A 266,240-nucleotide genomic window follows, 5' to 3' on the forward strand; every position below is an offset into this window, starting at 1 on the left:
AGTCAAAAATTTTAGGCCACCCCCAGCTTCCGGAGTTATACCCCTTAAGCAGTCAAATTACCTAAATTTTTTAAATTTTCGTTGCATGAAAAACCTTTTGATCTTCCAGTACATCCTCAATGAAGAAAAATATTTTTTCTACACGGAGAAAAATGGGCTAAGAAATCTACGAATTTTTATTCTGACGAAACTTGAAACAGGAAGTTAAGTTGCCAAAAAATTATTATGCTAAACTACAAAACATATTGGGGTAGAGGTACCGTTTTTGGCCACTTTAGGGCCAGTTTTGGACACTTAAAAAACTTAAATAAAATAATTTGTAAAAGATGCAGTGACAATATTAATTATAAGAATGTGTTCAAAGATACTTCGATCCCACTATTAAAATGGGAATTTTATTTTATACTTTTTCATTAATTAAAATAAAGTATTAAATGTCCAAAAATGGAACAGTGGCCACAAATGGTATTTCTACCCTATACTCTTAAAAACTGATAAATTGTAATGAATATTATTTGTCTCAATAAGGAATTATAGTAGAAAATTCTAAATTTTTAGGGGCTCAGAATAATAATTATAGTGCAGCATAATAATTTTTTGACCACTCAACTTCTTGTTTCAAGTTTGGTTGACAACATCATAAAAATTCGTACATTTTTTGTCTTCATTTTTCTCCGTGTACTTAAAAGTTGTGCCCTTACCTAAATTCGCATTAAAACTTTAAAAAAAATATTTTTACGGTATACATTTCTATTAAAATTATTTTATGTTGATAGTTTGTCGTTTATTAATTTATCATTATTAAAAAAAGTAGGTGAGTCATTCTCTAATGGAAAAAGTGAATGCGAAGTATAGTTGAAAGACAAATTTTATTAGATTATTCTTATGTAAATCTTGATCCTCATGAGTTCTCTTTCATTTCAAATGGCTTTTATTGTATTAAAAAAAGGGTTGAGGCTTTCTCTTTATTCTTTCATACACTTTTATCCCATCAACTGCACATACCCACTGAGTATGCAGACGAATATATTTACTTAGGGTAATTATTTTACTTTAAAAAATCTCCCAAGTTCTACTTTCCGCGGTCTGCATATTAAATTACCGACCGAAAAAAAATTAAATTACGTTAAATTAATGAATTTAATAATAACAATAATGATAATAATAGCAATGAAAATTATTTTCATAAAAAAAAAAAGCTTTATAATTACAAATTATTAATGGCAATAAATCGTGTGCTAAAGAGAATACAAAAGGCATCGCGAATCGTTTTAAAATACAGATAAAGAAGCGATTTCGTTTGAAGCACCGTTCGCGTGTCTCTAGTCATTCATTTCGTGTTTCAGTCAGATTATTGTGTCGCCAGTGCTCGGTAAACACACGACTTACAGAGGCTTTATTTATTTTATTGATTCTAAAACCCAAAGGGTCTTGAATTTCGCGTCATAACCCTCTACTTGCCTCTATACATACATATATATTATTAAAAATTTATATGTGTTCAAGTTATCTTGAATCTGTTTTACCTGAATGTGTCACTCATGTACAGTTCGATGACCACACACTCAACAAACACCGGGAAAAAAAGATCTCAATCTTATCGAATTTCTAATTCTCATTTCACCTCATGTATTTTATTATACCAACTTTAATCATACTTTATTCAATACCTTAATCAGATAGTGCCCGACCATTAATGACCGTTATCACTTGGAAATATAATATCAAACTCATATATACTATAACCTCGGCCGACTAAATTAAGCTTATAAATAAAAATAATTAAAATGCTAGTTTTTAAAATTGTTGATTAATCTAGAGTTACCGGGAGTAATAAAAAAATAATATAAATAATTGAATGGGTTAGTCGAGCTCAAACGGGCTAAAGTCATTGGTAGTGGACCTTACATGAGCCGTCGGAAGCCTTTTGGACATCAAAGCGTTCCACAAGGCTTCCTGGGTAATTAATTTTCTCCCCTCATTCACCTTGGCACGAAACTCCGTGGAAACGTTATTTCTTTACCTCCCCACGAACTAACGTCTTCCCTTTTGTGCGCTGCTACTGCTACTACTACTGCTACTGCTTAGCTTAGCTTTTAACTTTTGCGATTGTCCTTGTGGTAGTGGCGGTACCTGTGACAGTGCTAGTGCTCGTATACTTATAATAGTCTATACAATAGCAAACGGGCCCATAAGTAAAGCTAGGAACTTAACTTTTGTATACTGCTTTTGTATACTTAACATCTTTCCTGCATGCCTCGGACGACCGCGGAACATGCGAGAAGAAAAATTACTTGTCACTAAAGCGTTATTTTATCGTTGATGTAAACATTGCCGCATGCTTAACCTTCGTCCCTTGTGTGAGCGAATACCTCTGTGACTGACGAGCAAATTATTTGATACATTTATCAAACATACTTTTCATAATGATTAATTACTATTTTTTCCAAGCCCATACTTAATTTTTTTCCTCGAACTTTATTTACTCTGTAGGTTACATTTATAATTAAAACATGTTACTTGTTTTATATTAAAATTTTTTTGCGCGGAGATTAGATCTGCAGGCTGATTGGGAATGAAATTACTACTTGAAGTAGATAATGCCGTTAATATTACGCCGCGTAAGTAGTTACGGCGCATTGACAAAAGACTAAGTACATTTTGATGGAGATACTGGCTGGTGGTTCTCTGCTGATAATTATCTCTCGTGATAATGATTAAGACTTCTTCGGCAGGTGTGTGTATGCATTAATAGCCAGTTAAGGCGGGAATAGTGTGTGAGAACAGGTGAATGTGGAATCCAATCGTGAATGACTTCTTAACATCAATGTTACACGCTCCTCCTTCGCTGAGCTTGCGGGGGAGTGGCTTTATCGTGCGCCTGCGTTCGTTTGCTCCGCCTCGTCACATCTGGAACTTTCCCGCGCTTATGTTGTGCTGCGCTTAAAAAAAAAACTCGGAAATCTCTTTTTGAAAAGTTATAGGCGGAGAAAATTTAATAGAAAAATTTTGGATACTGTTGGAATTTGGGTTGAGTAAATAAAGGATTTTTGTGATGAGGTGATTTGAATTTTTGTGCGAGTGTGGCTGGTAGATGGCGTTGGGGTAATCGTTTATGGGACACTAGCTGTTTAGAGAAGGAAGAATGATTACAAAAATTCTTTAGCTATAGGCGGTTCAAGTACTTGTAATGCAGATGATCATCTATCGTACCTCTACTTCTTACAGTCATGGTATCCTAGTATTTTTTTTAAGTCGACATTTCGATGTTCTGTACATGATTAAATTTGAAATTTAAAAATCGTTTTTTTACGGATTATATTTAATCCATTGATTGAGTTGATAAAAAAAAATATGTGGTTAAAGTGAATTTCCTTTTTATTTACACAGAAGTTAAGTAAATTTTTTAAGTCGGGAAAATTGATTTTTCATTGATTTTTATTCACGGAATTTTTTGTTTTTAAAATTATTCCATAATAGGACGAAAAATTTTTTTGTAAACCAAAAAATTACATTTTTAGTTCTGGAAATTTTAAGAATTTAATTTTTTGTCAAAAAGAAATTATGATGTGACGACTAAATAAATTTGGATAAAATGTATGCGTATAAATATTTTGATTTGGAAAACAAACATTACGAGGTCCGCAAGCTCGGCATCATCCCCAGACGCGAATCTAGTGATGGTGCAGCCACCCTCGAGCGGCGATGTTCAACGGGCAATCACCCCCTTGCATTCGCGAAGCGCACGCTCGTGTTCGCAGCTTTCAGTCGTCCGCGAACGAGCGTCGCGAGTGTCACGTAACTTTTGGTCCTTCATATCGTCACTGTCCTTGACGACGACCGCGGCATTTATACTCCTGCGATTTCCACGCTCACGTCATTATTATTTTCCTCGCTGCCGATATTTATTTATGATCGAACTTCAGTAAATCTGTTGTCCGAAACGAGAACAAATTTCGAAATTTTAATTTTATTGATATTTTGTGTTGATATTTTTTTGTGTAGATAAATTGAATTATTCAAATTTTAGATGAATTAATATAAAAAACAAATTTACATACATTGTGTCGATGATTAATTACTCGTCGAGTAAATATTGAATAAATTTAAAAAATTCATTTGTCATTTTTTAGTTCCATATTTATATACTGTTTTGATGTAAAAATATGATATAAATTTTTTCCTCGAGATATTGAATTTTAAATTGAGTCGAAAAAATAAAAATAGAAAAAAAAAAAAATTCTTGCTCGTGCTATTGTCACTCTCGCGTGTACACGATCAAACAGAGTTCGTGCGGTTACCACGTGGTAGACGAGGGATCAACAAAGAAGGGGAAGATCAAGTTACAACCACTGATAGGCTAGAAATCATCTGGCCTTTTCAACGCCAGTTTACTATTATTTTACACCAAATCTTGTAAGTAATAGTTACTATATATATATGCATACAATCTTAAAAACATCAATTTTTTCATCCAAATAATCGGAAATGATATTTACGGACAATGGCAGATAAATATTCCTCTCAAATATAAAATTATAAATGATGAATTATTTATATAAAATTGTATAAATTTACATTGAGTATCAGGGGGAATATGTGTATATTTATTGAATGTAACAACGTTGGTGTAGGCAAGTTTGAGAAGTTTAAACGAGTCAATGGACAATTTGCCTATTAACCAATGCAGCTTCTGCTGGTAATGAAAGCCATTGTTCAAGTTATCTTGTCGACGATACCAACAACCTGGTTCTCTAGTTTGTATTGAGTTTATTAGTATGTGCATTCATATATGTTGCATTGTATACAATTTCTCTTCATTTACATCAATAATATTGTGGTCAAGTTGTGTTCATTGCAGCACAGTTTCTCTTAAATTGTCAAAATATTTTTTATTAAATTTTGTTGACCGAAATTTGGCTGCAGAAAAAAATCATTTTTTTTTTCCTGCAATAAGAATATTTTTTGTAGCCATTTAATTGAAAGGGAATTTTTTTTACTAGTAGAGAATTAAATTCAAAGTGAATTTTTATCGGTAAAAAAAAATGAAATCATATAATGGAGAGCTTAATAAGTGTATAAAAATGATTATTTGATTATAATAAAAAATGATTAAATATTAGTGATAATATTTTTAGCAAAGGATAAATTTGCGAGTTTAAAGCGAATTTAAACTTTCTCTTTTTTGTCTCTTTTGAACCGAGTGTTTAACTGAACTCTCTCTTTCTCTTCCACGTCCAAGGTTGTTATATAGTGAGTCGGCAGTGTGTCCCGGACCGGCCACCTCTTGCGAATACCGTTTTTGTATTTTTTATTTTAACGCGGCTTGATAGGTTCATGGTCGTATGTGTGCTGAACGCCACGGGCGAATTTGCGAGGCGCGAAAAGGATCCTGGCATGATTAGGAAAGTAGCAAGAGCCAAGAGGTAGCACAGGACTAAACTCGAAGGAGAAGAAGGAGAGAGGACGTGGGCAAGATAGAGATGAGCGAGAGCTCAATAGCTATGTGAGATAGACAAAGAGAAAGCGATATTGCGAATTCGAGATTTCAGACTCTGGCTCAAGGACATTTGCCCGGACTCTATATACCCAATCTTTTATATGTTTTAACCTACCAACTATACGCAAACGAATGCTTTGCCATTTTTAAATACTAACTTTTTTAAAAATAATAATAATAAAAATTTAATTTCGCGGGAAAGTTTTTTTTTCCTTTTTGTTTTTTTAATTAAAATTAATATTAAATTTCAAGTGATGAATATTTTCTCATTATTACCCATCTATCTAACTTATATTACATCGTCATAAAAGCAGTAAATAATTTTCAAAAGTAATAAAATACTTTTTGACAAAAATTACAATTTAAACTTTCATATTGCGTTATACATAAATTAATTTTCATATAACAATATTACTTGTACTAAAAGTCGCGCATACATTAATATCAATTTTTTTATTTTTTTAATAACGGCAGAGATGTGATGAAAAATTCTCTATTGATCGGGAAAATGAGTACCCATTTGAATCTATTGAACACCAGATTAGATAAATAAAAAAATGCAAGGAAAAAATAAGTAGTCGATGTGACAGACAGCACGCATGTGAACACCCATTTAGCAGAGGTATAAACGCGGGCACTGTACGGTGTTGGGCCTAGTGGGTTAACCGTGTGCTCTCCCAGTCGATCAATATCACCCCGACATTCCCGTTCCATGAGCCCGCGTGTTCGCGGTAGGCACCCCATTGCTATGCCACCCCAAAAACCACTTTATATTTTAGTGGCAATGTTCTACAACCCTTCGTAAGACACTTTCGAATCTCCGAGACGCCAAGTCTCGTTCTAACTTTTTTGTAATTTCAATTTTTCCGATTTAACAGATGTTTTTTTTTTTTATTTTTTTTTCATCACTTTTATTATTTTTTCCCATCACTAAATTTCATTTTATACTGACCTCCATTTCGATATTAAATTTTTAATTTCATACTTAATAATTTTATTTTTATTGTTTACTTAATAAAATTTGATATTTATTGATCGGATGATAAAGTTGTATTAACCAGTCACGATGATAAATTGCCAAGTTTTTATTGTTGCTATAAAATTAAAATTTAAATGGATTTTTAAAAATTTATATCAGTTACTTTAATGTACATTTCATTAAATTATCTAATGTCGTTTATCAGTTTGATAAAAATATAGTCAGAGTAAATCTGTATGCGCTTTCAATTCAAATGCGTTATAAAAAGGCATTGAATTAAGATCTTGTATTAGAAAAAAATTTACGAGTTTGATTAACGTATATGCAGTGTAGTATTACAGCAAGTGGCGGTAAATTTAACCGACTTGTGTGTGAAATTGTCGCTCCAGACCGACGTAAAGTAAAACCAAAGTACAGAAACTGTGTGAGGTACTAAAAAACGAGTTAATAAAAATAAAAAATGAAATTGTCCTCTTACATCGAATGAGATTGAACATTTTTCGAGGTTTAATTTATTGTATTACGTGACTATCGTTGTGAAATTACGTTTCAAAGAGAAATTAATCTGCTGATGCGTGTTTACAAAGTTTGTTTTATGAAACAAACACAATGAAGTTCGTGCTTGTCGACAATGTTTGTCGGCGGAAGGAATAATATAAAAGTCTATCTTACTTATTCGTACGTTTTTCGTTTTCATGACCACTCTCCTTCTCCTCTCCCCGTTTTATTTTTCTGCTCACCTCCTCCACACCAGTTTGTTCCTCTCTTCCCGAGTATACCTCGCGTGTCCATATTATCCTTTTCTATTTCTCCTTAAACCCTCGCGCCCCTATCCTCTCACCTTGTACACAGAGTTTGATTGAATTTTTTCCTCAGCAAGAAATGTTTCCACTAAATGAATCTGTCGAAATATTGCATTCCAAGAATAAGCGATTTTCTTTTTTTAGTTTTTATTAAAAAACTGCCTCCGGCTTTGGGGCTTCCACCTCCTCCCATATTCTTGGCATCCTGTTCCGAGCGGTTGTATTCAGGAACATTTATTCGACCCCACATATATATAAATATATGTATATAGTATATAATATACATGCGTGTACGATTCATCCCCTAGGCCAGTCACACCGTCAACATCATCACTACCACGGCATTATATATGTAATATATATACATATATAGTGTTTTAGTATCCCTGTATAGTTGTGATGAAGTATTTCAGAACTTGAGTTAAAAAGTTTCACACTTATGCCGCTTGATGTTTTATGAAAAAAGTTAAAATAACATCTTATGAAAATACATTTTACTTCCATAATACATGAGCTTTTTCTCTTTGCTGAATAATTTGTGTGAATTATTTTTTTTATATAACACTACTGGTAATACATTTATTTTAAATAATTTATGACTTCATAATAGAAAAAAAAATGGGTTATTAAATCATACTAACACTCAGAAAATTAAATTATAGGAATTATCATCTAGTGATGGTAAAATTTTAACTATCAATCCGATAGAAGTGAATATCATCTAGATGATTGTATAAATCATCTAGATTGTAATGTTTACCATATGGATGATAATTGTTACGATCATGCATGTTAACTAGAGTTAATTACTGTTCTTATTCTGAATAGTTATATTTATAATTTCTGATGGTAACAGTTACCATAAAAAATTATAATAGTTACACTATAAAAAATCGGGAGTGAATCCGGATTCAATTTAAATCCGAATTCACTCCGGTTTCTCTAGAATTCAGAGAAATCCTAGAGAAGAAACACTAGCACACAAAAGTTATGTACCTGAAGATCGGAACGTTTTTCAGTCAACGAAAATGAAAATAATTCACGAAATTTGTGTCTAAAGGCGAATTTAGTGGTAGTTAGAGGTGGCCTGCCATTTTCGGGTGACGTGCGAAACATTTCCGAAATCTAGATCCATTAGATTTTTTACTTTTCATTTCTTTTTTCTTATTTTCGTTCCACGAAAAACGTTCCGATCTTCAGGTACATCAAAAGTTAAAGAAAAACATTTCTCTAGAATTTCTCTAGGATTCAGAGAAGTCTCTAGGAAAAACGCTAGCACATAAAAGTTATAGAAGAACATTTCTCTACACTCAGAAAATTAAATGATAGGAATTATCATCTGGTGATGGTAAAATTTTTACTATCAATCCGATATTAGTGAATATTATCTAGATGATTGAATAAATCATCTAGTTCGTAATAATATTAATTACAATCTCTGATAGTAACTGTTACCATCCTGATGGTAATTTTTACCATCCTGAAAATAACCGTTATCATCCTAATATTATTATCTCTATTAAAAAAAATTATAACACTAACTATCGTGGCATTTGAAAACTTTCGTATCATTCTAGATGATTGGAATTAAAAATTTAGGATAATAAACACAATTACTTAATTTTCTGAGTGTACTAATATATCATCTTATTTGTCAATAATTAAATTTTAGCTGAACGAAATGTTTGCAAATTTTTTTACTTTAAATCCATAAACGTATGATGAGTAGATGAGGTTTTTTTTACTGCGTATACTTTATATTTCATATTTCATTTTATTAATATCATACCCCGTTGTAATGGTCAAATTTAATATAGCTTGAATTTTAATAAACGTACGTGGCTGGTTTTGTGGACATGTAAATAAAAGTAAAAAAACAACGGTCTGTGTGCCGTTGAAAATTCACAACGCAAAATATTGTCGATATATTAAATGACTGCCCGGAAATTAATAATATTACTATAAATAGCAGCCTCTTTATCACACTCAAATGTTATACATCAATCTATATATTTATAAATATAATATATATACGTTTATCTCATTTGGCCGTTTTAATATATACCATTTTAAAAATTTCCCCGCCCCCATTGCCTCATTTTCTGTCCTTTTAATATATTTCCCAACTACTCATCATTCAAACGAATGAATTTGTAATTAAAAAATTAATTAAAATGGCATATGTGAAAGGTTACATTTTGAATTATATCTACAGAGATAAAAAAAAATTTATTCGTTAGTTAAATAACAGTATGAGATATTTTATTTATATTTAAATAAAATAAATAACAAATTTTTATTACGAGTTTAATTAAAAAACAAATTTAATTAAAAATCCCTGTTACATATATATATAAAAAAAATAATAATTTATACATATATTGGTTCAATATCCGTTAGAAAAGTTTTATTAAACGTTAATGATGGTATATAAAGAAAAATGTTACTTTGATTGCAAGCTGCAAGTATATAGTGGTGAAGAAATCTTCCTCTTTGCCACTCTCTGGGATGTCCCGTATCAGAAATTAGGTAGCTACCGGATGTTCTACTACTACCATTACTGTTACAAGAATAACAACAACAACTAATACTAATACTACTCCAGCAACAACCACCGACCGTCTCTCTCATTTAACAGAGTTGCAATAAGAGCCGAGTAGCCATCGGGTTTTCAACCTTCTTGCTTATTCTCTCTTTATCAATCTCCCGCATTTTCTCTTAGAGTCGTCTCTGTTGTGCGCGCGCGACTATCCTCATCCAACAGTGAGCTAAATTGCACCGAAAGAGAGACAGAGAGAGAGAGAAAACGGGGGTGAGCTGGTAGGTCGGATTCAATTATCCGATATTAAACTGCCTCTAACCACGTCCGTGTCGAGCCCTTTGGCTGTGTTGGTTCAAATGGTTGTTGCTACTAGCCAACCCCAGCTAGGATATTAGATTGAATGGACTCCGGCGTGTTGCACTTGCTGTTAAACGATTGAAATAAGCCTACACAATGTGCTTGTAATGAACTCTTATCTTATCTACTTCCGTCTTTATTCCTTCTTTGTTTTTATTAAAAATATTTACTGGGTAACAACTATTATCACACTTGGTTCAAACGATGTTTTATGTGCAACAGTTACGTTTCAAAGGCAATTGTCAGAAAATTAAGGTTAGCTATCCGAGTATTTCGTGGCGCCATCAATGACAGCGTGGATGTAACTAAATTACGTTATTATGTACTGAGACAAACGATTTGTATATTGGATCAAGATATTAAACTCGTTAGGATGAGCTTAAATACCGCGGGTTTCGCGGCATGATGATAATTAAATTGCTCCGCGGTGCAAGCAGTGACTAAACAGTCATTATAACGACTAGAGGTCATAATTGCGAGACTGGTAACAAACGGGGCGATGAGGTCCGGATAATCGCTGCGAGAATACAGCTCTCGGATATACTAGGACTTGATTATATGTATATATATATGTACACCTTCTCTCTGTTAATTTACTATTATAATTGATTTGCATATAGATTGAATCCGTTCAAGCTACAGCGCGTTGATGTTATGTACGACTTTGGTGAAATCACAGTGCAACTCCCCAAGTCTTTTGTCCTTCTGTAAATTATCTTTGTAATGTATACATATATTTAATACGTAAAACAATCTATATATTTATGTAAAAGCGTAGTTCAATGACTACGACGACAACTACTACCAGTATTACTACTGTGATTATACGACAACGACGCATCAACTAATTGGACTGGTGTATGCAGGATAATTAAACGTTACTCGTTTTACTAATCAGCAAATCGAGAGTGCGCTTCCTTTCACCGATCACAACTTGGAGACATCGTTTATCGGCTCGTTAAACTTGCTCTCGCGAGACTAAAGCTTTTTAATTGTCAGTCTAACTCTCGTCTCGTTTGTTATTTCCCTTTGGGCTGGTAGTTGTCTTTGTATCCTCACCATACCATAGACGTAGAACCCGACGTAGTCGTCGGTGAGTAGTAAGAGAACGCGTGTCTGTTTAGATGGAAAGTTTAGCGTATAGTGTTTTCGCTATCGTTGCCGTCGACGTCACACAGCTGACGAAATGCTATAGAAAGAGTCACTCTACTCGAGGTATATTTTAAGTCACGATAGTCGCAGTGATAGTGATGCTGCTTCTGCTTCTTCTGTGGCAATACTTCATCGCAGAAGTCAAGCCGTTTACCTGGTACTGGAACGTGCGAATGTCGTGATTGATTTCTCGATAGTGGGTAATGAGGTAAGGTATGCCTCGTTGCATTTGAATTCAAACATTTATCACTTTCCACTTCTTTATCGTCATCTCGAGAATTGACACACTCACACACTCACTGATCGGTACCAATACTTCGATACAGTCGATCGATATATCGCGGATTTACTTGGCCTCCATATAATCCATCAATAATTTATTATTAATATTTACCGGTTTAATTTATTTTTTAATTGGAATATCAATTTCTTAAGCCGTTCTGAGAACATATTTAATACGTTACTTTATCTGAAATTTATCATCGTTACTCTTGATTATACTAATTGGCGAAAAACATTACTCAGCTTAATTATCATCCTGAATTTAGTTATCGTTCGCTGTGTCACCTATATATCAAACTTTATTCTCTGAAACTATAAGTATAAATTATAATTTATTTTATTTTAAATCCTGACACTTGAATGCCATTTATTATCCTAAATAAAAGTATTTAGAGAATGGTGATTTAGAAATCGTTAACAAGTCTGCTATTGCTATATTTCTCTCACGATCGTGTTGTATATTCAAGACGATTAGGATCACGTTTGTGAGGTTACAATCGTGGTACGAAGTTGGTGCTGGAGTTTCGTAGCATCCAACTCTGCACTTTACAAGTGCCGACGTGAAAGTTCATTAGAGCCAGCGTGTGATGGACACGTGCATTAATCAAGATTTTAATTATCCGTGATGTTGCTTTATCTCAGCTCGGTGAGAAAATTGAAATGCCGAAAAAATATGAGAAATATTAATTTATTTTATTTAAATTAAATATAGATATATATCTATATAGTTAATTACAAGTACTGCACAGAATATTTATAGCTTATATTTGTGCATACTTTTAGTAAAAGTCTTTGTTTTTTTTTTTTTTATCATTATTATTATTTTTTTTTCTTTATTATTGGTGAATACTAGCGTTTGCATTCGTGCGAGATTGAGCTAGACTCGGCGCCGGCTCTAATTAGAGTTCTTCTTGTGGCTCGAAGATTAAAAGCCGGGCCTAAGTGCCGGCACGATGATGTGCCTCACGTCCATTTCGTTCTTGTTTTAATAGCAATCGCTCGTTATTTACGTAATGCTGCTAGTCATATATATTCAAGCACAAAAATAAAAATACATCAAACTTTTATTGAACGGGAGTGAGGAAAATTTGAAAAATTTGAAAAATACGTCGAAATTTATAAATTAATAATAATAATTATTAATATTAGGGGCGGGAGTGGCAAAAGGGGGTACTTAAAGAAATACCAAGTTTTTGAGGACTCAAATACGCTAAATCTTTTTTTTTTCAATGATATTCAAAGTAAATAGAAGAAATTTTCAGTTACCGTTGAAAAAAAAAAATTTTCATTTTTGCGGGCAAAGTGGGGTACCCCCTAAAAAAGGTAAAAAAAAAAAATTTTTGGATTTTAAACGAATTTGATCAATTTGAATTTTTTTGTAAGTAATTAACATGAAGAAAAATTATATTTTACATGTTTATTGGATACAAAAGAAGAAAAAAAATTTTTAATAGTTTTTATCATAAAACAAACGTCATTAATATTTTTCAATTGACAATTGATTTTTGAAAAAGTTCACCAAAAAAAAATTCAAAGTAACGCTTAATTATATTTACAGAAGTGATTTTGGAATGTTTAAAAACCATTTAAAATATAAAATTTTTTTTTATCAAATTTTGGGGCCACCCCCTTTTGTCCCCCCTTCCCCTATATATATTTATGAATGGATGAATTTGATATGACGCTTATTTGGTATAAAAAAAATTTAGCGAGTCAATATTGCCGTGTATTTAAAATGAAATTTTTTTAATTAAAAATTAAAAAGCTATCTGTTTATAAGTGTAAAGTATTGTTAGTGATTCGCAATTTTCAGCTCGTTACGATGAACGCATGAAAAAAGTAAAAATTATAAAAGTTGTGAAAAAAATAACAGAAGCGCACAAACCATATCCCTCGACTTGGTACTGTGCAGTGTTGTAGCCGGTGGGAGACGCTAAAAGGTTTCGAGGTGTATCGAGGAGATTTTGCTTTTAGCACATTCACGATAAAACGCGTTTCAAGCCTCCGCCCGGTTGACGTTAATGCCGATAAACGTCGTTTCGTATAACAAACGGGTGTGTATTCCACGTTCACTTGGTTACCCATCGAATCACTATTTCTCTCTTTCTCTTTGTCTCTCATCGTTGATGCTCCCACCAGTCCATCAAGACAATTTTCGATAATTATTTCATCGTACAAGTCTTTTAGTAACTTAATAATTTAGTGGCTTATTCATTCATCTGTAATTCCGTCAATATCGCGAAGTATCAATTTAGTCGAAAAAGGCACGAAATGGCCTCTAATGTTGAAGAAAAAGATTCGATTTGCGTATAAAAATTTTGGACACGAAATGAGCAAAATATCTGAAAGGTACAAAAAGTAATAATAATTAAGTTTGATGAATAGCAGGTCGTACAATATCTCAAGTGACAATACGCAGGCAAATGACAAATGGAGGTTCTTCGTTTTCCATAGTAGATTTCAGGATATTATATAAGGGGGTGTAGTATAGAGGATAGAATAGCAGGAAAGGGGAAAGTGAAAACACGCAAACAGAGAGGTTGTGTAGTAGCGTGGCCTCGTCGAGCAGACGTCATTAAATCACAGAAACAGCCTCTGTTATTGACTCCGTCGACAAATTTATCGTCGGCCGGTGCGCGTTTTGGTGTATAGCAGCGAGCCCTCGAATCCCTACTGCCACCTAGTTTACCACCCTCAGAATCCAGCAAGCTCTCTGGTCACCCCCGCGCACGGGCTCTTCCCGAGCCCAATCCCTCTGCTGTCCCACACTCGCGTCGTCATTGTTCTGGTTTATACGGTGATTTGTGGATTTTACTACCATACCCCTTGTCTCTTTTCTCTCGGTGCTGCTTTTCCACCTTCTCGACCGTCCCATTCGCACTCCACTCCACTCTCTTTCACTTTTAGTTATTATATACACACCACTAGACCATTTTATGGACCAGTCTACTATTAGTTTACCCTTGTGAGTAAACACTCTTGTCATTCGCATTACTACCGATCGTCAAATTACTATTGCTTTTATTTACCTCACATTACATAAATCCTCAATAAAACATTATTATTATAACCAAGAAATTCAACCCTTCTATATCAAAAAAAAAAATGCGATTAATTTTGAGAAATTATGAAAAAAAAGCTATTCTAAGATTGAATATAAATTTCCGAAGATCGTGCTTTCTGTTCGGTATTGTTATTCAATGGATGTCTATTCCATGAAAATAAAAATATTGTCAAATAATCGTTTACAAATGATGATCATATAAGCATCTGCTTTGAGTTTTCGGAGTATATACTTGCTCGTTTTCCTTAATCCTTTTGCCTTTGGCATCGTCTCGAATAAACGCCGTCGCTTTTACGGTTCCCTTGGCCTCTCAACCCCATCGTCGTGAAGCGTTCGTTAGAGGTAGATTCATCCCCCTAAATTGAATTAATTATCATACTAAAGTGAATCCTTGGAACGCTCGTGATTTCTCACCGCCTTAAGCAAGTTTCACTGATTTTACATTTTTTTTAACTTCCCACGTTAAATTTTCGTGAATACTAAAGCTATTGGTTTTCCTACGATTTTATAAGATTGTTTCCAACAAATACCCATGTTTCGAGATCCAAAGGATCATTTATATTTTTTTTGCTTGAAAAAACTTCAACGTTTTTTTTTTATCTTGAGAAAAAGTCATCAACGAAATTAGTGAACTTACAGATTTTCTTTTAATAGAATTTTTTTTATACTTGGTAAGTTTGCTGCTGCAATTATCAATATTTCATTCATTTTAAATTACATGAGAGTAATATATTTTGTACTTGTATTAAATTTATTTATTATTTACGAGGGTTATGCTATTAAGGGTACATTACTGGAAGCATTTGCGATGATTCTCAAGTAATTAGGGTGCTTTTGACATTCACCCAAGAGCCAAAGTGCAAGAGAAAGGTGGAGTGAGTATAAAAGCGGAAGGGTCCATAGTATGGGCAGAAGCGTCACTGGCTTTTGCTATTGAGCTTTGGCCTCCACGCGATTAGACCAGCGAGCCGGCCGGTTGTGGCGGCCTCGGTCTTATCTCAAAGATAAGGACCTGCCAACCCTTATGAATGCTTCCATTATCCACAACGTCCCCTCACTCTATTTAGCGCTACCTTCCTCACGCTATAAATGCCTCATGCCTCGGATATGTTTGCTTACCCAATATCGTAATGCGTCTCCTCCAGTCTGCAAACTATTTCGGGCAAAGTCTGAACTGATGATAAAGAGATAAACATTTTAGAATTAATGCTACGTCTACTTCCCATATAAACTTTACTTGCTATTCAAAGATCTATTGTTTCATTTGTTACAATAATTCAGATTTGTAACTCACGAAAAATTTTAATTTTTTAATTATATATATTTTTTAACTATATATATTACGGTGGGTTGAAAAAAAACTTTTTTTTTGTTTTTCTTAGCATGGGGGTTGAATTTGTACCTTATAAAAAAAAATTTTTTTACTCAACATTTTGAAGTGGCCCAATCGTTTTTAAAATAAATAATTGATCAAACGGGGTAGTCCCAACGAAAAAAATCATATGGTGTTCTAGAATCTGTAGGGTGTCCCCTTGAAAGCTAATTTAAAGTCAGAAGTTAAAAATAGTATAGGCAGAAAAAAATTTTTCCTATTATTTTTGTAATTTAAGTAAAAAATTCAAAAATGGAAAGCATTTTCTTTTGAATTAAAATGAAAGTGAAGTAAAAAAAATCACATTCGACAATTATTAAATGTTTTCCACGATTTTGGACAAAAAAAAATTTTTTTCGTTGGAACTACCCCGTTTAATCAATTATTTATCTAAAAAACGAGTGGGCCACCTCAAAATTTTTTTTTTTTTAAGGTACAAATTCTACCCCCATGCTAAGAAAAACAAAAAAAAAGTTTTTTTTTCGACCCACCCTAATATATATATTTGTTTAACAATAATATGCCTGTTGTATCTAGTGGAGGTCGTGAGAATCCAAGCGTGGACTTCCGAATCGGGATATTGAATTTACGCCATTTCTGTTTTGACATATAATAGCGTAGTCCAATGGTCGATGTGATCCATCGACTACGCTTCCGTGTTTTACGTTAAGGGAAATGATTTTTAAAACCAAACAAATAGCTTTTTGCGGTTTGTCAGCATTTGATGCCGATACAAATCTAAACACTGAATTTAAATTATCTAACGCTATTTATGTTTGTCACATATTTTTTAACTCTCAGTGCTGCTTATAAATTTTGAATTTAAATAAATTTAATTAAACTAATCCATTATTTAAAATTTATTAACTTTTTGACAATAATGGAAATTATAAATTTGTATTTTAATAATATAGTTGGCAGAGTAAATTTTCGCATGATATATCCTATAAGCTGAAGCGATTACATCCGCTGACGTACATCGTATGTAACTGTTTAGTTTGCAAGGGAAATTATAGGGGAAATTTGAAAATTCAGAGAATCTATAATTCCAACCATCAACAATGTAACGACCGATTCTATTATACAGTTAGTTACAAAACAACAACAAACTATTTGATTTCATATATGAGTACACATTAGTTCGTAAATACGAGTCACATTAAACCGTGTAAACTCCATTATCGTCATCCAGGTAGAGGCTAACAAACCAAATAAACAATAGAAAATAAATCTCATCCGTAATACGTTGATTAAACACAGTTTATCACAATATTATCGTAATAAGTATCACGTATACATTTGTTATTATTCTTTAATATAATTATTAACCTTTTCAGTTTAACTTCTGCTGATCTGATTATTTATTAAAATTAAGGTACCGGCGGGTAATAAAGTCTAGCGAAGGGAGATTTTGAATAGAGTCGAAGATATTGCATTTAATTATCGAAATGTATCATAAATCTTTATTTCAATACATTAGCGATAAAATATAATGAAGTAAGGGTAATTTATACTACCAACAAACAAAAAATTAAACTTTTACAAAATCCACACGAATAGGTATTATTTTACTACGGTAGGGTAATAAGGCCTACGGGTTAAATAAACTGGAATAGTTTAATTATACTTGATCAAATTGGTATTAGAGATAAATCATCACTTAAATTTAGCAACAATACTTTTTTAAAGACAGAAAACTAGATTGTTTTGTTCAACGGCACTTAAAACTATCAGTATCCTTTTTAAGAGTCAGAAGACTAGATTGTTTTTTATAATTTCTTCTGCGCTACGACATCATATGACGGATGATGAAATATAAAAGACAGGGAATGTGGTATCGGGACTCTATAAACTTGTCATAACATCTCTATGCAAGACCCTTTTACTAGAGTAGCCTTTAGCGGGGGCGGTTATTTTAAATATCATTTCTGTCACTTAGGTCTTATTACCCGACAGGCCTCATTACCCGCGGGTACCTTAGTTACTGATAAGAAAAACTGTAGTTAATGGCATTCATAAGGTGATGTCCTAAAATATCTGCAATAATTTCTAAATTATTGTAAAAAAAATTTTTTTTCTGTCACAGGCCATCTCGGACATTGGAGCAAAATCAAGATGCAAAATTAGAGGGTGAGTGTATATATATATATATTTATTTGTTAGTGAAGTAGTTTGGCAACCGAAACAATTAGACAAAAATCGATGTATCCATTTCCTTGAAATGGATGTTTCGACTTGTAGGCAGGCAGGCAGAACAGGTTATACATACAAATAATAGAGCAGAGGATACGTAAAAGACAGAGAAAGCAAGTGTGTGTTGTTGTCTCGGATGTAAAAGGGTTGGAAAGTGGGAAGGATCCGTAAGAGGGTGGTGGTGGTGGTGGTCGGTCCAGCAGAATGCTAATGGAAAGTGCCTAGCAATATAGTACGCTATATACATACACCTTTGTGTGGATAGCCAACGAACATATCGATCGTTTCTATCGATAGGTCGCCAGTAGGTACTCTACTCACAGAATAAAGGGATGAGAGGAAAGGGTTTGCTAGGGTAGTTACAAGGGGTAGATAATTACATTTAATACCCATGGTCATGTGTTTGCATCGTACACATTTGTCAGTTGAGTCCCACGAGGTGACCTAAACTCCAGTTTGGTCTGTAAACACTTCCGGTTTATATGCCTTGTATCTATACTGTTTCGTCCTAATAATCAAGATTAATTACACTTATACCAGTAATTTTACAAACCGTTTTCATAAATTTTAAATTAACCGCTTCCATCATTTGAAAATTAATACCACCTGCAATGTAGTCAATGCAAATATAAAAGATTTGTAAACGCATTATTTAAATTTGTTCATGCTCTAAAGTCCTTCTATCCTTACACTTGGGCTTGGAATGAATCGCAAGATTCTAAAGCTAAGGGGAAATAAGAATGAATGTAATAATATATTTAATATTCGCCGAGACCCCTCGGTCTTCTCTACTCTCGGTATTACAAGCCAATATTCTCGCCCCCGTTTAGTCTTCTCAATATAAATACATCTTTCTCCTCCATATTTTTACCTACTCATCTATCTTACAAACTTTTTTCCTCTGGTTTACTTGCTCTTTTAAAATCCTTCAAGAGTGACCTATTACACTTATATTACATTTATTTCGTCCTCATATCTATCGCCGGTCTTATATTCATATCACTCACAATAGCATAGTAGATCTCTTAAAACTCACTGATGATTCATCGGCGGGAACTCGATGAGCCTTTAAAATAGGTCACCGTCCTGATGTAACGATATTTTCTATTGAAAACATATATTACAATCTTATCGTTTTTAATATCACTAGTCTGAGCACAATTGCAGCGTAAGAATAAAACTCAGTCTTTTATCCAAAGACGGAGGACCAAAATTCTTAAAGATGTGCAATAAAAAATTTCTTGGATTAAGTTTTCTAATAATACCGCGTATTAAAAGTGTCGATTGACGCTACATATCTATATTAACTTAATATGTATGTGCCTGTATATATATATGTATGCAGTGTGAGATATGCCGGCGTTCAATTTCAAATCGTTGGAAATTAAATTTTTTCTTCATACTAACGGACTAGAGAAGCAAGAGCCACAAAATTCATATAAGATTCAATATTATGTTGGATATTAGTGTACGAGGAAAAAGTCTGTGCATGTATGGTTGGTTGAGGGAAGTTTTCTTGGATGAATATAAGGGAGCAACCAAAGATGCCTGGGTTTTGTCGAAAGAAAAGGTGGAAGATATTATAGTTTACATAAAATACATACTTTCTTCGTTTTAACCCCACAATATATATATATCAACTAATATCATGTGAAGCCATGTGACCTACACCCTCTTGTTCTTTTACTATATAACTTATATATATTTATATGTAGATGTTAACTTGATGTATCGAGTATCAACAGCCTTGAAATAATAAAGATAAAGAATAAGATGAAATGAAAGTAAAGGCGCGTAACCCACGGTGGTGGTTAGTCGCGTCGTGCGCCGCGATTTGATTTACGCAGCATGGGCGTGTCTATACCAGAAGCCGCAATTAGTTTATTAATAATTAGTAAACGAGTTTTGAGGCCTTGAGCTCTTGGCTTGCGATTGATCGAAGAGGTAAGATCTTGCTTTGATCGGCAAGTTAAGGTAATGGCCTGATATGTTTTATTCTACGTCGTCGATCCTCACTTATGGTTGTGCGCTTGTTTACTCATCATTGAGTTATCAATTTATTTTTGTTAATTATTTTTTTTTAATTTAAAAAAAATATTTTATTCTGTCAATGGTGTTCGCGCTGACGGTCGTAAATACATGAATAAAATATAAAATAAGCTTTTAAAAGTAAAACCACATATGGGGTGCTAATGGAAGATATGACCATTGGTGCATATAATGGTTGTTAATAAATCGTAAACCCACTATTTTTTTTTTTGGTTTAATATTTAAAATGTAATGAAAGTAAGCTCGAGTGCTGTAGTAAAAATGGATATTTTTTGTCTCTCCTAATCTCTTTACTTACTGCTCTCAGTGATGTCAAGTCCGAATAGAAGTATTATCCAGTACCTTGATATGACCATATACTTGACGTTGAGGATATTTAAAATATAGCGAAAAATATATAGATATATATAGTAGTTATCATCACTGCGTTATCCATCTATACTGTAGGGAACTCGAATCGCAAGTTTTACGATCAGTTCATTCGTATACATTACGTTATATCTGAAACACGTTTGGCAACATCACCAACTAGACTCGTATATCCTTTCGTCTCATATCTGACACTTATCCAAGACATTATTATGCTACATGTACGACACACGGTGATACTTTTGCGCGTTACGGTTTTATGCCAACAATCGCCAGGAGTTTATGAACCATCTAAATGGACCGAGTCGGAACTTTTTATCATATCCCATGAAAAACATGAGATTATTCAAACAACATTTTTTTTTTTTTATGTTACTTTTTAATATGGGAGATAAAAAAATTTTGTATGCAAAGATACAAGAAATTAGTTAATTAAACTTTTTTTTACATTAGTCTAATCTTGACGACCAGATATCGAAATTTTTTTATCAGGGCTGTCTTTTAACAAATAAATTAATTTTTTAATTACGACTAGACTGTAAAAAGAGCGGTGTTAGAAATGTACTCATTTTAACTCCGCCCGGTGTTAAAATGAAATTACACTGGTGTAGGAGGCGTAATTCGGCGGTGTTAAAATACCGGTGTAAAAGCGGGGTAAACTGCGTCCACTTGGAGTATTAACTTTAAAGATTATAAAATACAAAAAATGTCAGTTCTTTATGAAAATTAATAAAAAAATCATTTATTAACAAGTATAGTGATCGAGTAAGTAAAAAAATTCACAAAGTAAAATATTTTAACACCGGTAAAGAATATCTACACCGGCGGTGACGTTATTTTAACACCGGTCTAGAATATTTACACCGGTGGCGGCGTTATTTTAACATCGGGGAATTTTTTTTAACACCGGTACAGAATAGTTACACCGGTGGCGGCGTTATTTTAACACCGCTTTCGTTGTTGAAATTTAACACCGCCGATTTTAACACCTACACCGCTTGACTTACCCAGTGATTTTTTACAGTGTACTCTCTGAAAACGAATTAGTGAAAATCACTATTTAGCAGTGAATAGTCACTTATTGCTAGTGCAAAGTATACCACTATTTGAATTAGTGATATACTTTTCACTAGCAAATAGTGAATATTCACTAATTTCACTATTACATATTTAAATTTACAAATTAATTGTTTTAAAAAAGTCAATATTTGTTTGTAAAAAATCTTATATCTATTGAAAAAACACATTCCCTGCAAAAAAATAATGAATGTGTAGATACAAGTGTAACCGCAATTAAAACAAACGAGATTTCTACAATTCTGTAAAAGCATTGCGAGACAAAAGCAAGTAATGAGTGGAAAAAATGAAAGGAAATCCCGTATAGTATCTCGTTATAGACTTCAAAAAGATCCACGTTTACGTTGTAAGGGATGCAACATTAACGTAGCAAATGTTTTTTTGTTTAATTATTTTTTTTTTGTTATCACGTTCAGCATTATGCACATACTTTATATAATTTTACTTTAAATTACATCCACAAATTAATGCTACTAATGTTTCATGATAAAAAAAAAGCATAATTTAATTACATTACAAATTTATGTTATTACAGCCTTAATGAATTAAAGATTTATAAAATGGTGATGGTAGATCCATTAAAATAACAAATAGCCTGCACTTAGATTGTCCGTGATCGTGAAGACGATATTTGATTCACATGCGGGAGGTCGCGCGTGCTTTCTTCGGAATCAAATTAGGTTTTGATTTGATCGCTCGTGAGATATGAGACTATATCTCTTCTCTTATGGTATAATATAATAACATGCAATCGTGCAACGTCATTCCTCGGTTATAATATATCCGTGAGTTATTGGTTGATGAAAGCCAAGAAAAAAAAACGTTAAACGTTTAAATATATTCAAAATCTCATAAAGCAGCAATTATCAACTCATCAATCGTATCTCCTGTATCCGAAGCCCTCTGATTTAAATGCGACTATTTCATTTACTCACCAACTAATTAATGAAACCAGTATATATTTTAGTAATTAAATATTTGAAAATGAAATTATAGTAAATCAAAACTATTAGTTTAAATGATTAATTACTTAAACAAAATTATTTATTCAACGGAAATGAAATTCATTTGAAGACGTATTGACATAGAAACGAGTGAATGAGTACTGTAGTTGAACGCGGTGTATACTACGTGCGAGAATTGTTTAAATTTGTTCCGGAACGGCACTCTCTCAAAATTCGAATCTCTAACACGTTGAGAATGGCTCATTGGGAACGCATCGAACTATGATTTGGTATTTAGTCACCATTAGGGACGCATTAGCTCTGATTACTCATGCATTTGCACGTACCTATGTACAACACATCCATACTATAAACATACAAACATACAAACATTAATACATACACACATTAAATATATACATATACATATAGACATATAACGCGTGGATAGATACATATTAAAGGCATATATACATACAGTGCTCGCACATCTCGTCGATTGCGTACAAACGTTTGTGCTCTCCCCATTTGTGTGACCCCGTCTACTCTACAATAGATCGATCGTGTGAACCAATCGACAACCGATTAAGAGATACTTTGATTAAAGTCAATACATACATACATATATTTGCGTGCAGTGGTTTCTCTCAGTCAACATGACGTTAGTTATTTTATAAAATAATCAGAGAGAGAGAGAGAGGGAGTGTGTGTGTTGTACAGCTCGTTGTCTATCAGAGCATTTATTATTATCATCATCATCAATAACATTCCATTATATTTATAATTCATAGTAATAAAATAAATTGAAAATGAAAATGAAAAAAAAAAAAATTAATACGCATTTTTATATTTTGATGAAAGGAGATTAAAATTATAAAAAAAGTGTATTAACACTTGGTATATCCGTTTTCTTCGTTATTTCTCTTACACACAGGCTTCGTTTGCTTCGGCACGAATATCAGAGGTCACGGGCCAGGATACAACGCTATACTTACGACCCCTCGAGCTCATCATCTCACAGACATTTCATTATATGAATCAGCCAACAGCATCCCGTAACTCCTTCGGTCCCTTCCCCGCCTTGAATCTCGTATGTTCCTTGAGAATGAGAGAAGAACACGTGTGTTGGTGAGTATTCAACCGCGAGAGAGAGAAATAAAATGATTGAGAGTTCGAGGAAGAGGCTTATAACATCAAGGTGTATATCATCCATCTCACCATCTACTCGATTGGTTGGGCTCGATTTCTGATTGGAATTTCCGCGTGAAACCAATGAGTGATTCATGATATGTGCTCTCTGCACTCTTGTAGTTGATTTTAAATTTTTCATTTTACTTTTTTTTCATTAAAACAAAGTCCATTAAGTTTATATGTTTGTTTTTTATTTATTTGTTGGGGTTGTTATTTGAGTACAAGTTCTGCGGGCCTCGAAATTTTTAAGTTATGTATAATAAAATTGGAAGGACACTAATACGAGTGACTGTGCCGATGCGACCGCAATTTTTCAGCGATCGTAAATGCGTTCCGGTGCCGGTGACGTCACGCAAACGGAAGTCGTAAAGAGTTTTATCAAATTGCCGGCGCGTGCGATGGGCGAGTAGTGCAAGTATAGGTATCAACACCATATCAGCCCAAGCCCAAAGCTCCTGTGTACTACATAGATACACTGATACGTCGGTATGGTGTAGGATTTGTTGTATAAAAGGGGATGGTTGTAGTTGTGGTGGTTGTGAATTTCCATACACAAATTCACGGACACGCGAGCGGACAAAAACACGCACCCATTGGGGATGAGAGAATATCTATGAAGAGAGTGAGAGAGTTACCTACTTCCGGCAATAGATTTTAGTGTCCGCTACTATGATCCCCGCGTGGATTCTCGTCGGTGGACTACGGCGCCGTTGGTAGTTAGTTGAGGGTTAGAACCTCCGGGTTGACTTGCTGGGGGAGGAAGCGCCGGTATACATACAATCGAGACTATTGTGTTATGTGATTTGTGGGAGCTATTTTTTTTTTTATACTTCCGCTAGGTCTTGGTACCCGGCGCAAAAGAGTACGAGAGAGAGAGAGTCCAACAAAAGAGAGCAAGCGCGAGGTTTCACGTTAACTCGACTGGTCTTTTTGAAGTTGAGACGAGAAAAGGTAAAAGAGATCTCGCAGTGTCACTAAGTCTAGTCTAAATTGTTGCTGAGGATCAGGTCAGGGATCCATCGATTTATCCCGCCAACACTGGCGCACTATCTCGAGAGATCTTCAGACTTCTCGGATTACCAATCACACTGGATGGAAGTCTTTGGTTTAAAAAAGTGAGAGAAGGTTGTGAAAAAAAATCCGCGAGTTCTTTTCAATGAAAATATTCTCTCATGGACGTAACAATGCTCAATGACGACCAGGAAATTGATGCGGGGAAAACTGTCGAGTGATTTTTATGAAGATAAATAAAAGTACACTCGGTGTAGTAATACTACCAATTTTCTCCCATCTCTATCAGCACTCGCTGCAGGATTTTATGAGTCTGTTTTTCGTCTATGCTAATTTATGACTTTAACGATTGTCGTCGTCTATCGTTACGTCGGTTTTCATATCCTCGTTTTGATAGAACTCTACAACTTTTATATTTTTCTACAAGTTTTTCAGTTGTCAGTATGCACGCACATTATTTTTTCTACGACGAATTAAAAAAAAACCATCAGTTTTATTTTCTTAAACAATATTTAATGGTATGGTGACAGATTGACATTTTTTAAAATTTTCATTAAAAAAATTTTTTTAAGTGTTTCAAAAATTTGATTAAATTAATTAAATACCGTACTATAAATAATTGGAATATTTGTTACTTTTTTTTATTGGCATTTTATTAAACTCTGTGACAAGTATCAATAGCCAATTTTTTTTTTTTTTCCAATGCGTGTTTATTAAAAAGCTTGATAAAGTTGCAATACAAGACAAAATGTTCCAATTAGTCATAGTGGTGTTTTATTAATTAAATAACCGGTTAAATTCTCTGATTTTTTTTTAATTATTTACAAAAGCCAGATAAATCAATAAATTCAAAATCGACAATGCATTTTTTTTCGTTATCTATTAGAACTTTTTTTTTTTTTTAATTACAGTTAATTAATAAATACGATCGAGTATTGATTTATGTAGTTTAACAATGCTTCATCATGTTCATTAGTGTAAAATGCAGTCTTTTCAATTTACCTATTAAATTACTAAATTTGTGTGACTTTTATTATATGAACGTCGTTCATTAGCGTCAATCAAAAGTTGATTCAACCGGTTTACCGTCATTTACCATCTACTACTAATCGTTTGTTCAGGCAATCAATACTCTATACAAAACGTAATTTGTCTCTTTTTGTCGTCGTCTTCGTGTAGCCGTCGTCGACGTCAATCTACTCGTCGTATATTCATTGTGAATGTTATACCTTTATATACATATCAATGCACATACGAATAAATATACACATACATATACATGTGTGTGTGATATCAAAAGTCTTAGAGATTTGAGAATGTCAAGCAAGCAAATTGATTTTACTAAAGAGAGCGAGGTGCAAAGTGCGTGTACGTGGTCATTCGTAACTCTACCATCTGAAGCCTCATTTCGTATTCGAAGCATTACTCGTAGCTTCTAAAGTGTCACTTCCCTCTCTCACTCTTCACTACTCGTGTATTTATTTAAGAGCATTTCGACACCTTTGAAATACTTAAAAGAGTTTTGCTAACATCAACAAGTCAATGGACTTGACAATACACAACACTGATCTTCCTTTCATTACATCTTTATTTATATTTTTACAAGTAGTTCAAGTCCTAACTGCTTGTTTATATTTATATTTGTAAATTGCGGCAGATTAATATCTCCACATATTTTTAATATTATTTTATAAATGGATCCCAGATTAAAATAAAATGAAATGAAAAATATGCGGAGTAGGCTGCGATGTGCTCAAAATACACAAGCGTATAATTGTATATCTGTAGTTTTTCTCTCGTTTGGATCATGAAATTTTATGGTCATGGGGAATGTAACATCCCGATTACGTCCAATCATTCGCCACCGGATGCCAATAACTTATTGGTTTTTCACGCACGATTTGATTCATTATCATTCCGTTATTTATATTTATATTTCCCTGATCCCGCCACCGAACTAAAATAACGTTTCAATGTAAATTTTATTATTTTATTTTATTTTTTGTTCAGCCAATGGAAAAATTGCTCGCGTATTCAGCTAATCAGTATTCCCAATTAATTTTCATATAACCGACGAAACCCAATAAATTAAATATAAATAAAATAATAAATGTGTCGATAAAAAATACAATAAATAAATAAATAAATTTTTTAATGAATATTTATATTTTAGTTATTCATATTTGAATAATATAAAAATAAAAAAAAATATTTGTGAAATGAGATACTGGGAAAACGTTATTTTAAACCTTGGATGTGCTCTGAAAAGGGTTATTGTTAGTGTTGCGTCTAGGTGTTGCCGGGTCAAAAAAGGATAAAACAAGAAAAGCAATGAGAAACCGGCAAGCAAGCGTCAGGCTTTGCTTTAATATAACTAAAAAGAGAGAAAGAGAAAGAGAAAGATTTGTTATTGTTTCTCTTACGCGTTTTATTCGTGTACTTCCGTAATTTGTCGAGGGAGTCGAATTCCTGAAAGAAGCCCATTGTGCTTGAGTTTCTTGGCTGATAATGGTCCCCATTCATGGGCCATGACTGCCTCTTGCCCCTTTCTCGGTCTTGTTTTTCACCTCCTCTTGCTATACTCAAACTCATTTTTACTTTTTTGTTCAATGCCTTTGTTTTTATTGCTGTGCATCTCTTATTTCCTAAACATCTCGCGACTTATTCAATAATCCATTGTACATTTTAATCTCCTTAACTAATTATAAAAAAATTCGTCTTATTCCTGAAACTAAATACTGCAGTATATTTATTTAAATTTTCGCGCCATGTTTATGAGCCATTTATTATTTAAACTCAGCAAGAGTTACTAGGGCCAATAAAAAATTCTCTAGTTTAAATTCGCCCGAGTGTCTTGAAAATTTTTCCTACCAATAATTCTACGTGGGAGCTATTGCTAGTGAGACTTGAAGAAGTAAAATAAGAGCTGGACATTTCTCCTGGCATTTTTTCGCTTCTTCCTCCACTTTTCACATCTCACTCCAGTGATCTGTTTTACGTCCGTTGAATGTTTTTCCTCTTGGTACGGTCTCTGTACCGTAGTTGTACTTGTCACTGGACAGATTATTAATAATTCAGGTGGATTCGTCGCCAAGGCCAGAAGTCTAAACGCCTAAGCTCTTACTGACGAATTTGTATGGACGTCTCGCGAGCCACCCACGTACGAATCTAAATCTACTGAAATATTAAAGCTGTCTTAGCTACGGTACGTCACTACATATATATATATATATATATATATATATATGTAAGTAAGCATAGATAGATCTGTACCGTAGGTGATACTACTCAAATAAATTTCAGTCTATTGGAATATTTTATATTCATTTTATTCTTAAACTTTTTTTATTTATTTGTGCATTTATTGCATTACGTACACATCAGTAAAGTCATATGTGTAAAGGACACATATATGTTTGCTTTAGACGGGTTGCAGAGGCACTCTCGTTTCAATACTCACAATCCAATTGATTTAAAATGAAGCCATGGTAAAAAGTCTACGAGTGGTCGTTACTTTATTCGTTATTGCAGTCGTAATTTATTAAAACTAATAGTAATTTCATAAAAGTGCATTCATCATCAAATATAATATATATATGTATAAGCACACTAATGTAATTACTTTTCATTCAATTTAATTTCACTTTTAAATTTAAAAAAACCACCGACGAGTATGTAATTAAGTTGATAACTGAGTTTCCCCATTAAAAATTTATATTTATTTAAAGACCTATTTTTGAAATACTATAGCGATTGAAAAATTTTTTAATCACTTAATTAATTAATAATAACGCTGCGACGTTTGACGAGTGAATTATATTAATGCTCATAACTAGTTTTTCAGTAGTTAACAAATTTAATTATGACATTAACCGCTATAAGGACCGTTTAATTAGAGGGAATTACAAAGTCGTTAGTCTAGATTCTGTCACGACGGCAGCTGGAATAAACATTAATTAAATTAAACATGTCCAACTTTGATAAGATATCTATATATATTCTTAATTATTAAAGATTTAATTAATTAATTTCTGTTTGCCGTGTGATTTAATAAAACCCATGGACAGTTTCATATTTTTATTGTTTATATATATTTTCAAAAATCGCTCCCGGGTCAAAAATAAAACTTGATTTAGACTTGGTTTACCGAGTCGAAATTTGGAGCTGTTTTTTATAAGACAAACTCGACTTTTTCTATGGAGATATGAAATACATTGAGTTTTCGCCTTGGTTTAGACTTAACTGGCTTACTTAGTCATGATTTAAGACGAAAAAGTTAAAATCAAGTCGAAATTGACTTGGTTTAGACTTATTCAACTTAAATTTTAAGACGAAAAAGTCAAGATCAAGTCGAAATTTACTTGATTTAGACTTATTCGACTTAAATTATAAGGCGAAAGAGTCAAAACTACGGTGAAATAATTTTTATATATTAAGGCGGAAGTAAGGCCAATAAATAACTTTTTTTCGACTTGATTCAGCAAGTCAAAAATAAGGTGAATGACTATCGTGCTCGAAGTAAAGACGAATAAGTTCAAACTAAGATCAAAAAATACGAATAAGTTGAAAAAAGTTCAAAAAGTTGAAAAAAATTTAATTTAAGTCGAAAAAGTTGAGATCTTATCGAAAAATTGTCGGCAAATTGATAACTTCGTAAGAAAATAAGGTGAAGCGAGCCTGAATCAAGTTTTATTTTTGACCCGGGCTGTCATTTAAAAATAGTGAATTATTTACTGTTTTTAAGTGTAGGGAATATGGATGGCGGGATAAATACAAACCCGGTTAATAAAAGTAAAACTCACAAGCCGGAAAATGAAGTCGGGAACGGCAATATGCATTTTCGCGTGATGGTAAATGTTATTTATGAAGTAATACAGAGCATGTGTAGATGGTTTTAAAAACAAGAAGCGCGCGCGTTGGTAACGAGCTCTATAATGTTCCCGCGATTTAAACTCCGTGTGTGCGGTTTGTTTATATTTATCCTTATAAAAAATATATGTGTAAGTGTGGACGCAGGCGCCTGAGCAATAACTCGGTTTGGCCGGTAATTACTTTAATTAATTAAGAAACGCGGCTCGTGAAAGTCCAATCTTGTGATGTGTAACATGTAACTCGTGATTGTGCTGCTTGACGTTGGTGGTCATGTTACGGTGCGTTCACTTACACACACGTACATACATGCGCACTCATTTAATAATATTTTATATTTTATTGATAAGCGAACGGGGCCGTCTTTCTCACGATAAAAATTAATTTTCTCCATTCAGTCATCAACTCCAGAGATTAAATCTCGTAAAATCACTGGAATACATCGCGGAGTATTAAATTACATTTATGTATCATTAATCAGTTTACTCATTTATATTTATTTGTATACGGTAACCGATTAAATTGATAGCCGTTTATTAAAAACAAAGAAAAAAAATTGATTGTCGAATTACGGCAGCTGATGGTGCAATTTTATAAACGCGGCTTTACATCATCGTGTCCATCCACGGTACCAGTTGATAGCGGAATTTTTTTAGCTTCGCTGATGTTGGTGTTATTGTTGTTGCTATATATATATTTAAAAAAAAAATATAATATATAATAAAACAAGAGGAAGAAAAGAAAAAGTTATTTTGCCGGAGAAATTGAAATACCCTATCAAAAATGAATGCGACAGGGCCGTATAAGCCATGGGAGAAATTTCTTAATATCGTCGTTCATGAGCGACGGCAATAAATTACGAGCTCGAAGTTGGACGTTGAATAATGGGAAATAATTTCAGAATTGCCTGACGGTTGAACGGAGCTTTAAAGATATAGCGTTGTATACATGGGGGCTTATCCAGACCGTCGTTATTCTAGTGGTTTAATACCGTTATGGTACGACATGAACGTTATTAGCATCAACTACTTACCTCTCTTACACACTCTCCCCCTCTTTCGTTGTTCCTCTCTCGCGCCTCTCTAGGGCCCGGCACCTCCGCCACCAACGCCACCGCCGTCGCCGCTACTTGCCTCTTTCACTTTCGTACTCCTAAATTTAATTAAATTTCACGGTTTTTCGCGATTAAGAGACAGAGCCAAGCGCGAACTGCGAAATTAGTTTTAGTATATAGGATAATTAATTTTGTTAATTATGCCTGGACACTGTTGATGAAACATCACCCTCACAATTATTATCCAATATTACTATTTAATTAATAAACTTATTAAAATAATTATTTATTTAATAAATAGAGGGGTATTATAAATAAATATTTAATAAACCGTAATCACCTAGTTTTATTATTATTTCAAAAACTCGTCGGGCTATTAAATTCCCAATGCTCGGATAATTAATAATAAATATGTGGAAAATTAATGGAGAAAATTCGAATCTGTATTTGGTATTTTGGTGTGAAAATTTATTATTTAAACCGCAGATTATATTTTATTAATCATCATAAAAGCATTTTATTTATTAATTTATTCAAATGGCTTTATTTCATTTTCCATCTCCAAAGTGAAATTCAATATTAAATATTTTTCATTCCATGGAAAAGTTATTGCAGTACAACAAAAAAAACTATTATCGTGTTCTTAAAAATAATCTCAAATAAGATTTTTCTTTTTGTTAAAAAAAAAAAAAAAAAATCAATTGTACGGCAAATTGAATTGAGCAACACGTATATATGTATATACAGGAATACATAAGATAGATTTGGTTCTCCCTCAATTCTCAGAAACGGATCGTCTGTGGTGCTGATTAGTTGGCAGCACCAGCGAGGTTTCCCTATTACAGTCGAAGAGAAGGTGAAGCCTTGACACAACACTATATCCCAGCTCACCCCTCTCACCCCCCACACACACACACATCAATGGCTTTAAAGGCTGATTAACCCGCTCCTGGACTTCTTTATTTCCCAATATCATAATCCCTTTGATAACGACGTCTTTTCACGATTATTGCATTCTTCTTACATAATACGCCTCCACCCGCACCCGCATTCGCATCTACACCTACTCTTACTTTTGTTTCATTAAACCTTTTGTCAAATTTTCATCCATTCCGTTTTAATTAACGCAACTGTCCAATCCATTTACGTAATTAAATTATTTCCAATTAAAAGACACCCTAAAAAACAAATAAACCAAAATATAAATTAAAACTTTAATGACAAATCAATAACGTTGTGTAACGATGCCCATTAATTCCGCCTTGTCTACATTAAATTAAAAATTTTAATGCTAATAATAATAATGATAACAACAATTGAACCGTATAATTGAATAAATTGAAAAAGTTGTATAATGGAAAATAGATATACGTTCCAATGCTGCCATCCAACGGTGGCAGCAGTAAACTCATCAAAATTCCATAATACAGAACAGTGTGCAATTTTAAACAACCCTTTATCCTTCCGACCTACCCTCTACTCTTATATTCGAGTTGCAGCATAGGAGAGTAGGTGGGTATGGATACTTACCCTTCTCGCAGCTACACAACACAACTGTACATTGTACCTTGGTATGTATAAGACTGGTCCAATTACCTCCTTGCTTCGCCGGCTGCTACTACTACTTCTACTACTGCTACTTCTACTTCTACTACTAGGAGTACTAGTACCAGTACCAGTAGTACTTCGGGAAGGGGCTCCATGATAGTTAATTACACCCTCATACCCACCCTCTGCTTTCCACTTCTCTTTCACTCTGGTGCTTAAACCACCGACCAAATCTCTCGGTCTCTCTCTTGCACTTGTACATCTTTTTTCTTTTTCCCCGACTCTCCACTTCTTTTTCCCGCCGCTGCTAATTACTATTTTTAAAACATTAAAAGTAAAGTTTGTTAAACGAGTGGGAGTTAATTATAAAGCTACCGGGGAAGGTCGGAGGTAATTGGAGCGAACGACAAACAAAGACTTTCCCGTATATATATATATATATATATTATATATATGCTGACTTTTCTCCAGTCTACTCGCTACTGGTCTTCCCTATACCTCTATTCACTTCTTCATTTTCTTTCATTTCATTCTTTAGGCCGCTCAACTTATCCTACATTAGTTATACTTTTATTATTTTTATTTTTTAATGAAGGATTTTTTGATTTTCACTGGCGTTTATCTAGTTATTTAGTTAGTTAGTTAGTTTATTTCCCTATTCTTTAACTTGCTATTTATTCAATCTTTTTTAGCTACTAATTAGCACTACTTTTAATGAGTTAGCGCTGAAAAAACTTTCATTCAATATTTTCTTTGTTGTTGAAAATTTTATTCCGAAAAAATTCTACAAATAATTAACGATAATAACAATAAGTAACTAACAAAAAAAAAAAGAAAAGGTTTTTCTGGCGTAAGTCTAAAAATAAAAATACCGACTATTTTTTAATTTAGAAAAATAATACCATCTTTTTTCGAGGATAAAGTAACTTTGCGTGTCTCTGAGAAATCCGTCTTAGTTAAATTCACTTTGAGATTCCCAGACGACTCGACACCTGACCCCGTAACGGGTCGTGTCCCACTAGAATTCGTTGTTCGGCCGCATCCACGTCTTTACCGCTATTTCCGGCGCTATCCGTCAGCCCTAGTTACCCAGACATTTCTTCGTGACGCCCTCGGACGTGCGTCTTTTACGGACCGACTCCGTCGTGTTATGCTCCTTAAGAGCTTTCTATTTAAGTTAAGACGTTGCTTTGTATCTTTGCACTCATTTTTACTATTTTTCCTCACTATCACTATCAATATCACTGTCGCATCTCGTTCCCTTTCTGGGCAAACCTCGTAACTGCAACATTATAATTTTTTCATAAATCGGTCAAAACATCTATTCTGTTACACGTCCCGAGTCAAAACACAAATTCTTGTTTAGTCCTCAAAAGCCTCAATTCCTTTGATGTTTTATTTGCCGCTCAGAAAGTAACTCTCCTATAGTACTCAAAATCCTCAATAAGAACTATGAGGTCTAAATGCGAGTAATTTATCGATTTTGAATTATATAAGACCTCAAAATTTTGAACGAATGAAAATTTATGTTTCGGACTTTTAAAAATTTTAGATAGAAAAGGAAGGGGAGAGAATACGTCGAATGAGACTTTTGAGGTTCAAATGGGGATAAAATTATTCCTGTACGTTTTGAGTATTTTGAAGCTCTAATCCAAATTGTTATTCCAGTTTAATCCTCAAAGTGGTAAAATTGGTCGTAACTGCTACCGTTAGGACTAAACTAGGATAACTTTCTGTACTGTTGTCATTCTTTAAATTCTAAATTGATCTTCAAAAACTTCATTGAGAACTTTGAGACGTAAATCCGAAATCCGAATTTGTTTTTTGACTCGGGGCGCGTTAATGGAAATATTAAAATTCAAACGTCTCTCGAACATTCTGTTATAATTATTAAAATCTGAAGCTTTTTTTACGCAATAGCAGTACTAAAGAATGTTTTTCACTCATAATTTGAATTATGAAAAAAAAGTAGTTACGAGATTTACCCAGAAAGGGGACGATTTGTTTTATTACAAAGCATTAGATTTTTTTGTTAATCTAAATTCTGTGTTCTATTTATTTATTTATGTAAAAAAAAAAAAAAAGTAAATACAGTATCGGGTGTGAATGTCGAGTAAACTGCAGAGTTATCGCTGACATGTGGGGGTGGTGAGTGACGAAGAGGCGGGTACTCTTGTTTCCCGCAAGCTCTCGAAGACGAAGAGGATCAACAATGATGAACGATCAGACTCGCCTCTTCCATGTTCTGCTCTTTCGTTGATGGCCAGTTATATATTTTTTTCCAACTGTAACTAGATCATTTTTAGTTAATGTTTTTATTTAATTTCATTTTATTCTGGAAAACATTTAGGAATTAAATAAAATTTTCAAAAGGGTTTTAGTGGATTGTCGAGCTCTCGGTTTTTCGGTTAAAGGCTATAGTTTAAAACGATTAATCGATCCGTTTGCCTGTTCTATCTATATCAGGGTTTTTAAATTCTTTATGAGCCTGTTAAATTAATGAGATTGAAAAATTTACCGGCTACTTTAATGGTTTTACGGTAAAAAGAAAAAATATATTGTAAATGTGAATGAGAAGAAAATGAATTAGTAAAGGCGAGAATTAAAATCTCTCATTCATTGATTTTACATCAACTTCTGTATTTATATAAGATCGTAAAAGACCTCGTAAAAGCTCTAAAAGCAATATCAGTCTTACGTCGAAAGAAATGTAATCAAAGACGACACTCTTCATGTCAATATGAGTTCATTTGCTCTAATTCACGTCAAATAGAATTTTCTGATCATATTTTGTTGGATAAAAAAACTGATAAATACAAATGACATGACAAAAAAAATAAATAATTGCAGCAGGTGTATTAGTAAGAACCCATGAAATTATTTTTTAAAAATCTAACATTAAATAAACTTGATGAAATACTCTTGCATGATATTTATGAGCGGAAATTACTCATAAGTTTTGCAAGCATTTAAAAATAAATATAAAAAATTTTAGAAACGTTTCTGAAAAAAGTTATCTCATAATTTATAAAAAAAGTGTATTTCAAAATTAATGTCCAGTCTTTTAAATTATATTTATCTAACGTGAAAAAATAAATAAATAAAATGAAAGCAAAAATATGGTAAACGGATTTTGTCAATCAGTTTAAATGTCGCGCAGTTAAGTGACTACATCAGTTTAAGATTAGAGAAGAATTATCGACGATTTAAGAGCCCGTTCGTCTTTATTTAGTTTTCTTTATCTTTTTTTAGCTTCTCGCCTTTTCGTCGCATCACACATACATGCGCTCATTCACTCGCTTACTCTATCACTCCATTATACACAATCATTTCCTTCATATATACATATATATTTATGCATGTATGTATATGTTGTCATGTGTTAATGCAGCTTCTAAAAGATCAATGGTCAGTATGCGAATGGATGACTCTCGGAGTGTTGAAATAAAAAAAAAATAAAAAATCGGTAAGAGGTATTGGACGCCTGTGACACCATACTTTACTTCGGGTACAAATTAATTGGCAATCTCGGTGGAAGTGGAGACAGAAGTTAAGTGGCTTTTTATTTTCATCGGTCGCCCACGTGCACCAAGTAGTTGAATTATACACGTTGCTCCGGATAAAGTGGAAGTAGCAATTTAAGAATCTCTCGAATAAAAATAATAATCTGCGTCGTTTATTCTCAAAATGTATATGTATATATACAACATTGTAGTTTTATTTAAAATATATCAAATTGAATCGCAGCTTTATTCAAATAAAATAAATCTTACCGCGAAAGTATGCCGGCGGGTTATTTCTTAATGAAATAATAATTATAATAATAATGGGAAAATGTAAAAATTAAACATTACCAAATTAATGGATATATTTATGTGCATATATAAATATATATAGATATAGAAGGTGAATGTGTTTACGTTTAATTACATTAAGAGAGACTAAAAGTCTCCATTAGGCTGGACTGTTGCCAGGCTCAATTTCCGGATGAGGCCTGGACCTGTTTTATCCAACATAGGTGCTTTCCACTTAGCATCATCATCCCCTTACTCACTAACATTTTCTCTCTGTAGCTTTTTCATCCCTAATGCACATTCACAGGATAATGTTCCTCCTGTTGATGGACTTTATACCAAATAAAAAAAAAAGTATAAATAAATAAATAAACGAAAACCAGAACCAAAACCAAAAAAACTTAATACATAAAAAACATTAAAAAATAAACCAAGTAAATATATAAATATATGTATATAAAGTATTTCTATTTTTACTCAATGGATAATGTTATGTACAGTAGTAAAAAAAATCAAAAAGTGAGAAGAGACGTCAGAATTTAAAAGTGCTTTTAGCTTTTAACCTTCGCGATACTGCAGTTAGATCTTGAGTAAAAAAGTATTCAGCGAATTTCATTTGCGGTAGGGATGAAGAATTGAGAAAAGCCCAAAGTTAGAGACCGGAATTGAGGGGATGGATAATAATTGTTCGTGTGTTAGATGAGAGAAAAGAAAAAATAAGAAGCAGGACTACTATATAAGAGGGCTGTAGAGGTTGTCGGGTAACACCGGTTATTAAGTAGATGCTACATCGGTGGATGAATATTTAAGACGTTCAACAAGTTGCGGATTTTTCTTTAATCAGAGTACGGCGGTGCGCGTTCCTTTCTGCACCCTCTGGCAGCACTACGGGCGTTCTCTTTCTCGCTGCTCTGTGCCGGCACCGATGACTCTGCTCGTACAAGCGTCAACCCCTCGCCGCTACTTACTTCCACCCTGCGGAGATTTCCCGCCCCACTGAAGCTTTATCGTCAGCTTAAAACACTACCAGCTTTAGTTAAAATTCTGTTTCTTAAAAATTCATCCGCCATCGATCAATTTTTTTATTTTTAAGCAAGTTTAATTAGCAAGTTTACCGTGACCTGTAATTAGCTAATCGACTATAGCTGCGATGGCCAATTCCAAAAAATCTTAAATTAAATCCACCCTTTTCTTTGACTGTTGACACAAAAAGTAAGCCACTAAATTTAAAACTTTTAATTCAAAGTATTGATTAAAAAATTAATGGCCCCCTAAAAATACTCAAATTAAATTAGTATATCACCATAATTAGTTTTTTTAATTCCATTAAACTAAATTAAAAATTTACTTAAATATAAAACAAATGTTTAACTAACCATCAGCTAAATTAAAACACTCGAGTCGAAATTTTTCCACATTGCCAGTAGTATCTTACTCTACTCTACTCTCATATTAAACCTTTTTATTTATTTATCAGTCGATATATGGCTGCAGCCTGCAGACCCCGAGGGCTCGAATGATTCTTGGCAACTACTAGTAATGAATTAAAATATTTGTTACAAGTGCTAATATTGCCCAAGTATCAATCGTCTTTTGTGAACCAGGATCTATATCGTCTCGTCTCAGTCCAAATATCCAGCACCTCAACACGAGCTTTTATATACGAAAAAGTTAGTGGCGGTATACTGGTAAAAAGCCATGAGGTAAATAGTTTTTCTTGGATATTCCTCGGCCAGAAACAAACAAGATTCTTTATAGACGTAGCAAACCACTCTTCTATAAGTACGCTAGAGTTTTGCTCTTTCATTTTTTTATTTATTTCATCTTCTTCTGTATACTTGTTCACCAATATCTTTATCTCTAGCTTCTTATTCTATTTGTCCTTTTCATCTTTTATACTCAACATTCACTGTTACTCCACTCTTTCACTCTCTCGGTTACTTTCCATCTCATTTCCTCTCACCGTTAAATTCCCAGCTGAATCTGCGCGCATCTTCTCACTTATTCCAACACATACACACACAATACTTTTATATACATTCGTGTATGTTTGTTTGCGCGTGCTCGCAAAAGCCCCGCTTAAGTAAAGTAAGGCTTTTAGCGAAGTGGCTGATTTATCAATGTATTTATTCCGAGATATTGAATTTATTTAGCTAAGTAATGCCGCACGCGCGGCATCGTCTTGTATATTCTCTATTGCTTTTACTTAAGCTTTATCATTCTATTTATTTTATATATTTTATACCTTTTTTTTATTTCACTTAGCATTGGCATTAATTTGAAATATTTTTTGTCATAAAGTTACTAAAAGCTACCCTATGAATTTATATCGCAATAACTAACAGCCTAAAGTCGCTGTCCGAGTACAACTTCTGATAAATTATATATTTAATTATTTACTGACTCATTGATTATCGAAAAAAATCTTAAATACTCGATTGCATGATAAAAACTTTTAAATATTTTTTTTCTGTAAATCATTTAAAAATTTTTTGCTCTTTTTTTCTTTTTAATTAAAACTTTGGAGGTTTTCGCCCCCTTATTCTCTTATATATTAATAATGTAGATATAGGGGAAGGGGGTGGGGCAAAAGGGGGCAGGGTAGGCAAAACGGGGTACCCCCAAAATTTGATAAAAAAAAACTTTATATTTTAAATGGTTTTTAAATATTCCAAAATCACTTCTCTAAATATAATTAAGCGTTACTTTGAAGTTTTTTTGGTAAACTTTTTCAAAAATCAATTGTCAGTTGAAAAATATTAATGACGTTTGTTTTATGATAAAAACTATTAAAAATTTTTTTTTTCTTTCGTATCCAATAAACATGTAAAATATGATTTTTCTTCATGCACAGTAAAAAATATTGTGTAAAATCAACACAGTTTGTGTGTTAAAAACGGTTGACACAAAATTTGTGTTGAAATTTCGACACAAACTTTGTGTAACCCCTTTTTAACACAAAGATTATGTTAAAGTATCGCCACAAGAGGGCACAAAGAATCCACAGTAACACACAAAATGTTTTAATAAAGAGTGTATAATACATTTTTTATGTTACAAAATAAAGTGACACAAACTTTGTGTTAGTTTAACACACTACAATTTTTAACACAAACCGTTTTAGACACAAATATACAACATTTTTTTACTGTGTGTAAATTACTTAAAAAAAAATTCAACTTAATCAAATTCGATTAAAATCCAAAATTTTTTTTTTTTTACCTGTTTTAGGGGGTACCCCACTTTGCCCGCAGAAATGAAAAATTTTTTTTTCAACGGTAACTGAAAATTTCTTCTATTTACTTTGAATATCAAAAAAAAAAAAAAAGATTTAGCGTATTTGAGTCCTCGAAAACTTGGTATTTCCTTAAGTACCTCTTTTTGCCCCTCCCTCCCCTAGATACTCATCATTGCACAGTAAATTGTCAGTGAATTTCTACAAATTTTATTTCATCAATAACTTAAATTTTTCAATAATAAAAAGTCATTTTTATGTGACAATATCGTCTGGCACGTGACAGCTGCATCAGACTGCATTTACGCGTTCCAAGGGCTCAATTCCAACTCGTGATCACTTTTGGCCTCTTATACTTATATTTATATTTATATTATACATATTACTATCAACGCAATCTTACGACATTAATTCAAGAGAAAAAACATACATAATACTCACACATGTCCATTATATTCACAATAACATTTTCTCGGCTAATTTATTCATTGTGTCACATTCAATTACCCGCTCTCTCGTCTACGCTATTTTAAATCCCACTCTATTTTTACCTACGCAAATTAATTTAGGTATTTTAAAATTTACATTACCACTCACTTTATTAATCTTGGGGAATAAAATGAGGAAAAAAATAAAATAAATTATATAAAAGCTATGTTGACATACATAATTACATTGGTTAATTATACATGAAATTTTATTAAATTTAAAAGAATGATTAAAAAAACTTTGAGGTAAAATTTTGTTCAAGTATATTTATACAGCAAGTAGAATGAAACGAATGGTGAAATGTCGTAATTAAACTGCAGCAGATTGAATAATTAGTGAATAATAAAGAGAAGTAGCGAGCCAGTAGGCAAGTCCAATGTCAACAGGAAATTATACAAAAGTTCTGTCGTAGTCGTCGTCCTCGCGTATACAGAAACGTGTCCCTCGGCATAGAGTCTCTTTTCAGTGCTTATATTAGAACCCCGTCAGTCTGCACCCCCGGGATTGGGGGAGCAGCCGTGTCCCCCGCTGCCCATCCTACTACACTCAACCATCCGCTCCATCTCTCTATTTAATGCAGTCCATTAGAGTGCATTTAGATCGGGGGATAGTTAAAACATGGTCTCAGGTACTCTACATTATGGAAAATTGTACGTTGTCCGAGCCATCGATTCGGCCGCCTGCACTTCTCTTTTAATTTATTTTTATTTCCAAAATAACGTTAAACATTTTTACTTATCCGAATTAATGGTCTCTCCATTTCCGCCTATTAACGTATCTAATTAAACGGCTCCATCGTATTAGCGGTAAAAAATTAATAGTCATAATAATAGCAGCAGGATAATTGAATATTCCTGCCGGTGAGTTATTAAAGTGATCCTTTAAAACCTAATATAAACATTCCGGCAATGAATTCAGTTGTTGTGTGCTTGCGGATATACACGATTGTAGAATACAGCCTAGTACCGAGTGAGTGTATAGAGTAGAATAGAACAGAATAGAATAGAATAGAGTACAAGTACAGTGCAGAGTAGAGTAGACATCAGTACGATAGGGTTTGATTGCACCGACAACGGCCCGGCATTAATTAGCGTGCATAATTGTTTACCGGCGCTTAGTGACGCCGGATCAATATTTAATTGAATGCCTGCTAAATGCCAGCTGCATCGCAAGCCCTCAAATCGACCTGATGCTTATTTATTCTCTTATACTCCCCATACACACGCAGAAACACACTCACACACACAACTGCATTCAACAGCGTAATACACAAATGAGAACTTCTCTTGTATTAACAGCAGAACAGTGTTCTTATTCTGGCGCTGCTGTTATTCTGAATAACTTCTCGAGTCTCGTGCAATACAATGAGGGAGATGGTGAGCTGGATGCTGATGGTGGGCACTGCCGGTCCACGATGTCCTACAGCATGTTCAACTTGGTACTCGACTTGCCTTATAATACACCAACCAGCCAACCTATTACCCATCTTCCATTCCATATCTCTGTCTCTTTCCATTCTCTACATACCCCACATCTTCTTCCTCATGTTCCTTTTCTTCCATTCGCACCCTTTCTTATTCGCTGGTACAGTGGCTTTATCTACCGTCCACTCTCTAAAGGTCAAATCGACGTGTAGACTCGCTAATGAGCATGACAGTGACTCTGATAACTCACTCGTCCTTTTCAATTAATCGTTGGTACACAATTATGTAGGCTAGAGTACCGTTTTTGGCCCCTTTAGGGCCAGTTTGGACACATGAAAAATTTAAATAAAATAAGTTATGAAAGACGCAGTGCCATAATTGATTTTTAAAATGTGTACAAAGACACTCTTATCACACTATTGCAATAGAAATTTTATTTTATACTGCTTCATTATTTAAAATGAAGTATCAAGTGTTCAAAAATGGAGCAGTGGCCACAAATAGTATTTCGACATTATATATATTTTTTATGCATAAAAAAATAATGAATTTAATTGTTGATGCATTTAAAATAAATGATAAATAGACGGGGAATTTAATTCCATAAAATTAATTCCATTTTACAGAAACATCCCATGTATGTACTCATTCACTCTATTTTGTTCTCCATTAATTTAAGTGTACGTAGATAGACATCATCATCACAACCACAGTATCATAGTCTCTTTTCACTCTCCCGAGTAGAGCTCGTATATATATTTATATATTTACGTATATATAGTAAACCTTCAACTTTAATCTCAAACTACTTTACTCATCCTCTCTATGCTCGTGCACTCAAAAGATACTTTATATCCATCTCTTTCCAACCTCATCTCTTAAATATATACTGTACACAATATATACATAGTTTAATAACTATATACATGAACAAGGAATTGCTAATTGTTCGTACAGAACCAATTTACATTAATCAATTTTAAATCAACCTTGCGCTTGCTGATGACTGCATACTCTCTTGTATTCTCTGCACAACGGTTTTACAAGTTATAATTAAAATTATTTATTTTTATACTCTCGACTTTTATTTTTAAACTTTACCTTACATAAATATTTCAACGTTAGACTTACCAAGAATGTCTGCAATCAAATTGATTTTTTTACGTAAAATTAAAAATTTCATTTAAACTATTCGATGTGCAATTTCCCACGTGGCTGCAAAAGAGTTGGTGGGAATAAATTACCAAATCGAATTACGGGTAAACAGTTTTTTTAGCGTAACTAAATGAAAACAAGCGGATGGACATTTGCTACTTATACGTTAGATTTTTATTAAATAATAATATTACCGAGATTGTGGGAAATAATGAAGAGAAAAAAATGATGGGTACAGTACAGATAGATGACGTACATGCAGATAATTTTACGGTATTTTTTGCATCAAAATTTTATAGAAAAATTACTATAGTCATAGTAACATGAGGACAGTATGGAATTATTGTACAAATTACCGATAACGTACTCTCTAAAAATGAATCAGTGAAATTCACTTCAAATGGTTCCATGAGTACTGATCCCAGACAACTGATCCCACTGACAAATTTATAAAATAATTAATTATTAATCAATTACTATGACATGAGTTATTAAAACTCACTGATGTAAATATAAAAAGTTAAATTATGTAAATTAGTTGTTGATAAAAATCAATTGACTACCAATTGTTGATGGGATCAAATGTCGGTGGGATCAATTTGTAGGGATCACTTGTCGTGGTATAAAATTGCTAGGATCAGTTGACGGCACACCACTTCAAATTAGTGAATATTTACTGGGAACCAGCTATAAGTATACCACTGGTTGAATTAGTGGTATACTTATATCTGTAAAAATAGTGACTATCCACTGATTCGCGAGAATTTCACTGATTCATTTTTAGAGAGTAGAAATTTTTAAAATACATTGAACAAAATTTACAAGATGCGTTGTAATTTTGACAAAGCAACAGATAAAATTTATACCAACTGCATAGTAAAATTTATTAGGTTAAATCAGAATATTTAGTATACAGTTGGTATAAATTTTATCTGTTGCTTTGTCAAAATTACAATGCACTTTGTAAATTCTGTTCGATGTATTTTAAAAATTTCTGTAGTATCGGTAATTCTATACTGTCTTCATATTACTATCTCTCTTAAAATGAATCAGTGAAAAAACCTACAAATCAGTGATTATTCACTGCGAATCAGTCCCAAGTATATCACTGATTCAATTAATGACATACTTGGGACTATTTGTGCAGTGAATATTCACTGATCGAAGAACTTTTCACTGATTCATTTTAAGAGAGATGACTGTAGTAATTTTCCTATAAATTTTTGATGCAAAAAATACCGTAAAATTCTCTGCGTGTACGAACTAACGGAAGGATGAAAATCAAGCTTGAGACCAAGCAAGACAAAGACGAGGGAGTTAAATGATAAAATAAAATGTAGAAATGAGCTTGGTGTAGAATAAGTGAACAGAAATAAGCCAGGTGTTGAGGTAAAGCGTTTAATTAAATCAGCTCTGGGCTCTTCTTATTTTCTTGGACGACTCACAAGTACATCTCGTGTTTTAATTATTTTAGAGTAAACCGACTATTTGTTGTTGTCAGAAAATAGTCAAAATTGTTGGGTCACACTTGTAAATATTAATAAAGTTATTTATAGAAAGTAGATTTCTAAACTGGGCATGATATAAATATAAATGTGATGTATTTTGAATGTTTTAGGAAAGTTTCATTTAAAGAAATAATTTGACTGTAAGCTGACACATGAGGGAGGCAAAGCAGACGAGGAATGTGTTAATGAGATCATTTAGCATATCCTGCCTCTGTCCCGCTCGTATCCATTGACCTCCAGACGTTGCTTCCACATCGTCTTGGCTCACTCGTAAATTCGTCTCTTTATCTTTTCATTCAAAATCTATTTAGTGTAAATACGCTGACGGTTTAAACTGAATATTTTATGTGGAAAAAAAAAATACGAGAACTAAACGAAACACTAAAACATAAAACGGGGCAAAATAATTACAATAAATTAAAGAAAGAAACAGGAAATCTAAGTGCTGCGTATTTATAACTCATTAACTATGAATGCAGTTGATTTTACTGATTATATTTTTAGTCGTGAATATGATGTTATATCGCCCATGTTCCGACATAAACAATGCGTACAATGCAGTTCATTTGCACAAGTTAAGTTATGGTTTTACCAGCTGACAGACTCCATCATAACCTGCTGTACTCTTTCCTTCTTTTCTTTCCCTTGTTATGCGTCGAGTCGGTCGAGCCCCATACCAACTGCAGCCACGATACACTAAAACCCATAGGAAAAAAAAACCATTTTGTTCAAATTCTTGGTAAAGTACTTACTAAAATTATCCTTGCTGACGTTCATTCAATTTTTGCACTTAATTATTATAATTATTTTATACTTCCCAAAATTTTATACTTTATGATCATAAAAATGATTTACGACTCGAAAAATAAAATTTTGTGAAAAGAATTTATTTTTAGAATCAGAGCTACACTGTAAAAAGAGCGGTGTTAAAAATGGACTCGTTTTAACTCCGCCCGGTGTAAAAATGAAATTACACCGGTGTAAGAGTAATACACCGGTGTTAAAAATATCGGTGTAAAAGCGGAGTAAAACCGGTGTAAAAGCGGAGTAATACCGGTGTAAAAGCGGAGTAAAACCGGTGTAAAAGCGGGGAACCGGTGTAAAATCGGAGTAATACCGGTGTAAAAGCGGAGTAAACTGCGTGCGCTTGGAGTATTAACTTTAAAAATTATAAAACACAAAAAATGTCAGTTCTTTATGAAAATTCATAAAAAATATTATTTATTAATAAATATAGTAATCGAGTGAGTAAAAAGATTCACAAAGTTGAATATTTTAACACCGGTCTAGAATATTTACACCGGTGGCGGCGTTATTTTAACACCAATACAGGATATTTACGCCGGTGGCGGTGTTATTTTCACACCGCTTCCGGGGGTAAATTTAACACCGATAATTTTTACACCTACACCGCTTGGACTTACTCCGGTGATTTTTTACAGTGTAATTATTTTTAGAATTAATTTCAAATCATTTGCGATACCGGGGACTTGTTACCAAAAATTTTCAACTTTATGATTATAAAAGTTATCTATAGTTTAAAAAAAAGCCATTGATTTTAAAATAAAATTATTGCTCAATATTTGTTTAATTTTATTTTCGAAGTGGAATTTAAATTTATTTAATCAGATGTATTTAATTGAAACCTCTTATGCTCATTGACACATTGAATTAATAATTTGATTTAAATAATATTTATAAAATGAAATTTACTTAATTTGAATTCATAAAAAAATTAATTTATTATTCATTTTCTGAAAAAAATATATCGTAATTTATAATACTTTTTATACTTCTTATAATATGAAAAGAAAAAGAAAAAGAAAATGAAAATATTTAACAAAGAAACAAATTTTAAAAGCATTACCGTAAATTTATACCGACAATTACCATAAAAATTGTCACACAATAAAATATTTGGATGAATTTACAGCCGTGTATTCACAGCAAGCTCCGAGAGTTGAAATAGTATTAAAAAATAATAAAAATAAAATAAAACGACACGAATCCACCTACAGACGCACATGGTCAAGAATTTTACAGCCAATTATTTTATACGTTATTTTATTGCATTCGTGTATCTCTTACAGTTTAACCAGAAATACTTAACAAGAATGTACTTTACTATCGAAATCCAATATAAGAATTGTGGTCGCATCAAAGTAAAGGAAATTGTCTTTGGAAAATGGCTCTTTACCCTCAACAAAATAAACTAAAAGTCATTTCAGGATTTCAATCACTGAAAGACATTAATTACTCACTGAATTTTATTGGATATTACAATAGTGTGTAATTGTCCAACTGCTTGGTATTGCGAAATAAAATTAAACGCAAATGTAAAGGTAACACATACCGGGAACGAGTACAGTTGCATCGTGAATCATCCAATACTTTCGCTACTAAGATTTTACGAGACAGCTGAATTTATCGTTCCTGAATCGAACGTTGGATTATTAAACTCTGTAAACAAACGCTTGTTAAATCATAAGAAATATAGGCAACTGGAACGTGCAAATTACCCAGAAAAAAAAAAAAAAATAAAACAAACAATTTAAAAATAATCTTTATTACTTGTCCGAAAATAGGTTTGATTTTCTTAGCTCCCTAAATTTGAATAAAAATTACACATGGCGATTTTACAATAATTATCATGGTGCATACAATCATCTGGCAACTCGTTCCTTCGCAAATGTCAGTATAGTTTACCAGTAGACCATTACAAAGTGCCTTACAATGTGCATATATTATACACACGCGAGCCAGCCCCGGAACACATTGCATATACTAAAAATTACAATTTAAATATCCCAATCCCCCTAAGTAATGTTTAACGTGACTTAACGTCTACTCTCTTTTGTATGAGCGACAAGATTATCTTCTTGTTTTTATCTAAACGTCTCATTTTTATGCACCATTTAAATTTATCATCTTTCTTTATCCCACTTACCATTTATTTGTCCGCATCACACACACACACTCAAATTAGTCCCTCACGCGATTAAATAACAATTTAAAATTTTTTCAATCAACGCACTTGTAGATGACTATCAGTTTTATCTTTAATTTTTAAAATCATTTTTAAATTTTTAACTTTTACTTAATCGACTTTTCGATCTCTATTGGATATTTAATTTACATAATTAATAAACGTTAATTTATAGTTTAGTTGGAGGGATTCTCGAGAAGTTGTAATGTCTAGTATCATATTAATAATAATTTGAATGTAAGGTTAATTGCAGATCATTCTCATTAAAATTAATTACACAAATATTGATTAGCTGTCGTGATGAAACGTCTAGTCTTACTATACAATATATATGAAATATACACTTGAAACTATTTTAATAATAAATAATTTAATAATTAAATCTTTGAGAGAATCTCGGCGCCGAACTGTACCAGTATCAGGTCGATGAAATATTAAATACATGTACGTTAAACTTTTTAATCATTTACGCTTTCGACTGAGTCATTTGCAGCTCCTTGTTTATTACATCCTTGATTCGAAATACCCTTCTGTCATAGACCATGCTCCTCTGACAGAACTCGACGAGCCACGTCCGCACATAAAATCGCCCGGAGCAACAGTGGATTCTGTAGTGCAGTAACCGGGGCTCGAGCGTCAGGATCTTCCCCCTCTTCGTCCTGCCACCGGCGGAACCTCGCCCGGGGATCGGGGGTCTTGGCGCAATTTCTTCGAATCAAGCGAAAGCCAATTACAAGTTTAATTTAGAACTTTACCCCACGATAATTAGCCAGTAAATTAAATTTACTTACATCGTGAAACAATCGGGAAACTTACGTCGAGGTTTTCCGTAACCGGAAAATGTCGGCACCGTCCTCCTTATACACCGCTCACGCACTCTTTACTCTTCGTTCTTTGTACCCTCTAACGAGAATCCAATAAAATTAATTACGCGGAATTTAATTCAATGTACATCGCGGTCTTTTTTTACCCACCCCAGAACTAAGCGGTCGAAAAATAAATTATAAAAACAGTTTTCTGTTCCCGGGTCAAAAATCAAACTTGATTTAGACTTGGTTTAGCAAGTCGAAATTTGGAGCCCGTTTTTCACAAGACAAACTACACTTTTTTTTACGGAGATATGAAATACATTTTCGCCTTGGTTTAAACTTAACTGGCTTACTTACTCACGATTTAAGACGAAAAAGTTGAAATTAAGTCGAAATTGACTTGGTTTAGACTTTTTCGACTTAAAATATGAGACGAAAAAATCTAAATCAAGACTTATTCAACTTTAATTATAAGGCGAAAAAGTCAAAACTAAGGTGAAATAATTTTTATATATAAAGAAAAAAGTAAGACGAATAAATTACTTTTTTTCGACTTGATTCAGCAATAAGTTCAAACTAAGATCAAAAAATACAAATAAGTTCAAACTAAGATGAAAAGAGTTCAAAAAGTTGAAAAAAATTTAATTTAAGTCTAAAAAGTCGAGATCTTATCGGAAAATCATCGGCAAATCGATAACTTCAAAAGAAAATAAGGCGAAGCGAGCCTGAATCAAGTTTTATTTTTGACCCGGGTTTCCATTTTTTTTCTCAAAATAAATTCAAGTATAAGTGTATAAGTATATATGAATTTTATCAGACTAATTTAATCTCATTTTATCCACACAATAGGTGTGATTTCTTGTGTGTTCTTCCAAGTGTATGAAAAATAAAACAACGTAGTAAATGGTCCTCGTTACGGTGTGTTAATCTTTCACATCTCGTAGTAATTAACTGCTTCCTTAAACTTACCTCGGTATCATCATATCATCTATGCCATTCTGTAACAGTTTACATTTTGCCCTTGGAACTGAGCTACGCGGTATGAAACTTCCGAGCGGTCCTTTACAACCACTACTTGTACTTCTGAAGACTCTAACGTGCTGTGTACTTATTGAGTTATATTGCCAGAGCCTCAAGTACCATCTGAACATTCGATATTGCCAACGTTCATTAACTTTATTATTGACTTAGCAATTTATAATTAATTCATTTATTAATAAATTAATTACCACAAACACACAGTTTGTTAAGTTATGTTAACGAATTTAGCAGTTAATTGTTAATAGTTGGTCGTCAGTAGTGAAGAGTTTCAAAATTATGTAATTTAGAGCTCAAAAAAAAAAATGTTGGCCAACGTTTAAGGCGTCCGTGCATCCGTGAAGTTGGTAACCAGTTTTTGACGTCACAGGACACGTCACTCAAACTCAAGAATGGCCGGAAGTCGTGAAATAGGATTAGCTGACTTACCTGTGTCGGTTTTAATGTATATATATTTGAGAAGAGAACGTGTGCAGATAGCAGATACAATATATTACGAGGTGATAATTGAATAGATAGTGTTCAAGGCACACACTAATGCCTCTGCTGATTTGATTTTTCCGAGTGTTTTTGTTGCAAGGACATAAGATACACCAGGAGACTAGATAATTTCCTGTTACGTTTCACAGGATACTGTCTCAAGGCCTTGTCGTTATATATATTTTGAAACACGCGCTCATTATAAAGACTTTTGGTGATGTAAATAAGTGTTAAAATTTATTTTCATTTATTTTACAAGCGATTATTTAACCTGTCACTCGTCATTTATATATTCAGACAGGTGTTTAAAACGCATTATATATCACTGTGTGATTTTGATCTTTTAATTTTTTTATGCCGCAGTATCATCAAAGAGCAATATTAAGTAATAAAAAAAAAAATATATATAAATGGTGATAAAATAAATAGATAAAAAAAATTTGAATTATTGCGGGAAGATCCGAGACGAGCTAAGATATACCGCAGGGTCTTTTGGTTGAGGCTGGTGAGAAATCAAAAGCCGTATCGCTTGTGGGAAGCTAATTCGGCGCGATGCATCAACGCGGTACAGCACCGACTGCACTTTGTGGAGGCTGTTAAATTGACATACCGTATATCAGGGAGAAGTATGGGATTTTACTGCCATGCTATACCGGTAGACTTTTGAGCCTCATCCTCGTACGGAAAAAGAGCTAGTAGTCGTTTTGGGACGAGATTAGAACATGCGCTAGAACATGTGTCATTTTTTTATTTTTTTCGGCTGCTCAAAAAGATGATAGATCTTGCCAGTAACTAAAATTGTCACTCCTGTAAGTGCGCATACAAAAAAATAATAATAATATATTGAATTATTAGTTGTCATTAAAAGTTTTGAATAAAAATTAAATGACAGTTTACCTATAAGTTAAAAATATTTAATTATTATGCGGAAAAGTTTTAAATGGAAGATAAATTGTGAAAAAAAATAGTTTATGTAGTTAATGACAAATTAATTGGCGAGTCTTTGGGCGGTCGGGTAAACTGAAACTTGGCCGCAATCATTAGCGGGGGTGTCCACGTTGGTTTTCTGTCTGAGTACCACTAACGAGAACCCAGTACTATGAACACATATATATGTATGTATATGTATATATAGATATAAAGCGGGCAAACAGTTGAGTGGTAGCTAGGGCACATCGCACTTGTTAAATCGGCCGTCTCTTGTCGCAGCATCCCATCGTGTCCGTGGCCCGAGGTCCTGTGGTAATAACTGGACGCCATTATAAAACCTCCCCAGGGTAAAACCGACTAAGGGTACTCTCGGTACTCTCTCGTTTCTCCTCTGAACCCGCCCTCTACATTCTCGTATGTACCGCTCGTTACTGCCAGGATACAGGATTTTCCATCGTTGACCGCCGATATTTCTTTAACATTTTCTCACTCTCTCTCGTCTGCTCTCTTATTCTTTATCTTTAGATCATTTTTCACAGCTCAGCTTCTTTTTATTTTCATCTTCACACTTATTTTCCCATGTGGGTAAATTATTTTTTAAACAATTTCGCGCTCAATATTTTGAGTGGTCAATTAAATATATACTGCATGAGTTATCAGTATCATTTATTGCCACGTAGACAAAACAATTTATAACGAATTTAGATTAAGCTGTAATCCTCGGCAGTTTAACACAATGACCCGATAATAATGATTTGTGTTCATATATATATATATCTATAGATATATGCGAAAATACATCGAGTATTGTCGAGAGACTAGGCACCAGGCTTGTTCACTAAATGATATATTTATGTAGATATCTATATATATCAACATACATCGAATATCTAAATTAGTAAACTCATTTTATGTATCCCTCATTCACTTCAACTCTTTATCTCTCTTTCGCTTCTTCTTCTTGTGTATATTTGCATTGGCAATATACCCGGCAATTTTACGGGATCAAATGAAATTCCAAAACGGATTGAGGGGATCCCGATTATTATCCTGCCAGTGTTTCGCAATTCGCTCTTTTGTTTATCGATAATTGTCGATTCTCAAAATTTTTTTAATTTTCCACTCGAAATTAATATCCTACAATTCATATATATATATATATATATATATATATATATATATATATATATATATATATATATATATATATATATATATATATATATATATATATATATATATATATATATATATATATATATATATATATATATATATATATTCAACAAACTAAAGGCTTCATTAAAATCGGTTTTAAAGCTTAACACACGTAAATAATGGATTTTTCTGATAACGTATTTTACTTGTTTGTTCCAGGATTACAATCTACATGCCGCAAAACAATTCAGCCTATTATCAAATAATTGCCGGATTATGTGAGTTAATTATTTAATTAAATACTACGTTAATTGGCATGCATTTAAAACTATTAATATTTTTTCGACCGCTCAGAATTTAATGAAATTCTATTTATAATTCATGATGTTAATTAATACAACTTTCGTCATGATATTTTATTAACGCATTCAAATTTGAGATTTTACGTTTTCGTGTTATTTTACACGCTCGTATATACGTTTTCCGCACTACACTAGTGCTCACATTACACACTCACCGCGTCTCACGAGCACTAAAAGCATAAAGAACTTCATTATTACTGGCTTTAATTATATATTTATTTTTAGCTAACACTCTTGGCTATGAGTAAGCCACTTTACGGTACTCAGAAAAAGGAGTTATACTAATTCTTAGTATACTGACTTACTTACTTCTTACTTTTTATTTTAATTCATTTTTTAAATTATCCCCTAAACACTATTTTACGTTTATGAATTCTGACACTTTTCATAATTAGTCTGTGAAAATTAAACTCTACTAAAAAAAATCTAGACCTTCGTAAGTCGAAGACTTAAACCTCAGCAATTTCATGGAGATCAAATTTTTTTTCACTCGATTTTGAATTCCCTTAAAATAAAAATCGACAATTTCCGGTTTGAAAATTCGTTTTTCTCTAGCTTTGGTCTACTTTGAGATTTATATGGACCCAAGTAAAAAAATGAATTGGTTTACTAATGGCGATATTCAAGTAAATCGAAATAGATAAAATCATTAACTAAAATCCGTGTAATAAAATAAAATCGATAGATTAAATGATTTAAAATAGTGATTGATAAAGATTGAGCTTAAAGACACACTCTAAAGGCACTTAAAGTTTTTTATAAAAAGTTATTTATTTATTTTTTTATTACTCGATAGAGACTTTTTTCATTCTCTCGTCGGTTGTTCCTCCCATCAGGGAGTATCCTCAAAGCGGTGTGCCGGTAATTCAATCTTCCACACCTACAAGGATCTTAATCCGAAGATTACGTCGAGTTTATGTGAACAAAAAGGCAGACTAAAAAATCTGTTAAAACATCCAATAAACAAAATAATAAAAATAACTAAAATATGTTTGAGGAAAAAGATAAAAATGATTTTACGAATTTTTCCATCCACAATAGCAGCTGAGTTATACCGGCTGCGTTCTCTGTCTCAGTCGTGTGACAAGTTTTTAAAAATAATAAGAAATATGTGTATCCGGATTTCAATAATATAATATCGTATCGTATCGCGGTACTAGCGGGGAGTGGTTCGCCAACCGTTAGCAAGCAACAAAAGTCTTTGTTTCGAATATAAGACGTACGCGGTGAATTCGCATCCACGGAACATTAACCAACCAGTCTGGCATGGCATAAAGCGCATATACCATTTATATCTATATCTATGTATAATATATATCAGTATATACGTGGATAGCAAAGAGAGAAAGAGTATCACCCCGACGTAACGCAACGCGACGAAACTACTCCGGAAACGGACGTGAGGGGTCGAGAGGGATGGTTTGTGGTACGTCGGAAAACGTTGCAAATATAATGTCCCCCTGCACTCGAAAGACTGTCGCTACCTAACGAGATAATAACTATTATTTATTAATAATCGTAGCGGGATAAAAAAAATAATTTAACAGAAAGCATTTTCTGTATTTTTAATAAAATGAATAGTAAATGTAATTTTTATTTTATTAAAGTAAGAAAATTTGTCATTTTCCAAGCGATCGTTTTGTGTTATTTCCATATTTCAAATTTCAATCTTGGATTTTACAGAAGCTCCCCTCGGTCAGATCGAGGGTCGGTAGCAATCTCACGGTTTTCCTTTCTATGTTAAATTTATCCATCTCTCTCCTGTATGTACACTCACGCATATGAGAATCGTTCAAGCTACGGTATTGCGGCGAATAGTAGAATCCTATAAAAGTTGTCCTAGTAGTTGTAGTATAGTAGTAGTTGTAATAGTAATAGTAATAGTAATAGTAGTCGTACTAGTAGTAGTAGAAGTAGTAGGGGTCGAAGCAATCCATATATGTAGATCTGAGATTCGTGCGCCAGCAGGTTCGATTCCCGGCCAAGTTATTATCACATATATTAGACAACTGACCGAGTGCAGAGCGACGGAGTTAAAGTGTCGGGTAGACGAGAGGAGGTGGGTCGTGGGAGGAAGAATAAGGGTATAACCTCGGGTTAGAGGTTTAGTAAAGGGAGAAAGCTCATACCAGATACAATAACGTTCTTACTCGCTCGCTCACTCGTACGTTCGTTCCTTCGTTCGTTCATACGTTCGTAGTGGTTATGGTAAGAACCCTTTATTGTTTTATATTGTTTCCAGGGTGCCTTTATTATACGCTTTTGCAGCGGCTGCAGAGTGCGAGTTAGAGAAAATAAATCGAAATAAAATTGCTGTTCATATATGGATATATATTTACATATATTTATTCTTATTGCTCATGAAATTAGTGTAAAAAAAAAGTATGGATTTTTCTGCGGGGAAATTTGTCGGCTTGGCGTTAAAATTGCCCAATAAATAATAAATTTACGAGAGATTGAGGCAATAACTAATGTTTATAATCATTTGCTGGTTTAATGTCTGGTTCGAGTGTACACAAAGCGATACAATGTTTATATATATATAATAATAATGTGTGCAAAGCACAGTATTGGTATTATATATATATAGAAAGATAAGATGATGAGTGTTTGCAAGATGGTACAACATAAATGAGTTTACGATAGTAACTGGGCGATCATAAGCGAGATAGAATAATACTGTGTTCATGACGAGCTGATCGATAGCGATAATCGACGGCGGCCTGGTCGTTTCCGACCGCAAGGCAATTGTAATGCCAAGTGGATACGAGAAATATCATCTACGGCAGTGCAGTCTCGGCGGGCCACGAAACGCCTGGATCGCTGGATTATGTAGTTTATTGCTACAACATCACAGGCAACGCATAACACTTTGACGCCGATGGGAACACACCCGTGGGGCGAGTATTTACCTTGCGGTTTCAATCTGATCTTATTTAAATATAAATTACAGGGCCACGGGCCTTGTGTGTGCCGGATATATTATTATAAACGGCCCGCGATATTTGATGGTTTAAATTTTTATCTTGCCAATTGTAACCCACTAAATTACATGCAGGTTCTTTTACAAAATGTCACTCTTGAAATTTATTTTCATCAATCTGTTGCAGAAAGTAATATCGTACTATGATTGAATTTTTTTTTTACTCTGTAATATGTAATATATGTAATATATGTAATGACAATCATTACTATATTATTATATATTATATTATATAGCTTGTGTCAGTGTTCATTCGCAGTCAATTGACTTGAAGTGATTTTCTTGCAGTCATTATTTTTAAATTGACGCTCAACAGTCGATCCTCGATTCGCATTATCGAGTCCTACTGTCGTATTTTATTTAATAAATTTTTTTTATTTTATTTATTTATCTTTAGACGGAAATTAGATTCTTTGGAATTTAACTCGAGAAAATAAGGCCAAGATATTATGAGTGAAACTTAAAAAAAAATGGATGAGACAGAGCAGGAATCGCTGCGTGACGGATCGCAGATCGAGCAGGGATAATTTTCGCAACCCGTGTGCTTGCATTCTTAGCGATTAATCGCTCTCGATCTCAATCGGGTCAATAAAAAAATCTAATGTCCACTCCGACGTAGTAACCGCTTAATTTTCTGTTCGACTTTTAATAAAAAATAAAGTTAACTAAATAATATAAAAAATATATTAAAACAATTATACTGACATTTAATTCGTTCACGTTCACTCTGCCGAGATTACACGATATATATTTTTTTTCTACCCTCAATAATTACGGGTAATTATTTCTCGGACTACAAAAATTTTTTTTTTTTCAAGAATAAAATATTATTACACTGGCGTGTATAATTTCGTGTGTATGATAATAATATTTTTTATTATTATTATTCATAATAAAAAAAATGATGCATACATGCGGCATTTTCACAGTTGACGGAAACACACGGTTTTTTTATATTTATATTTTTTAATGTGATGCACCATAAGGTACAGTGGAAAGACGTGAGACAGGTGTGGATGACAGATGGTTTTACTTCCGGCGGATAGATTGAATGTTTATGCGATTTAGTTCATTTTATTAGACAAATTCTTTTAATTCATTATATATTTTTTAATTAATTAACTGGGCCATTAACTAGCCCACGATAATTATTGAACCGAAAGAAGCCTTGATTTAATTATTGTCAATAAAAAAATTAAATGAGCTGATAAATATTTAATACTTTTTATTTGAGGAATAAATTTGTCCTTCAATTAAATGTTTAATTTATAAAATGAACTTTTTTACTTTAATAGGTTAAATTAAAATATTTTTTCACTTTCATTAGACACAACGAACGGACATATGTATATATATAGAGCTATTGGTGGTGAACATACACAGAAATAGAACGAATGCTAGATGGGTGTGCGTATGTGTGCACCGCACTCAGTCCCTTTGTTTTCCGAATGCAAATGAGTGGTCCTGGCCCTTCTGGTTAGATTCTCTCCCCTCGGCATCCTGGTCCTACGCTCATACCGCACACTACTAACACTCTCTCGACACACGGAAACGCGCATGCATATTCATACATCATGAGTATGTGCATGAGAGGTTATTAATTAACCGGAAGCCTAATCAAACCTTGGACGTTGGAGCAGGTGTCGTTTATCTCCCGCAAGGACACCCCAGTTTGCCTTCGAGCATTCGATGGAAAGAAAAAACTTTTTATTATTTAATATAAAAATTTTTATTTTTAATGGAAAATGATAATAAATCCGTGAATCGAGTCATGGCTGAATGAATTTGTAGTAAGGACAGAAGAGGGAACGGCGTAATAGTAATAGTGAACAACAGCAGACTGGTGATGAAAAAAAGGGAAAATAAAAAAAGAAGCCTTTGTATTTTTCTGGGATTCCTGGAGCGAGTAAAAAAGTCAAGTGGTAGTGGAAGTGGTGTAAAGAGTATGGCGATCGGTCGAATTTATTCTGAAGGGTATGGGATGGTGACAAAAAAGAAACTAAATGATGAACGACTGATGACGATGAGCACAGAGGTCCATCAGAGTGAGACGTAGGGGCAACTGCAATTTGTACCTCTTACTGTCTGCGAAAAGAATGCCCATTGTCTTGCAGGAGAGAAACAAATTGAACATATATATGTGTGGGTGCAGATGTACATGTTGGAGGATAGATGATTGTATGGAGGCGGTGTGAGCGTCAATAGCAATCGATATTTTTAATTTCAGTAGAAGCCAAACATCTACAACTAGTATACTGGTATATTTATTCTTTTTAGAGATACGATTTCGCGTCCCTTCGCGCTTACTTTCAATAAACTCGCTACTCATCCACTCTGTGACATATCCACAACCTACCGACTACGAGCAAATTTATTTACTGCATACCTCAATATTTTTCAGATATAGTTTTGTCGTGGTCAGCCAACTGTAGAACCAACCTCGCGACTCATATGTTACGTATTTTTTTCCTTTGAGAGATTTTTATTTGGCAAAAAAGATACTTTTTAAAATTTGCTTTAGAAAATAAAATTGAAAACTAATAACAGCTATGATATTTGTAAAATCCAAACATTTTTCGCTATTTCCGATGCAACAATTTTTTTTTACTGTGAATTCGGTAGCAGGAATTTATCAAATGAAGTAAAATTTAATTTTAAAAAATATTTTACAATTTAAAAAATTAATATTTATTTAATAATCAATGGTATTTTTACCATTCAATTTTACTTTGATAAATTTAACAATCTAGATATCCCCAGAATACCAATGTTTTATATTCGATGTAAAAAATATTTTATCTGTTATATTTTTAATTAAACCAGCTTTTTAAACTGACATCCTGAAAATCAATTTGAATTGACAGAAAAAAAATTTTTGAAATAGAAAAAAAAAGTTTTGCGAATTGTTGGTTATTAAATTGGATTCTGGATTGGTTCAAGAATGGAACTGAAAGAATGTAAGGTGACTAGAGGATGGATATGGAGTTAGATCGACAGCAGCAGATGGAATGATTCCGTTTCTTCAATAACTGACCACTCTCATGGGATTATTATTTTTTCATCAACTCTTCTCGGTATATAGATGGAGTAGAAGAAGACAGTATACAGAAGAAGAAGAAGATGAAGAAGAAGAAGAAGCATCAGCATCAGCATCGAGTAGGGTTTGCGGGCCGTAGCTAGATCGACATGTACAGGCCATCCTGACCAAGAAATTGCACACACCTCCATCCCTCACTCTTCTCTCCACCCTACTCACCCTTCGCTATCTCTCTCCCTCTTCCTCTTCGTTTTCTTTCTCTTTTATACTCGTCTTCTTTTGTATATCTTTATCACTATCTGTCTGAGTCAGAGCAGGATCCTTCCCTACTGCTTTGGCAATGCTCCTCGTGGAAACGGTTTTTCGTAGCCGTGTGCCCACTACGCTCGCTGTACCTTATACCCTATACCCTAACCCGTCGAACCCACGCGAAATATATACGAGCCGGCAAATTGAAAACTACCGATCGACCTGGCTTGAATAAAATATAACCGAAATTTATTGTAACACCTGGTACATCCTTAGACCACACTACCAATCGAATAAGAATCTTTTTCACTGTATATTTTCATTCATCTTTAAAAATGTATCTTTATACACTCATAAATAATAGTAATAATAAATATATATATTAGGGTGGGTTGAAAAAAAACTTTTTTTTTTTTTTTTTTCTTAGCATGAGGGTAGAATTTGTACCTTATAAAAAAAAAAATTTTTTCAAGAAAAAAAAAATTTTTTTACTCAACATTTTGAGGTGGCCCACTCGTTTTTTAAATAAATAATTGATTAAACGGGGTAGTTCCAACGAAAAAATTTTTTTTTTGTCCAAAATCGTGGAAATATCTAATAAAATGCTTTTCATTTTTGGATTTTTTACTTAAATTACAAATATAATAGGAAAAAAATTTTTTCAACTTCTGACTTTAAATTAGCTTTCAAGGGGACACCCTACAGATTCTAGAACACCATGTAATTTTTTTCGTTGGGACTACCCCGTTTGATCAATTATTTATTTTAAAAACAAGTGGGCCACCTTAAAATGTTGAGTAAAAAATTTTTTTTTTTTATAAGGTACAAATTCAACCCCCATGCTGAGAAAAATAAAAAATAAGTTTTTTTCAACCCACCCTAATATATATATTTATCAACTTAAATTTTTAATAAAATGAAATTTTTTTAATAAAATTAAACGACTGTAAATAAAATAGTTGAGTGGACATTAACATTCGGGTGCAATTAGAAATATTTTTGTCGGAATTAATATTAGGCGAGTGTTGCAGTAGCAGCCCGTGTCTCAGTAGTTACTGTCTCTGTATCTCTGCTATTACTTTCTCGGCCTTTCTCTCGTTTTTCTCTTTCTCATTTACTTCCCTCGGCGTTTTCTCTACTGCTATGCTCCGTACACTCCGTATGGTATAGTAATACTAGTAGAACTGTATCGAGGTGGAAGGGCGGGACGACAGACTCGCAATAAGGGAATATACCGGGGGTAGGTCGACGGGGTGACAGGCTAAATTAAATTTTCTATTTTGCAACGCTCCTCACTCTTCCTGGCCTCGGCCTTATACTCGTTACAATCATATGGACAACTTCGGACGTGGTTCTCAACGGTTATTCAAGATCCGGAAATTCATGTCCGTACTTTTCATTTAGCGTACGTCGTTTCCTTTATATTACCGTTTTACTTTTTAAATAAAAAATATTATTATAGATTTAGTGCTGGTAAACCGGCAGTTTTAATATTTTATTTCCAGTGCGAAGCAATTTCTTCTACTGCTATAAATATATTTTCAAATTTTTATTTCATATCCCCGATAAAATATTTTCACTTTGAAAATTATATCAACATTAGTAGCAATTGATACTAATAATAAAGTAAATTAATTATATAAACAGTTATATATTTATTGAGTGTATTCAGCAGACGAGTACACGAGTAATAAATTAAAAGTGTATACGAAGAAGTAGCGAATGAGAAAGAAAGAGAGAGTGACAGTAAGACAGGTTGGGTACCGCTTTGTAGAATATGTGTGTCGGGGGTGGTTATTTTAATTACTGTCCGGCGACTCTAAATTAAAGAGCCAGGTTATATTCAACGTTGAGGGTGGGCTTCTTTCCCCATATTGCCCACCCCGGTGCTTTCGTAACACTGTAAGCATCCGGTTCGCTTCTGCTCTGCTCTTCTCGCACACTCCGTCGCAACGCGTTTCTACAACTCTGGTTAGCTCTCTCCGGAGAGAACACTGTACAGTAACGGCCGCGATATTACTACCGCCATTCTTTACCCACACCGCACACCGCGGTTACACGTTTGACGTTAAACCAGCTAACCAGTCTCTAAATTGTCCTGACTATTCCAGGATTAAGGGGCTCCCACTCGTCGACTCAGCCCGTAAGCGATTGTCCAGAAATTAACCCACCTCCACCCTGGCCAAGCTCGCTCTGAGCTGAGCTGGCCACTGCACAGAGACCGGCACACACCAAACCACACGACCCTGCACAACCGACAGTACACAACTGCGATGTCTGGCTCCTGGACCCTTAAAGAATTTTTAAACGAATACAGAGAGAATTATTGAATTTAATTTTCGTGACCCTTGGGGGTCATTAATCACGACCCTTAGCGTAATTGCGATTCGCTCGCCCGCTGCCTCGTTAAGTCGTCTGACTTGCGGATATCATCGTTTTCTTAGATAATTGCACGACTGCAGTTAACATTATCCTTCAGAGTCCTTATTAATCTTTTCTTACCTCTCATATAATTATAATTATAATTATAATGAGAAATTTATATTTATTTTTTTTATTTTCGCTTAATAAAACATCCACTCGATTTTAACAAAAAGTTATTTATCATTTTGAACAATCAATCAATTAAATGTTAATGCGTAGCTCAGTAATATTACTTTTTTGTAGGGTCTGTAATAAGTGGTCTATTGTCACTTAAAACGCCACTTACTATTGGTAGCTTTTAAGAGAAACACTGCATTATGTATGTTTTCCCCGTTATCTTAGGGCGAGTGCACCCGAACACGGATTACTGGCACTCTTACTATTGAATCTTTCTTTCTCACTTCCGTCCTCATCTTCACTCGACACTTTACTTTATTTTTTCATTTTTTACGTTTTCATTTTATTCTATCACTTGAGTTCTCTTTTCTTGCGGGTTTTTCCTTCTTCACTCGTTTTCACTCCCCGAGGCGCTCTCGACACTCGCCCGCAGACGGATAAAGAAGAAAATGATGAGGAAGAATAATGTACACCCTACTTAACTAAAGAGATTTATTTGTTTAGCGAGACAAGGTTTATTTGCATACCAATAGTTTTGTACTCTGCCTATTTTTATTACTCATATTAAGGATTTTATTTCCGTCAATGCTTCAATATTACGTACAGCGGTGAATTATAGAATGCCAGTACACGATAAATAAATAAAAATTTGATAGAATCATTAATATCAAGCAAAGAAAGAGAGTCTGGATGAGTATTTTCCGCTGGAAGTGTGCCCGCCACAAGATGGGCAGATGTCCAGCAATAGTAAATAGGGATTCGGGATCGAACCAGAGTGAGAGGGAGTGTGGGAAGATGAACTCTCGTTCTTGGTGGATGTTTAATACATAAGGATCCAGTCGATATTGCAACTAGAGTAATCGTATCTTCGTGACTGGGTGCGAATAAGTTACAGAGCGCCCTCCTGGCGGGACGGCACTCAACCAAGAAAGTGTTGTCGGCTCGGGCTTTTCACGAGCTTTCAAGTACTTTTGCAGTTGCCTCGAGTGCTGTAAGAAGCTTTCAGAAACGGAGGCGGAAACGGGCTTTTTAATAGGACCGAAGAGATGCCGACCTTCTTTCTTTCACTTTTCCTTGTTGCCTTTACTTTGCTTATATACTTTTACTGTTTTATCCTCTTTCACTCACTTACTCCCTCCTTACTTTTTTATCTTTCGCTCAAAGTTGTAAATCAAAGGTTAAAAATCATCGTTGTTGTTAATTTTTAATTTTAAAAAATTCAAACCAGATTATTCCCGCTTCGACGTTTCGCGAACAGGTGTTTAGTCATTGGTCCATAGGCACTCAAGTATTGATCAGGAAAAAATAAAGAAAACTAGAGAAGGGAATATTCGTAATTTTATTTCTTGTATTTTTAAAAATAAAAATAAACTTTTAAGGACTTCATTCAACTCAATAATTACCGCTATTGTTTAAAAAATAAATACCGCTAATGGTGTTAAAGAAGTTTTATAAAAAAGAGTTTCTATTTTTGGAGTTATTTACGGGTTTCGAATTTTCTAAATACTTTTGTGATGTTCTGTCGAAAAGCTCCATTGTCAGCAGTGAGTTTTCGTAACAGGCTTTTTTCCGCATGGTGTGTGAAGCCTTGGGAATAAAGTTAGGTATCAAGCCGAGCAAATGCGAGTTTAAAATGTTACAACGAACGTGAACAGTGAATCCTGTAGCATAATACTAATACTACTCGAGCTGGCGGATAGGCGAATGGGTGGTGTTGTAACTTTATTCGAATTTTATCCTCGTTATGGCTTTAAGGGACAAGAGAAGCAGCCGATGCTACTGAATTAAAGCAGTACCGGGAGTATTAGCAAAACGGCAAGAGGAAAAATTAAAAGAGAGTTTGCAGCTTTTCATACTTTAAGCTGAAGGATACCGAAATTCTCCAGGTTCTCCGTGAAATCCTCCATGCCAGACGAAAATCTGACATCAATGGGAATTTTATCAAGGGATTCAACTAACTCGGAAATCAAACTCGTATTTACTCACGAGTGTTTCATATAAAAAAAATTTTTCAAGTTTTGTTTCCAACAAAATATTTTTTTTTTTTATTTGAAAGTCTTCTCGCTGACTTTTTTTTATACACTTGCATTACAACTCTGTAAAAAAGTATTGAAATAGAGTCGTTAACTTGGATTATTTCAGCGACATGTTTAAATGCCGTGGTAAATTTTTATTGGTCGTTTACGATGGCGCCGAGAGATTTGTAACTCGAGAAGTACTCCAGTTACTCGCGATGCTGTACGATATCCTTATAGATCACTTTATACACTTTTTACGTACGCCACTGACTTAATATAAAAATAAAAAACTAAATATTTACAGCCCTGTCGTCAATGCAATAAAATAACCACCTACTTCTTAGAAATTAAATTCACCGATTTATCGTCCGCCACACATGCGCGCCTCGGAAAAAATAAAATTAATTAATCTACTTATTTAGCGACTTACCGAAAAAAAATTCCCGAGTAGAGTTGGTGTAAGTTTCGTCGGTATTTGTTATCTCATATAAGAAAGTGAAGAGCTTTCGAGTGTACGGAGAGATAGGCTGCTAAGTATCACGGTCTTACAAACGGTTGTACCGCTAATTGCTTTAATTCGATAGATTGCACTTTTTCAGGATCTTTTTCAAGCCTTTAAACTTTCTTTACCAACATTTATTTTCACTTTATTTATTTATTTAACAATTGCCAATTTCTCTTTATCTCTTCAGCTTAAAAAATAAACCGCGGGAAATTCAAAAAAAATTTTCATCAAACGCTGGTTGGTTTAATTGACGAGTCCAAAGACATTTAATTATAATTTCATTTTAGCTCGGAAAATTTATATTACACTGTAATATAGATCTTTAGCTGGTACGCAATCAATGTAGATCTACAAACTATTATTTATTTCAATTAAAATCTAAACCCGGCGAGTGCATGGCAGATTGATGGACGAATAATTGAAGCGCGAATAAAAAAAATAAATAAAACCGAAATAATGAGGGAGCTATCAGTGATTTAAAAATAGGTTTAGTAGATATACATATATATGATGTTTAAATGAGGGGTTTTCGGTTCAATGATCCGACGATGAAACTACCATAGACCAGCAGAGACACATACTGGCGCATACATGCTGCCGCTGAAGGACTCCATTTCTCGTATAGAGTAATGGAGGTGTTATTAAATAGATTGAGATTAATTGCGCAATTAGTGTTTCATGTGCAATTGGATGGCTGATCGAGTGCGAGAGATATCTGTGTGCAAGTTGATGTGCACATGTTTATATACCCACTGACATGCGTTTAAATTACAAATATTTGTAACAGGATTTACCATTTTTTTTTTATTTTTAAAACGAGTTATGAAAAATTAATTAACAATCAGATTTTTTTATTTTCAATTCAATTATGAAAAAAATTTTTTGGATGAAAATATATAAATACGCATATGTAAATGTGTATATGTATACTTTCTTTGGTCACCCCTCGGCCATCGGTATATTCATTAACGCAACACGATTTATCAATTAGCGTAAAAGGCAGCGATAGATAGTCGGTTCTGATACCTTGTCCTGATGCACCATCTCTACCCACCCTATCATTATCACCCCTTTTTATATAAAAATATAAATATTTTATTTTTATTTTTATTACCGTTAATATTTATGTCAGGTCAACCTTCGCGACGCGACAGAAACTTTCTATCCGAAACATTTTAAAAAGCTTGTTATTTTAAATTTATAAATCCAACTTTAAGTTTATTTTATTTTACTGTTTTTATTGGGATGATTAAATTTTATTTTGTAATTTTAATCCCAAGAATTAAAATTTACGAGTAAGATAAATATTGAGTTTGTTTATTTACTTCGGTTATATTAATTAGTATTGTTATTTATCGTGAATAAAATATTTTTTTAGTGAAAGGATAACTCGCGATAGGTGTAGGTAAGGTGGGTCGCGTGAGTGTGGCTACTATATATATAAAAGTGACTACTACACTCACACGTTTAAGATTAAACTGACAGGTTGCTTATAAGATACACGTTCAATCGAATTAATAAATTACTTTGTGATTATGACTAATTTAACAATTTATTACTTTTTTTTTCTTTTACTATCCGGGATTTAGTTATAATTTATTTAATCAATTTATTAATTAGTAAGCACTCAATCTTTTTGCTATCGAGTCTATTTATTTTCTCGATAGCCTAAGAATTTAAATAAATATATTTTTAAATTTTCAACTTTAATTTTGATTTAAAAAAAACAATAGATCTGCTGATGGACCTGAAGATCGGAACGTCTTTTACGCATCGAAAATAAAAATAATTAGAGTCGAAAGGTGACTTAAGGGAAATTCGGGGGTGGCCTGAAATTTTCGAGTGACGTGCGGAAAATTTCCGAAATCTAGATCCAGTAGATTTTTTACTTTTTATTTATTTTTTTTATTTTCATTCCGCGAAAAACGTTCCGATCTTCAGGTACATATCTGCTGGATTGATTGAGACAGGTGTTGCAAGTAAAGACTAACGTGTGTAATAAAATAAAAAAATTTTTATGACAATGTTACGAAGCTGAGCCACTGACTGGATATCGTCATAAATATTAATTAATAAAAGTCAGCAGTAATATCGAACATGTTTTAAACTCCCAAGAGATCTTACGACGACAAGAAATGTCTCATTTATGATATAATGCTCAATATTTATTTTCTATACCTTTCAACAATTTATGAGCACAAAAAAAAATAAACTAGGGAATTAAATTGCGCGGGAAAAATTAAAGAACACGATTTAATGCTAAGTAATGGTTGTAATTATTTTAATTTAATTTAAAAATATATTTTTATAATTTTCTCGGTCATAAATTTCTCTTATTGGTATTTGGATAATAATAATAATAATAATTAAAATTATCAGTTTAATTCAAATAATAATTTATAATAAAAAACGTTGGATATAATCAAGGAATAAATTGATGTCGTGAGACAAAGCCAGATAAAGGGCCGCTAATTTTGTCTTGTTCCGAGTCCATCAGAGGACCTTTTATCTTTCCCCGCCAAGAGTACTATCTAAAGTGGTTCTCACTTAGCAGTGAAGGATTCAGCGGGCAGAGGCCGAGAGGAAATAGGATCGAGTGAATGAAATCCCCACTATCCTGTTCCGTAAGCCTGTGTGTAGTTTGATCTTAAACAAAAAATCAAAATCTCAAGGAATGGAACGGGAGAAACAAACAAAACTCCCAAGGATCACAGATCTCATGTATGCTAAGTTTTTATGAAAAGCCACACACTTCCTTGGAGTATAAAAAATTAAGAATGGATAAAGGATAAAGGAAATGATCATAAATATTAGCAAGCGCTATCACTCAATTAGCACCAGCAACCGAAGTTATCTTTGGGTTGCACGCAAAGTCCCAGCTTTTCTTGTGTGCTCGAGCAAAGAAGAACACGAGCAAGAAGAAGTAAAAGAAGTCCGTTGTGAGTGTTTATCGTGGAGCAGGTTCAGCTGAATGAATGAATGAATAAGACCGCACGGGTAAAGAAGACTAAAGAGAAGACTAAAGATGAAGAAAGAAAAGAAGAAACATAAGAACAAGAACAAGAAGAAGGTTCCACTCCACTCCCTCTTGAGAATCACTTATCTCAGTCAATGAAGCCTCTCGCCGGGACTATATAAAATTACTCACTCCCCGAGAATAATCCACAGAGTCTCTTATGTCTGTTAATTTTTATATATTTTTTTATTTTTTATACATCCGTTGGTTCGAGTTCAATGGCCTTTACTTTATCGTTATTAATCGCCGAAAATATTTGATAAGGCCTGGAATAAAATTTAAATTACGAAAACCTGAAAATAGCAAGCCGGGCTGAGGCAGATGTACCAGAAGATGAGTGTGTGTGTGTGAGTGTGTGTGTGTGTGGGTAAGTGTGAGTGCGGATGGATGTAATGGTATCTTGTGGAAGTGGCCGAGGATTCGGGTGTCCCGTGAGTGGACATATCACATGGAGTCGAGAGCTTGATGCGGCAATCGTGGACGATTGGTTAAGCGTGTAACGCGAGGTGCTGCACTTAGCAATCGCGCGGGCCAGCCGTGGGAGAGCGAGACGGGACGAGGAAACGGGAACGAGAGACGATGAAAGCAGCAGCCGAGAGGAGATGAGCAGAGCAGAGAGACGTAAAAGCAAGCAAGGGAGTAGAGATCTCCACAGCTCTCAGCTATACTACTCGTGGCCCCGTGGTCGATGCTCGATCGAGCGTGGGCTGCGGAGCTCGCTAATGCGAATATGCTGTTGTCCAGATAGAAAGAGATATCCGATAGCAAATCTGTGTTCGACACGGATGTCGAATTAGCTTGGATTTAGGTTGCCCGGGTAACTGACAAATAGTTATTGCTTGATTAGGTACGTAGGATGTACTCGACCAACCACCGTCCAGTCCCGGGTTTTCATGTCTTCCTCTTATATATCCTATGCTATATATACCCCCACACACACACACACATATTTATACCATAGCAAGATGTGTTGTCAATATATATACGTCTTTGAACACGAGCAATTTAACTCATTCCCCGTGTCTACAATCAATTCGATTGGAAATACATAATTACGCTTGCTCACTATATACAGGTACTACTTTATTCATTAAACTTTTTATTAAATAACGAGGATAAAAATTAAAAACTGAATATTTTTGAAATAATTAAAATTGATTGGTGATGTTGATGATGTTTGCACTGACTGGAGAGTAAGAGAGTAATCGCATCAAAATAATCGCATAAATGTTTGATTTAGTATCAAACTCTATTTACCATCAGACATACGTGAATTCCATCATCGAATATTTAATGGCATTCCAGAGCAGAGAGAGATTTAGTGAGTATCAGAGTTTAAAATTGAATTTCTATCAATCATCAGTGATTAATCGGATGTTTGTCTCTACTTAGCTTTCTAAACACACTTATCGCACAAATGAGTGTACGTAATATAAGTAGTTTAAAACTATGGCAGTGTAAACTCATCACGAGTTCGAGCCATTAACATCAAACCAGGATGGACGATGGTGGATTAATCGTCGGCATATTCAAGAGGAAAATCCACGCGAGTTGGTACTGACCGACCGCGTTGGTAAAAGGGGATGAGTACCAAGTGAATAGTTAGCCCCGTGCTCCGTGTGTGCAGTATCCATCCTTTCCACAGCAGAGCGAGAGGGACAGTGATATTGTGTGTGAGAATGAGAGAGGACGAAATCGATGGAGCGTGGAATCGGCCGCGGAGTACCGACCAATTAGTCCGCCGATGATTGGCGCGTGTAAACCGAAACGATGACGTCACGGGGCCGTTGTGGCGTTCGTAAACCCATCGACGAGTGCACAAACTCTCTCACTCTCTCTCTCTTTCAGTTGTTCTCACTTAATTTGTCCGTCTCTCTATCTCCCTTTTTGTACGCACCCCCGACGTATACCCATAGCGGTAGATGGCTACAGGGGACTAATGGAATTGATTAAAATGTGTTCGATCAACCGAACCACGAGCCACCCCTTCCCATTTACAAACTCCTTTTCCCCCTTTCCCTCGCAATGCTATTTCTCTATCTCTCTTTCAATACCGCGGCAGTAGGATAGAACTGGGTACTGCGAGTACATAGAGCACAGAGGCATCGCGTTGGTTGGTACCCATTGCCGTGTGTCACTGCTATATATATATATATTGGCACACACACACTCACCACACAGTGTTACTGCTGCAATCGAATATTTGCGTTTAGGAACGTCGACGCGGAAAATGCTATCTTTGTCAATTAATTCAACCTGTTGTCCCTCCCTGAAACAGTTTCACGAAAGCGCGATCATGAAAATTGGCGGTTCCCCGTTATAGCTTAAACTCTATCACCATTGCCGGCACTACCGTCACGACTAGACGACCAAAAACATTGACTTTCCCAAAAACACAATCCTTTTTTATTATTCTTGTTTTTACACACTGGATATATCATTCGACTCTTCATTGTTAGATTAGATTTTCTCTTTTGTTTTCTACTAGCAATCTGGATTATTGGATATTGGAAAACAAATCGTATTGATAGAAATTTATTTGAAATTCTATAAAATGTCTACATACTTCTGCGAATAAAAATGTCATTCCAGACATCCATATATTTTTTATGATTTAATAAATTCTTTATTAATATTTTTTATCTTATAATTTAATTAAATGATAAATCAAAAAAAAAAAAAAAAAAATTAGATTAAATTACAGCGATCATTAATGTCAATTTTTATATTAATAACCGTACGGATATATATAAGTAAATATATATTTATTAACACGTGTCATGCATTGCATAGAACATGTTTTCGTACTCTCAACTCGGACCAATCATCGACTCAACATTTCATATCTCATACAGATGCAGACTCTTGCTTGCAACTGGACAATTTTATTTGTCGAACCGGCTGCTTCAACTTGCACTCGTTTAGCTCGGAAAAAAAATATTATTTTTATTAACGTCATAAATCATCCGTAAGTAATCGAACTTGCGAAACGTTTTTTTTTACATTTCAAAGGACTTTTATTAATAAGGTGTCATAAATTTTATTACTCAACTCAGCTATAAAACGGCAAATGACTTTTTTCATTGCATTAACGTACTATCAATTGAATAGTAAGTAATAAGTAACGATTAATAATAAGTGAGCTATGATATTAAATATCAAGAATCGACAACTCTCGAGATGATGAAAATCTAATAACAGTGTAAGCGCTGATTACTTCAAAGAATAGTGTGCAAACGACGTGCTACATCGCGCGGGCTGTGTGTTGTTCAGATTAAGAAGAATGAGATCGAGTTTTAAAAAAGAACAATTCACGTTAAGTGGACTGTGAATAAGGTAAAGAGCGTACAGTGAATAAGAGAGCAAAGGTGGGGCAAGTGTATATATACTCAATAAAGAAAGAAAATAAATGAAATAGATGTCTCCGAGGCAGATCGTGAGTGTCGCTAATGAACCGGTCCCTCTCATCTCGCTCTTACTCTCAGCATATCAACCTATGAACCTTTAGCTCTTTTTCACTTCAGCTCACATCAACTCACTCGCTGCTGCATTACAACAGAACACTGCACCACGTAAACGACGACCGGTCTTCGTTACACTCACTTCAGTCGTTAATTGCGAACGCACCTACGTATGGCGCCGTGTGATGTCGCTCACACAAAATTAACTGATATCACACAGTCAGATGCTCGATAAATAAATTCATTTAAGTTCATTCCACTTGACCATTCGCTCACAAATTTTATACCACATACCGACGTCTTAGAAAAAGTGACCTTCCTATTTTTTGCAAATCAAGCAAATCAATTATCGAGTTGTGTGTTTCCCGTTTTTGCGGTAAATTTAAAAGTATATTTTTAGCAAATAATGTTCGAGGAATAATGAGCCAGCAAGTAGTTGTTAAAGTGCATCTAATTAAATGTTTATTTTTAAACGTATCGAGAAGCAATCTTAATGTTAAACATGAGACGATGGGTCAGCACAAATCCTCGGTATACTGCTGGAGTTACTATCCAGTTAAAAGTTGTGTGTTGGGGCGGTTGATTTAAAAATTTCAATGCCTACTGGATATACTGGAATTTCCTATCAATTAGGGACAGGTTTACGTGCTGCAGTAGCACTTCTTGCTTTTGTGTCTCGCGTTTTCCCTCCTATCCTCCATTACTGCTGCGCTGTTCCTACTACATATATATGTGTATGTATATCTTTATATATCGCGTACCCGGTGAGTGTATACACTGTAATATATCCTTGGAGAATTCTGTTCACTGCTCGTTACAGTTTGTTGTTAACTACAAGCTCACTGCTAAACTGTATTACATGTTACACTTAATACTTGAGTTAATTATTTCATTAATTAATAAATTGCTTAAAGACTTTTCTATTTACTTTACGGTTATTTTTTTGTGTTTGGCCATTGACGCTATCGAGCTAAAGACCTAAGAAAATCACTAGTCACTGAGATAATTCCTCGATACCGTTTAAATTAGTAAGATAGCTAATTAGAATGTATGAGGATGTCTCGGATTTTTATTTCATATTTTATATCATCGTTATTATTTGTTTATTTTTTCGTCGTTATGAATAAACGAGTCGGCTGACGTTCCGTTAGACTAGGACCAGTTCGTGATTATCTTATCCATAATTATCGCTGCTCTGTATGTATATAGAGGGACGTGTGTGTGTGAATATATATATGGATGCTGAGAGTGTGTAGAGCATGTAGGCGAATGCCGTGAGAATCGAGAAATCTTGGGTTAAATGGCGCACCCAACTCTGTTTTCGAGATCGTGCCAATGGAGTTTAATTATACTAACACGTTGTCACGTTCAATTTCTCTTCGATTTCTCCGTTATTACATTATTAGTCTCGGTACATTACATCTTTTCATCTCTATTATAAAAACGTATTTTACGACAATTTCAATTTTTTTTAAATTTATTATTTTATTACTTTTGATTTTAAATTTATTGTTAATGCTTCCGGCTTATTTAACTTTTTTATCACCGCTACAATTTTACATGATATTAATTGAAATTCACAACTTTCTTGAGATTTCGATTTTTATGAATTTAACAGGCGATTGAACCGGCGTTTGATCTTTCTGTTTCACTAAGAAAGGATTATTTATCACAAGGAGAGTAAAAAAATTATGATCCTGAAGTTAGCAGACAATTAAAAATTTTTTGATTTTTTTTTCAGCAAATAAATTACAAAAAAAAATAAAACTAAAAATATGCACATGTAGAGAATTTAAAAAACTACAGGTGCAATTTAAAAAAATTTTTTTTTTTATAATTTACCGTCTAAAATGAAATCCAAAAATTAGTAGACGTCTGCTAACTTCAGTATCACAAAAAATTGACTTTTTCCTATGATGACATGGAGATTTTTTCGATGGCATCACAGGAATTAACCCTGTATGATTGTAGGAAAAATTTATATTTTTATTTCTTTGTTGGTAAGACATCATAATAAACAGAAAATGTTTATATTGTGCAGTGTTATTTCCAACAGAAAAAAAGTTGTGGGCCACTTTTCATAAAAATTCATAGATAACTTCATCCTGTCGGCCTAACACTGCGCCGTAGGTCAAAAATAAAATTTTTTTCGGGACTTTTTGGGTTTCTCCTACTAAAGGACATCAGAAGGAATAAAAAATGTTCATATTGTGTGGGGTTATTCCCAACAGATGAAAAGTTACGGGCCTCTTTTCATCAAAATACATGAACAGCATCTTCCCTGATCCTCCCTGGCCTGACACTGCGCCGTAGGTCAAAAATAGAATTTTTTTCGGGATTTTTTCAGTTTCTTCTACTAGAGGACATCAGAAGGAACAAAAAATGTCTATACTGTGTGGAGTTATTCCCGAAAAATGAAAAGTTACGGGCCACTGTCCATAAAAATACATGGACATTGTCATCCTCATCCATCCTCATTTATCCTCATTTATCCTCATATGGGTCTTAAGTCAACAAAAAAATTGTCTATGGAGTTTTCAGCGTTTTTCCTGCTAGAAAATATATCATACAAAAACGTAGATATGAATTTCTCTGATCCTCCCTTAGTAAATTTAATAGCTAAAGAATTTTATTTATATTTATTTAATAGGATGTAATAATCGCTCCGCTTGATCGGTTTGACGTCATTTCTCATAAAGTATACAATAAAATCCCTTTGTCAATAGCTTGTTTTGTTGTTTCAGTTATCCCACACAACCGTCGGTTAAATAGTCAATTAATCAAGTCAATTATCGGTAAATTACTAACGCAATCATATAATTTTGGACAATTTAACGCTTATAAAGTTGGAAAATCAACACTTGTTCAATTAAATATAGAATTAATTAACGTCTACAAACATTCGCTTGGAAGTTAATTTGCATGGGGACAAATATTGGCCGTCAACATTTCCAAATATTTAACCACTATTTTTTATAAATACCTTTGTGTATACACTGCTCCTAATTATTATTCCATAAATATAAATATCAATAATAATAATAATTTTGATGCAGTATTTATTTTTGAGTAGCACAGCCACAAAGAAATACAGAATACAAAGCTGTCTTAGATGAGGAAATATAATAATAACAACCCACATATATATATGTATATCTATGAATACATTATGCCTATATATACATATAGATATAATACCTCTGAGTACCAGTAATCACAGTGAATTATGACCGTAGTCGAGGTGAAGCGTCTTATGGATAGTATATAGCATAGTGTCGCGAAGAAACGACTCACGACCGGATCGTCATGGCCCTGAAACTTCGTGGCGTGGGGTCCATACTCTTACGACCCCTATATACCCATGTGATATTATATATCTCCAGCTTGGCGTATCCAGTGCGAGAGAAGCAAAAAAAGCTGCAAGACATGATAAAAGGACCGATTCTTTTATTCTTTTGTCTATCTACATTAGATTCAAACATCTTCGTGGGGTCTTTTGACCATACGACAGATTTATTCCTCGCCGACGCAGTCTTGGACCTTCGAACCTCGTGGGAAAGTCTCGACACTAACTCACTATTGTGTTTATCTATTTCAGTTGTTAAAAATATTCATACACAATAAAATAAAATAATTTAACAATTTTTCAATCCGGCAAAGTGGCTCTTAAATAATCAGCGCTAACGCGCTTTGGATTAATGAAAATAAAAAAAGAAACTTGTATATCTTTGCTTTGCACGTGTTATCTTCGGGCTTTGTAGATAAAAAGAAATGGTTACTCACTATCTGCAGTGACGGAGATTTTAGCATAAAGTGAAAGCTGCGTACTCATACATATACATATATCTAAGTGTATGAAAATGAATAAATTTAATTTATTAGCCGATGATTTTATCTTCAAGCGGCATTAAGAGACATCGAAACTGCTTAAATGCTCGTTTTAATGCATGTTTAAGTAGTTTCATAAAGTGAGCATTAAATAATTCCACCGTCAGTGTATATAGAACAAGTACAGCCGCGTATAATAACACTATTGTGAACCAATAAACCTGTCACATTTATACGACTGCTGACCGCTATGTAATAAACTTTTTATCTTCGCGAGTACTCAATAGAGCGTGAAAAATGTCCGACCAATTTCCGGTTCCACACGGCTCAGCTGTTGGTTTATTTTATAATAACACAATCAACATCGCGATTTACTTTTTACTCAGCCCGGCTTAATAACATTATTTTTTATTTTATTTCGATAAATTTATTCGTAATTATCCTGACATTCTGAGTGTACTTATCATCGCGGTTATTCTCTTAAACCCATGCGAGATAAATGTATTTAGGTTATAGTCTATCTTTATACATTTAATAAATTTTAATGGCAACATTAAAGTTTTTCTTATCTCGGTGATTTGTATGATACATTTTAAAGTACATTAAACCGATACATTAGCTTGTTTAATATACATTGTTAATGAAAAATCTCTTACTTTTTTAAAATCGACTTTATTTTATTTCCAATTACTAATTACAAATGCATGTTATATATATCTTTATTAATATTTTTATCTGTTAGTTTATCGCGTGTACTTTTATACCCTCGGATAATAATGTCTTATTATCTGTTCTATCACATTAAAATTTATTGCTTCTAAACAATAATTTATCGATCTAAATTTAACTCGATAAAAAGCAGCCTAACAAAAGTTTACTTGGGAAATAAATTCAAAAAATATTTAATAGCTTATTAATGACTAAAAAATTTAATATTGTTAATTTACATTAGTATTTATGTATGTAGCCTTGGAAAGCAAACGTTGGAGATAATTTAATGTTGTTATTAAATTTTTGAAATGATCCATAAGTTGATGATCCTGGCAGGAATCGTGTCGCTTAATATGTAAAGATGATGCTCGCATTGACGGCAAAACTAATTTTCATAAATTATATTAATTCGCCTTATAGTCAAGATCTTACTAGTAGAATGTAGCTGAGGAATTTCTACAGGTTTTTTTTAGCATCTCATATTGCTGATTGGGTGACACAAAGTGCATAAGCTCGTCCACGTCTACTTCTTTCTCACAACCCGATGGCTATTTTATTCTCTTTTGCCTCTTCATCTTCATCTTCCACATCTTTGTCGATGAGTATATGGATGTTTAGTAGAGAGGGGGGGAGGCAATGTGCCCCTTAAACAAAAGTTTCAATTGTGAGTTTTTTTATGATCCTGAAGTTAGCAGACATTTTAAAATTTTTGAATTTTTGTTTCTCAACAAATCAATCGCAAAAAAATAAAATAAAAATATGCACATGTAGAAAATTTTAAAACCTACAGGTGCAATTTTTTCAAATATTTTTTTTTTTTTTGGTTTATTGTCTAAAAAAAAATCCAAAAATTATTAGACGTCTGCTAACTCCAGTATCATGTTTTTTTCGTTCGCAAATAAGACACTCGGTATTAATATGAACTTGTCAAAAAAAATTTTTAATGTGGGGCAAAATGAGTCGGCCACAGAAATCAAATTTTTTAAATTTCTTCTATTGGCTCAAACTTATCGATTTGAATTTGAATTTTCAATGCTGACTTCAGATTTCAAAATTTATCGTCAAAATTTTGGGAGGCTCAAATCATCCCTATGAAGAATTTTAAAAAAAGTGGACCGTTCTACCCAAGCTCATTGGTAACTCCGATATGGAGCATTATTTTGACTTTTAATTTGATACTTTATCGGCTCAAAAAAAAAAAATTCAATTAATCAGGTGATTTAAAGTCTTAAATTTTTTTTTCGGTATCATTATTGTTTGAATAATTTTCATGGCAAAGTCACGTTAAGTTAGGTTATGGCTTTTTCGTGTACTCCCTTGTTTTCTTTATAATATAATCCATACATATACAAAGAGAAATAAAAATCCGAACACAAACACGAGTAAAAATATAAATACAAACATGCATATACCAAAGTAAAGTAAAGTAAAAGCAAGGCAAAGAGTTTAACGAAAACGAGAATGTAAGAGACCCATACGACTCCCGAATACGTTATCATGCCTAAGTAGCTTTTGTTTGTAAAACAGATTTTTTTTAAGATCGCACGAACCGCGTGCTGAACAATAAGATAAAACAAAAGTATACTTTAAATAAAAATAAAATGAATAACTTCAAAAAAGAAATAAAATAAAGACAAATACAAGACCAAGACCAAGGCTAAGACTAAGACGGAGAAAAAAAATAATAATAAAAGAATAAGACAAACCGACGATGAAGAGTAAAGAAAAGTTTGCCGGCTTTGTCCGGCGTCGCGGTTACGAATACGATCGGATCGTGCGGAACGCAACGTTCTCCTCCATCGTACGACCTCTTCTGTACTCTTTTGCTTGGCATCTTCTTTCATTCCTTACCTGCATATTCGGAGGCATGTGCACTCTGTAAGGTCCTCTAGGGACACATACGTCGCATTCAATACATAAAAGGCATATGTTAGACCAGATATCGTTATAATTTTACCAAATGAAATTACATTTAAATAAATATTTTTCTTCAAACAACCGCTTTAGCCATTTTAATCATACTCGTATCTTGTATTATTGTTTTTTAAATTTTTATTTTTATTTACATTTATAAACATTAAATCTGCAGTAAAAGTTAACGTGCATAATATTCTGCTTGTGCAAGAAATAATTATTATTTTAATGAAACTTTTTGACAAACAGAATAAAGTTAATGGATTAAATTTTTAAATAATTAAATTAAATGGGGACGTTGAACATGTCTGCAGATACGCAGCTCATGATATTAAAACGGGTGTACACTTAATCCTAAAATGTTTCCATTAAAAAAGGCATACTGGTGCTTTCATTTATTGCATGGACAGAGCACTTGCAGCATCAGCCACTAAAGATAAGGGTCAGCCGGTGTAATGGCAAGAAAACCTCACCAAAAACTAATTTTCTCTGGTATACTTGCGTACAATCCACCCCATACATGTATGACCTGTTGTTTTTTTACTTATTTATTTTTTTTTTATTTACTAATCAAATTAACCGAGTATCATAATCCGAAAATCTCGGGCTTCATTTCGCGATTGATTAACCATGATTCCTAATAAAAGAAAAAAAAAATTGCTCGAGCAATTGTTAAATTTATCGGGCAAGCGCAGGCATTAGTTACGTTTGTCGATTAGCCTCGTCACGGCGGATCTTAAGAGGTTGCGATAAATTACAATTTGCCACCTCTCCCTCTCTCTTAAACTCTTTTACATTTTATATTTTTCTCATTCTATATACACCCAGAATCATTTTAATCCTTAAATATTTTCTCAACTCTCTTACCTACGGGTTTTTATTACCTCGTCCCGTCGATTTACTCGCCACTCGTGAATAAAAAAAATAACCTGTAGAATGAATTAATCTGTAACAAATCTATCCATCAGTTTTTAAAATAAAAAATCACTAATATCTCTATAGCACTTATTGCAGCGCAGAAAATAATTCGTAGATTTTTTCTCTCCCATAAATCGGGGGGAGATAATCTTTCACAATACATAATTTCATAGATAAACATACAATGTGCATTGTATTTAAACGAAACAAGTATCAGGACCCTCGATAATTCGAAAGGTACATAAATTATGCGGCTAAACGCGTTATTCCAAACATGGCAATGACTATTTTTGAGGCCTAGAGCTCGTGAATAAATTCCGAAGGATTGTTTTTGAGGGGTGGCCTTTTGAGAGTGTAAGAGTGAAGGGAGTCAGATCTCGCCACGGGGTATATAATCGAGTTGGTGCCCCACGCGAGAAAATAATGTGAGAACGATTTCTTCTCGAGTGCATCATTATCTCGATCTCACTGTCCATGCTTCCTCTCACGATCATTCCCGCCACTTTATTTCTCATCTCATCATCGTCCTGTTCTTTTAGATACTTTCTCTTTCTTTTCTTATCCATACATATGTGCATGGATATGTATACATATATTGATGTAGAAGTATAGGCATGTATGCACATGTACATATAGGTATAAAATATTTGTTGGCGATCGTGGCGGCGGTAACTCCTTCTCGGACGATCGATCTGTCGAACCGATTTCACCATCCAGCAACCCTACAATTACTATCTATCTATATTATCTTGGCGTGGGTGTAGGTATAATCTTGAGATCGTGTCGAGACAACTCATACTCACGTGCCAACTTGGGAAGGATAAAATTTTCGCTTTACTCATATGCATACTTTTGTTATTAAAATAAAAAAAAAATGTATCCTCGATCCTCGTTATTTTTATTATTCTATTAATTTAGTCATTATTTATAAATTTACAAGCTGCGAAGTGCGGTGGTGAAAATCCATAAAATTCTATTATCAAAAATAATGACTGATAATTTAATAAATTAACAATAAGCTTTTTATTAAAACCCGGGTATGATATACGTTTTGTAAATTAACACAATAGCGAGAGGGATTTTATGCTGTATATTAAATTTTATTTTTCGGCGGTTATTTTGTACAGAGGAATTGCATTTTGTCACTTAATTCATAACCACTTGTCCTTTGTTTCACATGGTTACGCGGGTGTTTTCAGCCGCGATTACGAGTAGTTTCATTTTACGGATTTATCAGAGTATATAACGATGGTAAGCGAATAACACAAATGCGTATTCATTTCGATTTTCTTTTATTTTTTCGCTTTCATTCTCGGCCCAGCTATTATTTGCGCTAACTGCCAGTCGGCGATATCACGCCACGATAGACATATAGTTGATGGTCATAACGCGAGGATTGTATTCTATCTATATCTACATACACACATGCACAGATATATAGATATGGATATTATATATCTATAGCACATTGCCAAAAGTTTTATTCGACTGCTTTACCTTTTGTTTCACCCATGTCTCTATTGTGTCACTCGCTATTGGGCCGTGATGTGGATAAAATTATTCAAGTGATTGGCTGTTAACCCTGTTTTCTGAATAACAAAATTCGTATTTTTTATTTTTAACATGTTCTTTTTCACTGTACCTGCGCCGAAAGTTTAAATTCCTGTCCTGTTTAAAAGGAGGAAAGTCTTTTCTTTTATAAAATTTAGCGCATGCGTCATTCTTCCTAATAACAGAGGCGAAAATTAAAATTTCCGGGTACAGATTGTCTTCAGCTACTCTCTAAAAACGAATTAGTGAAAATCACTATTTGGCAGTGAATAGTCACTTATTGCTAGTGCAAAGTATACCACTATTTGAATTAGTGATATACTTTTCACTAGCAAATAGTGAATAGGGGAGGGTGGGGCAGAGCGGCCCCCCTAAGCCAATTATTATTTTTTGTGGCTTTCAACCATAAGATCACTTTACTTTTGTCCTATTTCGAACAAATTTATGGACATTTTGCCAAAATTCTGAAAAAAAATTTTTTTTTTTTGTGGGGCAGAGCGGCCCCCCTTCAAAAAGTGATAAAAAAAATTTTTTTTTTCGTTTTTTTTTTTTTTAAATTGTTTTCATCATTAAGAATGTATTTCTTCCTCTTGACAACTATTTTTGGTTTTATATTACTCGAAAAAAATTTTTTAAAGCGTAAAAAATCGTTCATTCTCGATTACCTTAATTACTAATTGTTATTTAAGAAAAAAAAACATCAATTCTATAATTTTACTTTATTTCAAAAATTTATCAACTAAAAAAAAAATTTTAATTTTTATAAATTTTTAGTGACCAAATTTGCCTCTTACATAGAGAAACGGCCGATAAATATGAAAAAATAATTTTTTCGGAAGTTTCGACTGGTCCATTTTGCCCCAGGTGTTATGCGTAGGGCTAGAAATGTGGAATTATAACAATTTTTTTTTAATTTGACGATAAAAATATGAAAAAATCACTTTTTCAAAATTTTGGGCTTGTCCATTTTGCCCCAAACGTCATGCGTAGGGGTAAAAATGCGCAAACATATCGGATTTATAGTAATAAGTCGAAAAAAAAAAAATTTTTTTTTTGGTCAAAATTTCAGGGGGGCCGCTCTGCCCCATGGGGGCCGCTCTGCCCCACCCTCCCCTACTCAGTAATTTCACTATTTCATATTTAAGAAAGTGTAGGGTCGGTAATTATACACGCGGGTTGGAATGCCCTACTTTCTTCCATAAGTGTGTAATGTCCTATTTTTTTTTGCGCTAAACAAATGAAATAAGAAAAAAAAAATTGACATATCTTCTAAATTTTATTTTCTGATCAGAATTAAAATTCGTCAATTGAATTCAAAAATCCAAATTGTTTTATTTGAATTCAATAAAATACTATGTGGTACTTACAAGTATTATTCTTTAATAAAAGTTATTTTTTATTATTAATTTAATAGCGGATAGGGAAAAATATAATTTAAAGACGATTGAATGACATTAACTGTCCGACTAATGCGGCGCCTGGCTGACTACTTTGAAAATAAAGTTATAAAGCTTCAAAAATATCTCCCTCGGTCTCTGTTTCTGACAGTCTGAAATTACTACCTATCAATTTATTTACAATTATAATCCTTTCCAGACAATTTCAATTGTTTCATACGAATTCATTAAAAAAATTAACGAGCCAATTAAATGTGAGAGGACTGCTAGGAATCTAATGAGTCACCACGAAATGTAACCATCAATGTGTACTCAATTTTATAAGGTACATTTGAAAAATTTTACCCTATCAACTCATGTTATTCTTCGTTCAGTCAAGTTTGCTTCTGAAACTGCCCCTAGATAATATCTCAAGTTAGTTTTGCTGCCTACTAGTTCTTTGAACCATAGGGATCAGCACAATTACGAATCCTGGCTGCAAATTTACTAGCCTATAAATAGCAGCTCAAGAAATTCGTTCATTCTCACACATGTAAAAATCCCAAAAATATTCCCAATAACTTAATCGACTGCTCGTTTCAAATCGGAAAATAAAAATTAAAAAATTAATTATTAATAAAAAAAAAAAAAATTGCCAATTAGCCGACAAATAATTGTCAATTACTCTAATTAATATCATAATACTAATTAAAAACTTTATCACAGCATTTATTATTAATTAATTAAACAGAAAAACAATTATCTCTAATTACTACTTTTAATTAAACATTTTAAAGTTGTTCAAAAAATATTTTTGTTTAACGTTTATTAAAAATGTCAATTAGCGAGAACGATTGCCCTCAACTAATTTTGAATATTTTCCCGAAAACTTTTTTTTTTCCAAATAAAAAACGATTTCATTACATACAGGAACAGAAAAGCAATTAGGCTTAGAATAAGTAAAGTAAAAAAGACGCGAGCCCATGTTTGATTCAGCAATCCATTATTACAGAACGAGGAGGACAGCAAGCTTAATTTTCTATACTACGTTCATTCTCTGGCCATCAACCTGTATAATAATCTCTACCCCTTACCGTCATTGCTTCGCAACAATTCAAACTCATAACGTGCACACATACGATACCATGTATCCCAGCCCATATATATACATATATATGATATTGGTAGATATTTGTGCTGGTGATCTTTCCGCGCAGCAGTGTGTTGGTCGCTATAATTACTCGGGCAGTAATACAGGGCGGCCCTTGAGTGGCAGCTCATATTACTCGCCCAACCCGCGTGAAAACTAACCCCTTGGGGTTATGTGGGGGCAAAGAAACCAGGAGAGTTATCAGTAAGAGAGAAACAGAGAGGGAGAGAGAGGGAGAGAGACTAGTGAGTAGTGAGTAGTCAGTTGAGTAGTACAGGGTTGAAGAGAGGAAAGGCAGCAGGGGAATTGCCACAGGGACTAAAGAGGGACGAGACTTTGGTGAGTGAAAGAACGAGAGATGGTAAAGGCAAAAAGGGCGCGTAAAAACGCGAAATACTGCTTATATGCCATACCAGAGTGTATACTACACTGAACTGAGTGAGATGAGAAAATACTAAATGAGATGAACAGAGAGAAAGAGAGAGAGAGAGCGAAAAAGGGAACAAGTAATGCTGGTGCTGCTTTATATTAGTTTCAGCCATTTGCCCTCAAACCCCCGGCAATGCAATTTCGTTATTGCAAAATTGAATTAATATTCCCTCGAGTAATAAGACGATTGGCTATCGTAATATTATAACCTCTGGAATATTGCTTGAGACATAGGAAAAAAAATATATAATAATAAATTTTTTCGAGTATTAAATTTTTTTAACTTACTGAAAGTATCAACAATAAATTTATTAGTAAATTCCACAGCTAAAAAGCTCAATATACTACACTTTATTTATTTAGTTTGGAGAATTTTAGCGCAGTTTTATAAATTTAATATGCATGGATGGTTATTTTAATAATAAAAATCTTACAATAACTAAGTAGGTATTTGATAAGAATAAATAATTTATGTTTTTAATTCTGGGCAAATATTTTGAGCATCAGATGTCTGATGAGAATCCGTAGGATCAGTGGATGTGTACAACTTTGGATAATAAATCGCAGGTCGGGTGAGATTACGTGGCAAACGTAATTCTTGTTTGTAGTAGATAAGATATAGACTTCAGTGTATATACATATATACTGTAGCATAGAGTAGGAGATGAGAGAAAAAAAACAAGGATAAGAATTTAAAGAAGAGTATAAAAATAAATAAGAAGAACTGAGAGGGTGAGATTGAGTGAGACTTAAAAAGAGGAAATAAGGACAAAAGGTCCAGGACTTACTTCTCTATCTCAGCGGCTTATCTCTCAGGAAGTTGTCCGCCAGGACCTCGTTGTCAGGACAGTCCGTTTAAGACTCCATGAGTCCTGTTTAGTCTGCAAACTTCTTCTCAGAAGTGTGGAGAAGGAAAGTCACACCTCTCTGTCTCCGGCCGCTAGTGTACTCTTTAGTAGTGAAGTGCTCTGTGTATACCTTTTTATCCCTCTCGCTCAAAGGGACCGCTTACGCAAACGATAACCTTTCAAATTACTTTTGCAAATTTTATCTTTTTTCACTTTTCCATTCAACACACTCTTATTTTGGTCAACATCCAGCGTCAACAAGAGATAAAAAACAAAACAAAATCATTTATAATCTTGTTTATTATTTGCTGAGGGTTTTTTTTTAAATATTTATCAAGCCATTAACAAGAGAGTGACGGTTCCTGTTGATAATTATCTAGATATTGGGTTCAAGCAAGCAAGTAACCACCTCTCGTCGTTTATACGGGGTAAACAGAGTGCGTGGATGCGATTTAATTGAAATCCAAGACCTCGTCGACCCTGCTCGCATGACTCAGAACTGAACATTACAGTGCACACAGTTTACAAGTATGAGCTAGATATACATAGCTATAGCTATAGATGTATGTATTTAAAACAAAGAGAGAGATATTAGTCCATTGACTTGGCGAGTGACGTAAGCAATTAGCGCGGTGTTTTGTTTGCCCCGGTACACGGACTTAAAAGTTGTTTGAGTTCGAGTGCGCGGTTAGGCTCGAGCCTCATCAGCCTCAACCTCAGCTTTAGCCTCAGCCTCTGTACCTCTACTCCGTAGGTTGACGATGACGACGACTTGCTCCACTCATCGTGAGACTCAAGCCCTTTCCACTTACATTAACTTTGAGTAGAGGAGTAGATGAGAGAGCCGGTACCTTTCTTTACTCTTTTGCTCTATACGACACACACACACACACACACACACACACACACACACACACACACACACACACACACACACACACACACACACACATGAAGACACTACTCCCCCTTACTCTCGACCAGTTTTAAGTTTCTTCAGTGTGTGATAAATGTTAAAACTACAAACGACACACATTAAAGTTCTCACGGTTTTGTTCATTTTTCTTTTGTTTGAATAAATATATATTTTTAAACAAACATAATGAGTTGTGATAATTGTTTTCTCATACGAGATAAAATAAATATACACGTATTTGTGCTACGGTATATTTAATGTGGCGGACTGAACTGAACTGGCGAAGAGGGGAGGAGATGGGGGTGTAATTATGTGTACGGGAGTGTGTATATCTCAGGATATCAACGCAGCTGAGAATACTTAACTATATGGAAACTGGAAGCTAGTTATCTTGTATAGATCGAACGGCGTTCAATTACCGAGGTTATTAATTAAGTCCCTCGTATTCACCCTCGACCGCCACCATTCTCAGCAACCACACCGGCGACCAGCGACGTCTGCCTGACCGTTCGAGATATCCCACTATACATATACCGACCAAACTATATATCCATATATATATTCATACGAACCAAGAGAGAGCTGACCCCTCTCAGCGACATCCATAAACATAGATTTACTTATCTTGTACCTACCAAGATAAACCAAATATTTTTTATGACCAACACCGCGATATTGATGATCATCCGGCCCATGAACCCCATTCATTTTCTTTTTCCTTTTACTTCAGTCAATTTATTTATTTACTTTGATTAATTTTTTTTGCGGTTGGTTTTTAAATGATTTGGTGATTAATTCTTTAATTTAATTTCGGCGTTGATTTACGCGGTGAGTATCTCGATTGGTCGGGGATTTTTTGTTGGATAAATCGCATGTCGGATTGATGCAGTGTCTGAGATAGCCTTTGGGATGATCCTGGTGTACGTGTGTATGTGTGGATGGATATGTATACACACACAGAAGAGGGTCGGTACAGTGTCAGTCAATTATCTTTTAACAATAGGGTTACATTTCAATTACATCACACGCCTTCGCCGTGACCAACGGCATCAGTTGTTTTTATAATGCATCGATGCCGCCTTAATGCATAGTATATAGATAGCAAACCATTCCCGATACGCCTGTCTCTTGTGTTATTCGGTTTTGCCAAAAAGAACCAGGACACTGTCCACCTAATACTATCCTTCACGGTAGTTTGTTATTTTTTTTTTATCACCATCGATAAAATTGCCCGTTACTTTGCAGCGCTGTGAAGAAACAACTGATAAATGAAATTAATTTTTATAAAAATAACCGACTGATTGAATAGTTTTTTTGAAACGCGGGTTCGAGGTAAGAAATAAAGTGTTGGATTCGCGGTTGTGTGTAGCGTTTGTGGGCCGCGATTCAGCGAGCCGGCAACGCCGAGATGCTGTGGGGACTTGATGTACCAGACGAAGGACGGTGACAAAGAGGATTAATGTGATATGAGCTGGTGTAAGAGAGTCAGCAAGTTATTCTCGATCCGCGTCCCACGCCAATGTCCTTTGTCGCAACTTCTCTCCCGCCTTTTCGTTCCTCTTGTTCTTCTACTTCTACTTCTGGTTCTTGGTTCCTCGATGTTCTGTTGTTGTCCTGGAATGCGAGAGAGCTCTATTCATTTAGAAATCAACGAATTTATAAATCTACTCTATTGTATTTGAATATAAAAATATATTGCACTGGTAAAGTAGACTCTGAATTATATATGTACATATTTCGGTTAAGTATTTATACATACATATATATTTACATCAATGCTTCAGTGGTTTATGTATAAAGTAGATGCTAAACAGTAGTAGTAGTAGTAGTAGTAGTAGTATATAACAGGACAAGGATTCAAACACAACAGAGTTGATGTAAACTTAATAACGAGCCTAAATTAATTAAATGCCAAGTTCGACCATGTTTCCTCAGTTTCAGTCTCTCTTGGAGATATTAGACTTTAAGGCGCGGTAATGATGCTTATGTAACTGGGTCACTAACATGATACCATCTGGAAAATCGAGTTAGCGGCGTACATTCACGAGCTGTGTCAAATCACATAAGATTTACAAACATTTTGATCCCTAACCATAATCTTATAAATTGTCTTCAACGGAACGTTAACCCAGTAATCCTTATTATACTATACATCATCAATAGATGTATTCAAACCGACTTTATCTTAAAGTCGTCTTTTAAAAATCGCAGGAATTCTTATTTATATTTTGTGTAAAAAATTTTAAATGGTATTTTTATAGTTCAAACCGTCTTCCCGCATGCCTATAGATTTTTTATAGAGAGTTGTTATTATATCAGGAGTATCCTGGAACTTGGTATAGTTAAATTTTGAGGTATAGACAATGAGAAATGTCGGTTTTAGTGGGCAACATTTTTAAAGTGTCGAATTGCTTGGATGCTTGAAATGTATTCTCAAGTCTCCTGCTGCCTGAAAGACACACACACACACAATCTCTCTCTCTCTCACAGATACTTACGTATTTCCACACAGACACTCACACACTTGGATGGTTAAACATATTCCAATCCGCGTCCGCGGTTAAATTAAGGGTGGACCTTCTCATTTTCTTAAAATATTAAATCATCGTTCTGGTGTCACAGCGGGGCTGCTGTCGTACTGGGAACCCCCTGTACTCCGTTGTCCCTCGGCCGGCCATCTTCTTGGCCAACTGAATACTCATGGTCCATGGTGTATAGGAAGAATGGTTAGCTGTCCGGCGAAGCAAGCGGGATGGGAAAGGAATTAAAATTCATTGGTCCCAGAAACCCATGTCACCGCTCGAGTGCCATCGTAAATACCTGAAAAAAAAAATAAATAAAAAATAAAAAAATTCGTCTCTCTCGTCTTTCTCCATAGTCTTTATACTTTTCTATACATACATACATGCATGCACACACATACATGTGTGTATATGTATCAAACATACACTATACACTACACTATATCTGTATAGCGTCAGTGCAATGCCGCCGCCGCCGCAACGGCCGCCCTTCCGTGCCGAGGGTCACCATAAAAATTATACTCGCGCTCGTTCGTAATATCAAGACTCGAAATCTCTTCTGTCGAGTCTCGCGTCTGCTAGAGACACTCACCGATTAAAGTCGCGTGTGATTCTTTTTACTTTTTATTTTATGCGACATGTCACTAGAATATATAAATTTATTCTTTGCATATACTAAGATTTTTTTATTTCTTCGAAAAGCTCCCTCGCCTTTGACCCCAAGACCCATAGACATTAAAATACACTACATTATTTAAGATGACATTTATTTTTAAAATAGAAGCTTAAATATTTGGCCTCCAAGGTGTTTAGAATTTATATTCAATTTTCTTTCTTCAAGAACGTGGTCCAGCTGTTGCCTGGTACTTGGACCGATAGGATCTATGAGTGCACACGCTAAGTAATGCGACCAGAACGCAATGCTAACTAAACTGCGGTGCAGCAGCAGTGCAACTGGTTTCCGTTTGCCCAAGATTTTCATCTGTTTTCTCAGAAACTTCTTGCAGACGTTTTAAAAAATCTTATCTAGTTCCTGGTCACCTTCCTCTCGACAGCACATTCACTAATGCTTAGACACTAAATTTTATAATTGACTGATTTTTCGAATTCAGGGTAATGAAAAATAAAATAGATCAATCGGTTGTGTATTTTTTGAGTTGTTGCGTTCACCAGCATCCGTACATACCGACGGATACCGCAGGTTTTTTTTTAATCACTATATTTAAAAAAAAAGTGACTTAATATTGCGTTCGTTTCATTCATCAATAAATAGTCTTTCAAATTGTAAGAATTTTTTTTTACTTGAGCATCCCATACAAAGTAGCCGAGCTTCGAAATTTTCCCATAGATCGGCCGATGCCTGGTTTGCAATGATTGGCCAATAAATGGCTAACTATACTGGCCCGTGCACGGTTAATCATTGGCAGCCGTCTTTTTGCTTATAAAAACGGCGCACAATTAACCGCCGTTCGTTGGCCAACGGTTTGATCGAGTGCTCTTGATACCAAGCTTTGGCCGATGATTGGCCAATGCTTGGCAAACCGTTATCATCCGATATTTACCCAATCTTCGGCCGATGCTTCAAAATTGGCAGCCATTTACGACCCAGTAATGAGCCGTTTCTTTTTTTTTGTATGGAATATTTGAAAACGTGTAAATCGGCTTTTTACGTTAGTGCGACACATTTGTATACCCGTAATTTGACGTGACAAAATGTATGCATATGTATATGTAATATGTAATATATGAAAGAAATAAGGCGAACCGTTGACACACATATTTACATTTGAATAGTGAAGGAAGACTCACCTGCTGATCACATTAAGATTATTTTCTCGGGTACATGGGTTTTCTGACAATTACGTGTGTGTCTGTGTTGTCCCCTTCGCTGTATTATTATTATAATTTTGTCAAAATTCGTTCGGGTTAATTCTTTTAAATATTGTCAGGTTATTTCCCAACCCGCTGTATAGAACAGGTGATGCTTTGTTTGTAAATTATTGTTATTTTATAGAGACATAAATTAATACAACTATTGAAATATAAAAAAAAAAAAAAGAATAGTTGGTTTAATTTAATAAGCTCGCTATAATTAAAACCTTGAAATATAATTACGAAAATTTTATCCGGTGTATAACTTTGTTGTTTAATGAATGAAAATTAATGACTCGTTATGAGATCAAAGCCTCGCAAACTTCTTCAGGGTCATTAGCCTTTAAATATTGTATTATTACCACGTTATTCACTGTCACAAACGTTAAACGAAAAGAGTAAAAAAACATATATATATTTCTCAAGTTATAATAACTCGGTGCAATCTTTTATTGTCCAAGTCAAGTGTTTTTTTTTACTTATATTTATTTTAAATGATTATTTTTTATCTCTTTAACTTATTTTTAGTTTGGTGGTTCATTCAGGATGAGTATTTTATGTGTGTGAGTGTGAGCATCTGAGCAAAAACCAATTAAAACCCATTTATACGGCACCTAATTCGTAAGATCGTCATTCATGTCAGTCAAACCCACCGATGGCGATGGCGAGGGCGAGAGCCAGAGCCCAGACCCAGAGAAAGAGAAAAAGATTAAAAATAAAGGATTTCATCTCATGAAAAATTAACTCATATTTGTCTCTTCACAGTGTCTCGATTAAATTCTCTTCATCCAACTGCTCAACTTTTGAAGCTTCTCTACTCATATCGAATGGGATTTAAACTCTCTAATATGATGGACGATAATAACTTTTTTTTCATTATTACCATCATTATTATTATTACAAAACGTCTCATTTTTAAATTTCATTTCCTGCATTACGTTTTTTATTACTCGAGTCACCATAAAAAACGCTAATACCCTCGGATAGTTTTATAATTGATTAAAAAAAAACTTAAATAAAATAAAATTCATTACCTTCAGCATCGCATCGATTAATTATTTTAAAGCAGATTGTTTAATTGATGTTTCAATAGTCTTGGTAAAAAAGACGGCTTATAAATTTCGTAATGATTGTTTACGAAAATGATGGATGATGACTGCGAGATAGTTCCGATGGGTATCTTCCTCCCAGGTCCAGATCGGGCTGATAAAATAGATTGAGTCCAGGGCGAAGGGATGAGTTTTGTCGGCCCTGCGACACAATTCCACATTCCTTAATCTCAACGGGTGGCCATTCTTCTGTTCGCTGGCATAGTCGTGTCTCAGTCAACCGCATTAAAGTCGATAGTTCCGTTGTGTGTTTTTGTGATTGATCACGTGACCTCGTCATTCGGTATAATAAGATTGCTTTTAATCTGCCAGAGGATGAAATGGCTCCGAGGGCGATATCTTACGTCGTCTGGTTGGGACCGCATGCCAAGGGTCCGAGCCCTGCTCCTTATATTATCTTCTTTCTTACCTATTCCTTTGATCATCCTTGAACTTACCAGTCGCTAGTCGCTAGTCAGTTAGATGCTGCTCTCTCGAGTTTTACAGTCTCCGAACTCAGATTCTGTCCTCACTTTATAAAGGAGTATCGTAATTGCTACTTTTTTACCATTTCCTTTTGTTATTCATTTTCATACTTTACATTCTCCATTCATCTTCCTAATTTATTTTTTTTATTTCCACTTTTTGTTTGCATTAAAAGACTCCACAGAGACTTGGATATTGTATGGCCAGTGGAAATTAAAATATATGTGCTTTGCAGTTGAAAAAACATTTTCATTACAATTCAAACAGATTCTTGAGGCAAAGTCGGAGGAAAAAAAATCAAATAAAAATTAACAGCCGCCATTTATTTTTAAAATAATCCACGATTTTAAAACCGTGAAATATTTTATTTGACTTTTGAATTTTTTTATTTCCCGCTTAATTCCTGTCTACAAGTGCATGCGTTTAATAATCCGTTGGTAGCAGTTTAGCTGCGGGAGAAAAAGAGACAGACCGTGTATCGAATAAACCACCGACGTACAACGAACTACACGAGAAAACTTTATATATATATAATACATTGTGTTAAACGTTTCGACATATAGCCAAGCAGATTTTATCGTGGACATTTTACACCGGGAAAACCCCAGAATTATACCCGATTATTCAAATTTGCAGCGCTCGCCGTAAGGCAATTCACCACCGAGCCAATTCAAATTTATGCAAAAATTTAACCAACGCGAATTCACTCATCTTATTAATATGGATCAATTTATAAATTTATTTCTTACCCTTTTTTATTTTTTTTTTATTACACATACATATAAACATATATTTTAATACCCAAGACTCTTTAATTATGATCATGAATATATATTATATCATGAACAGATACTTTAATATATATTTATATTACCCATGTACATATATTTATTTTTTGCAATATAAATTCTAATCGAAGCTGAGGCGCTTTGTAAATTAATAGCAATAATAAATTAGTTATTTAATTTTGTGTTACAGAAAATATGTCACGTCAGGCTGAATCTTTGGCAACGGACGTCAAGAGTAGCGTGTTTCAGTGAGTATTTAATTATTTAATTCATGCAAATATTCTGCTGTTTTAGATAATAATGCATTCAAGCAAAAACTAGGTCGTATAACAAGCTGCGTTACGTACATACTCTAGTACATTCTCGCTTCTAATCAATACTTAATAAGCTCGCTATTTATTACACGTACATTAACAACATAATTACTCTTATAATTATATTAGCTATTTCGTATTCATTTTCTCCGTGTAAGGAAAATAATTCACTTGTTATACAGAAAAAAAAAATACACTGAAAAATTACCAACAAATTTTATTATGGGTGCATAGTAACACCGGACTATAAAAAAACTGGTACAAAATTTACAAGTGTCCCATAGTAAACGTATGCGCATAGGCCACAATCGTGTAGTCTGCGCATACATTTACTATGGGGCACTTGTAAATTTTGAATCAGTTTTCTTATAGTCCGGTACTATGCACCCATACACACAAAAAAAGGAATTCTTGGGTCAAGAAGAAAATCGTTTCCAAAAATAAATTCTTAAATTAAAATATCCTCTTTTCTTGTTTGAAAAAATTTTCTCTTGGTAAAAAATTTTTTTTTTTTTAATTAGAGTATATAAAGCTCTTCAATAAAGAAATTCAATTTTGATTTAAAAATATAAATTTTTGCTTTAAATGTTTTTAGTTTCTCCGAACAAGAAAGCAACTTGGTTGGCTCAAGAAAATTTAGCTCTTGGTTTTAGAAGATACCAACTCATTCTAAAAACATCGTTCTCTCGAATGTAGTCGATATCGATTCATTTCGATACATCGAGTTTTTAAACGGAGGCACATTTAACTTACTCCAAGTAAAAATTAATTTATTTAAAGATTTGATAACATTTAGTTCAAAATAAATGTAGACTTCATCTTAGAACGATTAATTTTAGATTTAAAAAATAAAAAACTCATTTTAAAACTAAATTATACATCAATGTAAATAAAAAATACTTTTATTTTAAAATATAATAAATAAGTTCAATTTCAAATTAATTGTTTTTATTAAAAATTCAATTCTCAGAATATATACAATTAATTATCAAAATAAATTTTGATTCTTTATTACAATAAGAAATTTTTTTTGTTTATGAAAATAAATTAAAGGTTATGTTATTTATCCTGGCTTCATTGACACTATGAACTGCATGATACCACACTAAAAAGGAAACAATTTTATATGAACTTAGGATTAGAAATGAAAACAAACTTGATTATCTGATATATGATTAAAAACAGCATAAATAAAAATTAACTTACTTTTTTCGCGATTGAAACGACACCCTTTAACTTAACTTAAATCAGGAAATAACACCAGATATAATGACTAATAACTACAATAACTCACATTTTTACCGAACACTTCAATTCAAAACAATTTATGTATATGAATTAGTTAATTGTATAATTAATAAACTAATACTATTAGAATATTGGTGTGTAATATATAATTGCACATATACGGCGCCAGCGCTGAACAGACTCGTTTCATTTTTTTGGGATCTTCGGGCGTCTACGTGTATACACAAAGTAGTGTCCGAAGTAGAGAAGCTGCATAGACCCGAGTGCTCCTGTTATCCGAATGCTGCTATGGAAAAAAACCAAGAGCTTGATTTTCTTGACTTGAATTTTTTTTATTTTTGTTTCAAGCAATAGCCACTAGTTGGTTTAAGAAATCTGACTCCTTACGTAGAGAAGTTAAATTTCATAGAATAAAATATTCAATATACATGAATGAAGAAATTCAAAATATTAATTCAAAAAACAATTTACTTTCTTAAAATATTTTTTCTTTTTGAACTAAAATCATATATTTTTAACTTAAAACTTTAACCCATTTGAGTCGAAAAAATAACTTTTTGAATCAAAATAATCAAAATTAAGAAAAAATTTTCTTCAACCAAGATTTATTCCATTTTCCTAAATATTCTCTTGACTCAAGATAATTCTCTTTGAACCAAGATAACCTTTCGGTCAGTGTAGTAAAATTTATTGGGAATTTTTCTCAGTGTAGTAGTGACTACTCCCTGGGATAGTAGTGAGTACTTTCTGTAAAAAAAAAAATTTTAGACAGTACTGTATGCTATCTAGACTGTATCCACTACTATCTAGACTACATCCACTACTGTCCGGGATAGTACTCAATACTATCCAGAGAGTAGTGGATATAGTCTAGATAGCATACAGTACTGTCTGAAATTTTTTTTTACAGAAAGTACTCAGTACTATCCCAGGGAGTAGCCACTACTACACTGTGAAAAATTCCCAATAAATTTTACTATGGGTGCATAGTACCGGACTATTAGAAAACTGGTATAAAATTTACAAGTGTCCCATAGTAAACGTATGCGCATAGGCCACAATCGTGTAGTCTGCGCATACGTTTACTATGGGACACTTGTAAATTTTGAATCAGTTTTCTTATAGTCCGGTACTATGCACCCATAGTAAAATTTATTGGGAATTTTTCAGTGTAGTAGTGGCTACTCCCCGGGATAGTACTGAGTACTTTCTGTAAAAAAAAAATTTTACACAGTACTGTATGCTATCTAGACTGTATCCACTACTATCTAGACTATATTCACTACTGTCCGGTATAATACTCAGTACTATCCAGAGAGTAGTGGATATAGTCTAGATAGCATACAGTACTGTCTGAATTTTTTTTTTAAAGAAAGTACTCAGTACTATCCCAGAGATTAGCCACTACTATTTTTTATCCGTGTAGGAAATACCGTACGCCTTTTTTCTTTGAAAAAAATTTTTTTATCAATTGGATTGTCGGGTAAATCTGAAGTTCGTCGAACAAATGATTCTATTTATTGTGAATTTTTTTTTTGTATGGAAAAAAATTTTTTTAATCAATGGAGAAGAATAATAACCATTAAAAAAGCTCAAATGAATCAATAATAACCAATTGTACGAAGTGAAATATTGCTCGTCATTGTAAAAAAAAGTTGCATAAATCATATATGTCGTATCGTTGATGGTGTACGATGAAATTCCGTATTCCTGGTTAGTATAGGATAGACTGGTCTCTGACAATACTGTCCAAATGACGGTAGTCTGTACCAAAATGTTATGTATAGTACGTAAACTACTACCTACATAACGTACGTGTATTTCATATATATATATATATACATATATAGCCCATGGCATGATGGGAAGTAAATTCTCTCCCGTTCCCCCGTTAGCCTGACCCAGGCACGCAGTGATGGGCTCGTCGAAACAACCACTGCAATCAGCGCACTTCAAAACGACTCTTCTTTGTAAGCTAAAAAATTCCAAGAATTTCCTCTGCTCATCACGCGAATTCTCATTGGGAATCAACGCACGATTTACCCTGTAATCTGACGGTGTATCTGATCCTCATTGATACATTGATTAAATAAATAAAAATAAAAATTCGTCAATTTAAATTCGAGCGAATAAATAAAAAAAAAAAATGATTACAAGGTGTGGCAGTAAAAAAAATCCGAATAATCAATTGTAAATATATTTAGTGCGACTGAAATTTCGTATTTTCGTAACGTTATTTGTTTAATTTTCAAAGGAATTTATTTTTATTCTTTATTTATTTTATTTTAAAGCTCGTTTATAACTCTTGCTGGCTGATTGAGAGGCTCTGGTGTAGTGTAGTGAGAGTTTGCTTCACGCAAATGAAGAATTGTCAGCCGAATACGTTTCGGCGTGAGAGGGCGAGTAGGGAGGTGTGTGAACAGGAGTAAAAAGATCTGAAAAGAGTATAACACATGGTGGGGGGCTTCGGTACATGAAAAACGGGTGGTAAAGCGGGAGATGAATGGAGTGTAATGCCAGACTTTGGCCTGATTGTTGATGCTTTTCCCTTTCTATTCGTCCTTTTAGTGTCGATCTGTCTATCCATCGAAATTTTCCTCGAATATTTCGTCTGCCGATGTCACTTCCGCTCTGCAGATAACCTCAACCTGGATACGTTTTATAAATTATCTGCACTTTATCCATTTATCATAATGCCGGGATTTCAAAATTATTTTTATGCTCGATTTGATTGGCCTCATTGAAGTCTACCAATTTAGAATTTATGTAATCCTACAAATTGAATCATATTGTGCGTCATTTGCTACATTTTTAAGGCTTGAAAAATATTTTTTCGGGGTTTCCAGTCGATTCAATTTTTTTCGGAGCCAGAGAATATTAGAGAGACATAATAAATACAAGTGTGATTTTTTCGATTAAGGTGTAAATTAAATCAACTGTGAATAAAGATACAATTTGGGTTCATTGATAACATCCAACGGATTTTTACAACAATGCCAAATAATTCCGATTGATTTTCAGGTTTTTTTTCCTGCGAACTATAGTCTGAAATTCGATGGTTGTTTCCGTCTGGGTCTTTGAAGGGACAATTCGTTTTGCTTTTTCTCCTATTTCTATTTCTATTACGGGCTTTTGTCACACAGAAGTTGTTAGCGAAAAATAGTAGCATTAAAAATCAGGTGTATTCACGCACAAAAGTTAAAAAAATTATAAAAATCCTCCGGTGTTACACAGAGTTGATTAATTATTTTAAAATAATTTAATAACTTTGGTGTTTTTTCACGGTTTGATGAAATAACATTACATATGAATATTCAAGGGGACCGAAAAGAAAAGAAAAGAAAAAAGGAATGAAAAGAAAATAAAAAAAGTGAATTACGAGTAGAGAAAGGCAGCTCGAGGTCGAGCACTCTTTTACCTCCTAAATAATAAAACTGAAAAGGTAAATATAATTACCCACTCGTAACATGTTTGTATGCCGCGTAAAGCAAGTACAACAATCGCGAGACTCTTGAGAACGGGTCGCTGTGAAAGAGTCACCCCTCTTACTTCTCCCACACGACAAGGATTTCGTTCAACGAGACAAATTAATGTTTCAGAGTCTCATCATAAGATTACTACCCAATTTAATTTGTACATACTGCTTCAGGGACACTGCCAGTAGGTTTTCCTGCTACTCATTCTTCCATTATTTTTATATATATATACCTACTTCATATCAACGCTATTTCCATCTTCTTTATTTTCTTCTTATTTTTTCATACACAAAAGTAACCCACTACCAATATTTAAATCTACAAAATTAAACACCCAGTTCTTGTACTTCCCTTCATGTGTAATTACCCGCACAAAAAAATATATAAATAACATATATGTCCCATATAGCCGATACATTGATGCATATATGTCACATATATATTTTTTCGTGTGGGTATTTAAATTTCACATGAAAATTCTAAATATCTAAATTAATTTTTCTGACATAAGAGCAGCTGCACGCAGAGAACTTTTTAGTGAAAATTACTCAAAAAATTTGTTACTTTAAGGACATGTGGAAAATATCTAAATTTTTCCAATGCACATTGTAAAATATACTACTTGATAGCATGTAAATGAAGTGCAATTTCTGCCAATAAAATAGTAAAAATTTAGTTACTGCACACAAAAAAAAAATTCTCGACTGAAGGTAAATATTCTTGATTCAAGAAAATTTTTTTGGAGACCTAAATTTTCTCAGATAAAGTAGAAATCTTCTCCAACCAAGACGAATTCTCTTGGCTCAAGAAAATCTTGACTTGGTTCCCGAAAACGTTTGTCTTCAAAAATATTTTCTTGACTCAAGTTATCTGTTTTTTCTGTGTGGCTAAATGTATTTACAGTACTAAACTTTAAGGGTAATTTTTACTGAAAAATTATCTGTGTGTGTTCCCTAAATAATTTTTATATCTTAAATAAAAGATAAATTAAAACAAAAAAAAATGGTGGAAAAATATTTTCACCCATTTTTTTCCCATGAAAATTCAATCACTCGTCTGCTATTTCAGAATATAAAAATTTTATTTTTTCTATTCACTTTGTGAACAATCAAATTCCACATAAATACCTCAATAACTTTTATTAAATCGTATAGTACCGAGTATAAAAAAATTTTGTTCTATTCACATAAACATATACAGACATGTAAAGCCAATAATTTTTTTCAAGCACATTTATTTACCTATAAAAATTCAAGATACAGCCCAGTGGACGGTCATGTAGCGTTATTAGTACGTTTTGATATGTGTATACCCAGAGCACCCTTTTTACGATGCACTATACGGTACCATAATGTGCATGCAGTCCTTCAAGGGTAATGGGAACATATGGGAAGTAGACGCACAGTCGATATAGTCCGCGTATGTGTAGCGTCAAGTGCTAGGGGTTGTAGGGTCGGCTGACAGAGAACTGCGATAAGAGAGAGAGAGAGACTGAGGAATAGAGACGTGAGGGTGTAGAGAATGCGAGCATACGAGAGGGAAAGTATGCACTCGAGTACTTACACGAGCATTTTACGTATGTGGAAAGTACCTATTGCACAGGTCGGTAATTGGCCCTCTTGATCGCCAAGTTCACTCGTATCGCGAGTTCACAAGAGCAAGTAGAGGGAGTAGAGAGAAACCGTTCGCTTTTCAATATAATATATATTTTCCATTGGTCGTTCCACGTCATCCTTTCTTGTACCAACATCTTTACATCTAATTCCCCGTCATTTTTGTCGACCTCTCATATTTTTCTACATTCCCATCAACCTGTGCCCTATACTACTTCTTCTATTATATGAATATACTATGCATTACTTTTCATGCCGTAGTGCGTACTTTCATCATCTATTATTGCTCTTTTTAAATATAAATACGATATTGGTAATGGCTTAAAATTTTCTGAGCCTCTATTTACTAAGGGAGAGCCGGACCAAATGGGAACGCAGAGGGCAAATGAACTCTTTTTATCCCGAATTCGCTAAATCTTATTGTACTTGTCATTTATGCTGAAGCATTTACTCCCAGAAATTTTGAATTTCTAAAGAAAAAAAATTTTTTCCTTTGGTCAAAATGGGGTGTCCTCAAAAAAATTCAAAGAAAGTCGGAAAAATTATTTTTTAAATAATTCCAGATTATCTCGGTCTCAGTTCTCGAAATAAATTTTGAAATAATTTGAAAATTAGTATAATATTTATCCAAAGAAGCTGAGTTAGGTATTTCTGTGTTTATTTATATTTTTAAACCATAAAAACGATATATAATTCTCGGGAATCCCTGCGGTGTTTTCTTGGTATAAACGACTCATAATTGTCAGAAGAATAGAACCGAGTGTACGTATAGACAGAGTGTGCGAGAAGGGATATAAAAGAATAATAAAAAGAGAAGCGACTTGAGAGCAGAGACGAGACGAGAAGAATAACCGGGTTTGGCACTTGTTTGCCTTTCGACTCTCTCAGTTTCAAATTAGGGATGCTTTTCATTTGTCTGACGTCTGCCCCGCCCTCATGGAGCTCCTGTGGTAGCTTCTGCTAAATTCAAAAGTGACCGAACCCGTGATCACCGGCACTACATCCACTCAACTTGCTTGTCGTCATAATCTTTATCATTTAATGTTATTAATACGTAATATTTAATTTTTTAAACTCTCGTCCCCTCATCTTCTCTATAATTTTCACTCTCCGTCACTCTCGGATTATACTTTTATACCCACTAAATTAAAATATTATATTATTTTTAAAATTAAATTCAAACAAAAAGTTTTATAATTAAAATTTATATTTGAATAAAATTATAATAAATTACGAGATGAAAACTTTTTGTGAGCATTGTCTGCTAATTTAAAAATTATATAAGACACTGATTAAAATGTGTCTGTGACCTTGTCTTCCAACTCTTAAATTTTTTTCCAAAGTGAAATTAAATTTTTCACTTAAATTAAATAAACTTACGTGTCAATTCAAGACTCGTTATTTTATTTTTATCATTCCCAAATAAAACAAGACCGGACCGGCAGTATATAATCAATGAATAAAAAACTCTGGCACACTTGCAATTAAACTTTTAAATTTCTTACAACTTTTCCATCTCCGCTTATTAAATTAACTCTTACATACTACAATTAAGTCCAATGAAATCTCAATGTTTTTATACTTTTCCGGGTCCCTCATTGTCTTCATTTCACTGGAACTCTAAGCTAGAAGCTCGAGCCGAAGCTTGAATCAACTTTTCATTTCAAAAGACAAAGAGACTTAGACAGTAAAAATAAAAGTTCTGACAAGTGTATACTTGTGCTTTACTTAGGATAGTGGTCGGGATAAAAAAGAGAGTGTAAGAGAGTAATGAGAGATGAGTGGTGATGGTTTGTGGTAAATCCACAGGATGTGGTGTGTATGTACAATTTTACTCATGTTTTTATTGTTGGGCAACGGTGTATAACAGATCCTTGAAGCGAAAATACAAGTTATCCAGTACTGTATCATCAATTCTTGTGTACACGGCCTTCAAATAATTCATTTAAGTTTATCAATAAAATAAAAACAACTTTAAACTATTGATATAACTTTTAAATAAAAAATATATATAAATAACTTGATCGATAAAACTAATTAAAGTAATTAAGTCCAGCCGCGATAGCATCGATTACTTGTAGATAAATATTATAGTTTAATTAACAATCGCCGTTACCGTTTTATTTTTATCAGTAAAAAATTATGTACAAACTTTTCGACGGAGTAAAAATATAAATTATTATCTCTATTCTATTCCGGTTAATCAGAAAAGAGGAATAATGTTACGCGTAAATAATTATTTTTTAATTAAATTTTTAATGCACAACTAAATAATTAAAATATATATTAAACTTAAATAAATAAAGTAAAATAAAAAATAAAAAAAATAAAATAGCTATTCTACGCGGTATTTTTTTTTACTAATTAATTAACGTTCATTTAAATTAAAATAATAATTAAACATTTATAATTCATTGTCTGTATTTACTTATATAATTAAAAAAAATATTAATTATAAATTAAATTAAATTTTCAGCGACTTTGTTAATAAAAAATATAATAATAATAATAATATAATTTCATCGTATATAAGTACAAAATAACTAAGATAAGTAATTATTTCAAGTAATCTCCACCTCTACTTTTCATTTTATCTCCGTTCTCGTCTTGGCTGCTATCTCTTTCTCTCTCTCTCCCTTTTCTCTCCCGCCAGCACGCGAGTCGTTCAATTAACGGAATACTGTTGTCTTCCCCCACTGTTAGAACCGTCGGCGGCGGCGACCATCCCCCGCGAAACCCGCGAAATGTTTCACTCGCAAAGTAAAACGGTGGGGTTGTGAGTAAGGGAACCTCATACATCTACAAGTATATTTATATATATATATATATACCGGTAGGAAGGATAGGATGAGATCCAACTCGGGGAAGTGAAATGAGGGAGACAGAAAATGTTGATGGTGATGCCCCACCTCTAAAATACCCCTCCGTCCCTCCATTATAACATGTGTGCCCCTCTCTTTCGACTCCAGTGTGCTGATTCCCCACCACTGGAGTCTCTTGCCACCCCTCGTTCTCTCCACACGTCGCGGACAGCCCCACTGACTCGCGAACCCACCGCCGAGGTGGGGGTAGCTCCGCCGGCCGCACTCGCTCGTCTACCGCCGTACCGAGCACATCCAAAGTCTAAGCTTATATCCACCACGCAATTCGCGTCTCGCGTGTTTTTATCTCTTATCAGGAAAAAGTTACATTTTGTGAATTAGTTTGTAGTTTTTCAAATTTACGCGCAATCACAACCTCTGTCGATCCTAATCATAAAAGCGAATCCTTTAGCGAATTATTGTGTAGACTATTGACGAAAATTAAATCCGGTTGCGAAAAACCGACGAACAGTAACCACGTCACTATTAATGGGAGTTAATTGTACGAATGTGTGAGTATCCGATAAATGTGATACGTGATTCGGAAGTTTTATCACAAAGATCAGAATTAGTAGTAATATATTTTTTGTGTCTGATCACCGACGGACGAATCTACTTGAAATTAAGTAGTTACTCACATCACCCTATCATACAAACGCCAGTGTAATTAATTTCAATTTATATATATAGGTATCGCAATCATATTTAATTAATCCTTATTGTCGTAATGGATAATCGATACGAGTGATGAAAAAAACAAAATAATAAATATCAATGTCATCAAAAGCAATTAGCCTGTTTTTTGTGAGCGACGTTAATTAAAACTCGGAGAAAAATAATTTGATGACACGATTTGTGTAATTGTTTTTTAATTTAAAAAAAAATCATTGTTTTAAATTATCATTAGTAATTTATCTTAACTAGTGGCGCAGAGTGATCTGTCGTGATAACAAAAAAAATTAATTAGTAGAGTAAGCTGGTATGTACCAGTCTGTGAAAAAAATAATTGTGGAATCCTCAACAGACGGTTAGGTTTGTGCCAGTGATATATTTATTGAGCATTGAAACATTGTGAATTATTTTATTTTATTTTTCTGCAATAGATAACAGCCTACGCATGTTGTGCGTCAAGGTGAGTTTGATTTTTTTGAATAAAATTAATGAATTTTGGGTAATTTGGTTTGCAGCTGTAAATTTTTGGTAAAAAACGATACTGTTTTTATCCAGTAAACATGTAGACGATTCGACGTGCGGCTCGTCGGCCGAACGACTGAATGCGCGTAAACACTAGCGTTCCGTACACGGCGAGAAATTTCTATTTGATAGCAGACTCAGCACGCAGGCGCTTCACCTCCGCCACGTGCTCTATCCTATTACTCTCACACTATCAGCTATTTTTTATCACCATTATTATCATTTATCTCCCTTATCATTCAAATTTTTTTGATAAATTTTTATCACTTGAATTAATCACAACCGGCAGTGAAAGAGTATAAATTAAGCTCAATATTTCTTAAACGTTCATTTATTTTGTACACTTATGTAGTAGACATAATCTAGACTGGCTCGTTGCCAAGAAACACGAATCGTTGGCTTAGAATAATCGTAAATATCAAAATGTACCATTTACAAGCGTCATCAAAATTTTTTATTCGTTTATTAACTACATAACAATATTACATATATTTATTATTATTATTATTATTATTATTACTATTATTTTATTTTAAACTCCGTCCACTTTGTTTAATTTGCATTACATCGGCTCAAAAAATCCCTGCCGGGCAACGTATCGCTCGGCCAATTAGTTTAGCTCCATATCGAGTCACGTGCCGATAGCATCAGTCACGTAATTAGGCTCTTATCGAGTTGCACGACTCCAACAATATTTTTCTTATATATCAGACTCACCTTACACTCATCTACATAAAACACACCCTCAAAAATATTCAAATAATCGCGATTTAAAATCTATATTAATCATTTTCAAATTTACCTGTCTGACCAAAAATATAGACGGTGACCCTACCCACATTTTTCAAACAAATTATTCAGAATTCGAGTTCGTAAGTACACAGACAATTTATTCAAAGCATTGAATTGATAATAAAAAGTATAGAAAATAAATTGATCCTTCTCCTTTTTTTGTATTTAAAATCACTGTCAGCGTGATCATCATTCCCAATTTATAATAGTTATAAATATACACCCGAGCGATTTTAGTATTCAATTAAATGTGTCACGTGTATTTGTAAATAGACTATTAAAATTTTAAACTCCGTTGCGTCAAGTAGAAATGGTCATTAGTGCACAGACTGTATACGTATGTATCCTATCAAATTAGCGAAATAGTTAAAAAAAAACATCATTACGTCTTTTGAAGATTTTGTCAAGCGTACATAATTAGCTTTATTAACTTTGAATGAACTTTTAGATGCAGTAAGGCTAGTAATGATAATAAATTTATATAAAGTGGTAATAGTGTTTGTGTAGTTTAGTGCAGCACGATTATAAGCTGTCTTATTTTTTGATAATGATCAGCTGTATACAACAGATATATATCCGGTGTAGTAAGAGCAGTAAAGAGTAGAGCAGAATTTCCTGGACTTGGTCCAAAGACACTACCCAGTAGCGGACTGCTAAAAAGTTAAAATAACATTCCCATTGCCACCAACATTTTGACATTTTGGCTCACCGGGTTCACTTTTAATTTTATTCTATTACACTTTATGATAATTTAAATAACAGGAAGGAGTATAAATTTTAATTTATGTTTATAAATACATAAATAAATATATATACCCGTACAAAAAATATGTATCACGGAAAATAGTACACTGCAAAAAATTGGGAGTGAATACGGATTTTATTTCAATTCGAATTGACTGTCACTCACGCGCATACGGAATTTTTTTTTCAGTAGAGTGATTTTGGAGTGTAGAGGATTTTATTTCAACCTACATCTACTCCAATTCGGAGTAGACATATTGAAAAAAACTTTTTCCTGGAGTTAATTTGACTCCGAAAATTTTTGATAGCATATATAGGCGACATATATTTTTTGTATTGTCGTATATATGCTATATCGCCGGCATATAATCTCAGATATATTTTTTTTTGTACGGGCGTTTAATTAAAATAAAACAAATTGAAGAAGGGGTGGGTAATAAATAAACGGTAGTCAACACCAAAAAATTTTGGTGTTTATTCGGGTCACGGAGAACTTTACACCCGTATAGTGAAAAATAATGGTGTAAATTTTTCATCCGTATTATTTTAATACGGTGTAATCCATTTTTGTACACAATTCCGTGTTACTCATTATAATTTTGATTAATGAGCTTCAAACGATCATTGAATATTTTTAACTACTTAATCAATAACTACATTAATTTTATATAGATATTGAATAGAATTTTGAACATTTAAATATTTTTTATGATTAATTTTCTTGACGCAAAATTATCATCAATTAATCGTTTGCACGTTTGGCGGTGTTAAAATTTTAAATTGATACCGCCTAAATTTAACACTAAATTTGGTGTAATTTTTACGCCGAAATTTTTGAACCGAGGCATATACACTACACCGGGTCAAAAAATTTTTTTACATTGAACAGTTGATTAATCAATGGTATTAAAATGAGAATGTACGTGTATTGCAGTGTAAATTTGCTCTACAGGTTTGTTAGGGATTTAAATCGAATTATTTAAATGTACAGCTGAGGCAAATAATAAAAATTACCAATCTTTTGTCACGGTCATATAACGCTATTGTCTTCTCGAGTTATCTCATTGTAGTGTCACACACAGGTGTAACGGATTGTCGAGTTTAACTGCTATAAAAGCTTACTAACCAGTTTAATTTGTTATGCTGAGAAAACCTGCTGCTTTGATGCTTTTATTTTCTAGGGAAAGGTGTTCTAGTGTTACAATTTCATTGTCCCACTGTCATCCGTTACAGCTGCTTTGATACTTAGCTTGTTATGAATTTTAAAAACGTCGCATAATTATAATGACAAAAAGTTAATTATTTATTCTACAAATTAAAATTACAAAAGCTATATTAACTTTTAGAATGAATCGAGTATTTTAATAATAAGTTTAATTAAAGTTGCTTCTTTTATAAAATAATTTATCTTCATAATATGAAAAGAAAAAAAAAAACGGTCGACCGACTCACTTTAATTTTTTATATTAGACTATAAATTTAAAAAATAAAAAAGCTTATTAAATTTAACAACTCGCCGGAAAATTAATGTCCGACATATAAAACAAACCTATAGATGTTACACATAAAGAGACGTCTCAGTAGGTCTGGGTTGTTGTTCGATCTGTGTAGTAATAAAGGATAGAGGGGTATTTTGCAATTAAATGACGTCGCGTCGTCGTAAAAGGTCGCGTACCAAACTAAACTTCGCCATACAATCTACACTACAGTGCCTACACTAGACTAGTAGCATATGCACGCGTAGCTCGCGAATTAAAATGTAAATATTTGATAAGAGTTAATCCAGAGCAGGTGGATGAGTATGTCTAGAGGTTGAGCGAAAGAAAGTTAAAGAAAGACAGAATGGGAAGACGAGCGAGGGTCTGAGGCGAGGAGGACTAGGCCCTGAGGGGTATTTTTTATTACCAGTTTTTATTGGCCGTGTAGGTACACCCCTCCCACTCCTCTTTCTCTTATACCCTCTTATCCACCCGCGGGTCTCTGTTTAGCGCAGGCAGACTATAGCAGCTCGTTTTGAGCCCCTCAATCCGTCTCTCGCCCTCTCCGAACGACCTATTTCAACCCACCCTCAGCAACCCTCTCTCACTCGGCCGCTTGCGCTACCTCCGTGTGAACCCGGACGGGAGAGGGTTGATTAAAACTAACGTTGTGCCAAGAATTACCCCGTGAGATTGAAAATTAAATTAATACACTAAACCCACACCTTGGCCCCGCCGCCGCTCTCACTCCTTTAGTTTAAACCTCATACTCCCTCTAGCTTCTATCCACCCCGCGGTCCTCACCTCTTACCTCTCGCCCCTCACCCATTCTCACTCCCTTTCTACCCGGCGGGCTAATTAGGTATATAATATTAATTAAAAGTTAAGTGCCACGTCGTTTTCAGCTGCAGCGACGCGATACCGTCGTACTGGTATACCTTCACGTTTTCCTCACGTTCATGCGACGTCCGTACAATTCATAATACTAAAAAAATAAGAGAAATAAAAAAACTTAAATTAATAATAATAAAGAAATGAAAAATATATCCACTTGAATATTCAGTGGTAATAATTAAACCTATTATTAATTTACGTTATTAATAACAACAACAACAACAGCAACAGCAACAAAAAGACCTCGGTATTAAAATAAAAAAAAAATTAATTAAATTTTATCCGCGCGCTGAAATACTCTTATACTTACTCTTACGCGGGAACTTTAACTAATAATTAATTTAAAAACTTTGAATTAAAAATATTTAATATTTTTAATTCCACAACTTTACAGTTTCCGCAGAATGTATGCAGGTATTTAAAAAAAAAAAAAAACGAGCTTGCATATACGTAAGCCAGCTTATTATTTTTACGCGTCACGTACGATGAGAAAATGTATATCGGAAAGTAGTCGGGCGTGGACGGTACTTGGGGCACACCGATATGACTATCCGTTATTACTTCGTTGGCTGCTTTGGTGCATTAGCTTGCATATACATCCATTAATATTGTCCGGTAGGGTACTACTGTGCTGCAACTACTCTATAGGAGGGCTATCATCGAGCAAAGGGGTAGAAGTTGCACTACATGGAAGTAGGTAGAACGACCGGTCAGGGAGCTCACAGCTCAGAGTGGGAGTTACTCTATAAGGTATAAGGCAGTCCATTAACGTTAATATTATAAACGTTAGCTGCCCTCTGGTCATCTACACACACGCGGATCGTTATATACGTATCACATTTACCCACACGAGTACGATCACTCGTGTGTTTCTGTTTTACTTGTGTACACTCATGCAACATATGTACATACGTAAATCGTTTAAATGTGTGACTATTGTATATATAATACAGATACTAGTACACACAGAGAAGTAGGATATCCAGGATAGCTCTTAGGTGTTCCGTTACCGTACATTATCAAGCCACGTTCTATGACTGGGTCTTCAATGAGACCTGACACTTGCTCGTCGGCCCCAATGGCCTATTAGTGTAATTAGCTTGGTCATTTAAATGTTTCCAACGTTCCCACCACTCATAATCCCCATAAATTATTTTTTAAAATCATAAATTTAAAATAAAACCGCATGTTATTATTTTTAAAGACACGCTGAGCCGAGGGTCGGTCAGTAGTTTTTATAAACTAGAAGATACTAAAATGGATGAATTTGATTTAAAACTGGAGAGACGGTACTTTGTGAGATTAATTGAGGCAATTAACGCGGGTTGTTTAAAAATATAATTGAATTTTGGGATTTATTTGTAGTATAATTTGAAATTAAGAATTTAATTTAAATGGAGAGATTAAAAATAATAAAATATGGGTCTACGGGTGTCGTCGAGCGTGTGTGCTGTAATCAAAAGTAGACTTGGGGTCTGTGGAACAAGTGTACCCTCGAATTAGTACATGTACGAGGGAGCAATAGTCCAGGTCTATGCAAGTCTCTGTATACTCATTCCAGCTTTGTTGAGTGGTTGCAAGTCCGCTGCGAGTATTTAAGCGATAGAGAAAGCGAGGATGAAAGTTAAAGAGCGAGAGAGAGAGAGGGACAGTAATAGACAAGGGAATGAGAAACGAGGAGGGTATGTAGTGCTACTCCAAGCAATAACATTAATTGCTATAAGCTCAATCACAACGAGTTGGCTGGATGTTGGACCCAGCCAAGGTACCCAACCCGAGGTCACACGGCTTTTAGATAATTGGATGAACTATTTGATCAGAGATAATTGAAAAATTGCTCTCTCCAGCCGGCAACGACGAATCACTTCCCCAAATTGCTCCAACTTTATCACTTTTTTTATTTTATTATATTTTTTTAAATTTTATCTGTGTCACTCATATTGAAATGGGTTTCGATTTTTTGATAATAGAGTCATGTTATATATCTACAAATATATATACATACGTATATATTTATACATATATATGAAGAGAAGCGTGGCTGGGTATTGGAAGTAGGAATTTCACTGTGGGAATTTGAGAGCCCCTGTCTGCCAGAGAATTCTAGGCACTCCTGACGTCTGCTTAATTAATTACTATCCGCGGTTTTAATTAGCCCGGCAGAGCCTTCGCTTGCTCTTGTGCTCTATGGAAAGCCGTGAAGTAGTCGCTACCACTAGAGACTTGTATTGGTCTTTCTATATATACATATACACCTACATTTAATATATATACATATATATATAAATTTCTATGTACATGATATACAATTGTGTTGCTTAAAACATTCGAGATGTATACACTCGAGGTACCTATATAAATATATATATATAATACGAAAATCCAATGGTATTTTATATATTAAATCTTGGTAAAGTACATACTTAATTTAAATTTAACTGTTAATTATATTTACATCAATGTCACTTCACTCCAGAGACGTACAATAAATACTTATTTTATTTTATAATTGAATATTTATTACCGTATATATTAGTGTATATATATTTTAGTTAATTATTTTTAAAAAATTCAGGAATAAAATTAGTTGCTTATATATATATATACATGCACATAAATGAGTGTCTACGTCTAGGTAGATGATATCCGCATTACGGTTGCGCTTAGCAAAAAAAGATACGGTGAGACCAATTAAAAGTTTCTCTCTTTACCTCGCGCGTTTCTTGCCTTACCTAATTTCTAATTACGATTCAGCTATTGCGTATACCCGAGACATGTTTGTCGATGCCCCAACAAAAATTACTGACATTTAAATCAACAGAAAAACCTCTACCCGTATTTATATATTTACTTACATACATATATAAATATAAATTTAAAAAATATATATCAGTACAAAATCGCACTAGTTCTAATTAAAAAATTATAATCACAGCCATTGTGTCGATAATTAAAACGAATGTTATTTATTAATATTTATAACAAAGCCGCTCCAAAGTCGCTGACTCATTAATGCGGATATGGAAAAAATATGAATAATAATAATAGAATATAAATAATAATAACAAGGCGTAGTAAGTAGTAGATTACAGCTGTTAGATATTTATTCCAACGGAGAATAATAATTGAAAGACGATTGTTAGTCCTTGAGATTAATTGAATATGAGGCAATTACCTCTAACACTGTGTATCCGTCATGTGAAATAATTAAAAGTCCCCTCGTTTATTTACTCCCTCTTATAACTCGTTATTATTTTTCTTATTATTCTTTATTATTTTTTTTTAACAACCCAGGTATCAACTGGGTATACAGAGACGATGATTATTATGATGATGAGTTCTCGTAACGTCGACGTTGTTATTACGTGGCTCCAACATGAGACATATAAATATATATATATATATATTGTAGCACACTCATGTAAATGTAGTTAGATGCAGTTAATATTACGTCAACCAGCTGACTTTAAAAGTGAAGTTTATATGTATATATGTATATATGTATATATAGAAAATATACTGGTTAATACGGCGAGTGAGTGTATATCGTTGCTGGGTATCCTGCGTATACTGAGTGAGCGTATTTAGTTGCAGCGAGATAATGCGAAAGCACTTAAGAAGTGAAGCAAAAAAGGTATTGCCGTAAATCTCCTGAGGGGGTGGCTACGCCAGTTTTTAAAACAACGAGTCCGAGTGAGATAAATGCTGAGGGGTAGGTCATTTAACGATCTCCGAGTTGGATTCTTCGGAGTTGTAAACGAGTTACACATCTCTCATTTATGTATTTATTTTTTACTCCCTCTAATTTATGTAAAAAAGTGAAGACACGTTGGGGATTTTTTTATAATTGACAGCCAACACATTGTTTCTGTTGCTCTCACACTCACACACAGACCGTCGAGCAAGTGGTCTGGTTTTAGTTTTGTTATTTCGTTATTTGCTGACCTTTTTTTATCGCTAATAAGAAAACCAGCTCATTATTTTGTGTCGTTAACTGACTGGGCTTTGAAAATTTAATTGCTAAGTTTGCTGTTAAAAAAAATAAAAAAAAAAAAAGGGTAAATTAATTTTTTAGTATTTTAATTATTGTGGGAATTTTTTTTAAATTATTAAATTTTATATTTGTTTTATTTAAATAAATATATTGTGACTTTTGGGAGCGACTATACGGTCACAGCTGGCTCTTTAAGCGCGAAATAGATTTACCCGGGCCTTCCAAGAAGGATTCGATTGTACGCGTGATGAAAAAGAAACCGAGTTTTTGTGGTTTTAAAAATGTTTTTTTTTTTTTTTTTTTTTTTATTATTACTTAATTATTTTATTTCTATCTCTCTTCTTTCCCATCAAAAGCTTCAATGAAGAGTATAGTGTGTAATTTAAAAACATAGTCCATTATCTAATTGGCAGGATCAATAGCGTTTAAAAAAATTCAACTTTCGCATTTAATATTCATAAGTACTTAGCATAAAATGATGAGTGTATTGTAAAAGTTGTAAAGTACCGTTGTAAAATCAAGGAAGAAAATTATCTACGGAGGTGTTAAGGGTCACGTGGTGCAATTTTATTTCTTGCTCATCATCTCTCACACCTCCTCCTTCAGTATATATTTATCCATAAAAAGAAATCGCTGGATGCTGGTTCTCGAGTAAAGCTCAAAGCGCGATTACTATCGATTTTAAAGAGTGTGCACTTGAAATATAAATACATACATACATAATATAAATCTCTCAACTCAACTCTCTTTATACTTTCTCTCATCCACGACTTCAGTAAATAAAAAAACATGAGATTTAAATCAATCTCTAAATTTTTAAGTCCCAGCAATTTTTTAATCTGGCAAAATTCGGTACCCAAAATTTGTTCCAGTGATGAAAAATTTGCTGCTCCCCCAGGGAATCAAAAAGTAAATAAAACGATGTCACTGTACATAATATTAATATACAGACGGTTCTAAAATCAGAAATAATTAAACGGCTCAGTTATTAATTATATATATGACAGTACAACAAAGAATAAAGAATGAGGATAAAGTCTGGGTGGAGAGCCAGCAAGTTGAGGAAATATTTAATCACCGGAGCTTGAAATTAATTACAGAGGCCATCTTATTGTGTCTTTGCTTAAACTTTGGTTTTACTTACAAGACAAGTTATCGTGGTGGAGGCGCAAGAAGACCGAAACAGAGATAGAGACAGACAGAGACCGAAAGCAAAGGGTTAGAAGAGTCAAGTCAAAGAGTAGACGGGGGTCACCTTTAATAATGTCTGTGAACATACATATATATGTATATAGATACAGATACATTGAAAATGTAATATTAACAACAGCCTAGGGCTCTTGTACATTAAACAAAAAGCCCTTTCCCTTCAGCGCCCCACGGTGCGTCCACGGCACATATTACTACGGGCAATAATTATCTGATGTAACACTCGACTAATATTAAAACAATTTAATTAAATATTCAATTTATTAAATTTAACGTAAAATGAGAGTCATAATATCTTAGTATCTTTGACGGAAAAAAATTTAATATTAAACTTTTTTAATATATTAAAAAATATTGACAATATGAGAGACAATGGGTGGATTATTAATTGTCTGGGCACCCTCACATGTGATGTATTATATTAAAACCCATGAAATTATTTTTCTACAACGCACTTGACAGCAATAATGATAACAGTAGTTGTTTGGCGTATAGAGCACGCGAACTTGACTCAGTGATCTGACAGAAATTTTCATTAAGTGGATTCTTATACTACAACTTCCGAGATTAACAAAATGATGTGTGTTTGCATACACACCGGGAACAGCAGTGGTGGCTGTAGTGGTATAGCAGAGAGATTGAAATGAAGCTTGAGAGAGAGAGACAGAGACAAAGAGAAAGATAAAGAGGAGATGAGACCAAGTGAGGGTGAATAACGGACAGAGGGTGTGGGTTTTGTGTTCGACCGAGTCACGTTTAATATCATCGTGGGTTTCATCTCGCTTGGTTCTCTTCTCCCATGCACTTTGCGAATGTCATCGTGTGTCTGTGCATATGAGCCAGAATGTCCATGAAATTGCTACGCGGAATATCTATTACTAGGGTTTAATTACCTCGTGTCAACTTGGATCAATGCTCCTACTACTCGCTCTGAGTAATTGATATTGACTGTTTATAATTAAATTTATCATCATCACATAAATTACACTCATCTATAATTAATCTTTATTATTAATTAATTAATTAATTAATTAATAATTATACATCCTCGTGATTTATACAATTTATCCTAGTGTTTGTAACACTTTGTAAAGTATACTTTTTAAATTATCACTTAACGCTTGAAGAGATAATATGTGTGAGATAAAGACACCAAGATATCTCTATAGAGAAGAATAAGCATCAGCGAGAGTTGGGTGGTTAGTGGTTATATCAACGAGGATAGTCTCAGAGTAGACGAGAGCAAGGGGACTGAGGGAGAGACCAGAGCCCTCTTTCACCGCGACCGCCGCCGAAGGTAACCGACACCCTTTCGCAAAAAGTAATTGGTTAATGCCTCGGAAATGAGTTTAGTTCCCTTTGCCCGGGCTGCTACATGTCTATTTTTTTTTTTTCATCCTTTTACTTTATTATTATTTTATATTTTTTATTTTACTGCACTTCTCTTTTCAACCTTCTGTCCATCGCGAGTCGAGTGTGTGCTGTAAGTTCGATGAAGTAGATAATAAAAAAATAACTAAATTGACAGAGACAGTCTCGTGGTGACTCTGTAGATGTTGACTTTACTGGTATTGGTTCCTGTATCTCTTATATTCTGTCTCCGATTTTTTGCTCGTCTGTGTAGTGTACCAGCTACGATGAGCGACTAACCCGCGGGCTGTCACGCTTTGTGCCATCACATTGCAGCATGTCTTTGGACTACATTACATTATCTCGGTATTAAAACCTATTACAGTATGACAAGACTGAGCATTATATATTTTTGTATCAAGAGTCGCTGGGAAAAAACAAATTTATTATTTTATAATTACAGTTACCGAGAACGTAACTTAATTATAAACCGCAATCACACATTTCGTTATTATGTACAAACTTTTAAGCACAAAATTTTTTTTTTCACTGGCTCATATCTTAACAATTTTATTATTTAAAATTAACATGTAAACAAGAGTATTATATTATCAGTATTTTTTTTTCTTCAAACTCTATATCTATATCTTATCGTTAACACCAGTCAAAGTCGCTCAATAATTCTTATCAATGTCAAGTTCAATAGCAAAGATAGTATATAATAATAAAAAAAAGACGAAAAAAAGGTGCGTTATTTGTGTTATGGGAAAATGACTGATAATAAATAATGTTGTATGATGGAGTGTAATAAAAATAATTAATAAGAGTAGAGAGTGCAGAGTAAAGAAAGAGCTAAATGTATATGGATGTATATATTTTTTTAGTTCGATTTACAAGGCATAGTGGTGCTTGAACGGGCCATTAGACAAAGGGCCTTTAGCTTTTAAAAGGTGTTGTTAAATCCTCCCTACTCATGTAAGACACTCCTCTCTCTGGCGCCTCGTTTTAATTAAACTCATAAATCAATGTCAATTAGTCTAGCTTCTTAGCTTCGGGTAATTAATTATCATTAACAATTAATTGTTATTTTTATTAACGTACGTATCAACATCCTACACACTTTATAAGTAATAATTAAAGTTATCAAGGATTTAATGGCCCGAGAGGTTTTTTTTAATTTTAAAAAAATACCGGGCATTATGTGGATTAATGTAATTTGATGTATTGCGATATTGTTTGTGACGAGAGTGGAATAAATATGGCGAGTGTTTGGTTGTCGTCGGTAGGACCGAAGGGACTCATGGGTGCGCGGGGTCCGAGCAGGTGGCCCGTTTTGTAGTGGGGAATGCTGGATAACTCGACCGACCGGTTTCATGTATGCTGGATTTATAAAGAGAGAGAGGAGACTTGGGCCTGTTCATCTCTTTTATCGTCCTTTCTTATCTCTTTCTCTCTCTGTTGTTTTGCGCTGCGAGTGCAGGGAAAAGACGCAGGACAATATAATACTGGAACGCAAGAGTGTTTGTATACCGACACGACGGAGATAAAATTTTATAAGCTAACGTTAAGTAGATAGAGAGTGAGATGGATGAAATAAAACTCGGAGTAGTGCGAACGAGGGTCGAATCGCCGAGGACCCGAGGATAGGAGGAACGGATGATACTTTTCGCGCGTATAACGTCCCAAATAAATATACATAGCTGCTTCTGCGTTATCCGCGTGCTTATGGTATATGTTTTTACGTTTGAAAGAGAGAGAGAGAGAGACCTGTAAATATATTGGCTTCAAGTTCAGCCCGGGAATTTTTCTTATTACCTTCAATTCGAGATTGGCAAAAAAATTATCATGTTATAGTCAATTTAAATTTTATTTACGCGAAACATTTATTTTATTTACTAAAAGGTTTTTTTTACGAGACCCTGAGTACATTTGCAGTCAGTTGAATAAATTTAAGTAAACAAGGATCAAATATTGTTTTTTTTTTAAGTCCGAGCATTTGTTTCGCCGAATAAAATTTAATTAATTGGGAGGAATGATTGACAGAGAAATTTTAATTTAAAAAATTGTCAATAATCTGCGTGAGAGGGTGTGCAGTTGTGTTTATGTATGTATGCGGTATAAAGCTGACGGTGAATGAGCAATGAATTTAAATGGATAAAAAATGTGGAAAAGTTGCGCATCGTCGAGCGTTCGAGTGGTTGTTCGAGGATGCAAAAGTGAAGGAGTCGGTGGAGAGAAATTGAGAGAGGAAATGGGGACGCGGAGGTGAGGGAAAAGTATATAGCGAATGAAGCTGCTAGAAGCTACGAAATGGACGAGTCTTGTTGAGGGTTGAAAGGGACGAGTGAGAGGGTAAATCTTAAATAAAGTGATATGGAGTACTTTCGTATAAGAGCTCCATTTCCACTACTTTTCCTTGGAATGTACCAGCGCAGATTCCGCACAAATCACACCTGCACTTACTTGGCTCTTGAAAATTTCTCCCCGACTTGTACACTCACGTACACCGCAACAATACCCCTATCTCTCTACCCATCTCTTATTTATAATGCGATAAATCAGATCCACTGAATCTATTATATTACTCTCGTAATTATTTACAACGCACTTTAATAATTATAAATCTCAGCATATATATTCATGTTTATATTTATATTTTAATAATGATCAAGTAAAAAGAAATGCACGTCACTGCGTACTCTATCACACGAGTTGGTTTTTTAATCAGTTAAATTTATTATCCTCGTTACTTTGGGACTGCTTCAATTTGTATCGCTATCCAGTGTCGTAAATGTCGTTTTCGTGAAACGGTGTTCCTTAAATAACGTCTGTTATTTATGTCCTGTAGCTTTGATCTTTCACCAGAGCATTATCGACAATCATTGACACGATCAATTGTAAAATGCCGATGTGAAAGAGGTGAGATTGATAGCACGTAGTAACTGGATAGAGATAGACTGATAAATAAACGGTCTGGATATAAGTCAATTCTAAAATATATAAACAAAAGGAAAATTTTAATAGTCATGAAATAAATTATTACTCCAGAGTACTGCTCTCTGTATTTCTCATTCTCGTCTCTACGTTTTTCTTGTTCGTCTTCTTAGTCTTGGAGCTGCAAAATTGATATCTGTCAGCGCGATGCCGCGGGGCAGCTACGTCAAATTAAGAGAAAACGCACGACTCACGAAACGAATCATTAACGAGCTGCAGATGCGAGAGGGTCGGTTATTAATTCCCAGCAACGACTACTCTTATACAACCAGAACAAGTGACACACACTCATACACACATACACACATTTATACGAACACTAAAGTATAAAAGATGAGATAGAGAAATTTCGAGTCACACTGAGTAAGAGTATAAAGTCAATGTGAAAGTTTCGTGCCAATTATTTTACTTATTCTCCGTAGCACCTTCTTCTTCATCCTCGTCCTCTTCCTACTCCTCTTCTTCAACTTTATCTCGTCGGGTCTCTGCCCGACGAGACCTCAGTCTTCATAAAATTAACGAATGGACATGTTACAAGTGTACACTACACTACACTAGTCCGTTGTCATAGATAAGTATTAATCACTTTGAGTGAGGAGTCAGTTCGTGTTTGTTATTATAAATCTCTGCGTGCTATAGTGCAGAGTATGGGGCTAAATAATTAGACGTATTTTCCGTCGATGCATAACGATCCACTAACGAGCACCCGGTGTCTATATCCCCTTAAACTTATACACAACCAAATTATCATTTCCAGCACACACTTTACTTTGGCTTTTGAGAATATACTCCGGCTGGCGTCGGTGTGGGATACAGACTCGAATTCGTCTGCGAGAATAAGAGAGAGACGAGTGCAAAGACACTTTGTTCAAAGGGGTAGTACCGAGAGGAGTTTCAAGATAGATAGAAAGACCGAGTAAGAGAGAGAAAGAGAAAGCAAAGATAAAGTGTCACCAGCAAAATGAGATAGAGTTCATACTACAGAATAGTATAGAGAATCGGTTTTCTCAATGCATGTAGACTCCAACACAAGACCGAGCCAACACACGAGTGCAGCATTAAATGGGTTTAGTTTTAATTAGCAGTAAACAGCCTCCATTAAGCCCGCAGTTGTAAATCACCTACACTTACCCCCTCTACTTTTTCTTCTTGTGTATAATATATACATAGCAGAAAGCGGTGGTGGCGTCGACCCCCTTTCCAACCATATATATATATATATATACATTTAATTCTCTCTGCTCGTCTCTCTTCTCTCAATTCCCAGTGCAGAGCACAAGCAGCATTCGTTGGTCTCCGGTCTCGTTTAGTTCTGCACATTGGATGCTCCGTCTTTTTCCTCCTGGTGTTCACTTATATAGACGGTGTGTTGCATATGTACCAGCGAAAAGAGCCAGAACGTTTGGAAAAGACGACATTGGTGTGTTGTGAGTGTGCAGAGTATAGCAGAGTATAGCAGAGTATAGGGAGATTGAGACGATAGAGGAATGAGATTGAAAAGCGTATACGGACCAGAGGGAGGAGGGTGTACATTACATTTCAATTTGGAATCGTTCATCCTTCTCGTGAAGTCGCATGTGGAGCGAGACAACCAATATCAGGGCATTTCGAAACGGTCCACTGCACATACTCGATCTACCTTCCGACAGTTGTACAAGAAGTTTGAGATTTTCCTTGAGAATTGAAAATAAAATTAACCAAATAAATAATCAGCATATATCTCCGGTTAATAGAGTTTGTTTTCACGTGAAAATACCTACAACAACAACAACAACAACAATCACTTTAAATTCGACACTAAGTAAATTTATTTATTTAAATAAATTATACACAGCAGTAATAAAAAAAATAATGCAGCATAAATATAAATATTATATTATATTCAATACTATTAATTTTAATATCTATATAATAGAATTTGGTACGAGGTAAAAATATATACTAAAGTATTAACGTGCTAATAAATAATACATACACGAGAAAGGAAGGGAACGCAAAAGGAAATAAGGGAGAGAATGTGATGGTGGTGATAGTGGGGTTCGTTGTTGGTATGAGGATTGCTGAAAGAGACGCACACGTTTCCTCTATACATATATATATATATATATATATATATATATATATATATATATATATATATTTGTATATATATATGGGATCGTTATTTTCAAGGACGAAGGGCAATTCCAGAGCTCGCGAGACAACCGGCTGTATCAAAAGAAGAGAGACTGGGCTCTATAATAATCGGCATTTCGAGGGCCATTCAATTTCCGCCTAATTATGCTTATTAACGAGACCACCCCCTGTTGATGTGTCTCGTCATCTTTACTATTATTTTTTGTTCCTCCTCCTTCTGTATATATCTAACTCATTATTATTTTTATTATCACATAACTCTCAATGGACCTTATTATTTATTTTGCTGTTGACTATTATCAAAAAAGTTATTAAATTTTTTAAAAAAATTTATTCTTTCACTTTGTGGTCACCATGGATTTTTATTATACTTTTATCCCACCGCTTGGAAATTGTCTTCATTATTTTTATATTCGTCTTGATCTTGAATGCGGCACTCGATGATGATTCACATGATATATATCTGATTGCTGAGACCCATATGAGCTCGAATAGAAGATAATTCTTGTGTGTAATAATAGAGTAATAAATGGCACGTATTTGTAAAATTAATAAACCTAAACCTGGGTTTTTAACACTTGAATGGGATGGAAATGAGCGAGAAAATAAAACAGGCATTCCGATGGAATGAGACAAGTAAATTTTAAAGCTAGATGATTCTGGGATGTGAGCACGTGGGTGGCACTCCTTGTAGATAGTGAATAAGTGCGAGAAAGGTGCATGATAATAAGCGAGGGTTGCTGAGAGGATAGACGATGAGAGTCAGAGACTGAGTCTGAGTTAGAGGGAATGGAACTTCTAAAAGAGTTGAGGCTAAAATTTTTTTTCGAATTCGTTTCAACAATCAAGCCATTGTCCTGCCAGTTATTCGATCCTTCAAATTTATAATGGACATTTTTAAGTATACTCATTTATTTTGTTTATTTTTTATTTACGGAACACTGACAGCTTATTTATTTTCACTGTAAAAATTTAAATAATTACGATCATCAATTCACTGATTAAGAGGAGACCTAAAAATTAATATTTTATTTGACACAAAAAAAATAAGTTCCCTAGAATTATTTTTTTTTCAACTATTTATTTGTTATTTTCATCCGGTGACAGTAAATAAAAAAAAATGTAGGATCATATATGTTATGGTATGTTTTTACGGTAGTAATAATAATCCTCGAGTTGTTTCTCTTTTCATTCCCGACCCACTTCTTCCGGTCTTATTCAACCCCAACCACCCGGAGACACGGTTTTATCGGGTGTCGCCGCGGGTTATCGCTGGCTGCTGCCGCAGAGGGTGCGAAGGGGAGGGTGGCTTCGAAGAGAACACGACAGCAAGCAACCGAGAAAGAAAGACATAGAGAAAGAGAGAGAGAGAAAGACAGAGAGCAAGAGATTGAGAACCGAGGCCGAGCTCGGGGAGAGAGCACCACCTGTTGGCAGGGTGATGTCTTAACCCCCTTCGCACATCTTCCTGCCATACACTCTCACCAGCGTGAACCGTCGCCTACACTTTCCTTTTCGATCCACGCGTCTTATCTCTTTTATCTCTGACCTTTATTTTTCCAAATATCACACTCATCATATCTTTATTTTCATTACATCCGGTCTGCCTTTATCTTACTCATTTACAATCTCTGATAGTTTTATTTTTCCAATCAGCCAACTCAATATCTTCATTTTCATTTATTTTGTAAATTCAATCATTCAACTATTGGATAAATTGTCCGTGACATTTTTTTTTAATGTTAAGTGTCAGTTAAATGCAGATAATTTTTAATGATAATTATTGACGGGATCGGAACATGTTAAATGTATAACAGACAGTATATAGTTTGATGGTCCATTATCCGTTACATATATGCTGGATAACGATCCCATTTGTGACATTTCCGTTATAGTAGTTGACACGTCCACCATATGAATATATATATATCTATATATATATATACATGTAGAATGACGGTAATTACTCGGTTGCTTTTACCTAAATGACATATTCAATCCTCTATCTATATAATACATATACATATATGCCCCTATACATATATTTATCACTACCTATTAGTCGTTACTTGATTTTTCATTAAAAATTGAATTTACAAAATTTATTATTCCAGTGAGTGGATATCGGACAATATGTAATTTTCATGCTCCATTAAGTCTTTTTAATTATAAATGGATTTTTTTTGTTATGATTAAAAGGTGGTTTTGAGTACTCTGCCGGTTGTGCGTATAAATATATAAATACATATAGGTATATAGTGTATGTGTGCTGAATAAACACAATGGTGTGTGCATACAAGCTGATGAGAGTCAGAGAGTACGAGTGTAGAGAGAAAAGGTACACAAGAATGGTAAGAGCTTGTGGGTCTTGGTCCTATTGTCAAGAGGATATTCTTTGTTGGTTTTTCATCCTACCCTGGACCTAATGTAATAGTTGTATATGTGTATGTATGTATATGTAGTGGTGTAGAGTAGAGTAGAGGGCCTCAAGGCTCTCAATTCAAGTTCCTTACATCGCCGATGTGACGGTAGGCCCTCCGACCCGTCAACGAACCATTGAGATGCAACCAACTGGAAGTTTCATTCCTCCGGCTGAAATATCTCCGTGTAATCCGATACTCACGCGTTCATTCTACTCACTGCAATCTACACTACACTACACTACTTGTTCTGACGATACTCGTTTGTACATATGCTGCATTGTTCAATTTTGAAAATACATTTTTTCGCGTCTTGATTAAGTGATTTCTTCTAATATTTCAAAATTTAAAGTTTCTTTATTTTCTCAAGGCGACCCCATTTTGCCTCGAAAATTTGTCTTGTAGCTCAATCAAGATAAAAAAATGAATACTTTTAGTAGCGACCCTACTTCCTGCCCCTACTCTATACTTAATATCTTTAATTAAGCGCTAGAAAATGAATAGATTCAAATATCAATTTGATCTTAAAAGAAAGCAGATTAGAGTGCACTTAAGTTGACAAGATGGAATAATAAACACTGACCATAAACTACATAGCGGTACTTTCTTTGAGTGAAATAATAGGTATCAGCGCAGGTGTTCGCTCCTTTACTTGGTCTATGTCCATTCTATGTCTATATATGTATAAGGGACGAGGGTGGGACAGGCTTTTACTTTATATTCTACGATCTCTACGATTATTTTACGAGCCACCTGGTCTTAGTTGGCCTCAAGTTCTGTACCGGGCCACTACAAAATCTTGAGGTAGCACTAACCCGCCTACCTACTTTAGCCCTATACCCCCTATACTATTCCTACTTATAGTCCTAGTCAGTACAGCAAACTTGCCAATGACTACCCACCACTAAATATAATACCGATTCCGAGAACTGTATGATTTACAACTACACCTCCCAAGTACATAAATCACTCCGAGTTTGCTATTTAAACTATCGTATATTGTTAAAATATTATTTTTACTACACTATAATATATCTCTTCCTTGAAAATATTGTTTTATGACGGTCGCCCGGACAGCGGCATCACATTTTTAGCTTACCCTCAACTTCGCCTGGAGATTAAATCTATCGAGCTAAGTGTTAATAAGTTGCATCACCTGGTGGCTTAGCCGTGTGCCGATTTCTCTCTTAAAAGGTCTCTCTAATATATCCAACAGCCTACATAACCACCCACTCACATTAAAATCAAACGATCGCGTCGCTAAACGAACTTAAAGTGAACGGGATTTAACAGTTAAACACTTTTGCTCTTTACTTTGTTGTTGTTATTGCTATTGCTATTGCCATTGTTACCATTGTGGTTCTGGTTCCAGTTGCAATTGTAGTTATAGTTATAGGTATAGTTGGAGTTATAGTGTCTCTGATCAGCTAGTAACGATAAAGAAATTGCTTGGAAAATTGGCTTATTCCATTTGATTGCACTTACTTCATACTTATACTGACAAACTTCGAGTTATCTATTTATTTACTTTTTTTTTTCTTAATTTAATTCAGCATTACTATCACTATTATTATTATCGTTAGTGGAGGGGGAAAATAAGACTCATACTCTGAAAAAAAGATTTATTTGAGCCAAAGATATCGTATATTTGAATATGGCCAAATAAATAGTTAATTGTGAGAAAGATATGATATATTTGAGTAGTTTAATTGCGTGAAATAAGTGACTTATTTGTGGTGAAGAAATGATCCAAATGCTACAAATAAATAAGGGCTTCAAATATATGTATAGTATCGCCAAATTTTAGGTTATTTGTCACAAATTTAATATCTTTACCACAAATATATCAATTACCACAAATAAATTATATATTTCCGTCAAATTATAAAATTATTTGAATCAACTGTCATATTTTGTTGTACCAAATATATTTATTTGTCATCAAGAAATATTTGAAAAAAGCCACAAATAAATTGATTTATTTGGGACAAATATTTCTTTTTTTCAGTCTACAAAATTTGGCGGGAAAAAATTTGATTTTTAAAAAATTTCACATTTTTTATCAAAATTAAGGACCCAGGATACAGCGGACCCCTAAAAAATTGAACATAAATACAAATTTTTTTTTTGATCCTCACCTTGACTTGGATTTTTTTTTTCATGAAAAATCAAAAAAATGTCTGCGAATTTGTTCAAAATATATGAAAATGATTTACGGTGATTGAAATAAATTACTTACTTCAAGTCTTGATTTCTCTTATTATTATTATGTATAATAATGAAATGAAATTTTTTATTTATTTATTTATATAAAATCCGTCTTGTCTAATTAATATATACGTTAACGACGACATATATCAATCTACATTTTATTCATGTAATCACATTTAATTCAAAGCAGTTTTTGCAATCATCTGTGCAACAAACATCGAACATACATATATTAAAATACAGGAACGATTAATTCTGGTATTGCGGCTCTTGTCGTAATTATTCATTGAATAGATAAATAAACATTTAATGCCTATCTAAAACAGACTGTGTAATATGTAACTACCTTATGATGGATGGGAAGAAATTAATATTTAATGCAAACCATTTTTTCCGACCCAGTACATTTAAATAGTCAACAATAAATAATATACATATTTTAATGTATGCACTGAGCCAAACAAAAACTCCCCATACATGATACAGTACAACGTAACTAATAAATTATAAATTACTAAATACACAGTACGTTAAGTCTTATTTAACGGTTTCGTTTTATAAGTATGTACAATAAATTAAAAGTAAAAAAAAGCAAGGCGTGGAAATCATTACATACGAGGCTCGAGAAACTCTAATCGAAAGAATAAGAAGGATTCGATGGAATAAAATAATCTGCCGGTGGTTTGAGTCTGTAATGTGTGTCTGCACGTGGGAGATCCGGACTCTGTACTGTAGTTCAGTCGTGACACCACCAAATGCAGTACACCCACGTGGTGAAAGTTTCTGTCGATTGATTTCATATATATGTATGTCGCTTTATATACATATCTTACACGATTAATATTATATCGTTTATCATAAATTGTTCAATAATAATAATATCAAAAATGATAAATATTAATTTATGTATGAATTTAAAAACCGTTGGGTAAATGAGAACTCAAATCGCAGGTGCTGTAGAACCTGCTATGTTTTATTTTAAATAATCAAAAAATACAATATATATTTATATATATTTATTTAGGGCCGTGCTGAGTAATGGTGCTCGAGACACCAAGTGTGAGGAAGGAATTTTGTTGATTTTAAATGTATACTCAAGACTATATATTTTTAAAAAATAATGGAGGAAAAAAATTAAACTCACTGATTTAATTATTCGGATATTTATTGAAGTTATTTTTGTATTAACAATTATGTATATTTAATATAATGATGATGATGATGATGAAGCACTTGATGGTTTGCAAATGAAAATACGGGAGCTTAAAGTGACCAAAGTAAATATTATCAATAGATTGATATTTATATTTATATTTAAAACAATTGTATGGTCAGTGGAAGTCGGTGTGTATTTAAACCTGGTCATGTAGAGTTTTGAGGTGTGTTATTCGATACCACGAATGTAACAAATTGTTGACTGTATATAACCTAGTTAAATTCAAAATCATATTGAACGGGACCGTTTACTCGTTAACGAACCGTACTGGTCAATTTAGTTATGGCTCTGCGTATAATTTAATAACGATTCAGCAATATGTGCGGCTAGACACAACACCGGAGTAGTATGCCACGTCACTGTTAGTATTACTGGCTTGGTATATGCCCCGATTATTATTATTATTATTATTATTGCTTGGTGGCGAAGGGTAAAACGATCATTACACACAATGACATGCGTTTCGCACACGCACCGTCCCTACAAACACCGGGCTAATATGGAGTTTAATATTAATTAATTAAAAAATTTATTGCTTACTATTCGATTTGATTCATTGATTGAAATCCGCGCCAATTCACATACACATAATTTTGTTTGAATTACGTACGGAAGGAAAGCAGATATCGTGGGACAAAATAGGCCACACGGAGAGAAATATCAAGTAAATATGCCTTTGGAAGCATAGTAATTATTACATTACTCTATAGTAGGGTGTTTCAGAAAAAACAAATTTTTTTTTGGTGTTCAAAAATTGAAAGTATACCTGAAAATAAAAATTTTGGTACCAATCCGAGCTCTTAATAATAATATTAATAAGGTTTGTCTCAATGTCTTTTCATTTCATTGTCAAGCTCTTAAAATTAATCAGAAATCTTATTTTTTTAAGAGCTTGACATTGAAATGGATATAACTTTAAAACAACGCAGAATTTCGAAAATCTTTATTTGTAATAATTTGTAAGGAATAAAATTATCTACAAAAAAGTTCCTATGATATTTTTTGATAAGACTGATAGTTTCGCCGGAAAAGTAAAAAAATCTCAAAATTTACTTTAAATATGACTTGAAGCCTAAATAACTTTTGAACAGTGAGCTTTATCAAAAAATGATACGAGACTTTTTTTGTAGAGCGTTCAATTTCCTACAATAATATTTGGTGTGCATAAAAATTGGTTAATTGGTTTATGAGCTGGAAAATCCTAAAAAAAACAATTTTTTTTCTCGTGTTATTTAAATGGAAAATAGAAAAATGGATTGAGGCAAACCTTAATATCATTATTAAGAACTCGGAATGGTACCAAAATTTTTATTTGTAGTTATACTTGCAATTTTTGGATACCATTAAAAAAAAAAAAAATTGTTTTTTTTTTTTTTTAAACACCTTACTCTATAGTTTGTACAAGCAGTCGCATAAGAGCGGCGTGACACAAACTATAGAGTAATGTAATTATTACTATGGTGCATAGGCATATTTACTTGACATTTCTCTCCGTGCATTTTTAATTTTTAATCTTAAAAATTGTTTTTCAAATTAAATTCTTTTTTTAATTAATTAATTATGAGTAAAAAATAAATTACTTAATATTTTATATGCATATGTAGTAGAAACTGTTTCACCCCTTTTAGATATTCATTAAAGATTTTGATTATTCTGCGTGTGAGTTTGATCTTATAATGATTCGACTGTTTTTATTTAAAATATTCCTACAAAAGAGTGTAACATTTCTCCTCTATATTCGTTATTCGAGAATACTTGACACACAAGTATTAAAAAATAATAAAATGCACGGTGATTATTTCTCGAAATTTTTTTTTACACACTGTTGGTTGTTAAAATTGTTTTGTCGTCGTTATAATGCATGCGAAGTGTGTGTTGAGTCTTGAGAATAATACACAATAATAATATGGGGAAAAACCCAGAGAAAAGTATACACAAGATTTCGAGTTAACTTTAACGAGATTGACGAGTGACTAAAGTCGCTTTATATTTAAATTATTATTTTTTAGTTTAATAAAATATTTAACCTAAATATATATACATTTTGTTTACTTACCGATATTTATAAGACGTGACTGTATTAAATTTAAATAAACCATTATTAAAAGAGATTCGAGAGATTCATACGAACGTCACCCCAGCTCAGTGACCCCAGCCCAGGATTGAATCTCACCCCATGTATATCAAATGAGAAAAGACTGGCTTTATGTCTGATGACAAATCTCCACAATTAACGCCTCGTTCACAATAAAATACCGTGGACGCGATCAATCTGATGACAGTGTGAGTTTTTTTACTTACTTTTACAATAATCCATACCTTATATATATATGTATTATTGTAAATGTATATATGAACGCTCATTCATATAAATATATATATTTATACATGTATATGTGTGAATATACTACTAAAATAACAGTTCAATTGAGGGGTTGCCACAGCTGTCGGTTACGTTACTACTAATATGCTATTATTTTCTGTTTTTCGTCCTCTAATACACACGATAAAGTAACACGCGAACATAATATATATTATAAATATAAAAAAGGAAATCTGACAATAAAAAAAAAGTAAAATAAATTTATCCGCAATACATCTGAAGGAAAAAAAAATAAATTGTTGGGTAGGAATTATTTTCACACATACTTGGTACATAGTTTTTTACATATTTCTAATATATGTATAGACTTATATATTTTTTGTACATAAACTTTTGTATAGTGCTTGGAGTTTTTGTCTGAAAGCTGAAAAATAGTGAGAGACTTTCCAAGGTTTTTATACTTTTTATTATTTTTTTCCGCGATTGTTAGGGAGAGCATCGCGAGTATGTACCAACCCGCACACTAGTTGTATTTCCGGAAAATGGAAATCCTCTATGTGCGTGTAGAGGAATTGTCGTGTGCTACTGCAACCGCAAGAATTTTCCATTGAGTTTCTCAATACGAAAAGGGCTTTACGTTCATGTTCCATTGCTTCCAAATGTTCTTTCCCCTTTCGCATTTATATATGCATGTATATTGTACATAATATATGTAGGTATAAGTATAAAATATAGATACACTTGCTGTACATAGATAAATTGTAAGTACACGTAGTGTTCGGTTGGATACGTAATGAACGTAAGCTGAGAACCAACAAATGTCGTAGCACAAATAAGAAGCCGTCACGGTGGATTGCACTTTCTGAAAAGACCTACTACTCTACTGTACTTGTACTCTCGTCTACTTTCATTACTGTGAACGTCACGAGTCTACTGTTACTCTAACATCACTAACGCGCTCACTAAAATCTCCAGTAATAAGTTCTATTAAAATCACTCCCTCTATTATTCACAAATTAATGCCCCGGAAATACTCGTCTAAAATAACTCCTATTCAGTCCTACATATCCATATATGTATATATATTTGCGCATATTTACTGTAGCTCCATACTCGGATAATGGTCCATAGAATTAATTAAATAAAGAGCTTGTTTATTTTCTTTAAAACTTTTTGAAAAGTGTATTACCCAAATGAAAGATAAAGCCAATTCCGAGCGAGCGCCGCTTCGGTATACCGGGGGTGGCTCTGGGTATGAGGACAGTAGTGTGTACGCTTTTACGAGCCGGCGAGAAAATGAAATTGGACCTTTATCCCCGTCTCGGGTAGAGAGTTGGGTGTGTGCGAGGGGCAGACGTCGAGTGAAATAAATCTGACAAAAATATGTGTTTGACAGATATTGGAAAACATCGATCGAAACGTTCCCCTGCTTCGCACCGCTCAACAATAAATATATATACATATATATATTTTTTGTTGTTTTCATTTCGGCGAGTCAATAATAACTTTAGCTTCTCATCTGCATAAACTGTTGTTACTCTTTTATTTATATTTATTGCTCGCCGTATCATAATACTCGGCTGTACATATGTATATATATATATATATGTATACAGTAGGGATAATTTTTAAATAACGCGCGTTATTAATGTTTTATTTGATTCGTTTAGTCCCACTCGAAAATTAGCATATCGGGTGGGATATGTAACAGCTGTTACAAAGCTTGCAGCATCTGATAAACTGATAGTACCGACACGCCTGGGATCTCACCTCCTTTTCTCAACCACAGACTATCTATGCCTCGATTCACTATCATATATATGTATATGTATATGGCGCATTTAAAATAAACGTTTCTAGTTGCCAGCAAAGATAGAGAGAAATTTTCCCTTCTCGCTTACACTTGTGGGGCACCTTCGCTTATAAATGGTTGGAAGGGGTCTCAACACACATGCACACACTCACACATGCGCGCACACCCACAAACCACCCCCGTAGTTGCAAAAGACGTAATACTTGCTACTATAGACGGTACGCTACTGAGAGAGAATGCGCGTGATACGATATTGCGAATTCTATGGTTTTCGTATTACGGCCGTTCGGGTGAGTTCAATTTCGTACGCGGATACCTTTTACGTGCCGCGTGCTCCCGTATACGCTCATTCCATCTATATACAGATATACATGCAGAGACGTATAAGTATATATTGTCGAGGAGAAAAAGTGATAGAAAGAGAGTGAGTGGGTTAGCAGATAAGGGTGGCGTGAAGAGAGAACCCGAAGGAATGGGTTTTCGCAGGTTCTAGAGAGAGACAACAAGATGTGGAATAGAAAATAGCGACCTGCGCGGTATGCCGTAAATTTTGGCCAATGGATTTTACACGAAAGATAGCGAGACATATAGATATATATGTATATATATATGTATATAGGGGCGTCATGTGAAACGAGATTCAGGCCACTTGCTCTTGAGTGCACAAGCTCTTTCTATCTAACGGATTTACATATTCTATTTGGTAAAAGTCGTTGTAAATTTCATCACTTGAGTAAATAATGTCCGGCTAAATTCTTTGGTGTTATTGTTTACTTATGTCACAACCCTTTTAAATATATTTTTTTTTGTTCGTTGTTGGCTATTGCAGTATTATAAAAAATAAACACGGCTAAGCTGAATGAATTGGGTTTCAAAATTTTCGATACGTCTGAAAATTAAGAAAAATTTGAATTTCGAGTCACTGCATTGACGTGAAAATAAATTTTTATTTTGTTCAATTAATGGTTCTTTTTTTTTTTCTGTACTCTCTAAACATGAATTAGTGAAAATAAGTGAATATTCACTTATTCATGTTTAGAGAGTAAAAAATTTGTAATAAATATTGGAAAATAAATAGCAGGTCAAAATTTACTACAGAACAATTTGAAATTCATTTTTAAACACTTTGTAAAATATGAATTTACATGCATGTAAACACGGTAGCAAAAAAAAAAGGTAAAAGTTATTTTTCTCGACGAACAATATATAAAAAATATAAAAACAATTTGTATACATAAAAATACGTTTTACAGTGATTTGTTTTAGGATTGTAAATAAACAAATAGCAAGAGGATTAATCTAGTTTAATGGCCCAATGATAAATTGAACCTTTCATTTATTTATTTAGTTTTTATTCATTTATAAAAAGATATTTTGAATGAAATATAAATCGATTTCAATATAGAAAAATGAATTTATTTTCCACTGTGTGTGTTCTTTTTTTTTTCATAAAGAAAAAACAAAGTAAACGTTCCATTTTGTCCAATATATTGCAAATCGATGGAACGAAATGAAAAAGTGGCTTACATAGGTTAGCTCTGCTATACAAACGTTGCCATACTTCTGCTTTCGTGCCATGAATATACTGTAGTGTCGTTTACGTCAGCATCGTCGAATATAATATCGTCCTCTCGTATTTCATGGGCCTTAATACTTCTCTCGAGTGCTAGTGTACTCCAGAACCTTTTGATTTTGCCATCAGCATCATTACCAGCCCGAAAGTTCAAGGGAACTAACCGACGAAAATTAACCCGCGATTTTTATCCAACTGATTCGAATCAGTGCGAGCAAGGTCATCACTACATATATATGAAACTAAATCATAAATGTTATCCTCTTATCCAGTTTTAAATCTCATCGCGGTTTAATAACAAGCCCACGTGTTTGATAGCAGCGCAAACTCTCGGAGAACGAGCGAAAAAATAAAATAGAGATTCTGTAGTGGGAGAAAAGAGCGGGGGCAGGGGCAGAGATCGAGGGGGGCACTTTACTGCGCAAATTAAGGCAAAGTGGCAGTCAGTAATTTTATGTGGCCATCGAGCTACTGATATTGAATTTCCTTAGTCGCTTAATCCAAATCGTCGTGGAGCTACGAGCGATCTCGCGAAATTGGAATCATTACTTTACGGTCCCTTGCGAAATTGAAAGAGAGCTAAGGCACACAATATATAGCACACTGTAGAAGTGTAGCAGTAGTAGTATCCAGACTAGTACAGCTCTTGAAACCAACTGCTCATACTGAGACTCAAACTCATTTCATGATTTTGTGGTTTTTTCATGGAAACTTTGTAGTTTATATGGCTTTAAATTACATCGGAAATTGCCTGGTTTTACTCAAAAATTATTATCATTCTTTTTTTTTTTTTTATAAGCTGCGCCAGAAACAAAGTGCATTCCTATTTGAGCAGCTTGAGTGTATTTAAACAGTTAACAATCTATAATTATTTATTTTTATCTATAGCTCCGGAGTATCAAAAAAATACTTTAAATAAAATTTTCCATTACAACTCAATAAGTAGAAAAATAAATTGAAAACCATTAAATTTTTAAAATTACCCCGAGTCTAATTGCAAACAGTAAAAGCCCCTCGTATTATCAGCGTACTAAAAGTGCGAAGACAACCTAGAATTAGTCTTGAAACTTGGCAGCAGTTGTCATAAAATTGGTTTACCCCTGAAATCACCAATTTCCCCCTTTACTTTTTTCTTTTCTCCTTTATTTTATTTTATTATTTTTTTTTCTTTTTCGTCAAGCTTTTACGACCAATCACTTGGTTGTCTCCAAGTCCCTGAACCCTAGAACTTGCCATTTATTTTTTTATCTCATAAAAGTTTCATCCAATATTACGTAGCACCTTTAAGGTAATATATAATACCACTAAAGAATTATTATTTCGCGTTTACTTTTTTTATTATTGTTTTTTATATATCATGAGCCTATTTTACAAATTCTCAAGCTAGTAAATAAAACAATTATACTTGATCCCACACTCTCACATATTTTATTTACAGAGTATCTATTTTTTATCCCTTCATAAATTTACCTCCAGTGTCTCTGTCGCTTATTTACCATTCAATAAATTTATTATATGCTTCCATTGATTGTGAGTGCCATCAAATGTATATTCTATATATACATGTGCGCGTGTGCGTCTTTCTACGCTCGGATGACGGTATAAGGCAGGGGTATGACAATAAGTCCGCGAGCCGTTTAATAGAATAATTAAGGGTCCTCGTATATAGCAGCTGATGCTTTTACAACACGCTCGTGTGTACACTCCATATATACAGATATATATATATATATATATCTTTCTATTGCTTACTCTCTCTTAAATTTTGTTGCGTGAGATTGAACCGTCTGTACTTGTACATTGCGTATTAGAGAAAAGTTGTCTGATACACGCACGATTCCCCTTCATCTATACACACACACCACACTAGTTCAATTCTCGACATCCCCTGTACTATTGTGCACGTACGTCGATCTATCCATGGGGTGTACAGAGGATCCACGCGCAGGGGACAGGACCAACGGAATTAATATTAACCAAAAGTATAAGCTATGATATTTAGGCGCTTGCGCACCGAACATCATATCCACGGTGCACTACGCGGTTTACTATTTACTAGCAAACTCGATTAACGTTAAAATTTTATTTTATTAATGTCAAACGTCCGTATGTTTACACGCCTACCGCACAAAGTCTAGACTTCAGAGTGATTCAAACTTCATTGCTGGCTGGTAAAATTACTGTAATCGCGTTCGACTATAAATTTTCACTGTATACCACAGAATTATATACATCGAGACTTTAATCATGATAAACGTTACACTTTGATAAGCTCTATCAGATAATTATCATCATTGATTTATCGAATTAAATTTATATTTATTTTTAAATTTAATTTAATTTGTATTCTTCTTCTCCCTTATCAAATCTCATTCATTTGTCATTGAACCGTATTTCCAATCACTGACTAATCGAATATACTTTTGAGTATTTTGGACTTAGATCGTGATTTATTCCTACTGGTTCATTTAAAATTTACTGAGTCTAATTTTGAAGCTATGAATTGAGGTACCTTATAAACTATTTAATTAATTAATAAATCAATCAATCTGCCGTTCAATTAATTGAATCAGTGTCTATAGAAACGAAGCTAAATAGGGTTCAAAAATAACATCACCAAAAGTATAATATAGGAATTAAATCGGTGGTCGCATTGCACTTTAATTGAATAATGTCTTAATTAAAACGGTCTATGGTTACAGGGTAAAATATCCAAATTTAGCACTTACAGAGTTCAATAGCGTAATCAAAGATAATAATGACATTAATATTAATATGTCTTATCATAATTTGATACTTAATATGAGAATGCTGATGCCAAGCACATTATAGGTTCAACTATACACAGCTTCATAATCTGGAATAGACAATAGTAAGGTGTAAACCGCAGAATTCTCACGGCAACAGTTATTTGTGGTGTTGAAGTCTCGACTTGGTAATGTCAGGAAGAAGCTAGAGTAAACCCCGTTCCCGTGTGTTACGTACTTATGTACTTCGACTAGATGGTACTGAGTAGACAGTGGAGTACATAAGGATGAGAACTGTGTAAGGATACGACGGGTGAGTTAGGCGATGCGAGAACTAGAAACGTCCTGAATCGTGAGTCCTGAGTTTCTCCAAAAGCAGAATAGAACACATAGCCAACATCCTCTTTCACCTTCCTTCCTTCCTTCCACAGGAAGCTAAAGTCAAGTGGACTCACCGCCGGAAACTCCTCTAATGACTAAACTTGCTAATTTCGACCAATTAGAGCCACCTAACCAGTAGCCCCTTCCAACGTCTACGACGTCGCCAAAGACCACCTCACCACCTTACAACCCTTCTCTTCTCTTCTCTTCTCTTCTCTTCACTACTTCTGCTCCCGCTAGCTTATTCACTTCATCCCTTTCTCTACTTGATGCAGCTTAGAAACTCCTACATATATATGCATACTTATATATACACAGGCATCCATTCACTTGCCCTCAAGTCGCCCACACTCTAGCTCTAATGTGCACTATATTCAATCTTGACCGACGGTAAATGCTTAGCGAGATAAATTTTGTCTAACCACCAATTCTGCATCACTGAATTCACTAATTAGTGTATAGATTATACATATTACTGTATTACACATTGAATAGACAATAATCTATACAAATTATTGCACGCATGGTTGCAATTATTGAATATATTTCATACTATACACATCTGAAATATTTAACTTTTAATTAATTAATTAAATTAATAATAATGAATAAAATTAATTAAAACTTTGGCAGAAGAGTTAAATAAAAAATTAACTATTCAAAAGTAATAAAATAAATTTTTTAAGTATGACTTTTAACGTTAATTAAATTATCCGTGTTTTTGAAATGAATAATAAAACGTTGAGTTTGCGTATAAATTAAAAACAATTTTCAGTGCATAATATATGTAATTTATATCCGCGTAAGCATCTCGATGCGTTTTCAACTCTGGTGGATGTGTATAACCACAGATAGCTCGTTATAGACGTAGGCGTACGCCTCTTCAAGTAAATTCTTACGTCTCCTCATTATATTTATAAATATGAATATAAATGTCTGCGATCTCGTTAAAATACAAGTGATATTTAACTATTGCGCAATATGTTAACACCAAATTAACTTTTTTCAATTGAAAATTAACCGATTTCTCGGTAAAGTCAATGGTGTCTAAAAAAAAATTTTCTGTATTAACCCGGGTCAAAAATAAAACTTGATTTAGACTTGGTTTACCAAGTCGAAATTTGGAGCCCGTTTTTCACAAGACAAACTACACTTTTTTTTACGGAGACATGAAATACATTGAGCTTTCGCCTTGGTTTAGACTTAACTGGCTTACTTAGTCACGATTTAAGACGAAAAAGTTGAAATCAAGTCGAAATTGACTTGGTTTAGACTTATTCAACTTAAATTTTAAGACGAAAAAGTCAAGATCAAGTCGAAATTGACTTGGTTTAGACTTTTTCGACTTAAAATATAAGGCGAAAAAGTCTAAATCAAGACTTATTCGACTTAAATTATAAGGCGAAAAAGTCAAAACTAAGGTGAAATAATTTTTATATATAAAGGCAAAAGTAAGACGAATAAATAACTTTTTTTCGACTTGATTCAGCAAGTCAAAAGTAATGTGAATGACAATCGTGCTCGAAGTAAAGACGAATAAGTTCAAACTAAGATCAAAAAATACAAATAAGTTGAAACTAAGATGAAAAAAGTTCAAAAAGTTGAAAAAAATTGAATTTAAGTCGAAAAAGTCGAGATCTGATCGGAAAATCATCGGCAAATCGATAACTTCAAAAGAAAATAAGGTGAAGCGAGCCTGAATCAAGTTTTATTTTTGACCCGGGAAGTTACCGCCAGTGGATTGCATAGTAAGTTTATAGTGCGGACAATATAATGTACACATATAATATTAATATAATAACCGTAGGCTTATTAAATGAGATGGGAGTGACTCTGATCTCTTGTAAGCTGATGTCAATCAAGTGTACTCGGATACAAGCACACATCATCCAACATCCAGCTTATGAACAGAGCACTCTTCGGTGGTTATACGAGTGGTCAGAGAATATTGAGTGTCGTGGTCGGTTTGAAGTTAGCAATGGTGTGGAGTAACAAGCTGCCACTGTCCAATATTTATGGGGGGGCCTGGTAGGGGTCGTGAACGCGGACTCGAGAGCTTCAGCAGCACGATACGTGAATCCTCCTCATCTACATTCTCTTTTTCCTTTTCCGATCCACTGCTGTAATACCAATCCTCACACTACACCCCATACATACTTTTACACCCAAGCTACATCAAATACGTCAGCGGGGCAATACCATACCAGCACTGCAGCTCGAGCCAACTGTTATTCGCAAATAACAGTTTTACACTTTGACTCTTTCAACTTGTGTATTATTGCCTCAGTGAAGAGGTCAACCTACAAAGGTTCTAAACTCTTATATTGCTCTGCGTTTACATGTCTGATGCACATACACACATGCACACTAATAAAATACACATCCACACCCACTTTCACATGTGAACTTTTATACATATGTATGCAAAATTCAATTATGCATATGGCATTTGGTACAAGGCTTTAAAAGTCACCAAGACATGTTTATATGAACTAGCAATAATTTTTAACACAGCAATTGTTTTTTTGACTAAATTTATTTCAATTACACTAAACAATTACTGTCAAGCTTAAGCTGAGAAGCCATTTTGTGTACATAAATTATTATCCTCATGTACTTAAATAATTAATCCCGGTTACCTGAAATTGGTCTGATGGTATTAAATATCAAGTTTATAACAGTCGTTAGCATCAGCATCTTTACGCGAAACAGCTACAAAGCTATAATATATATGTAATAAGAAATATATGTAACGAACGTATTAAAACTGGGAATGCATGCCGAAACTCTGCAGCAGGGCAGCTCTCTCATAACGCCGGGTTTAATGCGTCTGAGATTTATGTCGTATAGCGCGGATGAAATTCCATCTTGTGGTGTATACATATGTACATATGTAGGTATAGGTTGGCATGGAGAAAGGTTCCTGCTCGGGCGGTATGGCAGAGCAAGCCAAGAGTTATGCTTGCACTGATATCTATTATAAACCCATGAACCGCCCCTACACTAGTTTTCACGTGTCCTCTTTCTTCGTACACTTAACTCGCGATATTTTAGCTCTTTTGCACTCGATATATGAACCAGTGGCTCTCTGCACTCTCGAAATCAAGTACTCGTATTCTGGGGACACTTAATTAAATACGTATTAAGGGTCTGAGTGTATTCCGATGTACCGATGTCCAGAAACACCATCAACGAAAGAGAAAGTCATATATGTATATATATATATATAAAGTGCGCGTACATATGTGGACACATACTTCTAGCACAGCTTTAACGGCTTCTATATACGCTGCTGGGTAATCTGACACTCCATTGAACCTTCCGATATGATTTATAATAGCCGAGTGCTTTATTTTAGTCTTTTTGACAATCGTGTATCTTTATTATTGGCATTGCTATATATATAGATACGTCAAATTATATTTAGCTATAAAAAAAATGTTACGGCATAATTTTGTAGTGGCAGTGAATGTCAAAATTTTTAACTTGGATTCATAAAATAAAAATTTATTATTTTATCCGTAAAAAATATGAGTATAAATATTTAAACTTGTTGCATAGAATAGATAACAATGTGATAGTTATGCAAAGCACAAAGTGGGAAATGGAAAAACTATAAAACCAGAACGGCAACTACAAAGTCCTTATTGTTGTAGAGTCTTGACGTCGGATGGTATAAGAGTGAAGCCTCTCACTCGGTGGTCAAGAGACTCTGGCTTTTTTTTTTTACTTCCACTTCAGTATATTTGTTTGTATGTATATATGAGAGTACACTTTCGCTTTACTCATCTGTAAGGCTATCCCTCAGGAATAATATTTCACAGTGAAATGGCTGTAGTTGCATTCCTACCGACAACTATAACCAGACAACAATAAAATAAGGCATTTGTATCTCCTAATAACACTTTTTCTTACTTTTTTTCTTGTTTCTCCTCACCATTTTGCCTGAGCCTTGGTCTTGGTCTTAGTCTTGGTCTTGGTCTTCATTTTTACAGTACTCACGCAAAGAGATTTTTCTCTCTACAGCAGTAAAAACATAAAGAAACATACCAGAGTCTTGAGCTTGAGACTCAAGTAAAGTAATACACTGAATGCAGAAAATAATCGCAGTAAAAGCTGACGATTTCTTGAGAATGCGAGCGAGTTTGAGGCGCAAACGCAAACGCAAACATGAACCGAAAAAAATTTCTGCAAAAACAAAACATAGTAAAAGTAATAAATAAAATTTAAAAAAGGATAAAAAATAAACAGAATCCACGTAATGATAACTTTGGTGCGAGGTATAATGACCGGTCGAATAGACGCAAAAAGAGAATAAGGGCAAAGAATACAGCACACAGACTCTCAGTTGGTTGCGAATAAAACGAGACCGAATAACTTTTAAAGAAAGGAGAGACTATAAATATCCCGCGAGAGTGAGTGAGTGAGAGCTCGGTTTTGAAAAATAATCTAATTATTGGTGAAAACGATTATAGTAATTATGCGAAAGATGAGCGGGTTCTCTGTTTGTTACCGTGGACCTTTATTAGACGTGTATATATATATACACAGACAAATATATGTCTATACACATATATAGATGCCAAGAAGGTTTTTGAGGCAAATGAAAAGGCGTACTTTTCTACACGAAGATGATCCACCTTCTCATGATCATATGCCCTCGAGTCTTCTCGGAAGAATCACACAACGGAATCGAGAGAACCTAACGATCATGTAATTATCTTCATGCCTTTGGGCCAGACACTTTTATTTTGTCATATCATATATATATAAATATGTATTTAAAAAATTTTTTATGTAACAATTATACCTTACCCAATAATTACAATAAATTCAACAATGGATACAGGCAACATATATATATAGAGAGATAGATACAATGAGATGATGCGCATTAGTTTTATTGATACAAAATTAAGCTAGAGTTATCGTTGTTACTATCGCCCACGGACGTCCTCGTTATCATTCCTTATCGCTAACAACATCGCCACCATCTCGTTATTATCGCTTGTAATCGTCCTTGTGGCACTCGACGTCCTCGTTTTCGTACGATCGTGATCGTTAATTATCTCTATCGGTTGCTTGATCATCGTTTAGCTTCCTCTGCTTCTGCTCTGTTATGCTAACCCTTACTCACTCACACTCATTAGTGCTATAAGACTGTCTATTCAACTTCGTCATTATCATTCTGGTAATTACCAGTACACTTATACACACTCGCATACACATATCCACACAAATATATCACTCTGATACACATATCCGAGTGTATTTATGCCCGCAAATGTGTCCATGTGAATGTGAGTATTTATACGCTATCGTCTCGTTATCGCAGTGAGGTCACTTCCGCTACTTAAGGAAAACTCGCTTCTCAGTATACACTCACGCACGCTTACAATCGGTCGGTTTATTTGATGAATTACGATTTTTCTTTATCTCATTAGTACACACAAAAAAAAAAATTCTCGACTGAAGGTAAATATTCTTGATTCAAGAAACTTTTTTTGGAGATCTAAATTTTCTCAGATAAAGTAGAAATCTTCTCCAACCAAGACGAATTCTCTTGGCTCAAGAAAATCTTGACTTGGTTCCCGAAAACGTTTGTCCTTCAAAAATATTTTCTTGACTCAAAATATCTGTTTTTTCTGTGTAGACATCGCGATCATTGTCACTTAGGAGACCGACTAAATTTAAAAAAATTTTTTTGAGTCATTAAATATATTTTGAAGTAAATTTCCGTAGCTGTGATAAAATAAACGATTAATGGTTTACCAATCAACGTCAAAATTAGCACTCGTGGGTTTTATATAATTGAATGCAACAGCTGGCAGGTGATGGTGATGATGCTGGTAAATGTTTCCCTATTTCACACAATAATACACTACACCACACTTCATATTAGAGTAATGATTAGTGAAATTGACGTTGAAGGGATTTTGTTTTTTAAATATTTTACCCAACCTTTCATTTCAGTTTTAATACACTGTCATTTATACTCGTTTTTTAATTTTTTTCTACTTAATTTTGTCATGTTGGGTAAAATTGCTTAGGGACTAAGATAATTACAAGGACTATGATGTATTGACGATACTTGTATACTTGTGTCCACGTGTATATTTATTTATATATTTTAAGAATTTTAAAATATCGTGAGAGCAAAGCCTGCTGATGGCTCATGTCCCAAAAACCACACGCTGAGTTTTACCAAGAAGGACCGTCGTTATTAATTAAGAATCGGCGGCATCCACAGGCCTCTCAGATGCTCATGCTTATTATAATCCATATGGGTATGAGCCCGTCCCCAGGTAAAGCCAACACAGGAAAATAAAAAATAAAAAAAAAATATTCAGTCAAATGAGATTTTAAAATGAGACATTTTCGGTTACTTTATTTTAAATCCATCCACCGAAATTCTTTTTAACCACTAAATCATTTTTTTTTTCTAAGACCGATCTAAGTAGATTACAGAGATAATATTTGAATTTTTAAATTTTATTATTATAAATTACGTATTTAACTGTACACATAAAAAATTTTTATTTAAAATTAATGACCACATTAAATCGAACAAAGAAAAAGTTTTAATTTATAATTTAAATTGGTATAAGTTTAAAAAATAAATTAGTAAAGAAAATTATATCATCGACCAAGGCAATAGTTATGTATATATATATATATGTATATTTATATAAGAACAGCTGGTGAACTCTGTAACGATAGCAGCAAATGAGATGGACTGAGAGAGCGCGAGCAGGTCACCAGAGCGGTAGCAAGTTAATGAGATTACTTTCTCGAGGGCGGAGGGAAATGAGAAGATCTGATTGGACGCCGGAAAAGATCATAAAGGCGAGTAATTAGAGCAAGCTTTGTTCGTTCGTACAATGGAATTCGTGAAGCGGAATTGCTATTTCCGTATATACATATACATATACATATATATATTTATCAATCACAGTGAAAAAAAAAGTAAAGCTTCGTATCAAATTGTTGAAACCGGGCATCACTCTATTGGCTTTCGTCAATCAGCCAATTAATAAATTAGTGTATTAATACCCTCGACTCCGCTAATAATGAAATTAACCGCGAAATTTGAATTTATGTTTCAGATAAAAATAGAAATAAAGAAGAAGAAGCGGTCATTCACGTGAAAGTAGAGCTCAAATACAGGAGAGCAATCGAGATCAAGTGAATAAATTTATTTGTGACGGAAAGTCGGTGGGCTTTTAGGCCCACCCATCTAATTGGTCAAGCTGGCGAGCGCTTTGACCGCTGGTATGAACCCCCACCACCCGGGCCACTCAGCAGCATACCCACATCACCCCTCGCTGTCGAGTAGTCCGCACCACCCTGGTGCCGGAGGACCTCATCACGGAGGATACGGCACTCCTGGCAGCGGCAATAGCGGCGGTGGAGCCGGTGGTGCCAGCAGCGGTGCAGGAAGTAATAGTACCTCGACGCCGGATCTGCCCAGTCCCCACTCACCTCTAAGTCACTCAGGACAAGGCGACCCCGGTACACCCTATGGTTCCATGTCAGGCACACCGGGCATGGGCAGCAATGGTCATCTTCACGGTGGCGGGGGTATGATGGGTGACAATCCTCATCACTCGGTCCACACACATCCTCACTTGCCAGGACACCCCGCGTATCCTCCTGTCAACCATAATAACAACAATTGCACCTTAAAGGTAAGAATTCTTGAGCCATTACCCGGATAAATTTTTTTTTTCTCTAAAGATTTATTGGGATTTAGATAAATCGATAGCGATTATTGTAAATGCTTTAAATTTCTGAGCTGCTGTGGAATGTGATTTGGCCCAAAGTACGTCAGTATTAAGTCCACACATGTATACATATATATATGTATGTATGTAAGTGAGTGAGTTAATGCTATTGGAATAGTATTGAGTATAATTTATAATAATAGACATTGTATTTTATTGTACAAGAAATTTATCGGTGACACATGAGCTCAGATTTGGGTGTAGAGTTGATAAGATCGTGTGAAAAAATATTTTCTACCGTTGGAAACGAGTGGATGAGAATATTGAGAGTAGAGTTTTGTTTGTGGGTATAAGATTTAGTTTATATGTATGTATGTATATATTTGTGTATACCTCGGTTGTATTCTCTTAGCCGAGAGATTGTTGCGTCATCGTTAAGGTTGTTGAAACTAGCATGAGCTCGTGTCGGTTCCCCAAGTGCTGTTGGCCTACACTTTCTAAGCGCGTGGTGGTTCAGCAACAACGATCATCGAAGAGAGAAAGCCAGTAGGCGGAAGCATTGCCAAAGATATTTCGTATTCTTGTTAAATAGGATATTTCGTATTTTTTATTATGTATATACACATATTTATTTTCATTTTTATTAACCGAGTACAACTATATTTAAAATTAAGTTTCTCTCTTAAAAAAAAAAAAATTAAAAAATAGCAATCATTTATTTTCGTAATTGAATTTATACCGTAAAATTAATTAAAATTAAATTGGAGTAAAAAATGATATTAACATTTTTTAATTAAAAAAAATTTCATTAAGATAATTGGCTATAAAAATTAATTGTAACAATTTTAAAATTGCTTCAAAATATTAATTTATTTAAATGAAAATTCATATGACCACTTGACTTTGCTGTAACACATTTCGTAGTAAATATATATATAATAAGAAATTTATTTTCATCCAAATGACGTCATTATTCCGAGAATTGTGGGAATGATGAGGAAAAAATGAAATGAAATGGTTGACGTGTCGGCAATGACACATCGGGACTCAATCAACGCACATAGTGTGCACACAGTAGAGTATAGTGTACTCATAATAGCAAAGCTTAAGGACGACAGAAGATGGAGGAACAAATAGCTAAGAGTGCAAAAGAGTGATGTTAATGACGAGGGGCATCGGAGCCTTATAGCTCAACAGAGGGGCCTCTCAAGCTGAAATTCCACGGGTATTATCCGGCTACGTGACCCTCACTTAGCTCGCCATTGACAAACGTAACAATATGGGCATTTACCATGGAGAAATATAATTGAATGGGGCAAAGAGTGTTGCGGGGTCGAGCTCCGTGGAGTCTGTTTGCTCTGTGCGAGCGACAGAGACCGAAAGACCCAGAGTACATTAAGGACGAGAAACTGCTATACTATATATATATTTGTGTGTGTATGTAAAGGTAAAGTAGAAGAAATGGGAAAGACAGAGATGGCAAGATACTTCTCCCACCTTTTTCACTACCACCATAACAACCAATGGGACCCTTCCCCCTTAGCACGTTCGTTAGGTCCTTTCTAGGCTCTTCTTTTTGTACATATTCTTCATCGGTATCCCCCTCCACCGGCGCACTACCATCGTCATCATCTATACCTCGGAAACAGAACGCAACGGGGTACCTGAACCCAGGGACCCCGAGAGGCATTCAGGTCCCAAAGCCATCCGGCAGACCCCGTCCAGTCAGTTGGGTCCTGACTTCGGTCGGGGCTAGTTCGTCGTTTTCTGTGCATTCCAACACACACTACAGTTTACTTCTCTACAGTTTGCTCCTCATACACTTATACATTACTGTATACTCTATACTTTAACATCATTTAAAACTAACTCACTCGCTCGCTGAAGAACTCGGTCTCTTTCTTTCTCTATCACTCACTCACACGTTCACAAATTTTTTTACTCACTCTCTCTCAGTGCACAGTGTTTTTCATTCTCCGTTTCTTTTCGTTCTCCCTACTCGTATCGCCGAGTATCGTGGTGATTTTACTCAAACGTCTGAGAGTAACCAGTCGTGTTTGTTGCGTGTGGGTACGATCAACGTGTTGTGAGTTGAGTCAGTTGGAGCACTTTTAGTTTAGACTTTCGACTAAAGTCTTATATTCCTCTGGCTTATATTACATTACCTTACCACGAGTTTCATTCACCAGAGGTTAGGTTATCTACAATAAATCTTCATTTCGTTTAAATCCACTGGGTATTAATGCTGCCAAGTGTTTTGGAGTAACGTTCGTTCAAGTGATTGTTTGAGTGCATAAGCCGCCGCGTTGTTCCCGGTCTCGTCTACTGGACTGGGAAATAAATTGCCATCAGATTAATCCAGCATACGCTAGTTCATTTTTCTAAATACCACTGGACTTTATAGTAGTAGTGGACTGTGAATTTACTGCCGGAAACAAACAATCGGCATTTTCTCAGCATGGAGATCCACACTCATCACTACAGCGCCATCACTGCGCGCATGAACCAAATGAAGTGTTTTCCCGATGTCAAAATTAAAGTGAGTTAATATTATTTCTAACCTGGAAGCATGCATGCACGTGTGTGTAAGTGTGAATATGTATCAGTATCAGTATGAGTATGAGTAAGAGTAAATAAGTTGTTTTAGAGTTGTAGGAACAAGTGCATGTACTTGTTTGTCCTACTGCTCTGAAGAAAAAGAACGTGGTTGTATTTAAAATGTGTTACGGAGATGAAGGAAAGAGAAGTTGAGGTGATCTTGGTTCGGTTGCTGGTATTGGAGATGCCGGTGGTGGAGGAAAGAGTGAGAGCTGGTTGGTGGTGGCAGATTATAAGTCGGAGAGAGAGGGTTTTAGGATATTTACTGCAAGGTTTGCCTGAAATGAATTCCCGAGCGACGAAGACGACGCACTGAGAGCACCAACCGCAAGGACATTGGATTTCAAGATCCTCACGACGATCCGTGGTCCGCTTTTGGGATTCTAATGTCCCGTTTTACTAGTCTGCTGTCTCTGGTCTCTGGTCTCTGGTCTGTTGTCTGTAGTCGGGCGTTTGATATTCAACGAAAACTCGTTTGTGTGACTGAAGAGTACGGCGATTTAATCGACTTTCCTTCAATGGGTGCGATTGAAAATTTTGTGGCTATTTATACTGGCCCGTTTTAAATAATTATCTTTGGAGCATGAAAATTTCGGAGCACATTTATAGCCAGGCGTTATTTAATTAAAAGTCGATTTAGTTGACGGGAAATTGATTTTTTTTTTCTAAAAAGGAATTGATTTTTTTATCGGTTTGTTGTAAAATCAAGTACTTTTTCTGCTGTTCTTTCCTACGCGTGACCGTTGCGAACGAGTGATTTTGAGGAGATTGGCTTTTGCGTAAAAAGATACGGGTGCGTGATTTCGGTCAAGTAGCTCTTATTATTCACTACACCGTTTAGTTTGTCTCTTACGAAATATTATCGCTGAATTAATAAAATATAAAATATTATAATAACAATAATTTATAAAACATTTCGGTAAAACTCAAAGTCTACATTTTTTAAAACTTCCACTAAATTTTATAAAAATTTTTACTACGAAATCCTTCAATCAGATTTTTTTTTTTCAACAAAAGTATCAATAGATAAATTATCGTGAATTTCTACTTTATCAACTCTCACTTGAATAAAAAAAAAATAAGGAGAGACATGACCTAGTAATGATCCTGAAGTTAGCAAACAAAAATTTTTGGACTTTTTTTTTCATCAATTTAATAAAAAAACTAAAAATATGCATATGTAGAAAATTTGAAAAACTGTAGGTGCAATTTTTGTAAATATTTTTTTTTTTTATAATTTATCGTTTTTCAAAAATCTTAAAATTATTAGACGTCAGCTAAACTTCAGAATCATGACCTAGGATCATTATAAAAATAATTCCTTACTAATAAATAAACAGAAATCATTTCAATGATAATTTACAGTTCAATTTTTCAAATTTACTTGTAAGAAATCCACAAGATTGATTCCTTATTTAAAAATTTAATCACTCGGAGTACAACAGAACCCGATCAGTTATAATTTAATTATTTTGATGAATGTGGGAGTGAATGGTAATTTTTTAAAGTAAGTACAGCGCGCTCCGATAATTTAAAGTTAATTTCTCTGTCCTCTTTTCAACAAAAAAATTCTTGAGCTATGAAATAACAGAGCTATTTGTATGATTGCAGCAAGAAGGACCTGCAGGCGCAACGAATATGCAATTCTGCGCGGGCTGTAACGGCAGGATAGTAGAAAGATTTTTACTCCACGCGATGGATCGTTATTGGCACAACAGTTGTCTCAAGTGTAATTGTTGCCACCTACCTCTGATAGATTTGGGCGCATCCTGTTATCTCAAAAACAATATGATCCTCTGCAAGTCCGATTACATGAGGTAAGTTCATCTTTATACTTAACACAAACGCGACCCTCACCCCAGTCGCCATAAATATTTATAATACACATAATAACAATGCAATTAAACTTAATCCTTTTATCCATTTAATCGTTAATTGATTTCCGGATTAACTCGGAATTTCGCTACTTAACTGAAATCCGATAGTTATATCAAAGTGATTGTCGCGCAATACGCCCTCCTATTCATTTTAACTTAATCCCACTACCCAGGAGCCCTAATGAAAATGTTTCCTATCCGTCGTTTATTGCCTAATGTCCCTTCACGCTTCGCTCTAATGCCATTACTCTTGTGCTTATAAATATAAATCTCAATAATATATCTAATTAGGGGAAGGGGGGAAAACGGGATAGGCCGGCAAAATGGGATACCCTCAAAATTTCGTCAAAATTTTTTTTTTTTAAAAAACTTTCGAAAATGGTCAAAAATGACATCTAGTATCATTTTACACTATTAAAAGCTAAAAAGAAACATTTTTATATTTTTTGCGAAAAGTATAATATTGGCGCCAATTTCAAATTTTGAAAAGAAATAACAAGGAAAAACTTCTTTAAAAATATGTTGAGAGTAAATTTTATTACTTACATCAATTTAGAAAGACATTATTACATCAATTTTATTCACTTGAAAAAAAAAAAAAAAAATTACTTTTTTTTGGGGTATCCCATTTTGCCCGCAGAAAATAAAAAATTTTTTTCTGATGGCAGTTTAAAATTCGTTATATTTATTTCAAATAGAATCAAAATGAAGCCAATTTACGATATTTATGTCCCTAAAAACTAAATTTTTCGTTAAGTATCCCGTTTTGCCCCCCCCTTCCCCTATATAATTGAGTTACAAGTTTACGTACTTGTACGCATTGGACACACAACCTACGAAAGTCCACTTGTAAATTTAACGAACGCGCGTCTAAGTAAATTATTTTAATGAGGATAATTGTAAATGTCTTGGGGAAAGGGAGTTACATGTGGTTGTGTTGATACTGCGGGTCTACTTGTGATGTTACAAAGCTCAGAGCTAGGTAATAGTTGGGGACCGTTGTTCCAAATTTAGAGGATTCGAGGTCAGAGTACAATTTAATGAGAAACAGACGTCGACTTACATTACATTAGGTGGACCCGTCCGCCGCTCGGAATAGATCGACGTGCTGTTGCTGCCTCCAAAGTCCGACCAGACCATTCCTCCTCGTTTAGTTCAGTTCTTTAGGTCTAACCGTCGGATACTTACGGTGTGTTGCCTCTCGCTTTTTATCTCATCCATCTTTTTCTTATTCTCCATCTTCATCTTCGTGCCTTCCCTCCCCTCCCGCCATTCCTTCATCTTTTTGTGCTTAAACTTGTTGTACTTATTTTTCTTTCAACTGTCATGGTGCACTCTGTACCTCTGTGTACCCTCTGTACATTACTCCACAATATATACACTCTACTCTATACTCTGCGTCACTTTAAGTCCCAAACGAACGAGATACGCAACGCTAAGAGCCAATTACTGCACCACAGACATCGTTTTTATGTTAAAAAATAATATACGTACGTAATTATTTATTTAATGTGCACGTTGGTCTTTCGGCTGTGTTGATAAATTTTAATTGAAAAATTAAAAAATATATATATAAATGTATATATTTTTTTTTCTTTACTTTTCCGGTAGAATTTATTTGCTGTAAAAATTTGATGTAGAGGGAATTTAAATTTTTATAACGTGAGATTTGAATTTAAAAATATTTTTTTTCTAGCATTTAAAAATCACGTCAGGCGCCATTTAACTTAAATTATTTTTCTCAGAATATTTTACCTGTCACGATTTTTTTTTATTCTCATCAAATCCATTTTAAATTATCGAGTATTTTTTGTTGAATAAAAATAAAAAAAAAATTTTAAATAGAATCTTATCAATCGTTTGTCTATCCCAGCTTGTTATAGAACCGAATAACTAAATAACTGAAAAAAATAGTAAGATAAAACTAGAGCAGAATAAAAATAAACAGTTTATATAAATGAAAAGTATTATTCGTGCAGGAAACCCGAATGTTTTTGAGAAAGAAGTTGGAGGGAACGAAAGTGAATGAAAAACGTTTTTCCAAAGCTTGCGACGGGAAAATAAACAAATAAAACAGTGAGCACGTGGGCTAGATGAGCAGGTGTGTGGGTGAGAGTGAGACGAATGAGAGAAATAGAAGATGATAGAGATGGCTCGTTTCTTTTGGATTCAAGGAATGTTTCAATCAGTTTGATTGAAGGGCTGAGCTACAGCAAGAGGGTAAACTCGATTTACAGGCATCTACGTATACTATACGTGTGTACTGGGGTAGAGTAGGGTGGCGCTTTACCGCGGGAGCGGGGACAGGCACGCAAGGGGATGTGTGGGTATACACTGCGGTAGTCGTGCAGGAGCTGGTTCCCGTCGTTGGGGGTTGACTGCCGGCAACTCGTGTGTGTATAGAATGAGCCAAGTGAGTGAGACAGACAGACAGACTTACTTCAAATACTGGTACCACTGCTACTTGTACTAGTAGTAGTAGTATACAGAAGCCATAGAGAAAATGAGATAGAAAATGAATCAAGGGGTGGGTGCTACAATCACCAGGATGCGTCCAATCATCCTTCTCTTCCCTTTCGGCATTTTGGCTGATACATAGACGTTAGATTGAGAGAGTAAGTGAGTGAATAAAAAGAGAAATACATATTATATATGTGTGTTAGATTTATAGGTATGTATGGATGTGTGAGAAAGAGAGAAGACACTTGAGAATGTTACGTTTAGTTCATATGAGAGAGTGAGATAGTGAGGGTTGAATAGGAGAAATAGTAGATTGTAGTAGTGAGGTTTTGGTCGACACGAGAACGACGACGACGACACGCGGCCGAGGAAGACGGGAGGGCCAATCATCGCGGTGGCTTTCCGCTGGAGCGCGTCAGCCCGACGTCACGCGGTCCCTGTGTTGGCCTAGATGTGCAATCAGACTGGCTTCAACCAGCATCAGATCCTTCCCCTTACCCGCGACTCGTGTCTTCTTGGTGCGGGTTGCCACTCTACGTGCATCATCACCCCGCTTCTTCCTGGCCGAATACCAAATTCCGGCAATTTGCTAGCTGGGCTGGTTGTTGTAGGTACTTTGTTGAATCAACATGATTGGGCTTGACGCAATGAGGTATACCGACGATAAACGAACCAAAAATATAAGAGCTTAAGATGTGACGGATAGATTTCTACACAAGTATTTTTATTTTTTTTTTCCTCAGTATACATACAATATATGTTGTTAGAATTTTTTGAAAACTGTTCTTTTATTTTTTATTGCCAATACTAATTAGTTTATCTCAACTATTTAAAAGTAATGGCTAACTATTAAAAGGTAAATTAATTTGGCCTAATTTCTTATCAGCACGGAAATTAGCGTCGACCTCATGACAAGCGTCTGTTTAAAAGATAACTCGTCACGTGAATATAAAGTACTTTTAAAATAAACCGGTTGAGATATACGAACATACAAACATTTATTTGTAAATATATTCACGAAACAATAAAAATAAAAATAAAAAAAGTAACCGGTAAAATAAAAAAAATAAACAAATGAATAAATAATGAGTTTATGAGTATTGTGCGTTGTAAATAGTAAGAGGAGAGTAGTGAAATGAAAAATAAAAGGTGTATGCTCTAGGGTGAAAAGGGAGAGGGAGAGAGAAAGAGAGGTGGCGCAGGAGGGTGGCAACGTTGGCGATAAGGGGTTCATTAGAGGCAGTTTATTACCGCCTTTGAAGTCTCTCGCGTGTTGCCATTAAGTCTCGCTCGATATCTCGTAATATCTCGCTCTAATCTTGCGAGGAGAAGTTAATTGCTACCTCCCTCTTTGCGTTTCCCGTCTTCCTTTATCCCTCTATTTCTTCTCACCCCTTCGACGCCGGCGTCTTCCTCTTCTTCGTCTTCGTCTTCAGACACGATTATCCTGGCGCACGTGTCGCTGGTTTACTTCTATTCACTATTAAACACATACTTTGAAATTTGAATTTAACCAGCCTCCATATCCTGCGTGCGTACGCGGATAATTTCAGTACATACTTCAATAATTAATCCCTTTGAAATAGTTTGCTGTAAAATTTACGTCGTTAAAGATTTTTCTGATAATCACTTTGACATCGCGGCTTTAATTTTGTTTTTAAATATTATTGAACGATGAATTTTAATCAATTGGTATAGATTGTTCAATTAATTTAATTATCCCTCAGTCAAAGTTGCGTGGAAGTTTATGTACGCAAATTCTGATGGTAAACTCAAACGTTATATTTACTATTCAGAAGGTAATTAAACCGTCAATTGCAATTCAAGTAAATTAATCGATATTTTAATGAAATTGAACAGTAATTACACATCTGAAAATTACGAAAATTATTAGGGTCATAACTACTACAATTGTTTGGGGTTATTAAGTTATTAATATAATAACTTTTGTTTATATATGACTTGTATCATTTCTAATAGAGGCAATCTCTGAAAATATGAGTAATGCGCGTGTTCAGAATCCCGTTGAAATGAAATCACATTTTTCGTTTAACGTTTTGTCCGATGACACACGTCTTGCAGAAGCTCAACACTGTAGCTTTGAGCTTTAGATTTTTCATATATATATATATATATAGATATTTTAGCAAACAGATAATACTCGTGTAGGATGAGAAAGTGAGAAAGAGATGATGCACGTCACGTTTGTCATCTCGTGGATATTAGACGGCGTTTATGTCTCTCTTCCGTTGACGGCCTTAGTCTTTGTGGTTAATAATAAATTAAATCAAAACTTGTTTTTTAGGATCCATAATTTTTTTCCAAATGTCAAGTTTTCAAATTTCATTAACAAAAATTATTTTTATTTAATCCTGGGAAAATGATAATTTTTAAATTATAGTTTATTATTTTTGAGCTATTTAAAATATATATATATATATATATATAACTTTTTTTTAATGAATAATTTTTTTAATCAGCCTCATTTCGCCCTCAAGTAAAAGAAAGAATTTTGTATTCTAATAAAAATCAAAAATTTCTTTTCTTCAAATTTGAATGCTACGAAAAAATTTAGCATAATCAGGATCAAAAAATTTTCTCTCTTCCAATTTCCGCCGGCTTTCCTCTTTAAAAAAAAATGTGTTTTTATTGAATACTGCTGTGTATTGTTATCATTATTGTTATTTTGTCCAAGTTGTTGATTATCAAAAGAGCCAAGTGGTAGATCGCATTGACTCATCGCGTCTATATACATACCCATATATGTACATATATATCCAAAGCATTACACTGAATAATATATAACGACATCGTCACGTACTGCGCAAACGAATTTCCCGTACTTTGCTCCTTTGACGGAGATCTCCGGGTATCGGTACTCAAACGTACCTACCTAGTGTGTAGATAGCGCACAGCTCGCACGTACGTCAAGAATAGATAATCCGTAAAAAAAAAAAGAAAAAATAGCCGTCACATTGACAACATATAGAATACCTTTTTCTCTATACTCATCTCTTCTGCACTGTACCACTCTCTATATAACACTGGTGTATATATACAAGTAGGAACCGACGTCCAATGACGCCAGGCAATTACTCCAGTAGCCCCCCCTTGTTTTCGCTCTGTTGCAATTATTGCCAGGACATCCTTTGTTTTCTACTAATTGAAAAATACTCGCGAGTAGCGATAGCTATGTAAAAAAAAAAAAAAATTTACTGGCATGGAGCAAGAGAGGAAAGAAGGGAAAGACACCCGTGGAACTTTATCGGCTTGGGATTCTCTACGGTATCTGTCAAAGACGCGTGTGACTCAGATAAAAAACAAAATGGGAAAAAAAAAATATTTATAGATAGGGGACGAGTAAATTGAATTTATTTAATCAGTTAACTTACTATCCACGTTTTAATACATTAATGCTGAAGTTAAAACTTCTTTTTCGATAAATGTATGCTGGGTAACTTTAATTTTTATTTTTATTCATTGGGCACAATTGGATCAAATTAATTAAACAAAGCGATTTATATACGGACGCGTATGTGTGGGCAATAGTCAACACAAAAATAATATTATTAAACTTGATTTTCTTTCCGCAATTTTCATATATGTACAAATTAAATGGATTTCTCCATTTATGTGTTTGCTTTAGTGCTTTTGAAAAAGACTGTGAGTGCAGCCATGTGAATTCATTCAAATATCAAAAGCTTTTTGTATATAGACAGTCGAATTTATTGATATTAATTAAAGTGATAATTTGACTGTGAATTAAAAAAAATTAATTACTGACAAATTGTGATTTTTATTTCTATTAACTTCCCGATAGCAAAAATTGAAATTGAAAAAAAATAAAAGAAATTATTGAATTCAGTCAAATTTTGAAAAATTGAGATTTTAATAAATGTCGAGGTTGAAGGTCCTGGGAAGTGAGTTTTAATAAAAATACTTGGGGTAGAAGTAACATTTGTGGCCACTGTTTCATTTTTGGACATTTAATACTTATGATCCAGAAATTAGTAGACAATTAAAAATTTTCAAAATTTTTTTCAACCGATTAATCATAAAAAAAAACAAAAATCCAAAAAATGCACATGTAGAAAATTTAATAAACTATAGGTGCAATTTTTTCAAAAATTTTTTTTATTATCATTTATTATTATAAAAAAAAACCAAAAATTAGAAGACATCGGTTAACTTCAGTATCGTTAATACTTCACTTTAATTAATGAAAAAATATAAAATAAAATTTCAAGTTCAATAGTGGGATAAAAGTATTTTTGAACTCATTGTAAAAATTAATTATGTCATTGCGTCCTTTACAAATTATTTTATTTAGATTTTTCAAGTGTCCAAAACTGGCCTTAAAGTGGCCAAAAACGGTACTTCTACCCTATTATTACCAATGAATACTAAGAAATAATGATTCTAAGACTTTTGAGCCGTGGAAAATTTTTGAACTAATCCGCGGGGTCAACCGTTTTTCTGATTCATTTAAATTCCTCGAAATAACATATAATTATATGAATGAGATTTTTCGATGTCTGAAATCTATTACTCTCAAACAGTTGACAAATAACCCGACAAATGTTTTTCACGTATTTCTTTAATTTGATTTTTTATTTCGGTTGTTGTTTTTATTTTATCATCTTTACTTGTGTGTTCTCTCCGCAAAACCATTCGCTGCTCGTTGCACATCATGAATTTTAATCCGCGCGTCAGTTAGACGTTAAAAAAACTCACTTGTGAACATAAAAACAAAAACAACAAAAAATAAAATGATAAAAAAACGACACATGTTAATATTTTTTCAAAGAGTTTCAGTCTCACGGACTTTTTTCAGAAAGAAAAATAGACTTTGTCATTCTGTCGTTAGTAAAATAAAAGCATTATTGGTGCGAACGCTATCATTGAGTTACAATAAAATTTATCTAAATACATCGATAAATATCATTCAACAAATAATCACTTTAATTTAAAAATTAATATACAGAGTAAGTGTTAAAAATAAAAGCACTTAATTAAAATTTACACAACAAAATTTCTCGTAAACGCTCACTGAAATGGAATACGTTAGAACATTTAAAGTTTTTTATTTTTTTTTCCTATGGTACATCAACTGCCCGAATTCCCCTTTGACGGGTTTTGTTCACTCGTGAAAAACCAATCGGTTCCAACGAGCAGTCGATGCGTAAAATATACGTCATTTGCTTGTAAAAATACGTCGCCTTTAATTTGTCAAACCGCACGGGAAAAAAATTAAAACAAAAAAAATACTTTCCCGCTTCATACTTTCAATTATGCCGCTAACGCTTTTTCTCACTTTTATTTTTATCTCTCATCCAAACTAAATCAATTTTATTTTTTATCCTAACTCTTTTCTCCTGCAGAATTATTAAATACATACACATATATATATATATATATATATATATATATATACATATATATAACAACTATTACTACTGTACAGGTTGATAAAAAAAAATGTCACGAATATTTGATCAAAGAAATAAATTGATTTACATCAATAATCCAATAATTTTTAATAACAATGCTCTTTTTATGTATATTAATATCAAAGAAAATTTTTTTCAAAGGAATAAGAATTTTATTATACATTTTTTAAAATTCCGAACAACGTTCCATATTTTCTCACTCTCTCCTATACATAATGTATATATATTTGTACCGACAAAAATATAGATATAGATATATATATAAATAGAACATCAGTATATATACATATATATTCAAAAGAGTTAGTAAGGGGTAGAGTGCTGTAATAATAATCTAATTTTGAAACAGCGAGTAGCATAGTAAATAGTGATGAGAATTATATTTGTCGTCGAGATCGTCGGTTGGGATATGGCCGTTCTATACTATTTTGCTTAGATTGCTCGAAGCGTTCTATTCGGGATGAATCTAACCCAATAACGGCGACCAGACGTCACATGTAAGCCCACATACATTTGTCCAATTGATAAAATTTATATGAAAAAAATTTTTAAAAATCTAGTCCGCCTTAATAATTTTATAAATATGTATATAAAAAAATTTATTACACACTAAACGCGTTACTTGATTCGAATAAATAAAACGAGAGCCATGAAATTCAGGGATTCAATCACTCGGAGAATTCACAATCAGTGAATCAAGGTTAAACTGTTCAAACTTACAGACTTCTCGGAGTCCTTGATTGACGCCCTTCCGCCGGCGTGCTAGAGAGCAGCTATGTCTTAAAAAATTTTATGTTTCAACCGTCTGTGTTTTACTAAGAGTCAACATCGTCATCATGTGTTACTATGTTTTGACAAGTCTATATACCAACTTATTTTTTTTTTCTTAAACTTTTAAATTTAAAACGAACAGAAAATAATTTTCGTAAATTTAAAAGTCAAATTTCCCATTCATTATATTTTTATAAAATAAAATCTTGTGAATTTATTATTCAGTATAATTATAATTTAAATAATAAATTAAATTACTTTAATAACTTAAGCAGCGTTATATCTCAAAGTACTTAATGTTATTTGCGTCTAAATAATTGACTAAACACCTACGGGTATTGAACACGAGATTTATCGCTAAGTCACGAACTTAAATCTGCGGGTGATGTTCCATAACATCTCACGCCTCGTTACCGCAGATTTCCCGTCCTTTCGCTCTATTCATCCATCTACATATATACCCTATGTGCGCAAAACAAACAAAACAGACTATAGACCCCCAGCTCATGGAATCTGTCTCATTAACAATCTAATTAATAATCCAATTACGCGGCAAGATCCCTCTTGGCATATTTTCACGGTAACAGGAAAACAATTCTGTCGGACAAGACAGCAAAAGCTCGGGTACTCTGCGGCAATCCCACCCCCGTCCTTCCTCGCTCCTTATTTCCTTCCTCCCTTCTGTTCACAGTCTCTCCCTACCCTGCTCCACTCATTTTACAGAGCAGAGTCTTCTTATCCCGTTTCAACCCCCAGCGAAATCGCGCGTGCCTCCCTCTAGTTCTATACTTCCATCTCTTGTCTATTCCGTCTTCCTTCCTGTAAAATCCACCCGCAGCACTACAAGAACAGTACAAGTACAAGAGAGTGACGTCGACGAGAACTCTGTAGTTGCTGAGCGGGGTTTCTTCACCCCCAGGAATTTAATAAGCAATTACCAGGGATATGAAACGAGACGCATCTGTGTGCGTGCGTGTACCTGGAACAGCCCGGGGTTGAACTCGTGGGGTGTAGGGTCAGGGGTAGGACCAAACTATACCTTTATAAAAATATTGATAGCAACAATCTATACATTTTAATTTATTGTATAAATTTTTATTAACTACGACAGTACATTTATTTAAAAATCATTTTGTTATTGCATTTTTCGTGCAATTACTAAGTACAAATTTAAAAATTCTTCAAATAACACAAATATTTATATTTATTAGTTTTTACTCCACTTTTTATTACAAACTCTGCAGATTTATTTGTAGAAAATTTTTTATTACTATAAACTTTTTTTTTGGTGAATAATGAAAAATAAGGAATAACTTTAGTAAGAAAATAAATAATCAAGCACTGAAGATTAAAGTTTAATTAATTTATGCATAGATGTATATATTTATTTGTATATAAATATCAGCTAAAGAGATTGTGAATTGTTATGAGTAACGGGCGGCTAGATGAAAGGCATTAACGTCCTCTTAACATGCAGATTGGTCTCTAAAGACTTTGGAGTTCCTCGAACGTTGATTGGACGATTATTTAATGCCAGCGTGATGCATTACGCCATTGGCACACCACAGTTTATATATATATTATATTAACTTCAAATAGATATGTGTGTACATATGTAAATACATAGAGGAGAGCTGGGCGAAATGAGACAGTCAGTATTCTTTGAAAAAATTTTTTCAAAATTTAAATCGAACATTAAAAAATATATATGAGTGATTTAATTTTGACTGATGCAAAGCTTTGAATTTTAGTGCAACAAACAGAGTAAATTTAAATTGTCTGTTTAAATTGATAATTTATAATGAGAAAACACACACAGTATTGGGTTTAAAAGTGCACTTGTAGTTGTGTTTCAAATGTCAGATAAAACATACGTAGTTGAATCCGTCTTCCAATCACATTTAATAGCGTTAAATTACAGTGAAATTGGATATTTTAATTTATCCTTCGTGTATGTGTAAGGAGTAATATTAAAAGCGTATTTAAATTAGCCGAGAGAACAAAAATAACGATCATGCTTTTGGCTTCGGGGGCTTTTATATAAATTTTCTTTCTGTTAATTATATGTAGATTGAGCGATATCTCTTCAACGACCCGTCTACTTTTTTTTTATTAATATTTACACGTATATATATGTATAACATTCCCTACATCTTTTCATTATTTATTTTTGACTCATTATTAATATAAATATTAATTTGTCGAGTCGTCAGTTATCGTGATGGATGACGATTACTTTTAAATATTTATAATATTGTTAAATAAATAATTTATAACTTTTCATTAGTGATAATTCACTCGGCGGTAATAAAAGGTATCCCTTGGTGATTGTGGTCAGCCCTATCTGTAGGCACCATACCGGTGTACCCACGTGCGTTATCTCGAATCCACTGGGTTCGAAATGACCAATGCGTGAGACACTCTTGCGGTGTGTACTAATAGGGTGGCGTGTTAGACTAACGATAAGCATTTATTATTTTTATTTTTTTTTTCATCTTTTTTAAAAATACAATTTTTTATTTTCGGCCGTCTGTCACTTCATTCAAAATTCTGTCAAAAAAACCGCGACGTGAAAAAAAATTTTCAAACCCGAAATGTAAACAAAAAATTAGTACCTGAGGTGAAAAAAAAAGATAAAAATAATAAAGTATGGGTAGAATTTGAAGTGACCCGACGTAGATTCATTACAGTGGATGCAGCAACCCTCGTTGTCGCGTATCAGTTGTAACTATATATCTTGCGGCTGGTACGGAGATAAAGCAAGGTCGTTAGCTCGGTTAGGGGCTGCAGTGACGAAACAGTGAGATAGAGTAGACTAGTAGAGGGAGTCTACAACCAGCCGGGATGATGCAAACGGGATGGGCGAGAGACGTCGAAGTAGAGCTGGTGGGAGGAATACAACTGGAAGGACGACTATCGGAGGTCGAGGATTATTATGAAGGGAAGAGAAGCCTGAGGCAAACGTTGACGAACCTCCGCAAGCTCCAAGCACATCGCGACACACGTCTCTTCTCTTCGCCTCGTCTATCACCTTCTATACCTCCTACTCCTCCCCCTCCTTTCCCGACATCATCACACATCTCTTCTCTATTCTCCATATTTGAATTTAACGAGCGAAAACGCTTTCACGTCCGATTTCAAAGAACTTAGTTTTCGTCGATCCACAATCCAGACAAATTTACAACATATAGATCTATCGTCTACATATTTTTCTTTACGAATATACTTTCCTTTTATTTGTTTCATTAAAAAATAAAAATGAAAATAAAAATTTTTTCTGGGTAAAAAAAATTTTTCAGCCATCAAATAATTACACATAAGCTTATTATTAAACACGGGGTCAATTGTTATTAATAAAATCAAAATCGATCGCATGACCTATGACCCAGTTCATATATATACACATCTATCGGTCATATATGTGTGTCGTGTGTTATTGATTAAAGAATTGGTGGGAACTCTTGAAAGCCAGCTAACTACTGTTCCCGCTACACTACTACGTCCACCTGACCCCCGCAGTAGTTGTTAAGTCTGAGAGTCGACACACAACGATCGTGCAAACTCTGCACGGATCGATAAATTGAAAAGACCAGTTCGTGCCATGACTGACTAATTTCATACACCAAACTAACAGCACCGCACGTGCTGATCATGATTTTTTAATTTTTTCTCTCCATAACGTTTTTTTTACCTCAATCCTTATCCTATATCACACGACAATAATTAATAACTAATAATTTACTCAAATACTCTATAATTAAGCGCCGCGATAAATTTTTTACAGCCCATTTTTCCCTCAATTAATTATCCGAGTATAAATTTTAATGAGTTTCAGCCAAAGGGGCTTGATAATAGTTAAAAATCACAAAAAGTATATTATGTTAAATATTTTTAAAATATATATGTATATATTTTATAAAGTACAAGTTGAGAGTACAGGTTGGACAACATCGTCCGTAGTAAATTGCAATTTAGTTGTGAGATCATTATAAAATACATAATAATACTTTTGCAGGGTAGCACCATGGATTTTTCAGTGTACCCCCAGGGGAGGTTTACGCCACCTCTTCTTCCTCACTAGCGTTGTCGTCATTGCTTAAATATATATATATACGTATATACATTCGACTACCATCCACAGGTCTCTCTGTACAACCCAGCGCCTCGTTAAAAGTTTCTAGCAACGCGTATTCTTAATAATCTGCGCGGACACGCCGTCATTAAAATTATAACCAACCTCTCTTTTTCTCACTCTTTCGTCGAGCGCGACCCTCTTTAAATGTATATACGTCCGTGGGGCGACGTTTTCATAACTCATTTTTTTCCTTCTCACACGCGAATATAATACGCGGTGTATTAAAAGTCTTTGCTATGACAGTAAATGAGACTCTCGATAATTGGATATAAATATTTATTTTACAGGTTAATAAATAAGTGAGTCACTAGTCAGTCGAAATGAAATAAACTCGAAGAACTCGGGAAAACTTAAAAATATCAGATACAAGCAGAGTCGTGAATAATTTAAATATTGTTCGGTAGTTGCGCGAGAGTATCTGGGGGAGGGGTGGCGCGGATTAACTGAAACTTAACAAAAGTTGCGGCTTCTGTAAATATGTAAATATTTTCCCCGCGTCCTCTCTGCTGGATAATAGACGATATTAATACACCTCTGAAGCGTGTAGATGGATAAAGAGGATTTTCTAGTAGCTTTACCCACTGCGTCTCCGTCCTCGAGAAACGCACGAGCCAACGGTTCCGGTAATCGACTGGTATTTAAGTACCAAGTTTACGTACACCGGGTACAGTTTAAACCCGCTTATTATCATATAAATACAACTTGGACGTTCAATTTACGCGCGCGTGAGTCCTGCTCACTCGCTCTCCTTTATTTTATTATTTTATCTCTCTTATCCTCCGCTATCTATTTATCTCTTTTCGCATTTTCCAACCGGGTTACAGTACCGCCCTGAGAGTTACAAAAGTTATTATTGTTATTACCGTATCGTTTAGAAAGTTTTGTTGGCTGTACAATAGATACTTTGTACTATAAGTTTATACAATTTGCTCTGATATACTTAAAAAAATTTTTATTTTACTTTATTCTTTTTTTTAGTAATGACTAAATAAATGTTTACTGACGTCCGCCATTTTCAGTCGAACAAATTTTTCTAAAACACAAATTCCATAAAAAAAAATCACTTTAAGGACCGAAAGAAATTTAATAATTTTTTTCCCAACAAAAATATAATTCAGAAAATGTTTATTCGGTGATTCTATTTACGAGAAAGACTTGTCCTTATTTTATGTGTACACTCATTCTAGTTTATCCCTTATCCTCCCAGTATCCTAAGCAAAGTCAACGACGTTCATTGGACAAAAGAGCAATTTACAGTGCCCGAAATTTCCAAAACACACATATACCTCAGTACAACGAGATACGGCAACAACAATCCTCAGCACATTTACCGGGAAATCCCAAAAACAATTCACTTACGTACGACACGCGACGCCACATAGACACAAACATAAATACAACCGTACCTACAGATATGTACGAAGGAATTCAAGGGAGAGCTGGGAGGGTTAAAACCGCTCAAGAAAATTGCTCCGACCTGCAGTCCCCCTCGGCACCCTCGTCCTAAACCGATGCTGCCGTTTCGCTATTATTGTATCGTTTTACTTTGTCTCGGTTTGATGAAATTGCAAAGCAACTAAGTTTTAATTTGTCCTTGCGTGACGTGGATTACATCCGTTTGGGTTGATTGACGCTCAAGCTCTTTGCTTCATTCCGGCAAAATTGCTTCAACACCGCTTACTTCTTCATGTTTATTACTTACTTACTCACTTTACTTATTTACTTGCTTGCTTACTTACTCACTACCTATACTCCCCCACCATTTTCTTCTGGATATTAAACTTGTTTATTTGACAAACTGTTACGTCCAACTAAATTGCCTTCAAACATAAATCCTTGTATCATCCACACACACACACACACACATTAATATATATGCATGAATTTTTTAATTAAGTAATTTTATCTCTCTTAAATTACATAACTAAATTGAAAATATAAATTATTAATTGCAAATTATTACCTTATATTAATAACAAAAACATATTTAATTATATTTATTGCTATTTTTCATTATTTTTTACGTGTGAATAAAATTATTCCATTAAAATAACAGATTAATCAAAATGGAATACGGCTGATTAAGTAACGTATAAGGACAAAGATAAATTGCTAGATATAACCATGTATATATATGTATTATATATATATATATGACGGACAAGTATAATCAAGATACAATTACATGATATTATCCTCCATATGTATTAAGTAATTGTACATTAGTTATATTATTATTTTTATATATGAACGAGAAACTTGGGGCAAAATGAGACACTATTTAAGAAAAAAATTTGTGTTGTATCTGAGTGAGAATAAGGCGCCAAAATTTTGACTAAAAACATAATTTTGTATGATCCTGAAGTCAGCAGACAATTCAAAATTTTCGGATTTTTTTTTCAACAAATAAATTACAAAAAAATAAAAACTAAAAATATTCACATGTAGAAAATTTAAAAAACTACAGGTGCAATTTTTTCAAACTTTTTTTTTTCAAATTTACAGTCCAAAAGAAAATCCAAAAATTATTAGACGTCGGCTAAGTTCAGTATCAAAATTTTGTTCTTTTTTAGTAGTGTCCCGTTTTACCCCAGATATTTTCCCGGCACTTTTGCCCAAGTTCTTACTCTGTCTCAAGTTGTTTTATTAATTAAAATAATGATGAGTAAAATTAATAGAATGAAATTTAAAAAATTAATGTGCAATAAATTAATATAATTTATTGTTGTACATATATGTGTATATATATCATTGCAAATGTAATTTATGGTGTAATGAAACACAATTCAGAATTCTACATCTGTTGAACTTGATTATAACATGACCTACCAGAAATATATCACGTAGCGCATTCAAGTTTCTCAACTAGAATTCAAATTTCACGCGTGATGTTATTAACGTAATTTCGTATCAAATAACACAAGTAACTTGTGACTGATTGTATGTAAATATGTTTAGATAAATCGAATCTTCTATTTAAATCGCGCATTCGATTAAATAATTGGACAGTTGTAAAATTTATTGTAGGAATTTAAAGTAAAATAATTTTTCGGAATAAGTAAAAATAAAGTTATGCATTAAAGGCATCGAGGGGATAAGACGAGTGAGAGGATGGGAAATAAAACCGGTCGTGGTTGTATTTCTTCATTGACCCCCTCGTGCCCTTTGAGATGAACTCGGCTCGATACGATCTGCACCGGAGCCATGTAATTGTGGATGAAGAGTGTAAAAATCGTAATTAGGTTCGTCGAGCTCAGCAACTGACCGGGTGAGAAAATGAATGAGATAAAATAAAAAAATTAAATTAAATAAATAAATTGAGAAAAAAAAGTTATACGAGAGACTAAAAAATTGAGAGTGAATTCACCTGCGTAGTCCTCGCTAGCGGGGACGTAAAAAATGAGATTCCCGCTTCTCTTAAACTCATCCGCGTGCTGCAGCATGAACAATATAATTACTTATTGGCAATAACTAAATGGAAGGTGAGACAGAGAGTGGGACAGAAAATAAAAGACCATGTGTCGGGGGTTGGGATATGTATAAAGAGAAAAGATAATGAAAAATAAATAAAATAATAAATAAAGAATGGGTAGGAGAATTAAGGAAGAAGGAGGAAGGAGGAAGGAGAAAAGAGGAACAAGGAACGAAAAAATAATAAAAGTACCAAAGGCTTCTCAGATGCCGCCGGGGTGGTACTACGTCGCCGACGACGTTAAAACCCAACTCTGTTGAAAACTAATCGAGATATATTAATTGCAGTATATACTTCACTTATATTGCTTTCCACGGGCTCTTGCTCACGTTCAGCTCACTATTATTACAAATCGCTGACTTCGATATAATCTCACACAGTCATACATACATACATACATATATATACTCCTTTGACATGTTTTATCAAGCTAAATATATTACAATAATAATAATAATAAAAATTACATAATTTCAATCTACGAGACACTTCAAGTTTTTTTTTAAATTTCAAATTTGATTGATTGTCGTATAGATTCCCTCGGGTAATTGATTTAAAAATTGAAAAAAAATTGTCATGTCAGATGTCATGAAGTCATTAATTTATGTAGGTATGAATATTTAGCTTAATGGAAAAGAGTAAATATATAGATATATATGTAAACTGAGAATTCAAGTTTTAAAACGTTTTATCATAATTACATGATCTCACAAAATTGAACATCAGCTATCAACAATTTAACTTAATTAATCCATTTAATTAAGCTTATACTTTACAACATATGAGTACACGTTTTGACGCAAACATATGATGATTATAGACTAATGTATGTAGATTAATTAAGGATTTAAAAGTTGTTTGAAAGCTAATGTTTCACAAACTTTTTTCAGCACTTATGATAATTAATTAAAAAAAACCTAATTTCGAAATAACTGTTAGTACTTATTCGCAAATTGTTAGCATTCGGGTTGAGGTAATGAGAGAAACATTTGATTGAGGAGAAGGATAAAATACGAGAGGTAATCATCAAAAGTTTAATTAATTCCGAGTTAATAGATCTGATCAATCAATATTGATACTCATTAGCTCTGTTAATTATCGAGTAACTCAATATAAATAACTTCAGAAACAATATTCCATTAGGATAAAAATTTAATTATTTTTATAAATTAATTGATTAAATTAATACACGGTTTTTAATTGAATATTTCAAATTATCGGTACAATGCCGCGGATAATTATTTCAACCGGCGGAATTTTAATTAAAAAATCTAAATTAAAATTAAATAGAAAATTACAGATACAAGTTTAATATAAAAAACAATTTGTTGGTTATTATTAAAAATTTAAGTACACACTCGACTTTGTTATAAAAAGTTTACCACCTTGTAATACGATCTCTGTTAGCTATTATTATTGTTATTGTTATTGTTATTGTTGCTGTATCCACCAGCGAAATTGGACTTGTATATTGGAACCTAATAGGAATTTTGATTGACTGAATTAAATGGTTATTGGAAACGTCGGGGTTTTTAAATTGATCATCTGTATTAGTGCTCTTACGGTCTTTCTCACCGCAAAAAGACAGACCAGTGGGTGGGGCTGTAACTGGTAAACACGAGTGAGGGTGGAGAGCTAAAATAAAAATGTAATTGAAAAAAGCGACCGTGAAAAATGAACAAAAAAATATAAATTTTAAAACAAAAAAAAACTCAAGGCAATTTGTCGTTAAGTCAAAACTCATTTTCCAGAACGCAGCACCTCATTATAGGATCGTTCAACTTCAATTTAACTTGTTGGTACTACAGTTTTCCCGGGGAATAAAATTAATATCCACGAATCTTGGATTTTCCTCACACTTTAAACTACACGACTTAACTTTTAACAGACCTACTAATTATTAATACAGTGTGTAATTAAAAAAAAAAAAACAATTCAATTTAAATTTAATTTAATTACTTTATTTATATTCGGCAGAACTCTGCACGCAATAAAATTAACTTTCAGTAATTATTGTAATTAAAATTTGAATCATTAATGTCAGTAAACTAAATTAAAATACGGTATAATCGTCTATCTGTTGCTAAAGATATATCGTAGATAAAACACAAGTTACGAGTTACGTATCTCAAATTGTTCTTCACCCTCACACTAAACAACACACATGTATTTGTGTGTGTTTATGTGTGCATAAAGCAAAATGCACGCTCCATTCACACAAGGAAGTACACATACAACTGTATATGTGGGGACTGTATATATATGTAGGGACATATATGAGCTGGGGCTGCTAATGAGTTAGCCGGCCCGTTGGGTCGCTCCGACTCTCCTCCTCTCCTTCAGCGCTTCGTCACCATTTTAATTGTCTAAAGCGCAAATTGGGCGACTTTAATTAGCGTAATTATTTTCGGTCATTTCTATAGCTCTTTGTTATATATGGACATTTTATTATTATTTTTTTTTATCATTACCAAAGTTTGCTTAAACTTTAGTCGACTAAAAATTTATCCTCATAATTATATTTACATTTTTTTATAACAATTATCGAAAACGGGATGAAAAAATAAAAACTGACTTTCCTACTCTTCAAGTGCCAAATATTTCACATCAATATTCGCGTCAATAAAAAAAAACGTTGGGTAAAGTGGGCCGTCTAAAAAAATTTTCTTCTCCAAATTTTCCATTTTTAATTTTCCTACAAACAAATAAAAATTTTTAAATTTATCACAGAAAATTTTAGGGGTCTCAGTTTACCCCACTTTGTTTACAAAAATTTTCAGAGCTCGATTTTTTCTCCTTTCATAGGGACAGTAATTGCTAATGAAAAAAATCAATCACTGTATTGAATGCAGTAAAGAAAAAAAAATATAATTGATTAGATAATTATCTATTGAAAGCATCGGGGTGATGGTAGAGCCTGATATCTAATAAACAGTGCGCCATATTCTGGTGCTCACGCGAGTGCATTGTAGTTTAAGTTAAGTAAGCACTTACCAGTGCTAGTGCTAGTACTATTACTAGTACTAGTACTAGTACTAGTCTGGTGCATGTACAATTATATTATAATCCAAAGGTACGACGCGTTGCTGCTACGAGAGTGATCGAACTAATTATTTGACTTGTAGGCGTTCTATTCTCATTTCTCCGCAGATCAAATGTCAGTCTAATTTATACTTCTGTCCTCCATTGTCCTTGGGATGCAACGCCGCTGGATCATTTTCTCAGATTTAACGGTTAGGTCTCACGATCCAGGACGACGGCGTTGAGGCAATCGAGCGTGATCCGGGAATAGATCGGATCGCCCCAGCGGGAAAATGAATCCTTGCCTCCACTTGCTTGCACGATCGGTGCCAATTTATGGCACATACAATATACATTTACCCACACATATATACACATATACAAACCACATATCGTTAAGCATATGCCGTTATAATCTCAGCTCTTCCTTTTTTACTCAACTCTAAATCCTACAAAGCTAATAGCTTTTGAAAGTTTAAGTTAAGTAACCAAACAGTAATTGTGGGTATAAATTAACTGAAAATTAAATTGATTCATAATTAATAGTTTTCTTGAGGTTTTTTTTCTTATCCTCTTTCTCTCACGAAAAATAAAAAAAATAAAATGAAATAATTGCTGAAGAAATAGAACCGGCGAAGCGCGAAGATATTAATGTAGTTGAGAATAGAGGGAGAGAAAAAAAACGAGTATGGGTATAAACTAACGTCGAGTTGCTCTATTTTTGATTTCTTCGTAATTACTAATTAGAAGCCGACGTCTCGCCGATCAAGTAGAACGGATAGAACAGATGGTGGCTGGTAATTGCACGGGACCAACTTCGGCTACGTTGTGAGACCTCTCTCTCTCTTCTTCTCTCGGTCTCTCTTTACATTGTAAGCTCTTTCAATCCCCTTTTAGCTTTCCATCTCAGATAACTACACACTCCCTACCCATTATATTACTTATTAGTTATTAGTTAAGTTTATTTTTATATCTTTTAATTTATTTCTAATCTACTTAACAACACACTTAGCCAATCAACATTCGTACGTGTCTGCCGATAATGAAATACTAGATTATATTATTTGATTAATTGATCAGCCGTTGACTAGAAATAAACCAATACCATACAATTAATATTGCAATTATAATCGATCGTGAGATTCTAACAATCACTTTATAATTAAAAATAAAAAACACTCCTGTTCTCATTAAAAAATTAATTTATTTATTAATCGGAGAATACATTTTTTTTCATACCTATAATTTATTTTCTTCGATTACGTTTGATTGATGACAATATTATTTTTTTTTTTTATATTGCACTTGCAATCACTTGAGTAATATTGCATACAGTCGATACTTAATTGCCTTATCGCAATAATGAGGACGAAGCGAGGATAAAAATTTTAAATTCGCTGCAGGTTGTGTACAAATCGGCTGAACAGGACCACGTGGAAAAAATTAAATAACAATAATAATAAATAAAGTGTGAGATGATAAATAATCACGGGATGATGTTGAGCTTGCTCGGTTTACATGGGAATCCTCGACGGATCAATTAGCAATTTAATTATAGAACTGTCAGAGAATGATTAAATTAATAACGAGAAACCGCGAATCCAATCAGTGGCCCACTCTTGATTATATATCTTTTATATGGTTTTCCTCATTTGTCGTTTTCATCCGATTTTACGTTTGTATATGTATATATTTGTCCATTAATTCCCATGTGGTTATTGCGTAATTATCTCATTAATAAACAACGTCGATAAATGATATTTAAATTATTCCCTATAAATATACCATTATATAATAATAATGATAATATATATACATATATAGGAGAAGGGGGGCAAAAGGGGGTACCCCCAAAATTTGATAAAAAAAAATTTTATATTTTAAATGGTTTTTAAACATTCCAAAATCACTTCTGTAAATATAATTAAGCGTTACTTTGAATTTTTTTTGGTAAACTTTTTCAAAAATCAATTGTCAGTTGAAAAATATTAATGACGTTTTTTTTATGATAAAAACTATTAAAACTTTTTTCTTCTTTTGTATCCAATAAACATGTAAAATATAATTTTTCTTCATGTAAATTACTTACAAAAAAATTCAACTTAATCAAATTCGTTTAAAATCCAGAAATTTTTTTTTTTTACCTTTTTTGTACCCCACTTTGCCCGCAGAAATGAAAAATTTTTTTTCTCAACGGTAACTGGAAATTTCTTCTATTTACTTTGAATATCATTAAAAAAAAAAGATTTAGCGTATTTGAGTCCTCGAAAACTTGGTATTTCCTTAACTACCCCCTTTTGCCCCTCCCTCCCCTATGTATATATTAGTGTTATAAGATAATTAATTGATTTATTAAACTGAGAATGAATTTTAAACTAGGGTATTACTTAATTATTTATCAATTGACCAATTAATCGGTTCATCGATTACTCTGTCAGCAAAATATTTTTGAAAATCACGTAGATTTGACAATTTGCAATGATCCTACTGCTAACTGGTGAATCTCTGAATCGAGACTCGAATACCGAGTACTGCACGCAACTAATTGCTACATAAACATCGAGCTTTACGGGATGCAATTCGCAAGCACGTTGTCGTTTAGTAAACATACACTGTACTATTGACGTCCGCGCATTTTAGTTAACTGCGTATACACACATATGTACATTTATAGGGCAAGGGCGGGCAAAACGGACCACTCCAAAAATTTTTGTACTTCAGACTTATATAGAATGAAAATTAAAAAATTATAATCAAAACCTCTTTTGGATAACAAATTTTGAGTACAAAATTTTTCAAAATTTGTGAGAACAAAATTAAGAACCAGAGGAAATATTTATCAGCTAAACTGAATTTTTAATTAGTGTTTTCCTGTTAGACAAAATCTTTGATGAATTTTTTAGCAGCATTAACTGTGGGGTAGATGTCGTAAATAATAAACAAAAAAGTTGGTAATTATAACGAAGTCATAATATGATAAAATATGATATGATATAATAGAGTCTTAAAGCATTATTATGAGTTCCTTTGTACATTTAAATATATATTTAGTCTTCATTATCGAAGTTCTTGGCACAGAAAACGCTCGCCGGTGTGCAACACAAGAAGTAACGAATGAAGAAGCTCGTAAACCAGCTAACTAAGAACTAACAACTCTTGCAGATTAAGCGAGTAATTAAAACCAGTTTGGTACCGTACGCTCCCTATACTGTATTAATATACTACTTACTATATTTATATAGATATACACTGTAACTACAAAACCTGTCAAGATGCATACTGCGTAAACCAGAGCCCACCTCAGCCCCACGTCTCTATTTTTCCATCCTCATATTTATCAACTCAATCAATCTATTATCACATAATTTTATTTTCTCGCGCATTAATTAATTTAAAAAGGCCCATGATTAATAGACTCGATATTTTCATGAAACTTTAATGAGAAAATCAATATCGATCGTTCGGATCATTAACCAAACATTCGTACGTATATTTATTATAAATCAAATTCACATAAATGCGATAAAATATATGTACTCATAACGCGATAATAATTATCAGCCGTCTCCTTTTATGATAAAAAATAAGCAGACATGAATCGTGGGGATAAATCGAAACTCTGATCGATCTTGCTCATTATGTTGCCCGTCTATGGCAACTAAAATCACCGTCCCCGCGAACCAGTGCGAATAAATAATTAACCCCTACTACGACTTTTGAGCAGTTGCCCTCTCTCGGGTTTGTATAAATGTATACAGCTTTGGTCGATGCCTTGGGATACTCAGTAACAACTAACAACTACCTTGATCCAGAAATGGAACAGGCGTCTTGCTCGCGCCCCACTGGAATCTTGATAGCAGCATTCGCAGCCGCAGAGCCCAAGCACTACTCGGTCTTTATCTCCACCGTGACTTCCAATTAAAACCCGCATTTACAACACCTTATTATAAATAACCATACATTCACTTGCTTTCAATTATCCTAGACAATATATACTTATAAATATTGCCATTTAGTTATCATCATTATTATTATTATTATTAATTTTTTTTCCTGTTGTCACACAAATTTTGTCCAGAATATGCACATAAAAAATTTTTTTTCTACACGGAAAAAAGAGCAGTTGAAAAATTACAGTTTCGTATAGTAGTAAAGCGCTCCGAGTCTGAAACTGTAAAAATTACATTTTTTATCAGTAAATTTTACAGAAATAACAAATATTACAGTTTCAAACTTGATATTGACGATTTAAACTGTAAAATTTGCTGCTTAAAATTGTATTAATTTTATTACTATAACAAATTTCTAAAATTACAGTTTAAGCTTACCCGTGTAAAAAAAAATTGCTGAAAAAAGGTCAAAAAAGTGTTGACTAGCCTAAACTTCAAAACTTGACACAATGACGAACTTGTTTTAAACAATTTTTAAACTTCTGAAAATACACAGAAAAAAAAATTTGAATTAATACCACAAATTAACATTTTTCAGTGCAAAATGCGTTCAGAAAAAACTGATTTTGAACCATTTCTGAACGTTTTTCGTTTCAGCATATCTTAATAATATGAGGATATTTATTGATATTTCTCTTGAATTTTTAAAAGTTTAAAAAGCGTTCAAAAAAAGTTCGTAGTTGTGTCATGTTTTGAAGTTTATTCTAAACTATTCTAGTCAACACTTTTTTGACTTTTTCTTAACAATTTTTTTTACACGGGTAATGTTTAAAGATTTTTGCCCCGAAAGCCTTTTTTACTGTAGAAACTGTAATTTTTCAACTGCTCTTTTTTCCGTGTCTGATTCCTCATTTTGTCCAAAAAATCATACGTTTAATTAAAAATCTTTTAATGAATTGTGTTACAGGTTATATTGTTCAGGCGCGTGTCATTCTTGTGGAAGCCCTATACCAGGAAATGAATTAGTAATGAGAGCGGGCGGCTTAGTATTTCATCAAAAATGTTTCGCGTGCAGTAAATGTGGCAACCAACTGGTTGCCGGTGACAAGTAAATATTTTTCCTTTTAATTTGTTATAAAAAAAAAAAAAAATCATAATGATAATAACAATAATTATTAATTGGACATTTACTTTCTGTCACTCTAGATATTGTTTATTGTCCGGCGCGCCAATTTGCGAAACAGACTGGCAGAAGATGGTGAAATCATCAAATGTTTCGGCAGCGGCAGCAGCTGTGACCGGTAACGGCGGGACAACAGTAAGGAAGGCCAAGGTCGGTCGACCGAGACGGAGCCGCGAATGAGGCGGCAACCCGGTTGGTCGCCCGAAGAAGGTTCAGCCAATGATACCATTGGCCGCGTCCCCAGTCGCTCAGTCCCCGTCATCTTCGGTCCAGGCTTCCTCGGTCCAGGCATCGCCGTCCGGGCTCGTGCACCAGCCTAATCCCGTCGTTGACGTAGTAGACGTGGGTGTCGGGGGTGATCCTTATTCGCCGCCACCGCCGGGTCATCAGCATCAGCACTACCACCATCACCACCACCACCAGCCGCCGCCGCCGATGGGAATGGGTCTTCTGGGACTGGCCCACCATCATCAGCCGCCGCTTCACCATCACCTCCAGCATCAGCAGCCTTCTTACCAAGAGTGGGTGCACTGGGGTGAGCCTTGTGACTGAATTCCTTTTAATTAACTTTACTCAGTGGTTACTTAGCTCTCAGTTTCTGAGTGAGTGAACAATAACTCGATAATTAAATAGATAAAAGTAAATAAATATATTAATAAATAAATAATTAAATAAATAAATAAATTAAACAGTGTGTGATAAAATGTTACGGTATCAACAAACACTCAGAGAACTCTGGTGATTAAAATAAAAACTGGCAAATAGAGACCGAGTGAAAATATTTTAAGTCATCGACGCTCATATTTGTGTCACTTGACGTTCATATTAAATCATAGCTGGAGAAAATAAAAAACAAATGTTGCCATCATTTAAGGAGCTTATTTTTTTTTGACGACCCATTGATTATTACTACTAATAATTTTGTACATCACTGAGGAAATTGTTTATTTAATTAAAATAATAAATAATTTATAATCTAATTTCGGCTTGAATTATTTAAAAACATAATTCACATGTTTTATTAACAAATAGACTCTTTTCTTAGTGATAAAATGGGAAAAACCAGACAAAAAAAGTAAGAAACAAATCCTCGAACATGTAATAAATAATAAAAATATTAAATCAGAGAGTACTTATATTTTTACTTGGAATTATCCGCACGTGATTAGACAGTTGACGCACTTGTCATGTTAATAAAAAAAGTAAAATTAATGTACTATACGCGAGAGCTAAACTCAATCCGTGATTCTGATTGGTGATAACTGAGTCACTAAGGCGGAAGTACCTTCGCGTGATTGTTGCTCAATTTAAAAAGAACACTGAACACTGTTCTTTTAACACACATTTGCTCACTATCATTACTTTGTTACTCCTCTGTCCATAAATTACCGCGTTCATCCCAAAACGACCCTCGAATCCTCTCAAAATTTTATTTCTGCTTAATCTTTCAATCTGTCACTGTCAATATTTTGTTTTTTCGAATCCACATTAAATATTTACTACAGTAAAATAATAATAATTTAAATTCAGTGCATGTTAACGAGTCAAAATAGCCGTCAGGTATATATATACATATACATAGAGCTGGATGTTTTATGCCGCCAGGTGCGGAAGTACAAAATTACTCGAATGATTGCCATTGAAAATTACGACACTGGCAGGTGTTTAAGAAACCTTTTGATTATTCTCAAAACAATCTGTCTCGATGATTAAATAACGAAATTTTGAATAAAAATCAACAAAAGCGAGCCCTCGTAAAAAATAAAGTACGTAAAATAATAAATGACAGAATGTAATTTTAAAAAAAGTCTAAATGAGTAAAACCGTGGGCTCTTAGAAAATTATTTTTCTTTCAAAATCATCGGTCCTTTTGCTTGGGCGAGCGCGAAGAGAGACTAAGCTCGTTAGGCGGCCCTTGTTTCCGTGGCCGAGGTTACAGTTAACGGTTATACCTTTACTATTATTATTATTATTTATTTTCACACAGCCCTCCAAGACCTTGTCCCTACTCAATAGTCCGCGCGCACTCACTTCCCTCAAAAACGACCGGGAAGTTTAAAAAAAAATATTTATTTTGATTTTTAATTTTTCTACACAAAATTAAGACTAAATTATTTTCTCACACGAGCTCTGTATTAATCTTAGTCACGGCATAAAAAATAAAACGTCACTGTACTTAATTGCACATTTTTATTTTGAGAATACGCGACTCCGCAAGCAATAATATGTTACATATATAAATAATTGTAAAGATAAAAAGTGGACAGAATTACTCGCGTATAAATAAATAATAATAATAAAAATAAAAATAAATATAAAAATGAGTCAATTTGAGGCAAATAAAATAGACAATGGTAAGTAAAAATAAAATTGATCTCGATAATATGAAATTTTTAAAATCAATGTATCCATGACACTATCAGATAACTTTATCGTCGTAATTAACAATTAATCTAATCACTTATTATTTTTTAAAATTTTACTTTTCTTTAAATATTTTTATTTTTAAAATCTCACGACGATCGAGTCAGGGCGGGAATTATCGGACACTTGAACAAATATATATAACAAGTATGAGAACAGGGCTAAGCTAAATGTTGCATTAATATGTAATCTTTGTACAATCAATGATATTTAAAAGTGTGAAATTTTTTTTTTTTAAATATCCGCAGCCTAACTGACACTTGTTTTGATATCAAACGGAACTTAACAGTAACGCAGTTTGTTCATACATGGAAAGAAATTTTCTTTAAAAATTGCCGCTAAATTCACTGCAGTCGTGAGACATAATGCGGCGCTTTTATTTATTACCATTTTTAAAATAAAAATTACGAAAAAATTTATTCATTTTGCGGTAGACCATAAAATTTTCCGAAAACCGAATAAAATTTACAGTAGACTACGGTAAAATTTGTGGAAAAAAAGTTAAAAATTGTCTCACTTACACAAATGATTAGGTCGTGCTATTCGTCCCACGGTTACAGTGAATTTAACGGTAATTTTTAAAGAAAATTTCTTTCCGTGTATGAAAATTTAAGTTTAAGCAAAAGGAAAATTAAAATGAAAATAGTTTCAAAATAATTTCATGTACCTGAAGATCGGAACGTTTTTCGCGCAACGAAAATGAAAAATTTATGTAATTTGACTGCTTAAGAGGTAGTTGGGGGTGGCCTGCAATTTTTGGCTGACATACTAGCGCGTGTACGAAACATTTCAAAACTCTAGATCCAGTAGACTTTTTGTCATTTTGTTTTTCGATTTTCGTTTCGCGAAAAACTTTCCGATCTTCAGGTGAATTTAATTTCTAAGTCTTTTGGAAAACTGATCGTTCACTCGTTTCGTTCTTTAGCAAATTGTCTTCACAAAGTTCCGTATACTGTTGAAAACAATGAATTCAAATGAGTAAATCATTTAATAAAATAAAAAAAATATGTAAGAGGATGATGAGATAGCGGCGAGTTTGCCAGCTGGCTAAAAAATATCAGGTCAATTTTCTATAGTCAATAATCTCGAAAAAAAAAAATTTACAGTAAAATATTAATGTTTAAAAAAATAAATGGCCTGATTTTATAAACCTCATTTTTTATTTTTATTTAAAAATTTTTTTTTCCATTAAGTCCAGCTGGCAAGAATGTGTAATTTAAACTTGTATATAGGTACATTTTGTATATTGTTAAAAAAAAAATTTGTGTGATATAAATGGTTATTTACTACTATTACGATAAAATATAAATAAATAAAAAACACTTTAATTATTAAAATAAATAAATCCATTGATTAATTATTAATAATTGTGTTTTAATGGGTAATTAATCCAGATCATGAGGTCAAATTAATTTTCAATAGACGGTTGTAATTAAATTTTAAAATTTCATTATCATAATTACTATTACTATAATTAAATTGTTGATTTTATATTATAATACAATTGATTTTATTTATTAAACGTAATTTGATAATTAATTTGGCCCAACAATCACTTGGTTTCATTCTTGGACTTGATAAACTAATGAATAAATAAATAAATAAATTGCTGGTTGTCTTTACAGAATTTTGCGATTAAAAAAAAACAAACTCTTGCCCATTTGTCCGAGAATGTGAATATCAGAGGGATTGAAAATATATAAATTAAAATAAAATTCGTTTAGTTAATTTTGTTATTTGATTTATTTTAACTTTAAACGTCGGCGTTGGGGTCTCTAGTCGACCTCAGGCTCTTGTAAGATATATATTTACGGCACATACGTTTATTAATTAATTATTAATAAATAAAATGAAAATAAAAATAAAAGTTTTTAGAAAATTAACCGCCGTCTTGTTATTTAACGCCAATTACTCCATTGCCAAGTCCTCAGTGTTCCTCTATTGTATTTCAGATATCGATTGTCTCGATGTAGCTACGCAACGTTATCAGGTAATTTAGTTTTCAAACAAAAAAATAAATTAGTAGATAAGTCGCGAGTGATAAAATCAATTTTCTGTTGAAGAAAAATATCATCGTCTGTTGTTATGACTCGTGACTTAAAGAATGAATACATATATACATATATTTATTTGTGTGATATTTATTCAAGTATATTAGCATGAAAATGACCGGCCTTGAATGGAATAATAAAAATTAACGACAGACGATTTGTATTAAAAAACCAGAGTTTAAATAAAAATAAGAGGGGGAAAAAAGAAGAGGATGAGAAACAAAATTCAGCGAGACTCGTCTTCCAGTTTCGGCTAATTGTCAGGTAAAATAAATCGACGGACTGTATAGTAAACACAGCAAGCCGCTTTCGTCTCGTGTCCGTGAATCTTGTGATCTTTTTTCGTTAATTGGACTATATACCAACGAATTCCGTAGACTGAGGAAACATCTGATTCTGGTTCTCATTTAATTTTTTTTTTATCTTCATTTAAAAATAAGCTGCTGTGACAGCTTCTGCATAATTTCTTATTTTTACGACAGACTTTATTCTTAAAATTAACAATCACAAGTTATTACATTTGTAATGGATCTAATTTTAATAAAATACTTGAATTTCAAATTCAAATTAACGTTATTACTTTTTTTTTAAATATGACGTTTACTGAAAAACAGGATGCGGTTTAATAAATGACAAATTTCATTTTATTTTTAATTTAATTACAGGTATGAAGCCATAGAATAATTTAACATTTCCTACAGACTGTGAATAAATTTATTAATAAAAAAAATTTAATTACAAGGAAGTAAAAAAATATTAAATAGTAACAAAAAATTGATAATCCAATTAAGAGACTTATTAACTGTCAATTAAATATTCTCTTGAGAGACATTGAGTAATTAAATGGTGACATTAAAATCAAATTAATTAAGAAATATAAAATGTCTGAACTAGTGCGAGGCTTAAAATTTGATATTAAAGATTTAATTGAAGAATCTATTTAAAGTTTGACATCTGTTTTCTCAGCATCTGTCTCATCAATCCTCTCTTATGAAATATTCCCTTTAATCATCATCTCCAACACCAGTACTAGAGCTAACACTGGCACCAGCAGCAGCACAAGTACAAGTACAAGTCGAGTGTATATTTGCACTAATAGCAAAAGCTCCCGTAGCAAACTCACTACACTACCGAACTCTGTCTTTATGCCCACGTTATATAAACTACCACTAACTGCTACTGCACTCATTAAATATATACCGAGGACCGTTAAGATCGCCTAATGAAATTCAATTCCCTCATATTCTCCGTACCCTGCTCTACTCTACCCTACTCTGCCTTACATACTAACGTACCACTACTACTAACTAAATCATTAATCACTACACACTATAATTGACATTTTATTATTTTTAATTAATTACTATACGGAACTAACATTTTAATATTTCTAGTTATACTGACTTTTAATTAAATTTTAAAAGAAAATAAAGTAATTAAATATTCATTTATATTCACAGTCTAGTTATTTAATTTTTGGTGACAAAAAATCCAATAAACGAGACAAGAATTTGGTTTTTTGTTACGATAAAAAATTTTAATAAGAGGATTAATGAAAATAAAATTATTTTCGATGATCGAAATTTGTACTCTCTTAAATATGAAATAGTGAAATTAGTGATTATTCACTGTTTGCTAGTGAAAAGTATATCACTAATTCAAATAGTGGTATATTTTGCACTCGCAATAAGTGACTTATTCACTGCCAAATAGTGATTTTCACTAATTCGTTTTTAGAGAGTACTTGTAAGAAGTTATGGATAGGATTGATAATAAATAATGAGAAAATACAATATTATTATCTACATAGAGTGATTCAATTAGAATCTTTATTTTAAAAGAATTCTATCGAGAGAAGTGTCGTTACTTGACAGAGTTTAGTCGCCGACTAACTGTAATGTTAAAACTATTTTATTGTGAGGTCTAACCCTCTGTATTGTCCTTAGTAAAACACATGTTTTTCTTCTTAACTAAGACCGTAATATTCGGTTGTACTGTACATAGTAAAATAAGGAGTCCTTTGTACAACTCAAGTACCTAAGGTCATAAAATCAAGCCTATACAGGCTTTCTTATTCTAGCTGCACAAATGTGTCTTAAATGTGTTTTTCACATTTCAAAACTAATAAAATAAATGATTTTTCTAAAATAAATATTTCCAAAAACAAAATATCTAAAATATATAAATAAAAGTTTTGTAACTGGGATTTATTTTTGCTCAGAGAATCCAACATTACTAGATTCATTTATTTATGAAAAAAAATTACATAAAAATTACCCTGTATAATTTTGTAAAAAGATAAAACAGGTTTTTCATTTTCTTCAGATTTTTATGGCCTTCGAAGACTAGGCTATACTTAAAAATTTCTTTTATTGAAATTGTGATCAATAAAATCATAAAAATTCGAAAATTCAAAATCGAAAAAATTTATCCCATGGAAATTTTAATTTTCCGGGCTTTAGAAGAATTACTTTCATCTCCATGCCGAATTTCTATTGTAATAAATTAAATTTTCACGGAAAATGTGGCAGTGATTCCTCAAGTGTTTCAAAGTGAATTAAAATTAAAGGAGAAATTAAAATAGCAGAACAAAAATAGATATTTACATAAAATATCTTTATTTAGATCAAGAGACAGCAAAGATTGACCAATATCTTAAGCATCTTGTAAGCTGTTTTTTTATAGATGTCAACTTGTACCATCCAATCAAAATACTTGTACATACGATAATATATACAAGTATATGTGGTTTATATATATATATATATATATAGAGTATATCGCCGTCAAGCTCGCTAATTAGACGCCACGTAAATCAGTCCCGAACGGTTGGCGTTAATTAACACGAGTTTCCGTTGGAGTCGCTTATATACATCTATACCTACACTACGTATTTATCGTACGCCGCGCTTGCAATATGGCGAGGACACGTGTGTGCTCCTGTAAAACGCTCCTCAGAAGCCGGCTTCACCATGATATTTAAACACCAGTTCACCATACAATGCCATCGATTAATTAAATCCTTTTAATAAATACTAAAGTTAATAAACAATATTTTTAATTAAAAAAAAACTTTTTATCCTTTTAAAAAATGAAATTTATCTTTTGACCAGGTCACGATTTTATAGAACTCACGCTTCTTATATTTATCGTCATACACATTTTGTTTTTGTGCTGGGATCCGCGGGCACTTTAATTAATGTCTGGCTAATGAGGGAGTCTGATATACCGACTAAGGGTGTCGGAGTCTGCCTATACCTCAGTCTCAGCTTCTGCCTTTGCCTCTATTTCTACTCACACTCGTATACAATGCCGGGTATAAACAAATACAAATGAGAAAAAAAAGTAAATAAGATGAGTAAAAAAAATAATAGCGAGTTAGTATAAAGCCGGTAGTTAAAGTTAACTTATTTTAAACTTAATGAGGTCCTGAGCCTAAGGACCACTGAAATTTACAGTAAAAAAATTCAGTTTTTTGTCATAATTACCTAAAGTTTTACTTTTCAACAGCAAATTTGAAAAAAAATTATGATCCTGAAGTTAGCAGACATTTAAAAATTTTTGAATTTTCGTTTTTCCAGAAATCAATTGCAAAAAAATAATATAAAAATATGCACATGTAGAAAATTTAAAAAACTACAGGTGCAAATTTTTCAAATATTTTTTTTTTTATAATTTATTGATTAAAAAAAAGTCAAAAAGTTATTAGACGTCTGCTAACTTCAGTATCATAAAAAATTAAGAGAAATTACGATGCTGAAGTTAGCAGACAATTAAAAATTTTTGGATTATTTTTTGACCAATTAAATTTGAAGAAAAAAAAAAACTAAAAATATGCACATGTAGAAAATTTAAAAGACTACAAGTGGATTTTTTTTTAATATTTTTTTTTTTTTTAGAATTTATTGTTTTTTAAAAAATCCAAAAATTATTAGACGTCGGCTAATTTCAGTATCATGAAGAATTTCTAATTATCATAAAAAATATTTTTTTGGCCAAATTGGGGTCGCTGCAAAAATTAAATTATTTTTTTCTATCAGTCAGCGAAGTAATTTTTTAAATTGAAAAACTGTAACGAAATTTTATCATAAACTAGAACGAAGTAAAAGTACAAAACAGTAAATATAATATTGAGTATTGAGTATTGATTGTATAATTACTGAAAGTGAATTGAAATTATACAACTAATTGTATTTGATTTGAAATAGTATATACATTGTTACCAAATCGTACAATCATACTGTTCCACCGCTTATTCAACAACTTGATTGTATTATTCAAAGGCTCTTTGTCGCTCATATATATCTGAAATTAATTACGGCATTCCAGGATTGGCTTTACTATTTAATTATATTATATTGTATTATATTAACTTTAATGTCAGCAGCCAATAAACTAGAATCGATTGCCGTAATATTGAAAATGTCTCAAATACTTAGCTTGATTAAATATCGTTATTATTATCATCACATCGCATACATTATAATTATAAGCCGTACGATATTATTAGTTCCATGCTAACCTTGACATTTTAATTAAATATCGCATTTAATTTCATAACATTCTCCGTATTATTAGTTTCTGAATTCGACTATAGTGCGGCTCGGCACTAAAAAATTCAGACTAAATTCGGAGCCATTACTGATTTCGATCCAAATTTACTCCAATACTCGGAGTTCTGGAGTTAAAAAAAATTACTCTACATAGGGGTAAATTGGGAGTTTGTTTTTTCAGCGAAATGATTTCGAAATAATCTGGATTTTTTTTATTTAAATCTGCATTCACTTCGAACTGGAGTTTGAATATTAAAATTAACATCCCTTCGGAGTAAATTTTACTCCAGAGGGATTAAATAAATACGCAGTAATCCGCTCCGCATTCACTCCAGATTCAATCCGTGTTCACTGCAAGTTCTTACACCGAAAAAAAAAATAGGCGCTGCAACAGGACAAAATCCTGTTGCAGCGCCTATTTTTTTTCCGTGTATGACTTCCAAATTTTTTGCTGTAAGTTCCCTTTAGTTTCGCAGTTATTTTTTATTTCAAAGCAAAGTGAAATATCCAGAGTAAAATAGGCAGCTAAAAAATTTAACAAACTAGAAAAAATTTTCGCGATCACCCGGGTCTCGGAATTTTTTTATAAAAATTACTGAATAAGTGATGACAGTTTAAAAAAAAAAAAATATGTACGGTAATTAAAATCCACAGGAATTAAATTTATTATCACTTCAGATTTTCAAAGAGTTAACAAATATTGTCTGTTAAATAATTAGTGTCAGACTCAGCGAAGTCGAGACATCAAGGGTCCGAGAAAGTCAGACATTGTCTTGGATGCAGTACAGTGGATAATCTAATCTCGAAGCTTTTGGGTTTAGCGTAGGTTATATAGATAGACGAAGTGAGTGAATATAGAAGGGCTTACTGGTGGTTAGGGACTAGGAAGGTCGTTGTATGAAGCTCGGTCAAATGCGGCTATACCGATAAGGATACCACTGCATGTTAATTACTAGCACGACCCACTTAATCACTCCGTTAAAGTCATCGGCCCGTTCGAAATCAATATCTATCTATACATACATACATAAGTCTCGTCTAGCTCGCTATCTTGTCCTTACCGGAAATAGACTTTCATACCAACAGATCGGCTGCCCGATAGCGTTGATTACTTTCTACAATAAATATCACCCGTCCATACATTAATTACAATACCCATAATCTAATAATACTTAAGTGAGTATTTAATTATTTTTTTTTTTAAGTGTCTCTGTGTACTTGGAATGTTTTTATTGTAAATTATAGTCTTGGTTTAAACTTTGACTTTCCATGTTTGCCTTCTCTACTCTTAGCCACAAATATAAAGGGAGAGAGAGAAGAAGAATGAGTGAGTGAATGAGATTGTATGGGGTCTGCATTGGCGGATTTAATTAAAGATGGGATCTACGTGGCGGCACGCCGTGCTTTTTACGTAAATAATTAATATTGTAATGGGTTAGAGTGAGAAAATTCTGGATGTTATGAGAAGAAAGAGATGGAGATTTAGACAAATACAAGTTAAGATTATTTAAAAGTTGTTAGATCGAGTATAGAAGGGTGGAATTTAAATAAAGAATACAGCCGAGGGTTAAAGTTGTGGGAGATGAGGGTCAACAGGATACGGGAGGTCAAGGGTCAAGTTAATTTGTTTATTAGAAATTACGGTTGGTTAATATTTTTTTTTATTGATAATATTTATACATATATATTGTATGATATATAACGATTATTTGTTTTACTCTACGGCTATTTTGCGGTTATTAGTTTTAATTATGTAAAATATTCAATTGTCTTATGAAAAATAATTACTCGAGTTTTAAAACTCGTAATAGTAATTTAAAAGATGAATTATATTTTCCTGGTAAAAAAGTTTAATTAAAATTCTTAAACTTGTATCACCGGCATTTTAATTACTTTTATTTATTTAATTCAATATCCATTAAGAAAATATAATTACGAGAAGAGAATTAAAAAAAAAAAAAGAGCTGGGATTTTTTTCTTTTTTTCAATGACTCATTATCTTGATATCGCGTTTTATTATTTTTTTTTGTCGCGAGATAACGATTATTTTAAAAGTAGGAAATAGTGTAACAAGGTCGAGCGTACAAAGTCACTCTTAACTCAACTTTTATTTTTAATTTTATATTTTTTATATCTGATATAATCTAAATGAACTTCATTACCTCTTACCACGTTTCGGTGCCCGCGATAAGATCCAAAGCACCTGAGTATGGCGTTCAACTCTCAGCAATTGCATTTATTAATTTTCTCCGTCGCGTTTTTTTTTATTTTCTTTTTTTAATTATTATTTAATTTTTTCTTAAACATATTTTATTTATCAATGAAGCCTAAGTGATTTAATTATTTTATTTTACTTCCCGTTCTCGTCATTTATTTTCACTGCTTTCAAAAGTTTGCTATTAAATCGTTATTTTTTGCTCCTCGTTTATTTAAGTGGAATATGTACTAAGTTTATAATGTGTGAATTGTCACTAGAGTTTTTATTCTCAAGTTTGTATTTATGGGAAAGAAATAGTCTAAGCTTGATGGATTTTTTTTGTATTATAGCTTCTAAACGCTTCGATGGACTCATTGTCCCTTTTTTCGATTTTTCCGTGACGCCAGTGTGACCCGAAAGTTTTCTGCGCTAATAAAATAACATCTAATGGAGTTGCCTTCGACTTTTGTCACTGAATACTTGACCAAAAAAAAAAAAAAAATTTTAAAACAAATTTTGATAACTGACTTATTCCGCATGAAAATACCATATATGATAAATGTATATGGAAAAATATAAAATTAATATGGGACCATATAAGTGGCCAAAAACGATATATATTTTCTTACACACAAAAAAAAAAATTCTCGACTGAAGGTAAATATTCTTGATTCAAGAAAATTTTTTTGGAGACCTAAATTGTCTCAGATAAAGTAGAAATCTTCTCCAACCAAGACGAATTCTCTTGGCTCAAGAAAATCTTGACTTGGTTCCCGAAAACGTTTGTCTTCAAAAATATTTTCTTGACTCAAGATATCTGTTTTTTCTGTGTATATATAATATAGTAAGTTTTAATATAATTAATTATATACGCAAGTTATTTATAAGTTAATACATGTATTACATATATTGATAATTATATACGAAATTTGTAAGCTAGCACATATATATATATATATATATATATATATATATATTCTGAACACAATGTTTGAATCTTATAACAGAGAGAGGAAGACAGAAAAGAATAGATTTTATTTATTCTTACATATATGGGGAGACTTATATGCTTCTATACATCGAAAAATATACAAAAATTTATAAAGTTAAATACATGGTACATATATCGTTCCATATAATGATTAATTATATATGTATTCTTATTTGTTTCCATATATAAATAGCATTTTTTTTTGAATATATTAAAATTATAAGTTTTCAAATATATAAATAATATATTAAAGTTATACGGAAATATATGAAATCATATAAGAGAAAATATACATAGAAATATAATAAAATCGGCCAAAATCTATGTATAGTTCTATATAAGATTTCATGTATTGTCACATATATGATTATATCTGTAACATATATTTTTTAATATATGATATTTTCATGCGGGATGGTTCAAAATTTTACTCGATCGAGTATTTATTTGCCCGAAATTTACTTCCTCATATAATTTCTGCAAAAATTTCCATGTCCATTTTGCCTCTTTCTTTTTGCTTCCCTACTTACAGAAAAAAAAAATTTTAATGCCTATTTTGTCTGTACAGATGAGAGGATTTTGGTGATTTATATCCATTTTATGTTTTATCAATTTTTTTTCTCTTGAAAAGTATAAAAAAAAAAGTGATCGCTACAAGTTAATGAAGGAATAAAAAAAGACTCGGTACCAGTAAAGGGCAAGTTGTTTTCTCGTTAACTTTAATCCACCAGTTAATTTAACTTAACGTCACTGTAATTCCATGATGGACCGCACAACACACACCGACACACAAACGCACACACATAATATACTTTTGATTTCTCCTCAGTACTCGTTTCCGCTTTAAACTGTGTACATGCAGCACACAGTGTACTGAGTTAGATAGTATAGATATTTCGTTCTCTTTCGCTCGATTTCCGAGCAGAGTCCATGCTCACTCATACACTCGATACATTTTATACAACGTGATATCGAGAGGTTGTTTTATAGTATAATATAACAAAACCCTCTCTATCAGCTCTTCTAAAATACGGAGTACTTGTTCTGTGTAAGTATTTGTTGGTATCGAATTGAGAAAAATGATCGCGTAATTTGATCATGTGGCGCCAACTGATTTCAAAAGCATGTGCACATAAAATACCCGTCGAGTTTAAATTAAATTGCGTAATTAAAAATACTTGAAAATTAATTAATTAATGGGATGAAAACAAAATATTTAATGAAAAAAAAAAATAAAAATAAAAATTGTCTCTTTATAAAAATATTTAAAAGAGTCTGTGTGGGTATTTTTATCATGTGTTTTATTTGGTACTAGTTAAAACTCAGACGAGCACACATATTGTGCCCCGGTGGGCTGAGAAGTAAAGTATATCCAGGGGAATCTCGGGAATCCCTCCTCGTTAAGCCAACTCGGCTCATTCTGGTTGTGCCGATGCCGATGCCGGCGACTACCCCCTCGTTTCTCGCGCGGCTGATGCGCCTTTAATGATGCGTCGTCCTCGTGTGCGAAAGAGAGCGCACAACGGATAATAGGCGATGATCGACGATTAAAGTCTCGTTATTCCGAAAAATACGGTTCTGCTGCTTTTACTTCTGATACTTTTGCTAGACGACTGGATTCGACAGTATTATTTTCGTATCATTCCAAATATTATTATCATTATTTTTTTTAGACGTTTCAAAAATTTTTACCCACCGTCGTTATTTTTTTCTCTATAATTTAATTAATAAAATGACTGTTTCATTATTCCTGGCGATAAGTACATAATATATGTTATCTAAGTACGGTACGCGTTTATTTAAAATTTAGAGTGGCAAAATTTTTAGTACCAAAAAATTAAGAAATTTCGATATCTTAAAAAATAAAAAATCTTTCTATCGGTTGACACTGCGGGCCAGCCCTAAAACTTCCCGCTGTTTTCGAGATCAATGAGCTGAATATATTTTTTGAATACATTTTTTCAAAAGAAGAGAAAAATTTAGCCCATTCTTAGTTACTTTGTAGCCAGATCTAGTCCAGTATTATAGACTTATCAGCCCGAGTCAAAAAACAAATTCGGATTTAAGTCTCAAAATTCTCAATGAGGTTTTAGAGGCACAATTTAGAATTTTAAGATTGACAACAGTGCAGAAAGTTATCCTAGTTTAGTCCTCAAAGTAGTAGTTACGACCAATTTTACCACTTTGAGGACCAAACTGGAATAACATAATTTGGATCAGTGTCTCAAAATACTCAAAACACACAGGGATAATTTTGTCCACATTTGAACCTCAAAAGTCTCATTAGACGTATTCTCTCCCCTCTCTTTTCTATCTAAAATTTTTAAAAGTTCGAAGTATAACTTTTCATTCGTTGAGGATTTTGAGGCCTTAGTTATAATTCAAAATTTAGACCTCATAGTTCTCATTGAAGATTTTGAGTACTAAAGTAGAGTTACTTTTTGGGCGGCAAATAAAACATCAAAGGAATTGAGGCTTTTGAGGACTAAACTAGAATTTGTTTTTTGACTCGGGAGGGCTCACGTACCTATTAAAAAAAAATAGACAAATCTAGCCCATTCTTAGCTGGTTTCTAGCCAAAAGTAGCCCATTATTAGACTTATGAGGGCTGATGTGTACCTTTTCAAAAAAATAGACAAATTTTATATACCACATATATATATTTATAAAAGTATTTATTTATACATATATATTTGCATGCAAGTAAAAAATTTGATTATCTCTATTATTGTCAAAAAATTGGAGTCAGATTAATTGAAAAATATTTTATTAATTATTATTACTATTATTGTTATTATTATTTATATACTAAAGAAAGTATTATTTAATACACCAACTAATTTTTTTTTAATTTTTCATTCTAATTAAAATGACTATCTGCGTTAATTAACAGAGTCTTTATTTTCTATATAATATATATACATTTATAAAATATATCTTTGTACACACAACTATTAATATTTACTATGGAATAATTAAATGCTAAATTAATTAACTTCTGTTTAAATTTTTTCATTTAAACTTACTTATTTAATTTTTAATATTCTGCTCAAAGTTACATAAATTACAAAAACAAAAAATATAAATTTATATGACGCACTAATTAGATTTCCTAAACCTCGTCATCTGTATCATCTAGAATAACTTTTGGTTGAGTTAAAAAAATAAAAAAACTAATTAACAGGCGAAATATTTAAAACAATATAAAGTTTTTAAAATTTAATGTAAAGTAATGACACTTTAAGGAATGGAGAAAATGCGCAGACGGGAAAATAGACGAGGATAGAGATAGAGAGAAATTCATGCACGCTTACGACCTAGCCAACCCCTTGTTGTGTTTGCTTTTCATAATTGTGCGCTTAATTAGCTGTCGGATAATTAAAATAACATAATTAATTATACCACAAGTGAGTTACGGTGCCCTCATGCTACAAGGGATGTTCTATATATTTCTCTGTGCATACTTATTTATTATAACAACAATAATAATCAAAATTACTATTGTTATTTGGACAGGGAAGTAGGGGAAGGGGTAGAAGAGAAATGGACGCCAGTAAAAAAAATCTGCTGGCGGTAATTTTTTTTTTTTAAAAAGTTATGGACATTTTTAGTGGTTTTTATTTAAGTTGCAATTATATATTTATGCATGTGTGTATATGTTTAATTATTTAATGATACGAGTAACCATAGTTAATTATCGAAGTTACTGAGGTACGATATGTTTGCAGTAATGTTTACCTATTTCACTGGAATAACTCCAATTAGCATACATATATATGTGTGCTCGTAACTTCAAAGTCTAAGTAAATAAACCGTGTTTGTGTAACGGACATTATATATACATATACATTTACATATATATGTATGTATATTTTATAAATGATTAAAAGCATAATAATAATTTTATCAAAGTTAGTCTAGGATTATTAGACAGCTGATTAAACTCGAAATATATATAATTATTATTATTATTTTTTTTTATATTAGTGTTATAAATATATCAGAATTTTTACACAGAAAAAAAAGTTATCTTGAGTCAAGAAAATATTTTGGAAGACAAACGTTTTCGGGAACCAAGTCAAGAATTTTTTGAGCCTAGAGAATTTGTGTTGGTTAAAAAAAAATTCGTCTTGGTCAGAAAAGTTTTCTACTATACCTGAGAAAATTTAATTTTCCAAAATAATTTTTTTGAATCAAGAATATTTACCTTCAGTCGACATTTTTTTTTTTTCTGTGTACAATTATTAATATCTTGCTAATAAAGACGTTGAAGTTTTGGTGAAAAATTTGTAATTATTGTTTATTATACTCTCATTTCACTTTTGGACTCGCGGAACACTTTGAGTTTTTCAAATCACTCGAAAATATTTTTTTTTTTCGAATATTTAATCTACTGTCATAAAAAGTTGCAAAAAAATTAACAGCAAAATTTTTACAGACAGAATTCCATAAATAGATCGAACTTTACTTTCATATATTTATTGGTCGCGTAAAAATAAAAAATGAATAATTCTTAAGAAAATTTGATACTGACAGTAAAAAAAAATTTGGTCTTCAAAGGGAATTTTGTTGATAACCGGAATTGAATGTCGTTTCGACGAGTCTTCGAAAAAAAATAATTAATTACATTTCGTAACTTAAATTTCAATATGGAATATTTATGGCTGACATATATGTAAGAATATTTCCAAGGCGATATTTCAACAGGTATTTTTAATCATACATATTAAAATTAAAAGTCAATAGTTTTTCATTACTCCCGTATATTTTAGTCAGCTACATGTTAATTTTATTAATTTCAGTCTTGAAAATTTATTTTAATTATAATTAATATTTCGCTAATTTTTCCAAGTTTCATTCTGTCTGTACTTAATGAAATGAAAATTAATCTCATTATTAGTCAAAGCAATTTTAATAATGAAAATAAAAATATAATGCACATTTATACATATATATATTGATAAATTGAAAAGCATATTGAAAAATTTATTAGCAGCAAGCTATTACGGAAATGAAAGTAGTATTTTGACCTTGGCACTCTTCCATTCTTATTTGAAGCACTTTAATTTCCTGAAAGCGAGTAGAGTAGAGCTGCTCTGTGGCAGCCAGGACTCGAGAGAGAAATCTAATGTAGAATAGAACTTTACCCCACATCGGTATAAGAGGTTGCGACTCTAACGCATTCTCAACTGGTATTTCATCTCTGTATACAACATATATATATAGAGAGAACACAAACACTCCCATACATACATATATATGTACAATCCCAGACATTGACGTGTTGTCTGTGTACGAACAAGAGCCAAGAAGAGGGAGAAAAGAGCTCGGGGAATCCAAAACTGACATTGCGAGGGCAATTATTATTTTGAGTGGTTGGCGACGGAGTATTGTAATATTTTATTTAGAGCACAATCGCCTAATAGCCAGCCAGCCACTCTAAGGGGGTAGTAGCTGCCAAGGGTCCCAGGGTAAGACCAAAATGTAACACACTCGATATATGTTTGCCGACATTCACTTGACGTTATTTAATTCAATAAATACTTTTTATTATTATCAAGTAAATTATTAAAGCCGAGCATCCTAGTCGTGTATTCATATTTATTTAAATAATAGACTTAGTATACGAGCCAACAGACCTAAACTACGAAAATTGTTGGATATATTTATATAACCGAAGAGATCTTGGAAGGTTTAAGTGTTTCTCTTAAAATTGTCCCTACGCTTGAAATCTCGTGCAAGTTGTTCAGCATCTGGAAGAAATTAAATTTATCCACCTTATGCTTGTAAACAATATTTTATACCACTAATTTAATTCAACTCAATTATTCAAGCGAAGGAGGTTAAAGTTGACAAAATATCTTACTTTTTTTTCTTACTATTTATTTTATCAGTCAATGAAAAAAATTCATGCGGGATAAAAAGACCCTCAGAGAAAAATTTTTTCATCTTCTGTATACATGACATATTTGTAGAATACGAATAAATTTAGTCAACTTATTAGCTGAGTAATGGTTTCAATAAAATTATTACAAAAAAATTTTAGGCTGTTCAGTTTTTTCTGTTCGTTTTTCCCCTCGTATACTTGGAAAAAAAATCGGGCCTGTTTTGTCGCAGGTGTTTTTTTTGGACTCACCCTCTATTCACTATAGAATTAATTAATGAATAAAATCAATAAATAATACAATTTTATCGTAGTAATGAAGAGTAATCTTACACGATAAAGGGGGTAGTAAAATCATAATACCGTTTTGCGTGAAAACGCAGCCACGTTATAGACATTGACTCCACCCAACTCGATCCACTTGGAGCGAACATAGTGTCGGGATTGTCGCGGATACTGGGAGAAATACATATAACCGTAGCTCCCAATTAAAGTTCTGCCTCATCAATTTGGTTATTTTAGATAAGTCGAGACCCCGAAGGCTCCAAGGCTTAAAGCGTTTGTAAGTTTCGAGGGTCTTAGCCTCTACTCAGTCTCTTAACTTCTATCTCGTTTTCTTACTCTCTCTTCTCTCGTTTTGGTTGCTTCTTGTACCTCCCACCCCTACCCCCTTTATCCTGAAGCTCTAATGCCCCTTTATGTTACATCCTGTTCTTACTCTTCATTGCTATCTATATCTTCGGGAATTCACCAGGACTCTGTCTGCTTTATCTTTAAAACATAAGACGTGTTGCAACTTTTGTTACTTCTTAACTACTATACTGTTAAATACTACTGCTACTTTGCTAACTTGTACATACTATTACTAGCGCTAAAGATTATGTTGTCGTTAAAACTCTTACAGTTTAAGATTATCAAGTTTACTCCTTATCCTAAATAATTAAATTAATTTTTTATTCACCAAAGGGACGAGCTAAGTAGACCTAAATATTTATTTACTACTTCTATAATTCGTTCTCGCGATTTATTTCCTCCATTTTTTTCGGCTTTTTGATCCCAATCTATATTTGTTAAGTAAATTATGATCCTTATTAAATTTTATTTAAATAAATAAAAAAGATTATTCCCCAATTTACCCGAGCTCCTCTTGTTGGATTGCATTGAAATTGAGGTAATAGATGTATTTTAAACTCAAAATTAATTAGTTTCTGGTTCCTTATCCGTAATAGCGCATACATAAATAGAACAATTAGTAAAGATTTCTGGTAAACAATTAAGGGATGACAGAGTGAGTACCCATTTAGTCGATTTCTCAAGGAAACTCTTAACCTCATCAGCATCTACTGCTATTTCTCAAGCTTAAGAGAGGGAAAGATAGCGCGAGAATATTCTATAGCTTTTGTACTCTCCTAAACCGCTCATTCAAATTCTCTAGATTACTCTCCATCTTGGCTATATCTTATATTCCGAGAGCATTATTTGGGTTTCCGGTAATTAACGCAAACAATAATTAACAGCATGACGAGTAATCTTTGAATCGATAGCCAACTACTTGGCTAAGTCGATCTCTGCTTATAAAAACTGTTTGTTTATGTAAGATATAGATAGAGAAATTGGTGAAGTTATTGATGGTGAAGAAACGATGGGTATAAAAATAGAAATGAAGTTTCGAGGAGTGAGATATCCCGGTGGGTGGTGTAATGGCCAAGTTTTGGACGCGGTTGCGTCTAAGTGCCTCTACTACTCAGCCACCCTTCTCACTACTCTAAGGCACCCCTGCACTCCCTTTACTCACTACTCGCTACTCTATACTCTCTACTCTTCTGACGACCGATCCATTTTCCCCAACTCTTGTACTACTCCTCATCCCTCGGCTCTATTCACAATACTCTGGTTTATACTCTTGCTTTTCCCTTACCTCTGACATATCTTTTCTTATCCATCCATCTACGTGCCCAATACATCCTAGCATTTTGATATCCGTGTGGATTACTTTGGCCAATAGTTCGCTATTCTTCTCTTAGTAAAAATTTTTCTTTCATTTTTATATTAAATTACCACATTAACAATAGTGATAATTTTTGTTAACTAAAATTTTGACCCACTATCTAGTGTCTTTTATTTTTTTTTTTATTTATTTTTTGTGCTCCAGATCTGGGGATTCTACGGTTTCCGTGGCGCCGTTAAATGACCATGAATTCTTGTAGAACTCGACGAAATAAGAATTTCTTAAAGAATAAAATTTTTCAATATCTCGCTTAGTTTTTGAGAAAAATGGATTTCGAGAAAAATCCGATTTTTTCAAAAAAGTGAAATATTTCGTAGATTTTAATATCTTTAATTTTTTTTTATTTTTTTCTGAAAACTACAGTTGAAGATGAAAATTTTGAAACGAAAAACGTCTGAATTAGTCTATTTTTGAAAAACTTATAGCCATTTCAAAAAAAGTCTTATTTCGTCGAGTTCTACAAGAATTCGCGATCATTTGGTGGCGCTACGGAAACTGTAGACTTCCCCCAGATCTTGATATATTTGAAAAAATATTTTTTGGAGATTTGAATTCTATTTCCTGGAACAATTTAATGCCCTTTAAAAACTCGTCCTCTATTAAATTTATTTTGACATATTTATGAGCCATAAAAAATTTTTTTTTACAAAATCTGGAGTAATGAAACTTCATTTCCATGCCTGTAATTACTGATGAGAAATTTAAAAAAATAAATAATAAGTAATCAGCAAAATACCTGTATTCAGTCCTCCCCTCTCCCTTAGATTTATCATTAACGTATAAAGTAATACGTTAATGGATTAAAAATAACTGGTTTTACCAGAACTCCATCTAATTAAGAAAATCAACGATGATCTGCCGTAAAATAATTTTGTTAATAAAATTCAGGGGGACTGAATACCAGGAGCTGGCAATCGGCCACTTTACCCAAGTAAAATTTAAAAATTATAATTAATTTTAAAAAATGAATTTATAATAACAATGAGTGTAAAAAAAATTATTTTCATTTCCTAGTTACCCTAATAATAGGGGAGGGAGGGGCAAAAGGGGGTACTTAAAGAAATACCAAGTTTTCGAGGTCTCAAATACGCTAAATCTTTTTTTTTTTTAAAGATATTCAAAGTAAATAGAAGAAAAATTCAGTTACCGTTGAAAAAAAAATTTTTTCATTTTTGCGGGCAAAGTGGGGTACCCCCTAAAAAAGGTAAAAAAAAAATTTTCTGGATTTTAAACGAATTTGATTAAGTTGAATTTCTTGTAAGTAACTTACATAAAGAAAAATTATATTTTACATGTTTATTGGATACAAAAGAAGAAAAAAAATTTTTAATAGTTTTTATCATAAAACAAACGTCATTAATATTTTTCAACTGACAATTGATTTTTGAAAAAGTTTACCAAAAAAAATTCAAAGTACCGCTTAATCATATTTACAGAAGTGATTTTGGAATGTTTCAAAACCATTTAAAATATAAAATTTTGTTTCATCTACTTTGGGGGTACCCCCTTTTGCCCCCCCCCTTCCCCTATAACACTAGTGGTAGTTAATTAAATTTTAAATTGATAAAAATGTCATTTTACGATGTAATCTTTTAGTTTTCGTAAAGTGGACTCTATGAATTATAAAAATCCATCATCATTTCTGATGAGTGGACGTACATCAGTCGTATATATATATATAGAGTATGTACACAGAGTGTACTTACCCTCGTCCGTTCTACCCCATTAGTGCAACATACGTAGAGCCCATTAGAACCAATCAAATTTGTCAGCTTTTAGGTACGATTACGTATTTATCCCAATCAGGGACGTCATTCCCGACCCTTCGAATAGACTAGTCTATTCTCTCTCTCTATTTATACCCCTGTCTTTCTCCGACTGGCTCGCGAAACGCACAAACACAGAAAACCAGCTCACACGCTCACATACCTCATTATTGCAGGAGTGAGGATGACTGAGTCCGTAGCTCGCAATTATACTTAATGCGCATAAACACACTAATGAATTATGATTACGGTGGCATTAATCCCATTAAATAATTTAAATCGTAAAAAATTAAATATTTAAAATTCCTACTGTCTAATTGGGGGTTAAAAAATGATTGACATTAACTAGACGTAATAATTACAGTCTCTGAGTCGGAGGTACACCGAAATTACCGTAAATTCGTATCCATGGTAGTCGTATCAAATTCGCTAATTGACGCTCCACGTATTGGATAGAAAATTTTCCGGATCCGCTTCACTGATGATAAAAGAAGGGTAGCAGGTTTAATTTCTATACACGGATATAATTTAGTTGTTTGTGTCGACCATTACGTTAATTGCAAACGCGTATCCCAATTAGGAATTCGACCTCTACGCTGCCTTTGCTCAATCGATACAACACGTTGTCGTACATCAAATACAGACATTTTTAAATTAACAAGAAGATAAAAAAAAGTCATCCCATTTATCCATTAATTAAATGAAAAATTAGAAATTACTCTGCTAGTATAATTATTTAGGAAAAAAAATTGAAAATTAAGATTGTGGCTCGATTGACTGCGTGACCTCACTCACCACTTATTCTTCTTATCCTTTTACTTATGCATTTTCTCACTTTTATTTTCTTTTAATGCATTTCTACCTCGTATCCCTTATACTTATATCCTTAAAAAAATTCACCACTCGCCTTACGTCGGTCTCCTCGTGGTGTAACTTTAATGATTACTGCATTATTACTGGCAATTACAGACCGCCGAGCAGTGGCTTGTAACACGCGATACACGATCTCCGTCTGCTAAATTTGAGCCTATATTTTTTTTTTTTTATTATTATTCAACACAGAATTATTCCAAACGGAAAATAACTTTCAGGCGATTTGTGTGGTCGCCGCAAACAAATGTTACAAGAGATGTTACATTAAGATATATATGTATATATATATTTATATGTACACTGATTTTTTAAATAATACGAGTAAATAAAAATAATTCACCTTAATTGGCTAATTATACAATACGTAATTAATTAATTTAATTGAAATATTATATAACATGATATTCAAAAATTATATATAAACATATAAATTTTTTTTAATGGAAAAATGAAAGCTTCAAATTTTTGGATTGAGAAATCGGTAAAAATTTTGTATTCAAAAAGTAGAAATCATAAAAAAATGTCACACTATCGGGACTATTTTTTTACAAGATTTATTTCGACCTTTTCATAAAAAAATATTTTTTCAAGGTTGAAAAAGTAAATATCTCAATTGGTATTCACTTTTCTCTATTAAATATACGTATGGATGATATTTATCCTCAAGTCTCGTATTATCTGTCAGCGGAGTGTAGAACCAAGTAACTGAATAAATAAAAAATACCAACAAAACAAGCAATTCAAAAATGAAAAATAAAAAAACAATCTGAAGAGTCTAACACGGTGGATAAATGTGCACAAACACGACGGCCACTTTGCAACCCCCATAGATTTATCGTCGTTTCGTGTTTGCAGTGTTTTAAGCACGTTTTATGCTATTCGACGAGCGCGTTTGGCCGTGGCTGTATCGCCGGCCAATTTTCCATTTCCACTGCATCTATCCCTTTTACTCTATACTATTTTTTATTCTATTTTATTTTATTTATTTATTTTAACCAGCTCACTCACTCCTCCCGCCTCAATATCCCACTTCTTTTTCTCTGTACACACTGTTATACGATCTACGTACGATATATATGTCGGCTGGGAATCCTCTGTATTTGACTGTTGCAGTGCCAATACTGGTCATTGTTCACGCCAAATTGAATACATTTTGAAAAAAATAAAAATTAATATCAATAGTGAGTATGCAAAGGCTACTGGGCACCCCCTTTTTCATTTTCCGCGATCACTGAATGGGCAATTGAGGAGAAGGGTCACGATTGGATGCATGTGTCGTGCTTTTACGCACAAAATCAAATTCACTATATTTCATCAGCAAAAAAATAATAACAACAACAACAGCAAATAAAAATAATAAAAAATGAGAAAAATATTTATATTCTTGTATTTACCGTATGCGTACTGCAACCTCCGGTATTGAATTTTTTTTATTAACGCGTAACCTCGTTAATTGTTTTTCTGTTTGATTACTTCAATTATTTTTATATTTCAATCATACCCCTCTTCTTTCATTATGTAAAACAGCCCTCGATGCAATCAGTTCATTTTTAATCAATTTTTACATTTTTTTTAAGTAATTAAAAAATGTTTTGTTCATTTCATAATTTCTTCTTAATCCCATAGTAAACCCGAGTCGAAAAACAAATTCGGATTTAAGTCTCAAAATTCTCAATGAGGTTTTTGAGGAGCACTTTAGAATTTTAAGATTGACAGCAGTATAGAAAGTTATCGTAGTTTAGTCCTCAAAGTAGTGGTTACGACCCATTTTACCCCAATTTCACCACTAAACTGGAATAACATAGTCTGGATTAGAGCCTCAAAATACTCAAAAGATACAAGAATAATTTTATCCACATTTGAAACTCAAAAGTCTCATTCGATGTATTCTATCCCCTCCCTTTTGTATCTAAAATTTTTAAAAGTCCGAAATATAACTTTTCATTCGTTGAAGATTTTGAGATCTTGGCTATTATTTAAAATCGATAAATTATTCGCATTTAGACCTCATAGTTCTCATTGAGGATTTTGAGTACTAGAGTTACTTTCTGGGCGGCAAATAAAACATCAAAGGAATTGAGACTTTTGAGGACCAAACTAGAATTTGTGTTTTGACTCGAGAAATTTATTTACGGGCATGGAATTTCAAAGTTCTTAGATATTTTTTTTACTTGCAGAGAGCACAGCCAGCGCTTTGTTTCGTGAACGTGACATTCCCCCACAGCGCAAGTTAACAGTGATCCGATTCGCAATTTCAGTTAATTTTTTAATAAAGGACATGCTCCGGATTGTAATTGTTATTTAATTAGTATATGTGATTTACTTTGAGCAAATAAAACAGAAATTTAAATTAAATTACCAAAAAGTAATCAATGAATATTGCCAAAGAACAAAGGAATGCGACCTCGTAATCTGTGAGGTATCAATTGAATACTTTGTTCCGATTGAATTTAATTTGATACCAATTACATCAAATATACAAATGAATCCAGTTTCGAACATCGCTTTATATATTCGACATACTACACATATGATGTAAAATAATTACTAAAAAACTTGTGTTTTTATTTCGACCCCCTGACAAAAAATTACAGTAACTTTTCTTGATCACGAAGTTAAGAATAATTAATAGAGTAGAATGTTAATGAGAATCGGAAATAATAATAATAAGTTATGAGTATAAATTAAGTAAGAATCGAATATGGCTTAAAGATCAGGGCGGAAACTTGAACAAGAAGCTTATCCGACTTGGTACTCTCTTTACCTCCGTTCATGTGGCAACGAGCGTTAATTAATTAATAAATTAATTAAGTTAGATCCAGAAACCCAGGGAAGTAGTAGCAGTACTAGTTGTACTTGTAGTTGTGGTACTAGTCGTCAAGTAGTTTGTTCTCCGGTGCACTGCGGCGTAACAGGAGAAAATATATAAGGGTTCCTATAATCAATACTCTATTATTATTAATAACATCAAGAAAGATGAAATCAGACTTCCGCAGTCAAGTTGAAAGTAATCCCAAGTTTCTTATATTTATCCAGACGTTTAATTTCGTCATTGGGCGCCCAATTTGTTGCTACTAATTAAGTATGCAGTAAATAATATTAGATAAAAAAATCAATGTTGAAAAAAAAATAAAAGAGGTGAGAGAAAAAAAAATAAGCAATGACGGTTTTAAAAATATCAACCCAAGCCAAATAGTTTCAATATACACAAAGCGAATTTTAGCGCGCTTTGGGTTACAAAAAATGTATAAAAAGGATAAAAAATTCGCTAAGCCCGTTTGTCCAAGCGATCCAACAGAAGTTGTACTAATTGGAAGCAGCCTTTTGCACACAAGGGGGTTGATTTCGATTGACGAGACTACAGCAACAGCTAGCATACCAAGTCCGCGTTGTGCATGAACGTTATACACATAACAAGAGTGAGTTAGTCAGTAAATGAGTGAGTGAGTGAGTGAGTGAGTTGCTGCGACGGCTCAGGTCTCACAAAGGCACCATTTTAATTGGATACCGTCATATCAACGCATTCACACGCACGTCTCAGCACACCTCGACGTGTTACCATGTCCTTTCTGTGTCCTGCTACATATATGTATATGGGAAGTGTCTGGAAAGTGTCTTTTGGACACATTTCGACCAGATACCTGTCAAAAACTTGCCAAAAACACTAATTTCACATAATAAAACATTTCAATTAATAATAATATAATTTATTTAAAGCCGTAAGATGGACGGTGGTGTCTGAAGGTCCACCTAAAGTTTACAAGTCCAATGATATTAATGCTTGTAAACTTTGACTACTTTAAATGGGTTATTTGTCAGTTTTCAGTCAGTAATCTATCGGTCATCTCGATGGAAAGTCTATATATATATACATTGATTTATTATTTATATTTAATGAAAATAAAAGTTTACTTTCAATAAATAGTTGAACAGGTTTAATAAATTAATATATAAGAAGAGTTAAGTAGATGGGGGCGGGACTTGATGGCATTAGGGCGTTTAAAAACTCATCTCTTTTTATCACCAGCTGGCATTCTCTTAACACATCACACACCTATCACTCGATGAGCTATGAGCCAGCCAGTAAAACCCGCGTATGCTGGTATTTGTGGTTTATTACCGGAGTAGAGACACATAAGAGCTTAAGTGAATGAACGACGTGAGAATGGAAGTCAATCTTACCTGAGGTACTCGTAAACCCACGAGCTCAGTAAACATTTAACTTATGCCTGCTGGTTGTCTGTTCATGCCTCTAATTATTAACGAGTCGATAAAAAATATTTCGCTAATTTAAACGCGATTTCGGTCATTAAAACCACTTGTTGATCGGTTTATTAATTAATATGATTCGTCATTTATTAATTTTGCTATCGAGGAATAAATATCAGGGATGTGGACTAAATGGTTAATGGAGCAAAAATAGTAGGCGAATAAATTGGGACAGAGATTTAGGCAACTGCAGTATTATAGGATTGTATAAGGATACGGAGAATTAAGAGGGAGAGAAACAGAGAGGGAAGATAATATGTATAATATAATGTAACAAGGAGTACAGGTATAGAGGGCGTAATGTGGATCGGTATAGATATAGATGTATATCCTCTGTTGAGAGGATAAGGGCGAAGCTGTTTGTCTTCCATTACGCAAGGCAAAGCAGATCATTGTCTGGAACCTAACCAACCTAAAATTCACTATCCTCATCGTATTACCCATCATCTAGTCTAGTGTCTAGTCACTCGGCTATTGTACTTGGATATTGTGCAGACTGATGAGCATCTCTTAGCCGTGATTACTGTTGTCGTGATTTTTTTATTGTACACATCAACATCTTCAGTGTTACATTCATTATGGAAAGTTCGCTATTAATTATTGAAGAGGACGGGGTAAAATGAGCCACTGGAAAAAGGGGTATCCAAAAACGATGATAAAATTTTTTAAAATGGAAATCACCGCCCCGAGGCCTTCGAATGACCATCGGAAGCCTTAATTTTGATCAAGATCGCTGTCTAAGAAATCCTATAGACTCATAGAAAATCTAGACTCAGCTCCCTGAGTTAAAAATCAGCGGGAATTTTTTGGGTTTTCTCGCAGGGTCAACTATTTTTCAGACTTTCATGGATTAAAAATTAAAAAAAAATTTTTTCAATGCTGCTATTTTACCCAGACCCTAATTAAAAACTTATTAAGTTTTTTTACGACCAATGATTTATTAAAAAGTATAATTATAAATAATTGAATGCGGAATACTAGAGAATCAGTGTCATTGATAGCACATGTGATAAAATATATAGCGAATTTCATCACCGCGGTTGTAATTTCAGTTAATGATTAAAATTAATGAAGATAAAATTAAAATAAATTTTTTAATGTGAAACTAAAAATACCAGAGATACGACGAGGGTTGTAAATAAATAATCAAACTTGTGGTATACATTAGGTCGTAATATACGATTACGTTGTATTAAACGGAAGTCTATTCTAAGATGTGCCAGGAAGTCGAGGCGCTTAGGAGTATGAGTTTGATTTTTCACCGGTTAATAAATGATTAAAATGCAAATACATACAATGGTATGAAAAAATAATAATAAATATTAATATTATAATAACATAATTTTTTTACCCCACAGTAATTGAGTTTAATAATTAAGAGAAAAAAAAATTATTATGGTAATAAATAATAAGATAATTGATTATTTATTCATTGTACGAGAGTGGCTAATTAATGGGTGATTAATTATTAAGCAAATCATAATTACAGTATAGGGGAGGAGTGTAGAGTGCACTCGGTTTTGTAATGAGTGGACCCTCTGGTTCATTGAATTTGCATTATTAAGAAGCACGCTAATTGCAATCCATAGTTTCGTATTTCCATGTTGGTTTACTTCCCATTAGGTATTGCACATACTGTTAAATTTATCATAAATCGATTTATTATTCAGACAATTTATGGAACACAATTATTTCATTATAATTATTTTTATTAATTAACCACAATTTTTTTTCTAAATTATCAGAATCAAATAAATTAATATCGGGGTAAAAGCTGTCAATATTTTGAAGAGTAAAAAAAAAAACCATTTTTTAAATTTATCCATTTTTTATGACCGGCATATTTTCATAGTTTAATGGGGTAAACTGGACAGCTTGAAATTAAACAAAAATTGTTTTCATTAAAAATTTTCGCTCATTTTACTCCCAGTGATTAAGTACAATAATAATAAAATTTTTTTCTCTAAAATGGTCTCTTATTTGGCTAAAATTTCCTCAGGAAATTAAAAGTATACCTAAATATTTTTTTTTTTAATTTATTAATTTAAACTACAATCTGCTAATTAACATTAAGTGATTTTTATGGTACATATATTACAGGTGTTAGAGGTAAACTCTATGGCTTGCAAGGTTAATACCCAAATAGGGGAGGGAGGGGCAAAAGGGAGTACTTAAGGAAATACCAAGTTTTTGAGGACTCAAATACGCTAAATCTTTTTTTTTTTAATGATATTCAAAGTAAATAGAAAAAATTTTCAGTTACCGTTGAAAAAAAAAATTTTTCATTTCTGCGGGCAAAGTGGGGTACCCCCTAAAAAAGGTCAAAAAAAAAAATTTTTGGATTTTAAACGAATTTGATTAAGTTGAATTTTTTTTTAAGCAATTTACATGAAGAAAAATTATATTTTACATGTTTATTGGATACAAAAGAAGAAAAAAAATTTTTAATAGTTTTTATTATAAAACAAACGTCATTAATATTTTTCAACTGACAATTGATTTTTAAAAAAGCTTACAAAAAAAAAATTCAAAGTAACGCTTAATTATATTTACAGAAGTGATTTTGGAATGTTTAAAAACCATTTAAAATATCAAATTTTTTTTTATCAAATTTTGGAGGTACCCCGTTTTGCCTACCCCATCCCCCTATATATATAATTAGTAAATAAAATAATAAATTATAACAACGGAGATAACAATAAATAATTAAATTCATGGCATTTAGATCAAGTATATGAAATCTCTTTGATATAGCTGCTGTCTGTGAATGCAGTTGAGTTGTATACTAACTGCTATTCTTGCGGTAGTACACTCTACCTAGCCAAGTAATTAATATCAAATTTAATCTAAGCGCAAGTATATACATATATACCGAGTTTGGTAACGTGGTGGTTAGGACAGCGTTAGTTTAAATGAGAATTGTATTAGTGGGTACAACTCTACACATACATATATACGGACATATAATATTGTATATCGGTGTAATACGGTTGTAGAGGGGCTGAATGATGGAATCTCAGCAAGAGCGAGTTACAGCGGACCGCGATGATGACTCGAGGCTGATGAATCTCTATCGCTCTGTACTGAATTTAAGGTCCTTGCTCAGTTCCCTTATTCGTCTTTTGGGTCCGGAGGTTAGCGACTCATTACTGTGAAATTAATTAGGTTCCAGCGGGTCACAAAGGCTTCATTCAATATATGTATATTCTATATATATACATGTATGTATGTGTGTATAGATGAGCCAGACATTGCACCAACGTTCGCAAAGTGTCTGGTATGGTTAACCACAAGATAACGCCTTTTAGTCACAGCTTTCAAGAAAACAATTTGCCGCTATGCCTCACAATTATTCATATATTTTATTTAAGGTCAGAGATTAATAGTCATTTATTATTATTTTTTTTTATTAAAAGCCATTTCATTGTTATAGAGGAGGCCAGGGCAAGATGGGGTAGTTTCAAAACAGGATGTCAATTTTTGTCAGCTCGCATTTTTATAACTACGGTCACTCAGGTACGAATTCGAGTAATAAATATGACTTGTCATACAAGAAAGCAAAAGTAAAAAAAATTTTGTACTTTTTTCGGGCCATCATCAATATTGTGATGGATAAAGTTAAGGTATTAAAATATAAAAATAATAGACTGTAGTTAAGAGGATAAAGTTTGTGGTAATAAAGGATAATAGAAGGATTGGACAATGTAATGCTCGGGAGAATCATCAGTAATTGCAATGTAGTAACGACAATGCTGAGGAAACCGGGAGTCAGTTAGGACAGTGAGTTTGTAGATTGAGTAGAGGGAGGGCCGAGGAGATTCAAGTGCCCCAGGCAAACGAATCTCTTGGCCTATTCTGTACCGCCACCGCCCGCGGTACCTCTGCTCAACAAGGTTTACTGACTCATTACCGTGAAATTAATTAGGTTCTACGGGTCACAAAGGCCCATTGGTTGAGTATGTAACCAGTACATGTATTCACGTCATATACATACATATATCCATGTGAATTTGACAATTCAATCAAGTGCTTTATTGTTTGAAATACACTCTCTCTGTAAGCCAGAGTAATAAAAGTTCCCCTAATTGACCTCTACCTGTTCGCTCTCGTAAATAAATGCTTTGAGTGCGCCGGCAAATCAAACACTTGGAAATATTGTCTATAAAACTTCCAGGGTTCACGTGTGATTATATTTATTGTATTATTTTTCCATGGGTTTTTTTGGGGGCGGGGGTTGTCGCAGGAAATAATTAGCACGAAAGTGCATGAATATGCGAAAGTAACTTTGGGTAGACTGGAATTGTTCCTTAACAAGCTTCAACAGTGACTTGGCATTTTGCGTCTGCTCTCCGAGTCTCTACTCAAAGTCTTGGCCAAATGAAAGTGGTTTTCGTGGAGACTGTGAAAACCCACAATGAGGTCTCCAATGTGGAAGCTGACTTGATGAATTTAAGCCCGAATCAGTAATTAACTAAATCTCCTTCCATTTGTTATACTTGGATGTATATTTAATTTATAATTTATAGTTATAGTTACAAATTGTTGGGCTTTGTTTTATGTATTTATATTTAATTGGGCTCTGAATATAATCACTGGGGCTGCGGTGAGATGTAAAAATATAAATGAATGTCGGTGTGTGTAAAATAACACGGATTATGCATTATTGGATTTAATAATTGGTTTGTTGTCATAATCCGTAAATATGATGGAACCAATATGGCTTTCCATAAGCTGCTGCGTCCAATGATAAACCCATTAATATACAGGGCATTAACAATGTGCCTTCCACGCTATGCTATTTTATTATATTTTTATATTTCATCCCGCGCCGATGATAAAAGGATCGTAAATATATTATGTAGTAATGGATATTAAAAATATATAATGCTGGTTTACTATTATAATTATTCATTATTTCGGAATATTTCAATCTGTCGGATTATGGTTTTTTTCAATTTTATGCTTTGAGAAAATTTATCTTTCACTTTTTAGAACGCCCGTGATGGAAATTTTCGTGAAAATTTTATGAAAAAATTAATAACTCATTTAGACGAAATTTTGCTGAGATGAAATTAATTTTGCGGAAATAATTTTTCCAATTTATTTAGATCGAAATTATGGTTAAATTTCTTTATGGTTCAAATTAGGGTAAAAATGCACAGAAAAAAAAGTTATCTCGAGTCAAGAAAATATTTTTGAAGACAAACGTCTTTGGGAACCAAGTCAAGATTTTCTTGAGCCAAGAGAATTTGTTTTGGTTAAAAAAAATTCGTCTTAGTCGGAGAAGATTTCTACTTTATCTGAGAAAATTTAGGTCTTCAAAAAAATTTTCTTGAATCAAGAATATTTACCCTCAGTCGAGAATTTTTTGTTTTTACATGTAAAAAAAAAAGTTTTAAAAATTTTCCAGGCATCTTAAATTATTGAGAAATAATTAATTAAAAATTTTCATTAAGGAAGTATTCAAAAAATGATTATTTGCCGCGAAGTTTAAAAATCGATTTAAATTTTTCAAAAATTTGAAATATCGATGGGTGGAAAAAATTTACAGGAAAAAACTTAAATTTAAAGAAAAAAAATTATAAATTTAAGTAATTACTCAGAGTGACTCGCGTTCTTTTATAAAATTTTTCAATAAAAATAAAATCACGAGAATAATTTTTTTTTTTTTTAAATATCGTTACAATAAAATTTTACATGTCAATGAATTTCACTGAAATATTTAAAATATCTCTTATTTCTCTCCATTGTATTTATTTCGACATCTTTTATAATTAAAAAAAAAAATGTTGTACGAACCCAAGTGTTTTATTAAAATGGAATTAAAAAAAAAATAGTATATGTAGGAACAGGATAAAATAAAGTGGTAAAAAATGAATCATTGACAGCTCGGTTAAATATTAAAGGGACTATCGAAACAATTTATCAGTACATCTCACTCTAGCAAATCCCTAAGGGTTTTTTTCATTGCTTACGTAGAGTATTGCTCGGTTCGATTTAAGCCAAGCAAATAATCGCCGGATTCGCCTCCCGTTGGTTACTTAACTTGTCCAGTGCAGGAGCGAGCTTCAACCGTAACATGATTGATATCAGCGGCTGGATATGATTAGTTCAGTTTATTAATCGCTGCCGCTGACCAACCTGCGTCGGCATATTATATCTCTATTTTTTTTCCCCACATTTATTTGTCGTCATTGTGCTCGACATTTTCTCCGGCGATTAAAAATATCATCATTTTTTTTCCCCGATATTTTTTACTGTATCTCAGCTGACTCAAATCATATTTTTATTTTCCTCAACTCAATTATTAATCATCATGATCAATCTTGTACTTTGACAACGAGACAACATTTTTCATGGGATCTAATACTCTGGACTCCCACAGATTTCGATAATAGTTCGATTGTTGTATTTTATCTTAGAGGAAATCGAATGTCACTTTTTTATTGATAAAAAAATTTATAAGTACTTTTTTTAAATTAAACAAGTTATTGAACTCGAGATTAATGGAACTATTTAGTTTTTTATTGAATCAAATGTAATAAAATAAATTAAACTGTCGAGTGGAGAAAAATCTCTTTTTCTTTTTTTAATTCCTAATATAATAGATATGAAAAGTATGGGAGGCCAAACTATTCGTGATTTGATTGGCTATAACGGATCAAAACAGTATAAAAATATACACTACAAATTCGACAACATATATTGAAATAAACATATGTGAAAAACAAAACGCGGACGTGAGTACAACACATGGATTCTAGTTTTTTATTAATTTACATTGGAGGAGCATCAAAATTGATGCGGATGATTATCAGTAGGCAGAGAAAAAAAATTAATCGGTTGACCCACAAAGGAGATGGCCATCGACATGACATCGAGATGCTCAGACACATGTCTCTGTGATGTTCTAGGACTCAAAATTTTTTATCCCTTAGTATTTTCAATTATTTTATTTTGAAAAAGCTTCAAAATTCATGTGGGATGATAATCAGTAGGCAGAGATTTAAAAAATTAACCGATTGACACACAGAGGAGATGACCATCGACATGACATCGAGATGCCCAGACACATGTCTCTGTGATGTTCTAGGACTCAAAATTTTTTCTCACTTAGTATTTTAAATTATTTTATTTTGAAAAAGCTTCAAAATTCATGTGGGATGATAATCAGTAGGCAGAGATTTAAAAAATTAACCGATTGACACACAGAGGAGATGACCATCGACATGACATCGAGATGCCCAGACACATGTCTCTGTGATGTTCTAGGACTCAAAATTTTTTCTCCCTTAGTATTTTAAATTATTTTATTTTGAAACAGCCTTAAAATTTATGTGGGATGACACTCAGTAGGCAGAGATTTAAAAAATTAACCGATTGACACACAGAGGAGATGGCCATCAACTTGACATCGAGATGACATCGAGATGCCCAGACACATGTCTCTGTGATGTTCTAGGACTCAAAAATTTTTCTCCCTTAGTATTTCCAATTATTTTATTTTGAGACAGCCTCAAAATTAATGTGGGATGACACTCAGTAGGCAGAGAAAACAAAATTAACCGATTGTCACCCAGAGGAAAGAGCCATCGGCACTCTCTAAACATGAATAGTGAATTAAGTGAATATTCACTAATTTCGAGTGTCAATCAAATCACTTTTTGAAATTAGTGGTTCGATTTGCACTTTGAATTAGTGAATATTCACTTATTTTCACTAATTCATCTTTAGGGAGCATGACATTTTCAAATTTAGATTAAAATCTTGAATATCTCATTTTACTTGGACACTTGATAGGTTATCAAATATTTAAATACTGCCGTGTATAAATAGAAAAGCAAATAAAGAATAAAAAATTGATATGAATAATAAAAGAAAATGTAAATTTATTCAAAGTTATATGAAGAGTGTCATCACAAATGCAGTGGACACTTAGTAACTTGTAGTTTAAACTTTATCGTCAAGGATTTCCCGTAAGTTATTTCTCCTATCGACACACAAACTTTTCGTGAGGAGCACTTAGCCAGCAGAGCATGCACTTAGGATTTAAATAAACCTACTACGAATGTTTGTATAATTGATATCGTAAATGCACATTTAAAACTTTTATTTCACCCAAATAATTAATAAACTAAATTTAAAAGCCTCGACAAACTTTCAAATTTACAGTCATCAATTATTTACGATTTAACTACTCACTGCTTATTACCTCCTTAACACATAAATATTTATATTTATTTCGTGTTAATCATTTATTATTTCAGTCTATTTATTCACCTTAAATACATTTTTTTTTAATTACAAGTAAATCCTATTTTATAAATTTAAAAAAATGATCATTTTTTTAGTTTCCATTTTACCAACCCCCAAATATTTCCATAAAAAAATTTTCATTAGCAAAAAAAATATTAATGATCTATATGTAGAGTAATTCGCAGAATTATTATAAACAACGTACTGGGGTGTGTACGATTACACAATTGTCGAGGTAATGATGAAAATGACATCGTGTATAAACTCGTCCAGTACATGAATGATTCGCTGACACACAAAGCCGATAGGCACCGGCATCAGTAGTAAACCAGTAGCACTGGCACTACTGGCGATGGAGGTGGTGGTGGCGGTCGCAGTGGTGGAGGTACCGTAGTAGTTACAGTGCGCCTACTGCAACAGTGAATAGGTATTTTGGAGCTATTGTGCCACTGGCATTATGCCAATACCTTCCATTCAATAAATATCATCTTAATGAACTCATGTATATTTGATTGGGAGCTGTACCGCGTCAACCCCCGCTTCCTCCCTCGTCCTCACCCTTCTTCCGTGTTCTCCGGTTCGTTCTCCTCCTCAGCTCTTCACTACTCCAACACACTCTCTGCTCAACCCAACTCACTACAACTACACTCTCAACATTTCCATTTCCCTGTACATAACAGCACTGAACACATCTTTCCCTCTGCGACCAACCTCCGCTACCCCTTACCCCTTACCCGGTTTCCCGCTGGCCCCTCCAACTCTGCACCCTACTCTCTACTCTTATTATACATACGTATATATATATATATATGTGTGCATAGTTATAAAAGTACGCTATGTAATTCAAGTACTACTACAGTGCATATGGTTACGGGACGGCTTCATTTCCCTCGATGTCATCCAAACTCGTTTACGCACTTGTCATTCGTTTCATCATGAATCTTTTCCCTCGGTGCTTTACACTATACCAATCATCATTCTATAAGTCGGGAATGATATCTGAATAATGACAATGATAATCCAATCATATATATTCAAACAACTATAATATAATACAAACAACTTTTCCAATTGTTTTTTCATTATAAATTTTAAATTAAAAAATTTTTATGCACATTATTTATTTTTTTAATTAATTTGTAATCGAGAATTTTCATCAAATAATTGAGTTCTATATCTAATAATAATTCCTATCATTTTTTTAGGGTCTTATGATTTTGCCAAATGAAGGGTGTGATTAGAAATTCTCTAGCTCGAGTTTAATATAGAAACCCCGGGAAAATATTAAAATTTTAAAAATAAAATGATTTTTTTTTATTTATTTCTTGCAAGAGAAATTAGGAATTGAAAAAAAAAGGTTATTAATTTTTTTTTGTTAATTAATCAACTTTACTATGCTGTGGTATCAAAAATATGTGAATTATAAAATACATAAATAAATTATCAATTGATAGTTTCAAGTTACTCTGGATCTCTTTTCCTGCGAATGACGTGAGCTCACTGAGGGACATAAAGAGCAGAATAGTAGGAAGTTCGTGCAGTACACAAGCAGTAGTACCAGTAAATAGTAGCAGTAGTTGAGGAGAAAAGGGAGTTATACGAATATAAGGAGGGCTGGATGTCATGCTCGCGTGTTATTTATACGAGGTCTGGCTGCGGTGAGCCGGGGGTGGGTGAAAAGAAGAGGGGCCGTTACATTAGCAGGATTGCCCCCTTTCCACTCCCGCTCGGAGCTGGTGTTCGTATCACTGAATTTCCGGGCACCACGTGCTTATGCTTTTCCCCGTTTCGTTACTAGAGCGCACTGCATATCTCTATTACTTCTTCATGTTTCGACTTTATCTCGTGGCACTGGTACTGCCCCTCGTCAGTCCCCTCACCATAACCATCACCATCACCGAAACCGCACCCTTTCTATCTTCATTCTCTTTTTGAAACTCTCTTCTTATCCTTTCTCTCCATCTCACCCCAGTAATCATTTTCTCCCAGTGTTTTTACTTTACCTCTACTCTATTTTATGTACACTACACTCTTTGCACCCAGTGTCTGCTGTCTCTCACCGGTTTTGCTTAAAAAAATCTCTCAACACTCGGAAAAAAATTTTTATTTGTACCAACGCGTTATTTTTATTAACATCCACAACTCATCCAATCATAAGCAATCATGTAATTGCCCAATTTTTATCAAGAAGGATTAAAATTTATAAATAAATTTGACTGACAGCTATCGTCGGTTTTTAGTTTGAATTTCCCGGCTACTGTTATTTATTTTTAGTGACTCGAATAGCAAAAGTTCAACGCCAGATCAAGAGTTGATGGTTAACTTTTCAGCTCATGAAATATATATCCCACTTTACTATTTTCTTTTATCGCAATAATTATTTATATATTTATTTCTGATATCTCAGTCTGCTCGCACTCTACTCAGTGCACTGATGACTGCTGGCTGGTATAACCTAGAGCTTGACAGCAGTGCGTTAATTGGCAGCTCCTGCCAATTGACACTCATTAGAGTACAAGATTAATTACGAGAAACCCCGTGCAGCAGTTTCGCAGCCTCTACGACGTCCTCTCCAATTAACGAAAGTTATGTCCGACACTAACAAACCTTATGATACCAACCTCTCTTATTATTATTATTATTATTGTTATTATTTTTTTTTTTTGCATAATTATTAATATTTATTTTTAGATTTTTTGAAATTAGTTTAATATAATATTCCACGTTCGGGGAATTGACGAATAAAATTTTTTTTTAAATGTCTTAGGCATCTCCGATTGCTCAAAAATAATTGTGAGGATAACAAATGATGACAGGACTTTTTAAAAAAAATTTCCCGAATTTTTTAAATATTTTTTCCAACGTTCCGTTATTCTGGACTTTAATTAAAAAATTTAACAACAAATACAATTTACATAAATAATAAATAAAATTGTCATGAACAAAAATTTCAGAGTAAAATTTACATAAATTTTTTTTTTACCCGCGTTTATTAATATTTTATTTTTGTCGGGATTAAAATTATTGTCAAGTAAAACGACAATTCATGTGTACATACATACATTTAGTATTTATATTTATATATATGTATTTTAGTGACATTTTGGTTACACAGGTCCCGGCAATAAACACTGGGAGCTCGAGGAGTAAGGAAAAATTTTAGTGGCTGTTTCAGGTGTACGTTATGAGTACACTTCATACCATAGCGTCAAACTCACCTCATGTGTGACTCTACGTATACATGTTTTACTTAGTCCGGGCATTTACATGTTACCTCTGAGTTTTTATTTAGCGGCTCGCACGGCATTCGGGTTATATACCTCAACTGTCTGCTGGGACGTCAAGTGGCTTTAGAGGATCCTCTTTTTTTTATTCTTTATTTACCTTTTTCATCCAACTCGTTCGAGAAAAGTGAAACACCAGGGATATACACCGGTCCCGCGGGTAACGCCAAACCATCAAGGGAGCTAACACGTGTTAGATAAATTCCTGCAGCTGTAAATTCCGTCCCTTGCATATTGACACGTGCTCAGACGCGAGATCATACACTAATAAAATATTTTTAAAGCTCAACTAAATGTCATAAAAAATAACTTTATTTTTGTTAAAATAAATTCATTTGAATTACAGATAAAAGTTTATTTTATTTTTTTTTACTTTACTCAGTTAAAATTTTCAAAAGAAAAAAATTTGATTAATATTTTAGAGCTTTCGATTTTTTAAATATTTTTTTATGGTGTCTACGTGATAGTGGGGCAAAACGATCACACTTAGCAGCCCGTGTAAAAAAATTCGTTCCAAAAATATTCTTAAAAAGTTCCGCATGTGGAACTTCTAAACATGAGACAGATTAGAACTTCGAATGGAACTTTTTTGGAACGTTAGTAATTTTTATGGTAAAAAAAAGTTTTTATGAGCAAATTTAGAGTCAAACAACGATGTTTTTGGAACTTTTTTGGAATTTTTCATAGATGTTCCAAAAAAGTTCCAGAATCACTACTTTTGACTTTTTATGGACTAAAAAAGGCATTACAAAATCACCTTCTGCATCTTTTGTAGACTAAAGACGTTCCAGAAACGTGCCAAAATAGTTCAAAAATCACTACTTTTGAGTTTTTTATAGAACAAAAAAAAAACGCCCGGAAAATAATCCAAAAACGTCCTTTTTTGACTCTAAATTTGCTCATAAAAACTTTTTTTTACCATCAACATTACTAACGTTCCAAAAAAGTTTCATTCGAAGTTATTCAAGTTATTTAATCTGTCTCAAGTTTAGAAGTTCCACATGCGGAACATTTTTGGAATTTTTTTTACACGGGAGTACGGGCACCTTAAAATTTTTATTATCAGTTTTTTTTTAAAAAAAAAAGGTTATAAATAAATGATTAATTTAATAGAACAAATATTTAATGGATCCATTAAAAATTAATTTTAGTATAAAAACGCTAACGTCAATCGAAAAATTCTGCTCTCATTGAATCCCATCTCTCGAGGAATTCAAGTATTGTAAAAATAAAAAATAAGCAAGATAACTTGATATAATTCAGACATAGACAGTGACGGTCAGTATATACATAAGCGTATATACTGACGAGCAGAAATAGAATAAAGCGATCGGGAGGGAAAAAAAATAAAAATAGTATATTAAAAGAAGGAGTATAAAAGAAGGAAGAATTTAGTTTGGCACTTTTTCGACGACTAATTAACACAGTCGGACTTGCCAACGTCACTCAAGGGAATGTATAATGATCGGGTTAACGAACCTCTGACAGTTTTTATGGATGCATTTTGCTGGTAGTTAATCCGGAAATATTCAATAAAATTACCAATTTATCCAACATTACTCTGTCGTTTAGTTAATTTTACTTTTTATATTTATTTTTAGTTCATCTTGCTCTTATTGATTTTTCTCATCCATTACTAACTTTCTGATAGTTAAGTGCTTTTTATACTATTTATTATCCCTGTCTATTATCATTTATTTTAATTTAAATATTTAAACTTTTAATCAATTCATAATATTATTCAATTTAAATATTTTAATTTAATTTTAAAATTATTTTATTAACATATTGATGTACATTAAAATTTTTTAGCCTCTAAATTATTACAGATATTTTTTATCGGCCACTGGTTTGCAAAAAAATTGTAAAAATTTTTTTTACATTTGACTAGAATAAAAAAATACCAGCAATTTAGCCAATAGAAGTGTCGAGTTCAATTTATTTACTTAATGGAAGTAGAAATTAATTTTTTAACTTATATTTGACATTTTTTTTTAAAGATGGAAAAGTGAATGATGAAAAATAAATTTGAATCGATTGAAAAAAATCTGTCTATCGGTTGACCCTGCGGGCCAGCCCTAAAACTTCCCTCTGTTTTTGAGCTCCTTGAGCTCACCAATGTTCACCCATGTTCACCTATGTTCCCCAATGTTCCCCAATGTTCCCCAATGTTCCCCAGTGTTACCCAATGTTTACCAATGTTACCCAATAATCACCCATATTCACCCATGTTCCCCAATGTTCCCCAATGTTCCCCAGTGTTACCCAATGTTTACCAATGTTACCCAATAATCACCCATATTCACCCATGTTCCCCAATGTTCCCCAATGTTCCCCAGTGTTACCCAATGTTTACCAATGTTACCCAATAATCACCCATATTCACCCATGTTCCCCCATGTTCCCCAATGTTCCCCGATGTTCCCCAATGTTTACCAATGTTACCCAATAATCACCCATATTCACCCATGTTCCCCAATGTTCCCCAATGTTCCCCAGTGTTACCCAATGTTTACCAATGTTACCCAATAATCACCCATATTCACCCATGTTCCCCAATGTTCCCCAATGTTCCCCAGTGTTACCCAATGTTTACCAATGTTACCCAATAATCACCCATATTCACCCATGTTCCCCCATGTTCCCCAATGTTCCCCGATGTTCCCCAATGTTTACCAATGTTACCCAATAATCACCCATATTCACCCATGTTCCCCCATGTTCCCCAATGTTCCCCGATGTTCCCCAATGTTTACCAATGTTACCCAATAATCACCCATGTTCACCAATGTTCCCCAATGTTCCCCCATGTTCCCCAATGTTCCCCAATGTTCACTAATGTTCACCAATGTTCACCCATGTTCACCAATGTTCACCAATGTTCACCCATGTTCACCCATGTTCACCAATGTTCACCAATGTTCACCAATGATCACCAATGATCACACATGTTCACCGTGAGGTCCTAGGATCTCAAAACGTCGACGTCCGATAAAAATTCGATTTTCGTAAATTGAACCGAAACCAATAACTTCCCGAATTTTTGAAAATTTAGAATTTTCTTAGCGGGAAGTTAAAAATTTTAAAATTGTATTTATTTTTATGCGCATTAAAAAAAAAAATTTTAATTGAAATTGTCGAATAATTATATTTTGTAAGACAGTATGGAGTAGATGTAAAATTAAAGTAGGATTCGAATGACTGGTAACGTTAAAAGTAACTTGTAAGAGAATGTTGTCGACAGAGAGTTAAATTCCGTCTTGGAGTCTTAATGAGATTTTATTCGCAAGATAATTAGTGCATCTCATGAGTCTATTTCTCAGAAGCCTCTCTCTTTTCCACAGCCGTCTCGCTTACTCGCATCCCTTTACACTCGATGGCTGGTTCGCACACCGGCCCTTCGTCTCGTCTTGCCTGCATCCCCTCATGTAATTACAAGTACAATTATCATGTCCTCAGCTCTCCCTTTCTCGTTCCCTTCTAGTCCCCAACAGCCGAGTCTGAACGTTTCACACGCAAACCTTCCACCCTGCGTTGCACTGGCAACAACGTGAAACTACTGCTTTCCATTTCCACCACACACCCATCCGTCTACACCCACATACACGCACGTAGTGCTCATCATTTTCGTCTCTAATACACTCACATAAGTACACACGTAATTTTAAATTAATTTTATTATTGTTTACTACGGAAAATTCATTATCTACGCATCTGTAAATAATTTATATCAACTCTATTATTCAAATATTTAACAACCTGTTTAATTACAACTATTTTTTCACAAATTACATATATATTATATTTTTAACTTCCCGCTAAGAAAATTGTAAATTTTCTAAAATTCGGGAAGTTATTGGTTTCGGTCCGATTTACGAAAATCGAATTTCCATCAGATGTCGACGTTTCGAGGTCCTAGGAAGCTATCCTGACTAATTTCACGATGATGTCCGAGTGTATGTATGTGTGTACGTACGTACGTACGTACGTACGTATGTATGTATGTAAATATTCATAACTCTTGAACGGATGAACCGATTTTGATCGTTGAGGTGTCATTCGACGCGGCTTGTTAATGTCTTGAGGCCGTAGAAATTTGAACTTAATCGGTAGGGTGCGTTCAGAGATATTTCAAAAATAAAATTTTTTTAAAAATGTTTTATTTGGATAACTTCCAATTTGCTCGATGGATTGATTCCAAAATCTAATCAGCTCTAAAACTCTATAAGCCGCGTCGAATGCCACCTCAACCATCAAAATCGGTTTATTCGTTCAAGAGAAACCGTTGACGAAAGAATTCAAAAAAAATTTTTTCCTTGGTTTTTTTGAAATTTCTCAAAAACGGCTGAATAAATCAATTTCAAAATTCGACCAGCTTTAGAACTTGATAAAACGCGTCGATTGCCACCTCAACCATCAAAATCGGTTAATTCGTTCGCGAGATATCGTGGAAGAAAGAAATGCTAAAAAATGGTTTTTTACAAAACAATGGCATACAAAAGTATTTGCGAGCTCGAAGAGCTCGAAAATATATTCACAATAATGTTTTCGAGCTCAGCGAGCTCGAAAACAGCGGGAAGTTTTGGGGCTGGCCCGCAGGGTCAACTGACAGACCGATTTTTTTTTTCATGTAAATAATGAGCAAAATCAATCATTAACTCATAATTTCGGGTAGGACCGAGCAAAGTTGGGTATGGCAGCCAAAATCGGATACGATCAAAAATTATTTCGAATCGAAATTTGTTACTTTACAATTCGAAATTTCTGGAATTTATTTCAATTATGAAAAAAATTTTTTTTTCACAATTGAAAATTAGTCTTACCCTTTATTACTCTTCAGCATAATCACCTAAATTATTAATGTCACGATATTTTCTTAATGTATTTAAAATAATTAAAATTTTTATGACAAAAAAATTGAACTAATACTAAAGTCATCACCTCAAATCTGTTAATTAGTTTATAATTAACTTTGGATAGTGCGCAGTAATTTTTTTTTTATAATTTCCTACAATTGATGATTGATATTTTTTGTTCAACTCATCAAAGCTAAATATTTTTTCAAGTGAAATTACGTATTTAAAAAAAAACCTTCATTTTTAAAAATAATTTTTATAAATTTATTGGAGCAAAAAAATTATCCTCAATTTAGCAAAGAGATAAGTCTTACTACGAAGTTGTTATTTTTCGACACTTAAATTTTATCGTCCGTGTAAAATGATTGTAAGTCTGATGAGCTATCTGTTGGTATCATGTCGACTGTATTAAATTAATAAACAGGAAACCACGAAGACCGGTACATCGAAAGCATAACAGACTATCGAGCGTTAATCGGTATAATAAATAATCCGTTACGGTTCATTAATCCCTTCAACATCTTTTGAAAAACTTTCCAACAAAAAAGACATTAGCATTTATATTAAATACCGATATGAAAATATATTAAATCGTCAAAAGTATATTATGTTTAAAAAATGATTGGAAAAGAATATCAGTGATTGGAAATAACAAAAGTCAGCTTATATTATTCTCAATTATCGTTTATTCATGAAAATAAGGGAATCAACAAAAGCTCTCGAGATATTTACGAGCATGATATGGCTGCGAGTATAGAGCACTAGCTGCTGCTGCTGCTGCTACTGCTACTGTTGGGCTCTATAGTATAAGAAATACACGCAAAAGCTCTAAAGGGGCGCGAGGGGGGTTTGGGTAATCAGTAAATGCGTCCATCAGCGGATTACGGGGGGACCACACTCTCTTCCATTTCTCTCTCCACTTGATCCATCCTCCCCCTCACCCCTCCCACCTGAGCTTCTCTATCCTGTTTTTATCCACCACCTTTTAACCCACCTCTCAGTTCCTCAACCTCATTCGCTCATTTCTTTCTCCCATCTCTTACTACAATCACTTATTTTACTTCTGTTTCAATTTTTTACCGACGACGTGTTTTTACACCCATTTTAATGCTTTTTCATACAAATTAGTTGTGATCCAAATTCCAACTCGTAATTATTAATGAGATTTTAATGCAGTCATTAAATTTTAACAATCCCCGTTTAAAATTTTTCATAATTAAATACAGGAGAAAATTCATCGACAAAATTTAATGAATTTGATATTTTAAAGGAATATCCAATTTATGACATTTGAATACTTAAATAGTTAATTAGTATCGATTGACACGATTTCTAATTGAATTCATTTTGATTCGAGTTCGGCTGTCAAATGACTTCCAACTTCTGGAATTTTTCACCCCGTAATTTTCAGTACATTAAGAAAATCTGGTTTATTTATAAAAATTTTTATAAAAATAATACAAAATTTAAGAAAAATTTTTTTCAATCGATTCAAGTTGCGGGTCGCGATTTCGCGGTCGATCAACTTTGACCTGATGGAGTCTGCTCAGTAAATCGCGAAAAATTGTTTATATTGAAATTAATAATGCGCATTAATAAATTCATTAACTTGTTAGCGAAAATATCGAAAGTTAGTAAAAAGTTGATAAATAAAAATATTTTCGATGTTTACTTAAAAGATAGTAAATATCAGAGCTTGTCTATTTAAATTGGCTCGAGAAAGTATGAGGGGTGGGTATCGGCGTTAGCGAAGTGGCGTCGGCACTCGGGGTGGAAGTAAACAAGTGAACAGTGAACGAGAAAAAGACGTGGCTGTGTGATGAGGTTTATAGGCGAGGGTGGAGGCGATTGCTGACCGTCGGCTGCAGCCCGAGTCGGGAGTCTAGTCTCCCCAGTAGTTATATATATATTTATAGAAGACTACAAAGCAAATTGAATTGTAAATATAAAGCGTTTAAAAACAGAAACTCGCAAACGGATTCCCTAATGAGTGGCAAGAGGGAGTACTAGTACGAATAACAATACTGGAATACATTAGTCGCTTGAAATGCTACGTACTAGTGGCGTTTCCGCAAAAAGTCCTAAATAAAAAGGCCTCGCGCAAGTATAATTGGACTGAGATTAGTCCCAGACTTTTCTTCGTTGACTGATCAAAAAAATATAAGACGTCATTTTTTTACTGGGCATATTAAAAACTAATTGCAAGTTCATTAAATTCAAATAAAATGAAATCGTGTATTAATTAAAAATTATATTCAGTAAAAACAATGAACTTTTTTGGGCTATTAATTAAAACAATTTACTGATCATTAAATAATTTTTTTTGTACATCTTTTGTGTACACTGATAGTAAATATTTTACGAAATATTCCCTATTAATTAAATTGATAATAATAATGAATATTATAAAATTAAAAACATTAGAAAATTTGAGTCGTTTACAAAAGACCGTCGGATTAATTAGCGAAAGGGAAGCTTGTTAATACAAGCGAAAGTCAAAGTCTAAGTAAAAAGTGGCGAGCTTGGGGTATTTTACTTGAGGCGAATATCACGCATAAATGAGCCAGTGGCCGGAGGTGCGTTAAACAATTTCAGCTAATGAACGAAGTTAATTACCGCGCTCTGAATCACTCTCTTTTTATTTTACTTTTCATTTTTTTATTCTATGTATACATATATATTTAGCCATTATGTATTATATTCACCCCAAACCCCTCCACTCGTCTCATTTAATTTCTCGCTTTTCCTTCAAGTTTCTCCACTTCCTTCTCCCCGCCGTCCAGTCGCGATATATATTCCGGTAGAATAGCTCGAGAGAACGTCAGAACCTCGGCCAATTATAAAGTTGCACCACTAAAATTGGTTACAAAAAATTATCGTACAGTGCGAATGAGTGAATGAGAACTCTGTTTGAATAGTTAATGCCCTGTTAAATCAGCAGATTTATCTGTGGGAATATTTATATATTTTTTTGAACGTGTCAATTATCGACGCATTACACTGTGAATAGAAAGTTTTTCAAAAGACCATGAATTTGAAATAAATAAGATACTTAGAGTAAAAAAAAAACTTTAATATAAATGGTGGCAAGTGTGTTGTTGATACCACCTATTCAATAAATTCAATTTATACGGATTTAACATAATAATGAGCTTTTCGAAATTTTGCTGCTACCAATTCAATTCATCAATTAATTCCAATTTAGTCTGATAGTCATTATAAAAAATAATTCAGGATTTAATTACACATTAATAATAATTATTCATTTTTTTTCACTGACTTTAGTTAGAGATACAAATTTGGGTCTTCAAATTTTTTGATATTTTATCTATCAGAAATGGCTCTTTGATCATTTTGAATTCTTTTGAAATTTTCAAACAATTTAATTCGGCTGAACGACCAATTGGCTGCCATTCGAAAGGAATCAATTCTGATCGTGTCGACGTTGGATTACTGGAATAAAAACTTGCAATGTTAATTTTGTTTGTTCAACAAAATTTTGATTTTACAGATACATTATTAATATTCAATTAATGAAGTATAATTAAATACCCGGTTTTCGCGAAATTGGTCCATAATTCCAAAAATCTTTGGTGATTCAAAAATTCTATTGACCCGGGCTTATGTGATGGTTCGATTCCGACCTTTCTGCACCATTTTGGATAATATATATATCTTAAGTCTTCAACGTGGCAAGTTCCTATGAGTAAAATTGTACCTCATTATTGTTCTCACATATACAAGAAATATTACTTATTATAATAATCGAAAATCATCGGAAAATGAACCTTCTAAATCAACGCGGGTTATTTTCTGCATCATGGATGTTTCTTTTGAGTAATGATCAAATTTGTACATAAAAGTCGGTACCTCTGTAATTTTAGTTTGAATATCAAGCGTGCGATGGATGTCGATAACGAAATGTGCGGCAGTGATCAAATCTACGAACTTTTTAACGTTTTCCGGTGAAATTTCACTACCGCCCATAAAAAACTGTTTCATATCCCTATATGTGATATTTATATCTTTCAAATTCTTCTTCGCGTGTGGATGTATCAATAATTCTTCTTGGTTGTCATTTATTTCACCGTAATTATCGTTTTTCAATCCTAAGTTTCGAATTTAACAATATAATTATTATTTGTTCTATATACAAAATTGAATAATTTTGATACTAATAATCATATATACCGTCATTACCTGAAAGAATGATAAGACCTTCATGGGAAACGTGGCCAATTATACAAGGTACTCTAATACCCGATTTTACAGCTTCTTCAATTGGAATTCCCAAAAATGGATCTTTTGATTTTGAATCCACTGATGGCCCAAATACATTTATACTAAATAGTCTGTCCTATTACAATAATTTCTATATTATGGTCAAATTGAGAACAAAACATATATATTAATATTTGCTATTAATACCTTCCATGTCAGAAACGATTCTTGTGCCTTTATTAAATCAAATACATCAATCCCTCTTAGAAACTCAACAAGTTTTTTTGAATCACTAATTTTATTTCCCAATATCGATGCTAACTTTTCAGCTTTTCCTTTCATATTTTTTGGTGCCCGTGCCCATGGATTAATAGCAACTCCGCTTTGTAAAATAGCCTTATGAAATAGTCCTACCCAATGAAAAATCCAAAAATAATGAGCTCAATGGTGTCACCGGGACGCGTCTCAATTTCTAATACTAAACTCAATGCAATCATACCTTGGGCAAGTGGAGAAACAGTCAAATAATGAACAGATGAACCTCCTGCACTGTGCCCTATAAGTGTAACATTATTTGGATCCCCTCCAAATTTCGATATATTTTGACGCACCCACTTTAGAGCATGAACTAGATCCTTAAACCCTTGATTACCGGATACTTCTTCATCATCTAAATTCAAAAATCCTACCACCATTCAAAATAAAATATCTTCATTGATTTGGGAGTTATGATTATATGTATAAATGCTAATTGTTCAAAAAATTCAACCTAGTACTCCAAGTCGGTAATTTACTGTAACTAGAACGATTTCTTTTTCAATGAGGTAATCTGGACCATGAGTTTCATCGTTGCTGGTTCCAAAACTAAAATTTCCACCGTGGATACAAAACATAACAGCTCTCAGTACTTTGGGATTCAATTCCGTCGTATAGACATTTAGGTACAGACAATCTTCCATTCCTACTATTTTTCCGGTAACCCAGTTGACTTGTGCGCATTTAGGGCCGTATTCAATCGCATCCTTAACCCCGGACCAAGATTCTGCTGGTTCTGGATCCTGATAATTGTCGATAAGTTGTTTATAATCTCGAAACATCGAACACATTTTCGCTATTGACTAATTTTGAATACAAATAAATTTTTTGTTTATACAAAACCTTGAATCGTAAATCTCCAATCGGCGGCCTCGCATACGGAATGCCGCGAAATGCGTAGAAATGAATTCCATTGATATTGTTTTCTTTGATTCCACGCAATTTTCCTTCTTGCACTTCAATAATAGGTTTCATAATATTATCGATAGTTGATTGTGTCTTAATGACAATTGAAATTACTCGGGCCGGTATAAAAGCTCTAATTGTTCAAAAAAGAAAATCAAACTGAAGTACCGTTAATACCCAGCAATGCTTCAATAAAATATTTCAAGAGTTTCAAGTGTATTTTTATCATGTGGTTATTTATAAATATACATAATAATTAAAACTTTATAACCAGAATTGTACTTAATACCAAAAATAAATTTTTACCGAATTCTAAATTAGTCTAAAAGTAATTTTATGTAAGCGGAAACTGCCAATTAGATTGTATTTAATAGTCGAGTTTAATTGTTCTTATAAGCTATTATTACATTTGGGAATTTTTCACGACGACTGTAGTATTTAACTGCTTTTCTATTAATATCACTAACAATAAAAATTGATCACGTAATAATTATTTATGATATTGTAATAATTGTTTTGGAATTAATCTAAAAAAATATCAGTACTAAATTAAAATTTGAAGGCTTATTGACCGATTTATGTGACGTGCATTCTATATTTTGAGCTGATATTTTTTATGTTGATGTTTCAAAATATCTAATTTCAATTTAAGGATCAAATTAATTTTTATTTGATAACCACTTTTTTTTTCATTAAAAATGATCTATGCAGCAGAATTATTAATGGGAATACTAATTTTAATTATAACATTACATTTCTACTTTACGAGAAATTATAATTTTTGGAAATCACGAGGCGTCATTGGACCAAAACCATTGCCAATTTTTGGAACAATTCACGACATTATAATCGGCAAACGCTCAATCGGAACATACGCAAAAGAGATCTATGATAATTATCCAGCAGAAAAATTTGTCGGAGTATACGGAGGCTCAAAACCCATTCTAGTTCTCAGAGACACCGAATTGATAAAAGATGTATTGATAAAACACTTCAACGTTTTCATGGATCGTGGATTGGGTTACAACGAAAAACAAGAGCCGCTTTCTGCACATTTGGTTTCACTTGACGCAAAGAGATGGCGCTTATTGCGCCAAAATTTGTCGCCAATGTTTACTTCCTGCAAGCTCAAAAACATGTTTTATCTTATTGCTCACGAGTCCGATCGTATGGTCGAACAGTTGTCACTTTTTGACGGCAAGGACATTGACATCAGAGAAATAACAAACAAGTACACTATCAATGTAATCGGAACCTGTATTTTTGGACTGCAGATTGACAACGCGAGCAATATTTTCTACGAAATGGGCCAGAGATTTTTCAGGAAAAATTTAAAGAACAAAATGAGATTTCGATTGAGAACTTTTGCTCCATTCTTGTTCAATTTAATTGGCAGCTGGCTCACGGATTGGGAGCTCCAAAATTTTTATATAAACCTTACACGCGAGAATATAAGTTACCGTAAAGAAAAAAGCATCAACCGTCACGACTTTATTGATTTGATGGCCAAGTTGAAAGATGAGTCTGATAAAGTTGATAATATGGGTAATTTTTGAAGCCTTTTGTTCTCTCATTATAGTTCCAATTTCCCAATTATCAAAATTATAACACAGATATTAATTTGTTTGCTTAATTAGACATAACATACCCACTAATAGCAGCCCAATTATTCGCTTTCATGGTTGGTGGCTACGAAAGCTCGTCCATAACAATAAGTAACTGCATTTATGAGCTCGCATTAAATAATGATGTCCAAAATAAATTACGAGAAGAAATAAACGAATCGTTTATCAACACCAGAGGCGTTATTACGTATGATCTGCTCAAGGAAATGAATTATCTGGACAAAGTATTCAACGGTATGCTTATTTGGCTTCAGTTTTATTATTATATCATACGCCAACGGTAAATTTTTGATTTTTGAAATAATTCACAGAAACATTGAGAAAGTATCCTCCGATAAATTTCACGATGAGGGTGTCATCTGAAAAGTATACGTTTTCAGGAACTAATTTAACGATACCAAAAGGAGTTATAATTTGGATTCCAATAATGGGTATTCAAAAAGATCCAAAATATTATCCAAATCCTGAATTATTTGATCCAGAACGCTTTGAAAATGGGAAAAGTAAACGTCCGCCGATGAGTTACTTACCTTTTGGTGACGGTCCTCGTAATTGCATTGGTATAATTATTTGAATTACGTTATAATTATTTGAAATGAAAATTAAATAAGCCTGATATCCACTGGAATTATCAAAGAATTAATTTGACTCGTGGAAAAATAACATATTTATTTAATAAATAAACACTTTATAACATGAATTATTTACAGGATGGCGTTTTGGAGAAATTCAAGTAAAAATCGGACTAATAAATTTTTTGAAAAATTTTAAGGTACACGTTTGTGAAAAAACTGATAAAAATTATACCTTCGATCATACGGCATTTTTTTCAACACCTTTAAATGGCATTCACGTTAAAATACAGAAAATAAATAAATCTGATCATAAATAATTGTATATATTTTCAAAATACATATTATAATTAAAAATATAAAATTCAGTGCTTAATATCCTGCTTCATTTGTTTTCTACAAATTAACCATAGAGATTTCAATTACTCTAAAAAAAAATAGTATACTGAGGTCTAGTTGCCTTCATAAATAATTACACATGCACTCATATTTACTTGCAACAGCTTTTCGAAGCACGCGTGTTGAACCTCTGCACACACACACATACACACACACATATGCTCGCACACTAATTAAACGTACAAAAACACTTACACACATTAAGCTGAATATAACCGGGACGGTAGCGATTCTCGGCGTACACATTGGAGCTCTTTTCGTTAAGCCTTCTCCTTTGGCTGGTGGATGCGGTCAGACGGAAGGGGTTGAGAGGGTAAGAGAGTGAAAGGAGCGCGGGGGCTGAAATGAGAGAAAGGGAGCTCGGAAGGGTGGCCGACGTCAAGTGGGGAGGGATAGAGGCGGCCTTTAATTAACAGAAAGTGGTTCATTAGAGCTTATTCATTAGAGAGAGCGCGCGTAATTAGCAAACTCCACCCTTTCTCCAAACCTCCTTTCGCGTTTCACCCTCTACACACTTTCATCCCTCAGTAGTTGTTCTTCTCGTTTTTATCTCTCTCACTCCCACATCATCTTTCACATCTCTTCGATGCCTCTTTGCTCTGTTTATTACTCCGGAGCTTCAACCCTTTCTTTTCCTTTCATACTTCTTCTACTTTTCCCATGATTTTATTTCGTTTTCGTATCGCTATTCCAAAAAAATCACACATTTGATTTCCTACACTTGATTACTTTCTTTTCATAAACTACTGTAATTAAAGTGGAATTTTTTTTTCTAAACAAAATGGAAATCGAGATAAAATTGATCAGAAATTTTTAAATAATTTATTGATGACTGTAATTAGAAAATAAAATAGAATAATTACTACAGTATTGTGAAGCCAAGAGACAGGAGCTTTAGATTTATTTCTCAGTAACATATAGATATATATTTATATATATATAACCAGCAACATCATTACCGAGCTAAACGTAGTCTGGGACTTAGAGAGAGTAACGAATGTACATGAAAAGAAATGACAACGCGGTGAAGAAAAAAGAGGAACTAAAACTTCTAATTACCGTAGAGCAACGTGGTGGCGATCTAATGAGGTGACCTGAGGCAAAAACAAACTTTTCCCAACTATAACAAGACCGATTTATTATAAAATGTTTACATTGCAGTGCCGAGGACTGAAAAATACAGGAAAATTGTGTATTTTTTTTTTCCTTTTTTTTATTTCACTCTATTATTTTATCTGTAAAAAATTAAATTGAAACGTACACCAATTTGCGTGGATATTTTTTTTGTTACGTACGAATGGATCACGTGAGAAGGATGTTGTTATTTATTTAATTGAATACCTGCGGATTAATTATTTGAATTGTGAGTACTCGTTAAACTTTTAACGACACAATCTATATATATTTATATATAAATGTAGATTTTTTTACTCTTGTTTCGTATGTTGGTTAAATATGTAAAGAAACTCAAAAAATTGTGGCACTAATTAGCTTCAATATACCACTGACGAGTTTATATATTTGTATATCTACTCAGATGTGGATCATATGCAACAGTCGAGACGACGGAGTCAGGTATGCATGTCCAATTAAGGTATCATAAGTTTACGTTAAAAATATGTATTTCATTTTTTTATTTTTAGCGAAAATTTTTTTATAATTTTACTCAATATGACCAGCTTTGATTTTTGTTTTAAATTTTTACTTGCTCTAAAAAAATAATACTGCACTAATTATTAAATTAATTTAAAAAAAAAAAAAAATTAATTGCACTTTTTTGATAATTAAAAAAAAATTTGATATCAATTGAAATTATATTCCAATTATTTTGCTGATTGGAAAATTAAAATGAATCATTAAATTGTTGTATTAATAAACAAAAATCTAATTAATCTGCAATGAATTTGAGTAATTAAACGAAAAAATATAAAAAATTATAATTGTCTTAATTAATACATTCTCTTCTCATTCATCCGAATCTCTTTAATCTACGGTAGTTTATAAAAAATCCTACAATTTAATTATTAATTATCGGTATCAATTTAAATTACGATTTTATTTTCGAAGATCAAATTATCCGTGGGAAAGAAAAGTAAATAATTTGGCTTCCAGTGGAAATTAAAATTAATAACAAATTACTGCTATTTTCTGTAGACTTTTTAACTTTCAATATTTGAAAAAAATTATGACAGAATTTCAGTAGTCATTCAATTTTTGTTTTTTATTTCCGAGCAAAATAGGGCAGTCCCAAATAAAATAACATTAGCAGCCTAGGGGGCTGTCGTCCCTCAGCCTCCCTTATAAAAAATTTTCGGACTGATTTAAAATTCAAAATTTTTTGATGTCCTAACTAACCCCATTACTATTTCTGCCCTATAACTGCAAAAAAAAAAAATTCAAGCCCAATTTTTCATACTCACTGCAGCTCATCTGTAAATTTTCACACTTTCCATTCCAAAAATTCATTAAAAAAAAATTGAGCAATTAAAGCGCTGCCTTAATAATAATAATTGACAAATAAAAAACTTCCATACCTAATCTATCGGAAACAAAGTCTTAATTAATGATTCGTAATTCACCATAGCAAACAATCGTTATTATTTCTTTTATTCATAGCCTCTTATTCACGAACTTTCTAAAATCCTCCTTAAGGACCAAGGACCTTGTTCCTCTTCGCCTCCACCATCCTGTCTTTCTTTTCTTCGGTGGCTCTTGCTCCCGAGTCCCAAGCTGAGTCAAATAAGATTGACGTGTCCCCAGTTCTGTTTTGTTTTTAATTAATTGAACGTTTCTGCGCCTGCGTCTGCGTCTACTCCTCCCTTATTATATACACACACCATAACACAGCTCTTGTGCGTCCTAAATTGGCAGGACGGCATTCTAATGCAACGGCTGAGGCTGAGGGACAGGATATCTCAAGAGGCGCAAAAAAAAAGCTTCGTTACCTTCCACCCAAGTTCACCACTGAATTCTTTCCTTTCCTTTATTTTATTTTTTTTTTTATTCGTTCGTTATGTGTGCACTCTTTATCTACTCCCTGTATCCCTTTTCCAGTTAAGTGTCTTTGCCTCATTCTTTCTCTCCTCGTTATGCTGCCAGTAAGCAAATATATACATATACATATATATATACATATACATTTGTACATAAATAGAGAAAGAGGATATAAAGGGACGAGTGTAGTCGCGAAATTTGGAATAAATATCGGCCACACTTAAATAGGCAGTAGACCCGCCAGAACTAAGCCGCCGCCCGCTAGATGCTCAATTAAGTAAATTTATTTTACCCAATGCCCGATACGAAACTGTAGGGTCAGCTGGTCAGTGTGGAGATGTTTAATCGTTGCATCTATCTGTCTATACTGCAAGACTCAAAGGGGGAGAAATCGCGATGTAGATAGTGGGAGAGCCCAATGCCAGCAGTAATTGACGGATGCCCGCCCAACCAATCATTGTCTGATCTTAAATCTGAGATCCAGCCATGGTAATTAGGATCCTTGGTATAATAAATTTATTATACTTAGTGTATATTTATAATTAACAATTACAATTTCATTTATTCAAATTCGTTTTTTTTTTTATTTGAATATATATTCATATTAAAAAAAAAAATTTGTCCCTTTTCCAATAAATATTTTGAAATTTCCTAACTACAACTACTAATTAATAATTAACAAAGTTAATCATCAGTTAATGTGCCGTTAAATAAATTAATGACCGTCGACTGTGAAAATAAATGGAAAATTACAATATAATTAATAAACTAATAAATGAAAATGAAACTTGATAATAATAACAAGAATAATAATTACAATGATGAAAGCCGTGTAGTGTAGACTATAGTAAAGTTTAAACATTGTTAGGATGATAATTATCGGTAGTGAAATATCAATTTCACAATATCAAGTAACATCAATATACTTCTTCAATGCCGATAATTAATCAAGCTACCTAATTGGATGGCTAATGACGAACTACTCGTCAGTGTAACGCTCAGCTCACCATACACACAAAATAACTAAAATAAAAAACCCTGGCCCCTTTTTCACCCACCAGCTTTTCAACTGTGTTCAATTCATCTATACACTATTTCAAAATACAACACCCAATAGCTCTCCCCTCCCTCCCTTACCCCTTTCCAACCCTCCTTCTCTTCCCTTCCCTGGTCTCTCTCCATCAATAGCAGCTATATACATTTACATATTGAACATTTGGTTCAACTGCAATTCTATCATGTCAATCAATTCTGTATCCAATTAAATCTTACATTATTTTATTGAGTTGATATATATCACCCATTCATTATTACCAATACATCACACTGTTCCATACATCAATGGCCCTTTCAATAAAAAATTATTTTAATTAGATTTATATATAATTGGATCGCGTTCATTGATTTTTCATTTTCCTTTAAAAATTATTTGTAAATTCACTTCCCAAATAAATAAATTTTAAAAAAGTACACAATCATAACATTTATTCAGAGTCAAAATAAAAAAATTTTTTAGGCTTCGTAATATACATTAAGGTATTAAAAATGATGATCAACTAATAGCAGGTGGGATTACTTTTCCAATTGTCGCGAAATGCTTTTGCTGTTGGAATTCGTAATCACTTGTATACACATTTATTTATATTTTTATTTATATATATTTGTGTGAAGTTGACAGTGTGTGGGAGTTAGAAGTGTACAGAATAAAGCATATGTAAGACATACCGTCATGTCGTTGAGCTTTTACAAATAACGAGACAGTAAAAATGTGTGAATCCCAAGACACTTTGCAGCTTACATAATGACGGATTTTTTTTTTACGTTCCTTTGTATCAACTTCCAAGTCTCGCGTCTAAATGTTGAATCTGCGTATTAACAGAGTAGCACATTAGACAATATTACTTTTGGGACATGATTTTAAAATAAGAATGCTTTTTAGTTCTCTTGCTTTGAAAATATACTTTTGTTATGAAATTTAAATAGGTCAAATTAATCAATTATTGATGCTGTCTAAATCAATGTACAAAGCTCTAATTTCGATATTAGTTTGACAATTTATGGATGACAAAAAATGAATGCTGGATGTGAAATATTTTTGATTGATTTTAAATTAATTAGAGAAGTGTGTTGGGATAATTTCCCTAGATGGTTGGAATTGTTTTGAGATAAAAAGAAACGGATGAAAGAAAGGTCGGTTCGTGCTGCGGAGAAGGAAACAACGGGGTAAAAAATAATAAACAAAAAAAATACCTAAAGACAGTAGATAGTGTGGGCTGGTAAAAAGAATAAGATTCAAGAGTGCTGTGGTAAGTTGTGTGTTGAACTCGGAGGGTGTTGGTCATTAGTTGATTGGCTACCAGACAACTCTACTTTTCTCTACTCTACTCTACTCTACTCTACTATATTTCACTCTACTCGTTCTCTTTAAGTAGTATCACAGACATCACTAACGATTGTGTGGGTGTCGCTCTTTGTTAGCACCTTTATAAAAGTGTAAAGTGAAAGTCTTGTTGAATTGTCAAGCTTGTAGGATTCATTTTTAGTATTTTTAAATTTCAATGCAGTTTAGAAAAATATATAAGAAAATTTGGGCAAAATGGTGGATTTTTTTTAATTTAATTCTCTGGATTTTGTATTTTTTTCTTCTAGTTGACGGGAATAAGAAAAATAATTTGTAAAAAATATATATATATATATATATTTGAAAAATAATTAACGGACGTTGAGTTGCTGATAAATAATTGTGCAGGTAAAATCTAGCGATCGAAAAAAAATTTCTGTTGGCAAATTTTCGGATCCCCCTTTGTGTCCAAGTCTCTTATTTTATCAATGGGGCTTTCGAGTGAGGAGTTTACGTGTTGATGGTGGTGCTGGTGATGGGATAGAATAAATAATCGTGTAAATTGTAACAGAGAAAGAGAGCGAAGGGACCAGGCGGATAATAACGAGAATAGAAGAGTATAAACAGTAAAGAATGGCTGAAAAAAATGAAATAAAATGCATCGAAAAAAATAGATACGTTCAGATAAAATTGAAGCACGTATCGAAGCTATACGTTATTGGAACACGTTTTATGAACTGAATAAAATATCGCTAGACAAAAGTACAGTGCCTTGGGTATTTATGGTGAGTTATTGTTTCACATTACCGAGAATCGGCTTTCAAATTAGCTTTCAATATGACAAATAAAAATTGTCTTTTTGTCTACAATATTTTTTTTTATCGATGCAAAAATTTTTTTCGTATGCGTATTAGTAGAAAAATTTCTCAGTGTGTGTATGAAAATTAGTGGCGATGATAAATTAAAAATTTTTTGTTTATATGAAAAAAAAAAATCTTTTTCTACATCATCCAGCAATGAAGCAATTACATGAAATTCTATTAACAGAGACAATCAGATAGAACGTAGGGATAGTAATCGGGCATCTTGTTGACTGAATCACAGGCAGTGTCCACTCGTCTAAAATGACGTGATGTCTGTAGAGCAGAGTAGTGTAGTAATAGTAATAGTAATAGTAATCGTGGTATAGAGTATTGTATATAGTGGTAGAGTAGACGGATTTGGTCCTTTGCCGTGCAAGGCAATATGTTAATCAAAGCACGAGTGATAGCCGGAGTTGGGTACAATTTGCAGTAATGGCCTAATGCGATCTATAGATATATATTTCAGCTGTACTGAGAACGATGGCGGTGTGCTGTGAGCTTCGTCGTATCGAGTCACGGTAAGTGGATTACCAAGTTGGTGGTGAGAGAAACCACCCTCATCCTCATCCTCATCCTCATCCTCGTCCTCGTCCTCATCCTCACTCTTATTCACCCGCTCTGCCTCCATTTCACAAGGACATTGTATCGTCTGTCTTCTTGTGACAAACTGCACTCCAAGTATATAATGCCGACTGCTATCATACATTTTTATATATTTTTTTTTACTGCATCAAATAAATTTAATAAAGTCAGAATTTTTTTTTTTAATTTTTGTTAGTAAGTTAAATGGAGTAATTTTTTATTACCGTGACTGGGAATCGAACCCACGATAGTTAATTTGGTAATTAGAGGGGTTAGAGTCAGATAATTCGAAAATTTTGACAGCTTCCGAATGATAGGATTTTTTAAATAATTAAAAAACTTACAATTAACTAAAAGCTTACGGGTAATTAAAAGAATTAGATTTATTAAAGTCGATACAAATTATTCGTACACCTCTATAGTAATTAAAAAATATCATGAACAAGAATCGGAAGCAAAAGAAATAAAGGTATTAATTAAATAAAAATTAAAAAATTTCCGTATATATGATTACGTTTGATTGTTAAAGAACGCCGAGTGGTGATTGCAGCCGCAAGCTTTTCGCATCGTCAAATATACATGCCCATGCTAAAAGAATTGAAAGCCTTCCTGCCTTTTATTTTTAAATTCTTGTTTTATTTCTATTTATATTTTTTATTGTCAGATTCTTCTGGCTGGCTCTTCTATTTTATCGGCGAAATGGAAACGTCGAAACAGGAATGACAGGAATAGAAGGAAGAGGAAGAAGCGAAGGAACGAAAAATAGTGCCGTTGATTTCCGTGCGTTTTCGTACGTCAAGCGTAAGCTCGTTTCTAATTGCGGCAGTAGAGGGAGGGGTGTATAGTGCCGAACAAAAAATTAAATTCGTTTCTGTGTGATGCAAGCCAGCGGTGAAAAACTTTATATCGCTCCTTGTCTCATTTATTTTTATTTAACTGTCTCATTCTACCTATTCTACACGTAGAAAAATTTTTACTCCCAATGTCTGCAGATATAAAAGCCTAAAACAACATTTACTGCTACAACCTCGCAAAGATCTTTTTGTATTTTTTACGAAAAACTATCGCTCACTCTGTCCCGGACACGTGCATTTGGCTTCATGTGAGAATGTAGTGAAAAAAACTGCGTGTACACGGCCAGAAATTAATTAGATTTTCTTCTTTCCCTCATCGGACGAGCCGGGCGATCTCTCGTCCGCGGCTTTGGTCCTTCTGATTCCCTTTCATCCCTTACTTTTTAATTATTCGCACAAACCGAGCGACGATATTCTCTTTCTCAATTTAGCTTCCACTGTCTTTGTCTGGCTCACTTTGGGTTTTATCGTGATAGTTAAATCACCAAACGCTGTGTAACTATATACCACTTGAGCGAAAATTGTTCTAACACGAGGCTCTGTGTATGTCTGTCTGTCTGTCTGTGAGGGTAAATTTACTAAAATCGAGAATTAAAGTCCAGGCCACGGTTAATACGAGACGAAAACACACGGATTTCAGTGATAAAGTGATGGACAAGTTTTAACCGACGTTGGTTATTGCTGTTTCGTTCGTATGCTTTCAACTGATTTAATTATATAAAACTTACTCCCCAGTAAATGCTCACATTTTATTTTTATAAATTTATTATAGATACGTATAACATCCTTTTTACTTTAAATTTTTGACATTTGTATTTTCATTTTAATTTAAATAAAATTTACCAGAGTGAGTTGCCTCAAAATTTTAATAATTATTTTTTTTAACACTTTTATTTTTTATTGCATAGAAAATCATATAATTAATTCAATTTTTCTTTTTTAAAGAATACCCCATTTTTTTCAAAAAATGAAAAAAAAAATAATTGCTAATTAAATGTTAAGATTTAAAATTTACATATTTTTATTTTCGAACTTTATGATGGGCATTAATATCTATATATATATAAATTTTATCCGTCAGATGAATTTAAAAGCTAGAGCGATTTAACAGTTTGCGACCAAAATTGTCAGAGTGACGTCTCGTTGTGGTCGTGGGTGTATATTTAAAAGCGGGACTAAACTTTCGCAAAATACTGACCGCAGAAACCAAAAAATATATGTTGTTATTATATGTAATATTCTGTTTTCGACGTGTCATCAGTTGTCATTTCTAAGAGGTATAACAGACACCTGGATATTTATGTCCCTCTAAAAATCCGAGTTTCACGTGTATTGTCACAGTAAATAATCCAGTGTGCATTAAAAAAATCTAAAGGCAAATAAAAAATATCAAGTGGGATAATAAAATTTATTTTAATGGGTAAAATGAATGATAAATAAAATAAAAAATAAAATACGGGAAAGATAAGAGGCAGAAAGAACGAGAGTGGATCAAGATTTAAACGACAAAGCAAATCGTGCTAAAGATATTTCGTGCGCTTTTATAAAGGCGTTCTGGGGAATAGCTTCTGGTATACCGCACCACGTTAACCTATATAATATGTACTCATGCCACGACATGGTACGCCACTGATGCTAGGACCATGCGTCATCTGAGCCATAAAAATGTAATAGCTCCTTAAATAACTCCGCTTGTACCATATTTATGTCGTGTCCTCTTTATGTATGTACATCTATACATATACATATAAATATGTATATCCTATTACGGCAATACACAGTCTATTTTATTTTTTTTGTATAACCACTTTTCCAAGCATCGTCCTTGGACATTTGCGTTTGCCACGACTATCCCTCTAGATACTTATCCTTTTAGGATTTCGAGAAAATCCGATTTTACTGAGCTCAAAAAAACATCTTTTCAGCTGTACAGCTCTCTATTTATAAGATATTCCTATTTATCTAGAGCTGACAGATTATTTTTATTTTTTTTCTTAAATATTCACTCAATTTCTTCTACTTCATCAAATGTCTTATAAAAATTCATATTTTATCCTCACAGCCTTAACATTTTTTTTTTCTGTGACATTTTTAAAATTCGCATCAAAAATGAGAAGTTTTTTAATTCTCTTAATTTAAGTTCTAAGCGCCCAGTACACGAGTTCATTTACTTGTGCGCATGCGCAGTCGGGCGTTCATTTGACGGGGCGTCCATTTTGTGACACACTTAGTATTGATAAAAAAAATTTTTAAATGGTTCAAATTAACATTAATATCAAATATATGACAACAATGAGGCCTCATTCATTTTTCAATACATTAAATTTATAAATAAAACGTTCATACAATTTATTTAAAGTTTTATGTTTTTAAAACGATGAATTATGTAGAAATATAAATAATATAAAATATGTTTTAGTTAAATATGTACATGGGTTAGTTTTAGTGTCTCACGGAAAATGTCCGATTTTATTTGGATGAGTGTAAACAAAAACGGTGTTTACTTTGTGCTCGTGTGTTTCATCGTCTTCATTTTTGTCCGAGTGGTGGCTGAAAATTGAATTTTTAATGCGCCTCAATTTTTGGAAAAACGATACCAGGGGATTAGTTTCTTTTTCTTCTTCTTTTGGCTGCTGGAGAATTATTTGCTGGTTCAACGGCACTTGGACCACTATTCCCGGTTTCGACTCTTCATGACGGTCTGCAATATGAAGTATTCATTACAATAAATTTTTAATCCAATCTAATTAAGTAAATAATCAAATTAATGATTAGTATCAGAACTGTCGTCTTCAATGCAAGAATTCTACTGTCGCTTATAAATTTAAATCATTCCGATACTTCGTATGATAAATCCACATGACAAAATAACCAGTCTATTATAAAAAAGACTCCAATGAATAAATATGACGCTATTTTAAGTTTATTGACTCAGTTATTCATATAAAAAATTTATATTCTATTTTTATTTTTAGTGACATCCATTAGTCTGTTCGAATATTAGTCTTGATTATTTCTTTATCAGCTTCAGATTTTTATCGAATAGAGATATTCAATTCCTTTCAGTTTAATTATTAAAAATAAAAGTCAAAAACTGAAGTATTATAATAATCACAGTCGACAAGTTCACATTTTTATTTATTTTTTACTGGTTTCGCTTTCTACTGACTAGCGGCATTGACGCGACAGTAATATAAAAAAGGTGGTTTCTAAAAAAATTTAATACGATAATAAATATCACAGTCCACAAATTCAGGATTGTAGTATCAAGTAAACCAATAATTAATTTTCAAGTTCTTATATTTAAATTAAATTATTAAGCTACTTCCTGATAAAGAACGATACTTGATAACATTATTTTAAATTAATTTCTTCCGTTAATCGAATGAGAAAATTCTTGATAAGACATTAACTAAGAAAGTAACGGATTAATTAAATTATAAAATAATTGAGTTAAAAATAGATATCCCGACCGTGATAAAAATAAATTTGAATTGACAATTTTATCACATGCGTTTAAGATTAAAATTTTGAAATTTTCAAACAATTTTTGTCTTTATTTTTTTTTAGTTGCAGTGGATCAGTACAGTACTTTTTACACTTTTTTATTTCTTAATTAAGTCTGAAAATTTTATTAACTGCTTTAATAATTTTTTTAAGCCTACGACTCCTTAGATTCTGTGCTACACTCGTCCTATTCTGTATCTCATTTATCAAACCGATAGGAAAATCACAAAATACCTCAGTCGGTAATCGACTAATACCTCCCAGCCGCGATTAGGTTCGATCCCAGTTCCCTAGATAATTTTTTTTCTTTAACTATTGGATTAATCAAATTTACAGAATGAAAATTTAAAAAAAATTTCTAATTGGCTACACGGAAAAAAATGATCTATATAAATTGAGAATGACAAGTAAAATAATGACAAAGTGATCAGTAAATACCATCATTCTAGATAGTAATTTTGTCATTTATGATTAAAACGTGAATAATTACAGGATAAGTATGAAAATTTATTGTCTATGTAAGAAAAAGTATTAATTTGAACTTTAAAAATCGTAACTGATACTTAGAAAATAGACGACACGTATTACAAAATTTACTATTTGAATATTAAAATTCCCCATATTGACAACCGGGTTCCGGGTTATAATTTCAAATAGTAATTTTTAAAGTTTATTTTTTTTCCGTCTATAAACTCAATGATTAAAATTAGTAATTAATAAAATTATAAGCAGTCAATATCTAATACTTGCCTACACTATTTTCCTCCCACCAAGGGCGATGTCCCAAAGCCGTTGACAAACTGTCTAAGCCCAAGAGATGATGAAGCTTAGGATCAGGGACACTTTTATATTCTTGATTACTCCATCCAAGGGACTCTAACTTATTCCTTAAATTCAAAAGTAATTTTAATTATTTACACTCCATCCAATCCAACCTCTACCAATTAACTTAAATAACTAAACATACGTATGCAAATTATCAAGTTCATTTTTGTCAGGGGCCTTAATAGATTTTGACTGATGAACATAAACCGGATAGTAATGAATGTGATAGTGATGAATATCCGAGGGCAATTCTTTTTTCAACTCCTTCTTTTCCCTCAATGTATCGAAAAAATCCATTAATACATTTTTCGGACTAAAAATATATGAAATGTAATTACAAAAAAAAATACATGTATATTTAAATAAATAAATTTCAAAAAAATCAAACGTACTAATGAAAAAAAAGTGCTTGTGAAGTAGTAGAGAATAACAGAACAATAAACAATAAAAACTTAATATTGTAGAGAGATAACATCACTGTAATTTTCACATTTATTACTACGAGTATTTATTCAAAATAAAACTCCTGCATAAATTACAACCATACTATACTATAACGAGCAACACGTCAATAACATCACTAGTTCACTTGTCGCTGAGAACATACAACTGAGAATAGCTGTACATCACGATACTCTTTATATCCCATAGCTCGCTCTCACTTTGAGTTAGTTTTCTTTTTATTTTTATTGAAATTACTTACAGCAAAACTACACCCGGCTAAACTGGAAGTTAAATTAAATTATAGTGACTGTAAAAAATTGCATCAATAAATAAATTAAAGTCAAAGTCAAAATTTTGAGTGTCCATTTAAATTTTATTAGACGAATGACATCCACTGATTTTACAACTGGGTAAATTTACGTATGCTCATTATTTTTTTTTAAAACTAATGCGGCTGGCAAACAGTTATGATTTTTTTTGCGTGCTTGGACGTATGCATATTTATTAATGGATATTATTGTTCGGAGTATGTAAGTAGGCAACAATCAGTGTCTAGAATGAAGAGTAATATGCTTGTGAGTAATCAGCAGCTGTCAGTGTCACGGTGATCTGGCCCACTGGCACAGTGAACTTGATTAATTATAAAAAATATTATTATTATTATTAATCACTTTTGAGTAGTAAAAAATTTACTGAATATTAATTTTATTATTATTATTAAGGTTTCGGTCAACTGTACGGTAGTTCAAATTTTTCAAACTTTAAGCGCGAAATTTTTAAATTTCAAAAGTTATGTCTTTTAGGAAATATCATAAAAAATTTTAAATTTTTCCGAAATGCTTTAAATGAGTCTAGAATATTTTTGAATATTTCCGTTCTAGAGTTTTTCTTATTATCCCGACTAATTTTGAAATTCGTACTCTCTAAATATGAATAAGTGAAATAAGTGAATATTCATTAATTCTGAATGCCAACCGAACCACTTTTTGAAATTAGTGGTTCGGTTTGCACTTGGAATTAGTGAATATTTACTTATTTTCACTGATTCATGTTTAAAGAGTATGTGATATTAAAAATTTGAACTCTGTCTCGGGTATTTAAAATACTTTGAATTTTTTCAGAAATTTTTCTTACAGTTAAAATATTTTCGTAAAACTTTTCCCGTAAAATGAATCAATTTTTACTATCAGTTTTTTTTTATTAATAATAATAATTGAAGTATTTAATAAATTTACTATAAATACTTGATCGATGTAAGTGTAAAATATGAGAGCAAACTATTTATTAATTTTTTTTTTTGTTTGCTTGTTTATTTCAATAACTTGTTTTATTTTTTATCAGATTCTCAAGATAAATTAATGAGTAAAAGTAACAAGTGTTTGGTTATAGATGAAAATGAAATAAAAAAAGTGCAAATGAGAATAGATATAGAGAAGAACTTTCTCGCGAGACATCGAGCATACGCATTTATTAATTTTTTTTTTTTATTATGGGTTATTTTCTCTGAATCTAATGGTGGTTTTATTATCATAATAATTTAAAATATCTATTCATTATTTATCAATATTTACTTAAAACAATAATTGAACTAAAATTAGAAAAAAAAAACAATTTTCTTTAGCAAAAGAAATGGGTGTGACCTAATTAATAAATGAATAAATAAAAGCTGGATAAATATAAACCGGGGAGGTATTCAATTAATTAAAGAAAATATTGAATTAGTGTACAAATGAGTAGGATAGTTAATTAATAGAAATAATAATAATAATTATGGTAATAATGAGGAATAAAAAAATAATAACGAATAAATAAAATAAGAGAGTCGGGAGTGTGTGTACTAAAAATATAACTCAAGTTATTCAAACTCGTTGAAGCTCATCTAATTAAACCCGTGCTTTTTGTTTCAAGTACCAGTAACGAGTGTTTATTTTAAAATCCCACGGGACACTAATTGACCGCAAGCCTTCTGCAAGAGCGGTCCACGAAACCGGACGCGTCCAACTGGCAAAAATAAATAAGCCGTCTCGACGTCGGTTCGCGGTGTTCTAACCGTTGATAAAACGAAGACAAACTCGAGCGCTCAGAGTGGAAAGGAGAATAAACCACTAGGAAAATGTACGTTTATTTAATAATAGAGACTCCAAAGGGTCAATAAAAAAATACAATCAAGGACCATATCTGACCTCTGCGTCATTTAATACTCTGCGATATTTTCCATATGAATATATTTCGACCAACTTCAACTGACTATCGATTGATTGATTTTATTCTCTGCAAATCTAAATTCATTGAAATCATAATTTTGATTAATGACCAAGTTTACAGGATTTCGAAGAAGAAAGTTATTATAATATACTACTCCATAGCATGTAACCCATACAAAAAAAAAGAATCAGCCCATTACTGGGTCGTGAATGGCTGCCAATTTTCAATCAATCATCGGCCAAAGCTTGGTATCAAGAGCACTCGATCAAACCGTTGGCCAACGAACGGCGGTTAATTGTGCGCCGTTTTTATAAGCAAAAAGACGGCTGCCAATGATTAACCATGCACGGGCCAGTATACTTAGCCATTTATTGGCCAATCATTGCAAACCAGGCATCGGTCGATATATGGGAAAATTTCGAAGCTCGGCGACTTTCTATGGGAAATGAAGTGTAATTTCTATTAACAACAAAATCATAATTAATTACTGGCTAGATGTTCTTACAGTACCAAATTTGATGGGTAATTTTTACTCAAAAATTCTCTGCGTGTAATTAATGAGTCGCATCCCGGTCTCCTTTTAAAATCTTCAGATTTCAAAATTACAATAATAGTGTACGTAACAAATAATTAATTAAAAAATAGTCTTATTTATTAGACGTATTTTTTAAACGACTAAATTGTCGATTATTGCCGAGGGTAAAAACGATTATTAAATAGCCACAGTATTAAACATTAAAAATAATTTATTTACAGCCCTTATTAATTTAATGAAAGAAATTACTATTTTTCATTAAAACCCTAAGATTTGTAAGCTTATTCTTAGTACAATTTTAATTATTTATTTAGTAAAGCCTGATTGAGTTTTTAAATAAAATTCAAAGTCTAATTTAGTTAATAACGGCTGCCTTTTTTTTTAATGGACTACCCCATGCGAAGAATTTAGGTGAAGTAAATTAAATGATTATAAGTTGACTGTAGTGCAATCATTAGCCTGCCAAACGTTAATTAATAAGACAATTGTTAACGCAATTTGAAAAAAATTAATTCGAAAAAATATTTTTATATTAATATTTAAATATTTAAATCATTAAATTAAAATTTTCTACTCTAAAGCTGACTTTTCTTTCGTGTTTCCTTAATATAAATTATTAAGAATAATTACAACTAATAAAAAAAAGGGGGGGGGGTTACTTTGTAGAGTATCGGGTTAATGGTTCAATTTTAATTATTTTTTTGTAAAAGGTAAATCTTAAAGTAAGTGTAGTCTTTTGTAGATAAACGAACTCTACCGTACTGAGGAAATGAGGGAGGGAAAGGGAGAGAGTATGTGGTTATCCGATCACTTAGTAAAATGAGTAAGTAGTCTATATGTCTCTATTGATCGCTTACATATATGACAAGTACACTCACTAGATTACACTCCTGCCTTCTCGAGTGCTACTGAAAATTTTTTTTAACTTTTTATTTTATCTCCTCAGTAGACTTTTATCAACTCAAATCAATATTAATGTATCATATTAGGATAATAATATACTCAAGTAAATAATTTAACTGGAAAGAGGATTTAAATTATAAATTTTCCATACTTTTTTTTTTTAAATGTTTGTTTTTAAATTTCTACGCACTTGGTACTTAAATAAAAAGCCAAGTTCGCTAAATAATTAAAAAAAACGAAGTTTTGTTCGTACTGAGGTAAAAAATTAAGTATAGATATTATTAAGAGTATAAACGGTGATCGAATATATTAAGAATAGAAACTGCTTGAGATGGACGAGATTAAATAAATGCGTTAAAAAAAAAACTAAATTTTTTATGAGTGAAAATTAAACTGCTAAGTCTCCAAGTTTAATAAAAAGCTTCTATTTATTTTAATAATGTATAAGAATAAATTTCAATGGGACATCTAATGGAAACAACCGATCGGTCATTTTCTAATTTAGATCTAGAACAAGTAGAAATCGCGGCGCTAATTTTTTTTTCTCACTTAATTCCCATTCCACAGCACGACGTTGACCTTGACGTGAAATTAATACTGAGTGTTTATATTTATGTTTATACTTGTAAATAAAACAAAAATTAAACATGTATATAATTGAACGGGAAAATACAACAAAAAAACAATCGGATTAAAATAAAATATAAAAATATCACAGACCGGTTTTGTCGTACTCTTGCAGCCAATTGCTAAAGTTTTGAATTGTCTCTTAAAAATGATAACAAAACTTTTATTAAAAAAATTTTTATTATTATTCGGTAGAAAATTACTATAAGAGGCAAAATGGGCCAAATAAAATATTTTACAAATGAAAATTATAAAGCGCAAAGTCGGCCAAAATTTTATTTTGATAGTTTTAGAAAACGAACAAGGGGCAATTTGGGCTTCTAAAATTTTTTTACAAAACCAAATAAAATTTGAAACCACCCGTACAAATTTTTATTCAAAAATTTTCATTAGTCGAAATTAGGCGCGAATTTTTTTTATTTTGAATACTTTTTGGCGCGAAAAAATTCAGATAACAGATCTCATTAGTTCCATTATTTAATTATCTTCAATTAAAAAATTTTTCATAATTTAAAAATTTTTTTGATCGGCCAATTTCTCCTAATTTTGATTTTTTATTTTTTTTTATTCCAAAAACTCATCAATTAATTATTTTTCGACATTTTAAAAAATAATTTAAATTATTAATTGGTTTCATTTATTACTCAATCATATTATCAATTTATTATTATCATAAAAAAAATTTAATGAATTCATAATTAAAATGTATATAGATCGTTAAGAAAAAAATGGTATCCTTTCATGGTATCAATTAGTACTGATTAAATTTTGATTCCTCTCATCTTGATTTGGTAGCTCATTAAAAAATTTTTTTTTTCCGTCATCTCATAAGTATTTAATCAAGCAATTTTGAAGGACTAACATTAGCAATTATTTATGGCCCCACAACTTTTTTATTCAAATTCTTCCAGCCCTCAATCCATCGATCAATAAATCTTTGACGTTTAATTAATAAATTACTTTATTTATTATTAATTCATCGAGGCCGAAACTAATTAAAAGTTTATTCCGCTAAAGGAAACAGCCAGCCTAATTTTAATTATATATAATTGTATATAGAAGCTCATAATAACAATAACAATATGAGAACATACATTTAGTTATGAAATTAACTGGGAAGTGAAAACATCAGAGCAAGTAAAGGAGCTAAATTAAATGGACTCGGCTACGATTTCGGGCAGCATTTAACGTCCAGGTAAAAGTAGTCTCAGTTTGGTTGCTGGTCTAGTCCAGTATAATAAAAAAAAGTGCTAGACTAAATATTATGCTTGAATCAGTTGAGTAAATACCTGAAATTAATTAAGGGAAGTAGGTGTGGGAATGACTAACCTCAGTGCTCTCGACAGACCAGAGACTGTTGATAAAAGGAACGAGGCAGAGAGAAAGAGATGTGCTGAGGGTGAGAGTACATAGATATGTGGCTTTGAGGATTGATGAAAGCCTCAGTTCACAAATATACACTATATATATTATTATATACACACAGGAGCCTGTGAAGAACAAAGAAAATCGGTTATTTCTACGCTTAAACAGTTCACTTGCTGGACAAACAAGTGATATTTAAGTTTACTCAAATATTTGCTGTTTGCCAGTTATCAAATTCACTGACAAAAAAAAATTTATGGATTTAAATTTATCCGAGGAGAAGATTATTGCTGGTCTTGACTTTGAATCGCCAAAATCACTGGCAGTAATTTAATGAAATTAAATAATTTTACTTAATTAAAAGAATAAATTATTAATTTATCTATCAGTAACTCGAAATTTTTATTTTAAAATTTTTCTGTCCCTAGAAAAATTTGTGTAAACGATAATTGAAAGTTGTCTCAGTAAAATGTTTAGTAAAAAAAAAAAAAAACAATTTTTTAATAAATATCCAATCAAAGTTATGCAAAAACCGATTTCCATAGTTCCCTCATCATCAACTACCTGCCTACGTACGTACGTTAAAGGGAATCTGGTTGATAAACTAACAAAGCCGTCATCATCAAATCACACAACTACAACTACAACTACAACTACGACTTCGACTTGAACTGTGACTACGACATCTACGACAACTATGACGTAGTTATTGAGATTCGTTGTAGTCGGCATAGTTGAATGTACAATGACGAAGCTCGTTTCGCAGTGACGCCGACGAATAATCCAAGGACTATGTACACCACCACGTGTATCATTAGAACACCACGACGAGAGTAAGAGCCAGAGTGGAGGGTGGGCGTGAGGCTGCTGGTAGTAGAAGTAGTAGCGTGTGGTAGTCGTAGTAACTAGTAACACCAGTGATGCTGTTGCTGTAGCAGCTACTGTCGGAGAGTTATGAGGAACAAAAGAGATACGCTGAATTACTGAGCACGAGAGAGACGGCGAGCTGAGCAGAGGGCGTGGGTGTTCCTTTATTGAACTAATTTTATACCCCAGTATCTTCACCTCTCGTCAGACGAGTAGTCCGCGCTCTCTCTGCACCGGTGATCCGACAGCTTCTGTCTCACAATCTACAACCACCAACTTCTCCCTACGTTCTAACAACCCCTCTACCCGCACCCTCAAACCAACGACGTACTCAACTCACTCCTCTACTCATCGTCCAACTTGCCCCATTACCTCTACGCAAATATAACCACTTAGAGCCTCTCTATATACGCCCTTGGGAAGAAGATAACGAACCAGGATCAGGTCCTCTTCACCTTCACAAATGTCGCGACACTCTAGTTACACATTCACTAAATTTTCATTCTGCTTTTTTCCCACCGATCTTTGTCGCCGTTTCAATCTCTCATTATTTATTTTTTTTCTTATTATTTTACACGCGAATATTTGAATTTTAAAAAATTCTGAAAGACGGATTTGTTAAATCCAGTGATTATTTTATATTTTTATTCGACTATTGCATTTAATGACTGTCTGGATTTTCAAAATTAATAATTAATTATCAATTACAAATATTCAGATTTAAAAAAAAAAATACTGAAAAATTTTTATCAATTTTTTTAATCCAAAATTTTTCATCAGTTTTGCATTCAAAAATTTAGTGTCCATCTTGTCTCAGGTTGGAGTAAATTAAATTTAAAAATAAAAATTAATCAAAATTTTTATTTAAAAAAAAGTCATAATTTCCTCATAAACTTTTATAAAGAATTCAAAATCTACTTATAAATAAATAATGACTGCAAATTTATTAAATCTATTAATTATTTTTTTTCTGAAAAAAAAAGTATCCGATACTTTTCCTCTATACTTATTGCAATTAATAATCAACATTATTTAAAATGATGATTTATTAATAAACAATTTAACATTCTCCGTAATATAGAAAGTCATTTTTATCTCCAATTAATTTTTTTATGAGAAAGTAAAATATTATTTTGTTTGGTTTATTTTTGTTTCTTAAAGTGATCGACAATGATGTGTATTGATTAACCGTTTGAATTACGTTGCTGACGTTTAGAGATTTCCATTTCTACTTGTATACTTACGATGAAACAGAGTGAAAGCTTGTGCGAAACACGCGAGTGATAAAGTTATGCGATGACGGTCACTTAAACTCACAAAGATATCAATAAATGTATCATTTCATCGCTAAACATAATTTTTTGTCGTTACAGCCGTGCATTCATTGCATCCTAACTATCAATCCTTCACTCTTATACACACATATATTTACATTTATGATTGTAATTATAATAAACAAGTGTAAAAAGAGAAATGCTTTTAGTATGGAAGACATTGAACTCTATGACATGTGAAATCCAATTAACCAATCAGTTGACTCTCGTAAAAATTATTTTTAAACCTCCTTAGAATCCACATGCGTCAAATTCTTCAAATGAAAATGCCTGCAGTTTATAATTAATTAATTAATTAATGAGCAATGAATTAGAAACTTACGAACGTTTAGATGAAAGCTCTAATGCATTTTATGAGCAAATTAAACGTTTATTGAATTAAATTAAAGTAAAATAATTTTGATTAATAGGCCTTTGGATAACGAGTAATGGCAATAAAATATTTAACTCAAAATTCGGTGGTTAGAGTGGGACAGGACAGGAGATGAATTCCCGGTCCAGGATGAGAATACTCGAGGCGAGTTGCCCGGTTTGAGTGAGCGCTTTACGGGGTAGTTGCCGCCCCCGGATTCGCTGGTTAAGAGAAGAGAGACCGAGAGACTGGGACGATGTCGAGGAAGATAATCCCTCAGAGGCCTGTTACATGGTCAGCTAACAACCCCTTAGGTTAGCTCTCCAGGGACATAAAACTGTTAGATCGCTCTTTACTTCTGTTCTGTTCTCTTTTCTCGTAACTACTGTTTGATTATTCTTTTTTCACTGGCCCAGATTAATTTAACTGTTGAATTTATATTAGGAAAAAACAATATATATTTCATTGGGTTTAAAATCTGTACTTAAATTAATGGCCAATTAAATTTATTTGAGTGGACTGGAAATTATTTTTAGAGGAAAATAAAATTGGACAAGTTGTTTGACTTACTGATGAGAAGTCACTCAATGACAGCGTAAGGAGGTTAAGGAGCAGTGGGTTTAATTAAATAAAATATGCGAGTAAGTACAATGAGAACCTGCGTGCATGGGTGTATGTGTATATATAATTTGACTGTCAAACTGACAGAATAGAATATAATAGGAGAGGCCGGGGTTCTCTTGGAAGGTGAACCCTATGTATCATTATCTATGCTTGGATGAATCCGATAATGCACATCAAACACTCGGTATGTTCCCACGTTTATACGTGTTGCATGATAAATTTACTAAGTTTTGCCAATTGTCAGTCCAGAGTGCGTGCGTGCTCGAATAATAAAAATACCAACCTCAAAATTGTTTTTAGTTATTTTACACAATAGAAACTGCGTTTCACTCGACTTTTTTTTTATTTATTCGTTATAAAAAGTAATTCTTAAAATGTGGGGCATATTGAGCTTCTTAAGCAAAATTTCGAGAGCTGATTTTTACAAAAATCCGCGGGATTCGATACGTAATTTTGAAGAAGTTATTTTCCAAGTATTTCTGAGTAAAGTAATGAAAATGATTGAAATTATTTGTGGGTAATGATATGATTTGACGACGTACTACTGAACGATATATTTATTTAACATAAAAAACAAAAAAATTAGTAAGTAGAGAGAGTGAAAGAAGGAAGTTGTAGTAGTAAAAGTATATAGGCAGTGTTAGTTACAAAACAGAGTAAGTGAGGTCAGTCAACCCAAGTTTGCCAGTCAGCCAGCGGTAGCTCTCGATTTCGATTCAGATTTATTCCTCGTGCTAGTTTAATCTTTTTCGTATTGCCATGTAGCGTGCACTTAATAGTCTGAAGCTGCTACTGCTTTCGTGTCCCTGTCCCATTTCACCTCGACTCTTGCCACCGTTCGACCCCCGGCTGTTTCAATATCTGACCGTCTCAGCCACTTTCTTTCTTCCTCCCTCTTATCGACGCCCCCCTTAAACAGCCTTCTCGCTTGCCGTTTTTTTACCCCGTCGACCCCAATCGCTTCTCTTCCTGCCTTATTATTGCCTATAAAGCTTCATGTTTTTATAAACACGATATGATATATCTCAACACCATCAGAACACATCTATTTCCATTATTACGGGCCCCCATCCCTTCGCGAATCGCGGCTAAATCTATACGATAAATAATTTGTCCTCTTCCTTAAGTCCGACTTTATATTCACTTAAAATTTAAAAAACCCACGAAAATATTTATTTTCAATTGAGAAAACTCACTCGCGTCCATAAAAATAGTCTGGTTCTATCGTTAAAAATAAAAGCCTCTTTATACCCGACGGATTTAGTCGGACATAAATTCTACATGCAACACATGAAGAACTTTCGTGCATACGGAATCGGAAAATCCGCCATCGGATCGCCTTGCTCATTACTATTTTCCTAAGAGACCCGAGACGCTGGAAGAACCAAGAGAAGTCACCAGTTATACGGAGCAGTCGTCCAAGCAAATTATAACAGCCAACGGTCTTAGTATTGTTTGAAAAATACCGTGGGCCACATCGCAAAAAGAAATAACAGGACGCCGTCTAGTTTCCGTCCATATCCTGCTGGGCATCCTACTGGACATCGTTATCTCCGCGAACTACATCCTCTTTTCCTTCTGCTCTCCACTCCTCTCCCACATCTGCATGATGTAGTCTAGTCTAGTCCAGTCTACTAGGGGAGTATTAAGTCCACTCGATCCTGTACGAGCTTTCCCTCGAGGAACCTAACGTCCGGAAACTTGTTTCTTCCAACATTTTTATTTAGATATTTTTATACCTCTAGTCGCTTTTCTTGGCTATAATTTTGAACACACAAATGATATTTACAACCTATTAAAATTATTATCATTATTATTCCTTTTATTTTATTTTATTTTATTTTATTAACAAGGAAATGAGTTGTACAAATATTTAAAAGTACACAGTCAACCCTCTTTGGACATAGTTGCGATAATTACTGTCAGACTAACGAACTGGATTAATATAATAATGTGTCCCTTTTAGATGTATATATATATATATACATATATTTACAAGAGGAGTGTGCAAATGCCTCTTGTTCATCCGCTTATTTTCCAGGACCTCGTTTGACCGTATTCATATATATATGTATGTATGTATGTATGAATGTATGAGCAAGACAGAGAGAAGGTAAAGAGTAATAAGTAAAGAGAAATGTGGGAGGTTCTGCAAAGGATAGAGACGAGAGAATGAGAATGAGAAAGAGATGAATATGAATGTAAAAAGATAAAGACAATGAAGCTGTGAATATGAAGACACAGAGAGCCCACGATTTAATGAACATTACGGTTGTTAGACTGGTGTATTACCAGCTCAGTTGTGTGACTAAAGGGTGGGCGAGAGAGAAGACAGATATCCCGAGTAAACCGTAAAGTCAAGTCAATGACGGCGTGTAATGGCGATGTGAGGATATGCGGTGTTAAAAAAAATAAAGGAAAAAAATTTGTGAATAAAGGCCGGCCTTTGACGGTGAGAATGCCTTCAATTTGTCTGCTGTTAACGTGGATTAGGGAGTCGTCCTAGTCGTACGTACACATCAACACTTTTTTTTATTACCGCTCAACTTTTATGCTCTAGTTAAAGGCTTATTTGTTTGTGATTTTTATTTAGTTATTTATTTTTTTTTGTTTAATAAAAATTATTTATTATTTCGATGGTTAAAATTACCATCGTGTAATTGATCATTTAGATTTTATAAAAAGTAATAACAGTAAATAAAAATATTAAAAAATATAAATTTTTGTCAAACAGCCTGAAGCAAAAAAAGTAAATCTATACAATTGGTGACAGTATTTTTACAATTAAAAAAAATCTGGGCATTCTATTGAAGGCTGAAGTCAATATAATAGTCATCGCGTATTTGTTTTAGCAACTGGAGGACAAAAATAAAAAAACAGAAACTAAAAATGACACAGTCGATATGGAGAATGATTGTTCGGAGCTGAATGTCGAGCACGTTGTAAAATGGAATGACGTCGACGCGACGAGGGTTATACTCCGCGTCCATATAAGAGGGAAAGAGTTTTTACGAGTTCGGGAAACAAAAATGTCCTGCTGTGGAAAACGGACACCGAGCCCCGAACTCTCGATGAGAGTTAATTTCCCATAGAGCCGCATTTCTATCAAACCTATTCTTCCAATCGGAACCAGTTAGCCAACTAATAATTGGTGAGAATCGATCGTCCTTCGATACCAATACACACCCAGCACATGGATAGAGAGTGAAAGAGTCGGTATAGTGAATGAGGGTCACCGAGCCCTCGGGGGAGTTAAACGCGCGTGGATCTACTGCTGCGCTGGTGGTACTGCTGATGCTGTGGGAATGGGGTAGTCGCCGCAACGGGAGGTCAGAAGGGTTGGATATTGTGTTAGCGCGTGTCCTGATCGCTTATTCCTCCTGTACTCGATCTCACCAGAGTAATTTAGTTTTCAAAAATAAAATAAAAAAAATAAACTATCAAATTGTGGGTCAAATATCAGGACTTTTATTTTTTTAAACAATATAAATGTCAATTATTTTTCCATTGAATGTATCAATATTTTTTTATCACCATTATCTGTCAATAAATATATCGATAATTATTTTTTACAAGTAAGAGAAAGATGGGCACGACAGATAATTGGACGAGTAATTTTTTCAGGCTTCAATTATCGTACAAAATTCGTATCCATTTATTTCGAATTCTGTCATTATTTTTCAATAATTTCAATTAAAAAAAAAAAAAAATTTCGAGGGGAAGACGGTATTTCACAACGATTTTTTTTTTGTTCAATTTTTAAAGGACTCAAATTTACTCCGAATTTTTTTATTGATAAGTTTTTGATGACAATTAAAAAAATTCACGAAATTTAAATAAATAATTAAAAAATATTAATGATGACAATAATAACAATAAGATAAAATTCTTGTACTAGTTTGCCTTTATTCTTGAGTAGCAAAAGAAATAATGTAAGTTGGGGCTCGAAATCAGGGTCTGAGTACACAGAGGGTTAGAACTCCGAAGGTAGCAAAGGCACACGTACATCACTAATCCGTCACTAACGAGCCGCCTCTGATGGGGGCAGCATTGGCGTATTTTTTACCCTCTATGTCTCAATAAAATTTTTTCTTACTCTTGTGCCTCATTCTTTTCACCGCTGCCATCAAAAGCTCCATTAACACCAAATTAAAACGATCATTATAAATAATTGGAATTCATAAAAATTGCATTTCTTTTTCCTTTTACTTTTTCTATAAATTAAATATAAATAGCAGGTGAAAGTGAAAATAAAGAGTTCAAAAAACTGTTGCCCACGAAGGACTACGCCAGTGAGAACCAATCTAAACCAATCCAATCTAGACTGCGGGTCTGTGGGGCAGAAGGGTGTGTCGAGGGGTTAGCACCCCTAATTGGCCCCCACAGCCACTATCCGTCCATTCCTTACCTTGTTCCATTCCCTTTTCAACCCCTTGTCTTCTTCTGGCTCCTCAGTCACTCGCGACTCTTAACTTCAGTCTCGCGTACACACAAAATCACCGGGAGTACAAACGGCTGAGGCGAAAGCTTACACTCTAACGAGCTCTGTCGACTAGACTCAACAGTCTCATTACATTTCAAATATATTACAAATTTAATATTCATCTACAATCTCACCCTTCTTTACAATACTTTCATTTGCAATCACTATTTTACGTTCATTTATTTCTTAAAATATCACATTCATAAAATATTTCCTTTAAGTTAAAAAAAAAATATATGGTATCCCTAAAATAAAAGTGAATTGAATTTGATTTTACCGACAATAATTTTTTAAATAGGGGAGGAGGGGAAAAAGTCGGCCTCTGAAAATTTTCTATACGCCAATAAATTCGAACGGATAAAAAGCTTATCGAAATTTTCACGCGGAAAGAATAAAAAATATCAAATCCGACATTTTTTGGAGGGCCCACTTTGCCCCTAATTTTAGATTTTTCAATTTTAATGGACGCGGCATAATGAAGTGAAAATAAGTATCAAGGGTCTAAAAAGAAGTAAACGCGTAAAAAAAATTTATGATATTATAATTATTTTTTCTTAAGGGGCCCACTCTGCCCCCCTCTCCCCAATTACCTTTAAGTTAAAAAAAAAATATGGTATCCATAAAATAAAAGTGAATTGAATTTGATTTTACCGACAATAATTTTTTAAATAACACAAATTTTTCACAGTAAATTTAACTACCGATAATTTTCTAAAAATATTAAAAATGACTTTTCACTAAATTTCGAGATAAAAAATATATATATAAATAAGTAACTTAACCATCATCACGTAGATGCCTTTTTACCCCATTATACAGACGGTATTTTCATTAAATTCTTTTGAGGTCGGCAGTTAACTCGACAAAAGTCTCGAGTTCACGAGCCAGGTATAAATCTAACGACGCACGTTCCTCGGCACTCGTACTCACATTAGTGCTGTATTTCGTGGGTGCGAAGGAGTAAAACGAGAGAGTCCACCAGAATAGAAAAAAAACAGACACATATATACATATATGTACATAGATATATTTGATATACGCGAACGAGAACAAGTCCGAGAGGCCAAGGGCGTAAAAAAGCTGCAGGTGGAAAATTTATTTTATTTTAAAAAAATAAAAGGTCGAGGAATTAAATGTGGATTTTTGTATTCAAACGCATTAACACCTAAAAGTATTTCTTATTAAAATTTATGTGCTTTCAACTATTGTTATTATTATCATTATCATTAAAATATAAAAGCTTTTAAAAAGACAAAATAATTTACCAACTAAAAATATTTCCATGAAATTAAATATTTAATTTGCCGGTGAATAAAAATAAATAATTTAATAGTCTGGACATCTTGTATTATTTGATGCACGCAACGGGGAGGTTAAAAAAAATTTACAGTGTGCAGTGGGGTGAAGACACAAGGGGAAAAAAACACTTATCAATTACATATATGACGAAACGTCGATGAATAATTGAGTGACAACAATAACTGGTATCAGTCGTATTCGGACTCTAGCGATCTCGTCGATCGTCACGCGAGCGACGTTGTTCACCTTATATATCACATATATAGATAGATATATATATTACTTGCCTGCTCGATAACAATGAGTCACTTGTAATGTCAAACATATTACATAGATAATGGTAAGCTTGCTTTTATTTTTTTTTAACGACAGTTTATTTTTACTTTCGTACTGGAAAATTTAAATAAATAAATACGTAGACAAGTAGGTGAGGTAATAAACGAGGGCATGATAACAGCAATTTTATTTTATTAAGTATAAGGGATTATACGAGTAATGTACATCTATATCCGTAGGACAGGGCGCAGAAACCTCGAAAGTTTTGAACACGATAATGCACTCGATGATGCACTTGGGTTAAGTGTTAAACCAAGTGGACGGTTGTAGTGACGATTAAAACGTGAGATTCATGTAAATAAAAAATTTATTCATCTCAATTGCTCTTGATGGTTATTAATTTAAACAAAACCACTTGTGATTTTGTTTGGTTAATTAAGTAAATGGAAAATTAGCTATTGATATATCATTTTTATTTTTTTTATAATTAAAGTACAGGAGAAATTAAATAATGGTTAGATTTTAAAGAATGATAAGTGAAATTTATTTTTTTATTGAGGGAAGATCAGGGAGGATGTCGTCTATGTATTTTTATAGAGAGAGGCCCGTAACTTTTTTTCTGTTGGGAATAACTCGACATAATATAAACATTTTTTGTTCGTTTCGATGTCCTCCAGTAGGAAAAGCCCCAAAAAGTTCGGAATAAAATTTATTTTTTGATCTACGACCCATAAAAGGATACATGAAGATGGGTGGAGATAGGTGGAGATGAGGCTGTCTATGTCTTCCTATGAAGAGTAGCCCGTAACTTTTTTCCTGTTGGGAATAACTCCCAACAATACAGACATTTTTTGTTTGTTATGATGTCCTCTAGTAAAAAAAACCCCAAAAAGTCCTGAATAAAATTTATTTTTTGACTTATGACGCCAGGACGGAGCACGCAAGATCAGGAACGATATCGTCTTTGTATTTTTATGGGGACAGCCCTCTAACTTTTTTTCTGTTGGGGATAACTCAACACAATATAAACGTTTTTTGTTTATTACGATGCCCTCTAGTAGGAAAAACCCAAAAAAGTCCCGGAAAAAATTTATTTTTTGATCTATAACTGATATGAGGATAAATGAGGATGGCGGTATCTACGTCTTCCTACGACGATTAGACCGTAACTTTCCTCCTGTTGGGAATAACTCCCAACAACATAAACATTTTTTGTTTGTTATGATGTTCTCTAGTAGAAAAAACCCCAAAAAGTCCTGAATAAAATTTATTTTTTGACTTATGACGCCAGGACGGAGCAGGGAATGTCAGGAAGGATGTCGTCTTTGTATTTTTATGGAAAAAGCCCTATAACTTTTATTCTGCTGGGGATAACTCAACACAATATAAACGTTTTTTGTTCATTACAATGCCTTCTAGTAGGGAAAACCCCAAAAAGTCCTAAGAAAAATTTATTACAGGTGCACACTTCTAAAACCCAGTAAGACTTAATTTCGTTTAAAATTAATTCGAAAAAAAGAAAATCAATAACAATATATATAAAAATAATGAAGTGTTTTTTCTCTCCTTTATAGTGAGAGTGCTGTTTATTGTTTATAATGGGTGGTAATGCGACATATTGGCTAACGGAAGTAAATGACCTACGTACTCTGGGCAATATCAGACATTCGCTAAAAGCTAAAAGCTTTCCCATATTTCATTATCTCTTGCCTACCACCTATAGTCTTGCCCACGAGAAACCCTTCGCTCTAGATAGCTTAGTCGTTCAATAAATGTTATCTAATGTTATGTTAAATATATATAACCATTAAAATATCATCCATCACAATCGCTTTTAATTTAATATTTCTTTTACAACTTAACTGTCATTTATACTCGCGATAATTACCAACAGCTTTGACTACAAGTTCATAAAACTAGTCATTGGATTAATCACGAGAACATGTCCCGATTTTTTTTAGTCGTGAAAAGACAGAATGAATAAGATTAAAAACAAGTAGATGAGATATCCAACCCCATTCATGTTGGAGACGTGGCAATTGCTAATGACAATCGACCGGTTACATTTTGAGGCAAAAAGAAGATGAGAGATGAGATAGGAATTGGGTTAAAAGTAGGTTTGCTCCAGAATCCCGAGTCTGTAGTCTAGTCCAGAGTCCGGCGTCCAGAATCCAGGGTCTAGAACCCAAAGTCCAGGGTCCAGAGTTGCAATAGCAGTATCAGTACACTAACATATACATCACCCTGAAATGAGAATACGAGTAATTCTACTGATACGGTCAAAGGTCCAGAATACCGATAGCCACGAGAAAACGCAAACATGACGACGGGATTAAAGGGATCGTCGTCTTTAATTATGCATTGTAAAGTCGGATCTGTGTATGTGCCTGGATCGGTGGTTCCACTCCTCTTGTATGCCCACACCAGATAGAACACCACAGCTAGCAGCTATCGTTTTCATCCAGTTCGAATAATGGTTTATACTCGTACGTACTTGGATCGAGCTTCAGCAACGATGATAGCATCGTGTGTTTCTTTGAAGTTAGTCTCTGTCTAGACACACGCCATCGGCGCGTACGGGCTTCTCTTCTCTATCGCGACATCAATACCAATAGTACAGGTTACTTTCGTATTGATGGTAATTCAATTCGATCGCATATTCAATTGGATCCTTGACAAAGTGCCTGTGTGACCATCAGTATTTATCTATTGCCGTTCACACTCATTTCATTATCGACTCTTATTTATTCTGTGCCAGCACCAGGACTAAAACCAACCATTCATGCCCTTAGTTACGTTCTACAATATTTAAATTTACTTACAAGCGAATACAAGCAAGCATAGAAATGCTTGTAAAATACCCCAGAGAGGGTATTAAACAATATTGGAATAATATCTAGTGATCTTGGTTAATTGGGGACAATTTACAGTTACGTCAACTTATAATGAGTTGTACTTGTTAGCGTTACGAGAAAGGGGAGACGAGTGTCGGGAGTTGGCAGGCCAAGGAGCGCAATGTGAGCCCCAGAGAAACTGAGGAGAGAGTGAGACATCTTCCTGTTACGATTCCCCGCATTATATACAAGTCGAAATCCCGGTTTGCTTGGTTGTATTGCAGAGGACAGATATAATGTATATATAAGTACCAGCGAGAATACGAGATAATGAGAGAGCAAGAGGTCGCTCGTCTGAGGAAAATTAAACAGTTGCAAACGATCTCCATTAACGAGGACCTCTGTTATGTGGCCCGATGTCTTTTCATGCACACGAAACCCTCCTACACGTTTTGGTAACGCTGTCATGACAAGCCCTTTCAAAACCTTACACTAACGATCCACAAATTAAAAATAAATTTTATCATTAGCAGCATTGACTCGAAAAAAATAGCTTAGACCTGCGTGAAATTACACAGACTAATTTCGGGAGTTGAAAAAATATTTCTATTTCAGATCTACACGAACTTTAGTATCATCTAAATGAATCTATAGATCAATGCAGATCTATGAATCTTATAAATTAGGCCTACTTCGTTTCAATTAGGTCACGTTAGATAAAATGATTTTTTTCCGATGCCTTTCTATTCCGAAATCCTGGAACTATACTTACTTGTTATCAAACTATGAAGCCAGATATTAACCGTTCGATAAATTGTAACTCGTAAACCCGTGCTGCATTATATATAATAAATATATGTATATACCAGAGAAGTCTAGTTCTCAAATAGATACGATCATCATAGATATAGACGACATTGCAAAATAGTTTAGCACATACCATTGGTTTAACTCGGAAATTCTACTCTCTTTATCCCTCTCACAGTTACTATCTCATCACTAATATATTTTATACAACCCCCATATTATCATACCTTCTCCAATCCCTACTTCAACAATCTGGATTGTACATACAGATATTTATCTATATATATATATATATCGTCTCGTCTCATTTTCTCACCCCGATCTACACTTGGTATCTTTCTCATTCTCTTCCGCCCTTCCTTCTTCCCTCTTGCTCTAATGTCCGTTATCGCCACCATTATTTAACCAAGCTGCAATGAAGACCACCACCACCAGCAGATCTGCTGGCTAAATAGTTGTTACTTAACGGTGAAGCTATTCGCACGATAGTTACCTATAATTGCATGAGATATTATGCCACGCGGAATTTGCACTTGGGATATGGCTTAAACTATAAACGAACGCGATTAGCCAACGATCTCTTGATCGTGTCTCGTGCTTGGCTGTACTATATAGCGGCAAGTAAAGCCAAGCGAGGTCCGAGAGGCTCTCCAATCATTATTTAGTGCGGATCCTACCGAATAGAGCCCACGTTCCTGGGGATAATGCTGAGGGCCAACTTCTTGGACTTGTAAGCAGTATAATGCCTGCTAAGAGAATTATTAGCAAATCTATAAGCAAAAACACCCGAGTACCCAAAGCTATATAAACTGTAGAAGTATGTTGTGCGAGATATGGCCGGTTGTTAATGGCCAGATGCTTGGAAATTTATAGTATGGCCATTATTAGAGGCTTTGTGGTAGATGATAGTGTAGTTTATGTTTCGGCACAGGTTGGGCTTTAAGTGATGCTTGGATCAGAAAATCTGAGTAAAAAATTTTCTTTCAAGTTGAAAAATGATTCTATGACAGAAAATTTACGAAAATATAAACTTGGTTTGGAAAATGAGCAGAAATATTTTTCTAAAGATCAGAAAACGGAATAATGTGAGAAAATTTCGAAGCTTATTTGGAAAAATGATTTCTGATCGTTTTCAGTACATCAAGGTTGAAAAAAAATAATTTAAGTCAAAGAAAACATGGAGTACACTTTGAAAATATATCCGAAATGGTTTTTCCGGTCGAAAATGAGAAAACCGAATGAAAGTTTGTGAAAAATAATTTTTCAGCAGAAAATATTTTATGGAAATTTAAGGGTGAGAGAGGTGTTAAATTTTCTGTTACTTCAATGTAACAATGGTTTAAAATCTGTTTGGAAGCATTAACAATTTAGTTCAAAGCCAAATAAAACCAGAGTTGACTTGTAAAGTAGACTAAAGGCCAAATAAAACTGAAGCCAGACGAAAAAATAATGGCGCAGCCTGGGTTAAAAAAATGAAATTCAATGTTTATAAATATTATATTCATAAAGAACGATTTTGTCAATTGTTATGATATTACTAATGAATGTGAACGGGCTAACAACGTGTAAAACAAATTGGTATAACGATCGCAGCATTGAGCAATACCGCCCAGCGCATTCACCATATCAGCTTTTCTTCATTCCCTGCTCCATTTCGAAACCTCTATCGTAGTGTTATAACACTTACGCAGATTAACGCGTAAAAAATGTTCAACTATTTCTCAAACTAAAACAATATAGTACCTAATCCTTAATTTATTTCAATGAGAGTCATAATTTATCAATTAGACTGTCCTACTATTGTTCTTTTTCGGTATTCACTGTCACATTTTCACTCTATTCAAACTTTTATCGAACTATAAGCACCTAAAAAAAAATTGCGCATGTGCATTAAAGCTTAATAGACAAAAAAAATTTCGTAATAATGAATATTAAATATTAATTTTTAATTGAAAACAGTTCAAGAAAATAAAAAACTTCTTTTGATATTGCAAGTATTGGGTCCATTGTAAAATATTATTGGTCATTATCTTTAACATCAATTTTATCTTTCTATATATATAGCTATGTAATATATATACAACTAAATGTTGACGTATATATATGAAGTTTATTCTGAACTCAACTCTCCTCGTTACTGCATTACAACTTGTCTGTTTTTCAACCAACCGTACTCACTAATGAGTACCCATTGATTTGAAACAATGAGCACCAACTTTTCATTATGCCTAATTTATACAAAGCTTTAATGTATTTTCAGATATTTAATTAATATAACGATTTTTTCATTTTATTAATTTTTTTTTATACATTTATTTATTTAATTACTACTAAAATTTTGCATTTTTGTATCTAAAGCGGGTACGATTATTTTAAAAACTTTTAATGACTGATCTCTCGGACATGAAGTAACGTCGCTCTGTCCAAAATTCATTATATTTTTATTAAGGCAAATATTTTTTTTTATTTAGTCTATTATATAAAATTTGACCAAAAAATGAATTTAAAAATTTTCCAAATTTTTAATGGATATGATTTTAGTGCCTTTTAGTTTTTGATAAAAAAAAGTACCAGTGAGTTAATTAATTATGAAATTTGAAGAATAAATGCAAAAATAATTGACCTCGAGGAAAATTCATTTTGTTTGTCCCTTCAAATTAAATTATTGATCAAAGTGAAATAAATTTGGGGTCCAATTGAATATTTTGAGACCTCAAAAATGACACAAGAGTAAAAAAAAATTTAGTCGTCAATATTTAAGCAAATAAAGTATCTTGACAAGCTCTCGCGTGTTTACAAACCGTTCAGATCAAAACTCTTATTTATACACACATGTACACATAACATATACCCGTAGGTACGTACACAGAGTTTGCGTGCAGGAAAAGGGACTAAACATATAACACAAGTATATAAACTAGTGGGCGAACGTTGCGCTAAATCCTCCAGAGCCAATTTGTTCGTAAATAATGAGCTACGCTGCTAATTGGCTGCGATGCTTATTAGCATCATGTTTATTGAGAGCTTCAACGATTAAAGTACATCAATTCATTTATTTTTAGCTAAAGACTTCTATAATCACTCGGGCAAAATTTTTTACTTCAATGTTCATCATCCCCATTTCCATCCCCAGTAAAAAATTTCATTTTATTTAATTTAAAAAAAAATAATTAAGATTTAAAATCTTATCGGTTACAGCATCCGCGGAATTTAGTAGCTCTCAGCGCCTTTAGAAAATTACGTCAATTATTAACACTATTTTAGGTAATCAAAAGTCGGAATATTCTGTGCACTTGAATTATTCGTATGCTGATACTTGAATTTTTTTTTTTTCTACAAGTCGATGAATAATTTTTGTCAAGTTTTTTCAAAAAATTAGACGTACAAACAACTTGAGCCGGCCAATAATTAAAACTACGTGTGTTTACGCGAGTAAGAAAAAAAAAAGAATTTTTTGCAGCATTTTCAATTGCGCAGAATTTCTTCAACCCTTTCAGTCATTGCAAGCACACTTGAGGACTATTTTACGGTGGTATTACGAGCACGCCGACGGACAACAATTTTTTACCGGATTATGCCAATGCAAGTGGCACTTAGACCGGAATTCGAGCATTACATAATTTTTAAAACGCAATATTTTCATATTTACAACTTAGAAAATTAATTTATTTAAATGATTTGGGGTTGAAAAAGTAAAGATATTAAATTTTTTTAGTAGATAATTGTTGAGAATGTTGAGAGGACCCTTAATTTTGTTTTTGTGGGCACAAGACACGACTAGACGGCGTTTATGTTTATTGCGTCATTGAAATATTAATTTGTACCTGGGGAAGAAGAAATAAACGGTTGCATAGAGCAGCGTAAACGTTGAAGAAAAGTCACGCAAGACTGCATTATTGAATGTTAGTCGGAACGATGAATTTTTTAATTTTACGAGCATGAGATGAAAGTGCCATAAAATGTCAAAGTGGTTATCGTAGTTGACGGTTTCTCTGCATAATTAATGCACACGTTTATAATATAACCAGCTTTTTTTAACACAGACTCTTATTTGCTAATGCAAAAAGGGATAGTTGCTTTTAAATAAATAATTATGCTGGATTTTACTGTCTTCAATAATTCATGTTCAAAAATATCTACTTAGTTTGTCAATAACATTCATTATTTTATTTTTTCCAAGTGATTGATTGAATAAAAAATTATCTTGAATTTACTTTTGAAAATTTGTATGCATAAGAAATCAATTTTTAAAAAATTAATGAACGAGAGTAATAATGAAATCTATCTAAATAAGGGGTCACATTGAAAAGTAACTGTATAGAATTATATAAAAAAAATTCAATGATTTTCCTCAAATTTAATATAGGGGAGGTTGGGGCAGAGCGGCCCCCCTGAAATTTTGATCAAAAAAAAATTTTTTTTTTTTCGACTAATTACTATAAATCTGATATGTTTGCGCATTTTTACCCCTACGCATGACATTTGGGGCAAAATGAACAAACCCAAAATTTCGAAAAAGTGATTTTTTCATATTTTTATCGTCGAATTAAAAAAAAATTATTATAATTCCACATTTCTAGCCCTACGCATAACACCTGGGGCAAAATGGACCAGCCGAAACTTCCGAAAAAATTATTTTTTCATATTTTTCGGCCGTTTCTCCATGTAAGAGGCAAATTTGGTCACTAAAAATTTATAAAAATAAAATTTTTTTTTTTAGTTGATAAATTTTTGAAATAAAGTAAAACTATAGAATTGTTTTTTTTTTTTTTTTATTAAATAACAATTAGTAATTAAGGTAATCGAGAGTGAACGATTTATTACACCTTAAAAAATTTTTTTCGAGTAATTTAAAACCAACAATAGTTGTCAAGAGAAAGGAATACATTCTTAATGATGAAAACAATTAAAAAAAAAAAAGGCGAAAAAAAAATTTTTTTTATCATTTTTTGGAGGGGGGCCGCTCTGCCCCACAAGAAAAAATTTTTTTTTTCAGAATTTTGGCAAAATGTCCATAAATTTGTTCGAAATAGGACAAAAGTAAAGTGATCTTATGGTTGAAAGCCACAAAAAGTAATAATTGGCTTAGGGGGGCCGCTCTGCCCCACCCTCCCCTACAAATAATTTTTCACTTTCAGATAAATCTGTATTTATTTGAAATAAATTTCAAAGGTATTTTAAAAAAGCGTCGATGAAAACAATGCAAACAATTATCAAAACAATTCGGGAAAAATGTCATTGGGAATCCACTAGACAGCGTTAAAATAATTCATCGGTTATTCCACGCACGTGCTCGATTCGAGATCACTGTGAATGAACGTTGGACCTAATCGGATCATAATTTCGTGGGTAATTCGCCGAGATTCCAGGGACAATTTAGGATTCCTAACTTACCCCAAGACTCGATAACTCTCTACACCACTCGTGTCGATGTGCACAAGCACGAGCCGCAATTTCGCTGGTTCTTCTTTCTTCTTCTTCGGTTACGCTCTCTATCTATCGGAACTATCTGAGAGCATGAACGTCGCGACATCACACGTCGCACTAACTAACTCTCCAACCCCTTGGAATCTTTTGCACCCAGAGCCCAGGAGCGACAACCCCTTCCTGGGATCCTGGCAGTACGTGACCGCAACTCCCACTGTCCCTGCTGAATTTCTCTACCCCATATACCATCCTCTAATTTTCGTGCGTCCTCATGCGCCATCGGATCATCACCACTCTGTCCTTCTCTCTTTCTCTCTCTCTTTATTCACCATTACCTCTCTTTTCAGCCATTCCGCGTGCACAGTTTCGTGCAATCAGTTCTCGTAATGCCGCGATTCAGGGTTCATCAGGGTAACCATTTTCTAACACCCCTTATTACCGACATTTTGTTGTCATTGACATAGAAATTTTATTTTTGTTGCCTATTTAATGAAAATAATTTTCAGTTTTTCAAATAAAATAAAATAAAAAATTAATAAAAATTACGCATCCGAGGGGTCAATACTAAAAAATTTTTCGTTTGTCCCAATCGATTGACCTTCAATAAATTTTGAATTATCTACAGGGGTGGAAACGAGTAAAATAAATTTATGTCGGGGCAAAATGAAAAAAAAAAAATCAGTTTTCATAGGAAGACATAGACAGTGTCATCTGCCCGACGTCGATTATTCAAAAAAATAATTTCTCCTAGGACTCTTAGGGTTTTTTCTACTCGAGGACATCATAATGAACAAAAAACGTCTATATTGTGATGAGTTATTTCCAACAGGAGCAAAGTTATAGGCCACTCTTCATAGGAAATCATGAACAGCCTCGTCCTCATTTATCTTAATTGATCCTGATATGGCTCTGAACTCAAAAAATAAATTTTTCTTACGACTTTTTAGGGTTTTTTTTACTCGAAGACATCATAATGAACAAAAAACATTTATATTGTGATGAGTTATTCCCAACAGGAGACATAGACAGCCTCATCTCCACCCATCTCCACCTAATCTTCATATGGATCTGAACTCAAGATCTGATAGAAATTCGACTTTTGAAAATCGGACCGAAACCAATAACTTTCCGAATTTTTGAAAATTTTCAATTTTCTTAGCGGGAAGTTACAAATTTCTCAAATTTTGAATGTGACCCATTAAATTTCGAGTATTTCTTGTCACTAAAATTTATGATCCCCAAGTAACTGAAATCTTTTGAGAAATAAATTTTTTTCTTATCAAATTTTTCGTCTCTCATAAAAAATAATTGCAAGTAAAAAAAGAAATAATTAATGCGAGGAAGTTGAAACCGCCAAGATTAATTGAAGGAATAGAAATAGTGGTTACGTGCTGACTGGCACTTTGAAACTTTTAAGAACAGATGACACAATCTGATGTCGTCGAGTCGACGTATGATAAAGACCAATGCGTTTAACGATGCATTGTTTGCCGTCATGGTACGTAGCTGACTACGCGGTTCACCGGGTTCAGAGTGACGAGTGAGTCAGCATGCGATAGTTTAAGATGATTGTTGATTTGCTGATGGGATCAAACCAGCCCGCTATTAGCTCGACATTGTTCACTTTCTCAAAATCTAAATCTAAAGCCAAAAGAGCTAGATTAATCGTGGGATAAAGAGTGCTAAGAACTTTTATTATGTAGCAATGATAGAGTCTTCAGTTTTATTTTTCGTGACAGTCACAAATCGTGTGCCGATGACCAGAAAATCTACTGATCCTAATGCCCTTGTAAGCCTGTCTTACGAGGAAGATCGAAGCCCAGCAAAAATAACAGCTTGGGCTTCTCTTCCTCTGTATTACTCGAGATCCTGACAGTTTTATCTATTCTTCAGTAGCTCCGTCGAGATAAAAACGACAACGGTGTGAATGTGTGACAAATTTATGAGATCACGGTTTGCAAAAAAACTTTAACTAAAAATTTTTCGAATTAAAACTTAAATTTTACAAATTATTCCTTATCGAAATAAATGCAGATTAGAAGGGAGATAAAAATATTTGAGGTGAACGAAAAGAAGTAAATTCAATAGACTACGGAACCAAAATGACCGGCGGGAATTTAAGCATTTGAAAGTTAAAAATTAAATTTACAATTGTACTCGGTACCGGCGGCGTGTCTTCGAGAGCTAGGCGTGTAAAGACACACAAAAAAGGTTAAATAGAGAGCAATAGAGTAAAAAAGTTGGGATAAACTGGCGAGGATGGGAGCGAGTGAGAGGAAAGCTGATAGAGCAGAGTCAGCCTCGCGGGAACGGTTTATTTAAGCGACCTCCGGTTTAACGGGCCGTCGTTCACCCCATGGAGTGGCATAACAACATGCAGATTGGCTCAACGAAATTAGAAAGATAGATGCAAATTCGCAGGCCACCACCCGTTGACCCGACACTCCCGAGAAGACATCACAATACGCATAAAGATAAATTAAGAATATAAATGGATGAGAAAACTAACCCGTCAACCTTTTCCCCACTTTATATATTTTTCTAAATAGAGGTTAATTTCTTATTATTTTTATGGGAGTTAATGGCATCCATTATTTATTATAAATTATCTGTGACTATCAAAGATTATTTTCTGCTAAAAATTGTAACAAAATAACTACAATTGTAATCTCGGTATAGGAAATCAAATTTTATCGGAGTGAACACACAACAACACTCAGCTTTACATATATAGAAATAAAAAGAGGAGGGCATAGAAAACTATTGTGCGAATTCCATGTCGACTGATAAACGAGTCTACTAAATTGAGTCATTCCAACGCCTACACTCTGTTTCGTACATATATTCACTGTATATATACATATACATTTGTGTATGTATGTATGTAGGAACAGATAAAGAGTGATGTTGGTTATTTTTTCTCGGCTTAATATTTCGATTCATTTCTTTTATTTATTTATTTATTTTCATTGTTATTTTTTTTTTTTTTTTTTTTTGTGTACTATTTGATACAGCATCGCAGCCAGTGGCGGCTGGTGTGATTTTATTAAACAATAGAATGTAAACTTGCTATGAGTATTGGCAGAAAAAGAGTTTATGAATTTTTGATCCGCGGATAGTGGCGGGATTACAGACTCAATATCTGTCTATCCAATCAATCTGCGTTATTGAGAAAAATATAAACATGTAGAGGTAAATAAATTTTATTGACTTTGGTTTTGTAAATTGTTTTTGACACTCGTTGATTATATAAAAATTTCTATGGAATTTAAATATCAGCAATAGAGGGGGCTGGGCAATGGGGCAGTTTAAAAATTTGAAATTGCTGGAAAATTTTTTTTTTGAGTCTGTATGTTTCTTTAAAAGACTCAGATACCAAAAAATTTAAAGCTTTATTTCAATTAGTTTTTTAGCAAAAAAAAAAAAAGTTCACGATCGATGGAACCGATTTAGAAAAAAATTGATTCTATTTTTCTATCATAGAGAGTTTAAAAAATCTGTATAGGCCATAAAATATATAAAAAAAAATTTTTATCTACGTTGCTACAAAATAAAATCACGCGAGTATAATTTTAAACCCGCGGACAAAAATTAATTTAACATTTGCAGATAATTTAATTCTGAGCCGACATTGAACTTTGAACCCATGGTGACCCAGCCCTTAATTTTTTCAGTAAAAATTTTAATAAAAAATGACATAAAAAAATAGGGTAAAAAATGATAATATTTATTAAAATAATAATAAAAATAAAGTAAACTTGACCTTTACGATTACTTTGATTTCCCAGCTAAAACATTTCCGTTGTTCATAGTATTTTATTTTTCTCAATTTATCTGTATTTTATTTTATTTTTATTTTTTTATCAGTTTATTTCTCGAGTCAGCTATAAAAGAGATACAAATCCCGTTTGCGATAGGCGGAGTATTCGATTGCAAATGGGAATAAGTTGAGAGAAGTATACACGTTTTAATCCAAGTCTTGAATAACATTAGACGAGGACGAGGATAATAAAAACGAAAGAGAGGATTGAGTGTAGAGTGTAGAGTAAAGTATAGATATATATATATATATATATATACAAAAATAACACAACAGTGAAAATCTGGTGCAGCAATGAAGCTCTGTAGATAGGAAACATAGGCAGTACTGAGCACAGAGCCGAGCCGAGTGGCAGACTGACGGAAAAGAGAATCCTGTAGGCAGAGATGGAAAGGGGACCGAGAAACAGTCACTAACAATTCGCGAGGTTTATGCGGGACTGACATTGGAGTGAGATTTACAGAGAAGGACAGTCGAGTTGATAGGGGCCACCCTTATTTAGTGCCGAGTGTACACTTGGTGATAAATTACCCGAGCTTTACTCCAAGCCCTCAACCCTCTAGATGAGACTTAAATGGGCCAAGGGATCTATACTTGTATATTTATACATAAATATATATATAGGTACCTAGACCTATACAACTACGACCACTTTCGCTTATATTATTTATGATAAGTATTTGTTATGGAATTTTTTTTCTCTAATTACCATAAATACTTGCTTATTATTTATTTCATTGCTTTCTTATTCATCTCTGCAAACTGGTAACATATTTTATTGTTTGTTATTTATTTTTTATGGTTTATTTAAATTTCACATGAAACCGCGGGAAGGGGAACAGTCGAAAATAATTCAAATATGTGGATTTCAATTATTCAGAAAAAATAAATAGTGGTGGTGAATAAAATTTTCATTATCAGCATTATCAATAATAATAAAATAAAATTACGAAGCCCAGAATATCTCTACCAATCAAGAACAGTTTTATTGTTTTTATTTTCAACCCCTACCACTGTGCGAGAGCATACACATATCGGATCCCCATTTGCCAGACGATCACAGCGCATTTTATCCGGATAGGTGAAAGCTCCAAACGGGTAATCTTGTCTGTGAAATAACGGTTCTTGACGTCAGCAAGTCGTCGGATCACGAAAAGTACCGTAAAGTAGTCGTAGCCGTGGCGGTAGTAGTCCTCGCAAAAAGTTCCGATAGAGCTGAGGAATAGAAGCTCAGTAAGTGTATAAAAGGACCGTTAATACTCGAAATCCAGGACAGAAGAGGAAACGCGTGGCACTGGAGCCATAAAAAAAGGGGTGGAATTTTTTATCTCCCTCTCACTCTCGTTATCTTTCCCAATCATCATCACAATCTCCCTCGCCAGAGTCATATTATCCACCTACTTTTGTTAGTCTTGTCGCGGTTTTTTGGCTTCTCATCCTCGATAAAAAAAAAATCCACTGTCCTACGGAGCTGTTTTTTTACTTCTTTTTTACGCTCATGAAACGAACGTATCTCCAAAACGGGCGTAGAAACCACGCCTGTCTTGTGTTCTCTGCCGATAGATCGTCTCATCGGATCATTCCAGATTCTATCTACCGAATCCAGCTAAAAAATAAAGATCTTTCACCCCCTAAGCAATCTACTTGGCTTTTCATTCTTTACCACGATCATCATCTGCGTTGTACTCACAAGAGACAAATTCTAACCGCTGATTTTATCACTACTTTTTTTTACTTCTACATGGGAATTTTATCCACCCTAAAGACTTAGAGATGTCTGAGGACATTTTACCATCTATTTTATTTTGATTGAACCTCTGAGTGATGGATGGTATCCAAAAATAAAAGTTATCAAGTCAATAACTGCATGATAACCCAAACTATCGTTAATGAATAATCAATTTACTGATAGTTAATCGAGGATTTTAGTAACAACATTTCATAGGGTCCTGTCTAAGGATGTCCTAAAGGTGGTAAGAATTAATTAGAGTCAATTAATTCAATACTTTTAATGGTATCGTGATTACAAACACAGAGTATCCAGAAATTGACCGAAATCACTAGAACTGAATATTTAAATTCCGTATTTTTTTTCTTGTTATCATTATTATGATAATATTTGCGTATGGCTGTATCTGTTTTCATTGGTATTGAATATAACTATTAAACAATAATTAGTTTATCAAAGTTAATATGTGAGTGTTGATGGAAATGAAGCCCGGAAGGTTTGGTTATTGATGTGGAAACTGAAATCGAATCTACGGCTCGTTGAAATTACGTTTAGAATTGACTTTGTGATACGCTGAGCGCGAGATGAGTGGATGTGATATGTTTGAGTGTGTGTGATTAACGTGGAAACCGCGATGAAAGCTTGGACGAAATACAGACATCAAAACTGTCGGCTAACGAGCGACAGACGATATCGTTCATCTTTCGCTGCGCTTTAATTATCTTGCACTAATTATTGTTGAGCACAGCCCAGTAATTATGCTCTCTGGCTATACGTGTTATCGGAGACTGTTGTTTTGAAGGGGATAACAATCGTCTCTTGTCATGATAATACATAAGACTGTGATATTTAAAACTATCGAAATATATTATTATCAAAAGCGTTAATCATTATTCCCCATTCATTATGAATACAATTTTTTTTTTTCACAGAAAACTTATTTTTTAAAATTGAATTTCTACTTTTAGGGGAGTGGGCCCCTTAAGGAAAATAATTATGATATCATTAATTTTTTTTACGCGTTTACTTCTTTCTAGACCCTTGATACTTATTTTCACTCCATTATACTGCGTCCATTAAAATTGAAAAATCAAAAATTAGGGGCAAAGTGGGCCCTCCAAAAAATTTCGGATTTGATATTTTTTATTCTTTACACGTGAAAATTTCGATAAGCTTTTTGTCCGTTCGAATTTAATGGCGTATAGATAATTTTGAGGGGCCCACTTTGCCCCCATATTTTTTGAAAATTTAAAGGGGCCTACTTTGCCCCCTCCTCCCCTAAATTCAATAATAAGATTATTTTTATTGGGCGTGAGTGATTTGTTTAGGGAAAAAAAAAAAAATAATTTCAATCAATCAAACCGGATTGAAGCAACTTCTCGTCAAAAAGTATAAATGGGTAGTCGCGAGGTAAATTTTTATAAATTTAACGATAAAAACCTAGCAATTAATTAAAACGGTCTTTGGATAATTGCTTTTTCTCCCGACTCGATATCCTCCGGTTAGGTGGGGGTGGTGATCGACTGGCTTCTGGGGTAAATCAGAGGTCTATGCCATCTCTACCGAGTAGAGGCATTGTGGGGAAACGGTGTACGGATATATCAGTTGCATAAAAAAAAAAAAAAAATATGCATTGCCGGGTAAATTGAATGTCGGTTAAATGGATGTACTCGGACGACGTTAAAAAATCACATGACGAGCCGAATTAATTTGGCTACCGAGATAATAATAACTGGGAAAAAATTTATATAATTTAATTAAATTTAAAATAAAATTGCTTTTCTTCTTTTTGAGGGAAATTTTATTTTTATATGAGCTCGATTTATTTAACGTGCGAATTTAGAAACTTTTAATTATCAATTCACTGAATTTAAGATGGATTCATTTCAACCGAGTAAATGGACTATGATAAGTGATAATTAATTCAGATTTGATTGAAAGACAGTCGTTATTATTTTATTGCAAAAGATGACTGGAAATTCTATTAATAAAAATAGATATAAATTTTTAATTTTGGGTGAATGGTGTCAAGATAATTTTGGAATTAATAATGTAACATTCGATCGAGACGAATGAAAAAAATATGACATCTATGATAAGACCAGTTTTAGATTCCATTAAACCCCTCGAGCCATTTAATTATTTAAGAAAAAGTATTCAGAAATACTCAATTACTCATTCACATATTTTTGGACTTTGACAAGAACATATATATTTTAAATTGTTTCCTAACACTTTTCAAAATTTGAGCCTCAATAAATGGATCAAGATTTGAAAAAATAATTTAACTGACGATTATTCTAAAAATAGTTAGAAATTTTTTTAATTTACCGTCAATTGATTGAATGAATAACTAATGCCTTTTTGAAGTTGACAATATTGTTTTTTAATATAAAGTACAAATAACTAATGAAGAAAAGAATCGACCACAATTGTCAATTCATCAATAATAGTGTTCATGTCGGATGGCAATCGATCATCTGCGCAATCTTTGACAAACGATCAAACACCAACACGGATATTTTCGAGTGTTCGTATGTGTTTTATCATCCGCCACACAGCGACGTCAAGCATTTGTGTCGCGTGTCATATGAATTATTTAGAGGCAATACGAGCTGTTCACACGTGTATCCATCCAGTCCATCAGTACTTTAGTCTCATTACTGATACTAAACTACTAGATCTACTGAGTGACCCCTTAACGACTCGTAATTTTATTTACTCATACTCAAAATGGAAAATAAATAGTCTACTTGAACATAATCATCGTCATTGTAAACAGAAAAAATTACTTCTAGCTATTACTGAAAATTTTATTCAGACAGACAACAAATTTGATTATTTATGAACAACTAAATATATAAATAAATGTATATTTATGAACAATGACCTGGCTTATTCTGATTAATTTAAATAACGGGGTCGGAGTGTTAATTGAAAAAGACAATGAAGAATGTCGCGACAGATGATATGTAGGACTCGAATGCATCTCATAATTATGATACGTGGCCCAATGTGTACACATAACTGTACAGTCTCTGTCCCACGCAACATGGACTCTCTGATGTTGATGGATTGTGTTGCGTTAACGTCATATTTTATCATTACTTATACTACCATGCATGACACAAAGCATTTGCTGAATAAATCATCGTCTTCATTTATTAACTAACCACGAAATATATTAATATAATTATCTTTCCGCCAAGTTTCTCGATAAATAATGACTCAAAAATTCATTTTTACCATCAAAAACCCTAATTTTGAACATGATTAGTCGAGTTTATCTGCACTGAGATACGCAATTATTAGAGAAAAATCTATAGAATATAAACATTATAAGTAAAGTCTTAAATCTTTATATCGCTTTTTAACAAGCGATTTTCGATGTATGTCTACTTAAAATCATTTTTTTTATTGTAACATCGAGATAATTTTCAAAAGAGCGTCTTTATTTTTAATGAGTACTCGGAAAATAATGAAGACATGGTTTTATAATTTTGTAGTCTGATTTTATTCCTCTTGACATTATTGAGTACCGGAAGTCGTTATTATTTCAGAAGTATGTTAGAAAATATTCAAAAACGATGTGAATATTATAAAAAATCTGGCATTTACAAAATGAGTAAAAATAATAGTAAAATTAAAACTCAAGCTTCAAATTTCAAATCAACAATATTTCGAAATTAATTCAATAAAAATTCTGTTATACATCAAAAATATATAAACATATTAACTTTTTTTATTGATGGTGTTTTTCAACTACTCGACTAACTTTGGCACATTGTGAAAAACTTTCCTCAAATTTCCACCATAAGATTCTCTACAAGAAGCAAAATTTCTGTAAAATATGAAAAACCCATACAAAAAAAATATATATCCGGATATATCCGGGCAAATCTGGAATATGTCGCATATATGCAACATATATATATATAAATATGTCTCATATATGCAGATTTGCCCGAATATATCCGGATATATATTTTTTCCGTACGGGAAAAAGAAGAAAAGAAAAGAAGCTCCATATTTTTGAATAAATGATTATTAGTTATTAAGATTTGTGAGCCGAATCTTAAATGCGCGAAGCGTTTTGAACATAATCCGAGGGGTTTTCTAGAGATGAGACGAAGAGTAGACGGAGTGTATTTCACCCACACTAATGTTTGAGTGGAGATGCATTAGAGCAATTGCAGAGTGGTCTTGAGAGGATAGCCAATATTGGGTGGCAAAGAGAGAAGGAGATACAACATTAATACATCCCTTATACTCTCACTATCCTGGGAGTAGAAGCACCAGCAATAGTAATAGTAATAGTACTCTTCTCTTCTCTACTTAGACCACTTTGCCATTCCACTTCTTTATTATGTATGTCCTTTTGCGGATGAAAGGTCACCTTGCAGAATATTTTAGATTGCTTTTACCTTCTTCATGACAAATGGACAACGTTTTATACAGAGCTGCCTTTTATGTACAGAATAAATCAATCTTTCAATTCATGTTGCTTATTTTTAGATTATTTAAGATTTATAAATATAAATAATCAAAATTTTCTCTTCAGACAGAGCTGCTATCTGTCGGAAATGTTTGTCTTTGCTAGAGATTCGCTTTCTTTGACTACCGGGGGATAATTGTCACAAATCTTACCGGCGTAAATGTTCAGTGGGTAAAAGCGCCGCGGGCTTTAGCAACAGAAGGGAATTCTGTCGGTTGGTAAAACCAGTCATTGATAATTCCTGGGATTTTTAGTTTTGTATATTTGCCTGAACAGTAACTGAGGGTACGAACCTGTAAAGGTACGATAGTATTATCGTGAGTTGCACATACTGTCGGGAATGGAAAAAAATTACAAGCTGCCATTTCTGCATTACCAAATTGTAGTCTGTTATTTAGACCTCTGTAAATCGAAACCCAATAAAGAAAAGCTTCCAAAATGCAAAGGTTTCAAATGTTGATTATAAAAAAAATATGAAACTATTTCGGATCAATAAATTTTAATTTTTCTCAGATTTCGGCACAACTGTAAATTTGGAAAAAATACTCAAAATTGTTTGAATATTTTTAAATCACTGTATTGGTCTCCGAGCCAATGAAATCGTTATCGCGATATCGCGCTGAAGGTCTATGCATTTAATTAGCAGCCTGAGGAATTTAAACTGTCAACTCCCATCACCCGACAAACTAGGTCAATAGTTAAATTATGCCTGCAATCGATCTATTAATTTCATTACAAAAATTCCTTATTTTCTAACAAAAATAATTTTTCAGTTTTAAAAAATTAAGTTTTTTATTTACGTAAATTTCTAGTCAACTCAGCTGTCAAAAATTATGAATCTCAGTCTAATGAACATAAATCTCGTCGCAAGGAGATTTTAACCCGCCACTATCCACTTAAGAAAA

At 33.3% G+C, this 266,240-nt stretch overlaps 4 protein-coding genes across 6 annotated transcripts; 2 read left to right on the plus strand and 2 right to left on the minus strand.

The window, feature by feature from the left end:
* The first annotated feature begins 4,190 nt into the window (after positions 1-4,190).
* Positions 4,191-171,787, plus strand: LOC130667435 (LIM/homeobox protein Lhx3-like). 3 transcript variants are annotated; one of them, XM_057469006.1, is made up of 8 exons: positions 4,191-4,416; positions 18,138-18,181; positions 51,582-51,640; positions 90,122-90,179; positions 138,019-138,600; positions 142,846-143,051; positions 167,278-167,418; positions 167,517-171,787. In XM_057469006.1, the coding sequence occupies exons 5-8, from the start codon at positions 138,187-138,189 to the stop codon at positions 167,671-167,673; spliced, it is 918 nt and encodes a 305-aa protein (XP_057324989.1). In that variant the 5' UTR covers positions 4,191-4,416; positions 18,138-18,181; positions 51,582-51,640; positions 90,122-90,179; positions 138,019-138,186; the 3' UTR covers positions 167,674-171,787. The 3 variants fall into 3 exon arrangements, with proteins under 3 accessions (XP_057324989.1, XP_057324988.1, XP_057324990.1); XM_057469005.1 differs by lacking the exons at positions 4,191-4,416; positions 18,138-18,181; positions 51,582-51,640; positions 90,122-90,179 and adding an exon at positions 99,658-100,575; XM_057469007.1 differs by lacking the exons at positions 4,191-4,416; positions 18,138-18,181; positions 51,582-51,640; positions 90,122-90,179 and adding an exon at positions 136,615-136,761.
* Positions 171,788-214,077: 42,290 nt separating this feature from the next.
* On the minus strand, positions 214,078-221,658 carry LOC130667646 (juvenile hormone esterase-like). Its single transcript, XM_057469381.1, has 9 exons — positions 221,478-221,658; positions 216,285-216,480; positions 215,896-216,184; positions 215,626-215,811; positions 215,334-215,536; positions 215,106-215,262; positions 214,694-215,014; positions 214,458-214,605; positions 214,078-214,358 (listed from the first exon to the last, which is right to left on the minus strand). The coding sequence occupies exons 2-9, from the start codon at positions 216,414-216,416 to the stop codon at positions 214,187-214,189; spliced, it is 1,608 nt and encodes a 535-aa protein (XP_057325364.1). The 5' UTR covers positions 216,417-216,480; positions 221,478-221,658; the 3' UTR covers positions 214,078-214,186.
* On the plus strand, positions 217,070-219,268 carry LOC130667371 (cytochrome P450 6B1-like). Its single transcript, XM_057468882.1, has 5 exons — positions 217,070-217,892; positions 217,985-218,206; positions 218,284-218,532; positions 218,683-218,825; positions 219,149-219,268. Exons 1-5 carry the CDS (start codon positions 217,070-217,072, stop codon positions 219,266-219,268), a joined length of 1,557 nt encoding a protein of 518 aa, XP_057324865.1.
* Positions 221,659-226,088: 4,430 nt separating the features above from the next.
* LOC130668529 (uncharacterized) lies at positions 226,089-231,630 on the minus strand. The gene is made up of 4 exons (XM_057470866.1): positions 231,302-231,630; positions 231,052-231,222; positions 230,835-230,971; positions 226,089-229,278 (listed from the first exon to the last, which is right to left on the minus strand). Exons 1-4 carry the CDS (start codon positions 231,382-231,384, stop codon positions 229,028-229,030), a joined length of 642 nt encoding a protein of 213 aa, XP_057326849.1. The 5' UTR covers positions 231,385-231,630; the 3' UTR covers positions 226,089-229,027.
* Between the last annotated feature and the right edge of the window lie 34,610 nt (positions 231,631-266,240).

This window comes from Microplitis mediator, chromosome 5 (genome assembly GCF_029852145.1).
Source record: "Microplitis mediator isolate UGA2020A chromosome 5, iyMicMedi2.1, whole genome shotgun sequence".
Taxonomy (NCBI): domain Eukaryota; kingdom Metazoa; phylum Arthropoda; class Insecta; order Hymenoptera; family Braconidae; genus Microplitis; species Microplitis mediator.

What these genes read in the sequence shown, in the direction of transcription:
- LOC130667435 (XM_057469006.1), top strand. Translation starts at nt 138,187, where the DNA reads ATGAACCCCCACCACCCGGGCCACTCAGCAGCATACCCACATCACCCC. An exon ending in ACAACAATTGCACCTTAAAG is followed by an intron (nt 138,601 to 142,845) that starts GTAAGAATTCTT and finishes GTATGATTGCAG; the next exon opens with CAAGAAGGACCTGCAGGCGC. An exon ending in CAACTGGTTGCCGGTGACAA is followed by an intron (nt 167,419 to 167,516) that starts GTAAATATTTTT and finishes CTGTCACTCTAG; the next exon opens with ATATTGTTTATTGTCCGGCG.
- LOC130667646 (XM_057469381.1), bottom strand. Translation starts at nt 216,416, where the DNA reads ATGAAACCTATTATTGAAGTGCAAGAAGGAAAATTGCGTGGAATCAAA. An exon ending in TTGGAGATTTACGATTCAAG is followed by an intron (nt 216,185 to 216,284) that starts GTTTTGTATAAA and finishes GACAATTATCAG; the next exon opens with GATCCAGAACCAGCAGAATC. An exon ending in AACCCGCGTTGATTTAGAAG is followed by an intron (nt 214,606 to 214,693) that starts GTTCATTTTCCG and finishes TTTTACTCATAG; the next exon opens with GAACTTGCCACGTTGAAGAC.
- LOC130667371 (XM_057468882.1), top strand. Translation starts at nt 217,070, where the DNA reads ATGGGAATACTAATTTTAATTATAACATTACATTTCTACTTTACGAGA. An exon ending in TGATAAAGTTGATAATATGG is followed by an intron (nt 217,893 to 217,984) that starts GTAATTTTTGAA and finishes TTGCTTAATTAG; the next exon opens with ACATAACATACCCACTAATA. An exon ending in CGGTCCTCGTAATTGCATTG is followed by an intron (nt 218,533 to 218,682) that starts GTATAATTATTT and finishes AATTATTTACAG; the next exon opens with GATGGCGTTTTGGAGAAATT.
- LOC130668529 (XM_057470866.1), bottom strand. Translation starts at nt 231,384, where the DNA reads ATGTTATCTCTCTACAATATTAAGTTTTTATTGTTTATTGTTCTGTTA. An exon ending in GAACTTGATAATTTGCATAC is followed by an intron (nt 230,972 to 231,051) that starts GTATGTTTAGTT and finishes TTTGAATTTAAG; the next exon opens with GAATAAGTTAGAGTCCCTTG. An exon ending in GTGGGAGGAAAATAGTGTAG is followed by an intron (nt 229,279 to 230,834) that starts GCAAGTATTAGA and finishes TTCATATTGCAG; the next exon opens with ACCGTCATGAAGAGTCGAAA.